We start from the raw sequence: 288358 nt of genomic DNA, 5'->3' as shown, positions 1-288358 counted from the left end.
GTGTGTGTGTGTGTGTGTGTGTGTGTGTGTGTCTGTGTGTGTGTGTGTAGGTGTGTGTGTCTGTATATGTGTGTGTGTGTGTCTGTATATGTGTGTAAGTGTGGTTGTGGTTGTGTGTCTGTATATGTGTGTATGTGGTTGTGTGTCTGTATATGTGTGTATGTGTGGTTGTGTGTCTGTAAAAGTGTGTGTATGTGTATGTGTGTGTCTGTATAGGTGTGTGTGTAGATGTGTGTGTCTGTATATGTGTGTGTGTGTCTGTATATGTGTGTAAGTGTGGTTGTGGTTGTGTGTCTGTATATGTGTGTATGTGGTTGTGTGTCTGTATATGTGTGTATGTGTGGTTGTGTGTCTGTAAATGTGTGTGTATGTGTGGTTGTGTGTCTGTATATGTGTGTATGTGTGGTTGTGTGTCTGTAAATGTGTGTGTATGTGTGGTTGTGTGTCTGTAAATGTGTGTGTGTGTGTGTGTGTGTGTGTGTGTGCGTGTGTTTCTGTATATGTGTGTATGTGTGGTTGTGTGTCTGTTAATGTGTGTATGTGTGCTTGTGTGTATGTGGTTGTGTGGCTGTGTATGTGTGTATGTGTGTCTGTATATGTGTGGTTGTGTGTCTGTAAATGTGTGTATGTGGTTGTGTGTCTGTATATGTGTGTATGTGGTTGTGTGTCTGTATATGTGTGGTTGTGTGTCTGTATACGTGTGTATGTGGTTGTGTGTCTGTATATGTGTGTATGTGTGGTTGTGTGTCTGCATATGTATGTATGTGGTTGTGTGTCTGTATATGTGTATATGTGTGGTTGTGTGTTTGTATATGTGTGTGTGTTTGGTTGTGTGTCTATATATGTGTGTATGTGTGGTTGTGTGTCTGTGTACGTGTGTATGCATGATAGTGGTTGTGTGGCTCTATATGTGTTTATGTGTGGTAGTGGTAGTGTATCTATATATGTGTGTATATGGTTGTGTGTCTCTGTATGTGTTCATGTGTGGTAGTGGTTGTGTATCTATATATGTGTGTATGTGGTCGTGTGTCTGTAATTGTGTGTATGTGTGGTTGTGTGTCTGTACACGTGTGTATGCATGATAGTGGTTGTGTGTCTGTATATGTGTGTATGTGTGGTTGTGTGTCTGTAAATGTGTGTGTATGTGTGGTTGTGTGTCTGTATATGTGTGTATGTGTGGTTGTGTGTCTGTAAATGTGTGTGTATGTGTGGTTGTGTGTCTGTAAATGTGTGTGTGTGTGTGTGTGCGTGTGTTTCTGTATATGTGTGTATGTGTGGTTGTGTGTCTGTTAATGTGTGTATGTGTGCTTGTGTGTATGTGGTTGTGTGGCTGTGTATGTGTGTATGTGTGTCTGTATATGTGTGGTTGTGTGTCTGTAAATGTGTGTATGTGGTTTTGTGTCTGTATATATGTGTATGTGGTTGTGTGTCTGTAAATGTGTGTGTGTGTGTGTGTGTGTGTGCGTGTGTTTCTGTATATGTGTGTATGTGTGGTTGTGTGTCTGTTAATGTGTGTATGTGTGCTTGTGTGTATGTGGTTGTGTGGCTGTGTATGTGTGTATGTGTGTCTGTATATGTGTGGTTGTGTGTCTGTAAATGTGTGTATGTGGTTTTGTGTCTGTATATATGTGTATGTGGTTGTGTGTCTGTATATGTGTGGTTGTGTGTCTGTATACGTGTGTATGTGGTTGTGTGTCTGTGTATGTGTGGTTGTGTGTCTGCATATGTATGTATGTGGTTGTGTGTCTGTATATGTGTATGTGTGGTTGTGTGTTTGTATATGTGTGTGTGTTTGGTTGTGTGTCTGCATATGTGTGTATGTGTGGTTGTGTGTCTGTGTACGTGTGTATGCATGATAGTGGTTGTGTGGCTGTATATGTGTTTATGTGTGGTAGTGGTTGTGTATCTATATATGTGTGTATATGGTTGTGTGTCTCTGTATGTGTTTATGTGTGGTAGTGGTTGTGTATCTATATATGTGTGTATGTGGTCGTGTGTCTGTAAATGTGTGTATGTGTGGTTGTGTGTCTGTACATGTGTGTATGCATGATAGTGGTTGTGTGGCTGTATATGTGTTTATGTGTGGTAGTGGTTGTGTATCTTCAGGGTGTCCCATAAGCCTCCATACATAGGAAAAATAAACGTTTCTTGACATAAACCATTTTTATTTATATAATATGCTCTATATGACTGCCATTTTGTCGGGAACACATTTCAATGCGTGTCCTCCACTGCTGAAGAACTATAAGAAGAAATATAAAGAAATACATGTTAGAACTATATGTATTATTTCTCCTATGTATGGAGACTTACGGGACACCCTGTATATATGTGTGTATGTGGTTGTGTGTTTGTATATGTGTGTATGTGGTTGTGTGTCTATATATGTGTGTATGTGGTTGTGTGTCTACATATGTGTGTATGTGGTTGTGTGTCTGTATAAGTGTGTATGTGGTTGTGTGTCTGTATATGTGTGTATGTGGTTGTGTGTTTGTATATGTGTGTATGTGGTTGTGTGTCTATATATGTGTGTATGTGGTTGTGTGTCTATATATGTGTGTATATGATTGTGTGTCTGTATATGTGTCTATGTGGTTGTGTGTCTGTATAAGTGTGTATGTGGTTGTGTGTCTGTCTATGTGTGTATGTGGTTGTGTGTCTATATATGTGTGTATGTGGTTGTGTGTCTGTATAAGTGTGTATGTGGTTGTGTGTCTATATATGTGTGTATGTGGTTGTGTGTCTGTATAAGTGTGTATGTGGTTGTGTGTTTGTATATATGTGTATGTGGTTGTGTGTCTGTATATGTATGTATGTGTGATCTCTTACAGTCAGACCTACTTTACCTCTTTGTTGTTGTTTATGTCTATAGATATTTTTATAGATACTTGTATACTGTTGTTCAGTTCAGTTTTATTTGTAGAGGTCTATATCACAACAAGGCTGCTTCACAGGGCTTTACAGAATTAGTTGGATATGAAAACAAACAGTCAATGTCAGTATGTTGTTATTGTTATTTCTGTGTGTGTGTGTGTGTGTGTGTATATATCCTTTTACTTTTCTACTTCAGTGTTAGAGACAGGTCCATCTCATTCCTCTATCGCTCTAGAATAGGAAAAAAAAAAGAAAAAAAAAAAAAACCCTTCGAACCATTTAGTGTGTATTTCCTTAAGGACACACACTGACATACAGGACATAATAACAGCAGTATTTACAGGAAATCTATCATATACATGCACAATGACATTAATGGATGTGAATCAGCGTTCTGTTCTGTTGCAACATGAAACAAACTTAGCTTTAGTTGAAATGTAGATATTTTTAAATCCAATTCAAAACCTCTCATTTCATGTCTATGATTGATCCTAATTAATTCCTATTACACTGAATGTCTTACTGTTATTTAATTCCAGATACTGCATCATCTTTTAATTACTTTAGTTCTTTCAGTATACTACTCTTTTAATATGATAATATTAGTCTGTGCTTTCTTTTCTTAGTGTATCTTTTATGTTTTTATTTTCCTCTTTATGTTTCATTTATCTGTGGACAGTGCACATTAAAACACCTGTATGTATGAAAATGAGCTTTAGAACGTAAATAAAATAGTCTCCCTGAAGAAGACTAATAATAAGTGCATTTTACAAGAGTGAATGGTTGTTTTTTATTCTGCTCTGTTGAAGTGTTCTTTGTGGTCGTCTTGACTCAGAGGAGCAGGAGCTTAAACTGTTCAGATTATTATCAATGATCCATTGAAGTATCTCTGAAAATGTTCAGTCTTCGGAAAGATCCTGGAAACTGGAAGAGCAGATCACATGATGGAAATGCAACATTCCAATGACAGACAATATGACATAAATAGATGCAAAAACAAAAACACCTGCCATTTTCAGTGTGTATTTGCAGCTCGACATAGTAACAATTATACCACCATAAAAAGTGATACTTTGATGATTAAAAAGATATTGTTTCTGTACAGAAAAGGGTTTCCTACAATGCTTTCACACATTATTAGCTAGTTATACCATTTAAGCATGTCTTGTAATCAATGAGAGACATTAATGAGTAGAGCAGAAATAAACTGTCCATGAAACAGAAAGATTTACATTTACCGAAAAGAGGAAATTGCAAAGTGAATCGAAATATCAACAAATATTTAGCAAGTTTTAATATTTAGGGCTGGATCTACTAAAGGTTTACTTGTATAAAAACATGTCCAAACTCATTGCACATGCAAAAAACCTGTACAAACGGATTTACTAACAGTGCACACTAAGTGTTGTGTCTTTCAATGGTGCAAAATAGCAGGTCTGCATCCAATTAGTATGTTTGACCCAATGAATATGCAACATGGGGCGTTCATACGCAACTGTGCATGTGCTGGGAGGAGAAAATGTAAATATATAAATTTAGCACACGCAAAGTGATTTATCAGACTGGAAAGCAATTTTACTCATTGAAACTTATTATATTGTAATGGCAAAATTACTTATATCCATATATATTCATATATATTTTCATATATTTTCATATATCATACAGGCTTCTAACTCTGTTTCAGATATATTCATGTCACTGTGTCTTATAGGGCAGTTTTGGCCTCTTTTGTGTTTTGTCCAGAGTAGAAGGCCAAACCAACATTTCTCACAGGGGTCTTATCTCTAAGTTCCTGACACAAACCAAAACACTTTCGACACATCATAATTTTCTCATGGGAGACAAAAGACTACAGTGTGATTTGTATTTTTGGGTTCAGACCGTCTCAGTCTTTTGTCTCAGTAATATCTCTTTCTATGGAGCTCCAAATAAAGGGATTTCTTTGACACTGAACGTTTGAACTTATCCTTCTTTATTGAAGACGAATTAGTAGAGTAATATTTTTCCATAACAATATTATATTATACATATTACACACTACATTACATTTTATATTATATTAACTGTATTTAACACATCTCAAAGGGAAGTGCAAACGGTTTGGATATGTAATTGTGCACACGTGGAAGTGGTTATTGACGCAAGAAGGAGACATCGAAACGATGAAACAAGATGTGGAGAACACATTTTTTACCCTCGTGTGAACATTTTTGGAAGAACAAATAATTGAGACGTATGCCCCCCCCGACACACACACAGACACCCTATAAGAGATTCTTACGCCAAAGGCTATTTTTTCACTTGATCTAATGGTTGTGATTAAAAATAAGCACCGACATTAGGCTACAGTGTGACAAAATTATGTAACAGTCATTCAATTCAACAACCCCTCCGGCCCCCCCATCTCTAAAATGAATCTGGCACCACTGCCCAGCAAAGCCATTTTAGAACTTGTAGATGACCTAGGGCACAGGTTTCAAACATGTGGCCCGGGGGCCAAATCTGGCCCGCCAAAGGGTCCAATCCGGCCCGCGGGATGAATTTGTGAAATGCAAAAATACACTGACAATATTAACAATCGATGGCGTTACAATCATTTTAGGTCAGTTCAATCTAAAGTGGGTCAGACCAGTAAAATACTATCATAATAACCTATGACTAATGAAAACTGCAAATATTCCTCTTTGTTTTAGTGTAAAACTAGAAGCACTCGGAGAGCGCAGACCTCCGCCAAGGCTGATCAGTGGACCCCCCGTGGGCCCCCCCACCCCCGATCATCACCAAAATTTAATCATTTCTTCCTTATCCCATTTCCAACAAACCCTGAAAATTTCATCCAAATCTGTCCATAACTTTTTGAGTTATGTTGCACACTAACGGACAGACAAACAAACAAACAAACAAACAGACAAACAAACAAACAAACCCTGGCAAAAACATAACCTCCTTGGCGGAGGTAAAAAAAAAAAAAAAAAGTAAAATTACACAAAAATGGTTTCATTTACAGACTGGCCTTTTACTAAAATGTCTGAAGTCTGTGGAATTGTACCAATATTCTGCCTGTTTTTAAATATTTTGTGTATTTGTAGATCCAGTGTGATCTGTAAGTTGTGATGCACATGTCTAAATGATGCATTAAGGTGTAATATTGCCAACATTGCACTTATTTTTCATAAGAATTTTCAGGTTCATATTTGTTCATATTATGTTCAAGTACAATTCATATATGTAAACATTTTCAGTACAGAATTTTACTTTTTTCACTCAAAAACATAGAGAAAACATTGGAGATGACATTATTTATCAGTTCTTATCCTATTATATTATTTGTATTATTTTACTGGCCCGGCCCACTTCAGATCAGATTAGGCTGCATGTGGCCCCTGAACTAAAATGAGTTTGACACCCCTGAACAAGGGGATGATTTAGGACCAATCACAAGGAGGAGTCATGCAATACCTTCTATGACCAAACTCCTCCAATGTTACATTTCCTTGTGTCTGGATCATTCCAGTCACTGGTACCGTTAGTGCTGGCGTATCCCAGAGCCGTTTTTGCAGAGTATTGTCTCCATGACGACAACCAGTAGCACACACAAAATCCTTATTTAAATAGGGCGGTCTCCAAGACTTTGTACCTGTTGTAATTTGTGCAGGCGATCTTAGTAAATCACCCACAAACTGCAGTTCAACCCCACACATAAAATTCTAGATTGCGCATGCAAATTAGAACACACAAATTGAGATCTTAGTAGATCTGACCCATAATTTGTTAAATGTTAAATATTTAAGTGTGTTTTATTTAACCCTTTCATGCATGAATTATGAGAACATTAATCAAGATTTTTTTTCTTTATTCCTCTTTGGGCATTAAAAAAACAATGCCATTATTATTAATTTTTTTTTAAGGAAGCTATTTTTCATGGAGTTGCAAAAATGTCCAGCAAGCTGGACACCATGTGTTTAATTTTTTAAACCAAGAAACATGTATTTACTGATAGACTGTGTGTAAACTATGAAATAAAAACATTAAATGCTGCTAATTTGATGTTTTCTCACATTTTAACATACACTACAAACAAAAAGTTATAGATATTTTTAATTTTTGGGCTATTTTTTTCAGTTAGGATTCTTGCACAACTCTTTACTTTTTTGTGTGTGAATTGAATTGACACACACATTTTTAATGACCAGACATAGTGTTATTTACAAATGGCAAAAATGACCAAAAAAAAGACAAAAAAACCCCCCACATATCCTTAACTTTTTGTTTGTAGTGTACTCTAATACTAGTCATTACTCACTTCATGGACATAATATGCCAAAAAAAAACCCAAAAAAAACCCCTTTTGTTATAATTACAGTCTAATAACAATAACAAGGAATTGATTTACACTCGAACATGTTAGAACAGGTTTTTCAAGAACAAAAAAATTACAGTAATAGGTTTAGGACCAAAATACATCACTGACCTCCTGACCCAGTATGAACCCACCAGACCCCTCAGGTCATCTGGATCCGGTCTGTTGTCAGTTCCCAGAGTCAGAACCAGACACGGAGAAGCTGCGTTCAGCTTCTATGCTCCACATGTCTGGAACAAACTCCCAGAAAACCTCAGATCAGCTGAAACACTCAGTTTATTTAAATCCAGGTTAAAGACCCACGTGTTCTCAGATGCATTTGAATAGAGTTTGTATTCATCAGTTCAGATCTGCACTGTTCCTTTTAAGCTAAAAGTTTTTATCTGTTTTATCTATTTATCTGATTTTTGTTTGTTTGTTTGTTTGTTTTTCCTCATGCCTTCTGCTGTAATGCTTGTAATGTTTTATGTAAAGCACTTTGAATTGTCTTGTACATTAAATGTGCTATGTAAATAAACCTGTCATGCCTTGCCTTGCCTAATGTTTTCAATTGCAGTGTATGAGATGATGCATAAGTGTCCACTGTGTTGGCTGATCTGAAACTGAAACAACAAAATCCATGAACATACAAGAGAACAGCTGTAGAATAACTGTCCACTGGAGTGATCACTATGCGTGAAAGGGTTAATTACATTTTTAAGATAAGAAAAAAAGATATTATTAAAAACTGCTGTTTACAGCAGCAAAATACAAAAAGTAGAGAAAGACCAGCAGTAACATGTATAAAACACATTTTAAACACATTTTAATACCATTTCAATGAGTATTGTGCAACTATGAATCTACTCAGTAATAATATATGTGCCATTTTGTTACTGTATTTTTTTAAGGAACATGTTTTCAGTCTGTAGTTACTTCTCGATGGAACATCTGTGGACAAAGTAGTAAAATCCATCCATTTTTTTTTCACACTCCAGATCTAAGAAACAGTCTTCATCAGAAATGAGACTTTCCCCAGACTGTCGTCGTAACGTGTTTAACGTTCAAAGTGCAAGAAAGTGAATGAAAGTGAAGTTCAACTATAGGAATGATAGTTTTTGTGAGGCCTCCCTGCAGATGCTTTCCTTTTGTACACCGTTGCCATGGATACAACAACAAACAACTCCCCCAACCACACGGTCACATTTCCTCCGTCTTCTCCCAGAAGACAGACAGACAGACAGACAGACAGAAGGTCCACCACAGCAGGAGAAGAGGACTGTTGCATCCAGATGAGTGTGTGTTGACTTTATCTGTGTGTGTGTGTAGTGGACAGAGCAGACATGTCCAGTGCATCAGGAGCATCAGGCAGACTGGACAGACGAGTGGACGGACAAATGGACACAAACCCTACAGCTGGAGGGAAGAGGAAACCTCCACAAGGCACCAAACATTGTGACTCATATCTGCAACGGTGAGACACACACTCAGACTGAAGCAGGTCCAGAACACAGACTGAAACACAGGATGGATCAGGAAACAGATTTAAAGCCTTGGTTCAATCTGACATTATGTTAAATCACTACATGTGTATATAAGAACTAGTGTGTTGACCAGAGGGGATCCACAGGTTCTAGATGTGGTAGTTTTTATGCTGTTGTGTGTTCGTGCATGTTGTACTGCATTTGTCCAGCAGTCACCGCCAAAGCATTCTGGCCATAGCAATGTGATTGTAAGGCTGTTGTATTCCATAATTACTAATATCTCCCAAAATATTGGTCCTATCGGTGGACGGCAAAAGCAACACAACAAACAAATGAGCGACGGATTATGTCTACCAGCACTGAAAATAAAGTTTTGGAGTTGTCCTGCGAAGTGACTCACCTTACTGGACAGTACAAAGAATGCTATTTGGAGAAGCTAGCAATAGCAGGGCTAGCTACCAACCCATACCTTCTGCCTCCTAATGTGTTTACGGATCTAGCAAAATCCTCCAGTCTACCGGAGTTTAAAGCACACGATCTGTAGCATTCTGTTCTAAATGGAGTGTCCCCATACGCAGGTACTGATCTAAAAGCATACAAAAGTCTGGATGATACCAGTTCTTAGTCTCAGGTTAGATTACCCAGTCGCTGTGCTGCGCTCACGGCAGAGGAATGGATCTCATAATGGTAAATGAAAGATACAGCTAATGTTAGCTAGCAAGCTGTGTATGTTTTTAACATGTTTCCCCAGCATGCCATCCAAACTCAAATAGACTGTAACCAAAAGCAGCTCTAATTAACTAACATTGTGTAATAACGTCAGTGGCTGTCATAAGTAGCCTACAGTATTAGCTCTGTTGTTGAAGTGTCTGCCTTTCTACTATCTACACACAGTCATATGTACAGTTCCACCACTAGAACATATGTCACAGCATAATGACAAGAACAGTAGGACATAGAACATAGTGTAGCTGGTCCAAAGGCAGCCACTACAACAACAGAGCTAATATTGAAGGTTACTTATGACAGCCACTGGAACAGAGTGGCTCATAGTAGTTAACCCAGTCTAGCCATCTAGCTAGCATTTGGTGGAGCTAATGTGCTATCAACACAAACAGAGCCTGTTCTATCTGTAATATCAGGTCCATCAGATCCAGGCTCTGTCTGGAACCAGCTGAAACCATGAGTATCTGTGAAGAAGGATGGAACTGTTGTGTGCGACCACTGTACGAGTAAAGCAGAGTTAAAAAACGAACAAAAACGAGAACGTTCAGATTAAATTTTATATTTGCTGGTTTGCTGTCCAGTGTGCAGGCCTGCACTTCTGCTGTCCGTCATGGCGCTTGTTTGCGGCACAAACAGAGTGTGACGTAACGTGTAAAGAGTCAATAATATAAGCCACTTCTACACAGAGATCCTGGAAAAAGGTGAGATGATGATTCCACCTTTTTTCCACCACTGACTGATCTCCACAGCCAAGACAAAGCAGTAACAGAGGTGAGACAGGCTGGACTTGTACACAGCAGACCTGCGTTCTGGAATCAAAGGGGTGGTGACGCAGTGCAGTATAGTGTGACGTATAACTTTCACATCGGAAATACTCCGAGCATGTGTCTCCAGAGTGTTTCACCGTTTCACAAATGTTCAACATGGATGTTAGCATGGATAGAGTCCTCCGCCTGAAGTGACAAAAGCTCCCAGATGTCGGCGTCTCCCCAGTTCAACATCTTTCTGGTTGTGTTGATATGTTTGTTTACTGTACACGGCTCATTTTTAAACCCCCCGGTGCGGGAGAGACAGCAGGCGTACATGAAGGCATGGATTCTGCAGCAGCACCCCCAGCATAGAATCCATGCCAGTACCTTCATATGCGCCTGCTGTCTCTCTGGTGCAGGGGTCGCTGTCATCAAAATGTCACACCTTGGTTTCGGATCAAGGTTCAAGGTTCAAGGTTACTTTATTTGTACCCGTGGGTAGATTTGTTTTGCAAGCGAGGTGATTGTTTTGGCATTACAGCAAGACATACATTGAACCTGTTTGGCAGGTACTTGATCGAGCTTCCAGACAGGACAAAAAGTGTTCAGTGTTCCACCATTCAACAGTACAGCAGCGTGGATAAGTGTGACAGGGTCAATTATTTTGCAGCAATGTGTGTATGTATATGATATTGTGTATTGTTATATTTACACAAAATCTGTTCATTTTATTTTCATTTCTTTTGGTTGGTACCTGACATTGTGGGCCTCCAGGTCAGTGTGTGGAACTTTTGGTTTGGGTCTGTTCCCCTACGAGCGATTTACAGTGTGACACTTCACGCTATAACCGGAGTTTTCGGGCCTTTGCCTCTTCCCTTTTGTTCCGGATTTCTTTTGGAGAGGGAAACAGCTGTGCAGTTCATGAAAATTTTTGGTTTAGCCTCTGTTAATTAAATTTTTTTTACATGAACTGGATAGTTCAGGCTGTATGAGGTGCTTATAATGTGATGAAACACATTTCTGTGTCATTTTGGTTTGTGTAGGAGCTTGTTTTATGGGAGTCGCTGACCGGAGGTTTTTGTGTTTTTGTCACTTGTCAGCCGAAGAACAATAAACGGAGACTGCCTCCAGAGACATATGTGCGGGTCTCGTCATTAAAAAGAACACAATGCAGAGTCCAACATCACTGGTTACATAAGTAAAAGAATAACATAAATAAATAAGATCAAATAAATAAAAACAAGATGCAATAAAACACAATAAAAACCCAGAAAAGATAAAAACAGTCTGGGATAAAAACCAGAATAAGAACATAAAATTTAAAAATTTGAAGTCACAATAATAATAAATAACAAGAGGTGTTCCTTTAACATAGTGTTCCAGAATCATGATTCCACCTTTATCACAACTCTGTTACTACCTCCAGAGGTGTTACAGAGTCACAATAAAGGTGGGACTAGGGATGGGAATTGAGAACCGGTTCTTTTTGAGAACTGGTTCTTAGTAGCTCGCATCCTTGGAATCATTTGCCTGCCTGCTTAACGATTCTGCTTATCGATTCCGTCTTCCTTGTGCATGCACAATGACGTCACATGTACGCTGCATTGTTTTGGTCAGAACGTGGCCAACATGGTGTTGAGGCAGAAACGATCTAAAAAGACGACAGCAGGTCCACTTACTTGGAACACTTTCAAAGCTTCCATGTCTTCAAAAGGGTGGAATCGCTCCAATATCCTCAAACATTTGTCCACAGCAAGTGATTCATTTACAGGAATGTCACGTATTTGATACGCTACTTAGCGACGCTTATGAATGTAGCGGCAGAGTGAACACCGGGCTGGTTCCAGTGTGGGCAACAAATGTCGTAACTCCTCAAATACAAGTTTCCGAAGGTAAGAAGGGAAAGGAAATGAGGTGCACAACAACGGGAGACAAGCCGAGCTGAGTTGAACTGGCTCCATGTAGTAGAAGTGCGGCAACAGAGGAATAAGTAAAGTGTCTTTAGTTTCACTTTCACTGTACGCCCCTCCCCCCCGGACCGGGCCCGGTGTCATCTGTTATTATTATTTGTACATACTGTATATGTTATATTTTTCTGTGCAGAGATGGAAATATAAAAGAAAGTTAATGCAAACACACCTGTTTGTACTCTTTTATTCCCTCACCCAATGTGAATCGATAAGAGAATCGATAAGGAATCGGATCGATAAGCAATATCGATAATGGAATCGGAATCATTAAATTCTTAACAATTCCCATCCCTAGGTGGGACCAAAATGATCCAACCTTTTCATTTACACAAACATTCCTCTGGAATAAAGGCGAAATATTCCTGTAACAGAAGTGCTGTGTAAATGTTGGTCCTATCAACCTGCCATTTTCACTGGTCTCTTCCTTGACCAAAAATACATATGAATGCCAGACTCCATCAGTCAGCTCTTTCCAGATTTAGTGTGATGCCTGAGACACAAACACACACAAAGAGTCCAGTTCCCTTTTATAATATAGATCATAATATTCTGTATCATACTGACACAAGTGAAGAGTCTGTATTGGACCTTTAGAGACAGTCTATCAGACTAATATTCTGGGAAGAACATGTTAAAAAACTCCAAGCTGTTCCAACCCAGTTCACAATCACTGATGCAGACTTAACACTTATGTTGTTAGATTCAGCAGCTTTTCGACTATAAAAAGGGTTTGACTCTAGTTGTGATTTTTCAGTCTCTTTAAAAGTGTTAGTTTACCTTCAAGATAATATCATAAGACGACGCACAAAAGAACTTTTCTGTAAGCACAGATGTACTCTTCTCAGGAGGATTATTATGACCACTGTTTCCAACTCCTCAGTAGTCAAAGTATCTATTGGTTGTCCTAAAAGTTTCTGAATGACATCATCGCCTAATTTGTTGCTAGCATAGTCTGAAAAGTTGCTAAATCTAGCAACAAAATCAATGATGAAAGACAAATTTACAACAGAAAAAATTAAAGCAAGTTATCAAAAACACAAACACAAAAAAAACCTACAATGGACTAAAAAAAGAGAAGGGAAACAGTGGCTTTTATTTCACAGCTCCTTTATTGTCATTGTGATTTTAGCATTAAGGTTTCACAAACAGTGGTTTTGTAAATCCCAGGGTTAGGGTTGAACTCTGACCTGATGACCTGGTGGATGTAAGAGAGGTTTAACTCTGTTACTGTCGATCTTATTCACAGATATCGACAACAACAACAGAGAAAAAAACAGCAAAACAAAACCAACCTGACGCATGTAAGTACTGTCAATACAGCCAAGAGACACTGGGATACTGGGGATACTGGTGTTAATGGTGATACTAGTGTTATTGGTGATACTGGTGTTAACAGTGATATTGGTGTTTACAGTGATACTGGTGATAACGGTGATACTGGTGCTAATGGTGATACTGGTGTTAATGGTGAAACTGGCATTAATGGGGATACAGGTGTAAATGGTGATAGTGGTGTTAATGATGATACTGGTGTTAATGGTGATAGTGGTGTTAATGATGATACTGGTGTTAATGGTGATATTGGTGTTAACAGTGATACTGGTGTTAATGGTGATACTGGTGTTAATGGCGATATTGGTGTTAGTGGTGATACTGGTGCTAATGGCGATACTAGTGTTATGGGTGATACTGGTGTTAATGGTGATACTGACGTTAATGGTGATACTGGTGTTAATGGTAAAACTGGCATTAATGGGGATACAGATGTAAATGGTGATAATGGTGTTAATGATGATACTGGTGTTAATGATGATGCTGGTGTTAATGATGATAGTGGTGTTAATGATGATACTGGTGTTAATGGTGATATTGGTGTTAGTGGTGATACTGGTACTAATGGTGATACTAGTGTCATGGGTGATACTGGTGTTAATGGTGATACTGGTGTTAGTGGTGATACTGATGTTAATAGTGATAGTGGTGTTAATGGTGATACTGGTGTTAATGGTGAAAGTGGCATTAATGAGGATACAGGTGTAAATGGTGATAGTAGTGTTAATGATGATACTGGTGTTAATGGTGATAGTGGCGTTAATGATGATACTGGTGTTAGTGGTGATATTGGTGTTAACAGTGATACTGGTGTTAATGGTGATATTGGTGTTAGTGGTGATACTGGTGCGTAATGGTGATACTAGTGTTATGGGTGATACTGGTCTTAATGGTGATACTGTTGTTATTGGTGATACTGGTCCTAATGGTGATACTGGTGTAAATGGCAATAATGGTGTTAATGGTGATAGTGGTGATACTAGTGTTAATGGTGATACTGGTGTTAATGGTTAATGGTGTTATCTGGCGCTATATAAATAAAATTTGATTGATTGAGTGATTTAATTGGTTTTCCCTTGTAAGTCGCTTTGGAAAAAAGCGTCTGCCAAATGCGTAAACATAAACATAAACATAAACATAAACATAAACATAATGGTGATGCTAGTATTAATGGGGATACTGGTGTAAATGGTGATAGTGATGTTAATGATGATACTGGTGTTAATGGTGATATTGGTGTTAACAGTGATACTGGTGTTTACAGTGATACTGGTGATAGCGGTGATAGTGGTGTTAATGATGATACTGGTGTTCATGGTGATAGTGGTGTTAATGATGATACTGGTGTTAATGGCGATATTGGTGTTAACAGTGATACTGGTGTTAATGGTGATACTGGTGTTAATGGCGATATTGGTGTTAGTGGTGATACTGGTGCTAATGGCGATACTAGTGTTATGGGTGATACTGGTGTTAATGGTGATACTGACGTTAATGGTGATACTGGTGTTAATGGTAAAACTGGCATTAATGGGGATACAGATGTAAATGGTGATAATGGTGTTAATGATGATACTGGTGTTAATGATGATACTGGTGTTAATGATGATAGTGGTGTTAATGATGATACTGGTGTTAATGGTGATATTGGTGTTAGTGGTGATACTGGTACTAATGGTGATACTAGTGTTATGGGTGATACTGGTGTTAATGGTGATACTGGTGTTAGTGGTGATAGTAGTGTTAATGATGATACTGGTGTTAATATGTGATAGTGGTGTTAATGATGATACTGGTGTTAGTGGTGATATTGGTGTTAACAGTGATACTGGTGTTAATGGTGATATTGGTGTTAGTGGTGATACTGGTGCGTAATGGTGATACTAGTGTTATGGGTGATACTGGTCTTAATGGTGATACTGTTGTTATTGGTGATACTGGTCCTAATGGTGATACTGGTGTAAATGGCAATAATGGTGTTAATGGTGATAGTGGTGATACTAGTGTTAATGGTGATACTGGTGTTAATGGTTAATGGTGTTATCTGGCGCTATATAAATAAAATTTGATTGATTGAGTGATTTAATTGGTTTTCCCCTGTAAGTCGCTTTGGAAAAAAGCGTCTGCCAAATGCGTAAACATAAACATAAACATAAACATAATGGTGATGCTAGTATTAATGGGGATACTGGTGTAAATGGTGATAGTGATGTTAATGATGATACTGGTGTTAATGGTGATATTGGTGTTAACAGTGATACTGGTGTTTACAGTGATACTGGTGATAGCGGTGATACTGGTGTTAATGGTGATACTGGTGTTAATGGTGAAACTGGCATTAATGGGGTTACTGGTGTACATGCTGATAGGGATGTTAATGGTGATACTGGTGTTAATGGTGAAACTGGCATTAATGGGGATACAGGTGTAAATGGTGATAGTGATGCTAATGATGATACTGGTGTTAATGGTGATAGTGGTGTTAATGATGATACTGGTGTTAATGGTGATATTGGTGTTAACAGTGATGCTGGTGTTATTCCTGATAGTGGTCTTAATGGTGATATTGGTGTTAGTGGTGATACTGGTGCTAATGGTGATGGTAGTGTTATGGGTGATACTGATGTTAATGGTGATACTGGTGTTAGTGGTGATGCTGATGTTAATGATAGTGGTGTTAATGGTGATACTAGTGTTATGGGTGATAATGGTGTTAAGGGTGATAGTGGTGTTAATGGTGATAGTGGTGTCAATGGTGATAGTGGTGTCAATGGTGATAGTGGTGTTATTGGTGATAGTGGTGTTAATGGTGATAGTGGTGTCAATGGTGATACTGGTGTTATTGGTGATAGTGGTGTTAATGGTGATAGTGGTGTCAATGGTGATACTGGTGTTAATGGTGATATTGGTGTTAGTGGTGATACTGGTGCTAATGGTGATACTAGTGTTATGGGTGATACTGGTGTTAATGGTGATACTGGTGTTAGTGGTGATACTGACGTTAATGGTGGTAGTGGTGTTAATGGTGATACTACTGTTATGAGTGATAGTGGTGTTAATGGTGATAGTGGTGTCAGTAGTGATACTAGTGTTATGGGTGATAGTAGTGTTAATGGTGATACTGGTGTTATTGGTGATACTGGTCCTAATGGTGATACTGGTGTAAATGGCAATAACGGTGTTAATGGTGATAGTGGTGATACTAGTGTTAATGGTGATACTGGTGTTAATGGTGATGCTAGTATTAATGGGGATACTGGTGTAAATGGTGAGAGTGATGTTAATGATGATACTGGTGTTAATGGTGATATTGGTGTTAACAGTGATACTGGTGTTTACAGTGATAGTGGTGATAGCGGTGATACTGGTGTTAATGGTGAAACTGGCATTAATGGGGATACTGGTGTAAATGCTGATAGGGATGTTAATGATGATACTGGTGTTAATGGTGATAGTGGTGTTAATGATGATACTGGTGTTAATGGTGATATTGGTGTTAACAGTGATACTGGTGTTAATGGTGATACTGGTGTTAGTGGTGATAGTGGTGTTAATGGTGATAGTGGTGTTAATGGTGATAGTGGTGTTAATGGGGTTCAATCATGTTTGCTTTACACAGGTTGTATGGGACCAAACTGATCTGAGGGATGATACTGCTGAAATCAAAGGTAAGACAAACTATAGTTCTAGAAGTTCCTCTCCCAGACTGAAGCTGAATCCCACTGACGTGAAGCTTTTTCATTTTTAGGACCCACAGCTGAGAAACCACAGCTGATCAGAAACACAGAGGACGACACTGTAAAAGACCCTTCATCCCACAACAAACCGCCCAAGTCTCAGCTGTGTGTCATCCTTTAGAGCCCACAACAGTAAATGGACCAGACAGATCACATGATGGTGTATTATTATGGTCTGTAAATGACACTATCTGGAAAAACAGCTTCATAAAGAACATGAAGTAAATAAACATAAACTTCCATCATGTCATCAGTGTTGACTTCAGGATGGGACTGACCCTGTTGCATCACTGCTCATCTGTGCAAAGGATAATTTGTAATTTACTATAAAGTCAATTACAAAAGTTAATTATAAAACTGTGTTGTTAAATTTAAAGAACACAAGACAAATGTTTGTGCTTTAAACATGATAACTGACTTATTTTTCTTGTTGTGTTTTAATGTATTAAATAATCTGTTACAGTTTATGATAAAATAACACTATTTAAACCTCCAGGTGTTTTATTATCTCTACAAGTATAATGTGTAAACTGTTTATTTTAACCCATAAAGACCCAAACATCCACCTTTAACCTAAACCATCTACTGATATGAACTGTTTAATACCTGCAGATACGCTAATCCTATCAATACATGTCAATAATTGATAAAATACAGTTTGTCATCTCTTCATGGTCATCTGATATGACCCATTTGGACGTAGTGATCGAGGAAACACTGTCATCTTCTACAACACAGGTGTCAAACATACGGCCCGGGGGCCAAAACCGGCCCGCCAAAGGGTCAGATCCGACCCGTGGGATGAATTTGTGAAATGGAAAAATTACACTGAAGATATTAACAATCAATGGTGTTAAAATCATTTTAGGTCAGTTCAATCTAAAGTGGGTCAGACCTGTAAAACACTATCATAATAACCTATAAATAATGAAAACTGCAAATTTCTCTCTTTGTTTTGGTGTAAAAAAGGTAAACTTACACCAAAAATTTTTACATTTACAGACAAGCCTTTTACAAAAACTGTGAATAACCTGAAATGTCTTAAGAGAAGTATGTGGAATTGTACCAATATTCTGCCTGTTACTACAGGTTTTGTGTATTTGTAGATCCACTGTGATCTGTAAGTTGTGATGCACATATATGAATGATAAACTAAGGTGTAATATTGTTAAAATTGCACTTATTTTTTATAACAATTTTCGGGTTGTTCATATTTGTTCATGTTATGTTCAAGTACAGTTTGTAGATGTAAACATTTTCATTACGGAATTTGACTTTTTTTCACTCAAAAACATAAGAGAAAACTTTGGAGCTGATATTGTTTATAAGTTCTTATCCTATTACTTATATTATTTTACTGGTCCGGCCCACTTTATATCATATTAGTCTGTATGTGGCCCCTGAACTCAAATGAGTTTGACACCCCTGTTCTACAACATTGATTCACCAGTAAAACTACGGTGGCCCAGAGGTGCAACAGGCCAAAAAATTATCCACTAAACGAAAAAAATTATCTACTACAAGAAAAAAAAAAGAGAACAGCCTAAAAAAATTATCCACTAGATGAAAAAAATTATCTACTACAAGAAAAAAAAGAGAACAGCCCAAAAAAATTATCCAGTATAAGAAAAAAAAAGAGAACAGCCTAAAAAAATTATCCACTAGATGAAAAAAATTATCTACTACAAGAAAAAAAGAGAACAGCCCAAAAAAATTATCCACTATAAGAAAAAAATTATCTACTACAAGAAAAAAAGAGAACAGCCCAAAAAAATTATCCACTATAAGAAAAAAAAAGAGAACAGCCTAAAAAAATTATCCACTAGATGAAAAAAATTATCTACTACAAGAAAAAAAAAGAGAACAGTCTAAAAAAATTATCCACTAGATGAAAAAAATTATCTACTTCAAGAAAAAAAAGAGAACAGCCTAAAAAAATTATCCACTATGAGAAAAAAAGAGAACAGCCTAAAAAAATTATCCACTACATGAAAAAAATTATCTACTACAAGAAAAAAAAGAGAACAGCCTAAAAAAATTATCCACTAGATGAAAAAAATTATCTACTACAAGAAAAAAAAGAGAACAGCCAAAAAAAAATTATCCACTGTAAGAAAAAAAAAGAGAACAGCCTAAAATAAATTATCCACTAGATGAAAAAAAAATCCCCTATAAGAAAAAAAAGAGACCAGCCAAAAAAATTATCCACTAAAAGAAAAAAAAAAGAGAACAGGCAAAAAAAATTATCTACTAGCCCAAAAAATTATTCACTATAAGGAAAAAAAAAGAACATGTGAAAAAATGTATCTACTATGAGAAAAAAAAGAGAGCAGCCCCCAAAAAATATCCACTATAAGAAAAAAAAAACATCATCCACCTTTTCAATTACGGGGGCGCTGTTTACCCGAAAGGTGTCTTGCTTTAAAATTAAGGCCACCACAAAAAATAAAAGGATAGGCTGAAAAATTTTAAGGCTTTCGGCTAATGTGGCTAATGCTAAGGAAGTACCCCACCGGAAGTGGAGGTCGTGCGCTAAAAAATAAAGTTATTTTAAAATATAGATATTTACATTAGGTAAATTAGGGTTAGGGTATGGTTGGGGTTAGTTTTCAGTGGTAAATGGCCCTTGTGTGCACTGTGTGAAGGTTCGTTGCTAAGCTAATTCTAACGCGAAAAGTTGACGGCTACTTTGTGTTATTTTATTTTGAGAGGAGGAGAAGAGGAGCTTCCTGTGGAGCTCCACTATCATGGCATCGCCCATTTGTTTGCAGGTAGACCTCTCCTCCTCAACTCAAACGGAGTGTCTTCACTAACACTAGATCAAGAAGGACATTTTGTGGAGATAAAGATGTGTGCCGTGGTACCGCAGTGCCTCGGCACCTGGCAACGAGCTGAGCTGTGGTACCGAGCCATGGTACGCGGTGCCGTGCTGGGGTACCTGGCACCGAGCCGTGGTACCGCGGTACGTCGCGGCACCAGCCGAGGTGCCACGGCACCTCGCGGCATCAACCGTGGTGCCGCACCAGCCGAGGTGCCACGGTACCTCGCGGCACCAGCCGAGGTGCCACGGCACCAGGTGTCGGTGCCGCAATATGCACTTGCTGTCTCTCAAAGAATGGGCGATGTCATGATAGTGGAGCTCCACAGGAAGCTCCTCTTCTCCTCCTCTCAAAATAAAATAATTTTAGAACCTCTTGTAGCGAATATTCATCAAAAATGATATTGAATGTCAGGCAGTTGAACAATTCAACACCGTAATCACACAATTGTTTACTCCCACTGGTAGTTCACAAAGTTGCCGTCAACTTTTCGCGTTAGCATTAGCTTAGCAACGAACCTTCACACAGTGCACACAAGGACCATTTACCACTGAAAACTAACTCCAACCATACCCTAACCCTAACCTTAACCATTTAACGCCCATGCCTAACCTTGAGCAGACACTGGAACCGTATTTAATCATTTAACTGCTTTGCAAACTATATTAATGGAAATATCTATATTTTAAAATAACTTTATTTTTTAGCGCACGACCTCCACTTCCGGTGGGGTACTTCCTTAGCATTAGCCACATTAGCCGAAAGCCTTAAAATTTTTCAGCCTATCCTTTTATTTTTTGTGGTGGCCTTAATTTTAAAGCAAGGCACCTTTCGGGTAAACAGCGCCCCCGTAATTGAAAAGGTGGATGATGTTTTTTTTTTCTTATAGTGGATATTTTTTTGGGCTGCTCTCTTTTTTTTCTCATAGTAGATATTTTTTTTACCTGTTCTTTTTTTTTTTTTCTTATAGTGAATAATTTTTTGGGCTAGTATATAATTTTTTTTGCCTGTTCTCTTTTTTTTTCTTTTAGTGGATAATTTTTTTGGCTGGTCTCTTTTCTTTCTTATAGGGGATTTTTTTTTTCATCTAGTGGATAATTTTTTTGGGGTTGTTCTCTTTTTTTTCTTATAGTGGATAATTTTTTTAGGCTGTTCTCTTTTTTTCTTGCAGTAGATAATTTTTTTGTCTAGTGGATAATTTTTTTAGGCTGTTCTCTCTTTTTTTTTCCTTATAGTGGATAATTTTTTTGGGCTGTTTTTCTCTTTTTTTTTTTTCTTGTAGTAGATAATTTTTTTCATCTCGTGGATAATTTTTTTAGGCTGTTCTCTTTTTTTTCTTGTAGTAGATAATTTTTTTCATCTAATGGATAATTTTTTTAGGCTGTTCTCTTTTTTTTTCTTGTAGTAGATAATTTTTTTCGTCTAGTGGATAATTTTTTGGCCTGTTGCACCTCTGGGCCACCGTATAAAACCCCTGAACACACTGGGTCTATGTTCAATTAATGAAAGATTTTGTTCAAAAAGTCACATTTTCTTCCTTTTTCTCTGTTTTTGATATTATGACAATTAACTTTAATCTGAGCTTTTATGAACATTTACATGATCAGTGAATTAAATATGGAAAAATACCTGTTTTTTACTGAAGAAATGCCACATGCAGAGGAAAATATTTTAATAAATGGTGATCACTTAAGACAAGCTAAATAGAGAGAATTCATTTTGGAACTGCTGTAAAGGTAACACTGGATCTTTATGGGTTAACACAGGTTTCAGAAAGGGTTTGGGAGGTAGATTTTCATCTGAAGTAAATTTGCATTCTGGTTAAAAGGAAGAAAAAGACCCTGACTGAAGATGTAGATGTTCCCGTCCTCAAACTGACTGGATGACACCTTCACCCTTCTGTCAATGAGCCCATTTACATCCAAACTAATACTCCCATCATTATCCGATTATTACTGATCATGTACAGTCTAATCCAATCTGTTTGATCAGATAACAGCAGTAATCTGATTAGAACAAATCAGATTAATACACCTGGATTTTTCCCCAAACTCCTGCATCTTCATGCATGTACAGGTTAATCTGATTTATTTAGTTCTGTTACATCTGAACATGTGGAAAAAACTATTAAATCATAGAAAACGGAAATGACGTAGTCAAACGTGAGCGGAAGACAATGAGTTTGTTTGCATGACCATAACAATACGATAACTGTTAATAATCAGATAATTGTAATAATACTGCTCTACAATTTTTTTTTTAGAAAATATCTGCTTCAGACATTAAATGTGCTAAATCTTACATACTTTAATAAGATGAATCAGAAAACAAATGACAAAAGTACTGGTTAGCTCATGTTTTCAATATGGATGCTTCCATGGAACTGGGCACATTTTGGTACCTGGCACTTTTCCAGCTTTTTAGACCCAATAATAACAGAGAAATTTAGACATACTTCCCCCCAGGATGTACCTAATGATGATCTCAGATAAATGCAAAAAAAAAATAGACTCTTGCTCTGAGCCATCCCAAAAATAATGAGTTTTTAATAAAATATCAGGGCCAAAAATAGGACCAAAATTGGGACTTTAAAAACTACCATCAGTGTCAGTGCATTTGATCTGGAAAACATGGCTGTAGCTAGTCTTATATACCGCTATAAATAAAGACACTGTGTTCAATTTGATGATCCTAGTGGTTTTTCTAATCCAGACATGTGGGTTTTTCATGAATCTCAGTCTAATTCCAGGTTTTGTATGTAACCCCTCGTGTCCACTCACATTACATACAGAACCTGCCCAGTTAAATGCATATAAATCGCAAATTATTTAGCAACAGCGATCACTTTTGTGAAACACTCTGCCTTGCATAATTAGCTCAATTCACAAAATGTACCTGTGAGAGAATAAAAAGATAGTTTTAAAAAAAAGTACCATGTAATTTTCATGTCCTTTTGACTGTGTTACATACAGATTTTTGTATTAAAAATAATGTAAAATAATAGAAAAATGTGTTTTATCTGAAAAATAGTTTCTCTTTTATCTCAGTAAATATTTATTTTTAAAACTGACCCAAAGTGCTTTCAAAATTGCTTCATAACATTAGTCTACATCTGGTTTGAATTTTTAGCCCCCATGTCCTGTTTTTAGGGACCAGTTTCATAGAAGCAGCCATATATATAATGGTGTTTTATTACGCATATATGTTGGTTTATGTACATTTATACAACAGATCTATAAATGTTCTACTAGATAGAACCTGTAAAGTGAACGTATTGGAATGTGCAGACAGTGTTTTGAGGTAGATCTGGTAGCTCTGCGACTAATATTCCTTTTGAATAAAACCCATTCTCTTATTATTTCTCAGAATTTCACATTTTGGTCCAAGACTGTCTTAGAATCTACAACCAACTAACACTTTGGACTTAATTTTTCTTTATTAGTGACTCAAATTTGGTAAAGTTTAACTCATTTTATTCTGGAAGCATTTTACTTGCAGACCAGTGTAATCCAATCTGATGCGTTTACATGCACTTCGGAAATGTGATAATCGTAAACCCAGGTTTAGACGCTCCAGTCCATTATCGTACATACAGGGGTTGGACAAAATAATGGAAACACCTTAAAAAATCAACAAAATATAATTTAATATGGTGTAGGTCCGCCTTTTGCGGCAATTACAGCCTCAATTCTCCGAGGTATTGATTCATACAACTTGTGAATTGTTTCCAAAGGAATTTTGAGCCATTCTTCAGTTAGAATAACCTCCAACTCTTTTAGAGATGATGGCGGTGGAAATCGACGTCTTACTTGAATCTCTAAAACTGACCATAAATGCTCAATAATGTTGAGGTCTGGGGACTGTGCCGGCCATATGAGATGCTCAACTTCATTAGAATGTTCCTCATGCCATTTTTTAACAATTCTAGCTGTATGGATTGGGGCATTATCATCTTGAGGTGAAGGTGTTTCCATTATTTTGTCCAACCCCTGTACATAGTGATGGTAGAATTAAACTTCCTGTTATTGTCTTCAACTCATGTTTGAGTATGTAACTTCAGTTTTCAGAATTAGTTTGATTTACTTCATATTTGTTAAAACAACATCTGACCTAATCAATGAAATTCTGTATATTTTACATTTTTTCACTGACTGAAGTCATTCATGTCAGACCATGAACGAATCCAACCCACACATTAAACCATAGTGAAGGTTCTAGTGTCATTACATGCAGATCACTGAGTGTATTATGGTAAGAAGTGTCTTCACAGTGTGACTTAGCATCAAAGTGTGTGTGTGTGTGTGTGTGTGTGTGTGTGTGTGTGCATATATGTGTAAGTGTTTCGAGGGAAAGGATGTGTAATGAATAATGATTTTCCTTGATATTTTACCAGATATTTTCAGAATTCCTCACTTGACCTTATGTGTTTTTTAAATACATTTCATCGTCATCACATGTACTTTCTTTCTTTTCATACAATCCACGCGTGTGCTATTTAACCACTCTCACTGCACTTCATAATACTTTATTTATTTATTTCCTTTTTTTTATTTTTTTATTTTTAAGAGGCTTTTCATGCCTCTACATCTATTCCATCACTTCACAGCTGCAGCAGTGAGAAGAGGTCAGAGGTCATGGTAAAGTACAGAGAGTTGGATGAGTGAGAGGGTTGGAGTTCACACGGAGAGTGGAGGATTGGATATTCCCTAAGAAAACAGGAGCAGCCATTTGAGTGGAGGTCAGGGCCGTTTCTGTGCATGTTGATAGAATAGGTGGAAGCGTTGGAGGAGAAAGGCCTCTCACAGCTAAATGAACTAAAAGCTCTTGGTTTGAATGCTCTTCAGGCTTTACTCTGCCCAACGTACTCTACCTTGAATAAAGCACTGGGGTCAGAAGGGATGCTTTTTTAAAGCTTTTAGGCTAACTCACATTCCCACTTTAAACCAACTTTAGTTCCCATTTCCAAAGGAGACAAGGCCAGCACCAGCATTTGTAATTAAATGTAACAGAGGATATCAGTTCATTATTTAATAGGTATCATACATTTTACATAAATGGACTTATCACTTTAAATGTACTGTTGCTGCATACTGTGTAATTTTGTATATATTAATAAATTATTTTATTACTAGTGCGTTGACCTGTAGGGAACCACGGGTTCTAGATCCTCTGATCCAGTTTCATTCCCTTACTTTCTTTACTTTCTTGGTAAATTCCACAGGCATTTTCAGTTGAATAACCTCTCAACTGACATGTCTGTTTCTGCACATGAAATTGGACACCATGACAACGTGGTCCTACTGTATATCTGTTGCTAGGTAACCCACTTCAGTGATGATTCTATGATTCTGGGCATAGGAATGTGATTGTAAGTCTATTGTATTCCAAAATTACAAATATCTCCTAAAATATTGGTCCTATCAAATTGCCGTTTTTACGAGTCTTTTCCTTATCCAAAAATACAAAAGTATGACAAACTGCAGCGGTCAGCTCCTTCCGAATTTTGTGTGATGCCCGAGACACACAGACAGAGTCACTTCCCTTTTATAATACAGATTTTTGATTTTGCATATTTTATGGTATTTTTTTTCTACCCAGTTTACCTTTTATATGTTCAATTATATATTTAACCTTTTATCTTTTCATGCTACAAAAACCGAGACCTGGGTAAATATATTTTGTTCTATTATGAACCATTAATTGAATGAGGGTAAAGCTGTGTCTCAGTCTGAGTCTTTCCAAACTTTCACTTGTGATGACTTTTACTGCCATCACATAAAATACGGCATTGCATTTGATGTTAGGTTTTCGGGTTTGTTTGGGTTTTTTTTCTATTTTTTGCAGTCCAGAGAAAAAAACTAATGTAGTGATGGATAGTTTATACAACTAAAGTACAGGGGATGGACAAAATAATGGAAACACCTTCACCTCAAGATGATAATGCCCCAATCCATACAGCTAGAATTGTTAAAGAATGGCATGAGGAACATTCTAATGAAGTTGAGCATCTCGTATGGCCGGCACAGTCCCCAGACCTCAACATTATTGAGCATTTATGGTCAGTTTTAGAGATTCAAGTAAGACGTCGATTTCCACCGCCATCGTCTCTAAAAGAGTTGGAGGGTATTCTAACTGAAGAATGGCTCAAAATTCCTTTGGAAACAATTCACAAGTTGTATGAATCAATACCTCGGAGAATTGAGGCTGTAATTGCCGCAAAAAGCGGACCTACACCATATTAAATTATATTTTGTTGATTTTTTAAGGTGTTTCCATTATTTTGTCCAACCCCTGTATATCGTGTATCTAATACACATTATTGTAGAACCAGTTCCAAAGAGTGTAATGCTTTCTATAATCCACATGGTGGCAGCAAGGATCCACATAGTGATGGTATTTCCTGGGCTCTTGGCTGTTAATCCTGAATTCCATTGAAATGTACAGTTTATGCACTTTCATGTTGTTAAAGCTGTTTAATTGTGATAAAAAATCATCAGCAGAGTTAGATACAGTACTGTGTAAAAGGCGTAGGCAGCCTTTAGCTTTGTTGTTTTTGCAGGGCTGTAATGGGTGTGTGTCTACAAATGAAATATGTTGGCAATAAGTGTCAATTAATCTATGAATTACTCTAAAATCTAATCTCTGTAATATTCATTTTTTGTCTGAAATACATTTTTAGTATTGTTTACATATTTGCTGTATATTGTAGATGTACAGATTTAAGTACAATGACCGAGAAATGTATATGTGTGGTCATACATGGTAAGATAGTGCAGCTCTGATTTTGTGTGTGTGTGTTTCAGTACTATACACTATACTGCAACCGATTAATCGACTCAAAGTGATCCAAAAAAAATAATTCAACCACAATTCTCCTGAATCAAAGCTTGGTTTCCTTCATTTCTCTGCTGTTAAACATTGGTTCCACTGGTATGTTTCACACGGACGCTTATTGTGACGCACAAAGAAGCTTCAATTCAGGAAAACCGCAATAGAATAAATATCTCCCTTCAATCAATTTGAGTCGATTAATCGAATCAGGACTTTTTTGCATTGACTTCAAGCACCTAGTTGATTGATTGATTGCAGCTGTACTATACACATATTTCCTGCATATTTCTTATTAGAAATACAGACACTCACCCATTACAGCCCTGCAAAAAAACAAACAACAACGACAACAACAAAGGTTAAGGCTTCCCAAGACTCAGACTCAAGACTCAGTACTGTATATTATTTGCTTATTTATTGGTGATTTATTTAATAAGGAATATTAGAACCTATTGGTTACATGGATGTACTTTAAACAACCATCCAAATCAAGTAATGCAAACAGTATTTACAGAGAATGCTATTTCGCAACACCTGTCCATATAGAGGGGCTTTTTATGGAAGTTAAGACAAAAACAAAGTGAGTTATTGTAAATTAAACTAACCCTTTCATTCATGAATTATTAGAACCGTAATCAAGATTTTTTTCTGGAATGTTTTTATTCCTCTTTAGGCATGGAAAAAAAAACAAAAAACGATTCAATTGAATTTTTTCACGAAGCTATTTTTCACGAAGTTACAAAAATGTCCACTCAGCTGAACACCATGCATTTAATTTTAGAAGCAAAGGAACATGTATTTACTGATATACTGTGTGAAAACTAAGAAAAAAAAACATTTTAATGCTGCTAATCTCATGTTTTCTCACATTTTAACATACTCTAATACTAGTTATTACTCACTTCATGAAGATAATATGCAAAAAATAAAAAAAATAAAAATTGTTGAGAAAAACAAAAAGTAAAACCCTTTTAATTACAGTCTAATAACAGTTAGCATTTTTTTTTACACTCCAACATGTTACTGCAGATAAGGTTTATCTAGAACAGCAAAGTTACACTAATGGTATGAATTGCAGTGTATGAGATGATGCATAAACGTCCAGTGTGTAGGATGATATGGAACTAAAACATCAAAATCCATGAATATATAAGACAACACCTCTGAGCAGCTGTCCACTGTAATGACCACTATGCATGAAAGGGTTAAATTAAATTAAATTAAATTAAATTAAATTAAATTAAATTTAATTTAATTTAAAAAATCATGTACGATATATCAAATAGAAATATCATAACTGTTAAAAACTCCACTTCCTGGTTGGGGAGGGTCAGGACCTAACCCTCACCTGTCAGGCCACACCCAACCCTTTAAGAGGAAGGATCAGGCCCAGCCCATCCCCTTTTCCCTTTGTTTGATGTAGAGCAGAGGTGTCCAATCCTGGTCCTCGAGGGCCACTATCCTGCATGTTTTAGATGTTTCCCTCTTCTAGCACACCTGACAGTCGTTATCAGGCTACTGCAGAGCTCGATGATAGGATTATCATGTGAATCAGGTGTGTTGAAGAGGGATACATCTAAAACATGCAGGATACCAGCCCTCGAGGACCAGGATTGGACACCCCTGATGTAGAGCATGCAGCCTGAAGAAGAATCAGATTTACGAGGGCCGTTCAATAAGTTCATGGCCTCACCCAGAACAGAACAACACAGACTGATAATTTATATTTTTTTATTTTTCAACATAATCTCCATTTACAGCAATGCACTTGGTCCATCAATGTTCAAGCATCACTATCCCATCACGAAAGAATGTAACATCCTGTATTATAACAACCAGTATTTCTGGGTGAGGACATGAACTTATTGAACAGCCCTCGTAAATGCACAGAGTGGATGGATGCAGACCTGAGTGAGTTATTTTGTGTTATTGTTAGTTGAATATCCTTGAATATGTTTGGAATTGTTTTAGTAATACAGTTATTGTTTCCCTTTGTTTAAGATTTAATACCATCCTTTCCATGTCATCACCTGTACTATTCCACCTGTGAATAATCTGCCTAAAGAGAAAATAAAGCATTAAACGGAATCCCTGACCAGTCTTCATATCCGACCGTATGCCAATGCAGAAGTTTTAATTATTCCAACACAAATCAGCCCTTCAACACCAGCCTTCATAGTTTTTACAATAACTATTTTCAAAACCAAATTCTCTTTCATTCACCTACTGTGGAAAAACCCTGTGTGTTCATTATTCACCAGCAGGTGGCAGTGTGGCGCCTCAGGTCAGAAAACACAGTATCAGAAGAAGAACATTGCTAGGCTAGCTAGCAAACTCCAGGTGCAGTTTCCACGTTGAGTGACACCTGAGCAGCAAAATGCTCCTCCGGACGGTCCGACCGTGGTTACTCCGTTACAGGACTTTACCTTTGGCTTGTTCTCGGCCTTATCATGCCGACGCAGTGGCTCGAGTCGGTTCTCAGCCTGATAAACTGTCCGCTGAATACCAGGTAGGTTAGCCTGCAGCTAACAGTGTCCGACCTAAAAGTGGGATTACACTAACACTGGTGGTGTTAATGTCAAGTAGGGCGACGAAAAACAAACACTGTCCAAAGACGCAGAGGTCAGTCAGTGTTGACAAGTAGCTATATTATTGTTTTATTCCGCCCGTAAAGTGAGCAGAAGCTAATGCTAGAGGTCAAAACCTTGAACTCAGCTGAAATGAGCTGTGTTCATGGGAGGTCTTTGCATCCCAGGGTCCCCATAGTGTCCCTGGTGTGATCCACTAGTCCTGGATATGTGCATGGCCCTGTCCTTCCATGTTGGATGCAATAGAACTGCTTGTGCATCCTGCTCAGTTTGTCCCTCCACAGACATAGTCCCCTACCCCAGTGACAGCTGCTAGTGCTGTGGTAGTTCCAGATGTTGTGCCGAATTCTGCTCCCTGCCGAAAACTGCTCCCTCTTCCCTAAGTCAGACATGAAGAGGACAATGTGCACCGAATTCATCCTGTCACAACTTTTCTCCTTTCTGACTGTAGGGTATGAAATTAACCCTTTCATGCATAGTGGTCACTACAGTGGACAGAAATTCTCCAGCTGTTCTCTTGTATATTCATGGGTTTAGTTGTTTTAATTTCATATCAACCAACACAGTGGACACTTATGAATCATCTCATAAACTGCAATTCATACCATTACTGTAATTTTGCTGTTCTTGATTGGAAATCAATTGTTAATTGTTAGTTTTTACATATTATCTCCATGAAGTGAGTAATTACTAGTATTAGAATATGTTAAAATGTGAGAAAACATAAGGTTAGCTGCATTAAACATGGTTTCATTTCACTGTTTTCATATCACTTTATGATATTGGGTTTTAAATACATGTTTCTTTGCTTCAAGAATAAAATTAATGGTGTAGCTGAGTGGACATTTTTGTAAATCTGTGGAAAAAAACCCTCAATCTCATTGTTTTTTTCATGCCTAAGGAGGAATAAAAACACACACACACACACACACACACAAAAAACAACTCAACTAAGGTTCTCATAATTCATGCATGAAAGGGTTAACTGTGAATTATTCAACCTCTTAACACCATCATACCTGTGTAGCAATTAAGTCAGGGGTGTCAAACTCATTTTAATTCAGGGGCCACATTCGCCCCAGTTTGATCTGCAGTGGGCCGGACCAGTAAAATAATAACAGTGAAAAAAGTGAAATTATATCATGATCAGGTTTACATCTACAAAGTTTCCTTAAAAATCTGAATAACATGAACAACTTGAATTGTCTTAAGAAAAACAAGTGCAATTTTAACAATATTATGCCTCTGTTTATCAGTTTATCATTTACACATGTGCATTACAATCACACAAAACATTTAGTAACAGGCAGAATATTGGTCAAATTGCATTTACTTTCCGTAAGACATTTCCGTTTGTTCATATTTGTTCAGGTTATTCACATTTTTTTGGAAAAGTATAGTTTGGTAATGTAAACATTTTCATCTAATTGTACTTTTTTTACACCAATAAACAGAGAAAATTTGAGGTTGTCATTATTTACAGGTTATTATGATAATATTTTACTGGTTCTGACCCACTTGAAATCTAATTGGACTGTATGTGTCTGTATGTGGAACCTGAATTAAAATGATTTTGACACCACTGATTGTTTATATCTTCAGTGTAATTTTTGCATTTCACAAATTCATCCCGCGGGCCAGATTGGACCCTTTGGCGGGCCAGATTTGGCCCATGGGCCGCATGTTTGACACCCCTGAATTAAGTAATTAATTAATATTGTAAGATATTGCAGGTACGTTTTTTTTTTAAATCTTTTTAATATTAAAGAGTGTGCAAACTGTAAGGTATATAAAACTTTCTAAAGTTAAATCTTAGATACACAACACACAAAATGTAAAACAATATAAACAGATACTGCCGAAAACTACATCACCTGCAGCTGGGGATGCAGTTTTCGGCAGGGAGCAGAATTCGGCACCAGATATTGCTGAAAACTGCATCCCCCATCAGAATTAGCTTGTGAAGCTAAAGGAGTGGAATTACTTTAGCAGCTCACATTTGGAGTTATTCTGGTGTGACAGGGTGAATTTGGTGCACTTTGTCCTCTTTATGGCTGATTTAGGAAGGGGGAGCTGTTTTCGACAGGGTGTAGAATTTGGCACAACAACAGACAGTCCCATATGACAACACATGAGGATTATTGAACAAACGGTCAAGAGGAAAGACTCATGGACCCCCAGGCAGTAATGAAAAATAGGAGAAGAGGTGCTCTTTGATGAAGGGACTGCCAGTGTACAAAAATACAAAACCCAAGGCACTCTCTTATAATTTTAAAATGTATTCATTAATTATGGCATGTCCCCCTGATAAGGGCCAGCAGGACTCAGTGAGGCCCAGTAAGACATGCCAGAATTAATGAAAGCATTTTAAAATTACAATAGAGTGCTTTGGTTTTTGCATTTTTTTGTACATGAGTATTATTATTCTCTATTATTTTAAGTGCAAAACCTGTGGGTTTAAATCAGGGCCAGGAAGAATTTGAGCCTAATAATTTCAAGTTGCCAAAAAAAAAATCAACCTTTCTAAGCCTGTAAAAGAAACACCTGTAATGAATTCAGATTTGTGTTTGTGTAGGAAACAGACATACATAGACACATACATACATATTACCGTGGCTGTTCTTGTACTAGTTTAGATCGTACTAATGGGGCTCTGCTCTGGGACTGACACTTCCCAGTTCCACCCTTTACTCTTAAATAAATGAACAAATAAAATGACTCTTTCACACAGAGGAGCTGTGAAGAAAATACTAAAGATGCAAAATAGATATTCAAAATATAGCTCTAACGCATGTTTTATGTTAGATAAAGGAGGAATGTGCCTTTCTCCAACTGTTATTCTTGTGCTTGTTTTTCAGGAAAACTATGATCGAATGCAAGTTCTTGTTGATGAATTGAAAGCACGGACAGAGAAGATTAAACTGGGTAGGTGTTGGGTCTGTACAGACTCTTTAACCTCTTATCACTGTATCAGTATGTTTTAGTTTAAACAGTTTAAAGGTTACAGACAAAAAAATTTGACACAATGTTGATGAAGCGCAGGTGATGAAATATTGTTCCAGTTATAGCTTTGGTGAAACTTTGTGTTTTGTTCAGTATCTTTTAGGGATGTGCATGATTAATCCATTAGTGAACTAGTGTCAACAGTAAGCATAGTTGACAGCTTTTTTTTTTTGTATTCTCACCGGCCAATCGGCCATGAGCTGTTGTGAAGGTCCTGTCTTCGTCTTCATTAGTAGTTTCTTCAAACATTTTCTCCAGTGATACTCGTGGTTGAGTTCATTTCAAATTTCATATGTATCTTCCTTGTGACAATGTCTACAAAGTATGTTCACAGTTTTGAGAAATTGAGATTTTGGAATTTTGGCAGATTTTAAAAATATTAAATCTGTGCCGTTAGATTAGATTAGACTTTAATGATCCTACAACGGGGAAATTCAATGGTCAAGGCAGTAACAGAATAAAGTGTATGAAAAAGCGTGCATGAATAAAGAAAGTGCAAAAAACAATATAAAATAACAATAATAGTAGTATTGATGATAATAATATCTAGTGTGTTGACCTGTGGGAATCCATGGGTTCTAGATGTGGTAGTTTTTATGCTGTTGTGTATTTGTTCATGCTGTACTGCATTTGTCCAACAGTTACTGCCAAAACGTTTTGGCCATAGCAACATGATTGTAAGGCAATTGTATTCCAAAATGATTAATATCTGAAAATACTGGTCTTATCAACTTGCCGTTTTTGCTACTATCTTCCTTGACCAAAAATACATAAGTATGCCAAACTGCAGTAGTCAGCTCTTTCCAGATTGTGTGTGAATCCCGAGACACGCACACAGACGCCACTTGGCTTTTATAATCTAAATAGTAATAAGAAACTATACAGACTATATACATATTTACAACATATTGGAACATTGCAGTGGAATTGCAAAAATGCAATATGTCAATCAGTAACACCTTCCTTCTAATGGTCCATAATTTGATGGTTTATAACATGTAAATAGTTACAGATATAAATATAGTTCCTATCGATCACTGATAGAAGTCATATATGGACTTTGACTGAACTAGTTGAGTTCTGCCCTAGTGAAAGTACCGCCCACTTCTATTGGGAGGTTGATCTCCTGCATCAAGACCACAGGACTCTAAGACACAACCTGACAACCTCACAAATTCAACTGGGGATCGATTCAGATAGAACATGATGCTGACATACAGGGGCAGTAGAACTATTTTTAGTTTTTTATGAGTCAACTAAATTTCTTTGGTTGGTGGTGGGGAGGTTTTCTTTATATTAAAGACTAATGTTTATGGCACTACCTGAGTACTGTATAGGTTAAGTAAAAAAATGCTTTCAATTCAAAATATCATTATTATTTGCTTTAGGAGGAAAGCAGGTGTTAATGATGGTTATGGTTACAATTATATACTGTACCTATGAATATCTATTTAAATGGGCTTTTCTTATTCCACCTTAAAAGTCAAATGTTTTTCCCTCATCGTACCAGAGCATTTTCAGTTAATATGCCTTTTCTTTGTTTCTGTTCAGGTGGAGGAGAAAAAGCCAGAAGACTTCATACATCTCGTGGGAAACTCTTGCCCAGAGAGCGAATCGACAGACTTCTGGACCCAGGGTAGTTCCTCTGGTTCTGTCTGTGGTTTGTTAGTCTGCTGTGATGTGTTTAGTGTCTGTAGGAGGTTCACATCACTGTCATGGGGTTGGTGTTGTGTAGAGCCCTAATAACAGCAGCAGGCATCGTTAGATCATCCTTATTACTTCTTATATCTCTCCTGGGTTTGGTTTTGTGGCAGGACACCTTTCCTGGAGTTGTCTCAGTTTGCAGCGTATGAGTTATATGGAAAAGAGGAAGTCCCAGCAGGCGGCATCATTACCGGGATCGGTCGAGTGTCAGGGTAAGTACCAGCGCTTCTCCAGTTAACTCCTTCATTCCCACATTACAGGAGTTGTTAAATGAAACAGTGGACATTTGTGAGATTAAACGATGAAGAACATTAAGTGTGTGTTTGTTAAACAGACTTTCCTTCTTTAAATGTTCACTTGTCGGCTGTGATAATTTCACAACCGTGTGTTATTTTTTTCCAAATTGCTTTTTGTTTTAATTACCAACTAATGTTCATTTGAATTAAAACAGTTCATGTGTGTCCTTTCCCTTAGGGTGGAGTGTGTTGTTGTTGCAAATGATGCTACTGTCAAAGGAGGAACGTACTACCCGGTCACCGTCAAGAAACACCTTCGGGCCCAGGAAATAGCTCAGCAGAACCATTTACCATGTATTTACTTAGGTGAGAATATTCAGGTGTTTTAGTGTAAAATATAAAAAAAAACTTCAATTCAAATAATATGATGCTATACAGTTCAGTACAGTACCCATTATTTGGATTTCATTTCTTTTCTTTGGGTCTTTATAAGCAGACAGCAAATCATAAATGATTTAAAAAAAAAAAAAAAAAAAAGAACATCCTTTTTTACTTCACGTATTTGTTTCTCTGGTCCTGAAGTTCATCCATGGTGTTTGTTTTTGACTTCTTAGACATTCTTGCCTTTTTAATGCAAAAAAAAAAAAAAATCTCTGACAAATGAGTTCATAAAAAAAGTGGCGCATCTTCCCTGCTTCGTCCCACTTTGCACTTTTCTAACACATTTATTTATTTATTTTTTAACCTTTTTTGAGAGGGAGTCCTGACCAAGATAGGCAGCAGCAAATACAACACACAGTTACAAGATTATACAGTTAAAATGCATATGGGCCAGATCAAGTTTCACCTATCATTTCTCAAATAGGCTATTTTTTTAGCTTAAGAACTCTATTTTATGGAACTGTTTAAAAAGTTTCATTATCACTTGTAGAAAAAAAAAGATATAATCAATATAAAATGAAACCTAAAAAGGCCTAATATATATAAATGTGCTATTAACCTTAATAATAATATTTATTGGTGAACTATGAACTATTAGGGTCCAAATACACAAATACGAGGGCTGTTCAATAAGTTCATGGCCTCACCCAGAAATACTGGTTGTTATAATACAGGATGTTACATTCTTTCGTGATGGGATAGTGATGCTTGAACATCGATGGACCAAGTGCATTGCTGTAAATGGAGATTATGTTGAAAAATAAAATATAAATTATCAGTCTGTGTTGTTCTGTTCTGGGTGAGGCCATGAACTTATTGAACAGCCCTCGTAAATGAACAAAGACTAATAAAAGTGGGTTTAGATAAATATGACCCCTTTAAAGAAATGATTCCATCATACGATGCAGAGTAAACAAAAGCCCTTTGACCCAGTTTTGTACGGACAAATGGAACAGAAAACCATATGTGATCATTTGTACAGAGAGATTAAATATCAGAATTATTCTTCTCAATTAACGTACAAATGTAGAACGGCAGGAAGCCAAGTACTGACTTGTAAATAAACATGGACCAATAGCTGAACCTACTCCAGAGTAGAACTCACAGTGGAGACTCGATGCTTTACAGTAGGTAATAAACCTCAGAGAAGCATCATGGGAAACAGTGTCAACCATCTGAAGACACTGAACTGAAGCACTCATGTATAAAACATCTCCATAATCCAACACAGATATAAAAGTTGTAGCAACAAGACACTTTTTTTTACATTAAAAGAAAAACACAATTTGTTTTGAGAATAAAAACTTAGCTTTAGCCTCAGTTTCTTCACAAGGTTTTCCACATGTGGCCTCTTATCATTTGTGGCAGTCTTTCTTTGTACCTGTAGGAGAATTCTCCACCGACAGCAGCAGAAATGAGTGGATACAGTTTAGAAGAGAATAATCAGTAAATACCAGTAAATGTTCAGTTATTGGTCACATTTGTCAGTAATGAACACATAGAGCAGGGGTGTCAAACTCATAGTTCAGGGGCCACATTCAGCTAAATTTGATCTACAGTGGGCCAAACCAGTAAAATAAAAACATAATAATATATAAATAATCTCCACTCTAAACTTTCCTCTGTGTGAAAAAATTAAGATTACATTTTGAAAATGTTTACATCTACAAACTATCCTTTAAAACAATGTGAATAACATGAACAAACTGAATAAATATGTGCAATTTTTAACAATATTCTGCTTCAGTTTATTATTTAAAGATATAATATTGTTAAAATTGCACTTACTTCTCTTAAGACATTTCAGGTGGTTCATATTTGTTCAGGTTTTTCACAGTTTTTGTGAAATTATACTTTGTTTTAGTGTAAGTACATGAAAATGTTTACATTTGCAAAGAGAAAAAATTGGAGCTGTGAGTATTTATAGGCTATTACCGTAGTATTTTACTGATCCGACCCCCTTTAGATCATACTAGTCTGAATGTGGAACCTGAACTAAAATGATTAATATCGTAGTGTAATTTTTGCATTTCACACACTCATCTAAAGGGCCGGACTAAACCCTTTGGCGGGCTGGATTTGGCCCCCAGGCCGCATGTTTGACACCTGTGACATAGAGCTTCAAGTAATGATCATATAGAGTAGATTTTACTGTTACTTTAACTGGGACAATGACATAGATAGATAGATAGATAGATAGATAGATAGATAGATAGATAGATAGATAGATAGATAGATAGATAGATAGATAGATAGATAGATAGGCAGATAGATGGAGTGCATGACTCGAACACAGTCTGAAAAATGAATACAGTTGTCAAATATTTAGTCTCAATATATTAAAAGTACTATGTGATATAAAAGTGCTGTGTGCATGCTATTAAAAAAATCTTTTAAAATCTAAAATCTGTTTAAAAGCCTATAAAATGGTTCTAGCAGCAGGTTTTTACAGTCAATATAAAATAGAGTCAAGATAAATGTGTATAATATCGCCATGGGCATGGTTTGAATAATAATGTTCCCTAAATGTCCTCATGTTTGTGTTTTAGTGGATTCGGGAGGGGCCAATCTACCCCGACAGGCTGATGTGTTTCCAGACAGAGATCACTTTGGACGCATTTTCTTCAACCAGGCCAGACTGTCCTCAGAGGGGGTAGCACAGGTCAATCCAACGTACAACTACTGTCACATGTCTTATAATCCACAAGGAATTCATATAGTTGAAGTGTCACTGAATTGAATGTTCCATGTTTGATCTGAGTCAGCTTAAAGTATTTTCTATGAAGTTTTGTATTTTATTGACTCTAAAATTGGCACCAAGATTTAGATTTTTACTGCATCCTGGTTCAAAGGTTGTCCTCTCCAGTAGTAATCCTACGCCTGCTTCAGGCTGACAGTCTGTACTGTTTTAAAACTTCCCTTCACTGTGTGAAAGAATAACAACCTCTGAGCTGCAGCTCCAAGTTTTGGCAAAGACAGAATTTTTTTCTTTTGTGGTGTTTGAGTTATTCTACGGTCCATGGCTCAATTCCCCACTTGTAAATGTTCCACCAAAAGAATTTGGCAAAGACACAGTTCCTCCTTCTTGCACTTGGCTAAAACCAAGATGAGTGTAATGTGTTTAAAGAAATACAGAAAAGCCAGAGAAACAAACTGTTCATGGTCTGCTGTTAAAATTCATGCAAGAACGTCCACCACCAGAGAAGGCTTTTAAAGCTGATAAATGTCACAATGTTTTATAGAAAAGTCCAATGGTTTTGTAACTAACCTGCCTCCAGTAAACCTAGAGGTGATGGACACATTTATATCATAATACGGGAAGGTCTCAGAGCGTGTGTGTGTGTCTGCACAGTTTTGAGAAATTGCGACCTTTTTAACTGTCCAATTTGGTACCTACAGTTGAGGAATAGTCCTATCTCCACATTAAATATCTCAGCAAGTTGATAGGACCAGTATTTTGAGAGATTTTAGTCATTTTGGAATGCAATAGCCTTACAATCACGTTGCTCAGTTGACTGGAAGTGCTGCATGATGGGAAATGAAATTAAAAACAGGAACGAGACATTTACTGACTTACGCCCCTATATATTGGTGTTAATATGACCCATGGTTCCCCATGGGTCAGCACGCTAGTTTGAATATATTCAACTTCACTCAGTTGCATTTCCACATTAAGAAAGGCTAGTTTTTCTCTCCAGGTGAATGAACCTACATATTAGTGGGGTTTTTTTTCTCCAGATTGTCTTCCCTTTAGCCATATTTAACAATCATAACATTAGTTTTTAAGATTGTTGTTTAATTGAAATTAATTATTAGTATCAGAAGTCACAGGAGTAACTGTGCAAAGTCCTTTAGACTGTCATGTCTTCCAAATCTGATTAATTTTTCTTCCTCTCTTTCTTCAGATTGCTGTTGTCATGGGTTCCTGCACGGCGGGTGGCGCGTATGTACCCGCCATGGCAGATGAAAGCATCATTGTGCGCAAGCAAGGAACCATTTTCCTCGGAGGACCTCCTTTGGTAGTGCCATTTTTATTATGTGGAAATTGGCAGGATTGAAGATTCAAAGGGTTTTATTGTCATGTGTACAGTAAAGAAACATGTTTCCCTGTACAATGAAAATCTGACTTTGCCATCTACACTGAAAGAACAAGAAAATTTAAAATGTATAAAAATAGAATAATTTAACTAGGAAGTTAAAAGAAACAAAACAAAGTGGCGTTTAAGAATGGCATGCAAAAGAGAATGAGCATAAAAATATAAAATATATAAACTATAAAAACTATAAAACTAAATGAAAATGTAATTTACTATTGCTAAATAAATATATATTTACATAAATGTGCAATGTATGAGTGATTGTGCATATAAAAATAATATGTTAAATGTGCAGAACTGTCAGAGGTGAAGTATGTAAGGGTAGTTGAAAGTGTGGACATGAATTCAACTCTAATACTGGGACTGGACTGTGGTGTGTGGATATCTGAACCATATTGTACTTAACAAACTCAAGGAAATAGTAAAGTTGGATCTGCTCGGTGTGTTCTAGGTAAAAGCTGCTACTGGAGAAGAAGTGTCTGCAGAGGACCTCGGTGGTGCTGATTTGCACTGCAAGTAAGGAGAGACTATACTTTATCATTAGATTTCATGCACAGGTTTTTGAAACATAGTTTTTGGCCTAGAAGGAGTTTTGTTCATCAGCTGAAATGATAAACAGGCTGGAAAAACTTACATTTGTAGGATTATAAGGATCTTACTTTTGTTTATTGCCTTTTTTTTGTCGTTCTGATGGAAATGCGCTACTTCCTGCAGTGTCATATTGTCAAAAATAATTCTTCAGAGGGCATGTTCTACAGCAGGAAGGGTAGAAATAGTTTGCATAAACTTTCAAGGCCTCATCTACTTTAATTGTTGCAGAAAAGCTGCAAATTGCTGTAAGTTGTAAGTTTTCTATAACAAACATTTTTTGTTCATCGGTAGTTTTGAAAAAAGGTGTTTTTCATTGAACAGGACATTAACAACTTTTCTGGTGCGAAGTGTCTTTTATCTGTGCAGTGTTTCCTGTGGAATTGATCTCTTGGTGTGGCATAGTGTCATGGGTGGGGGGGGTTGGTTGGTTTCTGTTCTGCCTTGTAAAGGAAAGAAAATAACTACATTGCAACCGCATTTAATAATAACATGTAATAATAAAAGTATTATTAATTATTGAGTCATAATGCATTCAATATCATAGTCAAATGCAGCACAAATGGGCAGTTGATCCAGTAGTGACAGGCAACAGAACCAACAAATAAAGATGGAAGACACTAAAATTTAATTTTAAATTCAAGACTTCAGTGTGCATAGCCTAATGTGTAGGTCTATTATTGATTTTTTTTTTGTGTCCAATGTATCATGTGGCGGCAAGGATTTTGCTGTGACAGTGCGCCACGACAAAACCTTACCAGCTGAAACACTGCTGTGTAAAACTTCTGTTGAGACTCATTTATGTTCCCTCGCAGTATGAAAAGAAAGTCCACCTTCTGTAGCTAACTCTGTAACCATCTATGTTTGCCAGACTGTTAATGAATATATCCACCAAGGGCAAAATTGTGACGAAATTGTCTTTTTTTTTCCATAATTTAGAACAGGTTTATTGACACTATTGCTGGAAATGCGTAATATCAACAAACAACAATAACAAAAAAAGCAGCCTTTGGAGTTTTTGACAAACATTTGTAAAATCCCTTTAACATCTGTCCTTTTACAATATTTTCCAGAGGTCTGCATTGTAGCTGTAGTCTGGTTTTCCATGAGGACTTTACTGAAGTAACTGTGCATGTTATTAATGAGCATAAGCAGGGAGTGTGCATGTCCCAGTTACAGCCAGTGAGTTCAACTGTCAACAGATGCTGCTTTATTAATTTGTCTCTGCTCTGGTAACTGCCTCTGATCACCCTGTCAGAGTTCATTTCACTATAATCATCAGTAGCATGTTCATGATGTAACACCACTAGTCATCCTGTACATCCACACCTGTGTCAGTGGAGTTGGCCGCTCACTCACCCCTGGGTTTTCAGTTCATTAAACTCCTACATAAATGTACACACACATTAATGTACATACACATTAACGTACACACACATTAACATATACACACATAAACATACACACACATTAACATACACATATATAAACATACACACATACATACACACATAAACATACACTTAGAAATGTAGTACGGTAATTTTTTTTTATGTTGATGCTGCTGGTCCTTAGCAGCTGCCACATTCTATGAAGAACTGGAGTGAACTACAAGAAGAAATCATCTCATTTTGGCAATTTAGGTATTTTTCACATGTTCAAAAGCGACATCTCGAATGAATCAAATTAATTTGATTCATTACTCAACTCTTGATCATGTCCATGTTAAAGAGAGGAAAACATGTCTTAAACAGATGTGATTTGTGAGTCCATTCCATTTGTTTTATTTCTTTGTTTTTTTGTATCAAATCCTATTGGATAAGATAAGATAAGATATGACTATTTATCCCACCTTGGGGGACATTATAGTGTTTACAGGAAAACAAAGTACTGAAGACAGGCAGAACATATAAGAGTGAAACAGGAAACATGCAAGTGTGTCTGCTATTAAATTAATTTTTCTGTACATACGTAAATATTATTTACATATCTGCAGTACGGTTCCACATGGTGTTGATATGATGGGGGCTGTTACTGTGGAATCACTTCCCCTAATAGTTCCTGTGGCTCTGCTCGCTCTGTTTCATCCGTATCCATAAGATCTGAGATGTGCAGAAAGGTGGATTCAGTGAATGTGTAATATGCACAGATGCTTCCAGTTTTGTATCTGTATTTATGGCGCATAAATGGTCCCTTAGAGCCAACTGAAATCATCCTCTGAAACATTATTTGAATAGTTTCACACTTCAGGAAGTAATGTATTGCTCTTACAATTGAGTTAATACTGTATACAATCAAACATAGTTAAATAAAATAAATAAAAATCACTTCTTTTTAGACGATAAAAATTATAATCCTTTTTATTTGACAAATGCTGAGCATCTATTTTGTGTATGTAGTCATTGAATTCAGTCATCACTTTAACATTGATGTTGGTTTGTTTTGTTTTTTTTGTTTTTTTTTCAGAAAATCTGGAGTTACAGACCACTACGCTTTAGACGATAACCACGCACTGCATTTAGCAAGAAAAGCAGTCAGATCACTCAACTATAAGAAAAACCTGGAGGCAAGTCTAATACTGGTCATTTGTATTGTAGTGTATTTGAACTGAAGGTGTCTGTGGAACGGGCTTACGTGGAGTGTGTTTGTGTGGTATTCCAGGTGACCACAGAACCCACTGAAGCCCCTCTGTACCCTGCAGACGAACTCTATGGAATAGTCGGAGATAACCTGAAACGCAACTTTGATGTCAGAGAGGTATTTGTCCAGGTTTCTGTATTACTTTAAAGGGAAAAAGACAAAAAGGCTTATTGTAGTATTGTACTTTATCTAGCTTTTCGCCTCTGAAGTTTAGAGTCATTTTTTGAAGTTGTAAAATACTTGGGATTAGGGTGTCAATGTATAATATTTTCCTGGCTCCACTCAAACCATATGTCCTTTTGTCACTTTGCCCTTTGACTTTATGTGTGCGTTAAAATGAATTAAATTGATTTGCTATGGTATACTACATTATTTACAGGGTTCGTATGGGTGCTTGAATCCTTGAAAATGCTTGAATTTTTATGTTTTCTTTTCAAGGTCTGAAAAGGGCTTGAATTTCAGTTTAAGGGCTTGAAAGTGCTTGCAATTATAACTCTGTGATGGGATTCATTCATTTATTTTCAGTATTAATTCAAGCCAAAGCTACTTACAGAGAGGTGATGCATTTTGAAAAATCAAACTTTATATCAAAAAAGAAAAGTAGCGGGTGCTCTCAGGTCGACTCCTGGTACATTTGGATAAAATTTTGTGTTTTTTAATTCCTAAACTTTTTGCTATTATGAAACATAATTTTAGATGTTTATAGCATAATACAGTGTAGATCATTGTGGTAAAAAGTGAAAAAAATAATCATGAGTACATGTATTCCTGTAGATACTCATTTGACCCAAGTGATAAGGTGCTGTGCTGGAAAAATTTGAAAATGCTCAAAAGTGCATGAAAAGTGGTTAAATTTGAACTTGAAAAATGTGTATGAACCCTTTTTGCTAAAGCTTTAGGGCTGGTACAGACAAACCTTCTGTTGCTTCACGACTTCAAAACCAGCCTCTGAATCAGGTGTTTGTTCTAAAATGAATCACATTGTTTGGCCTGATGTTCTCCTTTAGTTTTTGGAGCCAGCCACTTTGATTTTTGATGTAAACCCAGGAGTAAGAATTTCTGCAAACTCTAGAGATGGCAGCCTATTTGTAGTGCTGAACAGTATTGACAGTTCAGTTAGCATCCACAGTCCACTAGCGGCTCCACTTTGCAGGGCGTTTTGAGCTCCAATTCCCCTTTTAATGCAAGAGCAGCCCTGAGTACTTTGTTTAGCATTCAGCTTTGATGACTGGATAACTTATCTGATTGCAGGTCATTGCCAGGATTGTAGATGGAAGTAAATTTGATGAGTTCAAGGCTTTCTATGGAGACACACTAGTAACAGGTACGTGCATATCGTTAGCCTTGTAGCATAACTGTCTAATTCATACACAAATGGACAAAAGTTTGTGCACATGTTGAATTCAGGTGTTTCTTTTCTAACAGGGGTCTGGGGTACAAAACAATACTGACAAATGTCAGAATATAGTTTTATATTGGGATAAATATCATACTGATTATTAATATTGATGCTTATTTGTCAAATCCTCTTACAGTTGTGTGTCCCAATATTTATGTCCATATAGTTTATAAACATCAATATTTCCTTAAACTTTAATGGTAGATTTTTCTTCTTCAGTGAGATGTGAAGAAAGTAGATGGTTAGTTGTGGTAGAAAATGATTATTCAGTCAGAGCACGAAAAATATTTTAGAAATTTAGAGATAGAACATTTAAAATCATAGTCAAAATCTAAATCAGTGAGAGAAATGAAGAGAGAAATGAGGCATTTTGGAAGCAAAGATAATTTAAACCAAATTAATCAATGCAATGATATTTATCCCAATATAAAACTATATTCTGACATTAGTCATTATTGTTTTGTAACCCAGACCCCTGTTAGAAAAGAAACATCTGAACTCAACGTGTCCACATACTTTTGTCCATTTGAGTATTTTCATTTATTATCTACCATCCTCATCATTTGACTTTGACGAACATCTGCCTGTTTAGGGTTTGCCAGAATATTTGGGTACCCTGTTGGAATCATTGGAAACAATGGAGTCTTGTTTTCAGAGTCTGCAAAAAAGGTAAGTCCCCTTTGAATCTAAATATACCTTCAACAGTTGTATAGTGACTGTAACTGTGTCATTCAGGAAAAATCCACCACAAATCACCAAATTCCAGAAGATGTTCACAACTGACCATGAGACATATATCCAAAACTTGAAACATCTGATGTGCTTCCATGTGGAGGTACACCAGTGTTCAACAGTTTTCAGCTATAATTTGGCAAATATGGACCTGTGGCTCATCTTTTACAGAGATTATAAACGTCTTGTACCTTAGGAGAACTCGAGAAAATGGTGTTTGTCTGTCATGAATAGTAATAAAAAGTAAAGACTTATTGAAGTTTGCATCAGTGAAACCATTAAAAACCGTCCAGCCCTTTGAGGCTGCATTTAGACAGCAACGATCTGAACCGAAAACACAGAAGTGGCATTGCGTTTTCACTTTTAATTCCATGTTTAGACGTGTGTTGTGGGGGGAAAATCTGCATGCAGACAGATGCTGAAGTGTGTGAAATTTCCTATTTATGGATGTAGTATGTACGCCAGGTAGCATCACCACCACCAAGACCAAGAGCCTGCGTAGAACCGTTCTACTTCTCTTCCTGTTCTCTCCTAGTGCGAAATACAGTCACAAAACAGGGAACAGAACACTACTCTATAAAGATTCATGACAATTGCTGAAACGACTCTTGGATGTAAATTAGAGCGGCTAGGGCAATTTGAAGGTCCGTCACAGGGAAATAATCTGACATGTTGTTTTCCTGTACTGGCGCATGCCTGTGGTGTAAACTCTATGCGATGAGAAAACGCAGTTTTGCGTTTTCAACCCTTTAGATGGTGACACAAGAGTGGAGCCTTTTTAAGATTTCCACTCTGGAAGGTGTTTTCACTTTTTTGCATTTTCAACTCCCAAAACACTGTTGCCATCTAAACAAAACACATCTGATAAAATATTTTGTCGTACGTTTGACCTTTGGCTGAAGGAACTGGCAAACACACTACATCTGGAAAGATTAAGGTTTTATAATGATGATGGAGGCAAAGTGTTTGACCAGATATGGGACCCTGTGTTAAAATGTCTTCAGTGAGGTGACTGATGTGAGTGACTGACCCTGCTGTTTTCTTCATTACATACACTTTTCTTTCTTTTATTTGATAAACGATTACTAATTTGTAGCATAATAACTTATGGTTGTCAGGACTGTGTTGCTGTAAATTCATTGATACGTGTGTGTGGGGGGGGCTGTTTTGTGTTGTTTTTTGTAAAAATGTGTGTGTGTATTTATTTATATATATATATATATATATATATATATATATATATATATATATATATATATATATATATATATATATATGTTGTTGTTTTTTTTGTTTTCACCCGAGAGTGTTGTCATGTAAACTTGGCCTCACTGTTATTCTACACCAATAAAAGCATGTCTTTAAACTGTTATGTCCTAGACATAGTGTTAGTTGTGACAGAAGATGCTGCTGTAAGAGAGAATCTTCTCCACTTGTGTAAATGTATTTGGAATAACAAGGACACGCCTTATCAAAGTATATTGATTGCCCAAAGGATGCAATTTTTAATTTGCCAGAAGAATCAAAGATGACCTTGAATCTCAGACTAGAGTCACAGAATTAACTCACAGCAAACTCCTTCATCCTCTAATTCTTTTCAGTATAGTTTTCCTCTGTTGCTGAGGTTGTACAGTCTGTTTTTACCTGCATGGCTCCGGGGTCACTACTGGGAAAACTACCAGGCTTATATTTATTAAAATGTCCTGGAGTTTATCAAAGCGTGGCTTCGCTTCATCCTTCACACCAGACAACTTCAGTCAAGTCCATCTGGAGCTTCATGACATTCATCATTCATCATCATCTTCATTGACTTTCCTATAGTTTGTAACGGCCTAGGAATATGGAAGAGTTGTATGTCAGATACAGACTGGAAAGACCTTCCAACCATGTACAAAGGGGGGGGTTTCAAAAGGGTAATTTATGTTTCAACATATGCTCCATGTAGGTCAGTACAGTTCTGCAAGCGTTGGTACCATCCTTTAAGTCCATCGATGTAAAGCTGAGGACCATGTGGTTTTAACCATGTCAAAGCTATGGTCTTTTTCCACTAACTTTTTGAAGCCCCCCCCCCCCCCTTTACTTAGTTTATTTATTTCGAATATGCAACAAAACAAAATAATCCTACTTAGTCCTTATAAATGAAACAGATTGTAAGATAACTTTGAACTGGATAATGAAAATTACAAGTAAAGATATTTATACCTATTTTAAGGTACCTTGTACAAAATTTGTAGAAATTATAGATAAGTATGTGAACTTTGCATGACTTCTTCTTTAATCTGTTACTGACGACTGTCTTACTTGCACTAAATATTGTATCAAGCCATCCTGAGCACATGGTTGCATAACATTTAAGCTTACCAAGTGAACGCAAATGTGAAATAACATCAACTAATACATTGATGAAGAACAAGGTGTGTCAGAATTAGTAAAATGCATTCTTTTTTTTAGAATTTATTAGGTATGTGTAACAAAAACATTGGGCGCATGTCCAACAGAAATTTTGGTTCAAGTGAATTATCTAGAATTTTTTATCCAGTTTTCTTAAAAATGTCCTCACAAGAATAGCTTTATGATTTATTCCATGATATGATTTCATGGCCTTTTACGTACCTACAGGAAGTAGTGGTTTCGTTCTCCTGCCATGCAGAGGGGGGGCTTCCTCACACTCCTACCAGATGAGGTAGAGAATTGGGTCGAGGCTTCTATGTATAACTTTATCTGATCAACTCAGTGTTTGAGTTCCCTCCTGAGGATATGATCAGTGAGTTTTAAGTTCCAGCAGAATGCACAAACTGTAATCTTTTGTTAACAATGAATGATAAAGGAATAACATGAAGGTACTCACTTTAATTATGTACAGTTACTTGTTCCTTTTATTAACTAGGTTGTTTATTATAAAGTTGTAATTGGACACGTATCTGTTTTCTTCAAACAATATGGTCTGTGCTTTTGAGACTATAGTCTGTTTTAATCCGTTACACAGTGGACAATTTGATTTGTTAATTTCTTTTGCCCCTAATGAAATTTTAACCCTTAATAGGTAACCATGGTGCCCCCCACAGCTACAGGTAACCTGGGGTCCAGCTAGACCCCAGGTTACCTACGGTGATAAAAACATCTAAAAATGTTATTTTTTAGTCAGTTACAATACTTTATTGCTTATAGTATGAAAGGATAGCAATGAAACGAAAAAAATATAACAAAATTGTGCTTTATTTTCCAAATAAATTCTCCTTTACTGCGTGAAGTACAGTTCTCCTTTACTGTGTGAAAACATACAAAATTGAAAACGTGGGGTCTGCTGGGACCCCAGGTTACCTATTAAGGGTTAATTATGGCACATTTTAGCTACAACACTAACTGGTGTTATAGAAACACATACTAGTTAGCATATTTAATTGTATTTTATTTGAATTTTTTCAGGAACAGGGTATTTTAGTCCCTTGCGTAAGTAAAAAAAAAAAAAAAAAAAGTTCTCTTTTTTGATCCGGTACCAGGCTTATTTTGTCATTTTTTACCACAAAAACATCATTTAAGTAAATCATCAATCTTGTCATATCAAAGTACTTATAAATACCAACCAAAATATGTTTTATAAGTTTCTTTAGGTTATTTAGTTGAAACAATATACCCATTTGAACAGCAGTTTTTTTTTTATCTGTTGCCGCTTTAGTCCCTTATTTATCAAATAAAACCATGACTTTTCACAAACTGGCTTTTGTGCAATTTCAGAACACGTGCCTCACATACAGTCAGATGAAAAAGTTAGGACGCCCCCTTTAAACCTTTGTTTTCTTTACCATATAAATACCTGGGATTCTGATTTTTTTATTACAATACTAAGAAACATACACCAAAAAAGATGAAACTCCAGAAATGCTTTTTAAAATGTATTTGGGAGGAAAAGTTGGGACACTCTTCTGTTCGTTGTTTCTTCCAAATCCTAAAATGCAGATTGAATGCACCTGGTTAGGTACAAACCAGTGGGAGATTGGTACGAAGGCCTTTTCAGGATTCTATCTTTGAAATAATGAAGACAAGGGTGTCCAAACTTTCCCCTCAAATAAATTATTAATTAAAATTTACCAACACATTTTAAAAGGCATTTCTTCAGTTTCATCTTTTTAGGTATATTTTCTCCACATTTTAGTTAAAACAAAGATGAAAATCCCAGATATCTAGATATGGTCAAGAAAACTTAAGGTGCAAAAAGAGGGCATCTGAACTTTTTCCACATGACTATATCCACACACTCAAACACACTTATTCCGATGTGTACATACACTTTCACAAACACACACATACACACACATCCATTCTTCTGACTCAACTTCTTGCTCTCTCGCTGGATCAGTATAGTATTCATCCACGGCACATGTTAACGTGGGTCTTCAGAAAAGAAAAACCTTACCCAAATAAATAGTAACACTTTTAAATACAAGTAAAAATATATTCTACTGAATTGATTGAATTTTATTGATACAAACATTCAATAACCAATGTATCTCATGTACATGTATATCATTCCAAAATTTTCATTCACTCGCACCTTCTGTACCAGTACACTTGGATTGTACACGCACGTCGGTGTATCGATACTTAGCAGATAACCTTCCCATCCCTGCTAAAGACACATATGTATACAGACGGAGCGTCCTGTCTGTCCTGTGTCTTCATTAAGTCTGTAATAATGTTGCCATGTTTATTATTATTGACTTTCTTCTTTTTCTCAAAAAACTTTGGTCTTCTTAATGGTATTTGGTCAGTATATTAATTCAGAGCGGCGCCCTCTGGTGGATAGATTGACAAACACTCACTGTAACACAATTGACATGTCCAAGTATGAAGGCAGTTACTTTTACAGGGTTTGAAACTGATGAACCTGTTTATATACGTAAAGTGAACATGAACAGGACTTTAAGGTGTGACTATTGTGTGACTATTGCGTGAGTGTGTGACTATTGTATGACTGTGTGACTATTGTGTAACTGTTGTGTAACTATTGTGTGACTGTGATCTTGTGTGACTGTTGTGTGACTGTGTGACTACTGTGTAACTATTTTGTAACTGTGTGACTATTGTGTGACTGTGACACTTGTGTGATTGTTGTGTAACTATTGTGTGACTATGACTCTTGTGTGACTGTATGACTACTGTGTAACTATTTTGTAACAGTGTGACTGTGACTCTTCTGTGACTGTTGTGTGACTGTGACTATTGTGTTACTGAGTGACTATTGTGTGACTATTTTGTAAATATTGTGTAACTGTGTGACTACTGTGTGACTAGTATATGACTGTGTGACTACTATGAGATTGTTGTGTGACTCTTGTGTGACTGTGTGACTATTGTGTGATTATTGTTTGACTGTGTGACTACTGTGTGATTATTGTTTGACTGTGTGACTATTGTTCGATTATTGTTTGACTGTGTGACTATTGTGTGACTATTGTTTGACTGTGTGACTATTGTGTGATTATTGTTTGACTGTGACTATTGTGTGACTATTGTGTGGTTATTGTTTGACTGTGTGACTATTGTGTGATTATTGTTTGACTGTGTTGACTATTGCGTGACTATTGTATGACTATTGTTTGGCTGTGTGACTATTGTGTGATTATTGTTTGCCTGTGTGACTGTTGTATGACTATTGTTTGACTGTGTGACTATTGTGTGACTATTGTTTGACTATGTGACTATTGTGTGATTATTGTTTGCCTGTGTGACTATTGTATGACTATTGTTTGACTGTGTGACTATTGTGTGACTATTGTGAGACAGTTTGTTCTGCTCTTGGTTGACTGTTGGACATTATGGGAATGAAGTGGCTGTATCTGTGTTCATTTTTGGGAGTCCATTATTGTCTGGCCCATGATATTTTCTGTGGCCAAATAGCATTTAATCCATTCCTTCCATGTCTGCATGTCTTTTTTTGGAACACTTGAGTAAATTGTACAAGCCTCACAATCACAAATCGCATGTATTTTCCAAAGCACTGTGCGTTGTACTGCTCCATCTGAAACTGTCAAGGACTTTGACCGGATACTGATGTTGTTCAGATAGATTTGCTCTTGAATAACAGTTTTTCTCTCTTGAATAAGCTTTAGTCACAGATGGCTTATAATGACCCTTCATCATCGAGGTACCGAGGTTCTCCGATACAATAAACTCTCAAATTGCACTTGGATATCTGTGCTGTCTCATGAATACCTTGATGAATGGTGCTGTGATAACATAGCATTTAGAAAAGAAACCATGAGCAAAGGATAGTCATGAATTCCATTTAATGTCCTTAATATCCAAGGCAGTCAGCTGCGGACAGGCCTGAACTGTAGGAGCTGGGTTCGTCATTACAGGCTAATACGCTTTTCAAACGCATCTGAAATCACATTACAGGCTTGACCTGAAAGAAGGGCTCCTCTGATTCGTTTTTCACTCAGGTCTCAATTTGACGGTTGGAGCGTTGGTTATCTCATCGGTGTAATTACTGTACAAAGACACTGACACAGTGTTTGAGACAGACGCAGATGTGGAACAGACGTGCCCGGAGCATATCCAAGAAAAAATCAATGCAGCACCTGCGATTAGAGATGCAGTTTGGAGATGCCCATCCACCACTTTAAGACGCGCCGGGGCTTTTATTTTGCTAACTGTTAAAGTGTTAAAAGCTTTTCTGGCTGATGCATGTTGGTAATGGGGAGAGGGGAACGGAGAAAGGATTAGAATTCTGTTGTTGTACGAGTATTTCAAAGCAAAGTGATGGATCATTTTTCACAGTGACAGTTTCTAATACGCAGCTGTCTTTCACATCGTCTCCAACCTCCGTTTACACTTTTCCATGCACAGCAGGGGAAAAAAAAACAAGTAGAGGTAACTGCCAAATAAAGAAAACATGGGAGTAATTCAGGGATACAAAGTATATGGAAATGAGGTATCTCTGCACACTCCACAGTCTTGTTTGTTTGCATGTGCAGTAGATTCTGGCAGGACCGGTGTTGTACGCTGCCTTTAGTGTCGGTGAAGCTGAAGGATGTTCTGATCTTTTACATTCACAGTAAAATTCTGCAGATAAAAAAACCAGAGCAACCTTTAGTCCAAGATGATAAATGTTTGTCCTGACTTCATTTGAGATGGAAAGGTAGTGACCTGACACAACATATATATTGTAAAATATCTATCACAAAACTAATGAATAAGAAGGGTGTCTGATCACATGCTCCTCAGGTCCATATCACCAATAAGTGACTTGAAGTAAAGTCTACTATTCTACATTATATTTCCTTTAGAAAAAGCCAAACATTATCTGGTCTGTATCTACATTAGTGTCTTAAATGATCTGTGTCTGTACCATCATTCAGTTGTGTTGATCAAACAAAGAGACAAAATGTTCATCAAAATATAGTGATAGTTCTTGAAATTATGTCTTAATAAGCACAGATTTTATGTATGAAAATGAAATAATAGTTTGTGAATCGTGACTGTTGTAATGATGAAGTGGGTTTAATGGACTCTCACCAGGTTGGTGTATTTCATGTGCCTTTTTAAGTTTTGTATAAAAATGTTTTACTTATCCCAAACTAAGGGGAAATAGAAACACCTTTTATAAATAAATTTCTTTTTTTTTTTTTTTTTTTTTCTAACTTGTCTTGTCCAGCATCCTAACAGCAGAATGGTAGTCTGGCTGCCTTTTAGTGCTGAACAAATTTGTTTTGCCAAGGGTAACTTCATAAAGTATATGAATCTCCTCTTGATATTCTACTGTGTTTATTATGAGTTTTGTTGAACCACATTTCGATGCTGGACCTGGAAGAGAGAAGAAGGTGGCGAAGACCCTCACAAGGAATTATCAACAATACAAACAGTAAAAACTATAGAGATAATTATAATGGTAACAGTGACTACAACCAGAACTGAGTAAACTGGGCAGAAGAGAGAGAAAAAACAAAACAAACAAACAAAACTACAAAAAAATACAATAAAATACATAAGACCTATTAAATGATGAATATAAGAAAAGAAAGCATGAACAAAATATCATATACCACGTTCGCACAAATAATACCCGTAACAAATAATACCAGTAACAAATCCACGCAACATCAGTTGTTCACATTAATCTGCTGTGACAGAGTGAACAAGGCAAAGAGAATGAGGTGAAATAAACTTCAATTATAGATTGATCAACTGTTTGTGGCATCTTCCCAGATTAGAGTAAAAATGTCATCAGTGTGAAATTATGTTGATAGTCCAAAATGTGTTTGTTAAAAACGCTCCACTGTCACATCACCAGCTAAAGGGTTGAAAATGCAAAAGTAAATTTTCTGGTCGTGTAGAGTTTACATCACAGCACTCATCAGTACAGGAAAACAACATGTCAGATTATTTCTCTGTGACGGACCTTCAAGTTGCCCTAGCCACTCTAATCTACATCCAAGAATCGTTTCAGCAATTGTCACGAATCTTTATAGAGAGTAGTGGAGAGCAGAGAAGGAGGATGTTCTGTTTCCTGTTTTGTGACTGTATTTCGCACTAGGAGAGAGCAGGAAGAGAAGTAGAGAGGTTCTATGCAGGTACTTGGTAGTGGTGATGCCACCTGGTGTGCATACTACATCATTAAATAGGAAATTTCACACATTTTTGCGTGTCCGTCTGCTTGCAGATTTCCCCCCCAAAACGCATGTCTAAATGCGAAATTAAAAGTGAGAACGCAACGCCACTTTTGCATTTGCAGTTCAGATCTAAATGTAACCTCAATCTGTCTCACTGACTGATACTGGTTTACTGGTACTGACCATCTGGAATCAACGATGCTATGTCACTTACAACCAATGGCTGCTCCCATAGGTTCTGACCCCGCCCATAATTCACATAATAAAAAGGTCTGGTGTGGTGTATTTATGGTGATTTTTTTTTTTTTTTTTTTTACCAAGTTTGTGCCTCTTACTTATAAGTAAAATACAAAACACAGTAAATGTCATAAACATGACCAGTACAGGTTCATGTTAAGACCAGCGTGGGGAAAAAGCTCCTCATGTCATACTTTATTGCCTTTATGTTAATGTATAACATGTTGGAAGAGTAGGTTACACCTCAGCAGAATGCCAAACCCAAATGAAATGTTCCAAACAATTACAAATTATAGCACATCTCATATTCCCAAGTAATCTTCAGTTATACTTATTTGGCTTACATCTCACAGTCTTCATCAGAGCATTTCAAAAACACAAGTTCAGTCAGTTTAGACAAAAGCAGTATTTTTATGAAGCTGATAGTTGGACCCAGTTATATCAGAATAAATCACTCTCATATCCCATATCTGGACTAATTCGAAATGTACATAACATTTCCTCTGACCCTGGGTTGTCTATTATGATACGTTAAAAACAGAGATGTTTAGCTGAAACTGATTCATTTTCTCTGTCGTTATAGAACAGTCCTGTTACTGGTCGTGACACATTCATAATCACTGGGTTTCTGTGTGCACGTGCATCGAGCTCTAATTGACTTTTCTGTCTGAGAGAAAAGAGTCCTCAAATATTTAGCAGTTCTATCCCTCCATATATGGGTGGGGACATGTCCCTGTTGTCTTGTATGTAAATCTACGCCCTTGAATTAAAGTGAGGCCCAGTGCTCACAGACACTGAATAAATGGTTTAAATATGATGTTTTCAGGCTGATCACTGAGCACATTCATCATTTATCACTTTGTGCAACATTTTGAGTTTTCATTGTTTCTTGATGACCTGCAGAAACTTGGTACGGATTCTATTGTAGGATCAGTAGTTGAATGTATTTACATATTTAAATAATTTCATAGTCAAATGCATCCTCACTGTCCTGTTGTTGCATTAAGATGTCTCTATATTTAATGTTTTTTTGCTCATTTGTCATTTTTTAGGAGGAGCTAAATTCAGTGTCAATTTTAAATGTCTTCTCAGGGGACACATTTCATTGAGCTGTGCTGCCAGCGAAACATTCCACTCATTTTTCTTCAAAACATTACAGGTGAGTGGACGTTTGCTTTGTCAGGATGGTTGATCTTGAAAGAATCCACAAATGAGTTTATTAGTTCTTCATCAATACTTAATGTTACTCAGATGACACTGTATAGCAAAAGATTTTTACCATTAACTCTTACTATTTAGATCATTATTATGCAGCCCTTTATGTATTTAATGCAGTCATGTTAGTCTAAAGGCAAAATCAGCATTAGTCAGGCGTCCACCTAAATGCATCAAACATTTTATCCAAAATTTTCAGAAAATCTGTAGAAGAAAAAAAAAATGCTAATTTCGGTTTCCTTCCATCCACGTTCATTGTTATGGAAGTATTTACACCAGGTCCATCATCGTGGTTTAAATGGTTACCAGTCAGATGTAATATGTTGTTAACATTAACATAAAACCTTAGCTTTTTATTGGTTTGTTTTGGTTTTTTAAACCTAGAAATTCATCAGAAAACCTGAATTTGGCTTTAGCTTTATCCTTTGAACCACTTGTAGACTGAGGGTTCATCTCATTAGCCTCAAAGCATAATTACCCAAGTCATACACAGATGACAGAAGTATGTGGACACATTGAATTCAGGTGTTTCTTTTCTAACAGGGGTCTGGGATACAAAACAATAATGACAAATGTCATAATATAGTTTTATATTGGGATAAGTATCATATTGATTATTAATACTGATGTGTCTATGTCAGATCCTCACGAACAGGACATCTTACAGCTGTAGACATGATGTGTCCCAATATTTATGTCCATATAGTTTATAAACATTGATATTTCCTTAAAGTTTAATGGGAGATTTTTCTTCCTGAGATGTGAAGAAAGTAGATGGTTAGTTGTGGTAGAAAATTATTTTTTAACAGTCAGAGCATGAAAAATATTTTAGAATTTTAGAATTGGAACATTTAAAGCAAAGCAAAAATAACAATTTAAACCAAACTAATTAATGCAATGATATTTATCCCAATATAAAACTATATTATGACATTTGTCATTATTGTTTTGTATCCCAGACCACTGTAAGAAAAGAAACACCTGAATTCAGTGTGTCCACATACTTTTGTCCATTTGTGTATGAGTTAGGTCATGATATGAGGATAACAATATAACATCTTAAACTCTTGCACAGTTTTTCAGAGCTTTTATTTAAGATTAGTTTCTGCAGCTCTTCATCCATTGTGGGATGTTGTTGCTGCTTCCATCCAATTATATAACGTTTATTTCATATATTAATGGAACACATTGTATATTTTCCCTTTTGATGCACAAATAGAAAACATACATAAAAACAGATGAATGTCGTACACACTTACTGTAATTGATAATACACAGGAATGCAAACCTTTTACCCATAGTTTTAACTGTTGTCATTTATTTGTAATGAGACACAGAACAAATGAGCCCAGTTTTCCTTGCCATCTCTCCTCTACGTCGTCATTCCAGGCTTTATGGTGGGCAGAGAGTACGAAGCAGGAGGAATTGCCAAGGATGGCGCCAAGATGGTAACAGCGGTCGCCTGTGCCAACGTGCCCAAGATGACCGTCATAATTGGCGGCTCCTACGGTGCAGGAAACTACGGCATGTGTGGCAGAGCCTACAGGTACAAAGACTGAAGATGGATTATATGTGAGGAGCTGGGATGGCATTAACAGTTTATTTATTTATACTCAGTTCAAGTTTTTTTAGGGATACTGTCGTTTAACTGCCCAGTTTTACTTGGATACCATTGAGATTTATCAGACAAATGATGCTTCAAATAGGACAAAAACAGTCCTCTATCCTGGTGTACTCTTCTAAATCTAAATGTTAGAATCAGGGACAGCGCCATCGCCTCACAGAGGGTTTGATCCTTTGTCTGCATGGGTTCTGTCAGCGTATTCACACTGGGTCCAACTCCTCAGTATTAAAGTATCTGTTGTTTGTCCTAAAAGTCACTAGAAGTTACTAAATGACATCATCATCTAATTTACAGAATTGTAAATGTTCATGTCATTGTAACAAATGATGCAGGACAGAGGAGTAACATTGTGTTAGAGACAAAAAAGTGGGAATAAAAACAGCCTAAATATGTTTAGAATAGGGCTGTCAGAATTAACATGTTAACGCAGATTAATCCATTATCATGATTAATCTGATTACAAATGTTCACTCCATTAACCCATCTACAGCGCAGAATGACTCTGAACATCTCTGCCAACGCATTTGGGGCAGTTTGTCCCAGTAGAGTTAGCATCGTGCATGTGCAAATGGTCAGTTGATCCAGTAGTGACAGGCAGCAGAACCAACCCATAAATATGGAAGATGCTAAACAGCACGTTGGCACTCTGGATGGAAATATGAGGACAACAAAACCCCAAGACGGAACAGTCGACCGACATAAAGTATTATGCACACTCTGCAGGAAGGAGTTTTCTTTTCACTGAAGCACTTCCAGCTTAAAATACCACATTAACATCAAGCAGACGTTAGTCAGGGATTCTGCTAGCACTTCGGCTAACGCATCGCCCAGCAGAACTTGAAAACAGTTAGATGTTCATCCAATAAATGACTGAAGAAACCACTCAGCTCCTTCACTGCCCATGAAACTAAATGAATGTTTGAGATTTTTGTCAGGGTGATCATGATGCACTGTCTTCTGATGGCACTATTTATATTTAACAGGGTCAACAAGTGCCAGTAAATGAGGGTGTAGTCCCAGTACAGTCAACCAAGTGTTTGATCACATTGTGTTGTGGAAATGTATAAATCACAACACAGCTATAAAATAACCATGACATTTTCTATCATGTTTGATTCTTTCCTTTCCTTTCCTTTCCTTTCCTTTCCTTTCCTTTCCTTTCTTCTTTTCTTTATCAATCCATCCTTCCTTTCTTCATCCACACACATAATTCCTGGACAGAATGACTTCACTCTGTCATAAAAAATTGCACAATATGACTTTACAGTGCGCAGTTTATAACATGATATAAATAAGACAATGACATTTTTTCTCTTGTGGCATTAATATCTCTGTCTGCTCAGACTATGAAACTATTTTTACTCTGGTGAAAGGAATGGTTTAAGGCAGAAAACCCTTGAAAACATGTCTCTAACAAACGCTCTAATCCAAATCGATTTCCTGACATCATTTTGTCATAAAATCTCCTCTGACAAGGAGAACTTCCCACAAGAATAATAGGGCCATTAGTAGTGGAAATCGGTGGTATCACCAGACTGCATTGTCATTTTAAAATGTATATTCACACAGTTGATTGAACATTTGATAAATGTACAGGTGTGCCCTGACATACCCAGTGGTCTGTTTCTCCTCTAAGTGCTCATCCATCATGTTTCTTTGTACTGGTTCAATCTTTCTATTGGATCTCCATCACTGCTGGGTTCCTTTTTGTTGGTGTGTCAGTATCTGCTATTACACATCTGCCTGTTTCTCCTCTGTCCCAGCCCTCGGTTCTTGTACATGTGGCCAAATTCTCGTATCTCTGTAATGGGAGGTGAGCAGGCGGCCACCGTCCTGGCCACCATCACCAAGGATCAGAGGGCCCGAGAGGGAAAGGAGGTAAGGATTCACATCAGACACCTCATCTGAAGGCCAGTCCTAATGATGTGGAAGAGTTACTGCCAAAAGCATAAACAGTCTGAAAGACACTTGTCTTCCAGTAATGGTTTGACATAGCACTTACACTAGGAGGAAGTGATATCAGTGTTAACAGTGATGACTTATTGTGAATAGTGCAGTCACTGAATGACTCCAATGAAATCAGGATGTTCTGAGTTTATTAAGAGTTTATTAGAAGCTTCATTATGACACTTAGCATCTGTGCTGTGAGCTTTAACAGGGTTTAGCTTTATACACAGTTACATGGTTGATGAAGTTTATGCTCTAAATTAATAAACATATCCTTTACTCATTACTCATCATATACTCTTTGTCGGGATAAAATATTGCAAGACGAATATTACACTGGGTTACAAAAAAATGTTTTTTGCAAGTTGTGTAGGTTTTTTCAACTGAATTAGGACCATTTTGCACCGCTAAATCCAAAAATGACATCTGTTTTTCTCAATCAGGTCAGGTTTTTTTGCTAATTTGATTTTGAAAAATTTGATCTTCTCACAAAATATAATAATTAATACCAAAATAAGATTGGTAAGCACACTTTATGAAACTTGTGACTTGATTCCTGTTAGGTACAATGGTGTATTCACCGCAGATGTAGCAGAATACGTCAGGCTTATTTTTGCAAGATCTTCTAGTTGAGGCCATTTCATTCACCTGTAATATTAAAAAAAACCATTAATCATAAATTGGCAAAAGTAAAATCTTCAGAACTCGTTTATTGCAAGAAATATGAAAGAATTTTGTATCATATGATGTGAAAATGCCCATAAATGTAAGCAAAAATGTTAAAAAGCCAATATGTAGCATAGTTCAGAAAGTTGACCTGATTGAGCAAAATTAATGTGATTTTTGGATTCAGCACACCAAAATTATCCTAAATCAGCTCAAAAAACTTAAACAATAAATTTGTTGTTGACCAGCGTTATCAATATAAGTAAAAGACATATAGTTGAACTAGTGCATTGACTGGTGTGGATCCACAGATTCTACATGTGGTACTTTTTATGCTGTTGTTTATTTGCGCATGCTGTACCGCATTTGTCCAGCCATCACCGCCAAAACATTCCGGGCACAGCAACATGATTGTAAGGCTATTGTATTCCAAAATTACTAATATCTGCCAAAATATTGGTTCTGTCAACTTGCTGTTTTTGCTAGTCTGTTCCTTAACCAAAAATTCATAAGTATGACAAACTGCAGCAGTCAGCACTTTTTGGATTTTGTGTGAATCCTGAGACACACACACGCACACAGAGGCCTTTTATAATATAGATTTTTGTACTTTTTGGAGCCAAGATGAAGCTTTTTCTTCTTCTTCTGACAGAGGGACTGGTCTGTTGGGTCAAACTGGTCCATCTCATGATCTTTGATTGTGATCGATTTTTATCCTTTAGCCAACTTCTGACCAAGGGGGCATTGTAATCAATTAGTCGTCTATCTGTCCATCCGTCTGTCTGTCCATCAATGATAATCACTTTATCTGAAGAATACATTGACACATCTGCCCCAAATTTATACTGTGGATGCATCTTGGCATGGAGCAGAAGATTATTGAAAATAGGTGACCTTGACCTACTTTTTTAAGGTCCAAAGTCCTTGTGCATTGTGCCGTTATATTATCGGAATAGTTTCAAATAGAAATATGTATGTAATAAGTTTTACACAAAGACAATCTAAACTATATTATTGGTCAGTAACTTTCAGCAGAATCTTACACTATATTTGGCGGAGAGTGATTAAAAGTGCGCAGGACGTTATGCTAATTTAACCTCTGATCTACTTTTCATTGTAAAGATCATGTCATTAAAATATATATAACATCGCTGTCAAAACGTTCAAATTCAAGTAACATTTGCTTTAAATGACCTGTTTGAGAGTCATTCCAGTATTTTACAGTGTTGCACTCACTAATGGGTTTGTAGCATTAATGTCACTATCACAGCTCATTAACTTAGTGAGTTTATTTCAGTTTGTTTATAACTCCACTTTAGCACCTGTCTGCATTAAATGTCAGAGTTTATGAGATGAGTTGTTCTGCTGCTGCTGAAGAAATAATGGGTTGTTTTCCTGTTGATGGGTTGTTGTCCTGTCAGTGGGTTGTTTTCCTGTTGGTGGGTTGTTTTTCAGTCGGTGGGTTGTTTTTCTGTTGGTGGGTTGTTGTCCTGTCAGTGGGTTGTTGTCCTGTCAGTGGGTTGTTTTCCTGTTGGTGGGTTGTTGTCCTGTTGGTGGATTGTTGTCTTGTTGGTGGGCTGTTTTTCTGTCGGTGGGTTGTTTTTCAGTCGGTGGGTTGTTGTCCTGTCAGTGGGTTGTTTTTCAGTCGGTGGGTTGTTTTTCTGTTGGTGGGTTGTTTTTCTGTTGGTGGGTTGTTTTTCTGTTGGTGGGTTGTTGTCCCGTTGGTGGGTTGTTTTTCTGTTGGTGGGTTGTTGTCCCGTTGGTGGGTTGTTGTCCCGTTGGTGGGTTGTTTTCCTGTTGGTGGGTTGTTTTTCTGTTGGTGGGTTGTTTTTCTGTTGGTGGGTTATTTTCCTGTTGGTGGGTTGTTTTCCTGTTGATGGGTTGTTTTTCAGTCGGTGGGTTGTTGTCCTGTTGGTGGGTTGTTGTCCTGTTGGTGGGTTGTTGTCCTGTTGGTGGGTTGTTGTCCTGTTGGTGGATTGTTTTTCAGTCGGTGGGTTGTTTTTCTGTTGGTGGATTGTTTTTCAGTCGGTGGGTTGTTTTTCTGTTGGTGGGTTGTTGTCCTGTCAGTGGATTGTTGTCCTGTTGGTGGGTTGTTTTTCATTCAGTGGGTTGTTGTTCTGTCGGTGGGTTTTTTTCCTGTCGGTGGATTGTTTTCCTGTTCCACTCATGAATCCCATGTTCTGTCCTTTTGCGTAGTTTACCGCAGAGCAGGAGGCGGCTATGAAGGAGCCCATAGTACGGCGGTTTGAGGAGGAGGGCAGCCCGTACTACTCCAGCGCCAGGTGACAATTACTGTTTCATAAATACAATGTGCCTTTTGAATGGTTCTATGTTTCACACTGCATTTGTGACAGATTTACTCCAAAATAATCTGAAAACATCATGTACTGCTTTAAGAGCTGAACCACCTGAGAGACTCTTCCTCCATTAAAGCTCTGATACAGTGGGTTCAGTCTGTTCTTTGTCCTGTTGTTCTGTTTGGTTCATATAACCAACCTTTTCTTCTCCTCCTGCAGACATTTTTAATGCTCCGCTAAAGTTCTGAATGTAGAAATGCTTTGTCCGTGTCCAACAGATCTCATCTTGTGCTTGTCTGAACCTTTGTCATATTGACGAATAGAAGCATTAATGCATTTATTGTAGAGTCATATCAGCGGGAAACGATACAAAGGACTGCTACAAATGACATCTCATTGCTCGCTCTAATTTCTTTAATAAAAAACGGCTAAAATTGAAATAGAAAAACCTGAATGCATTCATATTATTCAAGTCACCATTATAGCCATTAATCTAATGTGCAAGGATCTGAATCATTGTAACAGAATAGAAATAAAAACACCGCCTTGTCCTTGAATGATGATGATGATGATGATGATGATCCACTATGTGTATTCTATGACAGATGAGTGTGATTCACAGAAGGGAACATGTTGATTGAAGTATCCAGTAATAATCCTGTTTTAGTAGTCGCTTTTCTATTGGACATCTGAGCAAAACTTTACCGATATTTACTAAATATCGAAAAAATAGAAGTGCGTAATGTCGGTTTTTCCATTAAATCACAAATGCAATGCTTTGTTTATTTATTATTTGTTTATTTATAGATGACACGAGAAGTCATTCCATAAACATGGCGATGAACGTAAATATGGTGTTGATTTACAGATATTTTCATTATTATTATTATATGTTGCCACTCTATCTCGTACAAAATTTTAAAAATTATCGGGTTTCCTGGTGTGTCCACACATACTGCAACATGTTTCTTCTTCTTCTTCACTTGTAACATACGTCAACATCCATTTTTTTAATTCACCTGACTCTAGTTGCAAAAAAAGGTCTCCATTGCATTTTTGCACTACAGCTGAAAAAACCACGTCTTGCCAGGGCAAAAACTTTTAATCGAAAAATGAGACTTTTGGCGAAATCGTCGTTTTTCCATTTGGTAAAATTTTATACGCAAGATATATTTGCACAATTTGAGGGTCAATGGAAAAGCGACTAGTGATGTAGAAAAATCAGATGAACCAACTGTAATGCGAGTTCTTTTTGTTTTCTCGCAGACTGTGGGATGATGGGATTATCGATCCCGCCGATACTCGTCTGGTTTTGGGACTGAGCCTCAGCGCCGCCCTGAACGCACCGATGAAAAAGACCCAGTTCGGAGTGTTTAGGATGTAACTGTGTGCAGGTACAGCCCTTAGGTAGGACACCATTCAACATGTACTGTAATAAGAACACCAGTAGTTTTATCAGTGATACCAGATGAAAGTAAAACAAACCCTGTGTGTGTATGTGTGTGGGTGCATTATGGGATGGTGAACTCTTCCACTTGTCGTGCCTTAACTGTTACTATTCCACTGTAAATGCAAACTGTACTATTTCCTTGGGTGAATTAGATTTTTTTTTTTTTTTTTTTAAATCAAATCCAGTAAATGTTCCTGTATAAAACTGTAAACCTGTGTGGTGTCCTTTACTTCTCAATAATTTCAGTTTTTCACACATGAAAATCAGACAGCAGATGTTCATAGGGGGGCGCTGTGGAGCTGTGGAAGGCTACACAGATAATACTCTTGATGTTTTTGAAGCTAAATACCTTTTATTTTATTAATTTATTTATTTAACCCTGTCCTGTTTGGCAAGTTGTCCTCCATTATATGTGTACTGGGGCCACAAGCTGCCTGACAGTTTTGATCTAAGAGGGTTTTGAACCTTAGACCAATTCCCCCTATTGATTGGATTTAATTATTTTATTACTGTATAGATATTACCTGATGGGAGAACAGGACAGGGGTTATACACAAACAAACACTGACACAGACCCTGAAACAAACAAACAACAGTAACAACAACAATAAACAGTAACAACAATAGAAGAATATCAGCGAATGTGAAGAACAAAATAGTCCAATATCACAATAACCAGGAATAAACAGGAAAGGAAAAAAGATAAAGAAGTAAAGATAGCAACAGAATAACACTGGTGACCTTGAAGCTGAAGTACTCGAAGGTAACAACAGTCAAGTGTAGACGTACATCTGGATGCATGTTTAAGTGCACGTTTGTGTGTGTGTGTGTGTGCATGGATATGTGCTAAGGTTACACTGGTCTACAAGGAAAATGCTTCCAGAATAAAAGTAATGAAATTTTACCACATGAGAGTCACTGATAAAGAACAATCAAGTCAAAAATGCTGGTTTGCTGAACTTTCCAAGACACAGCCTTGGGTCAAAATGTGAAACTCAAGAATTAACGAGGGAATGCAGGGCCAGATTAACACTTCATTGTACCCTGGGCAACAATATTCAAGGGCCCCATCATCACAACCCCAGGATCCCTATAATGTGACAAAATACAGAATAAGTTCCAGGAATATATGTAAATATACCCCATACTTCAATATCTAACTATCATCAAATGCATTTTGATGTACAAATGTGTAAATGCTCGTAGAACTACAAGTGCACCACTATAGCCTCTTGTCAAGGCCACTCACTTGCAAATGATGATATGAAAACAAAACACATTAGCATCAGTATAATCTAAAATTGATCCACTACACTACATTCTTTAAATTTTCAGCTTTTTTAATGTCCCTCTCCTTTTTCAATTTTCGTTTGGCGCTCCCACTTAGCTGCTTCTGCATGTTTGCAATGTTTTGATTCGCGTACGTCGCATATGTCGCGTAGTTCTTGACGTCTCACATCCCGCTCAGTGCACGCACGTTGATTTGTGTCACCGCTGATTCGCTTTTTGGACTGACCAATGAGGAGAGGGTCTCAGCTCACGGTCAAAGACAGCAGGAGCAGGGTTTCGGTGCAGTGCAATGGCTCCGGGCAGCGGACAGTTTCATTTATAAGCAAAAGATAACCTGATATTTTCGTTATGCCCGAGCTACCCAGGGCCGTTCAGAGGTCGCGGGCCCCTGGGCAATTGCCCAGTTGCCCATATGGTTAATCCGGGCTTGAGGGAATTGGTTTGACTCAAAAGGAATATTTGTCTCAGAGCTACAAGATCTACTTCAAAACACTGTCTGCACATTAGAATACATTCACTTTACAGGTTCTATTTAGTGGAAGATTTATAAAACTATTATATAAATGTACATAAACCAATATATATATGTAATAACACTTAATCATATACCTTGAAAACATCGGTAAACCGGCACTTTTGTCATGTATTTTCCAATTAATCTTATTAAAATATGTAACATTTAGCACATTTAATGTCTGAAGCAAATCATTTCTAAAAAATTGTAGACCAGTGTTATAATAGTTTTGGATTTTTCATTATAGTTTAGTTTTATTTAGTTTTGACTTTTTTTCTCTAATTCAGTTAGTTTTAATTCGTTTTTAGAGCAGGTTTGCTAGATTTTATTAGTTTTCATTTTTTTGTAAATGCTTAGTTTTAGTTTTTTGTTTTTTTTTTTTTACTATCTTTTCTCTTCTTCTCTGTCGTATTCAAATAAATCCCAGACAGGACTCTGCTGCTTTCTCCCAACTTTAGTCTCCATGTTTCCAGGTAGAGTGGGGACCAGAAGATGACTGTAAATGACAAGTGATGGACTGTTAAATATCATATGGTGTCGCTAGCTAAGATTGCTAGAGCGAAATAAATCGATGTTATATCAATCCAACATTGACAAAAACAAAGGGAATTTTATCCATAATTTTTATACATTTTAGTTAGTTTTGTAAGCACACAATACAGTTCCGTTAGTTATGGTTTTTTTCTTTTAATTATAGTTTTTATTTATTTCAGTTAATGAAAATGTTTTTACAATTCTAGTTTTCGTCATTTCGTTACTTTTCGTTAACGATAATAACCTTGATATGTGCGTGGGAAGTTGCGACTGCACCTGCCCACTATCACCAGCAGCAGGACAGGGACGGCCTGGACAGCACAGGTAACCACTGACCCACAGAGCCCCCAGGACCCAGAAGCACAGCACAAGCAGGAACAGAAGCAGGCTCAACCCCCCCACCGCAAGCCCCGACCCAGGAGACGCACAGGGGGGCCCCAAGCCGGCCATACTAGCCACTGGGCAAGGAGCCAGAGGGGGTCCCTGGTCATTTTCTCCAGTGCATGAACAAAACCCACACCACCAGCTGGACCCCCCCCCCCCCACACACACACACACACACACTATGCCCCGAGGCCCACTTGCATACCCATGGGGAGGCCCCAGCCCAGGCCAGAGGGTGCAGATGCAGGAGATTTCTGAAGTGGGATAAACTCAAACTCTCCAGTTCATCAGGACAGTTTTCTTTTACAAGAGTTCAAGTTTTTATCGAACTTTTCAAAGTCTTGGTTCGTGGCAAACTTAACCCTTTCATGCACGAATTATGAGAACCTCAGTCAATATTTTTTTCTTGAGTGTTTTTATTCCTCTATAGGCATGAAAACAAAAACAATGTGATTGAATTTTTTTAATGAACCTATTTTTCATGGAATTACAAAAATGTCCACTCAGCTGGACATCATGCATTTAATTTTAGAAGCAAAGAAACATGGATTTACTGATATACTATGAGGTAAAAACATTTTTAATGCTGCTAATTTGATGTTTTCTCACATTTTAACAATACCCGCATATAGATAATATGGAAAAAAAAAACAAAAACTGTTAATTACAGTTTAATAACAATTAGCTTTTTTTTTTTTGTTTTTTTTACAGTCAAACATGTTAGTGCAGATCAGATTTATCTAGAACAGCAAATTTACAGTAATGATATGAATTACAGTGTATGGGACGATACATAAGCGTCCACTGTGTTGGCTGGTATGGAACTAAAACAACAAAATCCATAAATATATAAGAGAACCCCTTTAAACAGCTGTCCACTGTAGTGACCACTATGCATGAAAGGGTTAATATGTTTCTCCATACAAGAACAGGTAGTATATCATTAACCCTTTCATGCATAGTTGTCACTACAGCGGACAGATATTCTCCAGCTGTTCTCTTGTATATTCATTGTTTTGTTGTTTTATTTCCATATCAGCTGACACAGTGGACACTAATGCATCATCCCATACATTGCAATTCATACAATTACTGTAACTTTCCTGTTCTTGATAAACCTGATCTGCACTAACATATTTGAGTGTAAACCAATTGCTAATTGTTATTAGACTGTAATCAATGTTTTTTTTCTTGTTAAATCAAAAAGTGTTTTTTTGCCTATTATCTGAGTAATAACTAGTATTATAATATGTTAAAATGTGAGAAAACAGCAGCAGCAGCATCCAAAATGTTTTTATTTCATAGTTTTCATGCAGTATGTCAGTAAATGCATGTTTCTGTGTTTCAAAAATGTCATTTTTAATATGTTCTGTTGTTTGTTCATGCAACCTGTGCTACTACTCATTCTGTTTGTATGCTCCCTCTTGGCCAGGTCGTTATTGTAAATGAGAATCAGTTCTCAACGAATGTACCTGGTTAAATAAATGTTAAATTAAAAAAAAAAAAAAAATTGAAACGCACAATGTCCAGCTGAGTGGACTTTTTTTGTAACTCCATGAAAAATACAGGGTGGGGAAGCAAAATTTACAATGAACATTTAGTTGTTTTTTCTCAGCAGGCACTACGTCAGTTGTTTTGAAACCAAACATATATTGATGTCATAATCATACCTAACACTATTATCCATACCTTTTCACAAACTTTTGCCCATATGAGTAATCAGGAAAGCAAACGTCAAAGAGTGTGTGATTTGCTGAATGCACTCGTCACACCAAAGGAGATTTCAAAAATAGTTGGAGTGTCCATAAAGACTGTTTAGAATGGAAAGAAGAGAATGACTATGAGCAAAACTATTACGAGAAAGTCTGGAAGTGGAGGAAGCAACAAAAAACATACCAAAGCTTTTATTAAAGCTCTCAAATCCAAAATCCTAAAGGATCCAACCAAATCCATGAGAAAAATGGCAATTGAACTTGAGGTAGACAACAAGAGCGTTAGAAATGCAGTAAAATATGATTTGAAGTTAAACTCTTACACAAGAACACCAAAACACTTGTTGACAACAGCAACAAATCCAACTTTAGCAATTTTTGTGAATCATGATTATGGCCGCCTTCTAGCCCAGATCTAAACCCTCTGGATTCTGCTATTTGGGGCGTTTTAGAACATGCTACCAATAGAACATCACACAGCAATGTGGACTTTCTTAAAGATACTATTAAAGAAGAATGGGAGAAGTTGTCACCCGAATATTTGAGGAACACTTGCGCAAGTTTCAGGAAGCGTGTGAAGGCAGTTATTGAGAAAGAAGGAGGACACGTAGAATAAAAACATTTTCTATTATGTACATTTTCTTGTGGCAAATAAATTCTCATGACTTTCAATAAACTAATTGGTCATACACTGTCTTTCAATCCCTGCCTCAAAATATTGTAAATTTTGCTTCCCCACCCTGTAGGTTCATAAAAATTTTTCAATCACATTGTTTTATTTTCATGCCTAAAGAGGAACAAAAAAACACTAAGGGAAAAAAATAGATTAAGGTTCTCATAATTCATGCATGAATGGGTTAACAATTAACTCTGGCGACAGACTCAACATAGTTTTAATCTCATAAACATAAAAAATCAAAAAATAAATAGAAGACAAGGAGCAAATACAAAAGGTGGATACACAACATCAGCTATATACACACACCTGTACATGCACTCATGCATTCATACATGCATACCTATCTACCTTTATGTAATCCCAAACCTGTCCCAAAGGCTCACCCCCTCCCCTCTGTCATCACTTAATCTATAATCATACATTCATAGGGTGCAGTTTCAGTCATCGCACAGATCCAGTCTTTCATCTGTGGAGTTTCTGTCTTCCAATGTCTTAAAATGACTGAACAAGCTGCTGTTGTACCCACTGAAATTACTGAAAAGTTACATTTGGGTATGTTGGATAACTGAGATTTATCCCCCAGTAAACAGAGCTCTGGGTTTGAGGAGGTTTCTGCTCCGAGCCCATCACTTAAAACATTTAAAATTGGAGTCCAGAAGGGTCTGATTAAAACACATTCCCACATACAGTGAAGGAAAGTCCAGTTTCCTCTTTGCATTTCCACATAAATCATCACCCAACAGTTTAACAATAGTTTTCTCTGCAATACATGAAGAGGTGAGGAGTAGCGGTGGTTTGGTACCTTTAATGTTAATATTTAAAAGATGACCCAGCAGACAGAGTGAAGGCCCAGTTAGAACCACACAGCCCAGTATGGAGGATAGTTCATCACATATCCTTTGCCAGAATTTTTTTTTTCCAGGGGTGCAGTGCTTTCATATAATCTTCTGTTTTGTCACCTGTGCAGTTTTGACAACTGCTACACTAGAAAAAAAAATCAAAATCCTACCAAGTGTATTTTTTCTCATTTCTAGTCAAAATATCTCATCACACTTAAAATAAGACGTAATCACCTTAAGCAGTGGTTCCCAACCTTTTTTGGCTCGTGACCCCATTTTACCATCACAAATTTCTGGCGACCCCAGACATTGAAAACAGAGACTTTTTTTTTTTTTTTTTTTTGCTAATTTTTTTTTGGATTATGTAATAGTTTGCTATAGTATGTTGCATATAAACAATAATTTTAGACACATTTAGTCTATATAATGTATATTATTATGGACGGAGGCAGAAAAGCCAGGTGTAGATTACTGCACAAAGTGAGAATTTTATTTTCCTTGGTCAGGATATATGTACAGTCAGTCCAGCTTGGATTTCCAAGGCTGACAATTAATACTGAACAAATAATAACTCAAACTCGGAATTATGAAAGAGCTGCAGCATCTGAAACTGACCACAATGAACATTTGACAGATAAACAGAACCACAGAGCTGCAGTTTCAGACTCACAGTTTGTCATGTCTTTTATGGATTGGGATTGTCTCTATCAACTCATATATTTTTCTAAGTGCATTTTTATTTTTATTTTTTATCAATTACTAGAAAATTTCAAGCGACCCCATTTGAATTCCAGGCGACCCCACGTGGGGTCCCGACCCCAAGGTTGAAAAACACTGACCTACAGAGTAAGTTTTCAGTGAGATATAAGAACTTATTTTTAGACAATAGATCTTGAAAATCTAATTTCAAGAAATCTTACCAAGAGAATTTTCACTTGTTCCATTGGTCCTATTTTTAGCTTGTCTGTCGTCCGTTACAAAACTTTCAATCGTCTTCTTCTCTGAAACTACAATTCCGCTTGACTTCAAACCTGGCATACAGCTTCTGTATGATGATGTCAACACAAGGTAATGAAATTATTTTAATCCAGATCTGATTCTGGATTTGGTGTGACTTTGAAAAATTTTCCCATTATAACAGATAGGAAGTGGATTGATCCAATAAATCAGTATCAATGATATCAAGTTGGAATTTGAATTTTTTACAGATCTGATTGGAATATGACCAAAACATGGGCTATTTCTGTAATATAATAAATACACAGAACTGGGTGATAATAAATGGCATCTGGATACATTTCCCAAAGCTTTTAATTTGGCCGGTAAGCTACAGGGCCATTGGTCCTATTTTTTTTTTTTTTTTTTTTTTTTTTTTGCTTGACTTAAGCAAAAAAAAAATCTTGAATTAAGAAAAAAAAAAAAAAAAAAAAAAGCCAGTGGAACAAGTGAAAATTCTCTTGTTAAGATTTTCAAGATCTATTGTCTAAAATAAGTTCTTATATCTCACTGAAAAGTTCCTCTTTCGGTGATTATGTGTTATTTTAAGTGTGTAAGATTTTGATTTTTGCAGTGTAAAGAGTGTGAGTCCTCTTCTATCCATTCTGTGTCCGGTGAAATGCGTTCTGTGAAGAATTTTAAACGGTATAAGTTGTAAGTTAGAGCTTTTGGCCATACTGAAGGTGTTTTTGCAAATGTGGCTCCAGAATGATAAGTCTCAACTGATTGACAGGTCTTTGTCCCACCTGGATGTTGGATGAGACATTGCAGAGTCTGCTCTGGGAAGTAGGATATAAATTTTGGATAAGGTTTTACTCTGTGAAATGCTTAAAAAATCAGTACCTGACAGAAGTGTATCTAGATCAGAGAGATTGAATTTAGCTCTGATGGTAGACTCGAACTGTAGATACTCAAAGTATTTCTTATTATTGATGCCGTACTGTTTGACTAAATTGTGAAATGGGATGGAATTGTTGTTTTGATAAATATTTTTCAGGCACGACACCCCTTTATCATGCCAGGAAGAAAAATTAAGCATTTTTTTATTCAGCAAGAGGTCCGGATTGTTCCAAATTGGCATCATTTGACAAAGGATAGCGCTAAATACATTTTAAATAATGCAAAGTAGTTTTGTGATACTGCAGGGGTGTCAAACTCATTTTAGTTCAGGGTCCACATACAGCCTGATATGATCTAAAGTGGGCCGGACCAGCAAAATAATATAAAGAATAGGATAAGAACTTATAAATAATGTCAACTCCAAAGTTTTTTTTCTATGTTTTTGAGTGAAAAAAGTCAAACTCTGTAATGAAAATGTTTACATCTACGAACTGTACTTGAACATAACATGAACAAATATGAACCTGAAAATTCTTAAGAAAAATAAGTGCCATTTTAACAATATTACGCCTTAGTTTATCATGTATACATGTGCATTACAACTTACAGATCACAGTGGATCTACACATACACCCGAATTTAGTAACAGGCAGAATACTGGTATAATTCCACATACTTCTCTTAAGAAATTTCAGGTTATTCACATTTTTTGTAAAAGGCTAGTCTGTAAATGTAAACATTTTAGTGTAATTTAACTTTTTTTACACGACAACTATGAGAAAAAAATTGTAGTTTTCATTATTTATAGGTTGTTGTGATAGTATTTGACTGATTCTAACCAACTTGAGATTGAAATGACCTAAAATGATTCTAACATCCTTGAGTGTTAATATCATCAGTGTAATTTCTGCATTTCACAAATTCATCCCAGGGGCCAGATTGGACCCTTGGGCAGGCCGGTTTTAGCCCCTGGGCCACGTGTTTGACACCTGTGTTGTAGCGTTAAAAAAAAGTTAAATTACACAAAAATGAACCACTTCCATACTTTTTGGGACTGTCCGGTTATAAGGCCTTACTGGGAACAGATTCACAAACATATACAAAATGTATTTAATGTAAACATTCTGTTTAAATGTGAAACCATGTATTTGGGTAATCTATCCTTTGAATCATGGAACATTAAAGACAAAAAATTATTGGCTATACTGTTGGCAGCCAGTAAGAAATCAGTTACGAGGAAATGGTTAAAAGTAGAACTGCCCACCACTGATGAATGGATTGGAACTATCTATGAGATTTATGTTATGGAGAAGATATCGTTTTCCCTCAAAATTGAAAAAATTTTTTTTTATAATATCTGGTCTAAATGGACTGAGTACGTAAAACCAACCAGTTCTGATTTCATTTGATTATATTTGTGCTTTGTGTTAATCTCTCTGCTTTTATGTGAGGTTATGATTGTATGAGGTGGTGCGCTCTCCTGTTCTGTTCTGTTGTATTAATGTTTCAACTAAAATTAGGAGTCCATAAAAAAGAAATTAGAGAAGGGCAATATGGATATAATGATCTAAACTTTCTGTATCCATCCTATTGTTTTTTTTGTTGTTGTTTTTTTTTCTGAATGGTTATGTAATTAATTTATGTAACAGACATTTGCCATTCTAATAAAAAGATAATTAAAAAAAAAAAAAAAATTTACACAAAAATGTTTACATTTACAGACTAGCCTTTTACAAAAAATGTGAATAACCTGAAATTTCTTAAGAGATGTGAAATTATACCAATATTCTGCCTGTTACTAAATGTTTTGTGTATGTGTAGATCCACTGTGATCTGTAAGTTGTAATGCATATGTATAAATGATAAACTAAGGCGTAATATTGTTAAAATGGCACGTATTTTTCTTAAGAATTTTCAGGTTCATATTTGTTCATGTTATGTTCAAATACGGTTCGTAGACGTAATCATTTTCATTACAGAGTTTGACTTTTTTCACTCAAAAACATAGAAAAAAAAAAACTTTGGAGGTGACATTATTTATAAGTTCTTATCCTATTCTTTATATTATTTTACTGGTCCGGCCCACTTTAGATCATATTAGGCTGGATGTGGACCCTGAACTAAAATGAGTTACAACAAAGAGAAAAAAATTGTAGTTTTCATTATTTATAGGTTATTGTGATAATTTTTTACTGGTCTGACCCACTTGAGATTGAACTGACCTAAAATTATTCTAACGTCCTTGAGTGTTAATATCGTTAGTCTAATTTCTGCGTTTTCTAAATTCAAACCAGGGGCCAGACTGGACCCTTGGGCGGGCCGGTTTTAGCCCCCGGGCCGCATGTTTGACACCTGTGTGATACTGGCAGGGGAGGAGTTTGAGGAAAGTCAGAATGAACTAAAGTTTGGATCGACGCTGTTTTCCTGGTGTCCTGTTCTAACCACAGACTCACAGAGGGGCACAGCCTTGGGTTTGTGTTTGATGTTCATGTTCTTGTTTGAAGGCTGTAGGATTTGGAGTTTCCGATCCCACCGGGCAGGTCTGGAGAGAGCTGTGGACCGACGATGAACCAGAGGAAACACAGGAAACAGCTGAACGTCACCTGCTGCTGTCTTTTCCATCCCTCCACCTGCTTTTCCAGGTTTTAAATGAGTCTGTTCAACACGTTCTATCACAGAAGAACGTGTTCCGAAGCCTTTTCTCATAATCTAAAGCCAGTTTGGGTACACTGATAAATTATTGTCATCTAGGCTGTAAACACATTTTTTTGTTGGCTATGACTTAACTCTAAGTGGCAAAAGCATTTATTAATTTGGCTAAATGTTCTTTTTGTGCTAGCAAAACATAATAAATGTCCTTTTTTTCTTACATTTGAATGAATTGGAGAAATCCCACTACTTAGTTTAGGTTATTGATTTCTTATAGTCATTCATTCATTCATTCATTTTCTGAACCCGCTTTATCCTCACTAGGGTCACGGGGGTCGCTTGGAGCCTATCCCAGCTACTTACGGGCAAAGGTGGGGTACACCCTGGACATGTCTCCAGTTCATCACATTCACACCTATGGGCAAATTAGATTAACCAGTTAACCTATCAGTACATGTGTTTGGATTGTGGGAGGAGCCAGAGTACCAGGAGAGAACCCACACAGACATGGAGAGAACATACAAACTCCACACAGAAAGGTCCCACCCCCATCGACTGGTGTTGGAATCGAACCCAGGACCTTCTGTCTGTGAGGTACGAGTGCTAACCACTGCACCACCATGTCGCCAATTTTTTAAAATTTATTTATTTATTTATTTATTTATTTATGTATGTATGTAAGTATGTATGTATTTATTCATTCATTCATTTGTTTATTCATTTATTTATTAATATATTTCTTACAAAAATAAGTCAACTCAAAGGATATTGAGTAGCTATATCTACGATATAACCTTTAGCTAATTTGAACTTTTCTGTTAATTTTGACAGAATAGCTCAAGTATTTGTGCAGAAGGAATGTCCTTCCTTTTCCTTGTTAAAGGTAAAACTATATGATTTCCGTTGAGTTTAACTAACGAGGTGAGCTTCTGTTAATTTAGATAAAAGTTCAAATAACTAATATGATAGTTCTAAAAGTAATGTCATTTATGTGTTTTGTTGAAAGTAAAGCTCTACACAGGACATTAACCCTTTCATGTATGAATTATGAGAACGTTAATCAAGATTTTTTCCCTGAGTGTTTTTAGTCAACTTTAGGCATGAAAAAAACAATGTGATTGAAATTTTTTATGAACCTATTTTTCATGGAGGTACAAAAATGTCCACTTAGCTGGACACTATTTAATGAATTAATTTTTGAAGCAAAGAAACATGTATTTACTGATATACTGTGTGAAAACTATGAAATAAAAAACATTTTTAATGCCGCTGATCAGATGTTTTCTCACATTTTATGCTTATTATACACTCAAATAATATGAAAAAAAAAAAACCTTTTTGTTTAAAAAACAACAAAAAACTGTTAATTACGGTCTAATAACAATTAGCAATTGCACCCATTTACACCCAAATATGATAGTGCAGATCAGGTTTATCTAGAACAGGAAAGTTACAGTACTGGTCTGAATGTCAGTGTATGGGATGGTGCATAGGCATCCACTGTGTTGGCTGATATGGAACTAAAACAACAAAACCTGCGACTATACAAGAGAACAGCTGGAGAATATCTGTCCACTAGTGACCACGATGCATGAAAGGGTTAAATTAAATTCTGCTGTACCAAGTTCACTCATTTTTTTGTCCCACTTGGTTCATGGTGGCCCTTACCAGGTCATGGTCAGTACAATTAATAATAATAGTAACTGAATGGATGGTTTTCCTCTTCAACAAATATTACTATATTTTCATCTAACCCCGTTGACTCTGCCCCCTCCAACTGGGTTCATTGTACTAGCCCTGATGTGAACGCAGTAGTCTAGTCCAGGGTATACGGCGGTATACAGAGTATACCTACTTGTTTTTCAGTCAGTATTGTGTATACCTGCTTCTAAATCCCCCTGATGTGCACCGTTCAGTGGTTTCTGAGCCAAATTACCCATGTTTTCCCCTAGGACGATGAAGCCATGACCCGCCCTACTCTGCCTCTAATTGGCTACTACTTGGTGCCTTCACTGATTAGATTGGTTAACTTTAGGCATGAGGACTGATGAGCCAATCAGAGGCAGAGTAGGGCGGGTCATGCCAAGGAAAAGATTGCTAACTTTGTGCTGTCCACCTCTGGAACCTGATTGGACACCTTCAGGTGCCAGTGCCACCCCGGTTGATTGACAGGACATTTCCATTCATACAGCTGCTTGTGTGACCAGTAAAACCCACTAACTGCACCTGATCGTGTCATGATCAGTTTATGTTTATGTTTATGCATTTGGCAGACGCTTTTTTCCAAAGCGACTTACAGGGGAAAACCAATCAAATCACTCAATCAATCAAATTTTATTTATATAGCACCAGATCACAACAAGAAAGTTATCTCATGACACTTTACATATAGAGTTGGTCCAAACCAGACTCTGAGCCAATTTACAGAAACCCAACAGAATCCTCCAGGAGCAAACACTTGTGACTGGTGACAGTGGCGAGGAAAAACTTCCCTTTAACAGCAGAAACCTGGAGCAGACCCAGACTCCTGGAGGATGGACGTCTGCCTTGACCAGTTGGGGTTAAAGAGAGAGAGTAAAGAAAGAGAAAAAGAGAGTGATAGAGATAGAGACTGGGGGAGAGGGGGAGACACATGGAGGCAATTGAGGATAAGTGAGTGATGATGATGAAGGCAGGAGAGAGGCAGGACCACCGCAGCAGGTCCAGAGAGAATCCTGGGAAAATCTGTGATAATCCTGGGAAAAACCTTAGTAAAATATTTAAAATGGAATGTCTGCCAGTGCTAGGACAGGCGGTGCTCTCGGAAGAGCTGGGTCTTCAGGAGCTTCTTGAAGATAAGCAGGGATGCCTCTGTTCTCGTAGTGCTCTGTACAACGTTCCACCAACGTAGAACGACCCATGAAAAGAGCCTGGATTGTTTTGTACAAGGTCTGGGGACCACCAGACAACGTTCCCCAGACATCATTTTATAATAGTGAGCAAATACTACTGATGGATTTTTGGGAGAATTAACTAGAATAGTCTTACATGTCACTGTTTCTAAAAAGGCTTTTTACTGGACAAGTTAAAAAAAAAAAAAGAAAAAGGGCAAAAATTGAAAGTATACCCACTTCTCCAGGGACCACTACATCACTGTGTGGACGGACATAACAGTTTATTCTGATGGAAAAAGTAAACAGTTTTTTTCGCTGGTCTTTTTTTGTTTTTCCTTTTTTTCAGGCCAAAGGTTTGGTGCAGCGGCGTACTTGAATGTTTGTATGACTTGTATAAATCCATCTGGTTGAAACGTTTAAGCAGAAAGTCTTTATACCGTCTGACTGAGCCTCACCTTAGGGAGAGCACAAAGAACTAAGGCCACGGTGTGTGTGTGTGTGTGTGTGTGTGTGTGTGTGTGTGTGTGTGTGTGTGTGTGTGTGTACGCTGCCCACACACACACACGTCCTCCACTGCCTCCTACCTCCAAATGCAACTCCCTGGTTTTGCCTTTGTTATGTTCCACCAAATGGAACTGTGGGAGGTTTTATCAAACAGCATGAAGCACTTTTAAGGGTCAGACTTCACTGGAAAAAACAAATGTATGAGAAAACTTAGAACTGCAGCTACTGATTATTTTTGTCATCAATTAATCTAGAGCAGGGGTGTCAAACTCATTTCAGTTCAGGGGCCACATTTACCCCAACATGATCTCAAGTGGGCTGGACCAGTAAAATAATAACAATGAAAAAAGTAAAATCACATTATGATAATTTTTACAACTGCAACGTTTCCTTAAAAATCTGAATAACATGAATAACTAGAAATGTCTTACGAAAAACAAATGTAATTTTAACAATATTCTGCCTCAATTTATCAGTTTATCATTAACACATGTGCATTACAACTGACATTATTATTACAAATACACCAAACATTTAGTAACAGGCAGAACATTTGTAAAGTCACATTTACTTCTCTGAAGACATTTCAGGAGGTTCATATTTTTTCAGGTTAGTCACATTTTTAGTCAAAGGATAATTTGTTAATGTTAACATTTTCATGTAATTTTACTTTTTTACACTAAAACAAAGATAAAATCTGTTGTTGTCATTATTTATAGGTTATTATGATATTATTTAACTAGTCTGACCCAATTGAGATCTAACTGGTCTGTCTGTGGAAAGTGAATTAAAATGATTTTTTTCACACCAATGATTACCTCCGCCAAGGAGGTTATGTTTTTGCCAGGGTTTGTTTGTTTGTTTGTTTGTTTGTTTGTCTGTTTGTCTGTCCGTTAGTGTGCAACATAATTCAAAAAGTTATGGACAGATTTTGATGAAATTTTCAGGGTTTGTTGGAAATAGGATAAGGAAGAAATGATTAAATTTTGGTGGTGATCGGGGGTGGGGGGGCCCACGGGGGGGCCCATTTCCAACAAACCCTGAAAATTTCATCAAAATCTGTCCATAACTTTTTGAGTTATGTTGCACACTAACGGACAGACAAACAGACAGACAAACAAACAAACAAACAAACAAACAAACAAACAAACAAACAAACCCTGGCAAAAACATAACCTCCTTGGCGTGGGGGGGCCACTGATCAGCCTTGGCGGAGGTCTGCGCTCTCCGAGTGCTTCTAGTTGTTAATATCTTCAGTGTAATTTTTGCATTTCACAAATTCATCCTATGGGCTGGATTGGACCCTTTGGCGGGCCGGATTTGGCCCCCGGGCCACATGTTTGACACCTGTGATCTAGAGATTGTTTTCTTAGATTCGATTAAATTATTTTTTTAGTAGGTGAGAAAAATAGTCAAAATGTGAAACAGACATGTGAAAATGATAAACAACTATAAAAGTAAGAGGATATATAAATATATATGTAAGCGTCAATAAGCATCCGTGTGAAACACAACAGTGGAACCAATGTTTTACAGCAGAGAAATTAAGGAAACGAAGACTCTCAGGAAAATAATAATGAAATAATTTTCTTTATTGTTTTGAGCCGATTAATCGATGAATCCGAAAATATAAGATTTCTCTTCTTTCTGCTGTTTTTCATTCATGATGTGGTTGGTTTGCTGAAATGTACAGGGTGGGGAAGCAAAATTTACAATGAACATTTAGTTGTTTTTTCTCAGCAGGCACTACGTCAGTTGTTTTGAAACCAAACATATATTGATGTCATAATCATACCTAACACTATTATCCATACCTTTTCAGAAACTTTTGCCCATATGAGTAATCAGGAAAGCAAACGTCAAAGAGTGTGTGATTTGCTGAATGCACTCGTCACACCAAAGGAGATTTCAAAAATAGTTGGAGTGTCCATAAAGACTGTTTATAATGGAAAGAAGAGAATGACTATGAGCAAAACTATTACGAGAAAGTCTGGAAGATACTATTAAAGAAGAATGGGAGAAGTTGTCACCCCAATATTTGAGGAACACTTGCGCAAGTTTCAGGAAGCGTGTGAAGGCAGTTATTGAGAAAGGAGGAGGACACATAGAATAAAAACATTTTCTATTATGTACATTTTCTTGTGGCAAATAAATTCTCATGACTTTCAATAAACTAATTGGTCATACACTGTCTTTCAATCCCTGCCTCAAAATATTGTAAATTTTGCTTCCCCACCCAGTAGAAACAGATTTTCTTTGATCTTATGAATTTAATAAATAAATAAACTAAAAACTGAAACTCACAGTTCTGTATTGTTTGTTAAATGATGGTCATTCTGGACCTGGACTGTACTCGGTGCTTATAACAGAACTAATCTACAGTATTACATCAGTCTGTCACCAGTGGGGGCTCATCTCTTGGGACTGTGTAAATTTATTTTTAACCAATAAACCGACCCGCAGACTAACTCGGTCCCATGTTTCCATACAGTGATGTGTCAGACTTCCATGGTTTTAACCCCGTTCCCAGATAAATGCCTTCATATTCTGTTGTCAGTGCGACCTGAGGCCTGTCAATCCTCTGCTCTATTTCCATTTAGCTGAAAACCAATAATGTGTAAATCATGTTGGGCTGTTCGAACAACCTGTGAGTTAATGAAGGGTGGACCAAGGTTGTAATAGTTTTGGATTTATCATTAGTTTAGTTTTATTTAGTTTTGACTTTTTTTTTCTCTAATTCAGTTAGTTTTAATTAGTTTTTTGAGCAGGTTTGCTACTTTTTATTAGTTTTCGTTATTTTCTAAATGCTTAGTTTTAATTTTTTTCATATCTTTTCTCTTTTTCACTGTCGTATTCAAATAAATCCCAGACAGGACTGTGCTGCTTTCTCCCATCTTTAGTCTCCATGTTTCCAGGTAGAGTGGGGACCAGAAGACGACTGTAAATCACAAGTGACGGACCGTTAAATACCATATGGTGCCCTGTTCTGAATCACATGAAAAAGGTAGATCCCTCACTTATTCCACAATAGTCTTCTTAAGTCTGTGACTAATATCTGTATTCCTTATATATTTATTATTTTAATTGTCAATTATCTTTTTTTTTTTTTTTTTTTTTTTTGGTGCAAAAGGGTGGGAATGTTTATGGGTTTGGGGGTTAAAAATAAAAAAGAACACTGACTGTATTATATTTTTTCTGTGACTTGATATGTAATAAAAAACACTTTGAACAAAAATATCATATAGTGCCAGCAGATAAAATTGCTTGAGGGAAATAAATCAATTTTGTATCAATCCGACGTTGACAAAGACGAAAATGAAGGGAATTTTATCCATAATCTTTATACGTTTTAGTTAGTTTTGTGACTAATATCTGTATTCCTTATATATTTATTATTTTTATTGTCAATTATCTTTTTTTTTTTTTTGGTGCAACAGGGTGGGAATGTTCATGGGTTTGGGGGTTAAAAATAAAAAAAGAACAATGACTGTATTATATTTTTCTGTGACTTGATATGTAATAAAAACACTTTGAACAAAAATATCATATGGTGCCAGCAGATAAAATTGCTTGAGGGAAATAAATCAATTTTGTATCAATCTGACATTGACAAAGACGAAAACGAAGGGAATTTTATCCATAATTTTTTACGTTTTAGTTAGTTTTGTAAACACACAATAGTTTCAGTTATAATTTTTTTCTTTTAATTATAGTTTTTATTTATTTCAGTTAACAAAAATGTTTTTACAGTTCTAGTTTTCGTCATTTCGTTAGTTTTCGTTAACAATAATAACCTTGGGGTGGACACAGTTAATTGTATTCATAAAGGTGGTTCGGCAGCACAATGTGAAATTAAACCTGCTTATTATTCTTAACCTGGCTCAGATCTTTGTTCACAGTTCAGCACCGACACTTGAGTTGAATGATTTATTTGTGTCAAGTGGATTCCACCTGATGTGAACCAGGAGGAGCTTATTGACTGTTTGACAAGATGCGCTGGGACAGCTCTGAGTCATGTTGGAGTCACCGCAGCCTAAAAATAAGCACAACCCGCTGAGTCCTAATGTCCAGTTTCTGCAGGGAAACACATCATTATAAAACTATGACGAAACTGAAGGGCAACACTTTAGAACAAACTCACACATCACTAAAGTACTGGTTCATGATGATTAAATACATGAAAGAAAGTGAAATGTGTCTGGAAATCCTGTTGCTCATTATTAACTCAAGTCACTGTGGCTTCATGTAATAACTTCACACCCCCTTGGTTATCAATAATACAATTCATGTCCTTATATGAATTGATCAGATCCATGCATTAGAGCAGGGGTGTCAAACTCATTTTAGTTCAGAGACCACATTCAGCTAAATTTGGTCTGAAGTGGGCCCAACCAGTAAAATAACATAATATATATTACAATATAACATAATAATATATAAATAATCTCAACTCCAAACTTTTTTCTGTGTTTCAGAGCGAAAAAAGTAAATTTACATTACGAAAAAGTTTACATCTACAAAACTATACTTTCAAAAGATTTGAATAACATAAACAAACTGAAAAAATAAGTGTATTTTTACCAATATTCAGCCTCAGTTTATCATTTACACATGTACATTATAACGTACAGATCACAGTGGATCTACAAATACACAAAACATTTAATAACAGACAGAATCTTGTTAAAATTGCACTTACTTCTCTTCAAACATTTCAGGTTGTTCATATTTGTTCAGGTTATTCACATTTTTAATGAAATTATACTTTGTTTTAGTGTAAATACATGAAAGTATTTACATTTTGAAAGAGAAAATGTTGGAGTTGTCATTATTTATATGTTATTACGGTCGTATTTTACTGGTCCTGCCCACTTGAGATTGAATTGGTCTGAATGTGGAACCTGAACTAAAAGGACTGTTAATATCATCAGTGTAAATTTTGCATTTCACAAATTCATCCCAAGGGCTGAACTGGACCCTTTGGCAGGCCGGATTTGACCCCCGGGCCGCATGTTTGACACCTGTGCATTAGAGGATCTATTCTGAAGTTATTGTTCAGCCATATGAATATGAGCACTGACATATGAATATAATATATAATATATCCAAGTGTCTACGTCCACAGTACTGTGGGACTAACTTTCTCACTTGTCTGTTACCACATCAGTGTCCTGGTTCTATCCTGTGTAGACTGGTACCCTGTCCCCCTGCTGACACAGTACTGTGGACAGAAGCATCACACATACCATGGGCCAGTCCGCTTACAGGAAAAGGATGGGGGACCAGTTACCGGATCTTTTAGGGATTCTAAAAGTTTTGCGCCCATACATGTATCGTTTCAAGAAATATCTGCGTCTAGGTGGAAATGGGAAAACTGGGTTAAAATGGTGTAATTGCCGCACCTATATGTGGCACTGCACACAAACACAGACAGAGCCACAAGATACAGTAAAGTTACAGTCGAATGCACTGAGCATGTGCACCAGGTCCTTCTTCAGTGTGCTGAGTACAAACATAAACACAAGAAGAAGAAGAAGATGGCAGGTGTTGTTGTAGTAGTGCTAATAAATGTAGCAGCTCCTGCAGCATAAACACAACTCTGCAATCCATCATTGTTGTTGTTGTTGTTATCGTTTCCAAAAAGTGGTGTTGTGTCTATCCATACAGCAACACAAGGGCGGTATTGTGAGATTTTTCCGTTTTGGGACCCGTTCTCCAAAAATACTGTTTCAGGGCACTGACGACGCTGGTGTCATGTGGACGAAAGGCCCAAATGATATTAAACTTTTGACATGTTGACATAATTTCGTTGTCATGTGTATAGTCATGTATGGGGCGTATACACTGATATATATTGACATTGATATAAATCAGCCACTGGGACAATGTTCGGGGGGGGGGATTCCACAGGGCCCAGCACTCAATACACTGAACTGACGCAGAACTGAAGTCACATGGCACACTACTGCATCTAACGTGTAGCTCCGCCCACCGTCTCCAGCCTCCAGAGCAAAGAACACCATAAAACAACATATAGAGTATTTAGAACCATAATTCCTATTCTATACTGTATACTATCACTAATTTGTTGTTTCTTCCATCAGTTGCCACAGTACTGTGGTAGAAAAATGCACAAAAGAATGAACTGAAGTATACTCCATATATGACCACAGTACTGTGGCAACAAGAGGATAATGAGTTCATGGAACAGTATCCATGATGGGCTCTAGTACAAATGCTGACATCTGATTGGTCTGTGGCTATAAACAAACTGATATTTGGTGCCACAGTACTGTGGCAGAAGCCATTGCCTTATTTTTTTTTATCATTATGAATGTTTATGATTAGAATAACAATAGTCAAAACAAAAAACTGTTGCAAAACATTACAGATATGATATCTGAATTTACAATGAGGTATCCCACAGATTATATTTTGGTAGGAGGAGACTGGAATATGACACCAGATGAATGGGATGATCGGTGGCCTCCCCATTTAGGAAGGTTGCAAAGTAATGACATGATAACTGGTTTTGCAATTGATAACTTGGTTGATGTTTGGAGAAGGCTTAATCCAGAGGACAAAATCTATTCATGGTTTAAACCTAAAAATGAAAACAAATCGAGAATTGACTATTGGATGGTAAGTGACAGTGTAGTGAAATATACATCACCATCAAATATTTCCAAAGCACCCTTATCTGATCACTGCTTTATAGATATCACTTAAGAACCCTCGAAGAAGGAATTCAGAAATAAAGGATACTGGAAATTTAATGCACAAGGAAGACTACTGCAATAAGATTAGAGAATTAATAAAAGAAATTGAAAGTGATGAATGAACTGAAGACAATATGCGAAAATCAAGAAAATTCTCCAAGGATCTAAATAAGAAAAAAAGAAATATGAAAGCAAATTACTCCAGGACATCACTCGGTGCTGCAGTAAGAGTGAATTGATAGAATTACAAAGCAAGTTAGATTATTGCAGTTACATCTTGAAAGAGCCCAAGGTGCTTTTATAAGGTCAAACCAAATGGACTGATGCAGGAGAAAAAAACACCTCATATTTTAGTAACTTGGAGAAAGATAGACAGCAGAGACACTCAGTAATAAGTCTTTAGTTAAATGGAGGGGAATGTAAAGATACAAGAATATTAGAAAAAGAAGTGAAGCATTTTACTCCAAATTCTATTTGCCAGACCATACCTCGGGGGAGGTAAATATTTTCCTGGACAAAATTCAAAAAAAGAATGAATGAAAAAGAAAGAATTTAAAATGAGAAATTGGATGAAGTTGTTGTGGAGATGGCTGCAAACAAATCTCCAGGAACTGATGGGCTAACGGCCAATTCTATCAGTTCTTTTGGAAAGAGCAAAGAAACTTAATACATAAAGGCTTAAAAGAATGTATAGGGTCTAAAGAGCAGCTGAGAGGCTCTCAGCTGTCTAAGAAACCAAAAGCAGGTATACAAATGGACTCTTGAAATCATTTCTGATCACTACAAAGATACACCTTAAAGGTAAAGTCTCTGTACTTTGACATAATTTGACTCTTACAACGGTGATTTGTCCTAGTGAGGTTGCCGTAGTGAGTCGTAAAGATGGCCGACAAAGATAAATGCTTCTACGCATCCGCAACTCAAATCGTCCTGACACTCACATCATCCCTTAACAGACTGTAAACTAAAGGGCCAACCACACCAACCACACTACCGGCACCGCAGAGCAATGTGATCTCAAATGGATCAGACCAGTAAAATAATAACATAATTACTTATAAATAATGACACCTTCAAGTTTTTCTCTTTATCATTTATTGATGCCTTTGGGATTATTTACAACAGTTTTTTTTAAATAAAGCACATAGTACAGCCTTATATTCAACCACTGGGGGGCGCTGACAACTTCCAAACCTTTTATTGATGCTTTAGCTATGACATATAATGGTTTTAAATATATGTAAAAATCTGACCAAAATTACATTTTGATATTACATGGTTTGAAACACCTTTAATATCGCTTTCACAGTATTTATTGATGCTTAATTATCCAGGAGAACTTCGAAACAAATCTGAAGATCTGTCCAAAATAATGCAGACCTTATTAATCAGATCCTTTATCCGTGTATAATCAGATCACCATTAGGGGATAAAAAAGGTTTGACACAACATGAATCACATCAGGGTGCAGTAAAATAATGATTTGTGAAGCATATACTACATGCACAGTAATCGACCACTGTCAGGTAATAGTAACCATTGGAATAAATGTGTGAAACACCTCCAAACATGTCAGGGAGTACTCATTAATGCCTAAAGAATGATGTAGTGCATCCCTGCCCACTGGTGGAAAATATTAAGGTTCTGATATTATGCTCAACAAATGGTCTGTTTGGACAAGTCTCCAAATGTGCTTCAAAAGCATTCTGGACACTTCATGAATCCTCAGTGAAATGTTTCAGGATGTTTCCAACCCTTCTTCCAATGATCACCAGTGCATTCCAGTGGCAGTAAGGTAAGACTATGCTATGTGTTCCAGAGGTGGTCTCTTCTTCTGCATAACCACAGTTCTAATGTGGTCTCTGAAGGATGTCAGGGGCAACGATCTCAGCTCCAAAAGGAATCAGAGCTCTGAATATGTTCTACTTTGCATCAATAAGCTAACCCTTAGCTCACCTCTAACCCCTCAGGCTTCTGTAATTCCACCCCTTTTGTCCAAATACGGTCACTTCGGGCTCCAAAAAGCTAACAGGATGATGTCAAATCACAAACTACTGGCCTCAAATCAGCTGTTCACAAATCAGAGGAAGTGTCAGGATGTTCAGTATGCAAAAAAACCAAAAAAAACCCAAAAATAATACAACAAAATCGTCTGTAGTATCAAAATTATTTTAAAAAATATTTACCCGATTCTTGGGCTGCAAAAACACATTTAACACAAATCTAACTCATCTGGTCCAGTCATTAAAAATATAGTTCACATTTTTAAAAATGCAGACTTTCTTCAACATGACGATGTTGTCATAACAACTATGAAAATCGCTTTAGTCCAGGACAGGAAGAGGTCATCTGGACTAAGACTCGGACTTGGACTAGACAGACTAGATCCCAGCAAGGTAAATATGGGACAAGGATTATTTTGTGTGGGACACGATACCAATGAGACACAGACGTACATTTCCATATTATATTCCCTTTTCCATCAACATTCCCAAGAAGTTCTTTACCTGGTAAAAGAATTCCTGCTAAACTCAGTGGTTTGTGTTTGAACAGGTGTGGAACCCTGCAAGTATGTTCCACCAATCAGCGTTCTTCAACACACAGCCCCGCCCCCAAGAATTCCAGGGAATCTCAAAAGTTCTGACCCCATTGGAACTTTTTGTGAGGAAAGTTTGGGGATGAGAGAGCGTTTTTATTGGGTGATTCTGATGGAAACGCACAGAAGTTTTTCTAAATCCTTGGTAAAGTTGAACTTCCTGTGGTGGAAAATGGATCTTGTGTGTCTGACTACTGTCAAAAACAAAAGCACATTTTGTTTCCTCAGATCATTTTCACATGACTTAGTACTTTATCCACCATGTCCTGAAAATACAAAGACTAGAATGAACATTGAGTCAAAAAAATAAAGAAAAATGAAAGTTTCAACAAAGTCAACAAAATATTGAACAAATATGAACAAAATAAAGTCCTAATCTGACTCTTTTGGTGGATCAGTGTCTCACTCAGAGATTCATTTTTTTCAGATTTCCTTTGGATCTTATAAAGTCAAGTTTTCTATTTTAAATGTGGGAAGTGGACAAAGTAGGATGACAGAGGAAAATGCTATTTACAAACCAGGTCAAACCAGGTCAAACCAGGTCAGGCGTTCTCAGGTTCAGGGTTTGTGAAAGGTGTGGGTCCAGCTCACACAAGTTTTCTATCAGACATGAACAGGCTCCTGGTCCTTTGTGTCGCACCAGGTCGATCACATATCTAGCCCTGTCGGATGGGCCTTTCATTTTAGCTTCTTCACTTTCGTTGTCATTTATAAACCTCTGTTGTAACAGTCTGTCCAACAGCTGGTTCAGAACCGCCACCGACACGCGATTGATGAACTCAGGCCGAACTGTAGACAACTTGTCCTCTAGAGAGATGTTCTGCTGAGACCTCGGCTGATGGTCTTCACTCACAGCAGGATCTGAAGGATGAGCAGAAGATATGAATGAACTCCAGCCTGTGACTGGTTCCACAGCTTAAAAAAAAAATCACAAATGAAAATGTACGACAATGAATGAAACGAAAACAAATGCAAAACCTGTCCATAAATTTAAAATGACCAAACTACATCTTCTTTAGAGCTACATTACTTTATCAGACTTTAACGTAGAAACATGGTTAACACTGTCAGTTGTTCATCACATATTCAGGTTTTGCACATACATCACATGATCACGTGGTTTTCTGTTTACGACACCATATTGGTAGGCAAGGTTTCCTTGGATCGTACAATTGCCTATTGTTGGTGATATTTATCTGTCTCCTGTGTAGATCTACAATAACATAAAGCTTTAAGCAGTGTGATCATGGTAACCACATGTGTTGCGGTTGGTTGTTATAGATGAGTTTCAGGTGACGTACAGGGGTTGGACAAAATAATGGAAACACCTTCTATGATGCCACAATGTTAGGTGTTTCCATTATTTTGTCCAACCCCTGTATGCATACATTAAGTCTTGGAGGAGGAAATTACGCCGAGTTTGTAGCGTGTTAAACGATGGACCTGCTAAACTCCTGTGTGCCGTTTATTACTTAGCTTTCACCAAGTATAAGTTCGGCATACAGACCGCTGGGTTCCATTGGTGGCAGCGGTGGTTCTGTTCTGTCAACTGCTGTTTATAGTTATTACTGCGGTTAGCGTAGCTTCTCAGTATAGTTAGCCTGCGTGTCTGTTGCGCTTAGCGGCGTGGAAAAAAGAATTGTCATCATGTGGTACGGTGATAAAGACCCCTTTAAACCTACCAGGAGGGCTTCCCCTGGACTATCACCCTATAGAGACAGAGTGATTGTGGATCTACCTGCTCCCTTTGCCAGCGATGGCAGCCAGAGTTTCCTCAGCTGGAAGTGGCAGTCGGAGCTACAGCGGGCGACACCGGTGAGTTCAGCTGGAGCTGGTAACAATACTCCCCACCCGTCTGTGACAGTCTGCTTTTCTACTATGGGACAGCCTTCCCCACGCGGTCAAGTCAAATTATGCGGCCGTGAAAGAGAAGATGGGATCGGCTTTTGGACACAGACAGTTAATGGATCGTTTTAGAGCTAACATATCGGCTCGTTCACGAGTTCCAGGGCAGAGCCTGGAGGTGTACGGGCTGATGTGAGCCAGCTGGAGCTGGTGCTTGTGTTTTTGCCTCCGAGTTGCGTGTGCATCACTGTTGTTAGTAAACACTGAAACTCATCTATGGTGCCTTTATCACAAGCAGACATACTCACAAATAACAAAACACGCAAACACGAGTCCAAAGAAAAACACGATATAAAGCAACAGTTCTGACTTTCTGGATCCAGATAGTGTGCCTACCAATATGGTGGTGTAAACAACAATCACATGACCAGTGATGTCAGTTGCAAGTCCTGAATAAGGCTGTATTAGGTCCAATTAGCATTTCCACATCTAGTTCAGCGTTTATGAAATCACAAGTTAAGTTTTGCGTTTTCCCGACTTAGATCCCAACGTTCAGCCTTAGACTAGTAGCTCGGGGAAGTCTTCAACTTTCCTGTTCAACCTGCTGTTCCTCTGAATTCATCCAGTTTCACCATGTTTTCCACAGATGGAGTTCCATTCGTCCTCTTTCAGACGATGTGATGACCAAAGCCCAGTGACTTACACCATCTGAACTATGAGCCTCTGAGTGACAGGAGTTCCATCCAACTGACCATTACACCAATAACACATCAAACAGGACCACACCTTACCACTCAGATGCACTTCATGCTCCCAGACCTTTTTGTTTTCTTGGTCTTTGACCGTTAAAGTCACCCAGTCCATGTCCGTTGGAAGGCGGATTTCAAATGTTGGGTGATAATTTGGTCCGAAGTTCACGATAAAATTTGCTTTCTGAAAACCAGTAGTAGTTTGGGCATTATTACAGTAACTAAAGTGAACAATAGTAGTTTCATTAATCAGTTAATTACCGGAGCCCGACCGATTAATCAGACCGATTATAGCGTATCACCAATTAATCAACATTGGTCAATATGTGACCGATGTATTAACTTTGTTGCTGTGCAGAGATTCTGTCGCTCTGCTCCTGTGTCTGTGCTGCTGGAGACTTAGACGAATAGTAAAGTGTGCTATCCGCCCCAGTCTTATGAACTATTTACTCCCCACAGCTGTTAGTGCGCTTCCTGTGTACGTCACAGTTTCATTTTGCAGGTGCCTGGGTATTAATACTGTATATGTGACAGCCATCGGGTGGCCTTTATTGTGAAGCCCTTGCTGTTCATCATTCTTGTTCCTGTCTGTCCAGGAAGCTGGGGGTGTTGTCCCAATCAGGCCCTCATCTGCCTCACCTGGCTGAAACCTATAAAATGGCTGAGAGCATGGTGGCTCTCTCTCTGCTCGTCTCCTGACCTGACCATGGGCTGTCTTCATTTAGTTTAGCTGACTGATCCACACTGCCACACACCACACGCACCTACATCACTGCTTTCATTACTGACTTACACGTTCACGTTATTTTTATTTAATAAATCTGTGTTAAACTGTTTGTGCCTTGTGTGGTCTCCCCTCTTTGTTGCTGCTCCTGAGCCAGAGTTGTAACAATATTAATTGTCGCTTACATTTTAAATAATAATTTACCAAACAATTTTTATGTCACTATTTATCACATATAGACTCACATCTTTTCCCTAAAGTCTGCTCTCCCCAGCATAAAAACTACCACATCTACAACCTGTGGTTCCTCACAGGTTACATGCTAGTCTAATATAAGACTATTATACAGAGTTTTAAAGTTCTGTAAATTATCTTTGTGAATTAAATGAAGATGACACTGTTAATCCACCTGTCCATCATTCTCTAATGTAAAACTATTATATCCTGTGCATATCAATGTTCTTATTTCATATATTGACCAATATATCAGCCGATATATCAATATTGGCTTTTTTTAGCCCCCATCATCGGTATCGGCCCCAAAAATCCCCTATCGGTCGGGCTCTATTAATTATAGTACCGGTTCGTTTCCTCTGCTTACCTCAGGCTGTACTATGTAGGCATTGGGACAGTCCACGGTGTAACTTTGGTTTCTGATGAGTTCACATCCAGAAGGGGCTTCGACGTACTGTTTGGCATTCCACTGTTTTCTCTGGACCTTTAGACACAACACAACATTTATATTAACGTCAGGCTGATGCAAAGATGTCTCAATACTCAAGTTTAGTGTGATTCACAATCTAAAAACAACAGTGCTCAGGTCGTAGTCTCCGTTCTAGTTCATCCAAAGGTCAGTGGGTTGAGGTCTGTTTATGGGGGCCAGTCCAGCCTCCACTGCTCTGGGGTCTAGTGGTGGTATTCTTTACGACACCCCATCGACCCTTCGCATTATGTGTGGTTGTGCAAGGCTCATATTTAGCTGCCTGGCCTTGGAAACCCATGAAGGTTCCATCAGACAGTTTTTATCCTGATATTAAAGACAGAGGAAGTTTTACACCTCAGTACTCGCCAACCCAGCTCCACTTTACATGGTCTGTCGCTTCATGGCAGAGTTGCTTCTACTTCCTAATAACATTCCTTATGGTGGAATATCTAATAATGAAGAAATTTTACAAACTGACTTGGTGCGACAGCACCATCCTATTACTGTACCAAACTGGAATTTGGTGAGCTCTATTAAACCACCTGTCACGGTGCTTGCTCTTTATCCAAATAAAAATTCCAGACTTTTTCCATACATATCCAAAACTGCTATTTTTTCCCTCAGATCTTGACTTTATGTACTTAAATACTTGTGTGCCTACTTTTTTGGTTGAGATTGTACCTGTTGTGTGTAGTAGAAAACTTCATTATAATAAATGTATGAATAAACAAATGCATATTTCGCAATAAATTATGTTTTACTGACAGAAACATTTTAAAACATATGAAAATCACAGAAGTGCATGAATATCACACAAATAAGTTTCACTAGCCAGCTCTGTGATGAACTGGTGACATGTCCAGGGTGTACCCCACCTTCACCCATAAGTAGCTGGAATAGGCTCCAGCAACCCTCAAAGGAGGTTCAGATGAAGTCTCACTAGAATCATTCCAGTATCGACCGCTTAGTGAAATGTAATCCAGTTTTTCATATACTGTCCTCATGTATTTCTTATTTTAAAAGATTATGTGCCTTTGAGCATATTGTAAAATTTCACTATAAGAGAAACTTTTTTTCATACTTTATTAAAGACTTTGACATAAAATTCCAGACTTTTCAAGGTCTGGAAAATAGTGTTTCAAAATTCCATACTTTTTAAAACTTTCACCCTGCCTGTTGTGACTGTACGGGTAGGTGTTTGATTTAACAAACTTGTGGAAAGTGGACTGAGTGAAACAGCTGAATTCAGTAGGTTAGAGGTGTGGGTCTATACTATGGGCCATATAGAGTAGATCAAGTCACATGGAAGAGTCCTGGTCCTGACTGGAGCCTGCTGGTTTGTTACCAGTGGAGTAGTGGATGGAGGATATGTTTGACCTTGTTGACCTTAAGGACCATGTGTATGTTTTCACATTTCAGACCGTGGTCTAGTTCTTCAGAAACGCCTCAGGCTTTGGGAGACCCTTTTTAAACTAGGCTTAGGTCTCAACAGATTAACCCTAACGATAAATTCTGATACATTTGTACCTCTTCCACAGGGATGTTGCACGGCAGCAGTAACACGTTCAGTTTTTGCCTTTTTATTTTTGGGTTTGGTGGTGCGAGGAACAGCAGAACTTGGCCCGTGACTGTTTTGCTGGTAAGCCATTCTAGAAACTGCCAGACGAGGCCAAAGGCAGACATGTGCAGGACATCGATGACCACATGAGTGTCTGTGATCTCCAGCGGATCAATGAAGCTCATTCCATCGTCAGTGATGTGGGCGACAGACAGGGTTCCAGAGCGCTGACCTGTAAAAACAGAGACTCCTCCAGAACTAAGATCCAACTAGGCGAAGATGAAAAATGACCTGAACGAACTTCAGTTAACTGCCAATACTCACACTACTGAAAATGAAAACTGGACCACAGTCTAGTTGTTGATTCAATAAAACAGAATGTGTGATAACTTTCTTACCATGCTTTGTCTCACAGTGTGGGAGGTGGAGTTTGCGAACTGCATTCTCAGGGCACTCGATGCGGAACAGCGGACCTGCAGGCGTCCTACCAGCTGACTCCACCAGGACCTCATTCCATTGGTTAGTGCTGTACTGCAGCTCTGCCTTCTGATCCACAACAAACACCAGTCCAGTCCAAGTGCAATGGAATAAACCTGAACGAGGACACCTGAACCTGTACAACGCAGACAAGGTCCATTAGTACACCAAGTTTGGACCAGGTAACTGCACCCCCATTCTGAGTCCAATCCCAGCCACTGATTCTGAAAATGAGTCCAGTGTCTTCCAGACGCTGATGGAGGTGATGAGGGTCTCGATGTCCAGGTGTGGATGTGACACTGGAAAAGTTCAGGGACATCAGGACAGAATCACAGAGAACCTCAATCATATGAGGCTATGAAACATTTGGTTTGGGTTTTCATTCAGGTTTTAAGATAAGGTTGATGCATGTGATGGAGGAGCCCCTATTCCATCTCTGAGCTCCAAAACTATGTTTAATATGCCGTCCCTGGGTAAGAACAGATACTTGGTTTGGGTTTTTATTCACGCTTTACCATCTGAAACATGGTTTACTCCTATACAATTTCACAGTCATCTAAAATGGTTGACTCCACAGAATCCAGGCTCCTTAATTACTGCAATATGATTTAAGGTTGAAATTTGTAACAGAATTTCAAGTTATTTTCATCAGTCATTCAGTGTAATGTGTAGCAGACTGATGAGTTATCAGGTATGTGACAGGAACTGTTCACTATGTTGTAGTGAAATATTAATACTGTAAACCTGTGGACCAGAAGTCCACAGGTTTGGAAACCTGACCCCAACCCTTAAGGCTGGTTTAGTGTTGGTTCTGCTTTGTTTGTTTAATGTTGGTTGAATTCAGGTGGTCTACATATAAATAGTGAGTAAACCTATTTCCTGTCACATGTCAGTGCCTGTGGATCACTTGGGTTTAACTGTAAGGGTAACTGTTGAGTCCGTTACCTGAAGCAAAGTGTTGTTTTACTCCTAATGTCGTAGGTTTCCTACTAAATGAAGCTGCACTGTTGCATGGTTTGCCACAGGGTTCTGTGTTCTGGTTGTAAAGTCATGTCAGTGCATACTTTCTGTTCTGTTTTATAATATAAGATATTGTTACCTGTATGAAGTGAATCCAGACTCAGCTGATACTTCAGGTGTGAACTCCTAGAATTGACAAAGGTCCAGTTTTAGTTCTGTCCATGTCCTGGGTCATGACTTTACTGTTGTTTGTCCAAATGGTTGACATTTATGTTTGTGTACCTCCCAGGTGGACGCTCCAGCCTGAGCCTCTGTGCAGACAAGCTGCTGCTTCTCTGAATCTTCAGGATTCGTGTGAGGGTCTTGGTCCACAATGTCCTCTACGCTGTCCTCAGCAGACTCCTTCAGGTCTGAGTCTGAAATGGACGGACCTGGTGGGTGAAGAGAGTCAGCAAACTCACTGGTGGACGTGGTTTCATCCCAGTGGGTGAAACCACATATAAAAACATGCAACAGCTGAAGCTGAAGTGTGGGAAGACAATGTTGGTTTTAGTTTAGTTTAATTTATTTCAGACACAAACATAATACAAAACTTTACTTTTCTGTTTGTATGACAAGATTTAGATAAAATAAAACACCCTGCAAGTAGAGCTGAAGGATTCAGAGACAGTGTCCACAATTGTGGGTAATTCTACAATGTAAGTCTGTGCTCGATTGATAATTAAGGCATTTTGATTTTCATTCTTCTAAATGTGTGTTTTCTTTTAGTTCAAAATCTTGTTACTGAATTTTCAACACATGTTCAGGAATGGTGTATTTTTCCAGCTCATACAAACTTGAACTAGAGAAACAGAACAAAAGGCCCATTGGTGGGATTCTTCCAGCAGAGTCCACCCTGTGAGCCAGACTAGTCCTGGACTGTAGGTTTGAAGCTGATCTACAGCCACAGTTTAGAACAGTTCTATGTAAATGTGGATGTTCTACTCACATGGTTCATGTCTGTCAGCTCCAGTTCTGTTGAAACACACACAAATGCAGATCAAATAAAGCCTTCTAAACATCTAACTTAATCAACCTGGATTTAAAGATTAGATGGAGAATTAAATAATGAAACATTAGGGATTAAACATGAATTAAACATCTGTTACACAGTTCTGTTCATAGGTTTTAACATCTCTGGAGAAAACAAGAGACTGAACATGTTCTTTACTGTAAGGTATGAAATAAAGACACAATGTTCTCCAACATTGTCAGTGATAATGTTACCGTTTATCTGAGGGTCCAGGTTCAGTGTCAGAGTGTGGAGGACGACCTTTGACCCCACAGTCAGACTCTGATGTGTCCTCCACTGTCTCCACTCGATGATGGATTGAGATTCCAGTTAGTGTCTTTGGCATTCCCCCAGTATCGTTGATCCTATGCATAAAATATACACTGTCATGTTTAATCACATGTCCTTGTGGGTTCACCCCTTACCTCTGTCTGTTCTCACTGCCCGTTAACAAAGGTTCCATCTCTTGATCCACATCGGATCCACTAAAATATCACCTGATTCCTGAATCCATTATTGATTTCCAAGTGGCTCCATCCTGTCAGTCTGTTTTTTTCACCTCAAATCACAAGATTCACAAAATGTTTCCAAATAACCATCTCCAATGTGCAGCATTTCAGCCTCATATCATCATTAGTTTTTGAGATATTGGGACAGTCAATGTATAAATGTGCTACAGAAAAAGATGCTAAATTTAGTCAAATTGTTGAATTATTGATCACACTGGTCCACAATTTTATAGAAATTATCTGATTCAGTGACTAAATGTGCTAAATGTTACATATTTTAAAGCTGTATATGACGTTCATTACCAATTTTTCATCAAATCTGTAAAACCCAAGTGATAGCCTGAGTGTGACATATCCATTAGTCTTTCCGTGATTACGCACCTGAATCACTTCTCTCACGGTGAACAATTTCTAAGTGTACTGCATCACAAGCCGTCCGTTTGTTTACATACCAAACGAAAACTGAAGCCAAACCGTCACTCGAGCCTTTTCAGAACTCCACGAAGCTACAGCAGCAAAAAGCAATGAAGCTGTTTCTGTATTTGCTGCTGCTGCGGCCATACTGCGGCTGCGTGGAATTCCTATTCCTACAATGCGACAAAATTTCCGAAAAGGCCCAAATGACAAATTGGTTTGGTATGTACACAAACAGACGGCTTGTGATGGAGTATACTTCAAAGTTGTTCACTGTGAGAAAAGTGATTCAAATGTGCTAGCGTGGAAAGACTAATGGATTTGTGATACTTAGGCTATGACTGGGGTTTTACAGATCTGAGGAAAAATTAGTGACGAATGTTATACACAGCTTTAAAATATGTAACATTTAGCACATTTAGTCTCTGAAGCAGATACTTTCTAAAAAATTGTAGACCAGTGTTATCAATAATTCAACAATTTGTCTAAGTTTAGCATCTTACGCTGCTTTACGCTGCTTTAATGAGATTAATTGGAAAATAAATGACAAAAGTAGTGGTTTGCTGAGGTTTTCAAGGTATATGATACAATTTTATTACACACATATGTTGGTTTATGTACATTTATACAATAGATTTATAAATCTTTCATTAGATAGAACCTGTAAAGTGAATGTATTGTCATGTGCAGACAATGTTTTGAAGTAGATCTATTAGCTCTGAGACGAATATTCCTTTGGGGTAAAACCCATTCTCTCATTAATTCCCAAATTTCACATTTTGACCCAAGACTGTATCTTGGAAACTTCAGCCAACCAGCATTTTTAACCATTGTTTTTTTTATTAAGTTTTTCTTACAAATAATGCAAACAATAATGACACCGAACAACACTGAACTGTGCATTATAGAAAAGAGAGAAAAAAAAGAAGGAAAAAACCAAAAGAATCCCTACACAAAAATAAAAAATAATCAAAGTATTCCTCTCAAAGTAATCCCATTTATCCACTTGAAGTTCACTGTCACAGGCCCAACATAGCCCCTCCCTGTCAAGATGCAGTTGTGCAAGTTGATAAAACGTGCATGAGTCAGAATACACAAAGGATTCTGGAATGTGTCTAAAAAAGGGCCCCATATACTGTAAAACTTTACAGTAGTACGCTGAAGTGAGTTTCTAATTTTTTCTGGTTTTAAGGAGGACATAAGGAGCCACTGTGCATGAGTAGGAGGGGCAGAGTCTCTCCATTTGAGTAGTTCTTCCTCCCATGCCACCCTAAGTTGATATGAGGAGCTCTGAGTTAGGTCTAACATTTTGTTGTAGTGGAACAAAATGGGACCTTTAGTGGACTGATTCGACTATTGTTGTGTCCGACAATGCCAACCAACATTTTTGACTTGATTTTTCTTTATCAGTGACTCACACGTGGTAAAATTTCACAACTTTTACTCTGGAAGCAGTTTACTTGTTGATAGTGCTGCTGTGATCAGTCGACTTACTTGGTGTAATCGACCATAAAAATTAGTCGATGGCAATTTTTTTTACATTAATATAAACATGCTATTTGCACTGATATCAATCAATCGATCAATAAAATATTATTTATATAGCGCCAAATCATATATAGATATAATTGTTTTCATGGTAGACATTGTCATATATGAGCAATATGCAACTGAAAATAGGTGTAGTTTTTTTCTTCTCCTTTTTAAAACCGAATAAATCAAACAATTTTGTTGTAAAAATCTGCTGTGAACCGGTGTGGAGATCCACCAAGACAATATGACTGTGAAACCATCCATCTATCATGAACAACTCAAAAGTAATGAAGTCCTGAAGTTAGTATCTTCTCTAACGTCACAAAAATTAGAAACTATGAACATATTAGGATGACATTTTGTATACTGTTTTCTGGAATACTAACATTCATTCATTTTCTGAACCTGCTTTATCCTCACTAGGGTCACGGGGGTCGCTTGGAGCCTATCCCAGCTACTTAAGGGTGAAGGCGGGGTACACTCTGGACATTTCGCCAGTTCATCGCAGGGCTGAACATATAGAGACAAACAATCACTCTCACATTCACACCTATGGGCAATTCAGAGTAACCAATTAACCCATCAGTGCATGTGTTTGGATGGTGGGAGGAAGCCAGAGTACCCGGAGAGAACCCACGCAGACACGGGGAGGAACATGCAAACTCCACACAGAAAGGTCCCACCCCCTGTCGACTGGTGTTGGAATCGAACCCAGGACCTTCTTGCTGTGAGGCACGAGTGCTAACCACTGCACCACCGTGTCGCCCTAACATTATTTTATAAATGTATGAAGCAAATGGGAGGTGGTCAGTTGGAAAGTTGGTGATTTCACATGGACTGAGCCCTTTCTCCACCTCCCAACATTAAACAAAGAATGATTTCAGTGGTTCTGATCAGATCACCTTATGCCTGTGAATACAATATATACTCTCATACTTTACTGGATTCAGGTGTTAATTAGACATGTTAACTCCATAACAGTAACAGTGAACTGACCGGAGTGTCTCCAGTTTATAGTCTGGACTCTGCAGTAAATCATCCAACAGCTTCACTCCTGAATCCTTCAGGTTGTTTCCACTCAGATCAAGTTCCGTCAGATGGGATGGATTGGACTTCAGAGCTGAGGCCAGAGAAGAACAGCTGACATCTGACAAACAGCAGTCATACAATCTGAATAAAGAATGAATATTATAGATTAAAATATGTTAATAATCTAGTCAGATGTGTTCAGATTATGAACGTGCAATCTAAGACCAATCAGTCAATCTTTATTTCAGACTCAAAGGTTCATATAAAAAACATAATAAAACAACCACACCCGTACAGTCAAATGTACCCTACAGTACATATAAGTACTGTCTCCAGTGCCTCCAAAGTCCAAATGTATACCTGACACTGCCCCCCCCAGGTCTGACAACTGCATGTATAATTTTATTCTGTGACAGCTCCAGTCTGTCTATGAATTTATACACCAAGGCTCTGACCCCAGCATTAAGAGTGGGAACATTATTTTGTACAAACAGCTGACTGGCACTCGTCCACCGTGGGACCTTCAACAGTCAGCACAACGCATCGTTGTATGAAACCTGCAGCTTCTTGAATTTGGCTCTACTGTAGTTCCACCACCGGTGGGCGGTGTACAGTGGGGTACAGTAGGCTTTGAACAAAGGTAGGTTTACTTTGTTTGTACACATGCTAAATGCCAGCACATTTGCTTGGCCACACAATTTACAGTATTGCCTTTGTATACTCTCATTGTCACAAAGATCACTCCTTATGATGTGACCAAGAGATTTAACTTTGTCAACAACACAGAGCTCATTTCCTGACAGATGGAAAGAGGGAAACACAGCCTTTTGTTCCTCCTTGGTTCTTGCAATCATTACCTCCCTCTTTTTGGCATTGAACGTAATGTCGTACAGTTCACCATAGTCCGAACAAACTCTGAGCAGCTGCTGCAACCCAGCCGAGTATGGTGACATCACTACAGGGTCATCTGCATACAGAGGACGGTTCAGAAGGTGGTCTCCACCCATGAAACCTCTGAGAAAGATTGTCCATGTAGAGGTTAAACAGGATGGGGGACAGAATTTCACCCTTTCTCACTCCATTTGTCACTGAAAAGGGTCCAGAAGTTGTGTTTCTCCATCTAACTCACATGGTTTGGTTTGTTTACCAAAAATGCAGTGTCTGTATTAGATAAGCAAGGACACCTCATTGTTGTAATTTTTCAAACAGCTTCCTGTGACTGACTCAGTCAAAGGCTTTGGAGGCGTCCAAGACGCACAGAAACATAGTGCAGTTCTACCTACTCTACTTGTTTACAGCCTCTTTCAGAGCCTAGACACACATACGGTATCAGTTCCATGTTTACTTTTAAAACCAAACTAGCAAGTTGGCCCGTGGGAATCCACGAATTCTAGAAGCAGTAGAGTTGATATAATGGAGAACAGAATTTTTGTAGAAGTTGGTCTTAAGTTATGCAAAATTTGTGTAAGCTTAGTGGTTTAACATGCAATTAGGAAGAAACAGAATGGCCCTCATTTTGTATTGTATTAAAATCCCATATAACCGAAAAGAATGCATTCATAGTGATGCTAAATATGTCTTTTAAAGGGCTTTACTTCATTACTGTGTGACTTCATCACATTCATATTACTATATGACTTGACTAATCTTACTGGTGTAACACAGAGGTCACATGGCTTTTATAATATAGATTGTTCATCAGTGGTGACAACATATTGCTGAAATCTGTCTAAAAGGATCATCTCTAACACTTTTAATAAGACACTTGCTAAGGCAACAGGCCTATAGTTTTCAATACTGGACATTTTTCCTGATTTGTCCTTAATTACAGGCACCAGCAGAACAGGCAACATAGCGGTGGCCAGTTTACCATGTATCAACATTCCAGTAAAACATAAAGCAAGCAACACCGCAACCCTGTGACTGGCAAATTTCAGATGTTCTGCTGTAATCTTAGCAAGTAAACAAGAGACGTCAACACTGTTTAAGGACATGGGTGGAAGCTCATCAAGGTGGTGTGACACAAAGCGTGGAATTGTTTCTCCAAAGTCGTTTAATACAAGACAGCTTTTGACATTATTCATGTCTTTCTGTTCCCCTCTGTGCTGGATAAAGCGCTGTGTAGATCCAGGGCACAGCTCAAGTAAAGCTTTTCTTGAGCTTGCAATCCACTCAGACGAGAAGTGGCTTCCGGCTAATGACACAAGTTCGTCCTGAGCCATTGTCTTCATTTGAATGAGTGGAGAGTTCAAAAACTCATCCTCCACAATGTTTTTGCCATCAGAAGTGTTGTAACGCTCAGACTTTAATCTTACTAAGAGATAGCAGACTCCACCAGCAGCCATGTAGGACCGAACCGAAAGCAAGTTCATATAAGGATGAACAACAATATTACTGAGATATGAAAACACCCTTCGGCAAAAAAAGACAAACTAATAAATGTAGGATATATAGGAATATTTTTTCCTGAGTGATTATTCTGAATGTGGACTAAATTTAGACTATATTTATAAAAAGACTTGAGGTTGTTTTATACTTGTGTATTTGGGTTTATTTGATAATATTTGAGAATCATAATACTACGGGTTTTAACTCAGTAAAGCAGATATAGATCAGCATACACCCATGAGAAATTATCTTTTGTTTCTATTGTTTCTTCTAAAGTATCCTCATAAAGGACCATTATTCCAACGCTTTTTGTCAAAAACACCATTTCATTTAACAACTCAAGTGTCATTTCTGTAAGTAACAGGATTTGTTTTTAATGTCACCACTGACTTGAAATTTGTATGAGACAATATCGTAGACAACAGATAATTTAGAATTTTAGAGTTACGCAGTCGATTATGTTTGTTAGTTAACTAGTTATTACTGAAACCTATGAATTCTCCAATAGTAAAAATAAAACCAACCTCAGAATCTGTAGTTTACAGTCTGGACTCTGAATAAAAGCACACAAATGCTTCACTCCTGAATCCTCCAGGTCGTTTTCACTCAGATCAAGTTCCATCAGATGGGATGGGTTAGACTTCAGAGCTGAGGCCAGAGAAGAACAGCTGACATCTGACAAACTGCAGTCCTCCAATCTGAATAAAGAATAAATTCTATAGATTAAACTCTGTTAATAATCCAGTCAGATGTGTTCAGGTTTTAAATGGTCAGTCCAACATTACTATGTCCTCCTCAGTGAGTTTTACCTGGAATTAATCTAAAGATACTTTGTAATTTAAATAAACCAAATGAATATTTCTACTTTATTTCTACTTTGTAAGTTTAATAAATATAAAATAAATACAGTTCACATAATGCGCATGTCAGTTACGTGTAATTTACTATGAAACATCTTTGATTTAATACTTCCAACAATATAATGATATTATATGATCACGATCCATCTCAATTTGGTTTATGATCTCCTTTTCACACAGACTGTAAAGATCCTGTCATTAAATAACAGCGCCGTGAAAACATTCCATTAATTTCATACTGTGTGATAATCAGAGTATGAATAGTATTTAACAGAGTTGCATTATGAGCTGTTAATATTAATGTTGCAGCGCGAATGTATTATTTAAGTCTGTGCATAGTGATTCTTTAACATCTATATAAATAAATATACAGTTTGATGATATGATATAATGTAGGTTTAGAATGTCATATGGATGAATGTAGATTAATAACATTTAAATAAAATAATAATACACAAATATTACATTTTCCATGGGTTAGATCTCTCAGAACATAAACATCCAAACAGATTAAATGGATGAAAACCACATTTGGTGTTGTCATGTGACACTAGTGGACTGACCTGGAACCGTTACTGGTAGAAAACAAACAATCCTGTTCCTCAGGAATTTCATGTTATATGTAACTACATTACATGTCAAATTACTGTATGTTATAAACTTAAACCAGGATCAAGGTATCAATAAATAATTGTAATGCCATCTGGAGTTCAAAAACTAAAACTGGACATACTTATTTAATTTAACACGTTTAAGACAAACAGTTGGAGAGTGAACTGATACTAAACAGAAGTGAACTCCTTCTACTAGTTATTTTATTTAGTCATTTCAAAGACCACATTGAACCAGTTTACATTGAATCTTTATGATTCATTTAATCTTTATAAACGTTTTTCCTTTTCAAACAGGTGGCGGTTCCTCCTTTGTGTTGGACATAAAACCAGTAACTAAGGGGAACGTCCACACACTTCAGTCTGCATTACTGAACCACTTTAACTGTGTGGTTGATGAATACAAACATCGTGTTTGGTTATTACCAGGATTCTTGGAGTCACTGAAAGTCCTGCATCACAGACACACAAAGGAATTCAACACACGGAATCAATCCCATTATCAGTACATTCCAGGTCTGATGAACTTTTGTGTATTCTGAAGTGAATTAATTTATTATATACACCTTTAAACATTCTACGTAAAAGCCAGTGATGTGAAAATACATACATTATATTTAAGTTTTGACTTAGCCTGCCCACCGAGAAGATTAGTTAGAGATCAGGGGGGTCAAAACCGGCCCACCAAAAGGGTCCGATTCAGCCCATGGGGTCAATTTATGAGACGCAAAAATGACACTGAACATATAAAGAATCAAGGATGTTAAAATCCTTTTAGTTCACGGGTCACACACAGACAGATTCAAACTGAAGTGGGTCAGACCAGTAAAATACTATCATAATAACATAAAAATAATGACAACTTCCAATTTTTATCTTTAGTTTACTGCAAAAAAGTGAAATTGCATGAAAATGTTTCAACTGGAACAACTTTACAGAGATCTTTTACTGACATCAAGGTCAATATTACATTTGTAAGTTTTTCCTTAAAATGATTCATTTTCTCAGTTTAAACTTTTCTTTTCTATGTTCTCTTGTGAATAACCAGTATGTGGGTTGATAAGGTTTACATTATATTGTTCATAAATAGATTTTAAACAATGTCATATTTTTGTTTTGTTTTGTTTTATATTGGGGCTGTGGATTAAAAATTAATCATATAACCATTTTGTTAAAACAGCAGTGAACCAACCTCAGAATCTGTAGTTTACAGTCTGGACTCTGAATATAATCACACAAATGCTTCACTCCTGAATCCTCCAGGTCATTCCAACTCAGATCAAGTTCCGTCAGATGGGATGGATTGGACTTCAGAGCTGAGGCCAGAGAAGAACAGCTGACATCTGACAAACGGCAGTCATCCAATCTGAATAAAGAATAAATTCTATAGATTAAAACTGTTAATAATCCAGTCAGATGTGTTCAGGTTTTAAATGTTCAGTCCAACATTACTATGTCCTCCTTAATGAGTTTTACCTGGAATTAATCTAAAGATACTTTATAATTCAAATAAACCAAATAGATATTTCTACTTTATTAGTTTAACAAATATATATTAAATACAGTTTGTATAATACACGTCAGTTAAGTGTAATTTACTCGAAACCATCTTTGATTAAATTTTTCAACAATATACGATCTATATTATATAGGGGTGTAACAGTGCACTTGTTTGATATATGGTGCATACTTCATTCTTTTGTGCATTTTTCTACCACAGTACTGTGGCAACTGATGGAAGAAATGACAAATTAGTGATAGCATCTAGTATAGAATAGGAATTATTGTTGTAAATGCTCTGTATGTCGTTGTTTTATGGTGTTCTATGCTCTGTGCGGTCAATGAGGCTGGAGAAGGTGGGCGGAGCTACATGTTAGATGTGGCAGTGTGTCATGTGACTTCTCAGTTCTGTGTCAGTTCAGTGTAGAGTGCTGTGGTCCAAATTCTACACTCTGAACGTTGTCCCAGTGGTTGATTTATATCAGTGTTTATTTATATAATTTATATCACCCCTTCAGATGTGATGTTCTTTGTGTTTGAAAATCTGCAGAAAAAAATGCTGCTTTGACCGGGAATCAAACCCAAGTCTTCCATGTTGCAGTCCGAAGTATATTACCCACTGAGCTAAATCTCTGCTGTCTTTCAGTCTAACTTATTTGCTATCTGATTGCCTTAGTACTTTTGGGATGGGACTTGCTACCAGTCTACACATAATATAACGAGGGCGCTGATTGGCTCTGTGGTAACAGACAAACCCATATTTCGTGCAATATAGTATTGTGTCAGTAGTCACTTCATTAACATTTACAAAGGCTCAGACAAATGGAGAACAGTGAACTTCATGACTTAAAGAGAAAAAGTCAAACGATCTCATCAGTAGACAGACATTGAACTGACCTCAGAGTCTCCAGTCTGCAGTTTGGACTCTCCAGTCCAGAACATAGAACCTCCACAGCTGGAGCCTCCATGCGGTTGAAAGTCAGGTTCAGTTCTGTGAGATGGGAAGGACTGGACTTCAGAGCTGAGGCTACGACTTCAAAGTGAGTGTCTGAGAGCCGACTCCTATAGAGACTGTAAAATTAGATACGGTAGAAAATTAATTTTTCCTTCTCCAGGAAAGGAAACATGGTTCCTTGATAGATTCCTCATCAGGGTGATGAATCCCTACACAGGTTAATAATGCTAATATTCACGTACTCAGCCTTTCTGCAGTTCCTCACAGCTGGTAACAGTCTCAGTCGTCCTTCATCGGATGTGTTGTACTTCTTCAGATGCAACTCATCCAGAACCTCCTCAGACATCTGCAGTATGTAGGCCAGAGCTGAACACTGGATCTCAGACAGTCTCTTCTCTGATCTGTTGTCTGACTTCAGGAACTCTTGGACCTCCTGGTGGACTGAGTGGTCATTCATCTCCATTAGACAGTGGAAGATGTTGATGCTTCTGTCAGGAGAGATACGCTTTGCATTCATCTCCTTAAGGTTGTTGATGATTTTCTTTACGGTGCTTGAACTGATCTCTGTTTGACCCAGCAGATCTCCTAAAAGTCTGTGGTTGGACTCCAGACAAAGACCATGAAGGAAACGAACAAACAGATCCAGGCGGCCATTTTCACTCTTAAGCGATTTTACCAGGACCTTTTTGAGGAAGACATTGAATGTAGAATGATGGTCATACCCCTAAAAGATAAAAAGGATATAAAAACATAATGTTGAAAATAAAGATCAATAAAATAATAATCATTTTAAAAATTTCATTTTAACACGATGATTTAAATCAGGGGTCCCAAACTCATTTTCTTTCAGGGGCCACATTCAGCCTGATTTGCTCTCCAGTGGGCTGGACCAGTAAAATAATAACAGAATAATCTATAAATAATGACAACTCCAAATTTTTTCTTGGTTTTAGTGCAAAAAACCCCTTCAATAAAAAACACTTACTTTTATAAGCTATCCAAACAAAAAAGATGTGAATAACCTGAAAAAAATGAAATTTTTTAAGAAAAATAAGTGCAATTTCAACAATATTAAGCTGCAACTTATCATTTTTCTATATTCATTATGGATCAGATCTACAAAGACACTAAACACTTATTAACAGTAAGAAAATAGTTAAAATTGTGCTTAATTTTCTTTAGACATTTCAGGTTGTTCATATTTGTTCAGGTTATTCACATTTTATTGTTACAGGATAGTTTGTAAATGTAAATAATTTCATAATTTAATGCTATTTTTTGCTCTAAAACAAAGACAAAAATGTGAAGTTGTCATTATTTATAGGCATAATGAAATATTTTTTTCACATCCAACCGAGAAGAAAATATGGAGTCATTATTTTTTGTTGGTTATTATGCTGTTAGTATCTTACTGTTGATCATATTGGTCTGTATGTTGAACCTGAATTAAAATGAGCTCAACAGCCTTGACTGTGGAATTTTTGCACTTTGCAAATTCATCCCATGGGCCGCACTGGAACCTTTGGCGGGCCGCATTTGGCCCCCGGGCCACATGTTTGAGGCCTCTGATTTAAATAGATAAAATTCAATAACAAGTTCTTTTTTAAATCAATAAAATAAAAATAATCAAATTAACCTCATGTTCTTCTTTGCTCAGAATCCTCCTCAGTACGTCTGTGTTGTTGTTGATGGAACAGTGGTAAATGTAAACTGCAGCCAGAAACTCCTGAACACTCAGATGTACAAAGCTGTAGAGTGGTTTCTGGTAGAGTCCACTCTCTCTTTTGAAGATCTCGGTACAAACTCCTGACTTCACCAAGGCCTCTGTGACATCCAGACCACACTGCTCCAGGTCTTCTTGGTAGAACATGACGTTTCCTTTCTCCAGTTGTTCAAACGCCAGCCTCCCCAACTTCAGAAGAACTTCCCTGTCAGCCTCCGTCAGCTCCATCTCACCCCCTTTTTCATACTTGTTCCTCTTCCTCGTTGTCTGGACCATGATGAAGTGTGAGTACAGGTTGGTCAGGGTCTTGGGCAGCTCTCCTCTCTGGTCTGAAGTCAACATATGCTCCAGAACTGTAGAACTAATCCAGCAGAAGACTGGGATTTGACACATGATGTGGAGGCTCCTGGATGTCTTGATGTGTGAGATGATTGTGTTGGACAGATCTTCATCACTAGATCTCCTCCTGAAGTACTCCTCCTTCTGGACATCAGTGGTGAAGCCTCGGACTTCTGTTACCCTGTCCACACATGAAGGAGGGATCTGATTGGCTGCTGCAGGTCTGGAAGTTATCCAGATGAGAGCTGATGGAAGCAGGTTCCCCTTGATGAGGTTGGTCAACAGCACATGGACTGGTTTCTTCTGAGTGACATCTGAAACTACCTCACAGTCGTGGAAATCCAGTGAAAGTCTGCTTTCATCCAGGCCATCAAGGATGAACAGAAGTTTGCAGACACTGATCTGCTCTGCTGTGACCTTCTGTAATGTTGGATGGAAAACATGGAGCAGCGTCAGCAGACTGTACTGCTCATCTCTGATCAGGTTCAGCTCTCTGAAGGACAGCAGAACCACCAGACTGACGTCCTGGTTTTCGAAACCCTCTGCCCAGTCCAGAGTGAACTTCAGCACTGAGAAGGTCTTTCCAACTCCAGCGACACCGTTGGTCAGAACTACCCTGATGGAGCTCTGCTGGTCAGGTAGGGCTTTGAAGATCTCCTGACATCTGATTGGTTTGTCTTGGATGGTCTTCTTCTTGTAAACTGTCTCCAGCGTCCTCACCTCATGTTGGGTATTAACATCTTCACTCTGTCCCTCCGTGATGTAGAGCTCAGTGAAGATCTGCTTTAGTCGGGTTCTTCTTCCTGCCTCATCAGTTCCTTCAGTCACACATTCACATCTGCTCCTCAGGCTGAGCTTATGTTCATCTGAAACCACAAAATACAAACAATTTAAATAAATATAGTTGGCTCATGAAGTATTTGGAAAGAGGCACCATTTTCATCCCTTCATCTCCCTGACAGTGACAACAAACACAAAGTCTAACCCTGAATGAACCACTGAGAGAATAACACTCACCAGGTTGGGTTTAAAACAGACTGGAATTCTACAGTATTTCACCTAAAAATCATTAAAAGTGATAAAAGCTGTGACACCATGTGAATATGTCTTAACCTGACTTTATACAATTAAATCACAAGGAATTGGAGTAAATTTACATGAAAACACATTGCATTCACAAAGAGAAAAAGAATAACACATATTAGTTCATGATCATGAGTTGATATCTCATAATAGAAAACTTAAGACTAGTCGAATGAAATCTACTGAAAATGATGCTGACGTTTCCATCCCAACATTAATGTCAAATAGAAGGAAAACAAAAATCAAATAGAATGAAGTGCTGTCATATTCATCCAGTGTGGTGATGACATCTGATACATTACATATATCCGTACTATCAGTTTAATATTTTAACTAGACCCACCTCATTTTATTGGATTTCATTGCAGTGTAATGTTTTTAAAAGCACATGTTAAGATGATGATGAGATCAGGATGTGTTCAGAGTTTATATTCACATAAATATGACTGTCTCATAATGATGACATTTTTCTTATAGTTAAACTCTTTGATGATTCATCAGTTACACAGTTTAAAAAGACCATACACATGAAAATGTAGATCTTTCTAATGCTGCAAAAATGTGGCTTAAAATGGAAAATAGGGTGTATTCACACCTACTTCATTTGGTCTGTTTAAAAAGGACCAGAGTTCATTTCCTCGGAAACTCTGGAGTTTTTTTAGGTGTGAATACAAATGCGAACTCTAATTCGAATCAAACAAGTGGACAAGACCACCTAGAAGAGGCGTTCTCCATCCGCTTCCAAATGGACTCTGGGCCGGTTCACTTCTGGTGTTAATATAACCGGCCTTGAGCCGAAACAAACTGAGAAACCATGTGCCTTTTTGTGCTTGATGAGCCACCATAGCTGCTGGAAGTAGGCGAGCCACACGGGTAGTCAGAGCTAATAGCAGCAGCCATGAGACATGGACAGACGAGGAACAAAGACGAGACTGAAAGTCTCATTGACATTTGGTCAGATGCCCATATTACGAAATTGGCTCCGAATGAGCTGTTCTTGACATTTAAGAGGAACCACAACTAATAAGACACCCTAAAACATTTACTTTGTTGTTATTAATAACATTATGTCAAAAAAACATTCCTATTGTATTTGTATTGATTCTCATTCTCATATTCTCACTTATTCTCATTGTTGTTTATGTCATAATGCATTCTGGGTAGTAACGTCATCTGGTTGTTCTAAGCCAGATGAAAACAAGCTCACAGACCAGCAGTGGAATGAACTCGTCAGTTCAGCCTTTCCACTTTGAACCTGAGCGCACAAAGTGAAAGTGAAGAAAACACAAACCAACATTTAGCAGAAAATGAAGATGATGGAGGACGTGAGGTTGCAAGAGTGGGACAAAACGGATGGCGTTTGTGCAGGAACTACTTGCCAATGCCGACAGAGATAGAGAGAGTTTGTCGCAAAGACCTCAACTTTATGTCAGCCGCTGTCCAAGGTACTTATCCACATAAAACTTATGATATCTGTAGCCTATAACTATCCTATTAACATTTCTAAACACATATCACGGCATTTTATGAAAGTACAGTCAGCCAACTCCATGTCCTTAGTACCTGAGTAGGTGTGGTCAGATGTAACTGGAATGGGCACATTAGCATCTGTATTAGCATCCCACTGTACCGCTGCATTGGACATGCTCATCTCTGCATTGATGCATCCACCATATTTGGGCAACACTGTACACCAGGGGTGCCCAATCTTGGTCCTCAAGATCTACTATCCTGCATGTTTTAGATGTACCCCTCTTCCAACACACCTGATTGAAATGATAAGCCTATCATCAAGCTCTGTAGAAGCCTGATAATGATTGTCAGGTGTGTTGGAAGAGGGAAACATCTAAAACATGCAGGATAGTAGCTCTCGAGGACCAGGATTGGGCACCCCTGCTGTACACTCACAGATTTTGTAGTCGTTATAGGTACACTGTCCGTTTCCTCATCTGTGTCCAATGGGAATTCTTCATCGTCAATATCTGTGTCTACCTCGAATACTTGTGCACATTCGTCCAACGTCTCCTGTCTTTGGTGTTTCCTCTCGTGGTTTACACTCGCCAGTCCTGGTTGTTTAAATGGACTTTGAGAGTAAAAATGGTTGGCACTGCGCTTGGCTTTAACCGTCATTTATAGCCCGAAGCACCAATGAGCTCTTTAACCTGCCGTGAATGATGACAATCCTCAAAAGCGTCTGGGCTGAAATGCCGGGAACACAGCCGCGGGTCCTTGGGAAGTTGTACTCTTCCACAAGAATTTTCCCATTCTTTTCTAATTTTCTTTTCTCGTGGAAATCTGTGGATACTTGCAACAGTTCCCTTATTGCCTTTAGATTGGAAGTTACAACCAAAAGCTGCACAGTGAGGCATTTTGTGATCATTTTTCTCCGTAAAAACAAGTTGAGCAGTTGAACGTTAGCTTCGTGTTGTCTCAAGTACAACCTTTGACATCACTGAGCCAGAATGCAATGTGTGCACAAAATAATGGCCGATCCCGTTAATAGAATTATGTTGTAAATAACCAGTATTTTTATAAATAACACACATATTTATATACTTTTAACAATTTTATTTAGTAGTAGAGTTCAGTCTTAGTATTTTAAAACCTATTTATCTTTATAGTCAGGGTTCCTTTTAGCCTTATTTTCATAAATTTGTGTCTGTAAAAGTAGAATACATGCTCTGAAAATGATAACTGCACGTTGGACCTCCATGTTTGTTTTCATCAACACCCACTGTCATTTTTTATTTTTACTCGTCTTGTCCAGTATCATAAGAGCAGAAAGGTGGTCTGGCTGTCTTGTTGCGCTGAACAAAGTTGCTTTGCCAAAGGGAACTTCATAAAGTATATAAGGCTCCCCTTGATATTCCACTGTCTATATTTTGGGTTTCATTGAACCACAACACCTGCCGTCTCTGATTCACTCTGCCCCCAACTTTTCTGTCCAGTGCCAGCGCAGTTCATCACATGTATGCTTCTGTTTACAAATTTTGATCCACTGGCAAAAAGTGAAATGAGAATGTGATCTGACCCAAACGAAAAAAAGAAAGTTTGCATTCAATCCGAATCAAAAAAGCAGATCAAAAGACTTTCCAGATGTGAATACACCCATAAGCTACTTTCACACAGAGATCCCAGAAAACAGGTTCGATGGTGATCCCACCTTTTTTCCACCGCTGGCCAAAGCAGTAACAGAGGTGAGACAGGCTGGACTTTTACACAGCGGACCTGTGTTTCAGAATCAAAGGGGTGGTGACGCAACACAGCGTATAGCGGGACAGATAACTTGTGTGTTGGAAATACCCCGAGCATAGCAGTGTTGGCTCTCAAAACAGGTGGGACCAAATGACCCCACCATTTTATTTACAAAGATGTCATTTCAGAATAAAGGTGAAATACTCCCCAAACAGAAGTGCTGTGTAAAAGGGGCTATAGTAAGTGAGCAGACGTGTTTTCAGGAAGGATGACATCTTTAAACAGAATTACAGTCTTACCTTGTACAGTTCTGTCCATCTGCAGTCTAGTTCCAGCTCCGGATCTTTTTCCACACTGGGAACAGGAGGAGTCTCCTGATGAACCTGACTGGTCCCAGTATGAAGTGACACACTCTCTGCAGAACCAGTGTCCACAGCTGGCCCAGACTGGATCAGTCAGAACCTTCTGGCAAAAATAACAGGACTGTGGGTCCACCTCAGGACCAGCACTCCTTCACCTCTTTCTGAGGACATGAACACATTTAGAATGAAGAACATTAGTGGGTCTTGACCATCAATGACAAGCCACATGGAGCTTCTTAAACGTATTCAGATGTGACGCTTTCTGGAAAACCCTACACAACACATAAAGAACAAACTAAATATAATAATAATATATTTTAAAAAATGCATAAAAATGTACATACAGGTTAAACTTTATCTGATTTTATTAAAATTCCTTTTTTAAGTCAAACAACACATTATTTAATTTATCATGACCCACACAGTAAAGAAATGCATAAAATCAAGTTTAAATAGTATTCAATCAATTATTTTATTTCATTTTAATTATTCTAAATGTTTACGCAATCATTTATTTTATCTTAACCATCTGATCAATTCATTAACTAATATTTGCAATTGGACTCAGTTTCACTGAAGGCTTTGCTGTCACATGAATTTGCAGAGATCTACAATAAAACACAACACAAGGTCAGTTCTACATTTTGTTATTTAACATTTTATCATTTCCTTTTTTCATATGGACAAAATTGTAATGTTATGACTTTCAACTGAAAATATCACATTTTTTATTTCTTATTGTGGAAAGAAAATAAATAATAAAATAAAAATAAAACAACATAAACCTGTTTGAATTATAATTAAATCTGAATTATAATGAAGCTGTTATGATGCTAGTACAGTGTATATATTGTGGTTTCACCTTCCTTCTCACTCTTCGATAGTCTTTACTTTACTCTCTACTGTTAGTTATTAAAGCAGCGAATGGCTTTCATCACATTTTTTTTCCAAATTTGTAAAACCTCAGTGATATCCTAATTATCACTACTCCATTAGTCTTTCCATGCTTACGCACCTGAATCACTTCCCTAACGGTAAACAACTTTAAAGATGACTCCATCATAAACACAATCCTCTTGTTTATATAACAAAACAAAATGTAACTCAGGCCTTTTCAGTAATTGTGTCGCAAAGTGCACTGTGGGAAGTAGGGCGGGAACTAATATTAAATAACCAATTAACCTGTAGATTATTTTAATAACTAATTGATTCACTGGATAAACACAAAAGACTGAATTCTCAAAGATCGGTATTTAACCCAAAGAAATAGAGGCTGCAGACAAGTCACTTATGATTACATCCCCACAATGTCTTCGGGTAGAGTCAGCAAACACTAGCCTGCTACCTAGACTTGTTATGGCTACAGACAAGCAAGATATGGTCGTCAACCAGCTCCGGTAGGTAACGTTAGTCTGGTGGCCTGTAGGGATGTAACGATTACCGGTATAACAATAAACCGTGGTAAATTCCTGACGGTTAGTATTACCGTTTAAATTCTAATTATCATGATAACCGTGTTTGATTACCGTACTTAAAGAAAGAGAAAGACAGAGAGAGAGAGACTATCTATGAAAAAGAAACTAAAACAACTCAAACTTGATATGGAAAATGGCCAAGTAATGGCCATAAGGTTCCATCTTCAATGCACATTTGTATGTTTGATCTTTACATGTTAATATTTGAATGTTTCTGCCAAGAGAGAGTACATTGTGCCTATTATTTTATTTATTTATTTATTTATTTATTTTCAAAATACAACTTGGTTAAATTATTTCAGTGTGTATCAGTATTTTTTTAACACTTTGAGCACATTTCAACAATACCGCGATAATAATGGTAACTGCGATAATTTTGGCCAGAATAACTGTGATATGAAATTTTCATATCGTTACATCCCTAGTGGCCTGATAAACTGAGATGGACGAAAATGTCAGCCAAAGCATGTGCAATCGTGGAAAAATTATTAGACCATCAAAAGTCATCAAAAACAATGGTTATGCAATCAAGTACTAACTCCTGTGTGTATCATGTGACTAAAACAGACAGAAAAGAAGACATGGAATGCCTAAAAGCACTGTTTTTGTCAGTACAATGCCATAGATATTAATATATTAATGATAAAAGATATTAATGTAAGAACTGACGTGATTTTGATTATTATCAAGAAAACATGGAAAATGAATAGATATCAGCTCTGAAATTAAACTCTTATGAACTATTTTTGTTGTTTTCATTATATTTGTCCAAAAAAATGTACTTTTAAGTTGTACCAGGCATTAAAATGAACAGGGAATTGAAGAAAACAAGTGTAATCTAATCATTTTTTCCGTGACTGTAGAACTCAGAGTCCAGCAGTCACATGACCCACACAACAGGAAGTAACACAAACAGTGTCAGGATGGGACAGAACAGTTGACCTTTGACCTGCTCAGTTCATCCTTGTGTCATAGTGGTCATCACTCAGGTGTTCCTGATATATCAGATTTAACAGTAAATGACCCAAAAAACCTGCTGACACAGGGAACAGGAAAGGCTTTGTACTGTGAAGACTGTCAGGAACGTTCTAGAGTTTGATGGCAGAGAGAGATAGACAGAGAGATAGAGACAGAGACACAAACAGACAGACAGACAGAGATAAAGACATAGATAGACAGGTAGATTACTGGGGGGAGAACAGATGCACAGCACACTGCACTAACTGTTAAAAAATGACCCCTGCTGCACACTTTTAATCCCCTCAGCCAAATATAGTGTAAGATTCTGTTGAAAGTTCCTGCCCTATAATTCAGATTAGATTGTCTTTGTGTAAAACTTATTACATACATACTGGGCCTTTTCCATCAGGGCCCCTCGACTTTGGAACGGCCTGCTCGAGGAGATAAGGCTTGCGGAATCAGTGACATCTTTTAAATCACTTCTTAAAACACATTTTTATAGACTTGCTTTTATGTGATGTTTGTCCCTTTTAATTTTTTAAATTTGAATCTTATCCTGTTTATTAATTTATATTCTCATACATGATGTTGTTTTATCTCACTCCTTTATTTCTACATTGATTTGACAGCATCTTGTTACGTTATCCCAGCCCTCTTTATTCTGATTCATTAACTTTATTCGAAGTGTCATGTTTTTGCATTTGTTGCACACATGTCTTTTATTGTGTTGCTTCTGTTTTAGTGTTTTTACTTGCATCTTGTATCCTGCTGTTGTGCCCTCTACAATGTCTGTCAAAAGCACTTTGTAAACTTTGTTTTTAAAAGGTGCTATATAAATAAAGCTATTATTATTATTATATTTGAAAGTACTCAGATATTATAACTTTTGACCTTGAAAAAGTAGGTCAGGGTCACCTATTTTTAATACTCTTCTGCTCCATGTCAACAAACATCCACAGTATAAATGTGGTGCAGATACGTCAATGCATTCTTAGAGAATGTGATTATGTTGTTGAATGGACAGACAGACAGATGGCAAAACAATTACAATACCCCTTGGATCAAAACTAATTTATTCAATGTATTAAGCTTTTTTTTTTTTAATGTTACACCATTGGACCTGAGCCACAAATTTCATTTCATGAGTCCACATTTATGAATAAACTTGAGCCTTAAACACAGCAGGATTATTATCATTAATGAAGACTAACACTACATCCAACTGTGAGAAAATGCACCAAAAAACTGAAATTAAATTAAAAGTGACAGTTTTCAGAAACATTCATTCAGTCATTTAAAACCCTTTAAAACACATTGAGAGAACCCATTATTTTCAATGGTGAAAATAAAATAAATTAAAATTAAATTAAACTAAATAGATGCAGAACATAACGCATAATGGAGTAAAACCATGAAACAGGACATGGAATGAAGCGCAAAAATAACTGCAGGTAAAATATGGTTAAAAAACCTTATAAGAAGTTAAAGTAGTAAAACAAAAAGCATATGAAAGTTAAAAATAGGAAAGCTAAATAAAAACTGACAAACCAAGATAAAACTGGGGGTACAGGATGTTTCCGTTTTCTCTAAAAGACCAACAAGTTGAAAAAACGACCAAACTGTTTTTATTCGACAAATCAGTTCGTTTGTAAAGTCATTAGTATGTCCTTCATTCTTTCACCCCATGTTGTCAGCTTCTATAAAACAACATTTTCCCTGAAAAAACCTGAATGAGTCAATGCACACTGATTAATCCAGGTGTGTCTAATTAATCTGAAGTCACAACAAGATGGAGCAGACACACCTGGATTAATCAGTGTGTCCAGTAATGAAAGACAGGAAATAAAGGAGCCATCTGAAGTTCAGGAAGTACTGGGGCTGTGCAGAAAGCCCACTGTTGTGCCAAATTCTACTTCCTGCCGAAAACAGCTCCCCCTTCCTAAGTCAGCCATAAAGAGGACAAAGTGCACCAAATTCACCCTGTCACACCAGAATAACTCCAAATGTTAGTGATGGGTCCGGCAACACCGATGCATCGGCGCATGCGTCGAGCTCATAGAACAAAACCCCGTGTTGGTGCGCGTATCGCTTTAAGAAAGTCACATGACCGATACAGGACCTGTTTCAAACTGACACTGACGTGCCAAACTGTGTTTATAAGGAAGTGCCGGGATGCATCTGCCAAAAGAATCTCTGAACTTTTGCAGTTCATCGTCAAATTCATCAAAAATTATGGAACAGCCTCAAGCCAAAAGAAAGGTTTCTGCTGTGTGGGACCATTTGGATCTCATATCAGAAAATAAAGTATTTGTTTTAATTTCCTTGCTGTTTCATCCTGTTCCTCTCAGAGTTTCCACTTGATCTGTCTGAATTCAAATTCATTTCAAAGTGACTCTTAGTTAACTGTTCATATTTTCTGCAGGTTAAATGTCGCATTTGTTCGACAAAACTTTCCTATTTAAACCCTTCTCCCCCTCTCCCCCAGTCTCTATCTCTATTGCTCTCTCTTTTCTCCTCCTTTACTCTCTCTCTTTAACCCCAACTGGTCAAGGCAGACGGCCATCCTCCAGGAGTCTGGGTCTGCTCAAGGTTTCTGCTGTTAAAGGGAAGTTTTTCCTCGCCACTGTCACCAGTCACAAGTGTTTGCTCCTGGTGGATTCTGTTGGGTTTCTGTAAATTGGCTTAGAGTCTGGTTTTGACCAACTCTATACATAAAGTGTCATGAGATAACTTTTTTGTTGTGATCTGGCGCTATATAAATAAAATGTGATTGATTGAGTGATTGATTGGTTTTCCCCTGTAAGTCGCTTTGGAAAAAAGCATCTGCCAAATGCATAAACATAAACATAAACATAAACATAAACAAAAGCACCTCCTCAATGCTGAGGCATTCTAGGGCCAGGCATGAGAATGAAGTCCCAGATCCACCCAGGATAAACTCAGGTATTCAGCCATTCTACAACTTACTCACAGTTGCTTTATTGATAATTAATTCCTATTAATTTATTCTTTACTTCATTTTTAACCATCAAAGTCAAAACGTTGGAAAAACTTATTTTTTTGGATAAAAATTTGTAAAAAAAAAAAAAAAAAAAAAAAAAATCCTAGTCCACAAGCATCCTCATTCACAACACGTTCACTTAGATTTTCACATTATGATACATGTTCACATTATTTATTGACTGTATCTAAAAATATCAAAGATATTTTAAATTTAAATGACATGAAATAATACTACATAAAATACAATGACTTAAATTATATTATTGCATATACTAGGTCATCAAATCAGTGTCAGTTGAGTCTGTCAACTAGGTTGCCTGCAGGGATTTTTAAGGTCCAGTAGGTGTCAGTATTCAGTGACACAGTATCGACACAGTATCAATACAGTTTGGCAATGTGTCGTAACACTTCATGACACCTCATCAACCCATCACTACCAAATGTGAGCTGCTAAAGTCATTTCACTCCTTTAGCTTCACAAGCTAATTCTGATGGGGGATGCAGTTTTCGGCAGTACCCGGTGCCGAATTCTGCTCCCTGCCCGAAAACTGCATCCCCAGCCGGAGTTGATGCAGTTTTCGGCAGTATTTGTTTATATTGTTATATATTTTGTGTGTTGTGTATCTAAGATTTACCTTTAGAAAGTTTTATATACCTTACAGTTGCACATTCTGTAATATTAAACAGACAAAAAACATAACTGCAATATTGTCTTCTTCATGGCTGATTTAGGAAGGGGGAGCTGTTTTCGGCAGGGAGTAGAATTCGGCACAACAGTCATTAGTATGTCCTTCATTCTTCCACCCCTCGTTGTCAGCTTCTATAAAACAACATTTTCCCTGAAAAAAACCTGAATGAGTCGATGCACACTGATTAATCCAGGTGTGTCTAATTAATCTGAAGTTACAACAAGATGGAGCAGACACACCTGGATTAATCAGTGTGTCCAGTAATGAAAGACAGGAAATAAAGGAGCCATCTGAAGTTCAGGAAGTACTGGGGCTGTGCAGAGAGCCCATTGTTGTGTCAAATTCTACTTCCTGCCGAAAACAGCTCCCCCTTCCTAAGTCAGCCATAAAGAGGACAAAGTGCACCAAATTCACCCTGTCACACCAGAATAACTCCAAATGTGAGCTGCTAAAGTCATTTCACTCCTTTAGCTTCACAAGCTAATTCTGATGGGGGATGCAGTTTTCGGCAGTACCCGGTGCCGAATTCTGCTCCCTGCCGAAAACTGCATCCCCAGCCGAAGTTGATGCAGTTTTCGGCAGTATTTGTTTATATTGTTATATATTTTGTGTGTTGTGTATCTAAGATTTACCTTTAGAAAGTTTTATATACCTTACAGTTGCACATTCTGTAATATTAAACAGACAAAAAACATACCTGCAATATTGTCCTCTTCATGGCTGACTTAGGAAGAGGGAGCAGTTTTTGGCAGGGAGTAGAATTCGGCACAACACCCATAACTAAGACTAAAACTGAACACAACTAGTCGGTTCATTACGCTGAAAATGGAACTAAAACTGTTCATGCACTCGTCAAAATGCTTCAAATTAAACTGAAATAAACGACTGAACTTTTCATACCTGGGGTTTGATGATTTTCCACAAACTTTTATCGGTAAAATAATTACATGACGTTAATAAATGTCGTCTTCCTCTTCTGTGTTTCCTGTACGTTTCCTTCTACCTGTTCATGTTCGCGTGTCGTGGCCACGCCCGTTGTGACGTCATGGGGTGTGGGTGGAGTCGCGTCTCTGTTATCTGGATCTTTTGGCCTCAGATGGTTCAGAAAACCCCAAGAAAATGCATATTATTTACAATATAACATAACATATATTCAACCAACCATAAGATACTGAAAATATGAGTATATTCTGTAAACCAGACTCAGAAACACTCAATCATGTTTTCTAATGAACTTGTTTTTTTTTTTCTTTTTGGACCCATCTTGCAAATTACATGTTTTTAAAAATTAACCAGCTCCTCTGAAATTATAGATAAGAAAGTAGTTACACATTTGGACTGCACAGTCGAAAATCTAATTTATAATCAATCTTTTTAACCCTTTCATGCATAGTGGTCACTCCAGTGGACAGTTCTTCTCCAGCTGTTCTCTTGTATATTCACAGGTTGTGTTGTTTTAGTTCCATATCAGCCGACACAGTGGACACTTTTGCACCATCCCATACACTGACATTCAGACCATTACTGTAACTTTGCTGTTCTAGATAAACCTGATCTGTACTTACATGTTTGGGTGTAAATCAATTGTTATTTGTGAGACAAAAAGGTTTTTTTGTTTTGTTTTGTTTTGTTTTTGCATATTATCTACATGAAGTGAGTAATAACTAGCATTAGAATATGTTAAATGTGAGAAAACATCAGATTAGCAGGATTAAAATGTTTTTATTTCATTGTTTTTATCTCACTTTCTGATATTGGGTTTTAAACACATTTCTTCACTTCAAAAATTAAATGCATGGACATTTTTGTAACTACATGAAAAAAAAAAAAACTCAGTCACAATTTTTTTTTCATGCCTAAGGAGGAATAAAACACTCAAGAAAAAAATCTTGACAAGGTTCTCATAATTAATGCATGAAAGGGTTAATTTATTAGGGAAATTTCATAGTTATGTATTTCTGAAAAAAGTTCCAAATTTTTAAAATTTTCATTGATGAATCCAGAGTTTATTTTAATACATTATCCCTAATAAACTACAAAAAAAAAAAAAAAAAAAAAAAAAAAAAAATACAATCCACCAAGAATTCTTCAAAGTGACTTTTAATTACACCTTCCTTCCAATAACTGTGTTGTCTTTTTGTTATATTTTTGTCTTGTTGCAGTTTGTTAATAAAGTTTGCTAAAAAAAAACAAACTAGAGCAGGGGTGTCAAACTCATTTTAGTTCAGTTGCACATTCAACTAAATATGATCTGAAGTGGGCTGGACCCGTAAAATAATAACATAATAATATAGAAATAATGTCAGCTCCAAAATTTTTTTCTGTTTTAGAGTGAAACGAGTAAATTTACATTATGATAAGGTTTACATCTACAAACTATCCTTTCAAAAGATGTGAATAACATGAACAAACTGAAAAAAATAAGTGTAATTTTAACAATATTCTGCCTCAGTTTATCATTTCCGCATGTATATTATAACTTACAGATCATAGTGGATCTACAAACACTTAGTAACAAGCAGAATATTGTTAAAATTGTACTTACTTCTCTTAAGACATTTCAGGTTGGTCACACTTGTTCAGGTTATTCACATTTTTTGGGAAATTATACTTTGTAAATGTAAATATTTTCATGTATTTACACTAAAACAAAGACAAAAATTTGGAGTTGTCATTATTTATGTGTTATAATGATAGTATTTTACTGGTCCTGCCCACTTGAGATTGAATTGGTCTGAATGTGGAAACTGAACTAAAAGAATTGTTAATATCTTAGTGTAATTTTTGCATTTCACACATTCAATCCAAGGGCCAGACTAGATACTTTGGAGGGCCAGATTTGGCCCCTGCGCCGCATGTTTGACATCTGTGAACTAGAGCATAAGTATCATGAAAAATTTCTCTATTCAAACAAATCTGGGTTGATAAAGACATGAAATATGTTGCATTATGAAGATTTTATTGTCAAATATTCATTCCCCATCATTAATGAAGAATTTGACTAAATAAAAAATACTTCATTAGCATCATTAATAAACTGAACAATCCCAAAACAATTAATACAGCTAATCAGGAGCCAATTACAATAGAAAATACCTGAAGAATTGAACCATAATTATTTATTAACCCTTAGAGCTCCAAGGGTTTTCCCTCCATTTCTACACACTTTGTTAAATCCCCCTTTTTAAGGTACTTGAACATAACACAATGCACCAGTGTTTTCCATCAGAATGTTCAGGACAGTTTCAGCTTTATGTAACTGAGGCCTATTTCTGTCCCAGTTCAAAAATAGGCTTCAGTTACACAATTCAGATTCATAAGAGAATCTGAAGTCAGACTAGTGAAAATGTTCAAATCTGTTGTGAAAACACACCTTCGCTCATGTGGACAAAGTGTTTTGGTGACAAAAGATGTTTAATAAAGTCTGAGCTTCACAAAAGTAGAGAAATATATCATTAAAATAGGCAAGTGTAGAAAAATGTCTAATTTAGTTCATTTTTTAATTTGCTTATTGTCCCGCATATTTTGTGTTCCTCATTTTCCTTGATTATTTTGTTTATTTTATGTTCATTTTCATTATAATTTTGTTCATTTTTATTATAAGTTTGTTTATTTTTTATTTAGGTTTTCCAAAGTCTTAGCTCCACAAAAGTAGTGTAACATCTAAATACAATAATAGTAAGGTGTAGAAACCAGGTCTAAAATGACACATTATGCCGTTCTTTTTTATCATAAATGTTGTCTGTCATTTTATTTTCACCAAATGTCTCTGATGTGAATAAATGAGGCTGAATAATGACCTCATATTACAGATCAACATTCATTAGAAGTGTAAAAATGAATTATATTTTATGATACTATTCATTTATTCATCTTCTGAACCGCTGTCAAAGGGCTGTCAAAATTAATGCATTAACGTGGATTAATCCATCATCATTATTAATCCATTTAAAATTTTTAACTCCATTAAACCCATCTGCAGCAGAATGACTCTGTCCGTCTCTGCCAGTGCATTTGGGTCAGTTTGTCCCAGTAGAGTTACCGTTGTGCATGTGCAAATGTTCAGTTGATCCGGTAGTGACAGGCAGCAGAACCAACCCATAAAGATGGAGGACACTAAACAACATGTTGGCCCTCTGGATGGAAATATGAGGACAAAAAAAAACAAGACAGAACAGTTGTTTCAAGTTGTTTTGTTGAACTGTTGACGGTGTTTAATAAAAATGTTAACTCAGTTGTTCCCAACCTTTTTTGGCTCTTGACCTCAATTTAACCCTTTCATGCATACTGGTCACTACAGAGGACATCTATTCTACAGCTGTTCTCTTGTATATTCATGGGTTTTGTTGTTTTAGTTGCATATCAACCAACACAGTAGATACTTATGCATCATCCTATGCACTGTAATTCATACCATTACTGGAACTTTCCTGTTCTTGATAAACTTGATCTGCACTAACAAATTTGAGCATCAATCAATTGTAAATTGTTATTAGAATGGAATTAACCCTTTCATGCATAGTGGTCGCTACAGTGGACAGTTATTCTATAGCTGTTCTCTTATATACAGGGTGGGGAAGCAAAATTTACAATGAACATTTAGTTATTTTTTCTCAGCAGGCACTACGTCAATTGTTTTGAAACCAAACATATATTGATGTCATAATCATACCTAACACTATTATCCATACCTTTTCACAAACTTTTGCCCATATGAGTAATCAGGAAAGCAAACGTCAAAGAGTGTGTGATTTGCTGAATGCACTCGTCACACCAAAGGAGATTTCAAAAATAGTTGGAGTGTCCATAAAGACTGTTTATAATGGAAAGAAGAGAATGACTATGAGCAAAACTATTACGAGAAAGTCTGGAAGATACTATTAAAGAAGAATGGGAGAAGTTGTCACCCCGAATATTTGAGGAACACTTGCGCAAGTTTCAGGAAGCGTGTGAAGGCAGTTATTGAGAAAGAAGGAGGACACATAGAATAAAAACATTTTCTATTATGTACATTTTCTTGTGGCAAATAAATTCTCATGACTTTCAATAAACTAATTGGTCATACACTGTCTTTCAACCCCTGCCTCAAAATATTGTAAATTTTGCTTCCCCACCCTGTATTCATGGATATTGTTGTTTTAGTTCCATATCAGCCAACACAGTGGACGCTTATGCACCATCTCATACGCTGCCATTTATACCATTATTGTAACTTTACTGTTCTTGATAAACCTGATCTAGAGTAACATGTTTAAGTGTAAATCAAGTGCTTGTTATTGTTATTAGTCTGTAATTAATAGTTTTTTTAAACAAAAGTTGTTGGTCTTTTTGCATTCTATCTCCATGAATTGTGTAATGACTGGTATTAGAGTGTTAAAATGTGAGAAAACATTAGATTAGCAGCATTAAAAATGTCTGGTAAAGGTTCATACTGTCTTCCACATATAATTATTGTAGGTAATTTATTTATCAGACAAACTACTAAAACAAGTAAACAAACAGCTACCCCTGTCTGATAAATGACTTACCTAAAATAAGCATTAAAATTGTTTTTATTTCATAGTTTTCACACAATATATCAGTAAATATATGTTTCTTTGCTCCAAAAATTAAATGCATGGTGTCCAGTTGAGCGGACATTTTTGCAGCTCCCTGAAAAATAAGTTCATAGGAAAATTTTCTTTAGGCATGTTTTTTTCATGCCTTAAGAGGAATAAAAACACTCAGGAAAAAAAACATCTTGATTAAGGGTCTCATAATTCATGCATGAAAGGGTTAAAGTTGTTTTTTTTTTTTTTTTTTTTTTTTTTTACATATTAGTAATAACTAGTATTACAGTAGGTTAAAATGTGAGAAAACATCAGATTAGCAGCATTATTATTATTATTTTTTTATTTCCTAGTTTTCAGACAGTATGTCAATAAATGCATGTTTATTTGCTTAAAAAAATTAAACACATGGTGTCCAGCTGAGTGGACATCTTTGGATTAGGTTCATAAAAAAAATTCAATTACATTGTTTTTTTTCATGCCTAAAGAGGAATAAAATCACTAAGGAGAAAAAAATCTTGCTTAAGGTTTTCATAATTCATGCATGAAAGGGTTAACATCACACATTTCTGGTGAACCCAGACATTCAAAATGGAGACTTTTTTTTTGCTCAAATGAATTTGTTTTTGATCATGCAATAGTTTGCTATACTATGTTGCATATAAATGTTAATTTTAGATGACATTTAGTCTATATAATGTATATTATTATGGATGGAGGCAGAAAAGATTACGGAAGATTACTGCACAAAGTGAGAATTTTATTTTCCTTGGTCAGGATATGTACAGTCAGTCCAGCTTGGATTTACAAGGCTGACAATTAATACTGAACAAACAAGAACTCAAACTATGAACTATGAAAGAGCTGCAGCATCTGAAACTGACCACAATGACCATTTGACAGATAAACAGAACCACAGTGCTTCAGTTTCAGCTTCACAGTTTGTCATGTCTCTCTAAACTCACCATATATTTTTTATTAGCCTTTATTTTTTTTTAATCAATTACAAGGAATTTTGACCCCATCTGAATTCCAGGTGACCCCACATGGGGTTCCGACCCGAAGGTTGAAAAACACTGTTTTAAAGGATAGTTTGTAGATGTAAACATTTTCATTATGTAATGTTACTTTTTTCACTCTAAAACATAGAGGAAAGTTTGGAGTTGACATTATTTATATATTATTATGTAATTATTTGATTTATTATTGTACTGGTCCGGTCCACTTCAGATCAAATTTGGCTGAATGTATCCCCTGAACTAAAATGAATTTGACCCCCCTACTCTGAGGATATGGTTCTATTTATATATTATGTATTTTTCAAACTGTTCAATGTAACAAGAAAGATGAAAACAACAAGTTAAAGGAAAAGACAGATGAAAAACATGTATACACTAATGTACAAATATGTGTGAATATGTGACAGAATAACTTAAATCCAGTGCACGTCCATAAATGAAGTGATCAGCCTGTGTGTTCAGTGGGTTAGAGCTGGGATGTGTCATATCCACATGTCCACCATTATAACATTATATTATAGCACAAAACATGATTCAGCAAGAAACAAAACGACATTAACACATGTTTAGTGTGTGTATTAAACCAGTTCAGGGTTTAAAAATATTAGTACAATCAAAAAGGATTCTTTTCCATTAGTGGTGGCTTTTGGATTTTCATGCACCAAACTATGTTTATTCCATCAGCCTTTACAAGTACAGTATTAGTGGAGCTCTATTACATAAGGAGTTTTTTTTTTTTTTTTTTTTTTTTTTTTACCGCAACCTCTGTCAGCGTTTGATTTTCATGAAAAACCTAAAACATTAACCTTTTAACTCCCAACCCTTTCATAGAACATTTGCTTAGACCAGTGGTTCTCAGTCTTTTTCTGTCAGGCCCCCTTTGGAGGATGAAAAAATCTCCAGCCCCCCCCCCCCCCAGTGATGCAATTATAACTTTTATTGAGAGAAGCATCAATACTTTTTCCTTTTCCTTGAATAATTTGTTGTGCGAATTAAAAATAACTTAGATTTTTGCTTGAATAATGCAGATAAACTCAACCAGACTGCTCCCTGAGACCATATTTTTCCAAATAAAAATAGGAAAATATGCAATTATCTTACAACTGTGACAATAAAGTTACTTTTTTTTTAGAACAACAAACAAATTTTGGTGACAAAGATGAACATTTTAACAGTATCACTGGGTCAACGAGCCTGTTTCCATTGCACATCTCAGAACATTACAGTACAAACTGTGCAAAAACACAAACATGTCTCATGTTTCTTTTCCAGTCCAATCCTTGTCCGTTCTTCAAACCTAATCGGCCTGATCACAATCCAGGGTACCAGAAAGGGTGCACATATAGATAGAAAATAATAATGCTCTATCAAAAAATCAGACAGGCCATTTTATTTGTCCGATATTTCTCTTTTAAAGTCCAAAATATTTTTGTATTAGGGTCTCTCCTAAAAATTTCCCAGGCTTGTACCCCTGTCAAATCAGAAATTATTGGGTGTACGGACACTCCAGCCTAATAGCCTCCATATTTAATGCCTACAAAGATATACAAAATGTTTCAGCACTCAGGATAATCATACATTGTTTACTGCATAGATGTCGTGTCCAAAGCATGCGTACTGAAAAATTCCACATATTGACAGAAACAATAAAATTAGACCCACATATCTGATATGGTGTACGGACACTACTTGGTGTACGGACTCTACAAGACTGGAATGGAAATCTGGCTTACCACATGGTGGCATCTGTGTTAGATCTGTAACTAAGTCTTCCTGGTACAGGAGGAAATAAACATTTGTGAACTAGTTATAACAATATATCTATAAGGCATATACGCCATATTACTGATGGAAGTATATTGGTGTTCGGACACTACATGAATTTTGGTGAACAACGCACCATTGAAAACATGCGATTCGACGTAAACATCCGTTTGTCACATTGTTACCAAATTTTCTGCAGCCAGGGAGCAGACCAAAATCTGTCTAGTTGTGCATATTTAGTCATAATAATACTGAAATAACAGGTTCCCATTCTATTATTACAGTTAAAGGGCTGTAAAAGAAGGGTTTTCAGAACAAAATGGTTGATTGTCTTAATACTGAAAATAAGAATTGATAATCAAACAGCTGTTCAACAAAAATGATCAATAAATGAAAAGCAATGTGATGTGTTTTTTTTTGTAATAAAAAAAGACACAGGAGTTGAGTAGTAATTATTTATTGTGTTACAAAACATTATGTACAATAATTTTGCTCTCTTATAACAATAAAATTGTGCACGTTTTCACGCTCATTGGGTCGCCATTTATTCAGTTTTTATCCGATTTTCTTCAAATTTGGAGGATTGCAAGATCTAGTAATAAGATGGGCAAAGAAACATTTTGGGAATGGTTTTGGGGGGATCTTTTTGCAATACTGATTAATAACTGATGCAAATTTACTTGTACACCTTGATTGTGATCAGGCTGAAACTCTTTGTCTAGTCTAGTGACAGATCACCATGGCAATAGATTAGTTTGGTGTACGTCCATAAAATGAGTCTAGGGTGCTCCAACACTTAAACATTAATTCCACCTGCTACATGTTCTAACCTGAAGATGAAAAATAAAACACCCAGGAGTGATCCCATGTGCACCCTGGCAAGCCTTCACACCTCCCCTAGGGCCCAGACCCACAGTTTGAGAAACACTGGTTTAGGAGAAGCAGCAGAAAAGCTGTTTGGATAAAATACATTTTTAAGTTTTATTTTAAATGGAAACACTTGTGGAATATCTACACAACAAAACCTTAACCACATCAAGTTCACACTTCATCAGCTTGTGTAAAAGTGTCCAGGCTTCGATCAAAGCTGGAATAAATGTTCAGGAGTCACAGTTCGACAGACCCTGGGGTGACTGATTTAACATACACTATTGTAAATTAAAATATGTTGTAACTGTATATCAGCTTCTCACTGGTCTACAATGTTTTAGAAACGATCTACATCACAGATTAAATGTGCTAAATGTTGCATATTTTAATCAGATAAATTGGAAAGCAAGAAACAAAAGTGCTGGTTTGCTGATGTTTCAAGATTTATGATAAAGTGTTATTCCACATTATATATTGGTTTATGAACATTTATACAATAGATTTATAAATGTTCCACTGGGTAGAACCTTTAAAGTGAATGTATTGTCATGTGCAGACAGTGTTTTGAAGTAGATCTGTTAGCTCTGAGACTAATTTTCCTTTGGTGTTAAACCCATTCTCTCATTAATTCTCATTCATTCTCACATTTTGACCCAAGACTGTGTCTTATAAACTTCAGCCAACCAGCATTTAGGACTGGATTTTTCTTTATCAGTGACTCACAGGTGGTAAAGTGTCACTACTTTTATTCGAAAAGCATTTGACTTGTAGATCAGTGTTAGTTAAGTGTGGAATAATCTCATAAACTACTCAGTTGTTAAATACTTAATAATTGCACATATATCATACTGTTCATCTCTGACAGTTTTGCATGTTATAAACTGTACCTTTTACCAATTACTCAGATATTGTGCATTTATGTAAATATGTACTTTCTCTCAGTAACAGTAGTTTATAGTTTTTATATTTTTATGCTCATTCTCTTTTCAATGCCATTCTTAAATGCCACTTTGTTTTGTTTGTTTTAATTCCCTTGTTAGATTATTCTATTTTTATTTATCTTAAATTCTCTTGTTCCTTCAGTGTGGACGGTAAAGTCAGATTTTCATTGTACAGGGAAACCTCTTTCTTTACTGTACACATGACAATAAAAGGGTTTGGATCTTTAAATCTTGAATAAAACAACAGTAAATGGAAGCTTGGTTCATGATGAGCAACAGAAATATATCAAACATCTTGTATGAATTCAGTACTTAAAGGTGCGGGGAGTTGGGATGGATGGAGTAGAGTATTCAACATTTTTTATGCCACTTAAACATCAGAACATTTGCATTTTTGTTCCCATATACATAATCTGTCAGATAAGATTTTGTATTTTTTCCATTTTTATAATTTGAGTAATATCCCATTTATTAAAAAGCCCTGAACAGACAAACACAGGGTTTAACCCGAAAAGACCCAGCGTGACTTTGTGTCAGTTCCCAAATTAATTTTTCTCTGTATTTAACCTTTTTTAAGTGATTCATCACCATTTATTCTAATATTTATCCTATGTACTTGGTGTTTTTTTTATCAATGAAAATCTTATATTTTCTTATAATTAATTCACTCATCATGTAGATTTTCATAAAAGCTGATTAAAGTTGAAGGTTTTTACATCAGAAACAGAGAAAACTGAAGAAAAACTGTTTTGTTTTGTTTTGTTTTTTTTAAGTAAAAATATCATTAACTAAACATACACCCAGTGTGTCCATCCACTGTCACTAGTCGCTTTTCCATTAATCCTCAAATTGCATAAATATAACTTGCATATAAAAATGTAACTAATGGAAAAACAACAATTTTGTCAAAACTCTCTTTTTTCAATTAAAAGTTTTTGCGCTGGTAAGAGGTGTTTTTTTTGGGGCATCACGCAAATGGTATATCACGCAAAACTGTGATGGAAAGACCTTTTTTCACAACTAGAGTCACGTGAATAAAAAAAAATGGATGTTGACGGACGTCACAACAAGCAAAGAAGAAGAGTTTTAAAAGAAACATGGTGCGGTATGTGTGGACACACCAGGAAACCAAATCATTCTTTAATTTAGTACGAGATAGACAGGTAATATATAATAATAATGAATATATCTGCAAATCAACACAATATTTACATTTGTCTCCATGTTTATGGTATGACTTCCTGTGTCATCTTGCGATAATAAATCAACAAATCATTGCATTTGTGATTAATGGAAAAACTGACATTACGCACTTCTGTTTTTTGACATTTAGTAAATATTGGTAAAGTTTTGCGCATGTGTCCAATGGAAAAGCGACTAGTGATCCAACTCCATGGGTTTTACTGGTGAAACAATGTTGTAGAAGATGATGGTGTTTCCACGGTAACTCCGGAGCCTGTGAACGTCCAAGTGGGTCATATCTGATGACCGTGAAAAGATGACAAACTGTATTTCACACCAATTATTTACATGTATTGATAGGATTAGTGCAGTGATTCTCAGACTTTTTACAGTGGAGTACCCCCTGAAATATTCTTTTTTACCCAATTACCCCAAGCTCTCACTTCAGCATTACTGATTGAAAAAAATTAGGCAAAACTTGTTCCTGTGCCAAACGTGTCTGTTTATATTTTCTAAACTTTGTAAACAAACAACATATATTTAACTGTAATATATATTTAAAAAAAACACATTTTTAAAGTACATTTTCTGTGCAAAATATAAGCTTAAAATTGCCCTCTTTCAGTGATAAGAAAAATTTATTGGTCATTAATTGGTAAATAAATCTTTCATCAACCAAAGCAATTACTTAGCTACTCAAATAAACTTATTTTGAATAGTATAAAATTGAACTGTTCTTAAAATATTACCAAAGCTTAAACAAGATGATTGACAATAAAATGGTAAATGAACTGAACTTATATAGTGCATTTTATACACCTTCACGGTGCCCAGAGTGCTTTACCAGCACCTTGCAAGGTGCTGCCAGATCCTACTGGGAGCAATTTAAGGTTCAGTGTCTTGCCTGAGGACACTTCCCAGTGTGGACAGTCGGAGTCAGGATTCAAACCGCCAACCCTTTGGTCACTGGATGACCCGTTCTACCAACAGCTGCCCCACAAAACTATTACATGAATGTATTTATTATGTTTTATATTTCAACATCAATTCTCATTATTTATTTTGTATTCAGTACACGATGACTTATTTAATGTATTTTTTCAAAAAATTTTCCAGTACCCCCTGAGCTTCTTCTGAGTACCCCTGGGGGTACGTGTACTCCACTTTGGGAATCCCTGGGTTAGTGGATTAACAGGTATTAAACCAGGGGTGTCAAACTCATTTTAGTTCAGGGGCGACATTCACCTCAATATGATCTTAAATGGGCCAGACCGGTAAAATTTTAACAGTGAAAAAAGTCAAATTACATTAGGATAATGTTTACATCCACAACGTTTCCTTAAAAATCTGAAAAACATTAACAACTTGAAATATCTTAGGAAAAACAAGGGCAATTTTAACAATATTCTGCCTCATGTTCTCATTTACACATGTTCGTTACAACTTACATTACAATTACAAATACATAAAACATTTAGTAACAACGTAGAATATTGGTAAAATTGCATTTATTTCTCTTAAGACATTTCAGGTTGTTCATATTTGTTCAGGTTATTCACATTTTTGTTTGTTAATATAAACATTTTCATGTAATTTTACTTTTTTTTTTACACTAAAACACAGGTGTCAAACATGCGGCCTGAGGGCCAAATCCGGCCCCTGGGATGAATTTGTGAAATACAAAAATTTCACTGATGATATAAACAATCCTTTTAGTTCAGGTTCCACATTCAGACCAATTCAGTCTCAAGTGGGCAGGACCAGTAAAATACTATCATAACATATAAATAATGACAACTCCAAATGTTTCTCTTTGTAAATGTAAATATTTTCAAATATTTACACTAAAACAAAGTATAATTTTGCAAAAAAATGTGAATAACCTGAAAAAATATGAACAACCTGAAATGTCTTAAGAAAAGTAAATACAATTTTAACAATATTCTGTCTGTTACTAAAATGTTTTGTGCATTTGTGGATCCACTATGGTCTGTAAGTTATAATGTACATGCATAAATGATAAACTGAGGCAGAATGTTGTTAAAATTACACTTATTTTTTCCAGATTGTTCATGTTATTCACATCTTTTGAAAGGATAGTTTGTAAATGTAAACCTTTTCATAATGTAAATGAACTTTTTTCGCTCTAAAACATAGAAAAAAGTTTGGAGTTGACATTATTTATATATTATTATGTTGTTGTTTTCTGGCCCACTTCAGATCAAATTTAGCTGAATGTGGCCCCTGAACTAAAATGAGTTTGACATCCCTGCACTAAAACAAAGATCAAATCTGCAGTTGTTATTATTTATAGGTTATTATAATATTTTACTGCTCTGACCCAATTGGGATTTAATTGGTCTGCATGTGGAACCTGAGTTAAAATGGTTTTTACACCACTGACTGATAATTTCTTCAGTGTAATTTTTGCATTTCACAAATTCATCCTACTGATGAATGGACTGGACCCTTTGGTGGGCTGGATTTGGCCCCCAGGCCGCATGTTTGACACCTGTGTATTAAACAGTTCAATCAGTAGATGCTTTTGGTCACCGGTGGATGTTTGAGTCTTTATGGTTTAAGGAAGGACGTCTGTGAGTTTTGTAACACTAGTGGGTGAAGTTGGGGGTGGATTCATTGGGTTGAAATCTACAACTTCACCACTAGGTGTCACTTATTATCACGCGTTGAACCTTTACATGTGTGAATCGCACCTTTATCTTTCTTTTATCATGATTGCTATAAACCACCACCTGTTACAGAATATTCCCCGCTGCATAACTGAGGAATTGTAAAAAAAATATATATATGTATGTATATAAATCCTACAAACCCACTCATGTGTACAGTCATTAGGCTGTTGGTCCACGCAGCAGGTAAAACAACAGAACACTTGGTCTTTGTTTCCGTCTATAACTGAATGTGGAGCTGGTCTGCTCTCCTGTCACTCTGTTAAATGCATGCACTGCAATGCAGAAGGTGCAACATATTCACTAAAAGTTGTTTCTCTGAACAGAAAGGAGTTCACGGATCCTTCACGATCATTCCGCGCAGATGCTGTTTCTTAACTTTTTCCTGTGCAGGGGGGGTGGGTGTGCATCCAGCAGGAGGGGGGGGGGGGGCTTTGGGCATCCTCTGCCTCACTTTCTGTGTCCTTTACTGAGAGAGTGATGTGGACGTGGATCTGTGGAGGTGTCGGCGGCGGCCCGTCCACGGTCCACCACAATAAAGACTTGTGCTGCAATCTCCGTTACCGCACTGCCCACCCCCGACCCCCCCTCCCCCCTGCGCAGACTGACAGGGCCCGGGGTCCAATGAAATGAACCGACATATTGAGGTTGTCAAATCAAAGCCGGAGAGGAGGCGCCGTCCCGACGTCGTCTCAATGACGTCATGCACAAACAGCTGGTCGTTGGCAAAGAAAAAAAAATCTGAAAAAATGTAGACCAGCAGCAGCAGCGGACCGAGAACTGCAACCCGGGCTGGAGCCGAGCCCCCCCACCCCCTCCGCCATCGGAACACATATTTGGCTTTTAAGGATGTGGCAGCGGAGGCGCGCGGGTCCGGGATGCAGCCCTCCGAGGCTCCTCTTGCTCGTGTCCACCTATGCGTGCGCTCTTGGAGGTGAGTGTTTCCGTTCAGCGCGCGCTGGTGAGGATTCGCTGGAGCTGTTCTTTTGTCGGGGGGTGCTGAAATCCATCAACACCCAGCGGTCGCAGCCCGGTTTGTAGAGTCGTTCATCCTCAGTCTCCACATTCGTACGTGACGCACGGGGAAGCTGCCGCTGCCGCCGCCGCTGCTTCTACCGCTGCTAATTATGGCACGCAACCCATTTGACAGATAGATGCTGGTGTCGGTTGTAGTCTTACTGATAAACAGCAGATCATCAGAGGGACAACGGGCAGGCTTGTCACTGCTGTGGGTTGGATGTGCGCGCTTGTTTTCTTCTGTTAAAGAACAGAAGTTAAGTCCACAAAGAAAAGAGCCGTGACACCAGGGGGAATTTCTTTTATTGTTTCCCACCTTAGACTAATTACAATGAAAGTAAAACATGTCTTTTGTCATCATGGCCATGTGTTTTTCATTCCTTTAACTTCCCCTTTATGTGGAAAATCTGGAACTGCATTTTTCTTTCTTCATGCAAATAATAATCTACAGTCAAAGTGCAGCTTTTCTTTTTTCTTTTCTTTTTGTGTTCATTCACTAAGATGTTTGAAGACAGCAGAAAGGGAAAGCAGAGGTGTGTAACAAACAAACAAACAGACAGACAGACAGACAAACAAAAAACAAACAATCAAACAAACAGCACCAACAAAAGCCCTCAGCATTCAACTGTGGGACAGCAGTGATTCTACACCTATGAAGCACACTCTGTACTGAGACTGTGGTCACTGAAGACCTTTAAATCTGTGGGACGATGGTGGATGTCAGATGGGGAATGTTGGATGATGGGTGGTGGATACTAGATGTTGGATAGTGGATGTTGGATGGTGAATGTTGGATGGTGGGTGATGATGTTAGATGTTGATGTTAGATGGTGTATGGTGGATGATGATGTTGGATGTTGGATGATGATGTTGGGTGGTGGATTCTGGATGTTGGATGGTGGATGATGATGTTGGATGGTGGATGTTGGAAGGTGGATGATGATGTTGGATGGTGGATGTTAGATGGTGGATGTTGAATGTTGGATGGTGGATGTTGAGTGGGGGATAGTGAATGTTGGATGATGATGATGATGGGTGAAGGATGGTGGATGTTGAATGTTGGATGATAATGTTGGGTGATGGATGTTGGATGTTAGATGTTGGATGTTGGATATTGGATGGTGGATGTGAGATGGTGGATGGTGGATGTTGGATAGTGGATGGTGGATGGTGATTGTTGGATGATGGATGTTGGATGGTGGATGTTTGATGGTGGACGTTGGATGGTGGATGTTGGATGTTGGATGGTGGATATTGGATGGTGGATAGTGGATAGTGGATGTCAGATGGTGGACATCGGATGGTGGATATCAGTTGTTGGATGTTGGATAGTGGATGGTGGATGTTTGATGGTGGATGCTGGATGTTTGATGCTGGGTGGTGGATAGTGGATGTTGGATGATAGTTGTTGGATGGTGGACATCGGACAGTGGATATCAGTTGTTGGATGTTGGATGGTGGACATGGGATGGTGGCTATCAGTTGTTGGATGTCAGATGGTGGATGTTGGATAGTGGATGTTTGATGGTGGATGTTGGATGTTGGATGCTGGGTGGTGGATAGTGGATGTTGGATGATGGATGTTGGATGGTGGACATCAGTTGTTGGATGTTAGATGGTGGATGTTGGATGGTGGACATGGGATGGTGGATATCAGTTGTTGGATGTCGGATGGTGGACGTTGGATGATGGATGTTGGATAGTGGATGGTGGATAGTGCCTAGTGGATGTGGGATGGTGGACATTGGATGGTGGATATCAGTTGTTGGATGTTGGATGTTGGACGTTGGATGTTGGGTGGTGGATAGTGCATGTTGGATGATGGACATCGGACAGTGGATATCAGTTGTTGGATGTCGGATGGTGGATGTTGGATGATGGACATTGGATGATGGATGTTGGATAGTGAATGGTGGATAGCGGCTAGTGGACATTGGATGGTGGATATCAGTTGTTGGATGTTGGATGGTGGACGTTGGATGTTGGATGCTGGGTGGTGGATAGTGGATGTTGGATGTTGGACATCAGATGGTGGATATCAGTTGTTGGATGTCGGATGTTGGATGTTGCCATCTCCTCTTAACAGACTTGTTGCTGTTAGACGTGGGTTTGAAGCTGCGGTTGAACTTCTCACCTTCTGTGGACGAAGGCTTTGCCTCAGAATGTGACAGACTGATGAATGAATGATGGATGGATTGGTGAGCGTCCTGGGAGAATACTGTGGTTGGAAGTTAATGATCCGCCGATTTTTATTGATGTTTTTTTTTTTTTTTTTTGAGGCATTTGTTCTTGCTGCGGGGTGTGAACCACAAGACAATAGTACGTTGGATGAGAAACATATGTCAGTTTGGGGACTTGAAGGCTGGTCCTTCTCATGATTTTTGCTCCCATAGATCTGTAAAATAATATATGTATAAAATATTGAATATTAAGACACATTTGAAAAGACAGCTTCACTATTCCAAAAATTACAGTTCAGAGACAGTATTACACTAAGCGCTAAAGAATAAATCTGTGGTTGAGATGACAAAAAGCAGGATTATGTCTATATTAAGCTCCTAACACAGTAAAACAGTGGTTGGGAGGCGCTTGTTGAAGAGATTACTGAATTCACAACCGAGCTGTAAAAGCACTCTACACCCCCCACCCCCACCCCCCCACCCACCCTTTACTCAGTAACATGATGTCTTTATTTAGCTGGCAAACAAAACAGGGGGTATTATTAAGATATTTTTTGCCGGCTTGCATCCTGTCAGATTTGTGAGTGTGTGTATTGTCACCCAGGTCCCTGCTGTTTCCAGAGTGTGTGTTTTTTGTACAAAGGGTGTTCAGAAATAGATGAGCATACGCTGTTGTCACTTGGCATGTTGGCATGTTGGCGTGTTGGTGTGTTGTGTTTGTCACACTGAGCTCAGATCTTGAGAGGTTTGAAGTGTTTTTTTTTATCACTAGTGTCAGAATGACTGCATATGTGAATCACGTACCTAATTAAATCAACATTCATATTGGGACAGATTTTTTTGTTTTGTTTATTATGAAGTTTGGATGATTTCCGTTAATACTTTCTATTGTGTTGTATTTTATTTATTTATTTTTTTACAATCCATTCACATGAAAAACATGACAATGAAAAGTGTGTATTCCATGTCTAAAACTATCAAAAGGAAGTCCTGTACTGATATAGAGCTGCAGCTATTGATTATTATTTGTAACTGATTAATCTATTAATTATTATCTTTATTATGAAAGCCAAGTGCTTCTGTGTGTGTGTGCGTGTGTGTCCGGGGACTCACACAAAATCCGTTCAGAGCTGACTGCTGCAGTTTGTCATACTTCTGTATTTTTGGTCCAGGAACAGACTAGTGAAAACAGCTAGGTAGTAGGACCAATATTTTGGGAGATATTAGTAATTTTAGAATACAGTAGACTGACAATCATGTTACTATGGCCAGAATGCTTTGGCGGTGACTGCTGGACAAATGCGGTACAGCATGTACGAATACACAACAGCATAAAAACTACCACATCTAGAACCTGTGGATCCCCATGGATCAACGCACTAGTTTTCTTTGATTAAACAATTATTTGAATAAACAAAAATAGTAAAATTGTGAAACTGACATGTGAAAATGACAAACAACCGACTGAAACAACCACAAAAAAATCTATCTATCTATCTATCTATCTATCTATCTATCTATCTATCTATCTATCTATCTATCTATCTATCTATCTATCTATCTATCTATCTATCTATCTATCTATCTATCTATCTATCTATCTATCTATCTATCCAACTTACTAACTTATACCAACTGAATATTGAACTAATGTAATACATTTGAGCTGAAACAATTGACTAATAAATTGACTTGATTTCAAACAAAAATATTCCATTACAATTTTCCTGAATCGAAGCTTTGTTTTCTTAATTTCACTGCCTCTTATTGTGACGCACATGATGCCAGGATCAACACAAACAACAGAAGAGATGAGAACAAAAAGGCAGAAAATGTCTACATGTTGACTTTCACCAGTGGAACCATCACTTACTCCTTTAAACACCGAAGTTTTAACACAAACATTATAAATATGAGTCTGTATTTGTTTCAGTTGTTGTTAGTTCCATGTTCAGTTGGTAGAAGTTAGTAAGATGGATCCAAAGGTGTTGAAGACTGACCTGACAGATTGTTATCTCCGCCAAGGAGGTTATGTTTTTGTTGGCGTTGGTTTGTCTGTCTGTCTGTCTGTCTGTCTGTCTGTGTGCAAGATAACTCAAAAAGTTACGGACAGATTTGGATGAAAATTTCAGGAAATGTTGATACTGGCACAAGGAACAAATGATTAAATTTTGGTGGTGATTGGGTGTGTGTGTGTGTGTGTGTTTGTGTGTGTGTGTGTGTGTGTGTGTGTGTGTGTGTGTGTGTGTGTGGGTGGGTGGGGGGGTGGTGGTGGTGGGGGCACTGATCTGCCTTGGCGGAGGTCTGCGCTCTCCGAGTACTTCTAGTTTATAGATGTCATTGGACTGGTTTGGTGTTGTTTATATCTACAGATATTTTTATATATTTTTATACTGTTGTCATTGTTGTTGTTTCTATCTATCTATCTATCTATCTATCTATCTATCTATCTATCTATCTATCTATCTATCTATCTATCTATCTATCTATCTATCTATCTATCTGTAATTTTTCTTATTACTTTTTGTGGTTGTTGTTGTTTGTCTTTTTCACATTTTTACTATTTTTCACCGATTCAAATAATCATTTTAATGGAATTCAATCAAAGACAATAATCAATAGATTGATTGATAACAAAAATAATCAATAGCTGCAGTTCTATACAGTCATTACTTCTACTAACTATTTCTTCCATTTTCTTTCTTGCCACTTCAGGAATTCTGATTTTGCGAAGAGTCTCAACCAAATGAGACACAGAATGAAAAGTAAGGTGTTTTTATCTGACGTATAAAACCACTAGCGTCTCCTTGAACCCGTCAAACAGTGGATTGGATTGAGCTAGATCATCTAAATATGTGATCAGAGACGTTAACTCCCTTTTAAGCGGCTGAAAGAGATGCATGTATGCGGGCTCACTCCCGTCCTGCATAATGTTAAATCCTTGGATTACATCCACTGAAGGCTGTGCATATGAAAGCAGCAGAGCCAGTGACAGGTGTAATCTGCCATATTACCTCCATGAGCCCACCTGGCATGAAGCACGCCCCGTGGGTGGGTTCAAATCAGGGGGAAATCGTGTGTGTGTGTGAGTCAGTTAATTACCATACTAACACATACTGCATCTCTTGGATGAGCGTTATCGCACATTTAAACATAACAAAGACGGCGGCGGTGTGAAGGCACCGTCATATTTCGCTGGAGGAAAGTGTTTTCATTTGTTGCTCGTTGCCTCCTTTTGTGTTCATGAACATCCACTACTTCCACCGTCGGGGCTTTGAATACCTGCAGACACTTCTTTACCGTTCTCACCTTCTTAGGGGATAATTCTCCTCAAATGTTCACCTGTAATCGACTCCAACAGGAGCACAATGCTGCTTTGTGAGTGTGTAATAAAAAGCCATTGCCTCTAAAACAGCATGAGGCCAATTCATTGAGTCTTAATAGTGAAGCAGAGTCAACTGACTGTACTAATGCTGGGATTTGTTGCTGCATGTTTGCTGTTGCTTCTCCATTTTGCCTTGATGATGATCCAAATGCACTGAGGCATGAATGCGTTGAAGGCAGACATTTGTTGAATCTGTGCTGTGTTCTTCTGTGTGTTAGTTAAAAACTACACACCATTGGTTGCCTCCTCCTCCCCCTCCTCCCCCTCCTCCTCCTCCTCTTCCTCCTCCACCTCTTCCTCCTCCTCTTCCATACTATTACTTCAGTCTTCAAAGCCAGCGCCGCTCTCACCTATAGAGGCAACCTTGAATACTAAGAGGCAGAATAAGGAGGCACAAACTCAGACGAATGAAGCAATCTCCCTGTCAAGAGCTGAAGTCTAATCCCATACAAAGCTCCCAGCCTTTATTTCCACTTGCCCCCTCCCTCCCCTCCCGCCCCCCCCCCCCCCCCCACCTCCCCAGCCTCCTCCAGCCTTCCTCTGGACCACTATCTGTGATATATGAGCATTCTTTAAATTACGGTTCTTTGGCCTTTCATTACATGGATACCTGTGACCGATGCTGAGGGGAAGGAGAGAATCTGTCACAAAGTGTGTGGTTAAGTGAACAGCAGATGTACGGCAACACCACTGTCTGCACATCACCTGCACCCTTAACCCTTAGAAGTATAAAATGACCTGTTCAGGTTGTTTTATTGCAATATGTTTGTAATGAAAAGTTATTATTCCATATTCCAGCGGCTAAAATTTGCTTAGAGGTCTTATTTATGTCTTTGTGCATAAGAAATCAATATAAGTGAATCCCCAAAGGAACTTTGTGTTGGTAAATGCAAGTTATGCAAATTTACAGGATTTCAGTTCTGTTGCAACATGTTGATGGTCATATGAACTATGTTTTCAGCTCAAAAATGTCCAATTTCATCACAATTAATGCTATATTTTCATGTCATTTTCATGTAAGTTCTATTTGAACTGAATTTACCTGAAAAACAAATATTCTATTCTTTTAGATTCCCAAATTTTCTTACAAGATTCTATCCTAAATATCACGTTTTATTTTTACAGGTTGCAATATGGAGTATGGTGCTGATCCATTCTGCTTATGTTACGCCAATATGTACATTAAGAATGTCACACGTCACTTTTTAAATCAACAGTTTTCTAATAATAAGCATTTTTATAAAGAAATAACAATTCTATATTGTTATTTACTCTTTAGTATGATGATAAACTATACAATAAATAATTATGATCCTAGTTTTTGCACAGGGATCATTTGTGGAAACAGTGACATGGCTGCTGAGCATCAGTATGATGGGATCTGTAACAACCATGTCACGTCCGTCCACTGCCACATTTGGTGTTTTTGTGTCAGCTGTTATTGTTTTAGATCCACAATACTAACATTTATGAATACAGGGTGGGGAAGCAAAATTTACAATATTTTGAGGCAGGGATTGAAAGACAGTGTATGACCAATTAGTTTATTGAAAGTCAAGAGAATTTATTTGCCACAAGAAAATGTGTCCTCCTTCTTTCTCAATAACTGCCTTCACACGCTTCCTGAAACTTGCGCAAGTGTTCTTCAAATATTCGGGTGACAACTTCTCCCATTCTTCTTTAATAGTATCTTCCAGACTTTCTCGTAATAGTTTTGCTCATAGTCATTCTCTTCTTTCCATTATAAACAGTCTTTATGGACACTCCAACTATTTTTGAAATCTCCTTTGGTGTGACGAGTGCATTCAGCAAATCACACACTCTTTGACGTTTGCTTTCCTGATTACTCATATGGGCAAACGTTTCTGAAAAGGTATGGATAATAGTGTTAGGTATGATTATGACATCAATATATGTTTGGTTTCAAAACAATTGACGTAGTGCCTGCTGAGAAAAAACAACTAAATGTTCATTGTAAATTTTGCTTCCCCACCCTGTAAGAGGAGAATTAGCAATAGTAAGTCTATAAGTTTATTCCTAATAAAGTACTGGTACTGACCAGATCATCATGGGTAATGTCTCGTCCGTCCACCAGCAAAAGTTTTCACATACACGTGCTATTCAAAATCCAATATTTCTGAAAATATAGCTTCCACTGTCAAATAATATCAGTAGTCTGTGCACAAATGGATTAGCATTATTTCATCACAGTTCTATGCATATTTCTTACAACTTTTTTTTTTTTTTTTGACAAAAATGGCCATTTATTTGACCCCCTAAGTAAATTTTAGCCGCTGGTATTCCTCAAAAACATGTCATTTGAATGTTTAATTGACCTTTTATAGATTTTATGTAATTGTAGTTTTTGTATTACCACCCTAAAGCTTCCATTGGTGGGTCAAAAGGACCCACATTCATTTACAATGGAATTACATGTGAACCTTTGATTCATTCAACGGTAAAACCAAAAGACTCACTCACTCACTCACTCACTCACTCACTCAGTATAAAAAGATGTAAAAAGAAAAAAAATGAAAAAGAAAAAATATTTAAAACAGGAAATCATTCTTTTGTGGACTGAAATATAATATAAAGGATTGTTTTAAACATGATAAAATGACAAAAATCTCATTAAAATGCATTGATTTTAACAGGTTATTTTTTTTTACCCTTTTATGTTATAGTGGAGGGTCCAGACACTCAGGCATCAAAGGGTTACAGCCCCAGTGCTAATTTTTTTGGTGACTTTTTTTATTCTAATTTGATACTCTGCATTTTGCATTTTTCAGACCTGATCAGACATTTTCCTATATTTAATTAACATGCACATCATGTAGATTAAAGCTAAAGACAACATTAAAGCTCAGAATAAATTCAAAGGTTATTATATGAAAACAGAGAAAACTGAAGAAAAGGGAATTTTTCAGGAAAATGTATAATAAACAGATGATTAGAAGCTGACAAACTGCACTCATCTGCATGTATTGACAGGATTAGTGGATCAACAGATCGTACACAGTTTAGATCAGTAGATGCTTTTGGTGCTTCTGGTAGATGTTTGGGTTTTCAAGGGTTAAAAAGACAGAAAATGACTTTCAGATCTCAGAGCACAGCCCTTAAGGGAAAAAAAAACCTTATTAACATTATTAACAGTTATTATACTGCTCTAAACATGTTTGAACAGACATGCTAACCTTTCCCCAAAGGGGAAAAACCTCCAGCATTTGAACTTTGTAACGTTGTAATACCGCTGATGACCACTAGATGCTGACTTCCGCATTCAGTCATCGTTTTTTCCCCAGGACCTCCTCTGAACTCTTCTGTTTTATATGGCCCCTCTAATAAATGTTGGTGCTATTACATCTTTGGTCAAATAGATGCTTTGATGAGTTTCTGTTAATGATTAATGAGTGAATGTTGTATTTAATAAGTCACAGTTTTTCCTGACAGACAACTCTACTGCACTTAAAAGATTCCACTAATAAGATTAGAAAATGACTTATTTATGCAATGACTGATGAAGTTTTATCATTTTATCAAGTCAGTGAACTAGCACCTATCATCAGTTCCACTGCAGCCCCTAGGGTTCCTGTTGAAACTCTGGCCCTTTTGTCCAAATATGGTCACTTCTGGTTCAAAAAAGTCAACATGGCATTGGACAAATCACAAACTCCTGGATTCAGAACAGCAGTTCAGAAACGACATTAAGAGTCCTTTGTCCACTATCTGTACATGCTCTGTGTAGTCTGTATGTATGTATTAGACATGTGAATCCCCACCACTGAGGCTGATCCCATACACATCTGGATACGCTGCCAGTGATACGATACATCAACGATACAGTGAAGCCCCTCGCTGATACCATGTGATACAATTCATTAAGGATTTGACAACGATTTGACTTTATGCAATGCGATTCGGTTCGATACGATTTATGATGCGATTCAAAACGATTCAACACAATACAAAGAATTTACAAGTCCACATCTGGTTTCTAAACATTACAATTCTTTTGTCCTCTCTCTTTCCCTGTGAAACAAACAACTAACAAACTTCTGACTCGTGTGTCTTCAGAGGTGCTGAGTACGTCCTCCTCACCTGTCGTCTCCTTTCCTCCATGTTTGTTGTTTACTCACTATGGCTGCACCACACGGCTCCTGTATGTTTGAACAACAAAACGGCAAAAGACAGTGATGGTGTGTTCAAGGCACCTCGGAAACATGGGTGCAGAGGAGATAAACTATGTAATAATCCATATAACCATGGGTTTTACCGATGCAGACACACTAAGAAAAATACACTGTGTCTATCTATCTATCTATCTATCTATCTATCTATCTATCTATCTATCTATCTATCTATCTATCTATCTATCTATCTATCTATCTATCTATCTATCTATCTATCTATCTATCTATCTATCTATCTATCTATCTATCTATCTATCTATCTATCTATCTATCTATCTATCTATCTATCTATCCACACACACACACACACACACACACATATATATATTTCATGTGTATTTCATGAGTATTCCATTTGTATTCCATTTGTATTCCATGTGTATTCCATGTGTATTTCATGTGTATTCAATGTGTATTTCATGTGTATTTTATGTGTATTCCATGTATATTTCATGTGTATTTTATGTGTATTCCATGTATATTTCATGTGTATTTTATGTGTATTTCAGGTTGTGTGTATTCCATGTGTATCTTATGTGTATTTTATGTGTATTCCATGTGTATTTCATGTGTATTCCATGTGTATTTCATGTGTATTTCATGTGTATTTCAGGTGTATATTCCATGTGTATTTCATGTATATTCCATGTGTATTTCATGTGTATTTCAGGTGTATATTCCATGTGTATTCCATGTGTATTTCAGGTGTATTTCAGGTGTATATTCCATGTGTATTCCATGTGTATTTCAGGTGTATTTCAGGTGTATATTCCATGTGTATTTCAGGTGTATTCTATGTGTATTTCAGGTGTATGTTCCATGTGTATTTCAGGTGTATTCCATGTGTATTCCATGTGTATTTCAGGTGTATTCCATGTGTATTCCATGTGTATTTCAGGTGTATTCCATGTGTATTCCATGTGTATTTCAGGTGTATTTCAGGTGTATATTCCATGTGTATTTCAGGTGTATATTCCATGTGTATTTCAGGTGTATTCTATGTGTATTTCAGGTGTATTTCAGGTGTATGTTCCATGTGTATTTCAGGTGTATTCCATGTGTATTCCATGTGTATTTCAGGTGTATTCCATGTGTATTCCATGTGTATTTCAGGTGTATTCCATGTGTATTCCATGTGTATTTCAGGTGTATTTCAGGTGTATATTCCATGTGTATTTCAGGTGTATTCTATGTGTATTTCAGGTGTATTTCAGGTGTATATTCCATGTGTATTCCATGTGTATTTCAGGTGTATTTCAGGTGTATATTCCATGTGTATTTCAGGTGTATTTCAGGTGTATATTCCATGTGTATTTCAGGTGTATGTTCCATGTGTATTTCAGGTGTATTCCATGTGTATTCCATGTGTATTTCAGTTGTATTCCATGTGTATTCCATGTGTATTTCAGGTGTATTCCATGTGTATTCCATGTGTATTTCAGGTGTATTTCAGGTGTATATTCCATGTGTATTTCAGGTGTATTTCAGGTGTATATTCCATGTGTATTTCAGGTGTATTCTATGTGTATTTCAGGTGTATTTCAGGTGTATGTTCCATGTGTATTTCAGGTGTATTCCATGTGTATTCCATGTGTATTTCAGGTGTATTACATGTGTATTCCATGTGTATTTCAGGTGTATTTCAGGTGTATATTCCATGTGTATTTCAGGTGTATTTCAGGTGTATATTCCATGTGTATTTCAGGTGTATTCTATGTGTATTTCAGGTGTATTTCAGGTGTATGTTCCATGTGTATTTCAGGTGTATTCCATGTGTATTCCATGTGTATTTCAGGTGTATTCCATGTGTATTCCATGTGTATTTCAGGTGTATTCCATGTGTATTCCATGTGTATTTCAGGTGTATTTCAGGTGTATATTCCATGTGTATTTCAGGTGTATTCTATGTGTATTTCAGGTGTATTTCAGGTGTATATTCCATGTGTATTTCAGGTGTATTCTATGTGTATTTCAGGTGTATTTCAGGTGTATATTCCATGTGTATTTCAGGTGTATTTCAGGTGTATATTCCATGTGTATTTCAGGTGTATTTCAGGTGTATATTCCATGTGTATTTCAGGTGTATTCTATGTGTATTTCAGGTGTATTTCAGGTGTATGTTCCATGTGTATTTCAGGTGTATTCCATGTGTATTCCATGTGTATTTCAGGTGTATTCCATGTGTATTCCATGTGTATTTCAGGTGTATTCCATGTGTATTCCATGTGTATTTCAGGTGTATTTCAGGTGTATATTCCATGTGTATTTCAGGTGTATTTCAGGTGTATATTCCATGTGTATTTCAGGTGTATTCTATGTGTATTTCAGGTGTATTTCAGGTGTATGTTCCATGTGTATTTCAGGTGTATTCCATGTGTATTCCATGTGTATTTCAGGTGTATTCCATGTGTATTCCATGTGTATTTCAGGTGTATTCCATGTGTATTCCATGTGTATTTCAGGTGTATTTCAGGTGTATATTCCATGTGTATTTCAGGTGTATTTCAGGTGTATATTCCATGTGTATTTCAGGTGTATTCTATGTGTATTTCAGGTGTATTTCAGGTGTATTCCATGTGTATTTCAGGTGTATTCCATGTGTATTCCATGTGTATTTCAGGTGTATTCCATGTGTATTCCATGTGTATTTCAGGTGTATTCCATGTGTATTCCATGTGTATTTCAGGTGTATTTCAGGTGTATATTCCTTGTGCTTACCCACTAACCCTCCTGTTTTTCTCCTCCTTTCAGATTGCCTTTTTGTGACTGAATATTTCACCCGTACGCCTCGTAAGCTGAATGCTTTCAACTCCTTTGCCAGTGTGGAACTGTTCCACTTCAATGTGCCTGATGACACCATGATGGCTGTTTGGAACCTCATCACCTTCAAGGAACAAGGGGGCACGTTCGGAGACAGCTGCCCCAACCGCAACGTGACTGTGTAAGACCCACAACCCTGTCCTTCCATATTCTCCTGTTGAATTCTGGGTAGAGCACTTTGACTTACAGACCTGCTTCCATGGACTGTTGGTAAACTGGTCTGTGATGCAGATAGGGATGGGTACTGATAAGGATGGGTACCTTCCACATTTAAACTGATACGGTACCGATACTCGGTTCCTGGGAACCAGTACCGGTATTCAGCGGTACCTTTTTTTGGTACTTTTTATGTGTATGTGTGGTGATTAACCCTTTCATGCATGAATTATGAGAACCTTAATCAAAATTTTTTTGTGAGTGTTTTTATTCCTCTTTAGGCATGAAAAAAAACAATGCAATTGAAAATTTTCTTCTGAAAAATAAATTAAAAAAATAAATAAATAAAAATAATTTTAAAATTTTAAAAAATACATAAAATAATTATGAAAAAAAATTCTTATGAACCTATTTTTCATGAAGTTGCAAGAATGTCCACTCAGCTGAACACCATACGTTTAATTTTTGATGCACAGAAACATGTATTTACTGATAAATTGTGTAAAAATTATGGGGAGGGCTTGTGTTTCTGGGGGTTTATCCTCAGGCGAGATCTACATAATGTTGCCAATTCATGTCAGAAAAGATATGTAGTGTCTTAAAACTTTAATAAAGACATGTGTAAAAAAAAACCCAAAACAAACAAACAAAAAAAAAAAAACGACGAAAAGAACAACAAAATCCATGTATATACAAGAGAACGGCTGTAGAATAACTGTCCACTGTAGTGACCACTATGCATGAAAGGGTTAAAGTCATTTTGTCTGTACAAAAAACAGCAAAAACTTTGATGCTGCTTCTTGTCTCCTGATGCTGGCTGTAGGAGAGGAGGCACCGGCTGCTGCAGTACCTGACAGTACCTGCACTCCTTTGGGCCTTTCCAGTATTGTACATTCCTCAGCCTTCAGGTGTAGATTATTGCCCTGTTTCCACTGCGTGGTATCAGCTCAACTCGACTCGGCTTTTTTGTGTTTCCATTACGAAAATGGACCTGGAATCTGGTACCCGGTACTAGTTTTTTGGTATCACCTCCACCAAGGTTCCAAGCGATACTAAACCGTGACGTATAACACCGCAGACCACTGACTCGTCAGACAGTTTTCTTTGTGACCCACCATTTTACAAAAAACAGATCCGGAAGTCGACAGTAAATATAGCGGTAGGTTAATCCACACGATAACAGCCCAAAACTACACCATGGTCGGTCGAGGAGATTCAGTCTTTGGTAGCTAACGTCAAAATTCAGACGAGACAACATGCAACGAGTGAGTTTATCAGCAACTCTCTGAACAGACAACACAGAAGTAACGCGCTGCATCGCTATGACGTCCAGGTACTGTAAAGTCAGTAGTATCCTGTAATGGAAACGGTCTCCAGAAATACCAAGTCGAGCCGAGCCGAGTCGAGCTGGTTCCATGTAGTGGAAACGTGATATATGTTTGACTAAGTGTTTCCTCAGGTTTGAGGTGTTGCCGTGGCTGGCTTTACTTTTAACATTACAGATATTGCAGCGAGCACAGTCTGCATCAACTTTAGCAAAGTGGAGTCTCTGCCATGCTTACTGTTATCATCAAGTCACCACTGATGTAATCACGCTCTCGTGCGTCCAATGCCATCGTTGTATCAGGCAGACGCTCCTCCATTCTCTCCTCGACACATGCAACACGAGGATGCGTTCAAGTACCAAAATATGGTACCATTTGACTTTACGTAAATCAATACTTGGTAGTATTGATGGAATTTGGTCGGTACCAATAAAAGTACAGAATTCGGTACCCATCCCTAGATGCAGCTCTCTGTGTTTTTCCAAATTGCTTGTTTCTTGATGGTTGCTTGATGTGATGTACTGTAGATTATAACATTTTATTAACAGGACATTATTGGACAAGTTAATTTAATGCACATTGATACAAACAAGTGTTTTTGAAAATGAAACCAATCCCCTTCCACGTTAACATTTCAGTGGAGTTTCAGAAATATTCTCCAAACATTGGAACGTACCTGGAATGCAAATCATGTGACCACAGGGTTAGTACCTGAAATTGTCACAAATTGCTTGAACAACAGCTCAGCTTCTGTGAATCTAGTCAGTATTACCATGATGAAACACCAGAGTTAACAACACAACAGCTGCTGTCAGAACCAACCAGGGGCTCTTTTCTGGGCTCGCTCTATAATTCATTAACCCAAACACAACCCATAGTGTGTTATCCTCTGTCTGGGCTAGTTGGTTAAGTCTGCGCTCATGAAGTTCTGCGTTACGGGGCTGATTTTAACAAGGACGTCAGAGTTCTGCGGTAGAATGAAGATATATTCTTGTAACTTCATTTCACTCAATTTCTGTAAAGTATTTCCTATGATATATTATTTATGTTTGAAAAAGAAGATTTTTAACAGAAGTTTGATAACATCTTTGATGATATCAGATTTTTCCCCCGGATATTTTACACAGATAAAAACAAATTTATTGTGTGAGGATTGATCCGCTCACTGAATTTTAGTCTCCACATAGATGTATGGATATAGATTACCTCAGGACATAGTACAACAGAGGACAGAGTGGGTGTGGCTTTGAGAGATGGGTGAATGAATGACAGCAGTATGGGGGCGGAGCCAGTGTGTGTGTGTATGTGTGTGTGTGATGAGGTATAAGTGAGTGGATGAGGGAACAGAGAATAAAAAATGAGATAAGATCCACACAACCACTTATTCACTGTTCTTTTGGCTCCTGCACATCTTTTAGAAACTGGATGTGTGTGTCATTACCTTTTTCCTTAGATGAGGGAACGGAGCAGAGTTCAGTTTTCTGTACATTCTGTTTGTCCTGTTGTTTGTTGTGGTTACAGTCATCAGTAACCGTTTAGAGTTCTGTTGATGAAGTCGCCAGTGCTGAATAACTGGGGTCATCCTTAGACGTCAATATATGTGGATACACATATATGTGGTCCGACAATGATGGAAGCCACCCGATCCCACATCATATTTTTGCCCCCCCCCTCCAAACAAGCAAAATGCCCACCCACACATGACATTCTGACCTTTGACATATTATGTATATTTGAAAAAACAAATGATTTTTAACACAATTTTGATAATACCTTTGTGGTGGATGGGGGGGGTGACACAGGAGAATGGTGGGGTTGGAGGCAGGTGGGGGTTCAATGGGGTGAAGCCATTCTAAAACAGTGGCAGCTGCTCGTCTTTCAGAGAGGGGAAGCTCATTGTCGGCTTAAATTAAAAAAAAAAAAAAAGTCAAGTTATTTAAACATAAATTCGTCCCTCCGTTCCTTTTTAAGAAAATGGTCAGTGACCTTATCGTACCAACTAAACAAGAAAACGTTGTAATTATGTTAAATTGAAACAAGGAAAATTAGTGTGTTTTATTTACAGTGCAAGAAATGAACAAGTAATATCGTAGTGGTTTACATATGAGAAAACAGCGCAACAGGAATGCATGACAAGTGAACAACATTGATTCTGTTGATTTGTGATAAAGCTGATTCTGAACAAAGTCGTCTTTGAGATGAACGTGTTCTAACACATTTGTAGTTAATGAAATGTCAACACAACTGAATATATTTGACCATTTAATTTTCGTAATTTTAGGGGAAGCCGAGCTTCCCTTGCAGTCTATGAGAAATCACCTCTGATCTAAAACTACATTATGAATGCTTCAAATCACATAAAACTATATAGTGTTTTATCATACATTAATAAAACAAATACAAAATCAATACTTTTGGAACCAAAGCACAGTTGGCTTTAAAAAGGCTGTCCTCAATTATGGCTAATTCCATCGGAAACAACAGGAGCGGAGGTGGTCATTTGTTTGTTCGTTAATAGTTGCATTAACATTAACGAATGCAACCAGCCCAGAAACTGATTTTGTATTCGTTAAGCCTCTGCCTTTGCTACTCAATCATTAGCTCGCTATTTTCGTTAAAGGGCTAATGTTGCATTCCCTAGTTAACCCAGAAATGAGTCCCAGGACCAAGGTTATTATTGTTAACAAAAACTAACGAAATGACGAAAACTAGAATTGTAAAAACATTTTCGTTAACTGAAATAAATAAAAACTATAATTAAAAGAAAAAAATGATAACTAACTGAAACTGTATTGTGTGTTTATAATACTAACTAAAACGTATAAAAATTATGGATAAAATTCCCTTCGTTTTCCTCTTTGTCAGTGTTGGATTGCTATAAAATCGATTTATTTCCCTCAAGGAATTTTAGCTGTTGGCACCGTATGATATTTAATGGTCGGTCACTTCTTGTCACTTGTCATTTAGAGTCGACTTCTGGTCCCCACTCTACCTAGAAACATGGAGACTGAAGTTGTGAGAAAACAGTAGAGTCCTGTCTGGGGTTTATTTGAATTCGACGGAGAAGAAGAGAAAAGATACGACAAAACTAAAATTAAACTAAAACTAAACTAAAACTAAGCATTTAGAAAATAACGAAAACTAACAAAAACTATCAAACCTGCTCTAAAAACAAATTAAAACTAACTGAATTAGAGAAAAAAAAGTCAAAACTAAATAAAACTAAACTATAATGAAAAATCCAAAACTATTATAACCTTGCCCAGGACCAGATTGGACCTTGGATTCAGGATCCAGCTGATAGTTGAGAAGGAGTCTTTAGTTCTTCTGGGTCATGTGACAGGGATGCAGCCAATCAGGGAAGGATGTGTACCGGTAGTTACTGGTGACAGTCAACTGAGCCTCTTCTCATTCCCAAGTGATGACGTTTTGCTACGTTGTCCTGAGTGTGTGGACTGTCAGCATCCTCATACCCCTGCAGCGTCTGTGTTTGATGTGCAGCGTATCATAGTGTCAGCTGATGGGAGTTCTCAGACTCTGGAAACTGATGATGTGGTCCAGGTGATGATGTTAAGTCGCAGAAACCCCAGAGGGTGGTGCTTTCACACAGGACACCAGGGTTAGGGTTGTATTTATAGTTTTGCATTTTCCCTCTTTGTCTACCTTATTATGTCTAGACATAGTTCATAGCCTGTGGATTGAGAAATTAAGTTCCTGGGGAAACCGATGTGTCAGTTGTAATGTTTGGGCTAAACTGTCTGTATCAGACAAGATGAGAGTGACAATATGTAGAAGAATTAGGCAGTAAATGCTTCCCAGAAGTGCATGTGTTGGTCTGTCCACATTAGTATGCATATGTGTCTGAACTAGAAAAAGGTCAGCTTCCTCTCCTCCCAAATCTCAACTCACCATGTAGTGTGGCTATGAAAATGTAAATGTAATAATAATTATACATTTTCAAAGCAAAAACACATTTGTGTGGATATAACCTTTCAATAATGATTACTGTGTGACCCCAAATAACAGAAAAATGCTTGTTCTGAAGTATAAATATCTATATAATTGAAGCTGAAGTTATTAATCAATTCTTTGTCAAATGTTAAATTTATCCGTAAAGACCCAGAACTATTTTTTTTTTACGTCGATGTCCAAATGAATTTCTGCCACCTATAACCATTGCCAACTGATTTTTTACCATTTATTATAATATTATTCTCTGCATTTTACTTTTTTTTTCAGGAAAGAATTGGGCATTTTCCTATATTTAAAATATTGATCATGTAGATGTTCTTAAAAGCTCAGAGTAAATTCAAAGGTTATTATATCAAAACAGAGAAAACTGAAAAAATATGAATTGTACAGGAAAATATGTCATTAATTCTACATAAAATCAACCATGTCTGTCACTGATCCAGCTCCATGGGTTTTACTGGTGAATCAATGTTGTAGAAGATGATGGTGTTTCCACGGTAACAGTGGAAACTATGAATGCATTTGAAAAACACATGTGATGCTTCTGAAAGCTCATAAACTTCCTTTTACCTGCACTTTTTACATGTATTGACATGATTAGTGGTTAAACAGTTATGACACATTTTAGGTCAGTAGATACTTTTGGATTTTTAAGGGTTAATCAACAGTTTTTTTTTTTTAAGGCAATGGCTACTGCCACAGTACTGTGGCACGAAATATGGGTTTGTCTATCACCACAGAGCCAATCAAATGATCTGAATTCTGCTCTCTGAATGTTGTCCCAGTGGCTGATTTCTATTCATCATAAACTTGGGCAAATTCCTCATATGAGGTAAAACAATCACCATGTTTCATGTTGTTTGCCTGCATGCAGAAACTGAAAGTGTGAATAGGTGCATAAACCAGCTTCCGATAACTGGTCCCCTAACCTTTTCCTGTAACTGGATAGGCATATGGCATGTGTGATGCTTATTGTCACAGTACTGTGTCAGCAGGGGGACAGGTTACCAGTCTACGAGGGAGCTGACTGGCTCTGTGGTAATAGAAAAATGAGAATGTTAGTCCCACAGCACTGTGGCAAAAGACACTTAGTTATTTTAATAATTGATAATAAGTTTGGCAATTTTTTTTCAAGAAGAAAACATTAGAATTCTTTTATTTCAGCCTCTTAAATGTGACTATTTTACAGTTTCTTTTCTCTTTGGTTACTGGAATTTGAATGAATGCATTTGAGAACATCATCTTGGGCTTAACATTGTATAGAACAAACATTCATTCATTCATTCATTCATTCATTCATTCATTCATCTATTTTCTGAACCCGCTTCATCCTCACTAGGGTTGTGGGGGGGGGTCTGGAGCCTTTCCTATCCAGCTACCTATGGGTGAAGGTGGGGTACACCCTGAATGAGTCACCAGTTCATCACAAGGCTGACAAACTAATCACTGTCACATTTATGGGTTGGAATCGAACCCAGGACCTTCTTGTTTTGAGGTGACAGTGCTGTCCACTGCACCACTGGACTGCCCATAGAACAAACAATTAATCGATTTATTGAGAAAATTGCCAATATAGATAATAATTAGTTGCAGCCCTACTGTGTATTGAACAGAAAAAGAAAATGAAGTAAGTGTATAAAAAACATTTAAGGTCAACTTTTAGACAGTAACAGTTTATGAAAATTCTATGTCATATATGAAAGCGTCTTAAACATGAGCAGCATAAACACTGACTTACACCCTCGACATATGGAGGACCTGCTGGTAGAGCATTAGCTGGATCTGGCTTTTTTCCTTCGGCCTATTTTTATCATTGAGGGAAGCAGAGTTTGTCTCCAGGGTCCAGGTGTCCGTCCTTTGTCCCCGTGATCAACGTGGACATGTTGAACACACTGAAATATGCCCAGCCCAATGCTCTGATCACCTGATTATTATATATATCACCATCAAAACAAAAGATAAAAACGATTTAACATTCTGTAACATCATTTATCACACAGCCGGTCTGATGTTAGTGTACGGATCACAGGGATTTCAGGAAGTTCAGCTGATCTGTCATGGTTTAACCCGTCTGAACACCAGTCATCATGGTGCACGACATGCAAACTAGACGGTGAATCTGTACAGAAATCTATCATAGTTATATTCCACAAAACAGTAGATTCAAGACTCAAAGTGTTTTATTTTCATGTGTTCAGTACAGGTTTCTCTGTACAGTGAAAACCTGACTGTGTCATCCACACTGAATGCCGAAAATTAAAACAAACTCAGTGAAGTGGCATTTAAGAATGGCATGGAAAAGAATAAATAAAAAGTAGAAAACTAAAAACTAAATAAAAATATAAACTACTATTACTAAGTAAATATATATTTACATAAATGTGCAATGTATGAGTGATTGTGTAAAACTGTCAGACATGAACAGTGTGTAGTATGTAAGTCATGCAAATGGATAAAACAAATGGTGTGTATTACATGCTGATGAAGAAAACACACTGTTCTAATGTCTTTTGTGGTGTTATTCAGCAGCTCTTAACCCTCAAAGACCCAAAAGCATCACTGATCTACAACCTTTAATAACTTTGATCCACTAATCTTATCAATACAGTGAGATAATTCAGGTAAAATGCAGTTTCTCAGTATTTCAGCAGCATCAGATTTTTGTCTTTTTCAGATGCATTCATATTATCTGTTGTGAACACGGAAACTCTGCAACATTGGTTCAACAATAAAACCCATGGACTTTAACAAATGACAGTGGCTGCAGACAGTTGTACTTATGTAGAATTAAGTATACATTTTGCTGCAAATGTCACCCCCCCCCAAAAAAAAACCACAAAAAAAAAACAAAAAAGGGGAAGCAAGGGGTATTGTTTTTGGTTCAGTTTGTGTGTTTGTTTGTTAATTTTCTAGCAGCAAAACTATTGGTTTTTATAATGCATGGTGATGTTTAAATGTAGCTCAATGTTTTTCAACCTTGAGGTCGGGACCCCATGTGGGGTCACCTGGAATTCAAATGGGGTCGCTTGAAATTTCTAGTAATTAATAAAAATAAAAACTTACCAATAAAAAAAATACGGTGAGTTGACAGAGACAATCCCATTCCATAAAAGACATGGCAAACTGTGAGTCTGAACCTGAAGCACTGTGGTTCTGTTTATCTGTCAAATGTTCATTGTGGTCAGTTTCAGATGCTGCAGCTCTTTCATAATTCATAGTTTGAGTTCTTGTTTGTTCAGTATTAATTGTCAGCCTTGTAAATCCAAGCTGGACTGACTGTACATATCCTGACCAAGGAAAATAAAATTCTCGCTTTGTGCGGTAATCTACACCTGGCTTTGCTGCCTCCGTCCATAATAATATATATTATATAGACTAAATGTCATCTAAAATTAACGTTTATTTGCAAAATAGGATAGCAAACTATTACATGATCAAAAACAAATTCATTTTAGCAAAAAAAAAAAAAATCAGTTTTAAATATCTGGGGCCACCAGAAATTTGTAATGTTAAAATGGAGTCACGAGCCAAAAAAGATTGTGAATCACTGATGTAGATTCATTCATTTTCTGAACCCGCTTTATCCTCACTAGGGTCACAGGGGTCACTGGAGCCTATTCCAGCTACTTGTGGGCAAAGGCGGGGTACACCCTGGACATGTCACCAGTTCATCGCAGGGCTGAACATATAGAGACAAACAATCACTGTCACATTCACACCTATGGGTAATTTAGATTAACCAATTAACCTATCAGTGCATGTGTTTGGATGGTGGGAGGAAGCCGGAGTACCTGGAGAGAACCCACACAGACACCATGCAAACTCTACACAGAAAGGTCCCGCCCCCATCGACTGGTGTTGGAATGGAACCCAGGACCTTCTTGCTGTGAGGCACGAGTGCTAACCACTGCACCACTGTGTCGCCTGGTTAAATGTACAGACAGACTCATTTGGAAGTCGCCAGTGAAATATTTATGGGTCTTTATGGGTTGAATGCACGTCTCTACGCCAGACACCCAACATCAGATAATTACTCAGAATTTTACTTGTTTTTGTTACTCCAAAGTCAGCCAGACTCCTGCACACACACACAGGTCGTGATGGTGTTTCCATATATTTTCCTGCAGGGCATCACATTTAGCTTTATTTAACCCTTTCATGCATGAATTTTGAAAAAAAAAAAAAAAAAAAAAAAAAAGGATCTAGATTTTTTAAAAACTGATTTAATTACTCAAAATTAGGCTAAAGTTGAAATGCATTTTGAACTTTTTTTTTTTTTTTTTTTTTTTAAATATGGTTTTATTAAGAAGATATTTAATATTTAAGTTTTTGCTTTTTTTAATAAAAAAATTGCCTATATTGGAAACATTGTGATGCAATATTTTTTTCAGATGCATTATTAAATTTTTTTATGGAATGTCCTTTGCGGTGTACAGCTGTTTTTTGTTTGTTTTTGGGGTTTTTTTTGTATAAAGATATGACTCCTGTCTGCAAACATGGACAGAAAACCCATAGATGGGTCTTTGAAGGATAACTTTATGACAGGGGTGGGCAATCCTGGTCCTCGAGGGCCAGTGTCCTGCATGTTTTAGATGTATCCCTCTTCCAACACACCTGATTCAAATGATAAACCTATCATCAAGCTCTGCAGAAGCCTGATAATGACTGTCAGGTGTGCTGGAAGAGGGAAACATCTAAAACTTGCAGGATACTGGCCCTCAAGGACCAGGATTGGACACCCCTGCTTTATGAGATCACAGTGCAGTCCAGATTCTAAAACTAAGATGACACTTCTTTTCATTGTATTGCTTAGGGTCTATAGAATGGAAACACATGTGGTTTGAAGAATATTGCCATTATAACCCTTTGGAAAGTGATCAAATGTGGACGTCATGCATGAAAGGGTTAAAACCAAACAGGTGAGTGGAGGAATGAGGAGGAGGACGACAGATATAGAGTGAACTGTTCAGACTGCAGCCCTGAAGATGACCAAATCAGGGGTTTTGGTTTGGGTTCGGTTTGTTTGTCTGTTCATATTTTAGCAGAAAAACTATTGGTTGAATTCATACCATATTGGGTTTATAGATTGCCAGTGACCCAGAATAGATGTGCTTACATTTTGGGAAAAGTATGTCAAAGTTAAAATTTTTTATGGATTTAATTCCCCCCCCCCCCATTTCCTTATAATGAGTGAAATGTGTCTATGCTGACATCAGCACATGCATAGACATGATGACATCAGCTGGACTGATGCCAAAATAAGTTACAGTACGTACGAGGGGCGGGGTTTGTTGTGCCTGGCACCACTTGTTTTCAGGCTGTCATTCAGGTCTTGGTGATGGAATGATGATACTAGTTTTTGAAATGTTTTTATCACAGTGATCGATATGAGTGTGATTTTGTTTGTCTTTTTTGTCTAAACCATCAACCAAAAGCATTCAGAAAAGCTTCAAATGTTTTGTTGTTTCCCATAATTTTACTTGAGTATTTTGACTTTGAGTGTTTGCATTATTTTGATCATTTTGATGTTCTACCACTAGATCTGTGGAATGTTCGGCTGCTTGACAAGTATTTGCAATGACCATAATGAAGAGTTTAAAATCACAAAATAAATATCTGGTTTGTTCAGCTTTCCTTCACAACAAAAACAATATAACTGTCATAAAATCTTGTTCTTTTTCTCTGTGGTTGATATTTACTTGTGTATTGGCTGTGGTTGGTCTGTGCTTTGATGGAAAAAAAATCAAATCAGTTTAGAAAGTAGTGAGTACACTGGAAAACAGCCCCACTAAAAGGAAGCCCATCTATTGAACTAAGCAAAAAAAAAAAAAACCCTGGGATGCACCAGACACTGGTATTGGCCAATAGTTCTGATATCAGCCATAGAGGAAGACAAGTTATTCACTGTTATATATGAATGTAGAGTGGATGATCATTTTGTCTTTGTCATTTTAACCCTTAAAGACCCAAATATCCACCTTTAACCTAAACAATCTACTGATCTAAACTGTTTAATACCTGTTGATCCACTAATCCTATCAATACATGTCAATAATAGGTGTAAAATACAGTTTGTCATCTTTTCATGGTCATCAGATATGACCCATTTGGACGTTCAGAGGCTCCGTAGTTACCATGGAAACACTGTCATCTTCTACAACATTGATTCACCACTAAAACATATGGAGTTAGATCAATGATAGTGGATAGACACACTGGGTTTATGTTCAGTTATTGAGAGATTTAACTGAAAAAGTCACTTTTTCTTCAAATTTGTTATAATAATTTTAGATATAGCCTAACAAAAACCTGATACCTGATTTTCACTGAAAAATGCAAAATACAGAGAATAATATTATAATAAATGTTGATAAATTACTTGGGAAAAACAAACACAAAAAAAATTGTGTGTGTGTGTGTGGGGTGGGGGGGTGGGGGGGGTGTGTGCATGGAGAATGTTAGATAAGATGTGAGAACGATTTCAGAGTAACTGTTTGATTGATGTGACACATACGTAACCTTCTTCTGTGGTAACTTAGTAATTGGTTTCATAATTTACATACACCAAACTCTGTCATTATTTATACATTTATTTTACCATCAACCTGTCCAGGGACTACAGATGTGAATTGGCACTTATGCTATTACCTGGTACTAAGCATGACTCTGTCTAGGTCAATGTATTGTTGTGCACTGTCCCTGCACAAATAATGCCATACCATACCATACCATACCATACTGTAGCACAGCATAGCACAGCATAGCCTAGTATAGCATACCATATCATACCATAGCATACCATAGCATAGCATACCATACCATAGAATAGCATAGCATACCATACCATAGAATAGCATAGCATAGCATAGCATAGCATACCATAGAATAGCATAGCATAGCATACCATACCATACTGTAGCATAGCATAGCACAGCATAGCCTAGTATAGCATACCATATACCATACCATATCATGGCATAGCATAGCATAGCATAGCATAGCATGGCATACCATAGAATAGCATAGCATAGCATAGCATACCATACCATGTCATACCATAGCATACCATACTATACTGCAGCATAGCATAGCACAGCATAGCCTAGTATAGCATACCATATCATACCATAGCATACCATAGCATAGCATACCATACCATAGAATAGCATAGCATAGCATAGCATACCATACCATAGAATAACATAGCATAGCATAGCATAGCATACCATACCATAGAATAGCATAGAATAGCATACCATCCCATACTGTAGCATAGCACAGCATAGCCTAGTATAGCATACCATATACCATACCATATCATAGCATAGCATAGCATAGCATAGCATAGCATAGCATGGCATACCATAGAATAGCATACCATACCACACCATGTCATACCATAGCATACCATACTATACTGCAGCATAGCATAGCACAGCATAGCCTAGTATAGCATACCATATCATAGCATAGCATACCATGCCATGCCATACCATACCATACCATAGCATACCATAGAATAGCATAGCATAGCATAGCATAGCATACCATGCCATACCATACCGTACCATACCATACCATACCATACCATACCATAGCATACCATAGCATACCATAGCATACCATGCCATACCGTACCATACCATAGCATAGCATAGCATACCGTACCATGCTGTACCGTACCGTACCGTACCGTACCATACCGTACCATACCATACCATTTGGAAGGTGTGACGGAAATAGTTGTGGGTCTCTAAAACAACATTACCTCTTATTGAAAAAATGCTTGATAAAAACTAAGACATTATTGTTTTCCCCTTTGTGGTCTTGAAATACCTATTTTTCAATGTTTAACCATGTCCAGGGAAACCAAGACTATTTCACTTCCCATTTAAATATTCAATGTTTACCTCATTTAATATTCTACTGCTCTATATTTTGTCTGTCTACTTAAACAGTGATGTATCCAGGGAGGTACACCTCATAAAATCATAAATATTTATCCATATCATAATACTGGAAGGTCTCAGCGCGCGCGTGTGTGTGTGTATCTGCACAGTTCGGAGAAATTGAGAGGTTTTTAACTGTCCACTTTGGTATCTACAGCTGAGGAATAGTCGCATCTCCACATTATATATTTCAGCAAGTTGATAGGACTGATATTTTGGGAGATATTAGTCATTTTAGAATATAATAGTCTTACTATCACATTGTGTTTCCCATGACGGTTAACGGGAAGTGCAGTACCACGCTGCATGATGGGAAATGAAGTTAAAAACATGAACAACGCAATTAATAACTTCAGTCCCTAGATATCGGTTTTAATGTGACCCGTCGTTCCCCATGGGTCAACACACTAGTAAATATATAATATGCGTTCAGATTTACTCAGGTGATGGTTTTGTTCTGTTTTGGAGCTGTCAGCTGTTCCTCTGAATGGGTTTGATGTTTGGTGTCTGCTGTTTCTGATTGTCTCTGAGGGATTCTTCGGTGTTTTCTCTGTGTTTCGTAGGTACTTCAGGTCTGGGGCTCCTCCCGTTATCAACCCGCTGTTCACCCGCTTCCCTCGGGACACGGTCGTCCCAGGATCCTTTGCTGTGACTCTGACCTGGACTCTCCCGAACCGTACGACAGGAGCGTTTAACGTGACCAGCCCGCTCCCCGGAGACTGGTTCTTAGCAGCGCATTTACCCAAGGACGAAGGCAAGATCTCAGTCAAGGTGAGTCCACGAGCACACGCTGGATCTCAGAGAACAGGGTTTTTATTTCTGAGTTTGTCATTTGTCACCTGCTGGACAAGCTGAGTGGCCAGTGCTATCTTTTCTTTGTTCAGCTGCAGTTAAAAAGCAGCTTCATCTGTTCCTGCTTCTGTCAGAAATACTTAAAACCCTTAAAAGCATCAGCTGTTCAGAGCTGGAATCACTGCTGTGTTAAGTATCAATCACTAATGGAGAGTGGTCAAATGAAAGCTTATTTGCTTATCATCATATAACTTTGATGAGATCTGCTTCCAAGATCTTCACGTCATGGTTACTTAACTCCCTTTATGACTGGATAAAAAATCCAATAAAATGATGTAAGTATTCGGTCAGATTAGTATTCCAGCCTGTGCTGCTGAGTCTAAAGAGGCAGAACAGTGTCAGAAGGTTTTTCTTCATCCCATCATGTTCTTCCATTTGGCCACATAAACACCTACTGATTTCCATTTCAGGCAATTTATTTGTCAGTGGCGTGGCGCTCCTTTGTGCTTCCTTTGTGGTTTCAACCGGCTGCCAAAAGCGCACCTGGAATAAACAATCAAAAATACCATCAAAAGTCGCCGTCGATGTCGCATGTCCAAAAGAATTGGTTTGCTTTGGGGGGGCAGTGAGGATAGAAGGCACAGTGGCAGAAATACGACCACGCTTCTACTGACACGCTCTGGAGAGATGGAAATAACAGACCTATTGCAAATTCTGCTTTAGAGGCAATTTTCCAGCAGCCAATCTGGGATGTTTCCTGTTTAGAAAAGAAAGAAAGTAGAACAGAGGGGATGCACGCTGCATCACTAATTATCAAACTGACTGCACATCAGACAACACATTTACAAACCAAAACCAAAAGACTCAAATCTGTCATTGAACATTTCTCCTGATATAGGCTTGCTCTCTATTTGTTTGGGTTTGCATGTGTTAAAGGTGTGAATGTTCAGCGGCCTCATCTGATTCACCCGTCGATGATTCTTGATGCTTTTAACATGATCTGCGTTTCCTGTGTCAGGGTTTAAGGCTCAGGTTGGACTGTTTTGGCGTCACTGGACAAAACGTCATAATTGCCTTTCAGCTTTGTTCTAACTGAAGTGGTCTGAAAGGAAACTGTCCCCTGGTGTAGACACTGTTTTCACACACAGAGGGTCTGATTTACTAATTTACGTCAGGACCTCTTTTGTGTATGTGGGTCACTTCAGGGTCGCATTCAGTATATATTCAAAACTGATAGAGGTCGCATTTAATGTGTAATATGAATGAGCACACGAAAAATTGATTTTCACCCCAAAATTCAAATTGTGCGTTAAGACCTGCTGAACTGTTTTAGATAAGATCTGATCCAGCTCCTTGAAAAATGAGCCAGATTTCTTAATCAACCTTGCTCTTATTATTTTGATCTGTAACTTTATGATGAGCTTGTGTTAAATACTAGCTTACTGACTCAGTAAAATGCTAAAGTTCATCAAACATGGCATCATAAAATCATTTTACAGTCTTATCAACCATATCAGCCTGTCCAGAAGAAATGTGTGGAAGTCAGAAACTTCAACTCAGCAGGAGAGCAAGCTGTCAAAGAGACCTGTCAATCAAAGCCTGACATGACAGACATTCAAGCTTGTATTTGACTTGAGCGAACGTTTAAATATGGACCAGAACACTTATCAGACAATCTAAGAAAAACAACTGAGACCAAAGTGACTCCTGGGGGAAAAACGTCACTGACTTAGTGTTTGTAAGAACTTCAATATGAGTCTGGAAGTCAGGGCTTTTAGGACTCCACCCCAGTGGCCATCAGTGGTATGACAGCTTTCAGATCCTCCACATTGTCTCCGTTTTGAAGGTGAGGTCCTTGGCCCTTGGTGAGTGTTTAATAGTGTTTATGGGTCAAAGGTCAGAGAAGCATAGAGCAGGAAGTCAATATAAGTTCTTTATAGGCACAGATTATGGGACAGATGCAAGAATGCTTTATGGAGCATCAATTATTTTTGTAATTGATTCATCTATCAGTTATTTTCTTTGATTCAATTCATCCATCCATTCATTCATTCATTGTTCATTCATTCATTCATTGTTCATTCATTTATTCATTCATTCATTTTCTGAGCCCACTTTACCCTCACTAAGGGTCACGGAGGTCGCTGGAGCCTATCCCAGCTACTTATGGGTGAAGGCGGTGTACACCCTGGACATGTCACCAGTTCATCACAGGACTGACATATAGAGACAACCAATCATTCTCACATTCACACCTATGAGCAAATTAGATTAACCAATTAACCTGTCAGTGCATGTGTTTGGATGGTGGGAGGAAGCCGGAATACCCAGAGAGAACGCATATATATAAATATATATGACAATAACAAGTATAATATACTTGTTTGTATTGTTATTTTATATATTTTATATATTATATAAAATAATCTATATGTATAAACAACAAACCAGTCCAATGACATCTATAAACAATCTGTCAGGTCAGTCTTCAACACATTTGGATTCAACTTACTAACTTCTACCAACTGAACATGGAACTACCATACAGCTGTGTGTTGATCCTGGCGTCATGTGCATCACAATAAGTGTCTGTGTGAAACACAACAGTGGAACCAATGTTTAACAGCAGAGAAATTAAGGAAACAGAGCTTTGATTCAGGAAAACTGTATTGGAATATTTTTTTAATTGAATGGAGTTGATTAATAAATTAATCATGTCACAGTGTTCCCACACTTCCTGGAAAAACTGGAAAAATGATTGGCCAATTTTCCAGTCATGGAAAACATGGAAAATGAGAAAAAAGGTTAAATGTCCTGGAAACGGTTAAGTTACCCTGGAAAATTATTTATGCTCCCCCTGCTTTGTGACCTTGTGTGTCTAAACTGAGATGAAACAAAGGAAATTTTTTTTCAGTGATTTATTGAAAATCTAAAAATATTTTTAGAGGAAGTGCAGGAGAGAAAGTAAGAGAGAAGAGAAAGTTGAGTTGGGAATTGCCCAGTTGAACAGTTTAACTCCAGTTTGTCAGGCTGATGAAGCGCTCCGCTGTAATCTGTGGGTGTGTTTGCAGTTATATGATACATATGTCATAATTATTTTTCATAGATAAATTATAGCCGTAGACTGCACATCAAATGTCTGAGCAATAAACATAGAAACAATCTGGGTAAATGCAAGTTACAACTGTAGAAAAGAACACGTCCAAAGAATGAGGGGGAATGGATTAGTGTGTGACGTGATAACTTGTCTCTGTAGCGGATGAAAATGTCCTGGAAAATAATTTCAGGGAAAGAGTGGGAAGACTCATTTCAGCTGTAATGCTGTACAGATTGTGTTTACACTTTCCTAAAATCTGTACAAAATGTGAGCCAGAGTACGACCAGATATGGTCAGGCAGAATCAAATCCAAACCTGATCATAACATATTTATAACTGCTCTATTTATACAGATATATTAATACCAAGTGTTAATGGGGTCAGAGGTTTGGCTCTACACTGATCCTGGTTCTGTTGGCCTTGATCCATGCAGGATTTTACAATTATCAACAAAGTTTATCAATGAATGTTGTGTCAGATCTGGGTGAGAGGCACTGTCCATGGTGCTGAAAGGGTGATTCAGTTCTGGTAGGTTGCCTTTATTTGATGAGTAGTTATATAATCCAGCTCATTTATTTTGATGTTTTCAGTCTGTGTGTTCAGATTAGGACAGGAAAAGACATGAGAGAGAAAGTAATGTGCTACTTAATGAATGAAATGAAAATAAAATCGGACTAAAATATTCCCATCAGTGCAGTGTCCATGTTAAAATTCTAGAGCTCTTTTTATTAAAGACCATAATTTTCTACAAATGTTACTTGAACAGCTTTGAGAAGTAGACAGACTTCATAGTCTACAAAGGCCTCTGCAGTTAATAAGATATTTTCATGAATAAATCCATTTTGGATTTTCTTTACTTATATTTCTCCTTGGAATAACTGTCAAATACACTGCTTTTTAGTATTTGTCTAGTTTTTCGGCTTACATTCTCTGCAGGAAGTACTGTTTTTCCCAGAATGAAAACCAGGATATAATCCAGACACTTTCTCATTGCTTGCTTATCAAACCAAGTGCAACATAAAGTGATTTAATATCCCTACACATCATTCAGAGTTTAGAGAAAATGAGGAAATTGACAGGAAGTGTTTAGAGAAGTGACTGATACTAAACGTTTAGACAGTCTCCTACATGTTTGTGTGTTTGTCAGCACTGATGCAGGGGGAAAGCAACCGATCCATCGTATATGTTATTAGCAGTGACACAGAGTTGAGTCAACATGTCATAACGGAGCAAACACTGTGAAAGGAATCCAAAAATAAGGGTATGTAAGTGTCAAACATTAGTCACAATCAGAAGAAAAGGGTAACTAATTGAGTCACTTTTGTCTTGTATTTTATGATGTTGATTATTTTGTTCATTGAGTCAGCCATGACAGATTGGCCTGTATATTGTATTATTAACAGGCTGTTGTTAAATGTTAGATAAATATTGGACAGTGGCCAGTCTGCATCATCTAATGTTAATACAGTCCCTTAGATGGTCTATGTATTCTACCAATGACGGTTGGGTCATGTTTGATATGTATCCAGTCAGGGCACTGAAAATAACTGTGTGGCATTAATAAAACCACCTCCATCTCCTGAGATGGGAAAATCTTTATTACTTTTTCATTACTATTGACCAGTAGGACTGTTGCTGCAAATTTGCATCATACCCAAATTTCTATTTTATGAGCTACGGTCAAATCTCTAACTAATTTAGCACCTGCTTGAAAACAAAAACACAAATAATGCATTTTTTAATATAGTGGTATATAAATTCAGGCGTTAAGAGAATAATAAATAAATCATACAAAGCAAGTTTAAAATCCAGCTCAGTATCAGGTAAGACACAAATCATTTACAGAATTTTGTTATAAAATGTCACACAAATGCAGCTTTTTTACTTTCCCTGAATGTATTTTTATTTCTTTATTTATTTATTTATTTATTGCTTGCTTGCTGGAGAGCAAGCATATTGGTCAGTTCATCTGTTGTTCTGTCTGTCTTTCTGTGTTCTAGCGGTCACATTTCAAGCATTATTGATATCAAACCATGACTAAATGATTGTCCATATTCTCTAGTCGACCTGCTTAGTTTTTGCCAATAGTCGGTCAAAGTACAGCTGAGATATAGGGCGAAGTTGGGGTCAAACGCCTAATTTGCATATTCAGAAAATGGCTTCAATCTTTAAAACTAAAAAGGATATCGAACAACTTTGTATCATCGACTTATAGGAAGTCAGATATGACCTTTCATTTGGTGTCGATTTTGTTGACCTTGGATGACCTAGAAAGGTCAAATGCAAGGTCATGATTTTCAACATACTCAGTTTTAACCCATAACTCTCTCAGTTTTGCAGATAGAGAAAAATGGCTACTACCACGTTATACAGCGGTAAAAAGTAGGAGATGATGTGTTTTTCCGTATTTCCCGTTTCAGAGTTATGGCAGAAAATATTATTTCAGGCATTTCTTTGCAATTTTAATTCACTTATAACTTCGGAACTGTTTAAAATAGAAGAATACAACTTCTACCACAATGTTCAGCTGGGAAAAGTAGGAAATAATGTCCTTTTAGTTTTACTCTATCACTTCTGGTTTCTGAGTTATAATGGTTGAAAGTTTGCATGTCACTTGTGTGTAAATTCACAAAATGCTTCTATCTGTGAAATGATGACAGATTTCCACTAACGTAGTATTATCCACTAATCAAGAGTCACATATGACCTTTCATTTGGTACCAATGTTGTTGACCTTCAATGACCTTAAAAGGTCAAACTCAAGGTCATGATTTTCAAAATACCTAATTTTTTACCGTAACTCCCCCAGTTTTGCAGATAGGGAAAAACAACTAGTATCAGATTATAAAGTATGAAATATAGGCCAAAGTTTCCTTTGAAAAGCCTCCGGCAAGCGCACTGCCTGTGGCAGTTTTATTCATTTATTTATTCACAGCATAGAACATGAAATACATCTGGACTCATCAGACCACATGACCTTCATCCACTGAAACACAGTCCAGTCGTTATGCCTCCATCAAACTAATGGTTGTTTCAGAAATGAGAAACTACTGCATCAGTTAAAGGGTTAAAGAACATGTTGTAGCTGAATCATATTAATCACTGCAGTTATTATCCAGTGGAAGGATGTGAACTATTAAAGGTAAATCCTGGTGGGTTCTTGTCCTTGTCCTTCAGTCTTTTCTATTCGTATTTAACTGTATTTTATTGCAGTTCACCACAGTATCCCCATATGAATCCTTACATTTGTACCAGACAATAAATATTGGCCAAATATTTGCAAAAACCATGATAACAGGAATGTAGGCACTTCAACAGGAGCTTTAACTTGAAAACTAAACAAAAGATGAACTTTACTTTGACACGTATTGCAGCATTATTACAGCGGATTGCGTTTCTATTCGTTTAGGTGTACCCAGAAACTTGGTGAACACCCCAGAGTTTCTCCTAGAATTGCATAGTCTCAGTGGGTCATTCTGACTTGAAGGAGCCAAAAGAATCCAATTAGTCAAGGTTTCAACTGGGAGTTTCAGTGTTCTGTGGCTAAATGCAGTTTTACAGACTTAAAAACCTCCTGCCAAGTTTGAAATTCTGGGAGAAATAAATTAGTAGATATTCTTTTTTTTGTGCGTGTATGAAAATGGTCAAATTCAAAGCCTCTGAATGACATCAAAACCCGTCTGTTCTGCACAAATGGCGCAGAGACAATGGTGTTCAACCCCTCCTTATTGCCTGAGATTTAATTAAAACACCACTTGCTCTACAAGACTCATGTGCAGGTCCAACTGACAGACTGTAATAAATCAAAGGGTCACCCCGGCACCGTGCGGACTAATGACATGCCATGGGGTTAGTGATTAGCTGACAGGAATGGAGGACCTCATTTGGTATTTGCACCTGTCCTTTTGGAAAAGGTGCCCCCCAAAAAATAAGATGAAATAAAAAATAAATACAAAATAACATTTTACAGTAGATCATATCATTATCCTCATATCATAATCACCTAAGTCATACACTATATGGACAAAAGTATGTGGACAGGTTGAATTCAGGTGTTTCTTTTCTAACAGGGGTCTGGGATACAAAACAATAATGGCTAATGTCAGAAAATAGTTTTATATTGGGATAAATATCATTGCATTGGTTAGTTTGGGTTAAATTATAATCTTTGCTTCCAAAATGCCTCAGAGATGGTTTTGACTTCATTTCTTTCAACACTGATTTTTTTTTTTTATCCATGACTATGATTTAAATGTTCGTCCTCTAAATTCCTAAAACATTTTTCATGCTCTGACTGTAAATAATAATTTTCTGCCACAACTAACCATCTACTTTCTTCACAGAAAAATCTCCCATTAAACTTTGACCTCCTGTCTCTGTTTGGTCTGTTTGGTCTCTGTTTGGTCTGAGTCTGTTTGGTTCAAATAAAGCACAGCTGGTGTTAATGGATAAGACCAAGAGGAGTGAAACAGTGTGTGTGTGTTTGGCTTCAGAGCAGACAGACAGACACACACACACACACACACACACACACGCACGCACGCACACACACACACACACACACACACACACACACACACAGTCACAGACAGACACACACTCAGACACACACACACACAGTCACAAACAGACACACACTCAGACACACACACACACACACACAGTCACAGACAGACACACATAGACAGATACACACACACAGACACACACAGTCACATACACACACACACACACACACACAGAGTCACAGACAGACACACACACACACACACACACACACACAGTCACAGACAGACACACACACACACACACACACACAGTCACAGACAGACACACACACACACACACAGTCACAGACAGACACACACTCAGACACACACACACACACACACACACACACAGTCACAGACAGACACACACACACACACACAGTCACAGACAGACACACACTCAGACACACACACACACACACACACACAGTCACAGACAGACACACACTCAGACACACACACACAGTCACAGACAGACACACACTCAGACACACACACACACACACACACACACGCACACACAGTCACAGACAGACACACAGACAGACAGACACACATAGACAGATACACACACACACAGTCACAGACAGACACACACACACACACACACACAGAGTCACAGACAGACACACACACACACACAGAGTCACAGACACACACACACACACAGTCACAGACAGACACACACACACACAGTCACAGACACACACACACACACAGTCACAGACAGACACACACACACACACACAGAGTCACAGACAGACACACACACACAGTCACAGATAGACACACACACACACACACACACTCAGACACACACAGTCACAGACAGACACACACTCAGACACACACACACACACACACACACACACACACAGTCACAGACAGACACACATAGACAGATACACACACACACAGACACACACAGTCACATACACACACACACACACACACAGAGTCACAGACAGACACACACAGACACACACAGTCACAGACAGACACACATAGACAGATACACACACACACAGACACACACAGTCACATACACACACACACACACACACACAGTCACAGACAGACAGACAGACACACACGCACAGACACACACACACACACACACACACACACACACACACACACACACAGAGTCACAGACAGACACACACAGACACAGTCACAGACAGACAGACACACACACACACACACACACACACACGCACACACAGTCACAGACAGACACACAGACAGACAGACACACATAGACAGATACACACACACACAGTCACAGACAGACACACACACACACACACAGAGTCACAGACAGACACACATACACACACAGAGTCACAGACACACACACACACACAGTCACAGACAGACACACACACACACAGTCACAGACACACACACACACACAGTCACAGACAGACACACACACACACACACAGAGTCACAGACAGACACACACACACAGTCACAGATAGACACACACACACACACACACACTCAGACACACACAGTCACAGACAGACACACACTCAGACACACACACACACACACACACACACAGTCACAGACAGACACACATAGACAGATACACACACACACAGACACACACAGTCACATACACACACACACACACACAGAGTCACAGACAGACACACACAGACACACACAGTCACAGACAGACACACATAGACAGATACACACACACACAGACACACACAGTCACATACACACACACACACACACACACACACAGTCACAGACAGACAGACAGACACACACGCACAGACACACACACACACACACACACACACACACACACAGAGTCACAGACAGACACACACAGACACAGTCACAGACAGACAGACACACACACACACACACACGCACAGACACACACACACACACACACACACACACACACACGCACAGACACACACACACACACACACACACACACAGACACAGTCACAGACAGACAGACACACACACACGCACACACACACACGCACAGACACACACACATACACACACACACACACACACACACACACACACACACACACACACACACACACACACACACACACACACACACACAGACTGTACTGATATTAATCCCAAAGCCAGTCCAGTCTCATTCATTGGGTCCACTAGGGGTTTTCTATGCGGACCTCCTTTTTTCTAATCGTCTTTGACATGTTTCTGGTGGTTGTGTCACCCATGGAAGCACCGCCCTGACCCCTGACCCCTGCCCTCATGTGTGATCTGTGCAGGGTCTGTCTGAAGAATGCCAGTATCTGTTCCAACCTCAGCTCATCGTACAGAGGCTCATTGGGATCTCCGTGCTTTATCCGGGCTACTTCATCGACCAGATGATCCCGGCCCACAACAGATCTGCACTTTACAAGTAAGTGTCATCATTTAGCCTCATGTCAGGAGGATGTATGACTGAGCACTGGCATATACCAGCGGTCCAGTCTGGAAGGTATGGAAGCCACTGTGATGAAAAAAGGCAAAGAGGCAAAAATAATGACACAGACTGTCATCACTGAGTCATTATTTAGTATCTGTTTATCTAAAACATGGTATTTTGTGGTGCCAAGTTGAGTTTTAAGAAGGTATAGCATTTTATGGTAAAAATAAGATGGTGAGGATCATGGGTCATTAGTTTTAGATAATGAGTTATTATTTTTAGGTAATATCTCATATATATATATATATATATATATATATATATATATATATATATATATATATATTTATATATCATTATTTTCAGACAATAGATGATTAGTTTGAGATGATATCTTATTATTTTGAGAGAACAGGTCATGAATTTTAGAAAATGATTTTTTTTTTCAGACAATAGATTGTTACAGATTACTGAGACAAGTCATTATTTGAATATAACAGGTATTTAATTTGAGATAATAGATCATTATTTTGTGCATGTTACATATTCACACTGCAGGTCTAAATGCTCAGTTCTTATTTTTTGCTGAAATCTGATGTTTCCTTTCTGTGTGTGTGGTTTTTCACATTATCATTTAAATGTGACTGAGGCAAGGTTATTACACTGGGTCACAAAAAAATGTTTTTTGCAAGTTGTCTAGGTTTTTTCAACTGAATTAGGACCATTTTGCACCACTAAATCCAAAAATGACTTCTGTTTTTCTCAATCAGGTCAGGTTTTTTTGCTAATCTGATTTTGAAAAATTTGATCTTCTCACAAAATCGATTACATTTTTGTGACTTTATCAGTTGATTTTTTTATATAGTTCTCACCCAAAATAGGTTTTAAGAGAAAAAAAATCATTTTCTAACAGGATTCCTGTTAGGTACAATGGTGTATTCACCGCAGATGTAGCAGAATACGTCAGGCTTATTTTTGCGAGATCTTCTAGTCGAAGCCATTTCATTCACCTGTAATTCATTCATTCATTCATTTTCTGAACCCGCTTTATCCTCACTAGGGTCACGGGGGTCGCTTGGAGCCTATCCCAGCTACATAGGGGCGAAGGCGGGGTACACCCTGGACAAGTCGCCAGTTCATCGCAGGGCTGAACATATAGAGACAAACAATCACTCTCACATTCACACCTATGGGCAATTTAGATTAACCAATTAACCTATTAGTGCATGTCTTTGGATGGTGGGAGGAAGCCGGAGTACCCGGAGAGAACCCACGCAGACACGGGGAGAACATGCAAACTCCACACAGAAAGGTTCCACCCCCCGTCGAATGGTGTTGGAATCGAACCCAGGACCTTCTTGCTGTGAGGCACGAGTGCTAACCACTGCACCACCGTGTCGCCCATTCACCATTCACCATTCACCTGTAATATTAAAAAAAACATTAATCATAAATTGGCAAAAGTAAAATCTTCAGAACTCGTTTATTGCAAGAAATATGAAAGAATTTTGTATCATATGATGTGAAAATGCCCATAAATGTAAGCAAAAATGTTAAAAAGCCAATATGTAGCATAGTTCAGAAAGTTGACCTGATTGAGCAAAATTAATGTGATTTTTGGATTCAGCACACCAAAATGATCCTAAATCAGCTTAAAAACCTTAAACAATAAATTTGTTGTTGACCAGTGTTATCGTTAATGAAAACTAATGAAATGACGAAAACTAAAATTGAAAAAAACATTTTCGTTAACTGAAATAAATAAAAACTATAATTAAAAGAAAAAAAAAAAGATAACTAACTGAAACTGTATTGTGTGTTTACAAAAGTAACTAAAACGTATAAAAATTCTGGATAAAATTCCCTTTGTTTTCGTCTTTGTCAGTGTCGGATTGATATAAAATTGAATTATTTCCCTCAAACAATTTCAGCTGCTGGCACCATATGATATTTAACGGTCCGTCACTTCTTGTCACTTGTCGTTTAGTCGTCTTCTGGTCCCCACTCTACCTGGAAACATGAAGACTAAAGTTGGGAGAAAGCAGCAGAGTCCTGTCTGGGATTTATTTGAATTCAACGGTGAAGAAGAGAAAAGATAAAGAAACTAAAACTAAACTAAAACTAAGCATTTAGAAAATAACAAAACTAATAAAAACTAACAAACCTGCTCTAAAAATGAATTAAAACTAACTGAATTAGAGAAAAAAAAGTCCAAACTAAATAAAACTAAACTATAATGAACTAGAAAAGCACTCGCAGAGCGCAGACGTCCGCCAAGCGCAAAAATTCCCCACATAATTGGTGATACAAATCCTACATTTATTTTTTAAAATTATGTATGGTTTCTACTCCATGAAAAAAGCTTGCTATGTGCCCCCCCCCCCCCGGGGGGGGGGGGGGGGGGGTCTGTCATTGTCAACTACAGTATAGTTACGGTTTGCTTCCTAACTGTTTATTCAATGAAAATGCCAGGCCTTTATAGCTGAGCGCTAAGAAATATAATGTATTACACCATGTACATGATCTCATTTGGCAAAAATCCACCTTCTGGATCAGATCCGGATCAGCCTTTGAAATGTGATAGAGGACCCCATTGTCAATTCCTGAGTTAAATTTCATGAGTTTTGGTCAATAATTAAGCGAGATATTGGAAAACGAAAATTTTGGCCCCATTTACCACAATGTTAATGAAAATTTCAAAGTGATCCAGAATCCAGGATTTCTTCCGGATCACCCCCAAAAGTTAATCATTTCTTCCTTATCCCATTTCCAACAAACCCTGAAAATTTCATCAAAATCTGTCCATAACTTTTTGAGTTATGTTGCACACTAACGGACAGACAAACAAACAGACAGACAAACAAACCCTGGCAAAAACATAACCTCCTTGGCGGAGGTAAACATCCAAAACTATTATAACCTTGGACTGAGGCTACGTTCAGACTGCAGGTAAATGTGGCCCAAATCCAATTTTTTTTTACCCATATGTGACCTGTATCTGATCTGGTAAAGACAGTTTGAACAGCACAAATCTGATTTTTTCTAATCCGACCCAGGCCACTTTCATATGTGGTCCTAAGTACGACACGTATCTGATATTCTGCAATGCGACTTTAGTCTGAACGGCCAGGTCGCATTTATCCGACCTTTACATCATTGAAATTTTACAAATGTCACAATTCTGCGTCCCACACTTACTTCCGTAAACACAGTGCATGTCTGCGTGGTCATGTATTACATCAGGACCTTTTTTTGTGCATGTGGGTCACCTCAGGGTTGCATTCAGTTCATACTCAAAACTGATAAAAGTCGCATTTAATGAGCAATGTGAACGACCACACACACAAAAAAAATCTGAATTGTGCATTAAGACCTGCTGTGTGAACGTAGCCTAAATATCGTTGATGAATGTTCTGGTTTGGATCTGGACTCTGCTCCTTCTACTTGAAAGGGTTAAATGCAGAGGTTGAATTTCCCTGTGAGAGCGAAAAAAGTAAATTTAAACAAAAAAGTCAAGTGTATTTTGAGATACTACATCATCATCTATTTGGAAATAACTTTTTTTTACTTCAGATTTTTTTTTTTTTTTTTTCATTAAAGTGCCAGAAATAGGTGTCGACACTGACAAAGACTATGTTAGAGGGAAAAAAAACCCAACATATTTTTGACCAAATCCACCTGCAAGTTCACTTCTTCATCTACCTGTAGTTTCTGAATAATTTCTTCTCTATAAGCTTATCTTGCATTTTCCTTTTAAGAAGATGCATTTTTCTGGTGCACACACCTTTATTACCTCTCCTTTTTCTAAATGTGTTCTTGCAGCAGTACATAGTTTTTTATGGTTTCATCTTTTTTTAAAGGTGCCTCAAGGTAGAAAAACTTATATTTTGGGAGTGTTGTGGAAAAATGTTTGATTAATGTGTGTATTTACATTCAGAGCAAGTTGTTGGAGGCTTTTATGCAAATAAGATCCTTTATGTTATTAAAATGTTAGAGTTAATTTAGGGGAAAAACACATTTTTAAGAGCCAATTAAACAGTGCAGGTGTTTACATCAGCTCAGTCTTTACAAAAGTCATATGTTACCATCAACGTTCGTAATGAAAGCCAGAACTGCAGTTTTTCTCCCTTTTAATCAGTTGTAGTATTTTGTAGTTTTGTTTACAGTAGTTGTTTTTCCATTGAACAAATGCACAAAACTCTACCGATATTTACTAAACACTGGAAAACAGAAGTGCGTAATATCAGTTTTTCCATTAAATCACAAATGCGATGATTTATTTATTTGTCATCGTGAGATGTCACAAGAAGTCATTCCATAAACATGGTGACAAACATAAATATCTGTTGTTTTGAATCTAGAATGTTCGTTACCCCTCTGTCCTATACTGAATTAAAAAATGATTCGGTTTCCTGGTGTGTCCACACATACCATGCCATGTTTGTTTAAAAAGTCTTCTTCTTTGCTTGTTGTAACGTCCATCAACATCCGTTTTTCTTTTGTTCACGTGACTCTAGTTGAGCAAAAAGCTCTTTCCATCGCAGTTTTGTATAATATACCAATTTCATTATGCCCAAAAAACCACCTCTTGCATTAAAAAATGAGAGTTATTTGGAACTTTTTTATGTGCAAGTTATATTTGTGCAATTTGAGGGTCAATGGAAAAGTGACTACTGATAAAAAAATAGGTTGGATATATCTATCTGCTTCTAAAGATAAGATAAGATAAGATAAGATAAGATAAGATAAGATAAGATAAGATAAGATAAGACTTTAATTTTCCCACTGTGGGGAAATTTCACAGTTTAACAGCAGCAGTGGCAAGTGAAAAATGAAATATAAAGAGAAAAATAAAACATTTGCTTGAACATATTCATCTGCTTCTAAAGATAAGATAAGATAAGATAAGATAAGATAAGATAAGATAAGATAAGATAAGATAAGATAAGATAAGATAAGATAAGATATGATATGATATGATATGATATGATATGATATGATATGATATGATATGATAAGATAAGTTAAGTTAAGTTAAGATAAGGTAAGATAAGTTAAGTTAAGTTAAGTTAAGATAAGACTTTAATTTTCCCACTGTGGGGAAATTTCACAGTTTAACAGCAGCAAGTGAAAAATGAAATATAAAGAGAAAAATAAAACATTTGCTTGAACATATTCATCTGCTTCTATAGATAAGATAAGATAAGATAAGATAAGTTAAGTTAAGTTAAGTTAAGTTAAGATAAGATAAGACTTTAATTTTCCCACTGTGGGGAAATTTCACAGTTTAACAGCAGCAGTGACAAGTGAAAAATGAAATATAAAGAGATAAATAAGACTGGTGTTTATATGAATATTTATATGAATATTATAGAAGCTAAATGTTATTTACATATTTACATTGTGGTTGCACGCGCACTTGGTGTGATGGGGGGGGGGGGGTTACTGAGAACTGTTGTATAGACGTGGAGGACTGTAATAAAATCCTGTACACTACAGAGGAAAGCACCATGGTATTAAAACTGTGTAAATGTGTGTGTGTGTGTGTGTGTGTGTGTGTGTGTGTGGGCTTGTGCAGAGTGTTCATCCCTAATTATATATCAAAGGTCAAAGTTCAACTGGTGAACTGCAGCACCAGGAACCGGAGCAGCGACAGTTGTCCTGTGGTTCTGAAGATAAGAGCCCGGGCTCCACCGGTGCATAACTCAAGTGCCCTCGACTGCAGGGAGTGGAACCCTTGTGAATTAGACACCCTCGCCCCCGCCTGGGAACAGTGGTACTACATCCTGGTGGAGAGATATCTAAGTAACTCTGATGTGTACTTCCGCCTGGGCGTGCAGGTCACAGGTGAGTGTGTGTTATCAGCAGAATGGGATGGATGACTTTATCGTTTGCTCTTGTAAATTGTATGTTTTGCTGGTGTTGAAGTTCAACAGCCTCCAACCATAACACACTTCTGAAAGCAACTTCAAACATTTTAGCGGTGCACTCCAACTATATGTTTCATGTTACAAGTGTATGATTATCACTGATCACTGTAATGGCTTTCATATGCAGCGATCTACTACTGAGTCTCTAGAACACAGGTGTCAAACATGCGGCCCGGGGACCAAATCCGGCCCGCCAAAGGCTTCAATCCGGCCCCTGGGATGAATTTGTGAAAAGCAAAAATGACACTGAAGATATTAACAGTCATTCTAGGTCAATTAAATCTAAAGTGGATCAGACCAGTAAAATGCTATCATAACAACCTAGAAATAATGAAAACTGTAAATTTTTGTCATTGTTTTAGGGTAAAAAAAAAAAAAAGGAAAATTATACAAAAATGTTTACATTTACAGACTAACCTTAAAAAAAAAAAAAAAAAAAAAAAAAAAAAAAGTGAATAACCTCTTAAGAAAAGTATGTTGAATTTTAATAATATTCTCCCTGTTATTTAACCCTTTCATGCACGAATTATGAGAACCTCAGTCAAGATTTTTTTCTTGAGTGTTTTTATTCCTCTATAGGCATGAAAAAAACCCCAATGTGATTGAATTTTTTTAATGAACCTATTTTTCATGGAATTACAAAAATGTCCACTCAGCTGGACATCATGCATTTAATTTTAGAAGCAAAGAAACATGTATTTACTGATATACTATGAGGTAAAAACATTTTTAATGCTGCTAATTTGATGTTTTCTCACATTTTAACAATACCTGCATATAGATAATATGGAAAAAAAAAAACAAAACAAAACAAAACTGTTAATTACAGTTTAATAACATTTAGCTTTTTTCTTTTTTTTCTTTTTTTTCTTTTTTTTTTTGACAGTCAAACATGTTAGTGCAGATCAGATTTATCTAGAACAGCAAATTTACAGTAATGGTATGAATTACAGTGTATGGGATGATACATAAGCGTCCACTGTGTTGGCTGATATGGAACTAAAACAACAAAATCCATAAATATATGAGAACCCCTTTAAACAGCTGTCCACTGTAGTGACCACTATGCATGAAAGGGTTAATGTTTTATGTATTTGTAGATCCACTCTGATCTTTAACCCTTTCATGCATAGCGGTCACTCCAGTGGACAGTTATTCTACAGCTGTTCTCTTATAGATTCATGGATTTTGTTGTTTTAGTTCCATATCAGCCAACACAGTGGACACTCATGCATCATCCCATACACTGTAACTGATAACATGACTGTAACTTTGCTGTTCTTGATAAACCTGATCTAACATGTTTGAGTGTAAATTAATTCCTTGTTTTTGTTAGGGTTAGGTTTTGCATATTACCTCCATGAAGTGAGTAATGACTAGTGTTAGAGTACGTTAAAATGTAAGAAAACATCATATTAGCAGCATTAGAATGTTTTTATTTCATAGTTTTCTCACAGTATATCTGTAAATACATGTTTCTTTGCTTCCTCAAAAATTAAACATATGGTGTCCAGCTTAGTGGACATTTTCTCAACTCCATGAAAAATAGCATCATAAAAAAATGTTTTTGCGTTGTTTTTTTTTTTTAAAGCCTAAAAAGGAATAAAATCACTCAAGAAAAAATCTTGATTAAGGTTCTCAAAATTCATGCATGAAAGGGTTAAGTTATGATTCACATGTATAAATAATAAACTAAGGCGTAATATTGTTAACATTGCACTAATTTTACTTAAGAATTTTCAGGTTGTTCATACTTGTTCATGTTATGTTCGAGTACAATTTGTAGATGTAAACATTTTTATTACAGAACTGTACTTTTTTCATTCAAAAGTTATTATCCTATTTATATTATTTTACTGGTCCGGCCCACTTCAGATCATATTAGGCTGAATGTGGCCCCTGAACTAAAATGAGTTTGACACCCCTGCTCTAGAAAAAATTGTCACAGAAGGGTCGGATCCGGCGGTGCCACGGGGACATATTCATGTTCAATACGCTCTGTGTTTAAACTAAATAACTTATCTCATATCTTAACAATTACAAACTATCACACATTTTCCCGCATGGTGAAAAAACAACTACTCTCTAACCCAGTGTTTTTCAACCTTGGGGTCAGGACCCCTCGTGGGGTCGCCTGGAATTCAAACGGGGTCACTTGAAATTTCTAGTAATTGATAAAAATAAAAACTTTTTTTTTTTTTTTCTCTTTTATGGGCTCAGCTGGCTGATAGGCAGCTGTCTGTACCGATAAGGCAGCAGCCGACACCAACTGTACTCCCAGTCATCATTGCCCATTTTTCTAACACCTTTGCTTGTGTATCCTCTTTTATTTGGACATTCTACCAGGGAGTATCTCACACTACTTTTTTTTTTTTTTTTCCCCTACTTGTCTTGTCCAGCGTTCTAACAGCAGAATGGTAGTCTGGTTCCTTCTGGTGCTGAACAAATTTCCTTTGCCAAGGGTAACTTCATAAAGTATATGAAGCGCCCTTTGATATTCTACTGTGTTTATTATGAGTTTTGTTGAACCACATTTCGATGCCGGACCTGACATGGGGGTGGGGGTGGGGGGGTAGAAGAAGGGGAGAAAATAAGAGAGAAGAAGGTGGCGAAGACCCTCACAAGAAAGTATCAACAATACAAACAGCAACAACCATGGAGACAATTATAATGATGACAATAACTACAACCAGAACTGAGTAAACTGGTCAGAAGAGAGAGAAGAAAACAAAACAAAACAAACAAAACTACAAAAAACAACAATGAGATACATAAGACCTATGAAATGAAGAATATAAGAAAGCATGAACATAAAAACACAAAATAAAAACTTTTTAATAAAAAATCTATGGTGAGTTGACAGAGACAATCCCAATCCATAACAGACAAACTGTGAGTCTGAAGCTGAAGCACTGTGGTTCTGTTTATCTGTCAAATGTTCATTGTGGTCGGTTTCAGATGCTGCAGCTCTTTCATAATTCATAGTTTGAGTTCGTGTTTGTTCAGTATTAACCCTTTCATGCATGAATTAGGAGATTTTTTTCTGACTATTTTTATTCCTCTTTAGGCATGAAAAAAACAATGTGAAATTTTTTATGAACCTATTTTTCGTGAAGTTACAAAAATCTCCACTCAGCTGGACACCATGTGTTTCATTTTTGAAACGACATACTGTGTGAAAACTATGAAATAAAAACATTTTTAATGCCGCTAGTCTGACATTCTCTCACATTTTAATACTTTAAAATACTTTAATACATTCAAACTATAATACTAGCCATTACACACTCAGACAATAAGCAAAAAACAACATGTTTTTGTTTCTTAAAACAAATTGTTAATTACAGTCTAATAACAATTAGCAATTGATTTATACTCAAATATAATAGTGCAAATTAGGTTTATCAAGAACAGGAAAGTTACAGTAATGGGATGAATGTCAGTGTATGCATGAGTGTCCACTGTGTTAACTGATATGGAACTAAAACAACAAAACCTATGAAATAACAAGAGAACAGCTGAAGAAGAACTGTCCACTGGAGTGACCAGTATGCATGAAAGGGTTAATTGTCAGCCTTGTAAATCCAGGCTGGACTGACTGTACATATCCTGACCAAGGAAAATAAAATTCTCACTTTGTGCAGTAATCTACACCTGGAATTACTGCCTCCGTCCATAATAATATACATAATATAGACTAAATGTCATCTAAAACTAACGTTTATTTGCAAAATATGATAGCAAACTATTACATGATCAAATTCATTTTAGCCAAAAAAAATTAAAAAAAATAAAGTATCTAGACCCAGCTACACAATGAAACACTAAAATATGACCTCATGCTTAGGAAACCAATGTTCATCTGATTAATCTGTTAATTATTATATCGTTAACCTCCTCCACCAGTCTCTCCACCCTTTAAAAAGCCCTGTCACCAGACAACTAAAGACTATTACAGGAGCCTTTGGCCTAAAGTCAAACATCTCTTCTGTCATAACGATGATTGCCATGGTTATAGCAATCATCATTGGATGATTAAACAAATCAAGTCCAACTAATTATCTGCCATTTGGAAGAGGAATGACAACGGAAATGTTCACCTCAAGCACTCTGCCAGTCATTGCAGGGTTGTGTTGTGTTTTCTCTTTGGGTGCTTCTATGAAACTGGTCCCTAAAAGCAGGACAGAGGGGGTAAGAATTCAAACGAGATGGAGACTAATGGTATGAAGCAAGTTTGGGTCTATTTTAAGAATAAATATTTACTGAGATAAAATAAGTTATTTTTCAGATATAACACATTTTTATTTGACACACATACAAAAATCTGAAAATATTCTATAATTAGAGGATCTGGTTAACCTCCACACTGCTGTGTTCATCTATAAGGCACACAACAGCCCACTTCCACCCTGCATACAGGAGCTGGTCTCATCCAGAGTCCCAGTCCAACCTTAGGGGGACCTGTATGTTCAAGAAAATAAAAGCAAGGACCGACACAAAAGGCAAATGTACATCTGTAACTGGAGTAAAATTATGGAACAACCTCCATGCACATCAGTCACCACATTAAAAAGGATGTTTAAAACTCAGGTATTCAATAAATATAAAATATCTGGATAAACTTAACCAATTATCAGTATAAGTCTGAGATTTGCTTAGATTGTATTATTTGTTTTATTTATATTATTGTTTAAAACTGCACCATCTTGTTATCTTGTTTTGTTTCTGCAACCTTCCTTTTCACCCATGTTTAATGGAGAAATCCAAACTGTATGTATGTATATATCGTGTTCCGTTAAATGGACAAATAAATTACTACCACTTCCAACTACATGTAACGTGGTAAAAAGGACACGAAAATTACATGCTACTATTTTTTCGAATATTTTATTTTCTCACAGGTACATTTTGGGAATCAAATTAAATATACAAGGCAGAGTGTTTCACACAAATGACCGCTGTTGAAAAATCCCTCACGATTTATTTGTGTTTAAATGGGCAGGTTCTGCATGTAACACAAGTGGACACAATGGGAATGAGACTGCCCATCCATGACAGACCCACATATCTGGATTAGAAAAACCACTTGGACTGTCAACTTTAACACACTGTCTTTCGGCCTGATCACAATCCAGGGTACCAGAAAGGGTGCACATATAGATAAAAAATAATACTGCTCTATCAAAAAATCAGACAGGCCATTTTATTTGTCTGATATTTCTCTTTTAAAGTCCAAAATATTTTTGTATTATGGTGTCTACTAAAAATTTCCCAGGCTTGTACCCCTGTCAAATCAGAAATTATTGGGTGTACGGACACTCCAGCCTAACAGCCTCCATATTTAATGCCTACAAAGATATACAAATGTTTCAGCACTCAGGATAATCATACATTGTTTATTGCATAGATGTCGTGTCCAAAGCATGTGTGCTGAAAAATTCCATATATTGACAGAAACAATAAAATTAGACCCACATATTCTGATATGGTGTACAGACACTACTTGGTGTACAGACTCTACAAGACTGGAATGGAAATCTGGCTTACCACATGGTGGCATCTGTGTTAGATCTGTAACTAAGTCTTCCTGGTACAGGAGGAAATAAACATTTGTGAACAAGTTATAACAATATATCTATAAGGCATATACACCATATTATTGATGGAAGTATATTGGTGTACGGACACTACATGAATTTTGGTGAACAACGCACCATTGAAAACATGCGATTCGAAGTAAACATCCGTTTGACACATTGTTACCAAATTTTCTGCAGCCAGGGAGCAGAGCAAAATCTGTCTAGTTGTGCATATTTAGTCATAATAATACTGAAATAACAGGTTCCCATTCTATTATTACAGTTAAAGGGCTGTAAAAGAAGGGTTTTCAGAACAAAATGGTTGATTGTCTTAATACAGAAAATAAGAATTGATAATCAAACAGCTGTTCAACAAAAATGATCAATAAATGAAAAGCAATGTGATGTGTTTTTTTTTTTTTTGTAATAAAAAAAGACACAGGAGTTGAGTAGTAATTATTTATTGTGTTACAAAACAATATGTACAATAATTTTGCTCTCTTATAACAATAAAATTGTGCACATGTTTTCACGCTCATTGGGTCGCCATTTTATCAGTTTTTATCTGATTTTCTTCAAATTTGGAAGATTGCAAGATCTAGTAATAAGATGGGCAAAGAAACATTTTAGGAATGGTTTTGGGGGGATCTTTTTACAATACTGATTAATAACTGATGCAAATATACTTGTACACCTTGATTGTGATCAGGCTGTTTACACTGGTCTACAAGGAAAATGCTTCCAGAATAAAAGTAATGAAATTTTACCACATGAGAGTCACTGATAAAGAAAAATCAAGTCAAAAATGCTGGTTGGCTGAAGTTTCCAAGATACAGCCTTGGGTCAAAATGTGAAACTCAAGAATTAACAAGAGAATGGGTTTGACTCAAAAGGAATATTTGTCTCAGAGCTACAAGATCTACTTCAAAACACTGTCTGCACATTAGAATACATTCACTTTACAAGTTCTATTTAGTGGAAGATTTATAAAACTATTATATAAATGTACATAAACAAATATATATGTGTAATAACACTTAATCATATACCTTGAAAAAATCAGCAAACCGGCACTTTTGTCATTTATTTTCCAATTAATCTTATTAAAATATGTAACATTTAGCACATTTAATGTCTGAAGCAAATCATTTCTAAAAAATTGTAGACCAGTGTTATCTATAGTGGTATATAAGACCATTTACAGCCATGTTTTCCAGATCAAATGCACTGACATCTAGGTAGCTTTTCATTTCCCAATTTTGGTCCTGTTTGTGGCCCCCAATATTTTATTAATAATTCACTAATTATGGGACGGCTCAGAGCAAGAGTATATATTTTTTGTATTTCTCTGAGGTCATCATTAGGTACATCCTGGGGGGGGGGGGGGGTATGTCTAAATTTCTCTTTTATTATTGATTCTAAAAAAGCTGGCGAAGTGCCAGGTACCAAAATAAACCCAGTTTCATGGAAGGACCCCTTTATATGTGGTGCGAGTATTTCCAAGAAGATTTCAAACTGTTGCACGGTCAACCCAAAACATAGCCCCAAGTATTTTTCTTTCTTTTTATACATCAAGAGTTTAGAGTTCACAAGGAGATGTACTATATTTCCTCTCATCCTCATGCCATAATGGTAAGACATTGTTTCAAATTAGCCATAAAACAGTTAAATAGAAACAAAACAAAACAAAACAAAACAAAACAAAAAAAAAACAAAACAAAAAAAAACAAAAAAAACAAAAAAAAACAAAAAACAAAAAAACAAAAAAAAAAAAAAAAAAAAATATATATATATATATATATATATATATATATATATATATATATAATCAAAAAAAGAAGGTTCAAAATAGATCTAGAAATGTACAATAGAAATATTTTATTCCAGTGACTGGGTTGTGATAATAATAATAATAATAATAATAATAATAATAATAATAATAATAATAATAATATAGTACATAAGATCTGTTTAGATATTTGATTTAAAACGTGTGTGAATTTATCCAGTTAAGATGTTGGCTGTTCGCTGCGTGAACACAGTCTTTTTGCTTCTTGTTTTACTTTGAAAATAACTTCAAGTGTCTCTGTGGTTTTCACACTGTTGTCTATTAATAAGAGTGTTTTATCAAATTTTCCAATTACCCTAAATTATTTAATCATTTCTTCAAGGTAATGTGCTGTATTTTCTCTTTTTTTTCCCCATCATTTTCAAATTAAATCTGATCCTGTTTATTGCCTCTGCCTGTGAGCTGTTTGCTTCCAGCCAGCATTTTTCATTATTTTTTTATCCTGCTGTTTTTGATGTGTAATTTAAGACTGTAGTGTGGTGTTTTTTTTATGTAAACCTGATAAATAAAGGCAAAAAAAAAGCCTATTTCATCACAGATATGCAGCGTGTCATATCAATTATCCAACGTTAGGTAGTGAAAATACACAGATTGATGTTTTGTTTGCAAAGATGCTGTGTTTTAAAGCTTTTAGTTGTCATTTCCCCTTGTATCCAAGTGTGTGTTGAAGCCTATGCCGGTTCCATGCATAAGGGCCGCGTATTGAATTTTGGACGAGTGTTTTGATTGGAAAAGAGCGGTGGACGCAGGCGGACCATTAAGAGGCTTGTTGAAGAACAGGCCGGAGCCCAAACTGAAGCGATTCTTGGGGGATTACAGAGAGGCGGGCTGATGTGCGGTTAAGTGCCTACATGCTGTTTTTGGGTTGTGGAGAGCTGAGATATTCCTTTATGCTCGCTCCACAGGGATGGCTCACAAATCTGTGGGAAGTCCACTCCCAGTGTACCAATCCCCTCCCTTCACTCCACACTCCACAGTGCACTTTGTCACCATGGCAACACCACCACTAATTATTCACACTCCTCTGTACCCCCCCACCCCACCCCTGCCGCCTGCCAGGCAGATCTTGCTTGACCTTTTGCGGATTAAAATGAAAGAACACCTCAGGTTCAGAGCGAGGACTATTTGGAGTTTTCACCTTCTCCTCTGTTGTCGCGACTGAACAAGGAATGAAACCCAAATGCACGACTACGAACAAAAATCGTTATGTTTATTTTCAAAGATACAAAAAATATGATTCGCTCAAAATCGGGCAAAAAGTCAAAAAAACTAAAGATATATAAAAAAAAATGCAAAATTTCTCCCAATGGAGGAAAAAAAAAAAAACAGAAACAAGTAAAGCACCCAGAGAGCGCAGACCTCCGCCAAGAGAGATCTGCCCCCCCAATTTTGTTCATTATTTTCTTCATTTTTCTTCATTTTGTTTTTATATTTTCTTCATTTTGGTCATTATTTTCTTCATTTTGGTTTTATATTTTCTTCATTTTGGTCATTATTTTCTTCATTTTGTTTTTATATTTTCTTCATTTTTCTTCATTTTGGTCATTATTTTCTTCATTTTTTAAAATATTTTCTTCATTTTTGTTCATTTTGTTCATTGTTTTGTTCATTTTACTTCATTACCTCCACCAAGGAGGTTATGTTTTTGCCAGGGTTTGTTTGTTTGTCTGTCTGTCTGTTTGTCTGTCCGTTAGTGTGCAACATAACTCAAAAAGTTATGGACAGATTTTGATGAAATTTTCAGGGTTTGTTGGAAATGGGATAAGGAAGAAATGATTAAATTTTGGTGGTGATCGGGGGTGGGGGGGCCCATTTCCAACAAACCCTGAAAATTTCATCAAAATCTGTCCATAACTTTTTGAGTTATGTTGCACACTAACGGACAGACAAACAGACAGACAGACAAACAAACAAACAAACAAACAAACCCTGGCAAAAACATAACCTTGGCGTGGGGGGGGGCCCACAGGGGGCGCTATGATCAGCCTTGGCGGAGGTCTGCGCTCTCCGAGTGCTTCTAGTTTTGTTTTTATATTTTCTTCATTTTTGTTCGTTTTGTTCATTGTTTTCTTCATTTTTCTTCATTTTGTTTTATATTCATTTTTGTTCATTTTGTTCAATATTTTCTTCATGTTTGGTCATTTTGTTTTTATATTTTCTTCATTTTTCTTCACTTCCTTCATTATTTTCTTAATTTTTCTTCATTGTGTTTTTATATTCATTTTCCTTAATTTTGTTCAATATTTATATTTTCTTCATTTTTGTGCATTTTGTTAATTATTTTCTTAATTTGTGTTCATGTTATTTTTGTATTTTCTTCATTTTTGTGCATTTTGTTCATTATTTCCTTCATTTGTGTTCATTTAATTTTTATATTTTCTTCATTTTTGTGCATTTTATTTATTATTTCCTTCATTTGTGTTCATTTAATTTTAATATTTTCTTCATTTTTGTGCATTTTGTTCATCATTTCCTTCATTTGTGTTCATTTAATTTTAATATTTTCTTCATTTTGTGCATTTTGTTCATTATTTTCTTCATTTGTGTTCATTTAATTTTTTGTATTTTCATCATTTTTGTGCATTTTGTTCATTATTTCCTTCACTTGTGTTCATTCTGATGATGTGAGTCCACTTCTCCTTCTAATTGGACCAAACCCCACCCCCGATCACCACCAAAATTTAATCATTTCTTCCTGGTGCCAGTATCAACATTTCCTGAAAATTTCATGAAAATCTGTCCATAACTTTTTGAGTTATTTTGCTAACAAACAAACAAACAAACAAACAAACAAACAAACACACAAACAAACACACACGCACGCACACAAAGCAAAGTGATTACAATACCTCCTGGTGGAGGTAAAAAGAACAGCAGTCAAAAAACGTGAAGTTTCTCAGCGAGGAGAGGAAAAAACTATTCGCTTGGTTAAAGAAACAAAAATCCAAGGTTCAAGGGTTACTTTATTTGTACCTGTGGGTAGATTTGTTTTGCAGTTGAGGTGATTGCTTTTGGCATTACAGCAAGACATACACTGAACATCTTAGACAGGTACTTGATCGAGCTTCCAGACAGGACAAAAAGTGCTCAGTGTTCCACCATTCAACAGTATAGCAGCATGGATAAGTAAAAGAATAAAATAAATAAATAAGATCAAATAAATAAAAACAAGATGCAATAAAACACAATAAAAACCCAGAGAAGATAAAAACCATCAGGGATTAAAAAAAAAACAAAAACAGGATAAGAACATAAAAAATTATAAATTTGAAGTCACAATAATAACAAGAAAAGCACTTAGAGAGTGCAGACCTCCACCAAGAGAGATCTGCCCCCCCACACCCCGATCACCACCAAAATTTGATAATTTCTTCCTTGTGCCAGTATCAACATTTCCTGAAAATTTCATGAAAATCCATCCATAACTTTTTGAGTTATCTTGCTAACAAACAAACAAACAAACAAACAAACAAACAAACAAACAAACAAACAAACAAACAAACGCACACAAAGCAAAGTGATCACAATACGTCCTGGCGGAGGTAATAAATAGAGCAAAGAAATAGAATAAATAACTAAAATAAGTTAATAAAGTGCAATGTCACTATTTCTTCTTGAGCTCAGTGACAGTGACAGGAACAAAGCTGTTTTTCTAACGCTGTGTCCGGCACCTTGGGACTAAGATCCTCCGTCAAGAGGAAAGGAGCTAGTGGTGTTAGCTGTGACACCAAAGCTTTGCAGCATGTGTCAAAAAAACAAACCAGTTTGCAGTGGAGCTTGTAAATCCGTGTGTCATTCGTTCATTAGTTTTTCAATTTAAAACCAAAAATCAAATTCATTTTCAAAACCAGAATGAAAAATGGATAACGGTTCATTTTTACATTTCCCGATTTTGTGCTCAAATTAAAAATGGAAAAAACGGATAACGACCGTTTCATTGTTTTGCTATTTTCAGTATAGTTAGGGTGTCTGACCCAGAAGTAGTCGTTACTAGGGAAAAAATAAACAAATGGAATCATGGAGGAATATTTGGCTATAATTAAGCAGCTGTTTGATACGTACGAAAGCGTAATGCATTCACCCAAAAAAATAAATTCGGCTCGGTTTTTCTCAATTTACAAGATAATTTTCTCGTTAATTCAGAAAAAAAGAGCTGAATGTAATTTTTTTCAGACAACAGTATCTCAGTCATTCAGAAAAAGAGCCAAATTTATTTTTTTGTGTGAATGATATATGCTTCCGTATCAAAACAGCTGCTTAATTATAGCAAAATATTCCTCCAGTCCGGCCATGATTCCGTTTGTTTATTTTTTCCCTAGTAACGACTACTTCCGGGTCACACAACTGAACTATATTGAAAATAGCAAAATCAGATGAAACGGTCGTTATCCGTTTTTTCCATGTTTCATTTGAGCACAAAATCAGGAAATTGAAAAATGAACCGTTATCAGTTTTTCATTCTGGTTTTGAAAATGAAAAACAAAAAAACGAGTCGTTTTTTTTGTTTTTTTCAGTTTTGGTTTTAAATTGAAAAACGAATGAACGAACGATACACAGATTCTTGTATCGGAGCTTGATTCATTTTTTGCTGATCGTGTGACGCATGACATCCGAAGCTTACTAGCTTAGCGTATTAACGTTTTTAAATCATCTCCTGAACAAAGAAAGTTTGTATCATCTGCAAATAAAATAAACTGCATTATCTTTGATATATTACATATGTTGTTAATATATAAAATCAATAATTTTGGCCCCAGAACAGACACTTGTGGGACTCCACATTCAATTTTTGAACAGTTAGACACTTTCCCAGCAAACTGCACATACTGTTGTCTGTTGTGTAAATAACTGGTTAACCAGTCTAAAACAACTCCTCTTATACCATATGAAAATAATTTTGAAATTAAAATGTTGTGATCTAATGTATCAAATGATTTCTTTAAATCAATAAATACTCCTATAGTATATTTTTTGTTATCTGTTGCATTTGTGATTTCTTCTATTATGTTCATTAATGCTAAAGCTGTAGAACGACGACCTCGAAAGCCATATTGACTGTCATTTAACAAATTATTTTTCTCAATAAAAGAATCTAATTTTTCACAAATAATTTTTCAATTATTTTAGAAAATTGTGACAGCAAAGATACTGGTTTGTAATTAGTCAGGTTCTTTTGTCTCCTGCTGTAAACAGTGGAATGACCTTTGCCATCTTCATTCTGTCTGGAAAAATTCCTTTACAAAAGGAAAGATTAAAAATATGGCTTAAAGGTTTTGTTATACAATCAATAGTCTTTTTTACGATAATCATGTCATGTATATATTACACCACTGCTGACCTAAAGGAGCTGTCATATCTGTATTGTGTCTGCTATTTATTTTCTTTTATGTTATGTTGTATGTGAAAAGTAGTTTTTTGTATGATTATATTGTATGTTATTTGCATTGACTAGTTGTAAAGATTATTGTAAGGACCCCAGGAAGTATAGCTATAGCTATGATACAGCTAATGGGGATCCTAAAGAAAGAAAGAAAGAATCTCCCAAAATATTGGTCCTAGGGCTGCTTGATTATAGAAAAAAAAAAAAATCATGATTATTTTAGCAATAATTGAAATCACGATTATTAAAAACGATTATTTGTTAACCTTAAAGTTGTTTATGTTTTTCTTGCAAAACAATGTAAAATATACTCTTTAAACATAAATAAAGCTTTTAACCACTAAAACAAAGTATTTTCACTTTTGTACGAAACAAAAAAATCTTTGAAATCAAATAAGTGTACTGTAAATTCAAGTATGTTTCCTTTTGTAAACAAATAGTGCACTGGAATTAAACTACTATAGACTTGCCATAGAACTGTAGCAATAAAAAAAAAAAAAAAAACTCACATAAAGTGCAAATTATAAATTCAAGTATGTTCAATGTAGTATGAAACATAGTAAATTCAGTGGCGTGCTGTGAGGTTTCAGTTAAAGCCTTCTGTATGCATCAGCCATCTACAGGGTGTCCCATAAGTCTCCATACATAGGAGACATAATACATATGGTTCTAACATGTATTTCCTCATATTTCTTCTTTATAGTTCTTCAGCAGTGGGGGACACGCATTGAAATGTGTTCTCGACAAAATGGCAGTCATATAGAGCATATTATATAAATAAAAATGGTTTATGTCAAGAAACGTTTATTTTTCCGATGTATGGAGACTTATGGGACACCCTATAGAATACGTACGTTAGGGTTATACGGGTTAGGGTTAGGTTAATACGGGAGTTGCAGCGTAAAGAGATTCGGAGACTAAAGATTGCATTGCGGACGAAGTTGTTTTTATGCGTTTTAGTTTTTCATAAGATAAAGAATATGATAAAGGTGGCGGTGGTTAAACTTTAGATGGTTCAAAAGGTTTGTTGTGTTAGCGGTCGGTGCGGACACAACTACGAAACACTTTTTGCTCGTGATGTGTTTTTGCTCTTCGTCTTCTTCATCAAACCCAAAGTGATTCCATACAATTGAATTGGACTTGCCTTTTTTGTTTACCAAGCACTTCTGCTGTGATTCTCCTGCTATTTTTCCAGACCGCTAGGTACAACTTTCCTCTTGGGGTGGACCTGCCGGCTAGCTGGCAGCAGTAGCTTAGAGGGGGGCGGGGCAGAGCAGCTCATGGTAGCTTGCGTGCGCGTGAATTAAAACGACTCAAAATTAATAATTGTTTTTTTCTCGATTACATAATTTTTGTAATCGTTGCGTGTAATAATTGAAATTGTAATTGAATTTCGATTAATTGCACAGCCCTAATTGGTCCTATCAATTTACTAAAATATTTAATGTGAAGATAGGACATCGAGAGAATACCAAGAATGTGCAAAGCAGTAATAAAAGCAAAATGTGGCTATTTTGAATCTAAAATATAGAACATGCTTTGAGTTATTTTACACTTTTTTTTTTTTTTTTTTTTTTTACAATTTTACTAATCATTTTCCATAACAATATTGACATCATTAAGGCATTTCTTACAAAATTTGTGAACTTTGTGAACCCCTGCTGCTACTATACTTATACTTCCTTGGTTTTAGTGATGTGGATAAATTATGCACTGATTGATTGATTTGTTTTGTTCATGTTCTTGTCAAATCACCCATTCAGATTTATCAGCAGTGAATCATGAACCGCTACCATTGAATCAGCATTCAAACCAGTCATGTGGTGTACATGTCAAATGAAGTGTTGGACGTCATGGGTCACATGATCGGAACAAGCTTCGAGTAGTGAACTTTTTTCAGGACAGTTGTGATTAAAAACGTTCTTTGCTTCAGAAAGCTTCACTTCGTCCATCGTTAACTGTCGGAACAAAGGGAGACATGGACAATATATGCATACGCAAGGTAATGGGGAACAGGTGCAAATGATCAGAACGTGGGAAGACGATCAGATTAACAGGAAGGGGAAGTTGTCGGACACAGAGGGAAAAACCATTTACAAAATAAAAGTCACAAGACAAAATAATAATAATAATAATAATAGTAATAATAATAATAATAATAATAATAATAATAATAATAATAATAATAATTAACCCTTTCATGCATGAATTATGAGAACCTTAGTTGAGATTTTTTTCCTGAGTGTTTTTATTCCTCTTTAGGCATAAAAAAACAATGCAATTGATTTTTTTTTTTTTTTTTTTTTTTTTTTTTTAATGAACCTGTTTTTCAAGGAGTTACAAACACATCCACTCAACTGGACACCATGCATTTTATTTTTGAAGTAAAGAAACATGTTTTTAAAACCCATCATCAGAAAGTCATATACTGTGTGAAAACTGTTCATTCATTCATTATTTTTTGTTTATTTTGAGCATTTACAGAATACATGCAAATTCAAAATTCCAAGATCATTCATCTACACTTGAAAAGGAGTTGGAAGAAGAAAAACTATGAAACAAAAACATTTTTCATGCTGCTAATCTGATGTTTTCTCACATTTTAACATAGTCTAATACTAGATATTACTAACTTCATGGAGATAATATGCAAAAAAAAAAACACCTTTTTGATTAAGAAAACTGTTAATTACAGTCTCATAACAATTAGCAATTAATTTAAAGCATATTAGTGCAGATCAGGTTTATCAAGAACAGCAATATTTCAGTAACAGTATGAATTGCAGTGTATGGGATAAGGGTATATAAGGGTCCACTGTGTTGGCTGATATGGAACTAAAACAACAAAACCCATGAATATACAAGAGAACAGCTGGAGAAGAACTGTCCACTGGAGTCACCACTATGTATGAAAGGGTTAATAATAACACTGGTCAACAACAAATTTATTGTTTAAGTTTTTTGAGCTGATTTAGGATAATTTTGGTGTGCTGAATCCAAAAATCACATTAATTTTGCTCAATCAGGTCAACTTTCTGAACTATGCTACATATTGGCTTTTTAACATTTTTGCTTGCATTTATGGGCATTTTCACATCATATGATACAAAATTCTTTCATATTTCTTGCAATAAACGAGTTCTGAAGCTTTTACTTTTGCCAATTTATGATTAATGTTTTTTTTTAATATTACAGGTGAATGAAATGGCTTCGACTAGAAGATCTTGCAAAAATAAGCCTGACGTATTCTGCTACATCTGCGCTGAATACACCATTGTACCTAACAGGAATCCTGTAATCTAAATGTACATAATAGAAAATGTTTTTATTCTATGTGTCCTCCTTCTTTCTCAATAACTGCCTTCATACGCTTCCTGAAACTTGCGCAAGTGTTCCTCAAATATTCGGGTGACAACTTCTCCCATTCTTCTTTAATAGTATCTTCCAGACTTTCTCGTAATAGTTTTGCTCATAGTCATTCTCTTCTTTACATTATAAACAGTCTTTATGGACACTCCAACTACTTTTGAAATCTCCTTTGGTGTGACGAGTGCATTCAGCAAATCACACACTCTTTGACGTTTGCTTTCCTGATTACTCATATGGGCAAAAGTTTCTGAAAAGGTATGGATAATAGTGTTAGGTATGATTATGACATCAGCATATGTTTGGTTTCAAAACAATTGACGTAGTACCTGCTGAGAAAAAACAACTAAATGTTCATTGTAAATTTTGCTTCCCCACCCTGTATATAAATATTTTTTTAATGGAATGTCCTTTGTGATGGACAGCATTTAAGTTAAACTGTCAAACTTTTGTCCCCTATAGAGGACAAAATGCATTGCTGGGTCTCAGGAGGATATGCAAAGAAAAAAAAAAAAAAAAGAATAAAAAGCTTGTTGTTTCAGAAAACTGTTAATGACAGTCTAATAACAATTAGCAATTGATTTACACTAAATCATGTTAGTGCAGATCAGGTTTATCAAAAACAGCAGCGTTACAGTACTGGTCTGAATGTCAGTGTATGGGATGGTGCAGAAGTGTCCACTGTGTTGGCTCATATGGAACTAAAACAACCAAACCCATGAATATACAAGAGAACAGCTGGAGAAGAACTGTCCACTGTAGTGACCACTGTGCATGAAAGGGTTAATAAAGTATTTTTCACAGCAGGTGCCTGGCCCCTTAATGTATGATCTGACATTCTGTGATATGTGTCAAAGCCAAAGGACATTCTTTGAACCACGAGAGCGTCTGCACAACAACACTCCCACCCCCACACTTGCACTTGCACACATGCATAAACATGCACCTTATGCATGTTTCTTATCAGATTTTTCCTGTTTTCTACCAAAGTTCCAGTTGCCTCAAGCCTGCAATATTATGAATTTTTGTTATTTTTAGGAGCGCTTCAGCTGCATACATCAAAACACTTCAAACCCTTTCGGAGACAACAGTAGGCTATGCAAGCAAGGCTGAGCTGCAGAAGCCTTTGAAATCTTTTTTTTCCCTTAGGAATCGGTGTTATTGCTGATATTTGACAGTACTTTCAATGACCATTTTGCAGTGAGTTGCTTTGTGTTGAGTGAAAGCATACTGTTTGCATTTGCTGGGAATCTTTGTCTCATTAAAAACCAATGTACAGCTCTGAACCTTACTGTTTACATTATGGAAGCCAGCCGAAAGGGATCATTTCAAACATTTGCAAAAGACTAGGTTGCTTAGCATGCATAATAATCCTAGTAAAATAACGGACACGGTTGCTGCCTGTTTGTTTGCGAGTTGCCAGGGATCGCTTGTTTGATTTTATGATAGGGATTATTGCATTACCCAGGCTGTTACTGCAACGTGAATTCTAAAAAAGCCTCTGTGTTAAGCCTGTACAATCCTCCAAATTGTCAGATTCACTTACAAGAATCCTGCTGATTGATTTCCTTTGTGAATTTTCTACCTTTCCCTCTGCCTAGATTGCTCCAAGCCCAATCTGTCAAAGGACCAAGCGCAGCCTAGCTCCTCCATGAACATGCCCCAGTCCTTTGGAACAGCCATGGGTTTCTCCTTGTCTGAGACGCTGTCGGTGGCAGCGCTGCCCGGCCTGTCTCCGAACGCCAGTCACCTGCACACGACAGACAACAGCATCATTTACCTCGCACCCACCGCCGATACCAACAAGTGCTGGCCAATCCGTCCCACTCTGCGCAATGAGCTGGACACCTTTTCCGTACACTTCTACGTCTTCTTCGGTCCAAATATATCCATTCCACCTGACAGGGCCGCCGTGTTCGCCATCAACCTCATGCCAGTTTTAGACAGCGGAGGAGTCCTCAACATGGAGCTCAAGCTCAACATGGTGAGTGTGTTTACTGACTATCGCACAAATGTAGGCCACTAAATTTGCTTCAGATTATTTGATATAAATATATATTAGGGCTGGGCAAGTTAATGCGTTATTACCGCGTTAACACATTCATTAAATAACCCCAACAATTTTTTTATCTCACATTAATGCCATTTTATCATAACTCATATTCTTCTGCCTCTGCTTGTGTGCGTGTGGTGATTAGCTCGGCAGATAGACAACAGGTTTCCCAAGAAAAGCCGGACACCGAAAACTTCTCTCCAAATCTTTTACTTGAGACTCACTGTAAAACTGCAACATACATACAAAATATGTCTCAGGTATGTTCATTGCCTTAGTACATTTACATGGCATTATACATTTAAATGAATGGGAAAAAGATTGCTAGCTCGATACTAACTTGAATGGGAAAATCCATAGACACGCTAACGATTAGCATTTACAGATTTACTTAAGATTTACAACGTCTTTTTATCCAGCAACAAAGGTTCACATCAGAGATATTTTATACTATTCATTCTTACAACAACTGAACGTAAAATACTCACAGGCAAATGTTTTTCAGGCCATACAAACAGAGTGAAAGAAACGTGTCTGTTAGTTCCTTCTTATGTCCGAACTGGCTATGGGAACAGCGCAAGTACAAAACATACGTTAGTGCAACTTATTCCGACACTAGAGGGTCCCCTTTGCTAGCTTTTAACAACTGAACATCACATATTATTGGGCTTATTATTATAGTATTAGTACTTATTAGTGGGTTTAAGACTCCTGTCAATCACTCAACCAGAAATAAACTGGTGGGGACATAAACATGGAAAAAAGTACTGGTCTTTTACATGGACATTTTCATTTTAAATGTCTTCACATGGTGGGGTTGAGAAGGCCAAAGTTGTTTGTAAGCACTGCAATGTGGAATTATTTTTTATCACAGCAGTACTTCCAGTCTAAAATATCACTTAAAGGCGATACCTGCCATTGATGCCGGCAAACCCCCCCATATAACTGTGTGATTAATCGTGATTGATTGCAGAAATCCACGCGATTAATTACGATTAAAGATTTTAATCGCTGCCCAGCACTAATATATATTAATAATAATGATGGATTAGATATCTATAGCACTTTTCAAGGCACCCAAAGCCCTTTACATTATTGATCCATTATTCGTTCACTCTCTGGTGGTGGGAAACCATGTTTGTAGCTCTGGGGCCAGCCGACGGAAGCATGGCTGCCCATTCACGCCAAACTCTGACCACCATCGAACATTCATACACATTCATACACCAGTGTGAGTGACACTGGAGGCAGGATCAGTGAAGTGTCTTGCCCAAGGACACAGCGGCACATGACTAGGACAGAGCAAACCGCCAGCCCTTCGGTTATTAGACGACCCACTCTACTTCCTGAGCCGTGATCGCTTATACACACACAAGAAGTATCATGTGAGGAAGCTGTGATTGAATGGTTAAGGTGAATATCACTTCTGATGTACTTTGAGAAATGTATGGACATGGCTTCAGCAAAATGCAAAGCAAAGCAAGTTTATATATACAGCACATTTCATACAAAAAGGCAATGTGCTTTCTAAGCAAAAAGAACATCCAGAAGAAACTGAAAACACTGCTTCAACAACAAAAGATAGAAAGATTAAAAGTAAGGGAGTAGGGAGGTGTCGACTACAGAAAACAGTAATAAATAATACAGCTGAACAATTGTTAACCAGTTAAATACCAGTGGAACAGTGGAACAGGGTTCTTCTGGGGTCATTCTGTGATCCAACAACAGTAACAGCTGTTTGGAAAATGATAACGTACAGTTAGTCAGTAATCAGAGGAGTAATGAATGATCCAGAAGCAGAAGACTGTGTTTGTAACCCAGCAATAGGAAACACTGGACACAAGCTGAAAATGGGTACTGATGGGTACTGGTGGGTCCTGACTGGCACTGATGGGAGCTGATGGGAGCTGATGGGTACTGGCTGGTACTGATGGGTACTGATGGGAGCTGATGCGTACTGATGGGTCCTGACTGGTACTGGTGGGAGCTGACGGGTACTGACTGCTACTGATGCATACTGGTGGGTCCTGACTGGTACTGATGGGTACTGGTGGGAGCTGATGGATACTGATGGGTCCTGACTGGCACTGATGGGTACTGATGGGAGCTGATGGGTACTGACTGGTACTGATGGGAGCTGATGTGTACTGATGGGTCCTGACTGGTAGTGATGGGAGCTTATGGGTACTGACTGGTACTGATGCATACTGATGGGTCCTGACTGGCACTGATGGGCACTGATGGGAGCTGATGGGTACTGACTGGTACTGATGGGTACTAATGGGAGCTGATGCGTACTGATGGGTCCTGACTGGTAGTGATGGGAGCTGATGGGTACTGACTGGCACTGATGCATACTGATGGGTCCTGACTGGAGCTGATGGGAGCTGATGGGTACTGACTGGTACTGATGAGTACTGATGGGTGCTGATGCGTACTGATGGGTCCTGACTGGTACTGATGGGAGCTGATGGGTACTAACTGCTACTGATGCATACTGATGGGTCCTGACTGGTACTGATGGGAGCTTATGGGTACTGACTGGTGCTGATGGGTACTGATTGGAGCTGATGGGTACTGATGGGTACTGATTAGTACTGATGGGTGCTGATAGGAGCTGATGGGTACTGGTACTGATGGGTACTGATGGGAGCTGAGGTGTACTGATGGGTTCTGACTGGTAGTGATGGGTACTGATGGGTCCTGACTGGTACTGATGGGTACTGATGGGAGCTGATTGGTACTGATGAGCACTGATGGGTGCTGATGGGTACTGATTGGTACTGATGGATGCTGATGGGTACTAATGGGAGCTGATGGGTACTGATGAGTACTGATGGGAGCTGATGGATACTGATGAGTACTGATGGGAGCTGATTGGTACTGATGGGTGCTGATGGGTACTGATTGGTACTGATGGGTGCTGATGGGTACTAATGGGAGATGATGGGTACTGATAGGAGTTGATGGGTACTGATGGGAGCTGATTGGTACTGATGGGAGCTGATGGGTACTGATGGGTGCTGATGGGTACTGATGGGAGCTGATGGGTGCTGATGTGTACTGATAGGAGCTGATGGGTACTGATGAGTGCTGATGGGTACTGATGGGAGCTGATGGGTACTGATAGGAGCAGATGGGTACTGATGGGAGCTGATGGGTGCTGATGTGTACTGATGTGTACTGATAGGAGCTGATGGGTACTGATGAGCACTGATGGGTACTGATGGGAGCTGATGGGTACTGATAGGAGCAGATGGGTACTGATGGGAGCTGATGGGTACTGATAGGAGCTGATAGGTACTGATGGTCTCTGATAGGAGCTGATGGGCACTGATGGGTACTGATGGGAGCTCATGGGTACTGATGGGTACTGATGGGAGCTCATGGGTACTGATGGGTACTGATGGGAGCTCATGGGTACTGATGGGAGCTGATGGGTGAAAAAAATCCCTTAGATGTTTGAAAACAACTCTCTCATTTTTTAAAAGTCTTTCAATGGAGGCTTTTTTGTTATAAATCTTTGTGAGAAAATGCCTGATAGCAATGAACCAATTATTATTTGTTTAAAAAGTATGATGGTAGTGTCCTCCAGACATGTTGATGATACTAAAGAGTTTCTTTTAGAGTTGAATAAATAAAACTTCTTAGGTTATGTGGTAAGTCCTGCTAACAAGTTGCTTATTACCCTCATCTGTTAATTAAAGTATTTGTTAAAAACATTATAAACTGGTAGCTGTAACATTTAATTTAACAGCTAGTAAATACAAAATATGTATTATTGTTAATGATGTGACAAAGAAAGATTAATAAAATTTACACAACATAATAAACAGCAGTCTATGAATGTAAAAAACTTTTAAATGTGCTTTAAATGTTTAATGAAATGTTTGTGGTGCCATGATTAATACTTATCAGTCCGACTGACACATAATAGTACTAATAATCATCTTGTAAGAACTCACAAAGGCCTAATTACAGTTATTTAGAACTCACTATAGTGAAAGATTTTTCAATTGCAATTGTGCATCAGATATATCAGACATGATCAAATAAGTAAAGGGTTCAGAATAGAAACTTTTTACATTAACTTTTTACATTACATTAATTCTTACAGAAATGTTTTTTTTTCCTATTGCAAGTTTTCTGATTGCAATCAGGGAAATAAATATGTAACAGTCGGTGAAGGGCACATGTGTGCCTGGCTAATCCTGCTAAATATGGATGCTCATATGGCCACAGACTGAAAAAGTTCACAATGGAACAGGGAGACAGTGTTTGGACTCGTGGCATACGTCTCTAATTGAGAGTGAACAAAATGCAAAAATCAGCCAAGCAGGATGTGAGAAGTCTTTGTTAAGCTGTCCTTCAGACACTAATAGCATTAGGAATGCACCTGCAGTGTCTGTGGACGTCTACAGGGAGCAGAAACAGCACTGCTACAGGCTGCCAGATGGACTTTAATACACATTTTACTCCTAATACACAGTAAAGCTGCCAGTGTTGATAAAAATGAAGAGAGTTTAGAAACCTGATAGCACTCTTTGATTTGTCAGTTTCAAGAATATCTTTGCGCTTTTGGAATTCTGCCTTTTTCTAGATAAAGGGATTGATCTGAGTTTTCATGCACCCATGCTGTTTCTCTCTGCATCTTGTGCGCTAAGCTAGGCTAAACACATCTTTTATCCCTGCGCTAAACGCTCTGAGATTAAATTGATAATCGATATTCTCATCTAACCCCCGGTAAGAAAGTAAACAGGCATATTTCCCAAAATGTCAGAGAAAAATACAGATTGTTGATGTTATAGGAAATGTGAATAATTGGCTGAATAATTAATTGGAGGGTTTATTGACTGATTCCTGGGGTAACTGTCGTCTCACAGAAAAATGACTGTGTGCACTTCATCTCACAGTCCTGTCAGGAGATAATAACCAACGTCCACAGTGACAATATGTTTGTTCAGCTGGATGTTTGGATGTCCTGCCTGTCCTCCTCTACTTTATCTTATGCATTACCACAGAGATGGGCACAAATACAGAAAAAAAGTTTCCTGTCATAAATCACAACTATGCTACTTGCAAAATGCAAATCTGCTTCTATGAAACAAGTCTGGAAGCACTTTGGGTCTCTGTTAAAAAATGAATATTTACTGAGATAAAAGAAACTATTTTTCAGATATAACACATTTTTATTTGACGTGCGCATATGAAAATCTGCATGTAACACAGTAAAAAGGACACGAAAATTACACGCTGCTATTTTTTTGAATATCTTTTCATTCTCTCACAGGTACATTTTTGGGAATAGAAGTAATTATGCAAGGCAGAGTGTTTCACAAATATGACCACTGTTGCAAAATAACTCGTGATTTATATGTGTTTAAATGGGCAGGTTCTGCATGTAATGTGAGTGGACACAATGGGTTACACGTGAAACCTGGAATGAGACTGAGATTCATGAAAAACCACTAGGATCGTCAAATTTAACACAGTATCTTTATTTATAGTGCTATGTAAGACCATTTACAGCCATGTTTTCCAGATCTAATGCACTGACACCTAGGTAGCTTTTCATGTCCCAATGGTGGTCCTATTTTTGGCCCCAATATTTACCTCCGCCAAGGAGGTTATGTTTTTGCCAGGGTTTGTTTGTTTGTTTGTCTGTTTGTTTGTCTGTTTGTCTGTCCGTTAGTGTGAAACATAATTCAAAAAGTTATGGACAGATTTGGATGAAATTTTCAGGGTTTGTTGGAAATGGGATAAGGAAGAAATGATTAAATTTTGGTGGTGATCGGGGGTGGGGGGGCCCACGGGGGGGCCCACTGATCAGCCTTGGCGGAGGTCTGCGCTCTCCGAGTGCTTCTAGTTTATTAATTATTCATTAATTTTGGGATGGCTCAGAGCAAGAGTACAACTTTATTGCATTTATCTGAGGTCATCATTAGGTAAATCCTGGGGGGTAATATGTTTAAATTTCTCTTTTATTATTAGGTCTAAAAAAATCTGGCAAAGTGCCAGGTACCAAAATAAACCCAGTGTCATGGAAAGACCCAAATATTAGAATTACAAAATGTATTTGATTTAAATACAGGTAATTAACTGAAGTATGACAACTCAAGGATTAATTGACTACACTGTATGACTGTACAGCCGCTAGCATCTTTGCTAATGTTACCTTATGCCACGTTTCCACTATGTGGAACCGGCTCGGCTTGGCTCGGCTCGACTCGGTATTTCTGGAGACCATTTCCATTACAAGATACTACAGACTTTACAGTACCTGGTCGTCATAGCAACACAGCACATTATTTCCGTGTTGTCTGCTCAGAGAGTTGCTGATAAACTCACTCGTTGCGTGTTGTCTCGTCTGAATTTTTATATCGGCCACCAAAGACTGAATCTCCTGGACCGACCATGGTGTAGTTTTTGGCTGTTATTATGTGAATTAATGTACCGCTATATTTACTGTCAACTTCCGTATCTGTTTTTTTTTGCAAAACGGCGGGTCACAGAGAAAACTATCTGACCAATCAGTGGTCTGCAGTGTGTACACGTCACGGTTTAGTATCTGGTCCCCAGTCCTTGAACCTCAGCGGAGGTGATACCAAAAAAGTAGTACCGGGTACCAGATTCCAGGTCCTTTTTCGCAATGGAAATGCAAAAAGGCCGAGCCAAGTCGAGCCGATACCACGTAGTGGAAATGGGGCATTACACATATGCTACAGAGGCTAAATTTTCTTTAATGTGTATACTCCATGTCAGTTTTTATGTCAGTTTAATGACAATTAGTGTGTTTTACAATTAAAGACTTAGCATTTGGGTGATCTAGCCTAAACACCTACCCTCAAGTAGAAAACAGAATTATGTTCATTCAAAGTTCTGTTATTTAGTTCTCTCTGAGGCACATTCAAAGAGGCTCAACTCGATATAAGATATTGTAATACTGTTCATGAGTTTGTCAGTTATTTACAGATGACTTTATATTAAACATTAGTGTCTGATTGGATTTCATGTTGTGATGAGTCATATTTTGACATTAGCTACGTTCTCTTCTAAGCTAATGGTAGAATGGGAATGTTAACTTGAAACTCAAAAACAAGGGGTATTGATTTTGTTTCTGTTTGCTTGTTTGTTTGTTTGTTAACACTCTAGCAGCTAAACTATTGGTTGAATTCATACCATATTGGGTTTATAGATTGCCAGTGACCCAGAATAGATGCCACTACATTCTGGGAAAAGTGGGTCAAAGTTCAAAATTTTTATGAATTTTATTTCATTTATTTATTTATTTATTTTTGCTGATAATGGGTGAAATTTCATGTCTATAAAAACATCAGTTTTGTTTTAATTTACTTCAAACTTGGAACATATATAAAGGTAATTGATATGATGACATCAGCACATGCATCGACATGCTGACATCAACTGGATCGATGCCAAAATAAGCTACAATACATGCGAGGGGCGGGGTTTGTTGTGCCTGGAACCACTTGTTATTTATGTAATAAATCTATTTTCTAACCACAAACATAGTAATACTACTAAGTATTAAATAAGCTTAGTGATAATATTGAATGTGGATTGAAAGTTTCTTTCTGATGGTATTTGCTGTTTACTATGACATACGTATACAGGGTGAGTCAGAAAAAACGCTCTTTTCATTTAAAGAAATTGTACCACTGAAATGGAAATGCTTATTTTTCTTTTGATCATACAGTCATATTGATGTGGTCATTGAGCATGTCTGGCGATTGAATCATTGATTTATGGCATAGCATAACAGGGGGAATGTCCATTGTTTATTGTGCACCGAAATATCTGCCAACACAGTTTATGCCACCGTGAATGAAATTGAAATTGTCAACCATTACAGCATGTTTACTCACCATCAAAATGTTTTGTCTCAACGAAGTCGTCCGGCACGACCTTCAACCTGGCTACCATTCAGATTGATGCAAATCTGTGCTCGTTGTCGCATCTCTAACACAGCTCTTCTCACCATTCGTGTTCGTCGTAGGGCTTGGATTTCAGCCGTGATGCGATTTCGGAGTTCCTGAAGAGTTTGTGGAACAGTCTGATACACACGGTTTTTAAGATACCCCCACAAGAAAAAATCAAGGGGGGTCAAGTCCGGGGATCTAGGTGGCCACTCTCTCTCCTGACCCAAACAGACAACTCGATGAGGAAATAATACTCGCAATCGCTGTGGTCTTGCCATGATGAAAACTCCCTGGGCACTGTCATGTAGGCCTATGTCCTGAGTGTGAAAGCAAAGCCCCGACTCCTGTACTTGTTGTCAATTTCAAGTTTGTTCACTGTGGCATACATTGTGTTGGCAGGTATTTCAGTGCCCAATAAACAATGGACCTTCTCTCTCTTATGCAATGCAATAAATCTATGACTACATCACCAGACATGCTGAATAACCACATCAATATGACTGTATGGTCAAAAGAAAAATCAGTGTTTCCGTTTTAGCAGTACAATTTCTTTAAATGGAAAGAGCATTTTTTCTGACTCACCCTGTATATGACTCTAAATCACAGAATTTGAAGCCTGTTATTTCGGTTTCCACTGGTTTTAAACTGTGTTGCAATCCATTCACATATCGTAAGGGTTCCCAAAGTAGGGTACGTGTACCCCCAGGGGTACTTGGAGGAAGCCCAGAGGGTACTTGAAATTTTTTGGGAAAAATGCATTAAATAATTCATCATATACTGAACACAAAATAAATAATGAGAATTAATGCTGAAATATAAAACACAATGAATACATTCATATGATAGTTTTATTGTCAGTCATCTTGTTTAAGCTTTGGTAACATTTGAAGAACATTTCTACACTGAAAAAAAAATGGAGTGCCATTTACTTGAAAAAACCTAGGCAACAATTTCCACATAAAAATCCTTAGTAAATTTTACTTTGGAAATTCCTAAGTAAAAGTTACTTACTAGTAACAATTAATTAATCAAACATACTCAAGTAAATTTTACTTGAATATATATTCCTTTAACACAGATCCTTTGCTAGTAAATTTCACTTTAGAACACCTTTGCATGTTATTACAAAACCCCAGTAAATTATAATAATGTATTTCAGTTTATTTACCTTGCTTTTATTTACCTTATTTCATGAATTATTTAAGTAACATTAACACAATATTCAAAGTTTTTACCTCTTAAAAATTTAATTATATTTCACTCTTAATTTGTCTACTTTTTTACTTTAATTTTCTTAATTGAGGGCTTTAACAAATCATGAAATAAAACACAAAATAACTTTTTTTTTTAAAAAACAGCATCTTTTATTTAACATAACCTCCTGCAAGAGGTAGTAAAAACTGTGTTTCCAAATGGACTTGAAAAACAATTAAAAGTTAGTTATTTTTTATTTTTTTTTTATTACATTTGACCTAATTTATTTAACCTCTCAAGGTCTGAAGAGAACATACAAACCCTGGAAATGTAACTTTTAAGTGCAGTTACAGTGTCTATCAGAAGTGTGGACAGACTTTCTCATTCAATAGGTCAGGACAGAAACTGTTCCGGGCCCTGTCCCCACTCACATGAGAACACGTAAAGTAATGATCCCTGGAGGTAGAATCGGAGCTCTTGTGTGAGGATGTGCATGGATCAGAAAGGGCCCCCAGGAGTGAGCACAGTCCTCTGCAGCAGCCATGTGCTGATGTATTGAGGGAGAAAGTGTATCCACACTTTAGAGTGGCACTACACATCATTGGAATGACTACATATTCTTTTAGTATTTTAAAGTTAACTTTCAACAGTTCAATGTAACACTTCATAAAGTACAATTATTACACAATCCCCGCAGTCTGGTAATTGCTGCCATAACAAAACATACACTTTTTCAAAGCTGTCTCAGGCATAAAAGTGCCACAAAAATTATAAACTTTTACATTTTAATTAAGATATTTGAACTTTTTTTGTTCATCTTTTTAATTTCAGAAGATGTTGGGCAGAACATGTGTCCACTGAAAACTGAACAACAGAAGATAACAGTTGTACGTTTCCACTTCACAACAATACTACTTTTACAAATAGTTAATTATGTTATCAATTAAGCTTTCAACCCACTATGGATCAATTATGATGAGGGCTTATGTTATAGCAAGCTCCAGACACTGCTTAATGATATTGCACATAGTAACTAGAAAAGGGGAGTCATTTTGTAAAATGGCGCATCCTGAAAATGTTTAAGTAAACACCCATAACACTTCCTGTGTCGTGTCCTGTGAGTTGGGTGTCAGGTTGCGTTTCATGCCATGTTGTGCGTCATATTGTTGTGTTGTCTCATTTGTATGTTGTGTTTCATGTTGTTGTAGATCATGTTGTGTTGTCTCATTTGTATGTTGTGTTTCATATTGTGTTGTGCGTCATGTGATGTGGTCTCATTTGTATGTTGTGTTTTGCGTCATGCTGTGTTGTGTGTTGTGTTGTATGTTGTGTTTCATGTTGTGTGTCGTATTAACCTCTTCTCATTATTAGCTAACATGTATTTACAGTGAAATACAAGTTAAACCCACTCACATGGAAACATTTATCTTAAAAGTTTTTTGTGTAAAGCCTGAACTCTGGGAGACATCTTCAGGACATCAAGCTCAAGAAAGACCTTCTGAAAAACTTCAAATGTGTATTTTAACTTAGGTGGATAACTCAAGTTCATGGCATAGATAAACCCCATGAGTAGAACGCAAGCCTTTACCACACTTCTGCAGTTGTCCAAAACCTCTTCTCCCTCGATGATGATCAGAACATTCGGACTGGTGTAGTCTTCCTTTGGTGTGTGGATGACAACGATCTTCATGACATGATGATCGGAGTCCTCTTTAATGACTTCTTTGCCGACATCCTGTCAAATCATGTGAATAAGTGGTCAAACATCAATCTGTGACACATTTATTTAAACAGTTCCTCAATATACAATAGGTCAGTCAGTTACAAGGATGAAGTGGTAAATTAGGCTAATGCACAAATAAAATGGTCAGAGCAAGACACTGATAAAGTATTTACATAACTAATGATTCTAATTAGTTTATCTAAAGATAAGTTATGATGTAGTGATAATTGGAAAAAAAAAAAAAATTGATAATGAAAATACAGGGTGGGAAGGCAAAATTTACAATGAATATTTAGTTGTTTTTTCTCAGCAGGCACTACGTTAATTGTTTTGAAACCAAACATATATTTATGTCATAATCATACCTAACACTATTATCCATACCTTTTCAGAAACTTTTGCCCATATGAGTAATCAGGAAAGCAAACGTCAAAGAGTGTGTGATTTGCTGAATGCACTCGTCACACCAAAGGAGATTTCAAAAATAGTTGGAGTGTCCATAAAGACTGTTTAGAATGGAAGAAGAGAATGACTATGAGCAAAACTATTACCAGAAAGTCTGGAAGATACTATTAAAGAAGAATGGGAGAAGTTGTCACCCGAATATTTGAGGAACACTTGCGCAAGTTTCAGGAAGCGTGTGAAGGCAGTTATTGAGAAAGGAGGAGGACACATAGAATAAAAGCATTTTCTATTATGTAAATTTTCTTGTGGCAAATAAATTCTCATGACTTTCAATAAACTAAGTGGTCATACACTGTCTTTCAATCCCTGCTTCAAAATATTGTAAATTTTGCTTCCCCACCCTGTAATCTGCGACTGTGTGAAAACCCAAGAGGGCAATCATTTTAAACACAGCCATTTAATTATGCATTAAACAAAACACACCTATGACTGGATGGAAAAGTAAAACATATGGCTCTGGCTATGTGTGACGGCATAATATAAAGGTAGTCAGCTTATATAAAGGATAAATGTTGCTATATACCTTGCTAGTCAGGGTAGAGTAAAATGAAACATAAGACTGTGTCTTTTATTCAACCTCAACATGAAAAAAGTATATAGAGGTAAAGGTTTGCGTTTTAACATTCAAGATACAATACCAGTCAAAATGTCACTGTTACTGTAATTTAAATGCCAATTTCACACATTTTAATATTAACTTAATATTAACCCATAAAGACCCAGAGCAACTTTTGTATCAACTTCCAAAGAATTTTTTCTGCAAATATAACCTTTGTAAAGTTATTTATCACCATTTATTATACTATCCTCTGTATTTTGCTTTTTTTGTGCAAATCATGTATTTTTCTATATGTAAATCACGTTCATTAAATCTAAGAGTAAATTAAAAGGTTATATATATATATATATATATATGAAAAAAAAAAAAAAAAACAAAAGAAAAAATTAGTTTTGCAGCAAAATCTCTCATTAACTGAACCCAGTGTGTCCATCCACTGTCATTGATCCAACTCCATGGGCTTTACTGGTGAATCAATGCTGTAGAAGATGGCGGTGTTTCCACGGTAACTACGGAGCCTCTGAACGTCCAAATATGGTCATATCTGATGACCATGAAAAGAGGAATAACTGTATATTACACCAATTATTTACATGCATTGATAGAATTAAGATTTTAAATCAGCAGATATTTTGTTGTCGATAGTGGCTGTTTGAGTCTTTGTGGGTTAATTAAACTGACATAAAAAAAAAAATCCTGCATGAAGGGCATGAGTGATGTATCTGTAAAAGCTTAGCATACATAGATTAGATTACTGAATTAGATAAAAAGACACACATCTAGAGTCAGGGTAATCATCAGGAAATTTACCTGGTAATCTTTGACGAGTTCCTCCCCGGACTCTCAAGGAACTCCATCAAGCAGCGGATGATGACCTCTCTTCTGCCTTCTGTGTCTTGCTGAGAGACATAAGTATATTGCAGATATTAATGTGTCTTCTTACACAAATTGATAGCTATTGATTTTGGAAAACTGCAAATCTAAAAAATTCAACAGAAAATGTTTTTTTTATAAGGAAGTAAGAAGAAACAGTCATGATTTTTTTGAATAGAGACACTTCTGTTGAGTTTCTAAAACATACTTTAAAACATTATACATTTTACCTGGCTGACTGAGTTCAGCATGAGTCTCATTTTGGTGCCTGCAACCCCACCCTTTGTCTGAAATACTTCCAGGAGTTTGGCAGTGTACATGTCCAATGCTGACAAAAATGTGCGCTCCAGAGGAATTGTTGTTATCCTTCTGAACTCCTCTTTGATCTGAAACAAGACGACAAAAATACAATATGACTGAGACACAATAGTACAATAATTCTCTCAGTATGTAATACTGAGCAGCAAAACAAGCGACAACATTCAAAATGTATTTAGTTTAACCATTTGTTCAAAAATGTTTTCATACTACAGGTTGCAAAAACTTGTTAATTATCTTTCAGCCTGCAAAATGACAATATTCCAACAATGGGGTAAAGAAATAAGAACTGGATTTACCTGATTTTCACAGAACAGAGTAGGCCATCGCTCCATAAGGTCTTGAACTGCAGGGCATTTCTTGACAATTTCTATCCTTTGATAGGAAAAAGACTTTTCCATTTTTGTAGCAATGACACTGTCATTGTTCTTCTTTTTTACTTCTTTCAGCAACTCCAGTCTCTCTTTCTCTAATGTGTCTTCAGTCTCACCTAATGGCAGTGGTGGCAGGTAGTTGACTTCAGCTTTCTTCGGCCTTTTGATGCCTTTTTGGGATGGCTCATCATTAGACCTTCTTTTGAGTGAGTTTATCTCCAGCTCTGGAATGGCTAATGGTCGACTTCTTAATTTTGTTCGATAATTGCCCATCTTATATTTGATCCTCTGTTGCCAACCATATAATCCATTAAAAGAACCTGGCTCTTTGAGGCATGGGTACTTCTCTACTAAGGCTTCTACCACAGCTAAAACTTGAAGCCCAGTTGGGTATGCGGTATAGCAAAATATTGCCTCTGCTAGCCTCTCAAGTATGCTACTTGTCACTTTGTACTGTTCAGCAGCGTACCATCCTTTTCATAAGCTTGATTTCCTGCTTCCAGCACAAGGGCAACATCATATGAAAATGAAGGTATTTCAAACTTAGCTGGCCATGGCTGAGACCTGTGTGATGGTGAGCTTTCATCTGAGGAGGACAACAGGAGTGTGTCGTGAGATCCAGATGAGTGGGAGGAACTTGCATAAGGTGATTCAAGTTCTGGACATTCACTTAGAGTTAGGACAACTGGTTCAGTCATTACAAGCTTTAGTGTAGCCTTGTCCTGTACTTCCTCAGTGGATCCCAGAGTGACAAACTGGCCACCAAAGTCCATGTCTTCATACATCAACGTAAATTTTCCTGGAATATGAAATGTCTCTTGAATATGATCATGAAGGTCCTCAAGTTTACTAGGGATGCCTGATGGTAAAATCAGTTTGCGAATGTCATCATCTCCCAAAATGATACGAAGCTTTGCAGGAATAGCCATCTCTGCAGGCAGAAGCTGTCTCTGAAATATAGAAATAAAGAATGAATCAGCTTGAAGTAAATACTGCTCAAATTAATGCAACAATTGTTGTCGTCATGCCATTCCTAAAAAGGAAGGCAAATATGGTGCTTCAAGGTTACTAGTCGTCTTCCTGCTAGGGTATAAGCAGCCAAAGGATAAGTATCTGGAAGATTTCTTTGTTCAAGTAACTGCACACTGCCTGTGTTCTCCAACTCATAGCTCCTAAAGTGCTCATGGTACCATGCGTTTTGTTGTCTGACAAAAAAGATCAGCTTGTCACAAACCAACAATATCTGTAACACCTCTGCAAAGTCAGGCAATCCTGCGGTGGATCCACAACATATCAGCATTCCTACTGCATAGCTAGTGCCTAAAAAGCTAACATTATTTGTAATATGTAGTGCTGTAACAGCTGGGAACCTACACCTCACCAAGTCTTGCAGGTCATCCTTAAGTACATCTAAAGAGACCTTAGTTGTTTTTGTGACCCAGAGTGATGGTTTGGGAGCATGCGATTGATGGTATGCAATCATGAGCTGGTGCTTGTTTGCAAGCGACAGCAAAATGTTCCTGAAACAGCCAGTTTGCCTGACAACTCTTTTGAAAAAGCTATGTTTAGCCTCAAATCTCATTGTCCAGCAGGCAGCTACAGGGCCAAATTCTTCAATCAGCTGAGGGTAGTGCTCAAGGAAGTGATGCTTTGGTAGGAGCTTTTCTTCAGGGAAAGCTTCAAGGAACCTGCTTCGATGCTCTGAAATGACACTGTCAAGATGACAAACGCTTTCCATCGTATGGACTGGGGACATGACAAGATCAACAGTGTCTTTCAATGTCATCAGCATCTGCCATACAGGCTCATGTTCAGGTACTTTTAAACCTATTATCAGAGGCAACAGACGCAACAAGCACCAGTTCTCATGTGCATTGCCTCCTATTGATCTCCATGTGGCAAAATTAGCTGGAACTAGATGAGGGCGATTTGTTTTGTCACTCCACTTGTAGGGGAACTCACAAATGGCATTATTGAGTTCCATAAGAGAAAAATATTTCTTTTTGATCATGACATCAAATGACAATGCCAACTCAACTGGAATAATGCCTTCAAGAAGGTCATGTAAAACATCTGGAGGGTAACCAGATGTTACATGAAAGTAATCAAGTTTTTCAGACAGTGGACACTGTTTTTTCACACCATAGCAGTGAGTTAGATTTGGACTGGACAGAGCTGTCTGAACATGGAGGGTATGCTGTTCTTTAGTTCTCCGTGGGAAGAACCCACATCTTACTTCTTTTAACTGAAACTCAGATCGATCCCCAAGACAAAACCGGCAGATGTATGATCCTGTAAAGCTTTCGACAAATCCTGCCACAGAATGGGCACCCAAATTATCAGCTACCACACTAACCACAGTGCCTTTAATGACTTTTCCAAAACCTGGGAAAAAAAGACCATCTTTCTCCAAGCTTTGAAGGTCAGTTAACAGTGGCTCTAAAACTCTCTGGAATCCAAACTGCTTTGTGTCTTCTGCTTTACACAGAACAGCAAGATAAATAGATGTCAATGCTGATCGCAGTTGTGCTGGAATGTTTTCCAACACCCAATACACAGCTGTAACTTTGTGCTTTTTTCGCGATGTCCCAAGGGGATTACACACCTCAAAGTCATCAATGTACAGAATGAGACCAATTCTGTCATCACCTGCAGAAAAAAACTCATTGCTCTGATAGTGAGCTCCATCATGAAATGTCTGGTACTGTGGAAACTTTTTAGTATTTCTTTCACATCCAAATGCCATTTGCTGAGTCTTATTGTTCAAAACCTGCAACAAGGACTGCAATATTGGCACATACTGGAACGTTTTACCCTCGTTTTTATCAAGTATGTACTCCTCAGGTTCGACAACAGAAAAATGTTTCTTCATGTATTCTCGTCTCTTGTATGATGTAGTAAAAGGCCCATGTAACCCCAAAGCTGTACTTACTGGGTGTGTCTCACAAAGATTTTTTACCAAATCTGAGAGAACAGCTGAATCCAGTTGACAGTTATGGCTTTTCAAGGTGGACTCAACCACATCTCTTAACACTGGACCAGATGCACTGTTGCATATGAACTGAAGCTCGTCAACTATTTCATCAATACACTTATTTGGCACATTGAAAGTACTTTCCAACTTCAAAAAGAGCTGACCAAACAATTTCTTTATGTCTGGAGATAAGTCCTGTGGTTGCTCATCCAAAGGCTCAGGGCCATTCTGTACATAGGTCTCAGCCTGAGGACCAGCTAGCTCAGAGTGCTTTTGTAAGACTTCATTTTTTAAAGTCTTCGTGTGAATGAGGAGTGTGTTTTCTGTGTCTATGAGTAGCAAATGTAGAATAAATGTTTGTGCTAAAGTCACAGTTTTTAAAGACACATGTAACCATTTCAAATCTTCTTAGGTGGCTGCCAAGATGCTCAAAATATTGCCTCTCTGAAGTTAAATAATTAGAACTGCACAGTAGACAACTAAATGACATGACTTCCCTTTGGGGCAACAATTCCAAATGCTGTCTAGATAAATGAGTCCGAAGGGCATTAAATGTGTTGAATGAACATGGGCAATCAGCGTAAAGACAAGGGACTGACTGGCTACGACCACAATTTCCATGTTTTAGCCTGTAGTGTTTTAATAATCCTATTCTATTGTCTGATTCAAAAGTACATAGTTTACATTTCCATCCCATGCCATAGCACCTGGAAAATAAATTCAACATGTAAAATTAAACCATGATAGTGTACATGAAAATTTTAACATTAAGATAAACCCCTAAAATCATACCTTGGGTAAACTGTTGAGATCAAATTGTTGGCTATTCAGCGTTCTTTAATCTGTGAAATATAGAGAGAATTTGTTATATAAAACAAGCACATGAAAATGTCAACTTTGGCTTTGGGAAATTAGTTTTCCCCTGCTTTTGTTAACCACACAAAGCAAAACATAGCAGAATAACCAACAAATAAAATAATTGTGTGTCATACTTCTGATAATTAGTCTACTCTATCACACCACTATTTTAACATCTAGCAATCTCTTCCAAATCAACATTAAAAAAGAGTGAATTAAACAGTGAGTTGGACGAATTCCTGAAAAAAATGCTGTCAGACACATGTTTGTAGATTTGTTGTGATTCTGGGCTTATTAAGTTGTTATTTTACGATCCCACTCACTTGAAATCTAATTGGGCAGCAGGTGTCCCCTGGACCGACATGAGACCACTACTTTACAGTAACATGCAGAGGCACAGGCATTGAACACAACTGAGACTAAACCTAGCAAGTAGCAACTGAAAACAACTTGTATGATAACAAAATAGAACTAGTCGGTTCCTGAATCACCCGGGTTAATGATTAAAATCTTCGTATTGAATCATGAAATCAGGAGACCGAGGTCTCCATTAATCTGGATGAGTCCTCTCGCTAGATGATGCTAACACAACTGTGAACACAACGCGAGTTAGCGGACTCACGGAAAGACAGCGCATTTAGATGGTTCGGATGAAACAGTTCCCTGACTCAGACTTGCATGAACTCCGTCCAGTCGGCTAAATCGGGTCACTGATTCCACGGCTCACGGTAAACAAGACGGACTATTGATGATGTGTTCACTGACTTCACTCCAGTCAAGTAAATCTAAGGTAAATGTAAATGCAAGTCAAATATCGCAATAAACAAGTGGTTAAACACACTGGTGGTCATTACAAGGTTGATGTACTTTATGCACATATGATGATGATGATTATTATTAGTTTTTTTAAATCATAATATCATATTTTTATTAATATGTCATTAATATATTAGTTTTTACTCCTCGGCCAAAGGGGTATTGTAATCATTTTTGTTGTCTGTCCGTCCATTCTGGCCGAGCGGCATTAGCAGCACATTATTTTATAGACTAGTAATGCAGCATATTTTTGTAAGCAAAAAGAACAACTGTGGTTATGTTATCATAATTAAAACTGAAAACCTAGCCACAAACATTCAAACTTGTCGCCACAAGCACCACGTGTATTTTCGGTAACTAGCTAGCAGGCTAAACTGGTCAGCTATTGCTAATAAGTAAGTATTCGTTATTCACACAGATTGTATCTCATCAAACAAGACACTAAAGAGTAAATTATGCACATAACTCACCTCTATGGCTCCACATCCACGAATTAGCCGTAAATCAGCAACAAAACCGGTCACAGTCTGTCCTGTGGTTCTTCGGGTTTTTCAAATCTCAGACTGAAAGTAGAAAAAGAAAAAGGGCGCAAAGTTTCCTCTGACGTCACTCCCAGGGTTACTTCTGTTATCTGAGCAAATTTCACTTAGTTTTGTCAGGTTGTGCAGTCAATTCAGGAGTTAAGTAAATATTAATTAGTTGTAAAATTTACAAAACAAATAGAGAATTTATAATTAAGATCAAATACCAAGTAACACATTAAATAAAAAGAGACATTTTAAAGTAAAAATAATTAATTGATAATTTCTTGTAGATTTTAAACAAATAATCTAGGTAATAATTGCAGGGCCAAAAAAATTTTTTTTCAGTGTATTTTATATTGTTCAAAATGAGAAGTAATTATTTTATGTTGATAAAAAGTTCATTTATTAATTAATGACCAGTTTATTTATTTTTCTTATCAAAGAAAGAGGGCACTTTTCAGTTTATATTTTACACACAAAATTAACTTTAAGACAGGGGTGTCAAACATGCGGCCCGGGGGCCAAAACCAGCCCGCCAAAGGTTCCAGTCCGCCCCGCGGGATGAATTTGCAAAGCATAAAAATTACACTTAAGATATTAACAATCAAGGATGTCAAACTCATTTTAGTTGAGGTTCCACATACAGAACAATGTGATCTCAACTAAAATAATAGCATAATAACCTATAAATAATGACTCCAAATGTTCTCAGTTTAATGTGAAAACATAATATTACATTGCACCTATAAATAATGAACTCCAAATTTTTCTCTTAGTTTTAGTGTTAAAACTTACATTGAATTATTAACATTTACAAACTATCCTTTAACAATAAAATGTGAAAAACCTCAACTTTTGAAAGTGACATTTTAACATTATTCTTCCTGTTATTAAATATTTTGTGCCTTTATAGATCCAATCTGTAATATGCATGTATAAATGGTAAGTTGAGGTGTAATATTGGTAAAATTGCACTTATTTTTCTCAAGAAATTTCCGTTTTTTCAGGTTATTCACATCATTTTGTTTGAATAGTTTGTAAATGTACATATTTTCAGAATTTAATTTTGACTGCAGTAAAACGAAAAGAAAAATTTGGAGTCCTCATTATTTACGGGTTATTATGCTATTGTTTTACTGGTCTGGCCCACTGGAGATCAATTTGGGCTGAATGCGGCCCCTGAACTAAAATGAGTTTGACACCCCTGCTTTAAGAAATTAGTTATTTTTAATGTCTTACAGTTAAATATTGTTTGTTTACAAAGTTTAGAAAATATAAATAGACACGTTTGGCACATGAACAAATGTTGCCTACTTTTTTTCCACTCAGTAATGCTGAAGCGAGAGTTGGGGGTACTTGGCTAAAAAAGTATATTTCAGGGGGTACTCCACTGTAAAAAATTTGAGAACCACAAACATATTGTAAATCTATTCAAACACATATTACTTGGCATATGGCTTTTGACTATTTCAAATCCATAAATACTCTTACACTATGTCTTCCATCTGTTTAGTCCCAGTCCGGCCCACCTCCACATAACCTGAACATGTTCGCCCTTGGCCGTCTCCCCTAATGTCCCATGTCTCAGTTCAGGCAGATGTGTTTATAGTCGGCTGGTTTTAACTCATGAATTCAGTGCATGTCACAGAGGCAGTACGCCGTGATGAAACCAGGTTGCTGTGATTGTCGTATGAGCTGTGAGATGTATTCTTCAGAGAGCCTGTCATGCTATATTATTCTATGGACAGATTTCTCCCCTCTTGGCGATGATCTGTCACTAGCTTGTCACAGGCGTAGAATCCAGTCAGCGCCGCCGCCACCGCCGCCGGGGGAGGGGGGGGGGGTACTCAGATTTGCAGGGCTTTAGGAGACAATAGGAGCTGCTTGTCTGCCTTGCATCACTCTCTGCAAAAGAATGTGAAAGTAATGCATAGAGCTTTGATTTGTGCTGAAAGTTGAACTGGCAGTGGATGATTTTAATCACCTTAGATCCGTTTCTTAAAGTTTTCTTTAGATAGGGCTGAACCAATGAACACCACTCCTTTAAACAGGCTTTATCGGTTTTTAAACATTACTACTGTTTTATCTCAGCTATACTCTAATGCTCTTTGCTCAATCTGAGAAAAAAACTAAACTATATTTATAAAGGGATGTTTAGTTTGAGCTAGAACTGTCAAATCGAGCCTCTTCAAAGTAAGAAAGGCTAAGAGCTTTTAGAACTTTTTTTTTTTTTTTTTTTAACAGTCAAAATGTCAAACAGGTGTTAAAAACATGAAAGAGTTTAAAGTTTTTCTAGAACAAGTCATCATAGAGTTTATTTTAAAGGGGTGATATTTTTTGCTTTTTTAACCCATAAAGACCCAAACATCCATGATGGTCCAGAACCATCTACGGATCTAAACTGTTTAATCCAGGGGTGTCAAACTCATTTTAGTTCAGGGGCCATGTTCAGCTAAATTTGATCTGAAGTGAGTCGGACCAGAAAAGTAATAACATAATAATCTAGAAATAATGGCAACTCCAAATTTTTGTCTTTGTTTTAGTGTGGAAGAAACCCATTGAATTATCAAAATACTTACTGTTATAAACCATCCAAAAAAAAAAAAAAAAAAAAACTGAAAAAACTGAAATTTAAATTAAAAAACGTAAGAAAATTTAGTGCAATTTTAACAATATCATTCCTCAACTTATCATTTCTACATGTGCATTATGGATCAGATCTACCAAGACTGAGTAACAGGCAGAAAGATTGTTAAAATTGTGCTTAAATTTCTTTAGACATTTCAGGTTCTTCATATTTGTTCAGGTTATTCACATTTTAGTGTTACAGGATAATTTGTAAATGTAAATATTTTCATAATTTAATGTTATTTTTTGCACTAAAACAAAGAAAAAAAATAAGTTGTTGATTCTAGATTTTTTTTGCTTAATTGAAGATTTTTTTTTAACTTAATTGAAGATTTTTTTTTTTTGCTTAATTGAAGTTTTTTTTTTTTTTTTTTACTTAATTGAAGATTTTTTTTTGGCTTAATTCAAGATTTTTTTTGCAAAATTTGAGATTTTGTTTGGCTTAATTGAGATTTTTTTTTTTTTTTGGCTTAATTCAAGACTTTTTCCTTATTTCAAGCTAATTTTTTTTTTTTTTTTTTTTTTTTTGCTTAATTCAGTTCAAGACTTTGGAATTTTTGCACTTGGCAAAAACATCCCAGGGGCCAAACTGGACCTTTGGCGGGCCGCATTTGGCCCCCGGGCCGCATGTTTGACACCCCTGTACCCCCTGTACCTGTTGATCCACTAATCCTATCAATACTTGTATATAATTGGTCTAAAATACAGTTTGTCATCTTTTCATGGTCATCAGATATGACCCATTTGGATGTTCAGAGGCTCTGTAGTTACACTGGGTTTTTGTTCAGTTAATTAGAGATTTTGCTGAAAAAGTCACTTAATCTTCCGTTTTCTCTGTTTCTGATATAATTACCTTTGAATTTACTGTGAGATTTTATGAACGTCTACATGATCAGTAAATTAAATGTAGAAAAACACGAGATTTTTACTGAAGAAATGCAAAATAACAAAGATAGTGTTACAATGAACGGTGCTAAATCACTTAAGAAAGGGCAAATACAGAGAAAAAATCATTTGCGAACTGCCACAAAAGTCACACTGGGTCTTTATGGGTTAAATGGAATTATGCATTTTAAAACATTTCCCTGTGGTCTATAAGGCTGTGCATTGGCAAGAATCTGGTGATACGATACAAATCACAATGCCAGGATCACGATACGATACATCATGATACTGTTAGAAAGGCAATTTTTTTTTGGTTTTGTTTCTTTTATAAAAGATTATTTCCTGGAAGAATTGAATTACACTAGAAATCTGCACAAATACTGAACACATTGTTATTCGATCACAACAGGATCTAATGTTATCACAAAATGTTCCTGTTTTCAAACTTAAATTCTGTTTTACAGACATTATAGTTTAAGATCCTGTTCAAATGTTCATATTCTATTAGTTCAGAACTAACATCAGAACATTAGTTTAGTTGGATCCCAACAAAGGAACTAACATTATTGAATAAAAGAGTGTTAAATAATAATAAACAAAAGAAAGACAAAAAACAAAAATGAACCCTCGCTATATCTGCATTTGAATAAATACCTAAAAATATCGATACAGTACTTTTTAATATCGATACAGTATTGTGAAATGAAATATCGCGATATATTGCAGAACCGATATTTTCTTACACCCCCTGTGGTCTACATAAACTGTAAATGCTCTGCTTGGGTCTGAATTCTTCATTATTTCAACTCCACAGGTCCATCTTCAATGCTATTTCTGAGTAATGACACCAGAAAGGTGGTTTTGAGCGCTGGCCCTTTAAATGTATATGAGCCACTTCAGGCTCCGCCCCCTCCAGGTTGTTGGCCGTGCTCCTCTGTCCCGTTCAACCAGCAACTGAACATTTTAGGTAATCAGTTCGAAGTTTGGACATATTTTCAGTACAGACTACAACCGCTGCTGCTGACAAACAATTATTGCGTACTTGGAGAATTCATGCGAAGTCTTGACCTTATATGTGCAAATGTTGTGACGTAACTAGTTATAGACGTAACAAATTAAGCAGGAATTAAAACAGGTTGTAGAGATCCACTCTGTTTTTGCCAAAATTAATATAAAGATAGCTTTACAGCACCTGAAGGGTTCAAATTCAAACTTTTTGAACTACGCTGCGCTGTCTTTTCTAGAAAAACACTCGTAGAGCACAGACCTCCGCCAAGGCAGATCAGTGCACCCCCACTCCCGATCACCCCCAAAATTTAATCATTTGTTCCTTGTGCCAGTATCAACATTTCCTGAGATTTTCATCCAAATCCGTCCATAACTTTTTGAGTTATCTTGCACACAGACAGACAGACAAACCAACGGTGACAAAAACATAAGCTCCTTGGCGGAGTTAACAACTGCAGTGGACCAAAGTGCTGTACAGAAGAATAATTAAAACCAAAATGGAAGTATAAAATGCAGAATAGATTTAAAGACAAAGAACTGTACAAAAAAAGAAAACCGTGCTGTACAGAAGAATAAATAAAACCCAAATAAAAGAATAAAATACAACAATAGATGAAAAAAATATAAAAAACTATACAATAAAAAACTACCAATAAATAAATAAATAAAATAGATAAATAACAACAAGAAACCACCACCAAATAAAAACAATACAATAAAATAATACCTTCAAACATCTTACATGGTTTCAAAAGTCAAAGAAAAAAGATGGGTTTTAAGAAGGGATTTATAAACATACAGAGAAGAGGCCTGTCTGATATGGAGAGGCAGATCCTTCCATAGTTTAGGACAGTGTTTTTCAACCTTGGGGTCCGGACCCCACGTGGGGTCGCCTGGAATTCAAATGGGGTTCCCTGAAATTTCTAGTACTTGATTAAAAAATAAATAAATAAATAAATAAATAAATAAATAATAATAAAAATCTATGGTGAGTTGACAGAGACAATCCCAATCCATAAAAGACATGACATAATGAAGCTGAAACTGAAGCACGGTGGTTCTGTTTATCTGTCAAATGTTCATTGTGGTCAGTTTCAGATGCTGCAGCTCTTTCATAATTCGTAGTTTGAGTTCTTGTTTGTTCAGTATTAATTGTCAGCCTCGTAAATCCAAGCTGGACTGACTGTACATATCCTGACCAAGGAAAATCAAATTCTCACTTTGTGCAGTAATCTACACCTGGATTTTCTGCCTCCGTCCATAACAATATACATTATATAGAATAAATGTCGTCAAAAATCAGCGTTTATTTGCAACATGGTATAGCAAACTATTACATGATCAAAAGCAAATTAATTTTACCCCCTCTGTTTTAAACAAAATTGATCACTCCATTTCTCCTCTGTGTACCAAGTGCAACTTAGAAAGGGGGACGTATTATCATTATTTTTGGGAATGTAAACTTATTTCTAGATTTTGGACACTTATTTCAAAGGTGATCAGTGGAATATTTAAAATAAAAATTAAGAAAGACCCTGGGGTTTTCCTCCTAGGCCTTCCCTCTAGAGACCTGCATCTCACCGCATTACACTATAGGCTCCTTGAAAAACTCCTCTTAGTTGCCCGGAAGTGCATTCTGCAAAACTGGATCAAAATTCTTCCACCTAATGTTACACTCTGGTACAGGGAGATCTTTAACATCCTCCCCCATGAAAGGTTACAAGCTGCTATAAAGGGCAAGGATGAACTATTCTTAAAAGTCTGCTCACCCTTCTTAGATTATATACCTGCAGATCTGAAAAATCTATTAATGATGGGCAGACAATTTTCTGAATGGAAGAAGTCTTAGCTTTGCAACCCTCAAATCCTGTACGACACGAAGTATAATAATATAGTAATGATGACTGGTGTATTGTAGTGATGATGTCTGGTGGGTTTTTTTCCTTTTAATTTTATTTTTCTCTTTCGTTTTTGTCTGCATAAGGCTGTAACTGGCATGTGCTGTCTGAGGGGTTGGGGTGGGGGGGTCTTGTTTCTATGTTTTATATGTCTAAAATCAATAAAATGTGCAAATTAATTTTAGCAACAAAAAAAAAAAAAAAGTCTCTGTTTTGAATGTCTGGGGTTGCCAGAAATTTGTGATGTTAACCCTTTCATGCACGAATTATGACAACCATAGTCAAGATTTTTTTTTCTTTCTTCTTGTTTTTATCCCCCCTTAGGCATGAAAAAAAAGCTATTGAGTTTTTTTTTTTTTTATGAAGTTGCAAAAATGTCCATGCGTTTAATTTTTGAAGTAAAGAAACGTGTTTAAAACCCAATATCAGAAAGTGAGATAAAAACAAATGAAAAGATTTTAATCCTACTAATCTGATGTTTTCTCACATTTTAACATATTCTGCTGCTAGTTATTACTCACTTCATGGAGGTAATATGCAAAAAAAAACCAACAAACAAACTTTTTGTCTAACAAATAACAATTGATTTACACTCAAACATGTTAGTGCAGATCAGGTTTATCAAGAACAGCAAAGTTACGGTAATGGGATGAATTGCAGTTTATGGGATAATGTATAAGTGTCCACTGTGTTGGCTGATATGGAACTAAAACAACAAAACCCGTGAATATACAAGAGTACAGCTGGAAAATAACTGTGCACTGTAGTGACCACTATGCATGAAAGGGTTAAAATGGAGTGAGGAGACAAAAAAAGGTTGGGAACCACTGGTTTAGGAGCTGCTGCAGCAAAGGCATGGTCACCTCTGAATTACTTAATTACTTCAGTTATGGTATTATGCTATCTGTAAGCTGTTTTTTTTTTTGTTTTGTTTTGTTTTTTTGTTTTTCTTTGTTTTATTTTTTCTTTTACCTGCCAGTGGGACTCAAGATGGAAATTAGCCATATGGTTATAATCTCTTGTATTTACATGTAAATGTTCATTAATACAAACTGTCCCATTTAAAAAAAATAAATAAATCATTCATTCATTCATTTATATCCAAAGAATTCAAGGTCAAACTTCACTGGAAGAATATTCTGCAAAAACACTGTATCATTCAACACCATTCTGAGTGAAAATGGTGTATTTTTTTACTGGAATCCAACCATATAGAGAGAAGATGCGGTTCAAAAAATATACACAGCACTTTATTTCAATTCCTGTCAGTTTTTATTATGTGAATGTGGGTAGACGTGGCTGTACATTCACTGAGTGGTGGAAGGATAGAGTGGAGATACAGAGAAGCATTCATTCGTGTTTTTGTATTGCTTTTAGGGAGATGTTAACTTTTTAAAAGTAAAAGATGTTTGCTTCAATCAGTAACCTTGACAGTTACATTGCTGGAAGAAGCGCTTATAACTGAATAATACATCTGTCACTCACATCTAACAATGCTAACAGCTGCATAATGGAGGGAGCCCATAAATCACAACATTAAAGGTGACTAATGTAGCAGTAACAATGTTCCACAGTGTTTTACAAGCAACAGCTGTAAATAAAGCACAAGTAAAATTAACATAAAAAAAAAGAAAAAAGAAACAGCATAAATTACAAACTGAAGACAACACTTAAATACAGAGTCCAACACTGAGTTTGCGTCTCAGCTATGAAAACTGAGCTTTGATAGGAATAAAAAGGGAGTCAGAAGGCTGGAAGGAAACAAAGACATGTTTTACCTGTGAACTTTCAGTACTAGAATGAATGTAGAATGATTTGGAAACATAAAGTATAGAACTGTGAATGAGCTGAAATTAAATTATAAAATGCCCTCTGGTAATTTTAAATTAAATAAATCAAAGCAATTCCCTGAAAGGAATAATTTACAGTGGATTATACCGATTACCTGTGAAATACACCCTGGCATGTCCATAAAAGAGAGAGTAGATTTATTTTAAACAATATCTTTATTGAATGTTATATTACACACTTAACATTATACTCAACATAAAGCAAACAATAAGCAACACATTCCCCCCAAATAAATAAATGAATGAAGCAAACAAACAAACAAACAAACAAACAAACAAACAAACTAGAAGCACTCAGAGAGCGCAGACCTCCGCCAAGGCTGATCAGTGCCCCCCCCCGTGGGCCCCCCCACCCCCGATCGCCACCAAAATTTAATCATTTCTTCCTTATCCCATTTCCAACAAACCCTGAAAATTTATCCAACTCTGTCCATAACTTTTTGAGTTATGTTGCACACTAACGGACAGACAAACAAACAGACAGACAAACAAACAAACCCTGGCAAAAACATAACCTCCTTGGCGGAGGTAATAAAAATAAAAATAAATAAATAAAAATAAAATAAGCATAAACAGCATACAGCTCCATAAATCAGCACCGTTGTCAAAATTAACTGGTCTCACAACATCTGAGAAATGCAGTTAAAGGTGACCATATTTTCACAAAACCCCCTCCCTTTCCTTTAACAATATAAGTGAGTCGTTCCAGTACAATACAAGATGCCATCTCCCTCACCCACATATGTACTGAGGGTATGTCCATTTTCTTCCAGTATAAAGATATCATCCTCCTGGCCTGCAGGAGTCCAGAGTCAGTGAGTGTTGACTGATTTGAAGTAAAAACACAGCTGTCTGGAAATATACCCAACACACACGTCTTTGCTTGAAAAGGCACCGTCACACCAACAATCTTGGACAAAGTTTGTATGACTGACTTCCAGAACTTCTGTAGGGAGTAGATTTATTGTGTGTTCCTGCATGACATGAACGTATTTGTGACAGGACAAGAATAAGACCATTAAATACAATTAAAGACAACAGAGTTTTTCATTTTGTACAAAGTTTTCACATAGATACCAAGTGTGTGTTGGACTAAATGCCTTGAAACCCTGTTGAGCACTGACTGAATCATTATCTGTCATAGAAGAGATCAGCAATTTAATGACAACTTTACAGAGAATAATTTTATTGAATTCAGGTGTTTCTTTTAACAGGGGTCTGGGATACAAAACAATGACTAATGTCATTTGATATAGTTTAATATTGAGATAAATATCATATTCATTATTAATATTGATGTTTCTTTTTCAAATCATCATGAACAGGACATCCACAGCTGTAGACATGATGTGTCCCAATATTTATGTCCATCTAGTTTATGATCATCAATATTTCCTTAAAGTTTAATGGCAGAATTTTCTTCCTCAGTGAGATGTGAAGAAAGTAGATGGTTAGATGTGGTAGAAAATAATTATTTATAGTCAGAGCATGAGAAATATTTTAGAAATTTAGAGGAAAACATTTAAAATTATAGTCATGGATAAAAAAAATGTTGAGAGAAGTGAAGTTAAAACAATCTCTGTGGCATTTTGGAAACAAAGATAATAATTTAAACTGAATTAACCAAAAGAATGATACTTATCCCAATATAAAAGGATAGTATGATTAATGATCGACCGATACATCGGCCAGGCTGATATTTGCATTTTTTTACTTGCATCGTTTCCTGATATATTTTTCTGAGCATGATTTACAGACAGGCAGAAATGTGAGGAGCACATGCTGCTGATGGGGGGGGGGGGGTATGTACCTCGCAATGATTATGCACAGACCATACGATCGTACAAAGTGAAAGTGAAATTTAAGGTGCTTTACTAATTCCTCTAAGCCAGGGGTGTCAAACTCATTTTAGTTCAGTTCCACATTCAGCTAAATTTGATCTCCAGTGGGCCGGGCCAGTGAAATAATAACAGTGAAAAAAGTAAAATTACATTATGATCAGGTTTACATCTGCAAAGTTTCTTTAAAAATCTCAATAACATGAACAACTTGAATTGTCTTAAGAAAAACAAGTGCAATTTTAACAATATTATGCCTCAGTTTATCAGTTTATCATTTACACATGTGCATTACAATCGCACAAACATTTAGTAACTGGCAGAATATTGGTCAAATTGAATTTAGTTTTCTTGAGACATTTCCGTTTGTTCATATTTGTTGAGGTTATTCATGTTTTTTGTAAAAGTATAGTTTGGTAATGAAAACCTTTTCTTTTCTTTTCTTTTTTTTTTTTACTTTTTATTTAGATTTTTGCACAATATAAAACAGAACAAAACATCTGAGACAAGACAAAAAAAAAAAAAAATTACACCGCATAGTATTATTATTGTTACAAATATTATACTACATCTATAGATACATTGCCAAATATCGAAATATTCATATATTGGTATACATATCCACACATCTATATAAATACAAAACACCATGTCAGGGCTTATAAGAGCAATTCTCGTCAACAACCCAAAAAGTTTAACTATACAAATAGTCTTCGACCATGTGCCATCTCCACTTAAAAAGATCCATTTTCATCTGTAATGATGCGGTCATTCTTTCCATAGTGTACACTTGTTTCAGTCTTTGTTTCCATTCTATTATCATTGGTGATTTGACACTCTTTCAATTTACTGTTACTATTTTTTTAGTAATCAATAGTAAAATATGTAAAATATATCTCTGCTCAAAATCATTGACCGGTATGACTCCAAGTAAATAGAACAAAACATTTGAAGGGACTTCTGTTTTTACAATTCTTTTAATTTTCCTCTTTGATATTTTTACAGTATATAAACAAGCTCGGACAGTCCCAAAATACGTGTGTATGGTCACCTGTTTTATCACAATTTCTCCAGCATAAAGCTGTAGATCACAGGTGTCAAACATGCGGCCCGGGGGCCAAATCCGGCCCACCAAAGGGTCCAGTCCGGCCCTTGGGATGAATTTGTGAAATACAAAAATTACACTAAGATGTTAGCAAGCCTTTTAGTTCAGGTTCCACATTCAGACCAATTCATTCTCAAGTGGGTCAGAACCAGTAAAATACTATCATAATAACATATAAATAATGACAACTCCAAATTTTTCTGTTTGTAAATGTAAATTTTTTCATGTGTTTACACTAAAACAAAGCATAATTTCGCAAAAAAAATTTAAATAACCAGAACAAGTATGAACAACCTGAAATGTCTCAAGAGAAGTAAGTACAATTTTAACAAGATTCTGCCTGTTACTAAATGTTTTGTGTATTTTTTATAATATAATGTAAATGTGTAAATGATGAACTGAAGCAGAATATTGTTAAAATTACACTTATTTTTTCAGTTTGTTAATGTTACTCACTTTGTTTGAAAGGATAGTTTGTAGATGTAAACCTTTTCATAATGTAAATTTTTGTTTTTTTTGCTCTTAAACAGAGAAAAGTTTGGAGTTGACATTATTTATACATTATTATTTTATTATTTTACTGGTCCGGCCCACTTCAGATCAAATTTAGCTAAATGTGGCCCCTGAACTAAAATGAGTTTGACACCTCTGCTGTAGATGGATCCTCGACAAAATAAGATATAACCAAAGGAGTGTGAAAAAATCTGGTCTTGAGTTTCCAATCAAATTCCCTCCACTGCTGACTATTGATTCCTTTATGACTAATATTAATGAAAACATTTTCATGTAATTTTACTTTTTTGCAGCAAAAAAACAAAGACAGAATTTGGGGTTGTCATTATTTATAGGCTATAATAATAATATTTCACTGGTTCTGACCCACTTGAAATCTAATTGGTCTGTATGTGTCTGTATGTGGAACCTGAATTAAAATGATTTTGACACCACTGATTGTTCATATCTTCAGTGTAATTTTTACATTTCACAAATTCATCCCACGGACCAGATTGGACCCTTTGGCGGGCCGGATTTGGCCCCCAGGCCGCATGTTTGACACCTGTGCTCTAAGCCTTCTGCTGTTGTGCAGCTCATTTTCCTTTTCCCACCTTCAGAAACTTTAATATGAGGATGGTGGTTTATCTGTGGTAAAGTGTGTTAGTAGTGAAATAAATAGCTTCTCTCTGTATGTCGCCCTCTCATCGCTGCTGTGACGATGAGAGAACAGCAGATGTTCACTCATCGGTGGTGTTCAAAACGCAGACTGCAGCAGCTACTTTCACCTTATTCTTGTTATTCATGTTATTTAATAGGAATTCCTTATCGAGAAAAATGCGCGCTACAAGAGATTATGTACGATAAGTGCACTGAAACTTAGGCCTAAGCATTAAATGACTGAGTGGGAAAGAGTTGGTTACTGTTAAAATTAAGTAGAGTACAGTGTGCATTATATTGTGTTGCTTGCTTGTTGCTACTGTGTGGAACACTGTATTTTTTTTTAATTTATGCTTAAATATTTATTTTCAATGAAATCACTCTAAGAATTAAGAGCACTGAACTCTTTGTTTTTATTTGAATGTATATTTGATAAAGTTCAACAAAGATTAAACTGTTAAACACTACTGCATGTAACATTACTTGTTCTAATTCACCGTTCTACCTTGTTTACTATTTGTTAAATATTATTTTAAGTTAAATAAATGTTATCATTGTTGAGCGAGCAAAAGCAGTTTCAGCTCCAAATATCGGCGAAAGAAAATTGGCAGCCCGTATCAGTCATCGGCTAGGACTAATGAAAAGAAAAAAAAAAAAAAAAGAACGGTATCAGCCCTAAAAAATCCACATCGGTCGTTTCCTAATTATGTTATTTTTCATTATTGTTTTGTATCTGTTTTGTATTGTTGCATCTATTGTTATGAGAATAAGAGCCGTAGGATGAGGGGATGATGTTCTGTATTTTAAAAGACAAACTGGAAGAGAGAATTGCCTCAGTTCCCTTAAGCAAGAGTCAGTAGGATTTTCAGTTGGCTGTTGGATTATTACAGAAAATCTTGTGTGGTCATAAAAAAGAAAAATCAGGATCCTTGGATATCTTAGTCTGTTATTCAGCAAAATAAGCTTCACAAATGCAAAATCACTTGAATGGTTTTTGTTTCAGTGCCATCAGTAAAATGAATGTGTGACTTCAACATCACTACCAATGAAATGCCAACGTTTTAGTTTGATCCAGTGAACAGTTTGTACACTGTAAGCCCGGACTTTGTATTTACTAAAATGCATTAATTACAATGTACTTAAATGATTTAAGTTTTATTCCACTACTATAAAATGTTAAGTATATTCTACTAATTTGTAGACATAGTCGAAAGTACAAAACAGTTTAAGTTGAATGGATTTAAATCACTAAGTTTTAGTCATGACCACACCTTTTTATCTCCGCATTGCATTGTGGGTATTGGGCATGTTGTTGAAAATGTGTTATTTTTCTGTGCAGGGGTTCAGTGGGGTTGTGGTGTTAGTGTTAATTTGGCCTTTTTGTATTTGTTTTTGTATTTTTGTAGAGCTGCACCATGAGTGAGAGCCATAGGAAGAACAATGGATTTACTGTTCATCTATAATAGATCTTGTTTATTAAAAATCTTTATGCCGTGCCAAAATAATAGCACTTCCTTTACTGGTAAATTACACTGTGCTATCTTCCTGTTGAACTTCCATCCACGCTACAATATATTAAGTTGAATAATTTCATAAAGCAATTTATATTGCAAAAATTTTTAATTTAAATCAACTGGGAATGAGTCCAATGCACTGATGATATTAAGTTAGTGATTATCTGAAGCAATTGACATTGCAACAAATTTTGAGTTAAATTAACTTGGCATTTAGTGTGTTGTACTGAAAATAGCAATTCCATTCAAATCAAGCATTTAAGTTTAATACACTCAAGTTTTCATTACTCATTACTTACATTTTTTAAGGTAACCGGTTTACTCAATTTTTTTAAGTAAACTCAACTTATCCGGTCTTACAATGTAAGAGCGCAACACGACAGGGCTGTAAATGAGTTTTCATGTTGAATGTCCTCTGTAGACTCACTCATCCACTGGTTACAACATGTAAAAGAGTCAAAATTCACAAAAAAACCACCTCCATATTTAATGTCATAGAATGAAATGTGTAACCCTCTTAAGCGTCTGTTAACGACAGACCTTCAGGTATCTCATCAAACACCCATTGACTTTGAGATGACGGTCAAAACACAAACTCACTTCCAGGTTCAGACTCATTTGTGCAGGATCCATTACAGGACGGAGAGTCTGGGCAGACCATCGTGTCCTCCTCAGTGCCCTTAGTTTAAGGGCTTTTCCAGTTTGATACTCAAACTTCTGTTTTCAAACTTCAGGGCAGAGCTGTGATAAAACTGAGGAATAGGAGGGAGGAGCTGAACTGCCAGTGGGTGTGATTGAGTCTTAGTACCCAGAGAGTCTGGACCAGATGGTGAGTTTAGGGAGCCTGAAATCTCAGCACCTGGAAAAGAGTTTGTTGACTCATTGCATTTATCAACAACTGTGCCAACTCCCTGCATGTACATCAGGCTTATTTTGTGCTAAGGCAGAGGTTCTCAAGACCATTTTCAGGAACTACATCACTAGTGGACTGTGGAGGGCTGGCATTGTCTGTTGAGAAAATTTATACAATGAAACATGTTTTAAAATAGATGCATCTGATTGGTTGCATTTGAAGTGGGTGTGGAATAACTAATAAGATACTATTCTGTGATGATGCGGTTGTTGTACAAATCCCATCGAGACCGCTATGCCCAAGACCAAGACAAGATGGAGACCAAAGAGAGCCGAGACCAGGACAAGACCGAGACCAAAGACAGTCGAGACCAGGACAAGACCAAGACCAAAGAGAGTCGAGACCAGGACAAGACCGAGACCAAAGAAAGTCGAGGCCAGGACAAGACCGAGACCCAAGACAGTCGAGACCAGGACAAGACCGAGACCAAAGACAGTCGAGACCAGGACAAGACCAAGACCAAAGAGAGTCGAGACCAGGACAAGACCAAGACCAAAGAGAGTCGAGGCCAGGACAAGACCGAGACCCAAGACAGTCGAGACCAGGACAAGACCGAGACCAAAGACAGTTGAGACCAGGACAAGACCAAGACCCAAGACAGTCGAGACCAGGACAAGACCGAGACCCAAGACAGTCGACCCAAGACAGTCGAGACCAGGACAAGACCGAGACCAAAGAGAGTCGAGACCAGGATAAGACCGAGACCAAAGAGAGTCGAGACCAGGACAAGACCGAAACCAAAGAGAGTCGAGGCCAGGACAAGACCGAGACCAAAGAGAGTCGAGACCAGGACAAGACCGAAACCAAAGAGAGTCGAGGCCAGGACAAGACCGAAACCAAAGAGAGTCGAGGCCAGGACAAGACCGAGACCAAAGACAGTCGAGACCAGGACAAGACCAAGACCAAAGAGAGTCGAGGCCAGGACAAGACCGAGACCCAAGACAGTCGAGACCAGGACAAGACCGAGACCAAAGACAGTCGAGACCAGGACAAGACCAAGACCAAAGAGAGTCGAGACCAGGACAAGACCGAGACCAAAGACAGTCGAGACCAGGACAAGACCAAGACCAAAGAGAGTCGAGGCCAGGACAAGACCGAGACCCAAGACAGTCAAGACCAGGACAAGACCGAGACCAAAGACAGTTGAGACCAGGACAAGACCAAGACCCAAGACAGTCGAGACCAGGACAAGACCGAGACCCAAGACAGTCGACCCAAGACAGTCGAGACCAGGACAAGACCGAGACCAAAGAGAGTCGAGACCAGGACAAGACCGAGACCAAAGAGAGTCGAGACCAGGACAAGACCGAAACCAAAGAGAGTCGAGGCCAGGACAAGACCGAGACCAAAGAGAGTCGAGACCAGGACAAGACCGAGACCAAAGACAGTCGAGACCAGGACAAGACCAAGACCAAAGAGAGTCGAGGCCAGGACAAGACCGAGACCCAAGACAGTCGAGACCAGGACAAGACCGAGACCAAAGACAGTCGAGACCAGGACAAGACCAAGACCAAAGAGAGTCGAGACCAGGACAAGACCGAGACCAAAGACAGTCGAGACCAGGACAAGACCAAGACCAAAGAGAGTCGAGGCCAGGACAAGACCGAGACCCAAGACAGTCGAGACCAGGACAAGACCGAGACCAAAGACAGTCGAGACCAGGACAAGACCAAGACCAAAGAGAGTCGAGACCAGGACAAGACCGAGACCCAAGACTTTCGAGACCAGGACAAGACCGAGACCAAAGACAGTCGAGACCAGGACAAGACCAAGACCAAAGAGAGTCGAGGCCAGGACAAGACCGAGACCCAAGACAGTCGAGACCAGGACAAGACCGAGACCCAAGACAGTCGAGACCAGGACAAGACCGAGACCCAAGACAGTCGAGACCAGGACAAGACCGAGACCAAAGAGAGTCGAGACCAGGACAAGACCGAGACCAAAGAGAGTCGAGACCAGGACAAGACCGAAACCAAAGAGAGTCAAGGCCAGGACAAGACCGAGACCAAAGAGAGTCGAGACCAGGACAAGACCGAGACCAAAGACAGTCGAGACCAGGACAAGTCCGAGACCAAAGAGAGTCGAGACCAAGACAAGACCGAGACCAAAGAGAGTCGAGACCAGGACAAGACCGAGACCAAAGAGAGTCGAGACCAGGACAAGGCCGAGACCCAAGACAGTCGAGACCAGGACAAGGCCGAGACCAAAGAGAGTCGAGACCAGGACAAGACCGAGACTAAAGAGACTCGAGACCAGGACAAGACCGAGACCAAATGAGTTGAGTCCGTGACAAGATCGAGACCACGAAAAAATTGGTCTTGGTCTCCAGAACTACATCACTACCTGTTAGTAGATAAGCTTCAGTGTGTTTTTTTGTGCACAGTCAAGTGAAAGTCAAACCTTAAATAAATCAGGCCCTAAAACTGCATTTGTCTCAGACTGTAAAGAGGATTATTTGTGCTGGTCTGTTGGTTTAACCCTTTCATGCATGAATTATGAAAACATTAGTTGAGATTTTCTTCCTGAATGTTTTTATTCCTCTTTAGGCATGAAAAAACAATGCAATTGAATTTCTTTAATAAACCTGTTTTTCTATGAAGGTAGATTTGTTTCTTTATTGCTTTAACTAAAAAAAAAAAAAAAAAAAAAAAAAGATCAATAAAAAAAAACGTTTTTGAATGAAAAAAAAAAAAAAAATTACGACCCAAAAAATTGCATTTGAACACTTTTTTTTCTTTGATTGAAGATAATTTTTTTTAAATTGATTTTTTTTTTTTTTTTTTAATGAAAATATTTTTTTTGGTGAAAGCAATATAGAAACAAATCTACCTTCATAATTTTTTGTGGAGTTCCAAAAATGTCCACTCCGCTGGACACCATGTGTCAAATTTCTGAAGGAAGGAATGCAATATCAGAAAGTGATATACTGTGTGAAAACTGTAAAATCAAAACAGTTTTAATGCAGCTAATCTGATGTTTTCTCACATTTGATCATATTCCCAATTTTTATTAGCAATTGATTCACACTCAAACATGTCACTGCAGATCAGGTTTATCAAGTAAAGCAAAGTTATAGTAATGGTCTGAATGTCAGTGTATGGGATGGTGCATAAGCGTCCACTGTGTTGGCTCATATTGAACTAAAACAACAAAACCTATGAATATACAAGAGAACAGATGTAGGATAGCTGTCCACTGTAGTGACCAGTATGCATGAAAGGGTTAACATGGGGGTCTACCAGGACTCACCTCTAGAACCAGATCCATATGCACATGTTGAGGTCTGTACAGTTTGTCAGTTTGTCTCACGTTGGCCTCATGTTTCAGTTCTGGAGGTTGTGACTTGGATTATGTGAATAAATGTACAACAGTCTTATTCTTTTCTGCCAAATGACTTGAATAAAACATATAATATAATAACACAAATATTTCTGAAAAATATAGAGCATCATGTCGTACTCCTGAGCTCCATGTGATGCTTCTCAACTCAAACCAAAGCCTTATTGTGTTCTGTTGATTACTCTGATGTTCTGGTACTGATAGTAGATTGGATTACAGTGCTCTGCCTTTCATCTCTCTTCAGAATGAGCCCGTTTGTTGAAGCCAACGTGGCTCCTAAAGCTTGAATAATTCTCCCAGATTCTTTCTGAGGCATGAAAATGTTAATTTATAATGGTTCCTTAAGGAGATAAAGTGACAACGTCTTCACTGACTGTCCTCAGGCAGACAGGGAGAAGCAGTTTCAGTTGATTTGTTAGTTTTAAAGTTTACCATCTCACAGCTGAGAGGAAATGAGGCCTGAGGTAATGATGAGCAGTGTTAGCTCAGCAGCATGACACAGGCAGATGGTTGATGGAGGATGGATGAATGACATCTGGGCGCCTTTCGATGGTGTTTCTGTTGCAGTCGACGCTGAAAGGAATGAATGTGACGGTGCTGGGCTGCCTGAACCACGGGATGCCTCTGTTCCTGAGGGGAAACTCATCACTGAAATGTGAATCAGGTACGACACACTTTCTGTTGACAAAATAGCTGCCATTTCCAACCGCCAAATATAAATGACATGACCAGTAAAATACAAAAGTAACACAGGATTTTCTGTAGGTGTCAGAGTGTTTTTGTTGTTTTTTTTGGTTCCAACAGCTCATTGTTTTATGGTGCAGTGGGCAGAAGTGCCAAGTAACAAAGTACAAATACTTACCTTACTTAAGTAAAAATTTGGGGTATCTACTTTACTGGAGTAATTATTTTTCAGCCGACTTTTTACTTCTACTCCTTACTTTTTCAATTATCTGTACTTTTTACTCCTTACATTTTAAAAATAGCCTGGTTACTCCCATTTCATTTCAGCTTGTTTTAATTTTGGCTGATCATTATTCAAATTTTAAAAAATATCCAGATGAATCGCACCATCCGGATCAAGGTTATTATCGTTAACGAAAACTAACAAAATGACGAAAACTAGAATTGTAAAAACATTTTCGTAAATAAATACAAACTATAATTAAACGAAAAAAAATTAGAACTAACTGAAACTGTATTGTGTGTTTACAAAACTAACTAAAACATATAAAAATGATGGATAAAATTCCCTTAGTTTTCGTCTTTGTCAACGTCGGATTGATATAAAATCGATTTATTTCCCTCAAGCAATTTTCGCTGCTGGCACCATATGATATTTAACGGTCCGTCACTTGTGGTTTCCAGTCGTCTTCTGGTCCCCACTCTACCTGGAAACATGGAGACTAAAGTTGGGAGAAAGCAGCAGAGTCCTGTCTGGGATTTATTTGAATACGACGACAGAGAAGAAGAGAAAATATTTAAAGAAACTAAAACTAAACAAAAAACTAAGAATTTAGAAAAAAATGAAAACTAATAAAAACTAGCAAACCTGCTCTAAAACGAATTAAAACTAACTGAATTAGAGAAAAAAAAAAAAGTCAAAACTACATAAAACTAACCTATAATGAAAAATCCAAAACTATTCGAACCTTGATCCGGATAGAGTGAATTTCATTGTAGAAGTATAAACATATACCACTCTGACACCCTGTTGGTTTGTACATGATCCATCACACCTGACTTTTTACACCATTCCAATACTTATATTCAACTAGTCCTCATATCTTCAGCTCCATCAAACACATGTTAATGCTCAGTAGAACACATATACGGTTCCTTAATACATTTGCATTGTTCTAAAATGTGTTCATTTTCAGTGTTTATTTATGCAGCTGAAACAGGTAGACTAGTGCATCCCAAATGTTTCTACATTAACATTTTAATACAGCGTTTTTCAACCTTGGGGTCGGTACCCCACTTGGGGTCACCTGGAATTCAAATGGGGTCACCTGAAATTTCTAGTAATTGATAAAAAATGAAAATAAAAATTTACTAATAAAAAATATACGGTGAGTTGAGAGAGACAATCACGATACATAACAGACATGACAAACTGTGAGTCTGAAACTGCAGCACTGTGGTTCTGTTCATCTGTCAAATGTTCATTGTGGTCAGTTTCAGATGCTGCAGCTCTTTCATAATTCATAGTTTGAGTTCTTGTTTGTTCAGTATTAATTGTCAGCCTTGTAAATCCAAGCTGGACTGACTGTACATATCCTGACCAAGGAAAATCCAATTCTGACTTTATGCAGTAATCTACACCTGGCTTTACCGCCTCCGTCCATAATAATATACATTATATAGACTAAATGTGTCTAAAATTATCGTTTATGTGCAACAACAATCAGCAAATTTTTTTTTTAAAAAGTCTGTTTTGAATGTCTGGGGTCGCCAGAAATTTGTGATTTTTAAAATGGGGTCACGAACCAAAAAAGGTTGGGAACCACTGTTTTAATATAACATTATAGTCATTATGGCCTTTAGGTACATGTGTTTTAGGAGGTGGGGTAGTGCACTACAGGCCCCTGGGGCACCTCCTAAGCTTTTGTCCTCATGGCATTTTTTCCTCCTCACATTTAGTTTTATACTTTAGGTCACAGGGGCCAAATCCAGGCCGCCAAAGGCTTCAATCTGAGATGAATTTTTGAAATCCAAAAATCACACTGAAAATATTAACGATCAAAGATGTTTGAATCATTTTAGGTCAATTCAATCTAAAGTGGATCAGACCAGTAAAATACTATCATAATAACCCACATATAATGAAAACTGCTACTTTTTCTCTTTGTTTTAGTGTAAAAAAAAAAAGTTACATTTCACAGAAATGTTTACATTTACAGACTAGCCTTTTACAAAAAATGAGAATAACCTGAAATGTCTTAATAGACGTATATGGAATTGAAAAAATATTCTGCCTGTTATTAAATGTTTTTTTGCATTTGTAGATAAACTGTGATCTGTACGTTGTGATTCACGTGCATAAATGATAAACTAAGGCATAATATTGTTAACATTGCACTTATTTTACCAAAGGATTTTCAGGTTGTTCATATTTGTTCATGTTATGTTCAAGTGCAGTTCGTAGATTTAAACATTTTCATTACGGAATTTTACTTTTTTCACTCAAATGTTCTCATCCCATTATATACATACATATATATATATATATATATATATATATATATATATATATATATATATATATATATATACATACATATATATATATATATATATATATATATATATATATATATATATATATATATATTTATATATTTATATATATATAATTTTACTGGTCCGGCCCACTTTATATCATATTAGGCTGTGTGTGGCCCCTGAACTAAAATGACTTTGACACCCCTGCTTTAAGTAGTTTTGAAACCAGTACTTTTACACTCTTACTGGAGTAAACAGCTTGAGTTGAGTACAAGTCTGTTTAAACCCTAGTATCTATACTTGTGCCTGAGGAATGAATGGGAATAGTTTTTTCACCTCTGGCAGTGGGTCATTAGAGAAACAAACCCCTGCTTTAACATGTCTTTGTTTTGCGTCGTTGCAGAGTCTGTGGCCGGTTTCTTCCTCTCTGTCAATGCTTCCTCCAATATCACCAAACTGAGGATTCCGTACCCTCAGACAGGCACATGGTACCTCAGTCTGCGCTCCCTCTGCGCCAACGAACACGGGTGAGTTCATTCTACGTACGCTGTACAATCTGACAACAGACATCTATTTGCTTCAGAAGTTCCTAGTTTTTGTGTCCAGTTGTTGAAATAAAGAGCTGTTTTCCTAAACAGAAGATGTTAGGTGTCATCTTCAGCTCTGTGGCTCAGATTTTTTGGTGAGTTACAAAGTTCTCTGATCCCCTTTATCCATAATTAGCAGGACCATCAGTAGGTCTGTTTACCGAGGCCGGGTCAGTGACTGCTGCTAACGAGCACAAATTAAACAATAACAGACACGAAAGGAGAAAAATGGACCACAGTGATATTTGATACTGAAAAGAAGAGGCATGTGGAAGGCATGTCTGAGGGATCTGAGATTAGAGAGACAGACATGAAGACTGATAAACACTGCAGACTAATACTGCACACAAAACATCATAGACATACACATATATATATATATATATATATATATATATATATATATATATATATATATATATATATATATACATACACATTATACACACATATATACATACACATTATACACACATATATACATACACGTTATACACACATATATACATACACATTATACACACATATACATACCCATATACACACACATATATACACATTATACACACACACACACATATATATATATATATATATATATATATATATATATATATATATATATACACACATATACATACACATACACATTATACACACACATATATACACACACACACACATATACATACACATATACATATACATGCACATTCATGTACATGCACATATATATACATTCACATATACATACACATTATACACACATATATATACTCATACATACACATATACACATATACATACATATTATACACACACATTTACACACACACACATATACATACACATATACATGCACATTTACATACGCATATACATGTTCATACACATATATACACACACATATACATACACATGCACATATACATACACATATACTGTACATACACATATACATACACATGCACAGATACATACACATATACATATACATACACATTCACATATACATACACATATACATATACATGCACATATACATATACATACACATGCACACACATGTATGCATACACATATACATGCACATACACATATACATGCACACGCACATATACATACACATATACATACACACATACATGCACATATACATACACATATACATGCACATATACATATACATACACATATACATGCACATATAGATACACATATACATATACATGCACACGCACGTATACATACACATATACATGCACATATACTGGTACATTCACACGCACATACACATATACATGCACATACACATATACATGCACATATACATGCACATATACATACACATTTACATATACATGCACATGCACATATACATACACATACACATATACCTGCACACGCACATATACATACACATATACATGCACATATACATACACATATACATACACATTCACATATACATGTACATATACATATACATATACATATACTAGAAAATCTGTTTTGCTCATTAACTGCTGGCTAGTTGGGATCCAAACTTATGATAAAATCATATCACATTTATTACCACTGTTACCTCATAAATCTATAAACACAAGTACAGGATAATGTTCCCTTTCCAACGCCGTCCAGTGCATGCTGTTGGACCTTACATGTCCTCTGTTATCGGCCTGGCCTTTGGCTTGGCTTACAGTTCACATGAGGAAGAGTGGATATTCAAAGGTTAAATAGTCATGAAGACTGTGTAATTTGGAGAATTTAACATCCAGAAACATCCAAAACTTTACCTGCAAGCAGAAATTAATTGAGCCCAGTTGTATAACCAGTCCTCATACTGTAAAATCCTTTCTTTGGCTTCATCCCAAAATCCTGCAGCTTTCAATTACAGCAGAACAAATGTAAAACAGGACATTCAATATTTCTTAAAACACTCATTTTTATACAAGCATGAGAGTGTTTACCAAAATTAATAATTCATTGGTCTAATGAAGACAGTCTTCATTGAGCTGCGTCCTCTCCCATCTGTCGCCCACCAGATTAATCTGGAATGGGCTTCATGAATGTGGCCCTGGTGCACACCAGCATATGACACAGTATGCAGTGTTACAGTCTCAGCTGTTCACTCATTTCCCTGTTGTAGCTTTTGGAATGGAAATTCAAACAGAAACCTCTGTAAAAACCTAGGATTTAGACCACAATATGTACTTTTTTTTTCCTCCGTTCAGTGTATTTTCTGTTTCAACATAGATGTTTTTTTTTTTTTCTGTGATTTTTTTCACAGAATCTTTTATCTCTTTCTCATGAATTCTTACATTTAAATTTAACGTTGGTCTTCGAGTCTTACTGGATAGGGACTTGTTTCTTTGCACCAATATTAAATAACTGTACAGCTGGAAATTTCTGATATTAAAAGCCAAATCCAAATCCAAGTCTTTCCACCTCCTGACCCTGTAATGGCATCTCACTGTAACTACAAGACAACATGGTTTTTGTCCTTTTCCTCATTGTTGACTGGAAAAGGGATTCAAATCTCTGCTATTCTTCAAAGCATAATAAACAAATTAAATCAGTGATGAATGCAATAAGGGCAGGTTTTTGCAGTAGTGAAAATGTTTTCATTAAGTTGTCCAACATAATGCTTTTTCTGAGTTCTTAGGCAGCAGCTATTCATGCGATTGAGCTGTTTAGCCGAACCCTTAATGGCACAAAAATGTGAACAGAATGAAATTAAGCAGATTTTGTCTCTGACGCTGGGGAGTTTCAATTGAATCTGAATAACAGATAATAACAGATGGTGTGAGACACGAGCTCATCCTCACATGAGAGCACTGCTGAGGTATGGAATTATGGGAAACATTCACATTCCTATCTGTGGGAGTCCCACACATTCACACATGCTAAATTAATCAGGTCTGTTTAGTGAGAAAAGGGAGGTATTGGGAATGACAGGTACTCTTTAAAGCTACAATTAAGTTGATGAATGTAACTTAAAAATAAAAAAATGAGCATCTGTGTCAATTAAGAGGCAGAGGCGCAGACACACATTTGTTACCGCCTGCAGTTTCATTCTCTGTGATGGATGGTCAGACCCAGCAATTAGAAACCGCAAACACCAAACATACATGTTTGTTCTTTTATCCCATATACTGTCAGAGATAAACAGATTATATGTAGGTCAGTTGTTTACTTTGCAGTTTGTGGGTGAGAGTAGCTGCATACTAAAGCTAAAGTGCAGTGTTAGACTGGAAATATCAGGCATAATCATCAGGAGACAGACAGCGTTTCCCACCTAATGATAATGAAGATAATGAAGGTTAAACTATCAGAGTAAAGCTCCTTGTTGTTCTGTAAAACACAGGCATAATTTGTGATAAATGAGTTTCATAATTGCATTATAGAGTTGGAGATTGCATGATCACACCGCAGATACTTAACCCTTAAAAACCCACAACTATTTTTCTCATAACTTCCAAATCATTTTTTTGTCTTTCCCAAGTGAAAATCAGGTATTATCCCATATTTTCTAGGAGGCTCTACAAATGTACACACACGCACACACACGCACACACACGCACACACGCGCACACACACACACGATGCAAACCCTCCGTCTGCAAACCCTCTGCTCACAATATTTAATTCAACACTGTCTCATCCAGTCCACCTCTTCACGGGGATCCAAAACAAGTGTCGATGCAGGGGGACTTCACACCAGGAGGCTCTACAAACACACTAACACAAAGATGGTTTTGATTGTTTTCACAGAGAAATGTATGTTTACAAGAAAATACTGATGAGACTTTATCTTGTCCAGCAGAAAACATTTAATTAACCCTTAAAGATGCTGGAGACGTTTGTGAGCAATTTTTCATCAAATCTGTCAAACCTCAGTCATATCCTCAGTATCACGAATCTGTAAGTCTTTCTGTCATTACTCACCTGAATCTCTTGCATTATGGTGAACAATTTCGAAGTGCCATCCACCATAAACAAACCGTGTGTTTACAAACCAACCCTGCACAGCAAAAACTGGAGAGTTGAATCAACTCCCACAGAGTTGATTTTAACTCTTTTTCAGAGTTTATATAGGTCCACACTTTACAGAGTTAAATTAACATTTTCACTGGAGTTAATTATTTAACACTATGCCAGAGTTGCTTTTTTAACTCAGAAACCTGAGTTAACTTAACACTGACTGATTTAACTGCCAACACTCACAAGAGTTAAAAAAATTGTAAATGGACTGAACTTATATAGCACATTTTCTACACCTTCATGGTGCCCAAAGCACTTTACAGTTACACACACACACACACACACACACACACACACACACACACACACACACACACACACACACACACACACACACACACACACACACCAGCAGGCGACTTCGACATGTGGATAGTTGGACCCAGGATTCAAACTGCCGATCCTTTGGTCATTGGACGACTCGCTCTACCAACTGAGCCACAGCCGCCCTTCATAATCTCACCTGGGTTAAATGAACCCATATGGATTTATTATTTACACTGTCAGAGTTTCTCCTTTAACTCAAACAGAGTTAAATTAACACCATGAAAGTAACAAAAATAACACTCATTCTACTTAATTTTCACTCTGAAATTAGTGTTAATTTTAATCATAAAAAAATTAATCCATTAAAAATGACTTAAAATTCAGTGTGAACAGGATGATTCAAAGGAAGCTGATGCATTTTTTTTTAGAAAATGTATTTTTCCTCTTTTTTCTCTCTGACAGTGACAGTCTGATAGAAATTGTACAGGTTCACCTGGTTTGAAATGCAGGGGCCAGGCAAATTAACACTGGAGAGACGCAAAACAACACTTCTCCTGAGTTAATTCCCACAGGCTAGACTAACTCTTACCATTAATCCAAACTCTGAGGGACATTTAACTCACAGTGAGTTAAAACTACACTTTGAGAGTGAAAATTGACTCTCAAATGTTCAACCCTGAAATTTCAACTCTCCAATTTTTGCTGTGTGGACGTCACTCGGGCATCTTCGGAATTTTGTTGCGACGTGCATTATGGGAAACAGAGGTTCGCGCAGCCACCTGACAGCAGCAGCGGCAGCGCGACCATACGGTATTATATGGATGAAACAAACATGTGGAAATGGCTGGAGGAATATGCATAGAAGGAAGGGAGTTCCTGTCATTTCCAATTGTGTCTGTTCCACCTGCCGCTGTCAGGTGGCTGCATGAGCCTTCGCTTCCCACAATACACATTGCGACAAAATTCCGAAGATGCCCGAGTGACCTCCCGGCTTGTTTGTAAACACATGGACTGTTTCTGGTGGATGGCACTTCAAAGTTGTTCACCGTAATGCAAGAGATTCAGGTGAGTAATCACAGAAAGACTTACAGATTCGTGATACTGAGGCTATGACTGAGGTTTTACAGATCTGATGAAAAATTGGTCATGAAAGTCTCCAGCACCTTTAAAGACCAACAACTATTTTTGTCACAACTTATAATTTTTTTTGTCTTTCCCAAGTGATTTATCACCATTTATTCTAATAATATTCTCTGCATTTTGCATTTTTCAGTGAAAATCTGGTATTTTCCTATATTTAATTCACTGATTATATAGATGTTCATTAAAGCTCAGTGTAAATTCAAACGTTATTAGATAAAAAAAAATCGCTTTATCCTCGATGGGGTCGCAGGGGCGGAGCCTATCCCAGCTGCCTATGGGTGAAGGCGTGGCTCACCCTGAACGTGTCTCCAGTTCATCACAGGGTCAACATATAGAGACGAACAACCAATCACTGACACATTCACACACCAATTAACCTATCAGTGCATGTGTTTGGATGGTGGGAGGGGCCAGAGAGAACCCACGCAAACACAAGGAGAACACAGAAAGGGCCCTGCTTGGAATCGAACCCAGGACCTTCTTGCTGTGAGGCGACAGTGCTATCCACTGCACTGCCTGAAAAAAGAGAAAGAAGAAACCATGATTTTTTTCAACAAAATAATCTCATTAACTGAACATAAACCCAGTGTGTCCATCCACTGTCACTGATCCAACTCCATGGGTTTTACTGGTGAATCAATGTTGTAGCAGATGACTGTGTTTCCATGTTAACTACAGAGCCTCTGAACGTCCAAATGGGTCATATCTGATGACCATGAAAAGATTAAAAACTGTATTTTACACCAATTATTGACATGTATTGATAGGATTAGTGGATCAACAGGTATTAAACAGTTTAGATCAGTAGGTGGTTCTGGTTAAAGTTTGTTTGGGTCTTTAAGGGTGAAAACAGTATTTCTATCTTGAAATTTGGACAGTAGGACACAGTGGAAATAAAAGTGGCCAAGTGTTTGTGTGTGGTACAGAAGGTCAAGCTTCAGTGCAGTATATGTCAGCTGAGCATCTTTCAGATCTTAAATATTTACAGATTTATGCTCTGGCTGCTAAAAAGGAGCCTACGTTTAACATTTAACAGCCCAGTCCTGTAGCGCTGATGCTCTCTGCTCCTTCTTACTGTATATTCTGCTTCCTTTTTCCAGATTTGAAGCATGTACCAACGTCACAGCGGAGGTGTATATGCGCTCATACCTGACTCCATGCATCAATGACTGTGGGACATATGGGCAGTGCAAGCTTCTGCGCACTAACAACTACCTGTACGCTGCATGTGAATGCAAAGCAGGTAAAATATACCTCGCATCACAATCACATATTTTTCATTCTGAAAGGAATGTTAAGTCCTTTTTTTTTTTAAAGCTGTAACACGTAGCAGCTCTGCATTAAAATAGCTTTTAGTCCACTCACATACTTGCATTATATCCAACAATATTCATATTCACAGAAATATATAATTACATTCAGTTTTTTCAGTACACTTACACTTCAATACTAGCACTGAAAGTTGCCTTTTGACATTTCATTGCATTGACATGACATAATATGAATTTACATGTCTAGAATAGAATAGAATAGAATAGAATAGAATGCCCTTTATTGTCATCATACTGAATGTACAACACCTTCTCCTTTTTCTGTGTAAACAAATATGAAGATAAAAAAGGATAAAAATTGAGAATATAAAAAATGTATTGCACAGGATGGCTAAATATTTACAAAATAATTATACTGCACAGGGGGATTAATACTCACAGATGAATACACATTACATGTGATTATTATTCTCAAAATGATTGTATTGCACGGGATGAATGAAAGAATAACATGAATAAAACTTTTATATATTACTTTGATTGTTAACATGAAGTCAAAGAGTATGATGAGGTTCACACAGATGCAGACTGTAGCATCGATTATATCTTCCACTCGATGCATAACGTATGTGACCTCATGATGTCATTTTGACAGTAATTTCACAGATGTCAGATTCATATTTGTAATGAATGTAATATTTGTAAAGAAAATGCATCCATAAAAGTGCGATCCCTATTTGTCAGTTCTGAAATTTGTAACTTTATGAGTTGTATTCGCACAGAGAAAATATACACTACATAATTTATACATGATTGGACTGAAACAAGAGTTTACAACAATTTTATTTATGCACACATTTCTGCCTGAAAATCAAACCATGAACCTTCTTGCTATGTGCTGTCCACCAAGTCTGTTTTTAAAAGCATTTTCCCAGTTGTCCACATCCATAAAAATAGCCTGTACATGGATTATTCAGATCATTTCTTCCTGTAAATAGATTTTCTCTCACTTTTCATTTTTCATTTTTCATTTTTCGTTTCTGCTCCTCTACAATTGTAACAGTGTACGACATGAGCTACTGTTAGCATAACACTGAAGCTAGCTTATGTTAACAAAAACCTGATTCCCGACAAAAAAATAGAGCCCATCATAAGCATGTGCAAGTCATACATATTGAACCTTTAATTGTATTAATATAAAATCAGCTATTATGCTGATGTATAACCAAACACGTTGTTTTGGAAAGCTGTTTTGTGTAAATAGGGTTGATTCTCATCAGTGTTTGTAATAAGTAGTCATTAATCAATATTTAATAATTATCAAAACGCATTGCAATGAATTAATAAGTGCCAGTGATTCTGTATATTCTGAGGCTTTTTTGTATACAAGATAAGATAAAAGTTTCTGTGTGAAAATCAGGTCATCGCTGCTGCGAAGATGCTCCAGTTTATTGTGAAATACATCATACAGTGTGACAAGAAAATGGAGAGCGCAAGGTGAGAAGGCACAGGTCATTTTCAAGCATCCAGCTGACAATGCAGCGATTAAAGATTAGCGTCCAATGAGTCATAGAGTGGCCTGGTATTAATCTTCTGGTATAAGCCGTTTTGATAAGACAATAAATACGGTCTTAATTACGAGCAGCTTTTCAATAAAAGATGAGCTTAGGAAACCAAACAAAGCGTGTCCTCTGAGGCTTTCTTAAATCCTGTCTTTGATCTTCCCTTTTATCAGAGCTGGTTTCTCTTCAGTTCAACTCATTGTCGTACCTCGTATGTGTGACTGCTTCCTTTGCATTCAGCACTCGCCCTTGGCCTGTCTCACACCACAAACCCTCCGTCTACAAACCCTCCATCTGCAAATCTTCCGTCTGCAAACCCTCCATCTACAAACCAAGGTTATTATTGTTAATGAAAACTAACGAAATGACGAAAACTAGAATTGTAAAAACATTTTCGTTAGCTGAAATAAATAAAAACTCTAATTAAAAGAAAAAAAAAACGATAACTGACTGAAACTGTATTGTGTGTTTATAAAACTAACTAAAACATATAAAAATTATGGATAAATTTCCCTTTGTTTTCGTCTTTGTCAATGTCGGATTGATACAAAATCGATTTATTTTCATCGAGCAATTTTAGCTAGCACCATACGACACTTAACGGTCCGTCACTTGTGTTCAGTTGTGGTTTCCAGTCGTCTTCTGGTCCCCACTCTACCTGGAAACATGGAGACTAAAGTAGGGAGAAAGCAGCAGAGTCCTGTCTGGGATTTATTTGAATACAACGACAGAGAAGAAGAGAAAAGAGACGACTAAACTACAACTAAACTACAACTAAACTAAAACTAAGCATTTACAAAATAACGAAAACTAATAAAAACTAGCAAACCTGCTCTAAAAACTAATTAAAAGTAACTGAATTAGAGAAAAAAAAGTCAAAACTAAATCAAACTAAACTAGAATGAAAAATACAAAACTATTAGAACCTTGCTGCAAACCCTCCGTCTGCAAACCCTCTGCTCAGCAATATTTAATTCAACCCTGTCTCATCCAGTCCAGCACTTGATAGGGATCCAAAACGAGTGTTGATACAGGGGGCTTCACGCTGGGAGGCTCTACAAACAGACTAACACAAAGATGGTTTTGATTGTTTTCCACAGAGAAATGTATGTTTACAAGAAAATACTGATGAGACATTCATCTTGTCCAGCAGAAAATATTTAATTAACCCTTTAAGACCAACAACTATTTTTGTCACAACTTCCAAATGATGTCTTTTGTCTTTCCTAAGTGATTTATCACCATTTTATTATCCTCTGCATTTTGCATTTTTCAGTTAAAATCTGGTATTTTCCTATATTTAATTTACTGATTATGTAGATGTTCATTAAACCTCAACCAAAAAAAAAAAGAGGAAAAAGTGTCTTTTTCAGTCAAAATTGATTTTTTTTTTTTTTTTTTTTTTAACAAAATAATCTCATTAACTGAACATAAACCCAGTGTGTCCATCCACTGTCATTGATCTGACTCCATGGGTTTTACTGGTGAATCAATGTTGTAGAAGTTCACAGTGTTTCCATGGTAACTACGGAGCCTCTGAACATCCAAATGGGTCATATCTGATGACCATGAAAAGATGAATAACTGTATTTTACCCCAATTAATGACATGGATTCATAGGATTAGTGGATCAACAGGTATTAAACAGTTTAGTTCAGTAGATGGTTTAGGTTAAAGGTGGATGTTTGGGTCTTTATGGGTTCATTTCAGGAGTTTTTCCAGGGATGAGCTTTTGAACAAACTGTTTCGTGTGTGTGTGTGTGTGTGTGTGTGTGTGTTAGGCTGGGACGGTTGGGGATGCACAGACAACTCCGAGGCCTACTCCTACAGTTTCCAGCTCCTCTCCACTCTTCTGCTCTGTCTCAGTAACCTGATGTTTGTTCCACCGGTCGCCATCGCTATCCGAAGCCACTACCTGCTGGAGGCCTCCGTCTACATCTTCACCATGTTCTTCTCCACCGTGAGTCACTTTCACACAAACCAAAAAATATGTTGGAGTATAGCAGTAGCACATATCATTTGCATGTACACGTATCTAATAAATCACTTGTATTAACAGAATGAAATGTTATGATGACAATACCAATGCCGCGTGCTTTAATTCTAAACCCAAGCTACTTAGTTTGGGTAACACTTTGTAATAAGTAGAAAAATAATGGGAAATATTTCTGTTAATCATAACAATATTCAAATTCATATTTTTAGTAAGTAAGTAAAAATGTATTTATAAAGTGCTTTTCACAGATAAAAATCACAATGTGCTGTATATAAAATGGGTGCAATAAAACAACATAAGAATAATTTCATAGAATAGATAAAAAAGGATAAATCCATCAACCAAAAGCTTTCCTAAATAAAAACGTCTTGAGCTGCTTTTTAAAAGAGTCCACAGAGTTGACCACACGGAGGGACAGGGGCAGGTCATTCCAGAGTCTGGGGGGGGGGCTACAGCCTGAAAGCACAGGTCTACCCAAGTTTTAAAACAAGTCTTTGAGACGTTCAGGAGGCTGTGGCCTTAAGACCTAAGTAGGGTGACCAGGGGCTTATGAGCCACATGTGGGACAAGGAGTGTGTTTGTGTGCACTGTCAAAAAGAAAAAGTTGAGAAAACATAAAATATCAAGGCAACGTGATGCAAGAGATTTTTGAGTTTTCTCAAAGTTGACTTCACTACAATGTTCTCATTGTCCCAACTTTCTTTTCGAAGTTATGAAAGTTGATTCAACTATTAACCCTTTCATGCATTAATTATGACAACCTTAGTTAAGATTTTTTTCTTGAGTGTTTTTATTCCTCCATAGGCATGAAAAAAACAATGTGATCAAGTTTTTTTTTTTTTTTTTTTTTTTTTTTCATGGAGTTACAAAAATGTCCATGCATTTAATTTTTGAAGTAAAGAAACGTGTTTAAAACCCAATATCAGAAAGTGATATGAAAACAATGAAATAAAATAAAATCTGATGTTTTCTCACATTTTAACATATTCTAATGCTAGTTATTACTCTTTTCATGGAGATAATATGCAAACAATATTTTTTTTTTTTTCTGAAGAGATAACGATTGATTTCCACTCAAACATGTTAGTGCAGATCAGGTTTATCTAGAACAGTACAGTTACAGTAATGGTCTGAATGTCAGTGTATTATTATGGGATGGTGCATAAGTGTCCACTGTGTTGGCTGATATGGAACTAAAACAACAAAACCCATGAATATATAAGAGAACAGCTGGAGAAGAACTGTCCACTGGAGTGACCACTGTGCATGAAAGGGTTAATCACTTGTTGTTACAACTTAAAACTGTGAGTTAAAACAAGTATTTATTTTATATTTTCAGTACAAAAACACTTGACGTAGCTAGTTAAACAAACACATTTCTGCTTCATAAAAACATCAAGTTTCAAGTTAAAACAACTCACAACATGACATTATCCATTCAAAAAAATCTTGTTTTCTCTTGTCAAAGGAACATACCATTATTACAGATGAGAGGTAGGCCTTCCTTTAGGACAGAAGTAAGCAAATCCAGTCCTTGAGGGCTGGTATCCTGCATGTTTTAGAGGTGTCCCTCTTCCTGGTGTGCTTGAAAGAGGGAAACATCTAAAACATGCAGGATACCAGCCCTCAAGGACTGGATTTGAATAGCCCCGCTTTAGGAGAAGCCAAACCTTTGGGAGGAGTTGGGATTTCCACAGTAGTCTGAGCAAAGCCACTCTGACTCAGGGTGTTTGAAGACGGTCGCTCCAGGAACAGGTATTCTGGGTGTTGGGACCTTTGACCCCATTGGCGGAAGACGCTTTGGCACACCTGTGTGGCCTGATTGCTGTATGACGTTCTAAGTAGGTACAGGGTGACACAAAAAAACGGGAACTTTTTAACAATTCAATAAAACCAACAGTGATGGAAGAAAAATATTTTATTCATAGTAATTGAAACCTTAAACCATGTCATTTAAGAAACAATGATGGAATTTTCATTTTTTTAAAATTACTTCCTGTAGATGGCGTCCTCCTGTACGAATGCGTTCTTGAAATCTGTTGTTGAGATTCCTCATTGACCGCTGCAACATCTCAGCTGGGATACTGGGAATTTCATCCTGAATTCTCTGTTTTAACTCATCCAGAGTTCTTGGTCGAGTCGTGTACACTTTACTCTTGAGATAGCCCCGCAAGAAAAAATCACAAACGGACAAATCTGGCGATCTAGGGGGCCAGGGAACGTTACCGAATCTTGAGATCACACGGTTACCGAACAATTCTCGCACAGCCGCCAGTGGTTACTAAAATGGGGGTGTGTTTACTTGCTCAAGGTCACTGTCTCGCAGTGCTGCCACTTGCTCATGCCTGCCAATACGCACTTCAAAAATTCCCGTTTTTTTGGGTCACCCTGTACCATGACAGAGGGGAATGGGTAAGACTGTCGCGATGACCCCCCCCCCCCCCCCCCCCCAGTCCAACTGACCAGACAGTAGACAGGCTACAACTCCCGGCCCAATATGAACTCTCCATTCTCCCACCTTCCTGTACCTTCCCCTGCTAACAGTCACTGTTCACCTTAGTCATTGTCCTATTTGTCATTGTATAATCATTATATGTGACAAAAATCTTACATCATAATTATTAGCTCCTTATCAGATCAAGACACCTGACAGTTGTTATCAGGCTTCTGCACAGCTGGATGATAGGATTATCATTTGAATCAGGTGTGTTGGAAGAGGGATCCATCTAAAACATGCAGGACAGTGGCTCTCCAGGACCGGTTTTGGTGACCCCTGGTCTAGTTCAGACTTGTTCAGACCATGTGTGCATGCGCACGTCAGTCATCTATGAGGTTTCCCACTGGTTCCCAACTTGACTCAAAAAATGTACTCAGAAGTCAATAATCGTTGTTGTGCTGTTTAGAAAATCTTAGTTTGGACAACAATGAGAGAAATTTGCTGGGCAGACAAGTTTTTGTAGTTTGTAAATGGAAAGGTTTATTTCTAAGTCAGTTTAATTTGAAAACTTGAATGAAATCAACAATTACTAGTTATTGTTTTTACAGTGTGGAACAATGTGGGACACTTAACCATAATGCTGGAACAAAGTCTAGATTTTTAAACAATTATTGTCGAGCTTATAAATATGAATAACAACAATTTGTTTTGGTTGCACACAGTATGCATATTTCTGCACTGGGCATTTATTTTTTGCTCTTTTTGCACAGGTTCCAACAACTTTTTTTGCTTGTAAAAACACAACAAAAAATCGACTTGTAAAAACTCAAAAAAGAAATCTCAAGTTTCAAATACTGTATTTAAATACTTTTAGAACATCAGCTTTTTTATTATTATTTGAATACATGTTGTCAACCCTCAAAGGTAAACTAATTTATGTGCAATAAAACAAAAAGGCAGAACTGACAACATTTTAACAGCTGTTTCCACTTCCAGTCAACTAAAATTACTCGGACCAAAAACCTTTGTGCATCCAAACACAGAACAGTCAAATATTTTGCATTCTAACACAGTAAAAAAATAGAATAAGATAAAATAAATATCCTGTGGAATTTTGTCAAAAAATAAATATCCACATACTTAACAAAAGCATATTGGTTTGTTTGTTGTCTCTCAGTTCAAACTCCAAACTTATAAATAGGTAAAAGGGAATAGGGATCAAATCTAACCAAACATCACATACATACAGTGTGTCGCTTCAAGTCGTACTCGCCTCCAGGTGAGATGGAGAAAGAAATAAGTTTGACATAGTTCACAGAGTACCCTCTGTGAATCATCCCCCACCGCTTTCACTCATGTCTTTTCTGTAGCTGCAGCTTCTGTTTTTTGCACAGTTCCCATGATTTCCACCAATGTTTGCATGCTAGTGTCTGAGGCTTTTTCCTTTGTTTTTTGTGTATGAGTGGGCGGAGCTCAGGAGGACGCCACAGCGGTTGACTCTTTCATATACGGTCGTTATGTTCCAGATCTCATCTATGCATGCGCATTGTAGTCTGTCAGAATCTGTCTTATCTACACATGTGCGCTGCGTATCTGTCAGAATATATCAGAATGGCAGCTAGTACGAAGCGGAAGAAACGAACAGGCAGGAATGTATTCATGCGAACAGTAGCGATAAGTGCACATCCATTGTATTCTTTCACATTATAACCAAGGTTATAATAGGTTTGGATTTTTCATTATAGTTTAGTTTTATTTAGTTTTGACTTTTTTTTCTCTAATTCAGTTAGTTTTAATTAGTTTTCAGAGCAGTTTTGCTAGTTTTTATTAGTTTTCGTTATTTTCTAAATGCTTAGTTTTAGTTTAGTTTTAGTTTCTTTATATCTTTTATCTTATTCTCTGTCGAATTCAAATAAATCACAAGTGACAAGTGACAAGAAGTGACGGACCGTTAAATATCATATGGTGCCAACAGCTAAAATTGTTTGAGGGAAATAAATCGATTTCATATCAATCCGACATTGACGAAGACAAAAACGAAGGGAATTTTATCCAGAATTTTTATACGTTTTGGTTAGTTTTGTAAGCACACAATGCAGTTTCAGTTAGTTATATTTTTTTTTCTTTTAATTATGGTTTGTATTTATTTGCGCTAACGAAAATGTTTTCACAATTCTAGCTTTCGTCATTTTGTTAGTTTTCGTTAATGATAATAACCTTGATCCAGATGGTGCGATTCATCTAGATGTTTTTAAAAATTTGAACAATGATCAGCCGAAATTAAAACAAGCTGAAACGAAATGGAAGTAACGAGGCTATTTTTAAAATGTAAGGAGTAAAAAGTACTGATAATTGAAAACGTAAGGAGTAGAAGTAAAAAGTCGGCTGAAAAATAATTACTCCAGTAAAGTAGATTAGTTATTGTTTTTTTCTTTTAATTATAGTTTTTATTTATTTCAGTTAACGAAAATGTTTTTACAATTCTAGTTTTCATCATTTCGTTAGTTTTTGTTAACGATAATAACCTTGATTATAACTTTTAATAATTAAAATATTTTGAAGCAAACAACCATACAGCCTGTCATATAAGCATTCAGCGCAAGTCAGGGGCGGGGCAGTTGTCAGTCAGGGGAATTCCCTGGACTCTCCCGATTCAATCAGTACCTGTAACTCTGCAGCACAGGATTTGTGAAACAGGTCATTTACTTTACGTTCATTAAAATATACTCAGAGTAAGCCAGAAATCACATATATTCTACAGAAAGGATAAGTGAATAGCTTGCTTTAACCCTTTCATGCATGAATTATGAGAACCTTAATCAAGATTTTTTTCCTGAGTGTTTTTAGGCATGAAAAAAAAAAACAATGTGATTGGATTTTTTTTTTTTTTTTTTTAAGTCAACCTGTTTTTCATGGAGTTACAAAAATGCCCACTCAGCTACACCATGAATTTTGTTCTTGAAGCAAAGAAACATGTATTTAAAACCCAATATTATAAAGTGATATGAAAACAGTGAAATTAAACCCTGTTTAATGCAGCTAATCTGATGTTTTCTCACATTTTAACATATTCTAATACTGGTTATTACTCACTTCATGGAGATAATATGCAAAAAATAAATATTAACAATTGATTTCCACTCAAGAACCAATCAAGAACAGCAAAGTTACAATAATGGTATGAATTGCAGTTTATGAGATGATGCATAAGTGTCCACTGTGTTTGTTGATATGGAACTAAAACAACAAAACCCATGAATATACAAGAGTAAAGCTGTAGAGTAACTGTCCACTGTAGTGACCACTATGCATGAAAGGGTTAATACAGTCTTTGCTTAGTAATCAAGTTTTTGCCAACAATCCATCTGCAAATATATTGTGTATTTTTTCAGCCACTAGGCTAAACGAAACTTTAAATTTATTTATTACAAACATAGTTCTTCTATTAAAGGAAGCCATGTATACTGAACAACAAAAGAAACGCAAGTTTTGGTCATTAATTTAGGCAAGAGTTCAGCTGTCCTGTTGAGTTGTCAACTGAGATACACATTACAATAAGTGAGTTGTAACCATTGGAGCGTGTGTTTGCAGGCAAACACGACCACGAGTGGTGTTGAGCACGTGTACAAAGTATCGGAGGTGCGGTACGTTTTGAGTGATATGGTAGTGGGAGCAACAAATGGGAGTGGCAATTCCCTTTGTTTATCCGGGAGCTATAAAAAGAAATGGTAAGATTCAAAAGTTACTGCATTACCACGATGCCTCGCCTTAACGATAATCTGAGAGAACGCGCCGTTGGTATGCTTGATGCTGGTTTAACGGCTCGCAACGTTGCCAGACGTCTGCAAGTGCACGAGTCCACCATCAGTAGGCTGAGGACACGATTCCGTGACACAGGGACCACTCGGGACAGACCAAGATCCGCAAGACCACGTGTGACCACCCGTAATCAGGATCGCCATATTCGCTTGGCCCATCTCCATGACCGTCAACTCAGTGCTACAAGGACAACAAGAGAGACCCACTGTCAATTTCACAGCTGGATATAAATATCTCATATGAAACCAATATTCATAATAAAACTCCCATATAAACCAATACCGAAACATACTTGCGTTTCTTTTATTGTTCAGTATATATTAGATGTTCTGGAATATTTGTAAATCAATGCTAAATGACCTGTTTCACAAATCCCGTGCTTTCACAATCCCCTGACTGACAACTGCCCCATCCCCAACTTGCGCTGAATGCTTATATAATAGGCTGTATGGTTGTTTGCTTCAAAATATTTCAGTTATTTAAAGTTATAATATGAAAGAATACAATAAATGTGCACTTATCGCTACTGTTCGCATGAATATATTCCTGCCTGTTCGTTTTTTGCACATGCATAGATGAGACAGATTCTGACAGATTACAATGCACATGCGTAGATGAGATCTGGAACATAATGACCGTACATGAAAGAGCCAACCGCGAGGACGCCAGTGACAGGTTGATGAACTCCTGGCCCCACATGTATGTTGGTTGATTGACAGCAGACACAGCCAATAGTGATAGCACTGTCACTGCTATGAAATGAAAGTCATGTTTGGAGAAAGACGACTGCCCTGCACTTTAAAGAGCCAGAGCCAATGAAATGCAGGACACCGTCTCAGTTTGCGGGACGTGGAAAAAATGGTCCTAATGCTGTGCAGTCCCGCATAAAGTGGGACACCTGGTCACCCTAGACCAGGGATCTGCAAGCTTTACAATCTAAAGAGCCATTTTCGACTCAAAAAAGAAGGAAAAAATGTGACCGGAGCCATAAAAAATATTGATACTCATTTACATTTTACCATGAGGGGGCTGTTGCCTATTTGTGATTAGTTTGTTATTTAACTATTTAACTTTGCATTTCCACTACAATAATTCAATGTTTGGTGCATTTATACAATTATACAACTACAATAAAAAACACTCAAGATTTGTACAATTTTTTTTAATGATCTACACTATTTCCAAACAAAATGACATTGTGTAATTGATAAAAAGCTCAACTTTCATGTATATGGACTGACTTTTAAACAGCCGAACTACTAACAAATGCAAAACTGAGTATCTTGTATTAGATTTGGCAAGAAAATAATGTAGTGTAACATACATTTTGGTTTCTATGGTGTCAAAAAATTATTTTTTTCTGTGTATAGCCTGCACATTTTTGCAGATGGACAATGTTAGAATTGATTTAGGCCTATAACAATGTTAGAAAGTAATGGTTCAGTCAGTTCATTTCAAAATGCTCCAATGTTTTTTTGACAAGAGGAGCCATAAAGAGACGCTGAAGAGCCACATTTGGCCCAGGAGCCATAGGTTGCAGACCCCTGCCCTAGACCTAAGGATGCGCCCTGAGGAGGAAGGGCACAACAAGTCAGTAATATACTGGGCAACACCCAGAAAGTCAAGACTAAAACATTAAAATCAATACAAAATTTGACTGGAAGCCAATGAAGAGCTGACAAAATGGGGATAATGTGGGCTGCTTTGGGTGTATCTGTCAAAAGTCTAGTGGCAGAATTCTGTACCATCTGAAGTCTGTTGCGTCATCTTATTGAAACAAGTGAACACAGAATTGCAATAATCAATACGAGACGAAAGTGTGAATGATCATTTCAAGGTCTGATTTTGACAATATCCTCCCTGCTTTAGGGATATTTCTCAAGTGATAAAAACAGTTTTTGGTCAGTTTTTATTGAACTTGCATTGCAAATATCAGACATGTATTGGATTTAGGACCACATATGAAAGTGGTCTGGGTCAGATATGGGCTGTTCAGACTGTCTTTAACCCTCCGGTATCCCGTCCAGCAAGGCCCTTACTAATGTTATGGAAATGTTCAACTGATAACCCACACACAAAGAGGCGGAGAGAAAGTTAGCACCAAGTGTGCCTTTTTGGCACACTTGTGGAATAATGTCAAAAAAGTTTTCATACAGTTTGTTTTTAATTCTTTTATCCTTTTTTCTATTTCATCAACTTGAGTCATAAATAAAAATACCAAATACTCAATAATTGTCACATTTTTTAACCCTTTAAATGCTGTGTTTGTAATGTAAACAAACCATTTTTTTTGGATGAAAAAAAAAAAAAAATTCAATATACTACATAAAAAGTGGATTACATATTATTTGATTTTTTCATCCTGGCATATGTCAATGATTAACTCCAACACTGGTTAATTTGCATTATTATTATTTTTAGCGCTAGGTCAAATGTTCAAAAATACTAGCATCTGTCACGAAGTGTAGGTAAAATGCACACCTATAAATCAAACTATTAAATATTATATATTGATTTATTTTTCTGCTCTAATTTGATTTTATTTTTGTAAATCAAGGTCAGCCCTAACCATACATGTCAAATGGAAGAAATAGTGCGTTTTAGGCACACTTGGGCGACAGATGCTAGTCTTGTAATTTTCTTTTATTTACAATGTGCAAATTTTAGTTGGTGGCCAGAATTTTAAAGATCATTCAAAAATGAACAACTTTTGAATTCTAACCTTATTTAAATTGTGAAAAATAATATGAAGTTTTTTAAAACGAAGTGCAAAGTGTGCCTAAAAGGCACACCCGGATACCGGAGGGTTAATAGATCAGATACAGGCAGTGTTGGATAAATTACTTGAAAAAAAGTAATTAGTTGTCGTTACTAATGACTTTTCCCAAAAAGTAATTGAATTAGTAACAGAATTACTCCTTCATAAATGTAATTAGTTACCAGGGAAAGTATTGTGTTACTTTTGTGAAAACCTTCAAATATGTAAAAGGAAACAGATTTTTCAGCGTGTTTCATGGCCCATTGCATAGAGTAGAACAGCAGACAGGTACTGAATACGATAACTGTGGTGAGGCTGGGGTCCACATGGGCCCGACTTTTCCACCACATGAAAGCATATCTGCATTTATAGGAAGAAGATGCTCCTCCAGTTAATCCCACATCTCCACTTTTTTCAGTTGCTCCTCCCTGATCCAGCGGTAAATGCCTCCAGTCCAGTCAGTCGGACTCACTGATAACTCCTCCCCTAAATTAGCTGCGCATGTAGCTGCGTTCAAGTGCATGGGGTGTGCTGGGACAACTCAAACTCGAACATGTCATCAGTGGTTCAGGTGAAGGCAGCATGGACAACTCAGATTCACGGGGCACACAGGTGAAGCATGAAGGCAGTGTGGGCAATTTGAATAGAAGAATGGCACATAAACGAACAGCTCGCAATGAATCAGTTCTTATCGTTCACTTAAAAGAGCCGTTCAAACATGATTTCTGCACAGTTTATCTTGGAAATCCACCACCCACAGTCAACTCTAGAGACAAATACCTGATTAATATAATGATGGCAGCCTGTAAAAAAGCTATAACAAGGAAATGGCTGAGTGACGAACCCCCAACAAAGAAGGAATGGATTGGAATTATTAAAGAAATATACAGTATGGAAAAACTAACTTTCTCCTTGAACCACAATTTGGACAAATATACTAATTACTGGCTAAAATGGACATCTATCCAAGAAGATGTGACGCCCCAATAGGACAGCACCTTGTTTTTTCTCATGAGAAATACACATATATGTCAACATCTGTGTGTTTTACTATCAACATGTGTAAATATGCATTTCAGGAAAATGTGCACAAATATTTATGAAAATGATGGATGTAATTATGTCAGCGGGTTTACGGGACACAATCGGATGTAATATGAGAATATATCTGAATCATCTGACTTGGACTGAAACAGGACAATACCCAAACTAACTCAACCTTCGTATTGTGATGGGATAACATTATGACTCACTGACCCACATATTTATCGTTGTACTTTAATTTTTGATACTACCCTGTCTGTGCTTGTTGACGTCTCTTGTTTTGTATGTCTTTACTTTTTGTTTTATTATCTGTTTGTTAAAAAAATTTAAAACCTGTTAAAAATTAAGTATAAAAATAAAGACTCAACTCGTCCGCGAACATCACATCTCTCGTGCCTGGCTGAGCGAGTCAGGACGGATAACAGCTGTTAGAAATCAGTGCATTGTAACGCACCACATTTCACTGCCGGTAACGGTAACGGCGTTGTAACGTTTGAAATAGTAATGAATTAGATTAGCCGTTACTGGAAAACAATAACGGTGTTAGTAGCGCCATTATTTTTAACGCCGTTATTCCCAACACTGCATACAGGTCACATATGGGCAAAAAAAAATGGATTTGGGCCACATTTTCTTGCAGTCTGAACGCAGCTAAAGTGTGTTTTCCAGACACTGAAATAATGACTCATTCAACACCTTTTGAATAAATTTAAGCAAATATTTAAATATGAGCCAACACCAAACCTGCTGTCTTGGGAAAGTAAACAGGAAGCTGTGACTGAAATGGCAACATACAGACTAAAACAGATGATCCACCAAACCAGACAGACCTATAATTTATTCATAAAAAAAAGTCATCCCAGCATCCGAGCAGGATAATGGATGGACTAGATTCTGCTGCTCAGCTACAATTGCTTGGCTGCAGTTGTGTAATAGAAAACTCAACAAACAGCCATTTATTAGCAGAGCGTGCATTTATTTTTATTGTTGAAAGTTAGTTTTAGCTTTACTTTACGCATACATATTTTAAATGAAGCTATGCAGAATCACTAAGTTCTACATCCTTTATCCTGGCAGTTCTACCATGCATGCGACCAGCCGGGCATCGTGGTCTTTTGCATCATGGAGTACGATGTCCTGCAGTTCTGTGACTTCCTGGGGTCACTCATGTCGGTGTGGGTCACTGTCATTGCCATGGCCAGGCTCAAGTCCATCATCAAACAGGTAAGCACCAAATAATCGTGAATCCAAAGTGAAATTATTGTTTTGTTTTGTTTTTTTTTCCCCTAATACTGGTTATATTTTTCTGTATTTTATATTTTAAGCAGACACTGACACTGTGGTGGTGTATTGTACGTACTTAGTTCAACAAGTTTGCAGGATAATAATTGTCACAGCACTATTACCATAATCAGGTTTGTTTATGCAAATACAGGTTGAAAATGAGCCCCTTTTAGAAAATAATGGATGAGTTAAATGTTTTCCTTGCAGGGTTATTTTTTTGTGACCCATGGTGAACTAAACAGAGTGTGAGAGATAGTAACTTACAAAAGCGTACAAGGGTAAAAGTATCAACAAAAAAAAAGCACTTTATTGCTACAGATTGTCAGCTGTATTAGACATATTCAGCACCCAGATTTTGATTGATTGATTGATTGATGTATTTATTTTGAATATGAATGTCAAAACAGAAAAAAAAAAACCCAAAACAAAACACTTTAACATAAGACATAAGTTCCAGTTGTAGTTATTGTTACCATTATAATTATCACCATGGTTGGTACTGTTTGTATTGTTGATATTTTCTTGTGAGGGTCTTCGCCACCCCACCCCCCCATGTCAGGTCCTCATCGAAATATGGTTCATCAAAACTCATAATAAAGACAGAAGAATATCAAGGGGAGCTTCATATACTTTATGAAGTTACCCTTGGCAAAGCAAATTTGTTCAGCACCAGTTCTGTTGGGTTTCTGTAAAATGGCTTAGAGTCTGGTTTTGACCAACTCTATATATAAAGTGTCATGAGATAACTTTTTTGTTGTGATCTGGCGCTATATAAATAAAATTTGATTGAATGAGTGATTTGATTGGTTTTCCCCTGTAAGTCGCTTTGGAATAAAGCATCTGCCAAATGTATAAACATTAAACAAATGCATAAACAAAAGGCAGACAGACTACCATTCTGCTGTTGGGATGCTGGACAAGACATCCATCAAAAAAAAAAAAAAGAAAAAGAAGAAAAAACAAGACATAAGACATATAATACATATTCGAAAAGAAGTGAGAAGAAGTCTAACTCATAAACTCCCACCCCTTCTGCTTATATAATTAATAACAATAATAACCTTCTTAGTCTAAGCATATCTATACTACAGTGTTTTTCAACCTTGGGGTCGGGACCCCACGTGGGGTCGCCTGGAATTCAGATGGGGTTGCCTGAAATTTCTTGTAATTGATAAAAAAAAAAAAAAAAAAAAAAAAAAAAAAGCCAAAGAAAAAAAAAAAAACTTACTAAAGTGGCAAGGTTTCACTGTAAAAGGATCGACGTAATTACAATGCAAACTTTGCTACTGCTGGTGCATATACACCCCAGGTGAGCCTCTAAATAAGACCCTCTTTCCTCCTCATTTCAGTTTAACCCCTTGAACACTGGTTTCAGATGTTTGTGGTGCAAGATTTTATCAGTTTGAGAAAGAACAGACTGTACCACTCAACTTAAAAAGGGGATTGGGAGCAGTTAATGCAGTGTTTTTTAACCGTGGGGCCGGGACCCCACATAAGGTCGCCTGGAATTCAAATGGAATCGCCTGAAATTTTGAGTAATTGATAATTTTAAAAAAAAATTTTGTTTAGTTACCTCCGTACCTCCGCCAAGGAGGTTATGTTTTTGCCAGGGTTTGTTTGTCTGTTTGTTTGTTTGTTTGTCTGTCCGTTAGTGTGCAACATAACTCAAAAAGTTATGGACAGATTTGGATGAAATTTTCAGGGTTTGTTGGAAATGGGATAAGGAAGAAATGATTAAATTTTGGTGGCGATCGGGGGTGGGGGGGCCCACGGGGGGGCCCATTTCCAACAAACCCTGAAAATTTCATCAAAGTCTGTCCATAACTTTTTGAGTTATGTTGCACACTAACGGACAGACAAACAGACAGACAGACAAACAAACCAACAAACCCTGGCAAAAACATAACCTCCTTGGCATGGGGGGGGGGCCCCACGGGGGGGGCGGGGCACTGATCAGCCTTGGCGGAGGTCTGCGCTCTCTGAGTGCTTCTAGTTTAGTTTAGTTCAGACACAGACATAATACAAAACATATGGAAGAAAAATAAATAAATAATAATAATAAATAATTCACAAATAAAAAAATCAAAATATTGAAAATCAAATAATAGAAAAAAAAGAACAACTGTTGTGCCTGAAAGGGAGTAGGAAGTAGGAATTAAAACTTAGTAATAAAAATTTACATTATATAACCTAAATGTCATGTAAAATTAATGTTGATTTGCAACATATTATAGCAAACTATTACATGATCAAAAATTTATTTTAGCAAAAAAAAGGTCTCTGTTTTGAATGTCTGGGGTCGCCAGAAATTTGTGATGTTAAAATGGGGTCTCGAGCCAAAAAGGGTTGGGAACCACTGCTGTACTATATACTATAATATGACGGATACTTATTATTAGATAATTTGGTTTCCGGCTTTATATTATTATGAACAAATATAGTATGATTTACATAAACACATAATACAATAACACATATATGTAAATACATATTCATACACATATCTATACATACACACATATACACATACATACACATATATACACACACATACACACTTATACATACATATACATACATGTACATAAACATACACAAACCACATACTTGTTCATCTTTATAACACTCAGTGGTACCCAACACCTCCCTTATCCATGTACTTCTGAAATATTGTGTCTTTGCACCTCCTTTTAAATAGTTTCATTTTGAAAATTGTTAGCAGCTGTGTGTTCGGTCGACTAAGACTGAATCACAAAACATCGGCAGAAATTGGTCTGGTACCAATTCCACAGCAATAGCCCTCAGTTTGCACAGTCCTGTAAAGTAGCAGGTGTAGGACGCCCCATTTCTGTGAAGGACCAAGGCCAAGTATCCACCAAACACAGCATTTTAAGATGCTGGGCAAGAAGAAAAGTTTTAAAGTGATTTACAAAATGAAGCTGTCATGGCAAATACTGTAGGGAAAGAGGATTTTTATTTATTTTTATTTATGTTAAATCAGTCATAATATATTTTATATATGTTTGTTTTAAATTAGTTTGGTGTTGAATTTGGCATTTTAGTCAACACCAAAATAGTTTTTTTAGAGCCATGAAATTACCGTGACTGGACAAGGGTACAATGACCAAGCTAGTGTTTTTTTCAATGTGATTTGATTTAAACTTTTTCAATACCATGCTTTACAGCAGGGGTGTCAAACTCATTTTAGTTCAGGGGCCACATACAGCCTAATATGATCTAAAGTGGGCCAGACCAGCAAAATAATATAAATAATAGGATAAGAACTTGTGAGTGAAAAAAGTAAATTTCGTAATGAAAATGTTTACATCTATGAATTGTACTTGAACATAACATGAACAAATACGAACAACCCAAAAATTCTTTAGTAAAATAAGTGCAATGTTAACAATATTACACCTTAGTTTATCATTTATACATGTGAATCACAACTTAGAGATCACAGTGGATCTACAAATACACAAAACATTAAATAACAGGGAGAATATTATTAAAATTGCACATACTTCTCTTAAGACATTTCAGATATTCACATTTTTTGTTAAAGGCTACTCTGTAAATGTAAACATTTTTGTGTAATTTTACTTCATTTACACTAAAACAAAGAGACCAATTTACAGTTTTCATTATTTATAGGTTATTATGGTAGCATTTTACTGGTCAGATCCACTTTAGAGTGAATAAACCTAAATTGATTCTAACATCCTTGATTGTTAATATCTTCAGTGTAATTTTTGCAGTTTCACAAATTCATCCCAAGGGCCAGATTGAACCCTTTGGCGGGCCGGATTTGGGCCCCAGGCCACATGTTTGACACCTGTGCTTTACAGTATTCTGAATGTGATTGCAGGAACAGTTTTAGCCACAAACCTGCATACGGCTCCTTTAGTGGTAACTCACTGAAAACACACTGCTCACATGATCTATTTTATAAAAGCCAAGTGGCCTTTGTGTGTGCGTGTGTGTGTGTGTGTGTGTGTGTGTGTCCAGGGATTCACACACAATCTGTACAGAGCTGACTGCGGCAGTTTGTCATACTTGTGTATTTTTGGTCAAGGAACAGACTGGTGAAAACGGCAAGTTGATAGGACAAATATTTTGGGAGATATTCGTAATTTTGAAATACAACAGCCTTACAACCATGTTGCTATGGCCTGGACACTTTGGCGGTGACTGCTGGACAAATGTGGTACAGCATGTACGAATACACAAACGTATAAAAACTACCACATCTGAACCTGTGGATCCCCACAGGTCAACGCGCTGGTATTAGCTTAAGTTAAACACCACACAGCTGTTTCAGTTGCTTGATAAATGTTGGCACATACAGTTCTGTTTGACAACAATAATGTCGGCTTCATCTACTGTATGAGCACATTATAACTATATTCTTTATTTAATGTTAGAACTCCTTGGCACATGAAATGGTGGACTCATTTGCACAACTCACAAAAACTGAAGATTTTAACAAAAGTATTTTAATTATGAAAAAGTGATTAACACAAAGCGCTCACAAGGAGGATATAAAAAACTACAAACAAATCTCTATGATGAACAAAACTCTTACAGGAAAACTTGAAAAAGCATGAAACTTGACAAACATGGAAAAACCTGGTAGACAGCTTGACGTGAAACACAATGATGGAAACAGACGAACTGGCACAAGACAAAGGGAGACAGGACTATTTATACCTGAGGTAGGGGAACACAGGTGACAACAATCAAGGGGTGGGGCTAACAATCACACTGGTGGGAAAACACACAAAGGGAGGAAGTCCGGGTCTGAAAAGAGAGGGAAGAGATGTGTACAAAATAAAACAGCGAGTGCAAGACACGCAAAACGTGAAACTCTAACTTAACATAAAGTGTCCAGTGAAACAAAGACAAAACACTGAAAACCAAAGGCGAGACATGAAACACTAAACATTAACATGATTAACAAATCTGACGAGACATGACATTTAACAGGCTAGCTTACAGACGTTACAAATGAATGCTAACATAAGGTAACAAAGCTATGCTAATATAGGCCTGATTTTGTTAAGTACATGTAAAGGTCATGACAAATTTGATCCTCTGAAAGACTTCTTAATGTAACTTTTTAACCACAACTACAGTAGAGCAGGCTATGGAAATATACGATGAAAAAAAAAAGTTTTATTTAATAAGTAGGAACTCTGACAGACACCATATAGCACAGTAGACAGGAATGGCATCATCCTGTCAAACCAGGCCTCAGCTTGAATTCATATAGTGTTATGCAGGCGGCCATGGCTCAGGAGGTAGAGCGGGTCATCCAATAACCGAAGGGTTGGCGGTTCGAGTCCGAGTCAGTCCGTTGTGTCCTTGGACTGCTTCCAGTGCCACTCACACTGGTGTATGAATGCGTATGAATGTTCGGTGGTGGTCGTAGGCGCAAGTTGGCAGCCACACTTCCATCAGTCTGCCCCAGGGCAGCTGTGGCTACAGGTGTAGTTTACCACCACCAGAGTATGAATGACAGAGTGAATGAATAATGGATCAATAATGAAAAGCGCTTTGAGTGACCAAAAAAGTGCTATAGAAATCTAATCCATTATTATTATTATTATTATGCCTTAATTCAACTCAGATACATTATTTATATGAAAATTTACAACCAGCACAGTTACAAACATGGAAAATAGCTAAAAATTGTTTTTTGTGTTAGGCTGTTAATTTGTTAAGCTCTGCTGAAAATGTGCCTTTGGGGGTCTGTGGGGATGGACTTGCTTTTGGAGCCAACCTCGAATAACTGTTCAAGGACGGTTTAGGCACTTGGGCCTTGGCTTCATTTTTCGGCCCTGGAGGATGCCATTTGAGTTCAGTGCAAGGCCAAGGCATGACACTGGGACTGGACCAGTGAGTGATCTGCAGTCAGCTCTGTTTGGACCACAGTCTCCATATGTCCACATAGTTTGGCAACACAGGAAAGTGCCATCTTGATGTTGGTGGTTGACAATGTGAGATAAGCCCTGTAGGACAGAGGGATGAGGAGGAGGAGGAGGAGGAGGAGGAGGAAGAGTGTTATAAATGCGAGCTGCAGATGCTTAAATAAACAGATCAGTGTGTTGAAGTCAGCGGTGCCCAGTGTTCAGTTGTGTGCAGAGGCGATTTCTCACAGACTGCAAGGGAAGCTGGGCTTCCCCTAAAATTACTCAAATTAAATGGTTAAATATATACGGTTGTGTTGACATTTCATTGACTACAAATGTGTTAGAACACGTTCATCTCACAGACGAGTTCGTTCAGAATCAGCTTTATCACAAATCATCAGACTTGATGTTGTTCACTTCTCATACATTCCCGTTACGCTGTTTTCTCATTCGATCTATGGTCAGTAGACACCTGGCATCCATGCACTTCAATGGGACTGAGTGGAACAGTTTTTTTCATTGCCTCAAAACTGGACGGTATTTGGATAAATGCCACAATGTTGTCCCGCCCCCGGATGCTTGGTGTCTCTGGGGGTGAATGGAGCTGTGGGCGGAGCTCGGCCGGGCTGGACGCCGGGCTTCCATGTGCTGATTGGAGGATCAGTTGAAATCCTGAATCCCATTTGATTGACAGCTATTTTGAGATCTACTCCTTCACTGACACAGTTCAGTTTAATACCGTTGTGCATTCTGCTGTGAAATTGAGAGAGAAACCACTACGAAATTACTCGTTCATTTCTTGCACTGTAAATAAAACACACTCATTGTACTTCCTTGTTTCAATTTACCATAATTTCAACGTTTTCTTGTTTAGTTGGTACGATAAGGTCACTGACCATTTTCTTAAAAAGGAACGGAGGGACGAATTTATGTTTAAATAACTTGACGTTTTTTTTTTTTTATGTAAGCCGAGAATGAGCTTCCCCTGTCTGAAAGACGAGCAGCCGCCACTGGTTGTGTGGTTGTTGACATATTGCAGCAGACATTAACAGGTGCACCTTCTCCGTGGGTCAGTCCCTGGATGCACACCAACATGGGAACGCACAAAGTGTGTGTGTTTGTGTGTCCACATCCATAAATGAGACATAGTGAGGGGAGGAGGGGAGTGGGTGTAGCGGTGGGAGGGAGAACATCTGCTGTCCTCCAGAGTTTTGCGTTTTGCTGAGTGTTGCAGTATTCAGTCACTAATCAAACGGCACATGTCAGGACTGGCAAGTGGAACTGTGTGTGTTTGTGTACCAAATGAAAACAGTGTGTGTTTTTGTTTGTGTATGTCTGGGACCACAACAGCAGCAGCAGTGGAGGGTGAAGGACCCAGGACACCTCATAGTGTGTATGTGGGTCTGACATCTGACTTTCAGAGCTCCAAAGTTGTTTTAAAATCCATCAGCAGAAAGTGTGTTAAGGTCATTCTAGAACAAAGAGCTTCAACTAAACAGATAAATGCAAATGACTGTCTGTGCACTCCAACCAGTAGTAGTCTGAAACAGTCTAGAAGTACGATTATCACTGCTTTGTGCTTAAGTCTGTGTTGGAGTCTGGGAGCTGCAGGAGCTCCATTCCTAAACTAACAACTGTCTCATTTACTGGTTCTATATTCTATTCGATAGTTATTTTTGGGCATTTAATATATTTTTATTAATTTTTTTAAAATCTTCTCCTTATTTTTCTATTGTATTTTGTGTTTAGTGTCTTGTGCTGCTGTACATTTCCCCCTTTGGGGATCAATAAAATATATCTTATCTTATCTTATCTTATCTTATCTTATCTTATCTTATCTTATCTTATCTTGTCTTGTCTTGTCTTACCTTATCTAATCTTACGTTATCTTATTTTATTTTGTCTTATCTTATTTTATTTTGTCTTATCTTATCTTATCTTATCTTATCTTGTCTTGTCTTATCTTATCTTATCTTAACTTATCTTCTTTTACCTTGTCATGTCTTATCTTACCTTATCTTATCTTTTCTTATCATACCTTATCTTATTTTATCTTATCTTATCTTATCTTGTCTTGTCTTGTCTTGTCTTGTCTTGTCTTATCTTATCTTAACTTATCTTCTTTTAGCTTGTCATGTCTTATCTTACCTTATCTTATCTTTTCTTTTCTTATCTTACCTTATCTTATTTTATCTTATCTTATCTTATCTTATCTTATCTTGTCTTGTCTTGTCTTGTCTTGTCTTGTCTTGTCTTGTCTAGTCTTGTCTTGTCTTGTCTTGTCTTATCTTATTTTATCTTGTCTTATCTTATCTTACCTTATCTTTCTTATCTTATTTTATCTTGTCTTGTCTTATCTTATCTTATCTTTTCTTATCTTGTCTTGTCTTGTCTTATCTTGTCTTATCTTATTTTATCTTGTCTTATCTTATCTTACCTTATCTTATCTTTCTTATCTTATTTTATCTTGTCTTGTCTTATCTTATCTTATCTTTTCTTATCTTGTCTTGTCTTATCTTGTCTTATCTTATTTTATCTTGTCTTATCTTATCTTACCTTATCTTATCTTTCTTATCTTATTTTATCTTATCTTATCTTATCTTATCTTATCTTATCTTATCGTGTCTTGTCTTGTCTTATCTTATCTCATCTTATCTTATTTTATCTTGTCTTATCTCATCTTACCTTATCTAATCTTATCTTATTTTTATCGTGTCTTGTCTTATCTTATTCTGAATTCAGATCAGTTTGCTCTGAATTCGTCATTGCTTCTCAACATAGGTATATACACTAGACGTTCAGCCCCTCAGCATTTGTCAGTGGAGCCGCCATCTTGGTTCAGGGTAGCACTCCTTATAAATGAATGAACGTCAGTCGGGGCCAAGGTGTATGCAGAATTAAATCACCATAGATCGGCAAATTTGAGAAGTTATGTTTTATGTCTGCATTTGTTACAAATATCAGACCTGTATTTATGACCGATTCACAAGTAAAATGATAGAGAAAAGGTTTTTTTGTTCATATAGTCTATTTTATGTTGAAAATGTGAGCAAAATGTCTTTATGGGTTAAATAGCAAAGTTTCTTTCCAGACTTTTCGTTGCCACTGTCCCAGTTCTCTCCAGTTGCTCGACTCCAATCACAGCTAATGCACTCATTAGCTCAAACGTCAGAGCAGGGTAAAAGCATTCTTGATGCTGCACATGCACAGAAGGTTTCATTATTAACGAGGATCATATATTAATGTGGAGCGTTATGACTTTAAATCAGCCAAAGATGATCTAAGTACCAAGTCTCAATTTAGCAAAGAACTGTGACGTCCAAACTAGAGGTAGAGCCATGTGTTTTTAGGGCTGTTCACCATATGGAGTCAACAGACCATGAATAACCCAGGGGTGTCGAACTCATTCTAGTTCAGGTTCAACTTTCAGACCAATGTGATCTCAAGTGGGTCGGACCAGCAAATGATAACATAATAACAGATAGATCACAGGTGTCAAACATGCGGCCCGGGGGCCAAACCCGGCCCGTCAAAGGGTTCAATCCAGCCGCTGGGAGGAATTTGTGAAATGCAAAAATGACACTGAAGATATCAACAGTCAAGGATGTTAAAATTTTTTTTAGGTCAATTCAATCTGAAGTGGGTCACACAGTAAAATACTATCATAATAACCTATAAGTAATGAGAACTGTAAATTTTTCTCTTTGTTTTAGTATAAAAAATGTTACAATACACAAGAATATTTACATTTACAGGCTAGCCTTTAAAAAAAAAAAAATGAATAACCTAAAATCTCTTAAGAGAAGTATGTGGAATTTTAATAATATAACTCCCTGTTTTTAAATGTTTTGTGTATTTTTAGATCCACTGTGATCTCTAAGTTGTGATTCACATGTATAAATGATAAACTAAAGCGTAATATTGTTAACATCGCACTTATTTTTCTTAAGAATTTGCAGGTTGTTCATATTTCTTCGAGTAAAATCCATATATGTAAACATTTTCATAACGGAATTTAAATGTTTTCACTCAAAAGTTATTATTATCCTATTATTTATATTATTTTACAGGTCCGGCCCACTTTATGCCATATTAGGCTGGATGTGGCCCCTGAACTAAAATGAGTTTGACACCCCTGCTCTAGATAATGTGATGTTTTCTCTATGTTTTAGAGTGAACAAATGTACATTACAACTAACAGATCACAGTGGATCCACAAATACACAAAACATTTACTAACAGGCAGAATATTGGTACAGTTACATTTTTACAATTACACTTCTTTTAAGACATTAGTGATTTATTGTTGTTTATGTTTATTACTTTTGTGTGAAAGGATAGTTCATAAATGTAAACACCTTCATGTGAATGTATTTTTTTTTACAGTAAAACAAAGAGAAAAAATTGTAGTTGTCATTATTTCTACGTTTTTATGATAGTATTTTACTGGTCTGATCCCCTTTAGATCATATTGGTCTATTGTGGAACCTGAACTAAAATGAGTTTGACATCTTTGATTGTTCATATGTTCATTGTAATTTTTGGATTTCATAAATTCATACAACGGGCCAGATCAAACCCTAAGGTGGGCCGGTTTTGATCCATGGGCCATATATTTGACACCATTGACCTATATCATTACTACAGCTCCCTCCCTCTTGGACCACCAGGGGATGATGCAATGACATCTCAGTAGGAACCCCCCCAAAGAACCCCTTCATTCCCTCAGTCAAACTGATTGTTGATTGTTTTTTCAGGTTCATCTTAATTATTTTTGATCAGATTTAAATAAACAAAATACTGAAACAAAATATGCAAAACTGAGCCGTAATCCTCTGTTTCTTTTGCTTGGCTTAACTGACCCTGTTGTTGTCAACAAATATCACAAAAAATTATATCGAATGCTTACTTTTTGTGCCAGAAAATGTTTGCTTGTACACTGGATCTCAGATCAGATTCCCACCCGGACACAATGGCAGAAGACAGTTTTTAGTTATATTTCCCTTGACTGTGTCACTTCTCGATTACACCATAAGGATGATGTCTTTCTAAAGACTTGGGAACTTTTTCTTACCTATATGGGACTGGAAGCTTCGACAGTTGTTTAAAGGGCATTTGTATTTTGAAATAAAAACATAATTTTTATGGGCCGATTTTTGTTTTTGTTTGGTTGTTCTGTTGGTATGTTCTTTGTTTTGGTTATTGTCATTTTGTGAGTGTGTGTGTATAAAGCAAAAATGACAATAAATATAATATTGAAAAAATGAAAAAATAAAAAAAACCCTATGTAGTATAATTCATTCAAAATACATAAAACATTATTTTATCAGTGGTAATTGGTGGTTTGAAACAGGTTTGCACTGAAAGTTAAAGGTGTAAAGCAGCAACAACTGGACTAAAAATGAATAGTGTTTGGTTTAATAGGGCAAAAGGGTTTAAGACTGTGGTACAAGTGTTAAAATCTATAGTGTAGAATAAAAATTATTTTAATTATAGAAGTAATAATTCAATAATATTAATCCATAAAGACCCAGTGCTACTTATGTGGGGGTTCCTAAATGAGTTTTATTTATGAGTTTTTCTATTTTTAACTTTTCATAAGTGATTTATCACCATTTATTCTGATATCATGCTCAGTAATTTGCATTCTTAAGTGAAAATCTGGTATTTTCCTCTGTTTAATTTACCGAATAGGATTGATGTCCATAAAAGCTCAAATTAAAGCTGAATGTTATTATATAAAAACACAGAAAATTGAGGAAAAAGTGACTATTTCAGTCAAATCTCTCATTAACTGAACATAAACCCAGTGTTTCCATCCACTTTCATTGATCCAACCCCATGGGTTTTACTGGTGAATCAATGTTGTAAAGCAGGGGTGTCAAACTCATTTTAGTTCAGGGGCCACATTCAGCTAAAGTTGATGTGAAGTGGGCCGAACCAGTAAAATAATATAGCACATATAACAATATAACATAATAATATATAAATAATCTCAACTCCAAACTTTTCTCTGTGTTTCAGAGTGAAAAAAGTAAATCTACATTATGAAACGATTTATATCTACAAATTATCCTTTCAAACAATGTGAATAACATAAACAAACTGAAAAAATAAGTGTAATTTTACCAATATGATGTCTCAGTTTATCATTTACACATGTACATTATAACTTACATATCACAGTGGATCTACAAACACACAAAATATGTAAAATAACAGACAGAATCTTGTTAAAATTGTATTTACTTCTCTTAAGACATTTCAGGTTGTTCATAATTGTTCAGGTTATTCACATTTTTTATGAAATTATACTTTGTTTTAGTACAAATACATGAAAATATGTACATTTACAAAGAGAAAAATTTTTATTCATTATTTATATGTTATTATGATAGTATTTTACTGGTCCTGCCCACTGGAGATTGAATTGGTCTGAATATGGAACCTGAACTAAAAGGACTGTTAATATCTTAGTGTAATTTTTGCATTTCACAAATTCATCCCAAAGCTGGACCCTTTGGCGGGCCGGATTTGGCCCCCGGGCTGCATGTTTGACACCTGTGTTGTAGAAGATGACAGTGTTTCCATGGTAACTACGGAGCCTCTGAACGTCCAAATGGGTCATATCTGATCAATTATTTACATGGATTGATAAGATTAGTGGATCAATAGGTATTAAACAGTTTAGATCAGTAAATAATTCTGATCGCCAGTGGGTGTTTGGGTCTTTATGGGTTAAATATATAATAAGAATTTTGTAAATATACAGTTCAAGGTTATTATCGTTAACGAAAACTAACGAAATGACAAAAACTAGAATTGTAGAAAACATTTTCGTTAACTGACATAAATAAAAACTGTAATTAAAAGAAAAAATGATAACTAACTGAAACTGTATTGTGTATTTACAAAACTAACTAAAACTGATAAAAATTATGGATAAAATTCCCTTCGTTTTCGTCTTTGTCAATGTCGGATTAATACGAAATCGATTTATTTCGCTCTAGCATTTTTAGCTAGCGGCACCATACGACACTTGGCGGTCCGTCACTTGTGGTTTCCAGTCGTCTTCTGGTCCCCACTCTACCTAGAAACATGGAGACTAAAGTTGGGAGAAAGCAGCAGAGTTCTGTTTGGGATTTATTTGAATACGACGGCGAAGAAGATAAAATATATAAAGAAACTAAAACTAAACTAAAACTAAGAATTTAGAAAAAAACGAAAAATAATATGGGGATCACTGGGTGTTCTAAAGATGTACAAGTATGTGGTAAGTGTGTGTAAATGTATGTATAGGTGTGTATGTGTGTGTGCATATATGTAGGCGTATATGTGTGTATAGATCTGTGTATGAATATGTATTTACATATATGTGTTATTGTATTATGTGTTTATGTAAATCATATTTGTTCATAATAATATAAAGCCAGAAACCTTGTTATTTACTAGTGTCAGTCATATTATGGCATAGTGTATAGATCTGCTTAGACTAGGAAGGTTATTGTCGTTATTAATTATATAAGGAGAAGGGGTGGGAGTTTATAAGTTGTGCTTCTTCTCACTCCTTTTCAAATGTGTGTTGTATGTCTTGGGTTTAAGCGTTTTTTTTTTTATATATATTTTCTTCTGTGTGACATTCATGTTCAAAATAAATACATCAATCAATTAATCAATCAATAATAAAAACTAGCAAACCTGCTTTAAAAACTAATTAAAACTAACTGAATTACAGAAAAAAAGTCAAAACTAATTAAAACTAAACTATAATAAAAAATCCAAAACTATTATAACCTTGATACAGTTGCAACAGCACGGCAAAGTACTGTTTTTAGACACTAATGATTACCAAACAGTACACATTGTGACTTATTAATCGCTTCTTAATCATTTTTAATCTTTCTGTGTCTGTAAATCCTCGTTTTAACGGAGGTTTGGAGCTTAAATATAAGCTGTTTTCACATCAGACGTGTCCCTGTCCACACATTGACAGTAGTATAGGTCACCTCTGTAATACTAGCAGGGATTCAAATATTCAGTATATGTTAGATAAAAATAGACTTTACCAGGATGCCTACCGGCTCTTCTGACATAATGATTCATTACTGCGAGTCTTACCGGGCAGAGTCCATGCATTCAAGCTTCCATGTATACATGCATGTTTGGCACAGTTTGACAGATGACTGGACCTGCACCACGCCGCCCCTCTTTACTTTGGTTTTTGCCAATTAGTGGTCTCCTCCTCCCTCCTCTGCTCTAAAACCCTGGTTTCTCCTCATGTTCCCGTCCAGACAGAAGGCTGAACACCACAGGCATCCCACACAGACGACACACAGACCTTTAGTTTGTCTGTATTCCATCACATCCCAAATGTTGAACATACAAAAAATAACACCATTCTTATTTATAGCTTTGCTGTTTACTGTTTACTGTTAGTGTTTTGTTTTCAGTGTTAAATTCCTACTTGCTCAGTGAAAGATCAGTTGGTGTAGAAGTCCACCACATTTTGATATATGCATAACATACCAGCCCTTTTCTGTTGCCTTAATGAAAAAGAAATACCCGGTAAGTCAAAATAATGAGTTGGTTTCTCCAAATAATGACTTAGTATCTGAAAATAATGAGAAGTGTTGTGGAAATGACTTACGGTGAGCAAATAATGAGAAACTTTCTCAAAATAATAAGTTAGTTTCACTAAACAACGACAAACTTTCTCAAAATAACAACATATTTCCTTAGAAGTAATGATGTGAAAATAATGACAGTCATTAGTAATATTCTGAGATACTGAGTAATTAGTAATTTGAGGTCCTCATTACTGTATCCTGAACATGGTAGACCTTTAAGGGTCCTTGACTTTCTGTGTAAAACCAGGGTCATTTGGCCAAACACAGATTTTTGTCCCATAAGTGAAAGTAAAATCTATTCATAAGTGTTAATTTTTGACAAAGCGACCCTTGTATTTCAGTGTGTTAGTGCAGAGCCACAGTTGCAGAGGTTTGCCGAGGCTGTGCCTGACGTTCATGACTGCACATATTGATGCTGTGGTGTTCTGTCCAGGTGCTGTATCTGCTGGGGGCCATGTCTTTGTCCATGGCTCTGCAGCTGGACCGCCATGGCCTCTGGAACCTGCTGGGACCCAGTCTGTTTGCTCTGGGCATCATGGCTGTGGCATGGGTGAGTGCAACTTATCTGCATATATTTATTTAACCAGTAGCCTACATGTTTTTGAACATGTTTTTTTTTGTTGTTTTTTTGTACAATAACTGACTTAGTTCAGGGGTGTCAAACTCATTTTAGTTCAGTTCCACATTCAGTCTAATTTGATCTCAAGTGGGTCGGACCAGTAAAATAATAACAGTGAAAAAATTAAAATTATATTATGATCAGGTTTACATCTACAAAGTTTCCTTAAAAATCTGAATAACATGAACAAATTGAGTTGTCTTAAGAAAAGCAAGTGCAATTTAAACAATATTCTGCCTCGGTTTATCAGTTTATCATTTACACATGTGCATTACAATTGCAAAAAACATTTAGTAACAGGCAGAATATTGGTAAAATTACATCTACTTTTCTTAAGACATTTCCGTTTGTTCATACACAGTAAAATCACCAGTGTTTATATAACACTTAAAGAGTTAATTTTAACACTACCTCAGTGAACATATGGTCCCTATCTACAAAGTGTAAAATTTACACTGAACATAGAGTTACATTTCCAGAGTCAACTTTACTCTAGTAAGAGTTAATATTTCACACTACACTACACTAATTAGTGTCAATCAAGTTTTACACTATGTGAGAAGTAACACCCATAGTGTTATTCACATTCAACACTGAAGAGTTAAGTGCACACACACACACACAGTTTGAAATAACGCAGCTCGGATGGCATTTTTGGAGAGACATTTGTTTGTTTATTCATCAATCAAATAGAATAGATTTGCGACCAAAAAAGAGTTTTAAGAGCAAAAGACAGTAAGTGGCAATAAAAAAAAAGGATAATTTTGCCTGTAACGTGTAACTCGCTCAGTCATTCCGTCCTCTGCTCAGGCTGTGAATGTAGCCGATGCTATTTAGTGTAATTCACAGGTGTCAAACATGCGGCCCGGGGGCCAAAACCGGCCCACCAAAGGTTCCATTCCGGCCCCCAGGAGGAAACTGCAAAAATGAACCTGAACAGCCAAGGTTGTCAAAATCCTTTTGGTTCAGGTTCCACATACAGACCAACGTGATCTACAGTAAAAATAACAACACAATAACCCATAAATAATGACAACGACAACCTTTCTTTGTGAAAAATATGTGGAAAAAATTGAAGCGAAAAAAAAAGCATTACACTGTGAAAATATTTACATTTACAAAACTATTCTTTCACAATAAAATGCAAATAAATACATAAATAAAACCAAAGATGAACAACCTGAAATGTGCAATTTTTACAATATTCTGCCTGTTACTAAATGTTTTGTGCATTTATGGATCCACTGTGATCTGTAGTTGTGTTAATAATAAGAGATGTAACATTGTAGAATTTATTCAAATTTTAGTTCCAAACTCCAAAATTTTCACAATATTCTGCCTGTTACCAAATGTTTGTGTAATATTGTGTGTAAATGTACATGTATAAATAATAAGTCGAGGCATAATACTGTTAAAATTGCACAAATTTTTCAAATGAAATTTCAGTTTTTTAGGTTATTCACATCTTTTTTTGTAAAATGTAAATATTTTCATAATTTAATTGGAGCTTTTTTGTACTAAAACAAAAAGAAAAACTTGGATTTGTCATTATTTATAGATTATTAAGTCATCATTTTACTGGTCTGGCCCACTTGAGATCAAATTGGGCTAAATATGGCCCCTGAACCAAAATGAGTTTGACACCCCTGGTATAGATGAACAGTCCTTTGATTTTTAATCGCTTTGCTATAACATGACAAGTTTTATGATGGAGCCATAGGATGAGCTTCCCCTGTTGTAAAGACCAGCAGCTGCCACTGACATGAACTATATTCAAATATTTGCTTCAGAGAAGAACGTTCCATTTCTTCGGTTCCTGACCGGTTCTCCTTTCTTCTCCTCCCCACTCATTACATGACTAAATACATGAAAAAGTTTCAAAAGTTAAAAGCCTCTGTGATCGTACTGTAGGTGCAGCAGTAAACCACTCCATCTATCTGCTTCTCATTCCATGACAACCCTACTTGTTTTTTTCTTGACTTTGAAACCTAATTTAGTTTTTAATTTAATCATCCAAATTTAGCTGGGTGGTTCATAACCTCATTTTTCCACAGTGGAACATACTCAGAACACGCTGTTTTACATGGACTTTAAGATAATGACTTCCAATGAGTCGTCTAGTGTGTGATGTCTGCTGCTGCTCTACAGGGGATTTTGAATGCGGCATACAATAAATTATTATTTTTAATGCGTAATTGGTGTTTGACATTCATGGACGAGCTTGTTCAAACATGCAGATGAAAAGTGTCAACACAGTCCCTCTATTGTCACTTGTGCCACAAACTGTAAAAAGACTTAATCCATCACTGAGGTTGACATTAGGCCAGAACACACACATGGCTAAAAACGGTTTGTGACCAATCAAGCTGTTGGCCTTCTTCATGGGAGGGGCTTTCAAAGTTGTGCAGCCTGTGGGTATTAGTCATGGGTTGTAGTTCCATTATAAGTCTGCTTGTACTTTCACTGACTCTTCTACGAGTCATAATGTGCTCCCTGAACTGAGAAGATAAAAAATAATAGTCTTTCAGGCAAGGTTCTAGAGGACGGGAAAAAAAATCCTGCCTTTAACGCCAAACCTCTGACATAAGTTTGAAAACGAGGTTTGTGGTTTCCTCGGAGAAAGCTTTGCACTGAATAAAGTGTGGGAGTTGTAGCTGTGAGAGTTATCTCTGTATGAGCTTCAGGGTCCTACAGACGCTGTGGAAGATGAAGTACTGTTTAATTCGACCATGTAAACCCTCAGGCTTAGGTAGGAGACAGTATATATGGACGTGGACGAGATCCTTCGCTTCCCAGATTAACAGCAGCTCTTCAGAATCCACGCACAGTGTCATTCAGTCTGTTACACATTTACATAAAGCCACTGGCTTTGGCTGCTTTTACTCAAGCTATGGCATATTTGTAATTCAATTTCAGATCTCTTGTTGACATGTTATTTGACAAATATGAAAATGCAAATATTATGGCTGAGACATCATGTAGAGAATGGAAGAAAGTCAGAATGAGTGAAGAGGAGAGATGTGCAGTAATCTGTGATCTTTGAACCCAGGATCAACAAGCCTCCAACAGTGAAATGTGATGGAAATAATGTCAAAGCAGAGTTTAAAACTGAACGGCTGGAAAATACTGAGGAAGAACTGTGTAAAGCAATGCTTGAATTTAGGGGTGTAAGAAAATATCAATTCAGCAATATATTGTGATATTTCATTTCACTATACTGTATCAATATTCAAAAGATGACTTTTTTAAAATTTCTTTATTTGCTATTATTATGGTGTAAATGCTTGATGCTATACACATTTACTTTGATGTAAGCAGTGTATTAGTTGAAAAGAATAGGCAAAAAAAATAAGCTTTTGCTTCTAGCCTATTCCTTTTTTGTTTTTTACGTTTTTTACAATTGATGTGCTGAGTACAATGATTGATGTAAAACCAAAAATAAATTTATTCATTCATTCATTCAAACAGTACTGTATCGATATTTTTAGGTATTTATTCAAATGCAGATATTGTGGAAGTTCATTTTTGTTTCGTGTTTTTCTTTTTGTTTGCATTTTATTTATTATTATTTAACACTCTTTTATTAAATAATGTTAGTTTCTTTGTTGGGATTGAACTAAAATAATGTTATGTTAGTTATGAACATATAGAACATGAACATTTGAACAGGATCTTAAACTGTAATGTCTATAAAACTGAATTTCAGTTTTAATACAGGAAAATTTTGTGATATAACATTAGATCCTGTTCTGATCAAATATGTTTAGTATTTGTGCAGATTTCTGGTGTAATTCAATTCTTCAAAGAAATAATCATTTAAAAAGAAACAAACAAAAAATTGCCTTTATAACAGTTTCATGATATATCGTGATATATCATATTGTGATCCTAGTATTGTGATTTGTATTGTATCGCCAGATTCTTGCCAATACACAGCTGTGTGAACGCAGCCTAACTGTACTATTTTAATTGGTGTTTGAGGAAAATGCCTGAACAGACTCTGATGATCAGACTGATTTTATGGTTCTTTTTCAATGTTGACATGATGACCTTTTTTTACTCATGTGACAAAAGATGTTGAGAACATGTCACAATAATATCCGTACATAATTCCGTGTTTACTCAGCCTTTAAAGATGATTGACTGTGACGGAGTGTTGAACTGCACATGAACCAGCCCCAGTGGTAAACTGCACGTCACAGCTTCATCCAAAAACTTACTCAGATCAAATGCTAATGCTGCACTTTTTTGAAGATAAACCTGGGCTTGTGCTTTTATATCTTGACACTTAATAATTTATCAGCAGTTCAATAGCGTACGTCTGCGTCTGTGCATTCTCCTCTCAGCGCTGCACTTCTGAATGTGAGCGTCGCAGTTTGTTTTGTTTTTTTTTCCTACAAGGGCCCTTTCATTTCAACTTGTCATGTTTCTGCAAAGCCTGGCATTGTCAATGTTCCCAGACACAACTGAATTAGATCAGTCAAGCGGAGGACACACACACACACACACACACACACACACCCTCTCACACACACACACACACACACACACACACACACACACACACACACACACACACACAGAACGTCTACTGCAGGGCTGTTGACTTCACTGACAAGAACAGAGGAGGAGAATCCAAATCTGTCCATGGCAAATACCTCTAATTCTACAAAGTAAATGAGGGTTTGTTTTCAGACCACAAATGCATAAAAGGCTGCAGCAGGAACAACTTTCACACTTTAGCATAGACCACTGTTTCTCATTGGGACACCATGGGGGGGCGTTTGGAACGAGAAAGCTGAGAGGGGGGGCGCTGAGACCTAACCACCCCCACCCCGGTCGAAAACATCATTTGGAGGGCGGATGGATGCGATAAGTAGGATAATGATGAGGTACGTAGGCGTTACCTATGGAGCACTATAACCCCCCCATCAGAAAATGATTTTGGGGGTTGGGGGTAGGGATGGGAATCATTAAGAATTTTAACAATTCCGGTTCCATAATCAATTTTGCTTATCGATCCGATTCCTTATCAGTTCTCTTATCGATTGTCATTGGGTGAGGGAATAAAAGAGTACAAACGGGTGTGTTTGCATGAACTGTCTTTTATATTTACATCTGCACAGAAAATAGAACATATACAGTATGTACAAATAATAAAAACTGATGACGCCAGGCCCGATTTTTGGGGGGGGGGGGGGGGGGGGGGCAGTAAAAGTGAAACTAAAGACGCTTTACTGATTCCTCTATTGCTGCGTGTCGACTATGTCGAACCAGTTCGACTCTGCTCGGCTCGGCTCCCGTTGTTGTGCACCTCATTTCCTTTCCCCTCCCTTCAGAAACTTGTATTTGAGGGGGTACGACGTTTGTTGCCCGCACTGGAACCGGAACTGGGCCCGGCGTTCACTCTGTCGCTACATTCACAAGCGTCGCTATGTAGCGTATCAAATACGTGACATTCCTGTGAATGAATCACATGCTGTGGACGAATGTTTGAGGGTACTAGAGGGATTCCACCCTTTTGAAGACATGGAAGCTTTGCCAGTGTTCCCAGTGGACCTGGTGTCGTCTTTTTAGACCGTTTCTGCCTCAACGCCATGTTGGCTACGTTCTGACCAAAACAATGCAGCGTACGTGTGACGTCATCGCACATGCGCAACGAAGGCAGAATCGATAAGCAGAATCATTAAGCAGGCAGGCAAACGATTCCAGGGAATCGAGCTACTGGGATCCGGTTCTCAAAAAGAACCAGTTCTCGATTCCCATCCCTAGTTGGGGGGCGGCAGGAGGCTCATGATCATGTAAAGGGGCATTTGTTGAAAAAAGGCTGAGAACCACTGACATAGATTAAAATGATGCTTTTGTCTTTCCCAAGGGATTTATCACCATTTATTGTAATATTATCTCCTGTATTTTACATATGTAATAATTTCAGCTAATCTACCAAACCTCTCATTAACTGAACATAAACCCAGTGGTTCCATCCACTGTCATTGACCCAACTCCATGGGTTTTACTGGCGAATCAGTGTTGTAGAAGATGACGGTGTTTCCACGGTAACTACAGAGCCTCTGAACGTTCAAATGGGTCATATCTGATGACCATGAAAAGATGAAAAACTGTATTTTACAGCAATTATTTACATGTATTGCTAGAATTAGTGGATCAACAGGTGTTGAAAAAAGGTCGAGAACCACTGACATAGATTAAAATGATGCTTTTGTCTCTCCCAAGTGATTTATCACCATTTATTGTAATATTATCTCTTGTATTTTACATTTTTTCCAGTATAAATCATGTATTTTCTTATATTTATTTAATGATCATTTAGATGTTCATAAAAGTTAGGTAGGTTATTATACTATATATACGTATATATATAAAACACAGAAAACTGAAGAAAAAGTAACGTTTTCAGTCATATATACATATGTATGAACATAAAAGTAATTGAACAATTTATTTATTTTGTTTTCAGCTTTATTTAATCATAATTTACATCTAAATAAAAATACGATTGAAAAGAAAACTAATGATAATCTTTGCGGTTTTTAGAGCTTTTCAATGATATTTTACACCATATGTAATAATTTCAGTTGCAGATTTAACCCTTAACCTAAAACTAGTTTTCTGATAGGATTTTTCTCTATATTTTACTCTCTTTGGAGATTTATGACCATTTTTTGTAATATTATTCTCTGTATTTTTTATTTTTCAGTATAAATCATGTATTTTCTATATTTAATTCACTGATCATGTGGATGTTCATTAAAGCTCAGAGTAAATTCAAAGGTTATTTTATCAAAAAACAGAGACAACTGAAGAAAAAGTGATGTTTTCAGTTAAATATATCATTAAATGAACATGGAAATAACTGAACAATTTATTTATTTAGTTTCATTAATTAAATTATTATTTACTTCTAAATAAAAACAATATAGAAGGAAACTAATGATAATCTATGCTGTTTTAGAGCTTTTCAGTGATATTTTAGATCATATGGGTTTTACTGGTGAATCAGTATTGTAGAAGATGATCCTGTTTCCACGGTAACTACAGAGCCTCTGAATGTCCAAATGAGTCAAATCTGATGACCATGAAAAGATGACAAACTGCATTTTACACCAATTATTCACATGTATTGATAAAAATTAGTGGATCATCAGGTATGAAACGGTTCTATCAGTAGGTGTTTTAGGTTAAAGGTGGATGTTTGGGTCTTTATGGGTTAAAATAAAATGTATTGTGCATAATAATTTAATCAGAGGCATTTTCTTGCTACAGTATTTGTAATTATTTTAGTCATTCATGAACAGTTCATGTTCCCTTTAATGATGAAGGAATCCAGGGAGGAAGAAAACAAGCAATCAGTGTTTATAAGCCGATGAAAACGGTGAGTGAATACAATCATCCGGACGTCTGTGAACCCATTTAAGGAAAAGATTAAAAGTCCAAGGCTCTGTGTGTCGTATTTACAGCAAATCTGTGGTGGACAGAGAGAAGAAAACATGTGAAACAAACAGACAGAAGAATACATGTGAAACAAACACAATGAATACATGTGAAACAAACAGAGAATGAATACATGTGAAACAAACAGAAAGAAGAATACATGTGAAACAAACAGAAAGAAGAATACATGTGAAACAAACAGAGAATGAATACATGTGAAACAAACAGAAAGAAGAATACATGTGAAACAAACAGAAAGAAGAATACATGTGAAACAAACAGAGAATGAATACACGTGAAACAAACAGAAAGAAGAATACATGTGAAACAAACAGACAGAAGAATACATGTGAAACAAACAGAGAATGAATACATGTGAAACAAACAGAAAGAAGAATACATGTGAAACAAACAGAGAATGAATACATGTGAAACAAACAGAAAGAAGAATACATCTGAAACAAACAGAGAAGAGTACATGTGAAACAAACACAATGAATACATGTGAAATAAACAGAACGAATGCATGTGAAACAAACAGAGAAAATGAATACATGTGAAACAAACAGAGAATGAATACATGTGAAACAAACAGAACGAATACATGTGAAACAAACAGAAAAAAGAATGCATGTGAAACAAACAGAGAATGAATACATGTGAAACAAGAGAATGAATATATGTGAAACAAACAGAATGAATAAATGTCAAACAAGAGAATGAATGCATGTGAAGCAAACAAAGGATGAATACATGTGAAACAAACAGAGAGAATTAATACATGTGAAACAAACAGAATGAATACATGTGAAATAGATAGATGTTGGCTCCAGATACTGGAGCCTGAACAGTTTTTATTATTTATTTATTTATTATTGTTTTTATTCAGTGATAGTTAAAGGAGCCATGCTCTGTTTCCCTAACCCCAGTGCATGTGTGAGCAGGTCTGAACCACTGGAACAGATAATAGACATTACTGCACCGTCAGAGGGTTCACAACACACTCATTGTCCTCCATGAAGCTCCTTCTTCACTCAGATCCTCTTTCAGACGACCCTTTACTGCATGAAATACCCTCATCAACTTTAGTATAATAGAACACAGAGCTGGTGGCCTTCTCTAAACTCTAAAAGAATATTAACTGGGCCCTGTAGAATTCTAACAACATTCTGTTTAAAAACTTGTATTGATCCCCTGTGGGAGACAGTCAAAGCAATGCAGCAGTAATAAAACAGCAGTGGCGGATCCAGGAAAAATGGAAGGGGGTGGGGGAGGTGGGGGGTGCTGGTGGTATAGGCCAGAGGTCGCGTTAACTGAAAATATTCCGTCATTGACAGATTCTTTTTAAAGATGATGGAAAATTCTGAAGGCCGTCCGATTAAAATACTTTCACACAACACTGTGAAAAGGATCGCTGGTTTGTCTCTGAACGCATCAAACAGTTCATAACAGCATCCTACCTGTATAGAACCCTACAGCACCTGTATAGAACCCTACAGCACCTGTATAGAACCCTACAGCGCCTGTATAGAACCCTACAGCTCCTGTATAGAACCCTACGGCGCCTGTGTAGAACCCTACGGTGCCTGTATAGAACCCTACGGCACCTGTGTAGAACCCTACAGCTCCTGTATAGAACCCTACGGCGCCTGTGTAGAACCCTACAGCTCCTGTATAGAACCCTACGGCACCTGTGTAGAACCCTACAGCGCCTGTATAGAACCCTACGGCACCTGTATAGAACCCTACAGCGCCTGTATAGAACCCTACGGCTCCTGTATAGAACCTACGGCGCCTGTGTAGAACCCTACAGCGCCTGTATAGAACCCTACGGCACCTGTGTAGAACCCTACAGCTCCTGTATAGAACCCTATGGTGCCTGTGTAGAACCCTACGGCGCCTGTATAGAACCCTATGGCTCCTGTATAGAACCCTACAGTGCCTGTATAGAACCCTACAGCACCTGTGTAGAACCCTACAGCTCCTGTATAGAACCCTACGGCGCCTGTGTAGAACCCTACAGCGCCTGTATAGAACTCTACAGCGCCTGTATAGAACCTTACAGCTCCTGTATAGAGCCCTACAGCTCCTGTAAATAACCCTACAGCACCTGTATAGAACCCTACAGCTCCTGTATAGAACCCTACAGCGCCTGTATAGAACCCTACAGCTCCTGTATAGAACCCTACAGCACCTGTATAGAACCCTACAGCTCCTGTATAGAACTCTACAGCACCTGTATAGAACCCTACAGCTCCTGTATAGAACCCTACAGCACCTGTAAATAACCCTACAGCGCCTGTATAGAACCCTACAGCTCCTGTATAGAACCCTACAGCACCTGTATAGAACCCTACAGCGCCTGTATAGAACTCTACAGCGCCTGTATAGAACCTTACAGCTCCTGTATAGAGCCCTACAGCTCCTGTAAATAACCCTACAGCACCTGTATAGAACCCTACAGCTCCTGTAAATAACCCTACAGCACCTGTATAGAACCCTACAGCTCCTGTATAGAACCCTACAGCACCTGTATAGAACCCTACAGCTCCTGTATAGAACTCTACAGCACCTGTATAGAACCCTACAGCTCCTGTATAGAACCCTACAGCACCTGTAAATAACCCTACAGCGCCTGTATAGAACCCTACGGCACCTGTATAGAACCCTACAGCGCCTGTATAGAACCCTACGGCTCCTGTATAGAACCTACGGCGCCTGTGTAGAACCCTACAGCGCCTGTATAGAACCCTACGGCACCTGTGTAGAACCCTACAGCTCCTGTATAGAACCCTATGGTGCCTGTGTAGAACCCTACGGCGCCTGTATAGAACCCTATGGCTCCTGTATAGAACCCTACAGTGCCTGTATAGAACCCTACAGCACCTGTGTAGAACCCTACAGCTCCTGTATAGAACCCTACGGCGCCTGTGTAGAACCCTACAGCGCCTGTATAGAACTCTACAGCGCCTGTATAGAACCTTACAGCTCCTGTATAGAGCCCTACAGCTCCTGTAAATAACCCTACAGCACCTGTATAGAACCCTACAGCTCCTGTAAATAACCCTACAGCACCTGTATAGAACCCTACAGCTCCTGTATAGAACCCTACAGCACCTGTATAGAACCCTACAGCTCCTGTATAGAACTCTACAGCACCTGTATAGAACCCTACAGCTCCTGTATAGAACCCTACAGCACCTGTAAATAACCCTACAGCGCCTGTATAGAACCCTACAGCTCCTGTATAGAACCCTACAGCACCTGTAAATAACCCTACAGCGCCTGTATAGAACTCTACAGCGCCTGTATAGAACCTTACAGCTCCTGTATAGAGCCCTACAGCTCCTGTAAATAACCCTACAGCACCTGTATAGAACCCTACAGCTCCTGTAAATAACCCTACAGCACCTGTATAGAACCCTACAGCTCCTGTATAGAACCCTACAGCACCTGTATAGAACCCTACAGCTCCTGTATAGAACTCTACAGCACCTGTATAGAACCCTACAGCTCCTGTATAGAACCCTACAGCACCTGTAAAGAACCCTACAGCGCCTGTATAGAACCCTACAGCTCCTGTATAGAACCCTACAGCACCTGTAAATAACCCTACAGCGCCTGTATAGAACTCTACAGCGCCTGTATAGAACCTTACAGCTCCTGTATAGAGCCCTACAGCTCCTGTAAATAACCCTACAGCACCTGTATAGAACCCTACAGCTCCTGTAAATAACCCTACAGCACCTGTATAGAACCCTACAGCTCCTGTATAGAACCCTACAGCACCTGTATAGAACCCTACAGCTCCTGTATAGAACTCTACAGCACCTGTATAGAACCCTACAGCTCCTGTATAGAACCCTACAGCACCTGTAAATAACCCTACAGCGCCTGTATAGAACCCTACAGCTCCTGTATAGAACCCTACAGCACCTGTATAGAACCCTACAGCTCCTGTATAGAACTCTACAGCACCTGTATAGAACCCTACAGCTCCTGTATAGAACCCTACAGCACCTGTAAATAACCCTACAGCTCCTGTATAGAACCCTACAGCACCTGTAAATAACCCTACAGCGCCTGTATAGAACCCTACAGCTCCTGTATAGAACCCTACAGCACCTGTAAATAACCCTACAGCTCCTGTATAGAACCCTACAGCACCTGTAAATAACCCTACAGCACCTGTATAGAACCCTACAGCACCTGTAAATAACCCTACAGCTCCTGTATAGAACCCTACAGCACCTGTATAGAACCCTACAGCACCTGTAAATAACCCTACAGCTCCTGTATAGAACCCTACAGCGCCTGTAAATAACCCTACAGCGCCTGTATAGAACACTACAGCTCCACTGTTCACCTCTACACTGAACACAACACTGTTACTTCTTTGAAATGACTCCCCGTTCGTCCACCTGTAGTCCCATTAGTCCACCTGTAGTCCCATTAGTCCACCTGTAGTCCCATTAGTCCCATTAGTCCACCTGTAGTCCCATTAGTCCACCTGTAGTCCCATTAGTCCCATTAGTCCACCTGTAGTCCCATTAGTCCCATTAGTCCACCTGTAGTCCCATTAGTCCACCTGTAGTCCCATTAGTCCCATTAGTCCACCTGTAGTCCCATTAGTCCCATTAGTCCACCTGTAGTCCCATTAGTCCGCCTGTAGTACCCCCCCTGTCCAGTTGGTGCCAGTGTGCATATTAATCAGTCATTGTCAGGTCTTGTCTTGTTGTTTAGCTGACTTTAGCCCCATATTACATATTCATTGCGGCAAATATACTAACTGGATGCAGACCCTTAGCGCGCAGTGTTAGTAAACCAGTTTGTACATCTTTTTGTGTGTGCACTGAGTTTGCACACATTGTTATACAAGCAAACCTTTAGTAGATCCAGCCCAGTCCAGTGTTTTTCAACCTTGGGGTCGGGACCCCACATGGGGTCACTTGGAATTCAAATGGGGTTGCCTGAAATTTCTAGTAATTGATCAAAATTAAGAAAACCTTACTAACAAAAAAATATATAGTGAGTTGAGAGACATGATTACAATCCATAACAGACATGACATACAGTGAGTCTGAAACTGCAGCACTGTGGTTCTGTTTATCTGTCAAATGTTCATTGTGGTCAGTTTCAGATGCTGCAGCTCTTTCATAATTCATAGTTTGAGTTCTTGTTTGTTCAGTATTAATTGTCAGCCTTGTAAATCCAAGCTGGACTGACTGTACATATCCTGACCAAGGAAAATCCAATTCTCCCTTTGTGCAGTAATCTACACCTGAATTTTCTGCCTTCGTCCATAATAATATACATTATATAGACTAAATGTGTCTAAAACTATCATTTATTTGCAACATAGTATAGCAAACTATTACATGATCAAAAACAAATTATTTTAGCAACAAAAAAAAAAGTCTCCGTTTTCAATGTCTGGGGTCGCCAGAAGTTTGGGTTGTTAAAATGAGGTCATGAACCAAAAAAGGTTGGGAACCACTGCCTTAGTCTGTACTTTGGAAAACAGGTATTTCCCCCTCTCCGTTTTCAAAAAAACCTTGTGCACACGTGACTGTTTTCAGAAAAAAATCCTTGTTTCCATGTTCTTGTACAGGGGTTGGACAAAATAATGGAAACACCTTCACCTCAAGATGATAATGCCCCAATCCATACAGCTAGAATTGTTAAAGAATGGCATGAGGAACATTCTAATGAAGTTGAGCATCTCGTATGGCCGGCACAGTCCCCAGACCTCAACATTATTGAGCATTCATGGTCAGTTTTAGAGATTCAAGTAAGACGTCGATTTCCACCGCCATCGTCTCTAAAAGAGTTGGAGGGTATTCTAACTGAAGAATGGCTTAAAATTCCTTTGGAAACAATTCACAAGTTGTATGAATCAATACCTTGGAGAATTGAGGCTGTAATTGCCGCAAAAGGCGAAACTACACCATATTAAATTATATTTTGTTGATTTTTTAAGGTGTTTCCATTATTTTGTCCAACCCCTGTATATCTACAACGTCAAGAGCATGAAAGCCTGTAGATGGCAGTGTGGTGAGACCATTCAGTACCTTTAACCAATCACAATCCTGAAAACAACCACAACAAAACCATACTTTCAGTACTTCACACGTGATGCAAATGTATTTCCATTGAAAACTTTCCTTCTGTTTACATGCAAACGTGAAAACAGAGATTTGCCGAAATCTCTGCTTTGATCTGAGTTTTTAGAAACCATCATTTTTGGTGGGTGTGGCCATCGTTGTCATGTAAACAATAGGCACAAGCGCAGAAGAACCTCCATTTTTGCCGGATACTTTTGATTTTATTGTATGTTTTTGAGTGCCTAAATGGTTTGCCTCCCCTTTACCTTTCAGAGCTTTTAACTGCGCTCATTCCATCCAGAGAAACCCGATCCTCAAACCTCTTAATATTAGATGAACCTGCCTGAAAACCAAGGGGCCGTTTACATGGCGTAGGACTCAGTCGACTCAGGGAAGATTTCATCGCGGATTAGCCTTCTGTTAACATGGAAACGGTGCCTAGAGTGCCTGAATCCGGAAACTTTTGATACCAGGGTCCAGGGTGGAACGTTATCAATACGCTCCGCATTTCAGCTCCGTGTTAATGCGAATCGGAGCGTTCCGAGGTAAAATATGACGTCACCGCATGCGCACGCAGCCAAGAACCGCCAGTTAACCCACTCCAGGCCAGTTGGTGGTGGTAATGTGCCTCCAAGCTGGTTTGCCAGCCTCTGACACAATAAAGCTGCAGAAAAAGAAGGAACAACCACAACAATGGCCGGTTTCAGAACAACATACGTGCTGCTAACTGTGCTCAGTTTGCTGTCGCTTCTCCACCAAAAGTTAGACTTACACACTACACTCTTACCAGCGGAGACGCATTTCTTATATTCGCCAATGCCTGAGTCAATCCCTAACGTACCATCGAAGGAGGACAGTTAGGGGATCGCCAGCTACTGGTCTGGCATGGCCACTACAGCGTATCCAGCCGTCCTCGTGGACTCATGTTAACGCAGATCGTTATCATAGCGGCTTCGTCTTAACGCGGAATGATTTTATAATGCAAAGGAGAAATCTTTGCGGAATTAGATCCTAGTGTTGCCGTGTAAACGTACCCTAAAGGGGACAGGTCATTTTCTGTTCAGGTCTGAGGCTCTGGAACACATGTTCACAATCCACTGAACATTTTAAAGACGCACCTATTTGCACTGGTTTTTAATACAAGTATTTGACTTGTATTTACTTGATCTACTGGTGGTGTTTTAGACATTCTATCCTATTGATGTTGCATCTGTTTTTACCTGTTCTAGTATATTTTATTCTTATTTTTACTATTTTTGCTGTATCGTGTATTTTACTTATATCTTTGTAAAGAACTTTGGGCTAAACGTACTAAATGAAAATACTTTTTTTTTTTGTTCAAAGTGTTTTTATTACATATCTAGTCACAGAAAAGCATAATACAGTCATTGTTTTTTTTTTTTTTTTTTTTTAACCCAAACCCATGAACATTCCCACCCTGTTGCACCAATAAATAAATAAATAAATAAACAAACAAATAAATGAATAAATAAGGAACACAGATATTAGTCACAGACTCATATTAATAAGACTACTGTGGAATAAGTGAGGGTTCTACCTCTTTTATGTGATTCAGAACAGGTTGCCAGGTACTTAAAAACTTATTGCCTCATCCTCTTATAGAATATCTGATTTTTTCCAATGTTAAGTGACGTAAAAGATCCTCAAACCAAGATTTAAATGTTGGAGGTTGTTTATCTTTCCATTTTAGTAGTATTAGTCTATGAGCTAGAAGAGTGGTGAAGGCAATTAGATTTTTAGATTTTTAAAAGAATGTAATGTAATGCCAAATATTGCTATTGTTGCCTCAGGTTCAATATGAGACCCTGTTACATCAGAAAGAAATGTAAATATAGACTGCCAAAAGTTTTTCAGATTTGAACAAAACCAGAACATATGAGACAATGTGGCCGGTTCAGCTTCACAATGATCACAAGTAGGATTCAAGTCCGATTTAATTTTTGTCAACTTCACTTTCGACCAATGCAGCCTGTGAACCACTTTGAATTGAATTACTCTGTGTCTTAAACAGATTGAGGATGAGTGAATGTTGTGAAGTACAGATTGCCATACATCTTCAGAAAACTCTGTGGCCAATTCTTTCTCCCATTTTCTTTGAACACATGCCAAGGGTTCCAAATTAGAGGAATTGATTACAGTGTATATTTTACCAATTGTCTGTTTGGAATGTAGATTTATGTCCAAAATAGTTTCGAGAAGTGAGTCAGGTGGCTGGGAAGGGAAGTAGCTGAATGAACTGCAAAGCTGGAGATACTTGAAGAAATGGGAGTCTGGAATTTGAAACTTGGCTTTTATTTGCTGAAATGATGCAAAAAGTCCATCAACATGCATGTCCTTCAGTGTTCTCAGTCCTTTTGCTGTCCAAATATCAAAAGAATGATCAATGACAGAAGGAATAAACATAACATATTTTACATTAGGAGAGTAAACTGATAAATCATTCAGTGATAGACTTCTTCTAAACTGCATCGATAGTTTAAATGAATGTTTAACCATGGGTTTAAAGACAGTTCAGATACAGGTCAAGACAGAGGTAATTTCAAGCAAAGTAAAGAACATAAAGAACCAGATCGGCATGATACATTCACAGGACTCACCCATTTAGGGCAGTTGTTAAGAGGAACCTTAAGCCAATGCAGCAGTGCATGTGCGTTGGCTGCCCAGTAGTAATACTGAAAGTTAGGTAATGATAGTCCCCATGTTCCTTGTTTCTTTGTAAAATATTCTTCCGGATGTGCGCAGTTTTTCCGTTCCATGTGAATGATGATATTAATTTGTCTATAAGTGAAAAAAATGATTTTGTCAAAAAAATGGGTATAGATTGAAAAATGAAAATAAATTTGACCTTGACCAAAACAGTATGTACTGGTACCAAAACTTCCTGTGTGAATCTTCTAGAAACTAGATAACATCAAATAAAAAGGTTAAGATGGAAGCTCTAACTCTTTCAGTGTTGAACAAACAGATTAAAAACAACTGTTGTTGTCTGTGCTCTTTTGGCCCGTTAGACGGTGCGGACCATCCGCCGGCGCCGTTGCTACCCGCCCACCTGGAAGCGCTGGGTGTTCTTCCTCTTCCCCGGCACCACCATCGCCACCTCAGCCGTGGCCCTGTACGCCTTCGTGGAGACGGCGGACAACTACTTCTACATCCACAGCATCTGGCACATGCTGATCGCGGGCAGCGTGGGCTTCCTCCTCCCACCTCGCGCTAAGCCCGACGCCAAGGTGACCCCGCTCAAACGGAGGCGGGGCTGTGGCTATCAGCTGTGTGTGAACGAGCACGAGGAGCTGGGCCTGGTGGACCCGGCTATCATTTCCATCAACAGCATCTGCACCAGCTGATAAACTCCCCCTCCCACCTTTGACCTTACTGACACTTCATTGCCTTCTTTTACTTGGGAAATTCACACACGGGAAAATAAGCCACAGAACTTGAAACAGCAATGTACATACTGTAACGCAGATGTGACACATTGGATTTCTTTTTTCTGTTGTTATTGTCATGGTAATTACTATCAATACAACTGTAATTATTATTATTCTAATCTCTAGTGAAAGTTGTGCAGATGCATTGTGGGTGTACAGTGACACACTGTTGTTTGTGAATATGTATTTAAAGTTAAAGCTGAAACACTGCTGCTATCTGACGGTGACTGTATACTGCTTCTGTTGGTTATTTATTGGTGGTCTTGTATAAACGGGCCAATTCTTTTACTGTTGGGGCACTATCGGGGGTGATGATGGGGGGCACGGCTTTTCTGAAATTCTTTTGAAATATATCTTTTGCACTGAGACACAAGATGTTATTCTGTACATTTTTTATAACACTATAAACTACAGTGAGCATCACAAATGTAAAACCTAGTTGTCATGTGGAATGTTAGACTGTCTCTTTTGCAATTGCAATGTACTGCTTTTACACGAATGTGCTCATTGTTCTCGACGGGAACAAATCCAAAGTCCAGCTGCCTGTTGAAAGACAAAGGGAGTCAGGATTTCTTTTCCAGACCTCAAACCAAGACCTCACCTCCCTGTTCTTTTCTGACAGGACCTGTGCGACACCACGTTCATAAACAATAAATGTTTTCTTTCTTTGCCTCGGTATTACTTGTGCTTTTAAAGCTGTAAATGTAGCACAGACATGGTTCTGCAGTACTCAGCCTAATGGAAGCCCGTGGTGTTCAGACAGTCAGATGAGAGGCTGTCAGCTCCGTCCTCCCAGGAATAGACAGAGAAAGAACGAATTCTCCTACAGAGCAGCGCTACGAAGGCAGCTTTCACTGGATATACTGTCTACAGCAGGGGTGTCAAACTCATCTTAGTTCAAGGGCCATATTTAGCCCAACACAATCTCAAGTGGGCCGGACCAGTAAAATTATAACATAATAACCTATAAATAATGACAACTACAAATTGTTCTCTATGTTTTAGAGCAGGGGTGTCAAACATGGGGGCCAAATGCAGCCCGCCAAAGGGTCCAGGTCGGCCCCTGGGATGTTTTTGCCAAGTGCAAAAATTCCACAGTCTTGAATTGAATTAAGCCAAAAAAATAAATAAAATTTGGTTGAATTAAGGAAAAACATCTTGAATTAAGCCCCCCCAAAAAAAAACTTCAATTAAGTAAAAAAAAAAAAAAAAAAAAAAATCTTCAATTAAGCAAAAAAAAATTTCAAATTTAGTAAAAAATCTTGAATTAAGCCCAAAAAATCTTTAATTAAGAAAAAAAAAAATCTTCAGTTTAGCAAAAAAAATCTTCAGTTTAGCAAAAAAAAAAAATCTAATTTAGCAAAAAATCTTGAATTAAGCCAAAAAAAATCTTCAATTAAGTAAAAAAAAATCTTGAAATAAGAAAAAAAAAAAAAAAAAATCTTGAATTAAGCAAAGAAAAAAATCTTCAATTAAGTAAAAAAAAAATCTTGAATTAAGCCAAAAAAAACCCCTAGACTTAACAACTTAATTTTTTTTCTTTGTTTTAGTGCAAAAAATAACATTAAATTATGAAAATATTTACATTTACAAACTATCCTGTAACACTAAAATGTGAATAACATGAACAAATATGAACAACCTGAAATGTCTAAAGAAAATTCAGCACAATTTGAACTATTTTCTGTCTGTTCCTCAGTGTTTAGTGTCTGTAGAGCTGATCCATAATGCACACGGAGAAATGATAAGTTGAGGAATAATATTGTTTAAATTGCACTAAATTTTCTTACTTTTTTAAAAATTTAAATTTCAGTTTTTT

General features: G+C 37.1%; 3 protein-coding genes and 1 long non-coding RNA gene across 5 annotated transcripts; 2 read left to right on the top strand and 2 right to left on the bottom strand.

The window, feature by feature from the left end:
• Window positions 1-29163: 29163 nt before the first annotated feature.
• On the top strand, window positions 29164-62547 carry mccc2 (methylcrotonyl-CoA carboxylase subunit 2). The gene is made up of 17 exons (XM_030142571.1): window positions 29164-29373; window positions 32311-32377; window positions 34007-34091; window positions 34270-34371; window positions 34634-34761; window positions 37386-37498; window positions 38742-38855; window positions 39385-39449; window positions 41988-42087; window positions 42183-42278; window positions 43413-43485; window positions 44153-44229; window positions 54234-54300; window positions 55746-55902; window positions 57744-57858; window positions 60790-60875; window positions 62157-62547. The coding sequence occupies exons 1-17, from the start codon at window positions 29242-29244 to the stop codon at window positions 62272-62274; spliced, it is 1695 nt and encodes a 564-aa protein (XP_029998431.1). The 5' UTR covers window positions 29164-29241; the 3' UTR covers window positions 62275-62547.
• Window positions 62548-83962: 21415 nt separating this feature from the next.
• Window positions 83963-117148, bottom strand: LOC115425181 (NACHT, LRR and PYD domains-containing protein 3-like). Of its 2 annotated transcripts, XM_030142562.1 has the most exons (17): window positions 117065-117148; window positions 109975-110198; window positions 104972-106263; window positions 103578-104059; window positions 103278-103451; window positions 102073-102246; window positions 99934-100107; window positions 96989-97162; window positions 93752-93901; window positions 93474-93499; window positions 92768-92916; window positions 92625-92671; window positions 91447-91661; window positions 91018-91280; window positions 89389-89505; window positions 88106-88247; window positions 83963-86330 (listed from the first exon to the last, which is right to left on the bottom strand). In XM_030142562.1, the coding sequence occupies exons 2-17, from the start codon at window positions 109991-109993 to the stop codon at window positions 86002-86004; spliced, it is 3927 nt and encodes a 1308-aa protein (XP_029998422.1). In that variant the 5' UTR covers window positions 109994-110198; window positions 117065-117148; the 3' UTR covers window positions 83963-86001. The 2 variants fall into 2 exon arrangements, with proteins under 2 accessions (XP_029998422.1, XP_029998423.1); XM_030142563.1 differs by lacking the exon at window positions 99934-100107.
• Window positions 117149-130914: 13766 nt separating this feature from the next.
• Window positions 130915-287217, top strand: tmem8b (transmembrane protein 8B). The gene is made up of 13 exons (XM_030142566.1): window positions 130915-131113; window positions 143703-143892; window positions 157737-157944; window positions 167895-168028; window positions 173613-173881; window positions 191740-192122; window positions 229507-229603; window positions 232568-232691; window positions 239306-239448; window positions 242820-242998; window positions 254170-254316; window positions 269349-269465; window positions 286120-287217. Exons 1-13 carry the CDS (start codon window positions 131029-131031, stop codon window positions 286453-286455), a joined length of 2412 nt encoding a protein of 803 aa, XP_029998426.1. The 5' UTR covers window positions 130915-131028; the 3' UTR covers window positions 286456-287217.
• Window positions 159143-175353, bottom strand: LOC115425206 (uncharacterized). The gene is made up of 3 exons (XR_003936200.1): window positions 175342-175353; window positions 174064-174069; window positions 159143-159289 (listed from the first exon to the last, which is right to left on the bottom strand). It is a non-coding gene; the product is annotated as an uncharacterized LOC115425206 (long non-coding RNA).
• Window positions 287218-288358: the final 1141 nt, after the last annotated feature.

Source organism: Sphaeramia orbicularis, chromosome 9, assembly GCF_902148855.1.
Source record: "Sphaeramia orbicularis chromosome 9, fSphaOr1.1, whole genome shotgun sequence".
NCBI classification, from domain to species: Eukaryota; Metazoa; Chordata; class Actinopteri; order Kurtiformes; family Apogonidae; genus Sphaeramia; species Sphaeramia orbicularis.
The sequence above is the reverse complement of the archived record's forward strand: the minus strand, read 5'-3'. Positions and strand labels throughout refer to the sequence as shown.

Bases quoted from the DNA above. Each gene is read 5' to 3' on its own strand.
- tmem8b (XM_030142566.1), top strand. From the start codon at position 131,029: ATGTGGCAGCGGAGGCGCGCGGGTCCGGGATGCAGCCCTCCGAGGCTC. The intron at 168,029-173,612 runs GTAAGTGTCATC...GGGCTTGTGCAG, and splicing joins AACAGATCTGCACTTTACAA to AGTGTTCATCCCTAATTATA. The intron at 192,123-229,506 runs GTGAGTGTGTTT...TTTCTGTTGCAG, and splicing joins TGGAGCTCAAGCTCAACATG to TCGACGCTGAAAGGAATGAA.
- LOC115425181 (XM_030142562.1), bottom strand. The intron at 103,452-103,577 runs GTACGTGAATAT...CTAATTTTACAG, and splicing joins AGGAACTGCAGAAAGGCTGA to TCTCTATAGGAGTCGGCTCT. The intron at 100,108-102,072 runs GTTGGTTCACTG...TTCTTTATTCAG, and splicing joins TGTAAACTACAGATTCTGAG to ATTGGAGGACTGCAGTTTGT.
- mccc2 (XM_030142571.1), top strand. From the start codon at position 29,242: ATGCTCCTCCGGACGGTCCGACCGTGGTTACTCCGTTACAGGACTTTA. The intron at 32,378-34,006 runs GTAGGTGTTGGG...GTTTCTGTTCAG, and splicing joins GACAGAGAAGATTAAACTGG to GTGGAGGAGAAAAAGCCAGA. The intron at 42,088-42,182 runs GCAAGTCTAATA...GTGGTATTCCAG, and splicing joins ACTATAAGAAAAACCTGGAG to GTGACCACAGAACCCACTGA.